This window comes from Lissotriton helveticus, chromosome 3_1 (assembly GCF_964261635.1).
Source record: "Lissotriton helveticus chromosome 3_1, aLisHel1.1, whole genome shotgun sequence".
Taxonomy (NCBI): Eukaryota; Metazoa; Chordata; class Amphibia; order Caudata; family Salamandridae; genus Lissotriton; species Lissotriton helveticus.
Window position 1 is genome coordinate 92,297,644 of NC_136061.1, and position 288,358 is coordinate 92,586,001.

The 288,358-nt window shown below is 47.0% G+C and overlaps 1 protein-coding gene and 1 long non-coding RNA gene across 3 annotated transcripts; one reads left to right on the forward strand and one right to left on the reverse strand.

Moving 5' to 3' along the window:
• Positions 1-9,277: 9,277 nt before the first annotated feature.
• Positions 9,278-192,936, reverse strand: MNT (MAX network transcriptional repressor). 2 transcript variants are annotated; one of them, XM_078679303.1, is made up of 6 exons: positions 192,735-192,936; positions 129,521-130,070; positions 71,395-71,436; positions 67,565-67,676; positions 20,915-21,107; positions 9,278-10,864 (listed from the first exon to the last, which is right to left on the reverse strand). In XM_078679303.1, the coding sequence occupies exons 1-6, from the start codon at positions 192,805-192,807 to the stop codon at positions 10,146-10,148; spliced, it is 1,689 nt and encodes a 562-aa protein (XP_078535429.1). In that variant the 5' UTR covers positions 192,808-192,936; the 3' UTR covers positions 9,278-10,145. The 2 variants fall into 2 exon arrangements, with proteins under 2 accessions (XP_078535429.1, XP_078535430.1); XM_078679304.1 differs by lacking the exon at positions 71,395-71,436 and having other exon boundaries at positions 192,735-192,920.
• On the forward strand, positions 45,278-220,868 carry LOC144822148 (uncharacterized). Its single transcript, XR_013608567.1, has 3 exons — positions 45,278-45,406; positions 65,663-65,793; positions 220,597-220,868. It is a non-coding gene; the product is annotated as an uncharacterized LOC144822148 (long non-coding RNA).
• Positions 220,869-288,358: the final 67,490 nt, after the last annotated feature.

Here is a 288,358-nt window from a genome sequence, read left to right on the forward strand (position 1 = left end):
CATTGGTTTGAACCTTTGTCCGTCATATCTTAGCTCAGCCAAGAGGAGGAGTCATCTCTCATCTAATGCAGTTATCTGCTTGGGTGTATACTTACCTCTCCACGCCATTACCGGTCTTGAAATGCATAAGGCACACCTTCACAATCCCCTTTTGTCTGCTCTTTCCGGCTTTCACCTTCGCTCTAACATGCTGTATGCTTTAGCACAATAAACCCAGACCCAATGGGGTTTGCAAAAGCTTGTTTTTATAAGCATCTGGAAAATATTGCACGAGATATTCAATCTCCTCCAACTGAAGTCTATTCTACCCCGATAGCTGGACCTCTGAATTATCAATGTGCCATTGTGTAGTTGCTCCCACAACGACGTTTGCCTGTTGCACCAATTTTCTTGCTCTCCATCTGCTTTTTTTGACAGATAGCTGGGAACATTCTGGTGGTTTATGAATGTGTCCAGGGACATGACCTATATCATCGGTTCTCGGTCTGTACCTGGTTTCTTACACTCTACCAGTGGTTGAGTGGATGTTGCCTGTCCATGAATGCATTTTGGTGCAGCACAGTCGCAAAAACAGCGAGTGAGACCTAATGTTTATCCTTTTTAAGATGAGGGTGGACTGGTATCTCTCAGTGCCGTTCTTTAGCGTGAACCGGATGGTCCTTTCGATGTAGCTTCCAAGAGGAACGATCCTCTCTATTCCCTACTCAGGTTTCCGTCAGAGGCTGCGATTACTGTGATCGGTCTTTGGTGTAAGGCCACAATATCCTCAAAGTAGTTTATGGGCTTGATATGAGTGTTGATGGAACATCCAAAGACCTTGTGTATGCACAATTAACAGTTATCTAGGAACAGAGAAATGGGACTCTTGTCATCTGGGACCACCGCAGTACCGGATGGTCCCCTCCCCAAGTCAACATCTGTGTCATAGTCCTTAACATCCTCATCTACACACAGCAGAAGGGGACACATTAGAGTGTTGGTGCTGCACTACTGCACAATGCACCCACTTTCTATAATGATGCTGCTGGAAGGTCTTTTTTGAGCTGAAAGTGTTACATACCGAGCCTGCCCTTTCGGTGTGGTCCCTGGGTAGACAAGTTACAAACCTGGTGGCTATCCAACGAAGGGAACTAGCTGCTGGCTGATAGACAGAACTTAAACGGGTTTTCCTCCATCCTTTTCAGGCAGAGAAGTCATTTTCCAACCTCTTCCAAAACGTACTTCAAAAGTGGTTGTGGTTACTCAGTCCTCTTCAATATAGTTCCTTGTTTACACGTTTTTCCAGCGCTCATGTTCTTTTCCAATGCACAGCGGTAACAATCTAATCTGGAGTCTGTGCCCTGGTGCATTTAGGGTGCGTACGACAAGTCACCACGAAACCAAAACCCCTTCTATTGAAAATAAATGTGTTAATATTCCAAACCCAACACTGAATGGCACGAGTCTGCAAAGTATGCGATCAACAGTCACAAGTACTACAAACATGTTCTAGGGCCCAATCAAAGCTGTGCAGTTACCGAGCTTTAAGTCCACCTGGGACGTAATGAAAAGCAGTGTAATGACGTGATTAGTGATACATACATTTTGTAGCCTCAAACTACAGTACTCATATAAGAAATGTTCATCTTTATTTAATGCCCTGGTTTACACGTTAGAGAAAGCAAGGTTAAAAAAAAGAATAACAATTAAATACAACTTTACAACATTCACACCAGGCAAAAATTGTCTGTCTTCCCACCCCAGCACCGTGTGCATGTTGTCTTCACAGATCAGCATTTCAATCTGAACAATTCATACATTTTAAATGCAGAAAAATTCACTCATGATGCAAAAGACAGAATACATACAAAATCTTGGGACAGTCAACTATCTGCGTTTTAACTTCTACATGTGTAGAAACAGGCGTGCATACGAACAACCACACCATGACCAGCAAAAGCAGCAGCAAGTCTCTCTTCTGGATCTCCAGAAAAGCGTTTTTGTTTTATTTTTATTTATTAGGTTTGGGCAAAGGCCACTGTTCAAAGCACCCCACCTCCCCCCAAAACAACAAGAACAAAGAGTGTAACAGCAAGAATCCATTTTGCCTCTTTCATTACCTAACATGAAAAAAAGGGTGTGAACAACTCTTATAAATCCCCACCCTTAAGCCTGGTGCTAGACAAATGTTCAGAACAGTGCAATATAGACAACACTAAGACAGACCAAAGCTGCCCATGGCTGGTGAGAAAACCTTTTGCCTCTAGATGTATGAGATTTGGAATCTGGTCCATGTCCATGTTGGTTTGGAGGAGCAGCAGCAGCAAGCGAGACAAGGTATTATAGGAGGACAACAGTATTACACAAATGAAAATCCTTTTGTTAGTGACCATTCATCAGTATTGAACTTAACTTCCTTTGAACATGGAGGGGAGGTGTTACAGGGGTTGTCTTCAAGGCCAAGTACCAGAAAATGTCTCAAACTGTTCTGATCCCAACTTCCCCTCAGAACACCACAAGACATTACACAAGACGAGGGCTGAAACAAGTCCTCCCAACAGGAGGTAGTCGTCTCACTCCTCGTGAGATGTAATTGTAGGTCCCTCATCCTTCAGTTTTTCTAATCAGGGCTCACCTCTACTCGGGGAGGGTCCCTGGAGCGCTGGCCCTATGTTTTGAACACCACATTTCTCAATAGCAGCAAAAGTGAGGTTCGAGTTCTGTGGCAGGGAATGGACCTTAGCTCTCCAGCAACCATCAGAAAAACGTTCACCTCTAGTTTAGTTGAACGATCATGACATTATTTTCAACAGCAACGATGACAAGGCAAGCAGCACAAACGAAAAGAGGCCAGGTCATTTGGACAGACTATCCTTAACCACAAGTGGCATCCGCTGGTTTTCTTACCGTCTAAGGGCCTGATTTGGTTCTTGGCGGACAGGTTACTGTGTCACAATGGTGACGAGAGTCACGTCCGCTGAAATCTAAATCCAACAGGATATAGTGGGATTTATATTTCGGTGGACAGGATATCAGCCACCATTGTGACGGAGTAACCCGTCCGCCAAGAACTAAATCAGGCCCCAAAACACAATGAACGCTGCCAGAAATGTGATTTTGCAGGAAGGGTTTTAATTGCGGGATGAGAGTAGTGTTAACTATCTTGAGATAGTAAATTGAAGATAGTGACAAGAATGTTTTAAGATCTAAATCAGCAAACAAATCTGAGGGCTGGCCAACTAAGGGGACCCAACCACAACAAACTTGAGTAAATCCCTTCATTGAGGTGTTGTTCTCTTTGTAAGTGATTAATTTTGGTCGTCTAATCAACACCCCAGCCCATCAGCTAGAAACACGGTTTTTACTCATTAACCACATCGCTGCTGCGGCGGCTATTCCGCCGCAGCGCTGGGCGGGGGGGGGGGGGGGGGGGGTCGCGCGGCGGGCCCATGCTGGTGACGGAACGGTTCAACCGCGGCTGGTGACGGAGCGGTTCCGTCATGGCCCCGCCCGCGCAACGGAACGCCTAGCGCAGGCGGGGAATCCGCGCCGTGCAGGCGCGGCGAGCGGGCCATGACGGAACCGCTCCGTCATCAGCACAGCGCCACCGCGGCTGATGACGGAGCGGTTCCGTCATCAGCATGGAACAAGTTAAAATAACCAGTGCCCAGCTTCTACCACACAAGGGCCCTCCAGAAGACACAACAGAGATGTCAAGAGTCAAAACACTGGAAATGTCTGTGAGGAGTTACCTAGGACTTCATGACCTGCCCCCCAAGGGGTACGTAATCAATCAGAGGAGGCTGCCTCCTCAGGCTCAAGTACCAGACCCTCCCAGAGGAGCAAGTTTTCCTCCCAGCAGCGTCTGTACTTGCTATAACTGAATCTCCTGCATATTTTCATGTATAGAAATGAGTTTGATGTGATAAGAAAGTTAATGCAGTTTATATGGCTTTAATGACCCGTGAACAAATTCCAATAAAAAAATTTATTGAACTGAGATACTGCTCCTTCAGTTGTGCGCATGCCATGATAAAACATCCGCTTAAAAAAAAGAGGCTCTTTCAGAATTCCCTATGGACATAAGAGCATCGTGATCATAGGTGAAGATGTGCAACTCAACTGAGGCAGGGTGCGACTACGTGAGATGCTACTATGTGAAAGTGCCTATTAATAAAGAATTGTGTATTGTGAGATATGCATGCTTTGTGACGAGTTTTTAATCTCCCAGCACTTCGGCTGAACGCGATACTGGTCATGTGAACAGAACAGTGGCTGTGAAAACCCTTTTGCCGTGCACTTCATCATTTCTTCTCATACAACCATTTTGGGATCATTGCACGATATAGCGGATTACTACAGGGGCGGTGAGAGCTTAAGTCGCGAGTACCCCATGTGAAGTTGGTGCGGTTACAGCCTTTATGTCATTTGTGCAACTCTTTTAGACTGCTGCAGGAGCACCAGTGCTATTGATTAACACGGAGAGCATGGGCAGTAAAGCGGACACGACCACAGCCGCTTAAGATATGGTTTAGCCTAAAACACAGGTGTCTCATTCTTATGTGTTGTGAGTCCATACAGCAGCTACCATGTTTACATGTTATTTTCACAGCCTCGATTTATACATCAGAGTGTCTTATAGCCAACCCAGCTTGTTGCGGAGAGTAGAAACCAGCTGACAAGATATCACTCCAAGGTAGTTATTCACAATTCGTTGTTTCAATTCTTTAGAGTAATATTGACCAGGTTTCTTTTTCAGGGGAAAATACTTGGAACATTGCAAGAAGTGTTACAGGGAAAACAAGCCATTTTGTTAGGCAGATAGTCACTCCAATTAGAAAATACTCTTTTAAATCTTCACAGGCCTTTGATCAGCCAATTGAAAGAAGAGTTTTCCATCATAGTTTTAGTTGTAAATGTTTATCCATAGAATGAAATCAGACAGGCATGAAGCGGGCCACGTACTTGAGTAGTATGATGGATGGATGCTCTATGGTGCAGACTGGAATGCAGAGGATGCCGTTAAGCAGGTGCTCCCTAAAGAATAATTAAGAGTTTGTGGCAGAAAGGATTTTGAAATGGAATACGTCACGCTAAATATGAGACAAAGATAAATTCCCTTAACAAACCAAGCCCTGACAAACAAATGGAGCATCCTTCTCTGCTGGCATGGGGAGTACAGTACTCGACAATCTCCTTCTTTACAGCAAAGTCTGCACAACATTCGAGAACAAATGCCCTTCTGCTGGCTCTGCAAGTTGAAGTGGAACTTCTAACAAATTAGCACATTCAAAAGCACCTTGGCTTCTTAAAATGATCAGGCAGATAGTGCAAAAAGGGGGGAAAAATTAACACCCAGAAACGGCTTATGCTCTGCAGACAGTAACCACTCCAGGTGTCATCAGGGCGTTTGGTAGAGTGTCCAAGGCCAATCACGAGGTTTTTAACCTGTGACCCTCACTAGGCTGCTAGTGTCTAATCCTATCCATGAGGCTGTGGCAAAAGAGCCCAGTTCACTGTGTTGCGACCTAACTCCCCCCTTTAGATTTGAAATCTGACCCCATATATTAGGCTGTGATTCTCGGACCACATTCACTAAGCTTTCACCACCTAACCACATAAAAAATGTGACCATGCAATTCTCTTCACCGGGCTGTGGCCTTTTTACAGCCTTCACTAGGCTGTGACCTCTATGACAATATGAACCCACTCACTTACTGTGCTGTGGCTTTATAATCCTTCACTAGGCCTGCTGACAACCTCCCCAGCCGGTGATGCTCGGCCCAGTTCAATAAGGCTTTTGCCATTTTTAAGCCATTCGCTAAGATATCGTCTTAGCGAAACGCTGTGATTTTCTAAGATGTACTCTTCTCTGGACTGGATATTCGTACAACCTTCACATTGTCCTGTACCCATGACCCACCAAATCCTATATCCAGGAGTTTTTTTTTATTACGAAGATGTTATAGCCCACCTTGTGAACTGGCCTCAAACTAGCACGGTGAGCAGTCAATGCAAAGTCATTAAACTGTATATCCAGATTCATATTGTTTAGTAGGAAAAGGGTCCCGTGTCCCCTATCAGTGTGCATAAAGTTTTGGAATCTGCAGGTAGAAATATCCATCAGAAACAATGTTAAACAAAGGGCAAAGAACAATAAATACATATATAATGAACTGCCAACTTGTGCACATTAAATCAAGCATTGCTTTCTGTGTACTAACTCAGCTTCATCAAGCCAGTTTCCCCTCACACTGCCCTGGCATGATTACCACTGTACTCAGATGAGCTGAATCTTTACAATCCTATTGTTTCATGCCCCTTCCTATTCCTAATGTGGAAAAACTAGTGAGTGACACTGTGTGGCAGCAGAAAGTTGGAAGTGGCGAGACTGTGATGTCATCACCGTGTGACTTGCTTTTCTTGGAAAGATTTGGAACTTTGTGAATAAAATGAAGTGAGGTATTTTGTGTGAATGGTGAAGACTTCACAATCGAATACACCTAAATGCATGGCTTTACTAACTAGCAGCAGACACACGCTATCCTGAATCAATGTATTTTTTAATTTCCTTTTTAGTTCAGTGTGATGGAATTAAGAGAGAGGCATTTATTTTACCATCACCAAGTTAGGGACTCAAGTAGCCTGGAGCAAGTAAAGAGTTTTTTTTTTTTAAGAGGAACCTCTCTTTAATCTTAACTTTCTGCAGCCTGCTTGAGTCCGTACACCCCCTGCCCCCCCACTCTAAGCCCCACCGTCAGCTGTCAGAGGTATTTCGAGATGAAAGATCACGTTTCTGTCTTTTTGCAAGGAGCTTTGTAATCTAAAAATTAGAATACATATTTTCTCCCTAAAACAAAATAAACTATCTCTCCGTTAACGCAGTTTAATTTATTTGAATGTGCGTAAAGGAAGCAGATCAATTGGTCAATTAGGCAGCAAATGTATATTTCTATTTTAAGATCTCTGGTGCCATCTGCCTCCATGAAGACACCGCTCCAGTAGCACAGGAGTGCAGACTGTGTTTCCAGTGGATTAAGGGTTCAGCAGAAAAGTGCTAGGAAGGAAAACGTCCATGTGAGACTGTGCCCTCAGACCTAGAGAAGTCGACCACCAGTGACAGAAACATCCAAGGCACAGGTGCAAAGTTTCACGAGGAAGACCATTTTCTTTGCTTAAAATTTTCAAGCCGGTGCACAGAAGAATGGCGTAGGGTAAGGCAGGTCGCATTTAAAACAATTCTGTGAGCCAAATAACACCAAGGCAGTCCTAGGCTGACAAGACGAGCTGAAAGGGATGCTAAGAAGTGGTCTCCCTAGTTGGAAAAGTGCATATCTACAGCCTCTGTCGGGGTCACATCCCAGGACTAAGTGCTGCTGGTGGACGCGAGTTCAGTGTGTAGAACCTTTTTCTTTTTTGCCTGTTGGACCAATAACATCATAAAACCTTAAGCACAAGGCCCGTACTCAAGCCGAATATGCTTCAGTAAATCTTGTTTAGTCTTTATCGACCAAGTGCCATAAAGAATATTATCGGACACATTCTCGAGTTCATCACATATGAACAGACATATTGCGCAACGCATTTAAGCTGATGAAACCAGGAGTAAGGAAAGTGAAATCTGATCTGGCACACTGGAGGCGAGGGCCAGGAGGCCGCCATCAGTAGGTTTCTCAAGCCTCTCCATTTCTGAGGTTTTTGTTCGGAAGTGGTTAAAGGGAAGGTAGTACTGGTCATACAGGGAATCTCTCCTGCCCAATCCTGTGCTCGCTCATTCCCTTGCTCAATACTATACCTACATGAAAGTCTGGACAGCTCCTATACCTTACTGTGCCCACCTTCCCAAGGAAAATTCCAAAATGAAAATGCTGTCAGACTGTTCCCTCTGGTGCATGGCCTAGCCAGGAGGGGTTAGATGAAATAGGGAGGTTACTGTGGCCCTCTTCTTAAGTGCGTAGAAACATAAGATTGCATCTGTTACTCTTTTTTGCTGCAGAGGCTAGTCGCACGGGCGGCTGCCTGGTCCCATGTATGCAGGACATCCCGGATGAGATCCAACCTGGTACAGCTCTGCTGGACTGTCGCGGTCCCAAGGCGGACATCCCAACTGGTTAGAGGATGGGTCTAAATCTCATTTCATGTCGCATCCTCACCTGCTTCACTGCACCAGGCCTGGCTGCATAGTTCATGTGCCTTTCAAATCCTTGACTGCTCGACTCGGCTGGGACCCATCCACTACAAGGCTTCCTGCCAGATTTTGTACCATCCAAGCACGCCTATATGAAGAAGATGCCATTTCACAAACTCACATACAGGACCTGACAGAATTGTGAGGATCTCGAAGAAAGCAACAGAATCACCCAGAGGGCAAACACATCTTCAAAAAACAGAGGAAGCCTCCAATGTAATGAATCCTTCTTGTCTACGGGATGTGTTAGTGAACAGTCTTGCAAGATGAGTCCATGTGTCTGTCTTGTAGGGAGGGAAAAGAGGGGACTTGGGATTAATACAACATTTTCATGTCAGGTTCTTATTACAGCTTACCTTTTTCACAAAAGCACCACATTTTCTAGATGCTAAAATATTACGATGGATTAAAAAGGGCGCACGATGTACAACCCACCACAGACAGAAAGACGCAGTGAGTGCAGGCCTAAAATGAATTAAAATCTATCCTGGGGTCTAGGGCTATTTTAGCTATACTAGCCATGTGCATGTGACACAAACAGTCGAACTCTTAGCTAGCACCATATTTTAGGACAAAGCAGCTGCTTTTTTTCGGCTGTATCATTATTTCGATCTCAACTCTGTGATTAGCACAACAATATCCCAACAGTCATGCATTTCCACTTTTCTCTCACAAAGACAGCAGCAAAATCACTTCATCAGGCCAAGGCAAGCGAGAGATCTGAGAGGAAAGTGCAATGTACATCTCCAGGGCAAATAAAAACAGAAATATCTACAATGTTAAGAAATGAAAAATGCTACAAGCCAAAAAAGTCAGTCTGCCCAGCCTTAGTATATCCCAGAAACGATGGTACATTCACGGCAAAGATGGTAAGAAGTGCTGGACTAGCCCTTCAGGCACCGCTGTGCTGGGAGCAAGCACGAGTCGCACACGGGCCTGGGGTAAAGGTGACACGGAAGACCAGCATATGAATGAATGGGTTAAAATAAAAAAATATATTAAATGTTTTTTAAAAAAACAGATAAAAGTTATATTACTCCCACGAGAGTAGGTATTCATGCCAATATGACTGAAAACAGAAAAACATTGATGAACTTGAATCAATTAGGGTTTTGGATGTCATATTTAACGTTATTTTTATTAGCACAGAACCAGTTCGAATATCTTATCAAAACAAAAATCACAGTGATTTTAGAATGGTTGACGGAAATGTGATTATATCGGAAGGAGGAGTGGTTTGTATTGTTCTATTATATATATTTCTATAAAACTATAGATTGATAAGATAGATTTTTTTTATTTGTATTTTGTACCCTGGTCCACCAACCCATCTGTGTACTTTCATTGTAAACTTTTTAATTTGATGGTGTGTTATGGTCAGGCTCCACCCCAAGCCCCGAGGTAGACACCCCTGTCCTGCTACAAGCCTTGCACCCACGGTCTCCATAAGCTCTCGGACAGGAGGCCCTTGCTAGCGGATGTCTACGCTGGAAGCCTGCCGTATACACTCTACAAAGCAGCAACACGTGAACTGTGGCGGCGAAAGCCAGGTTTTCGGAGGACCCCAGTCATATTCTATTAAATACACATAAAACCTGCAGATGGAGGAGAAACGGTGGGAGCGTGACTAACAAATGCGACACGTGGTCTTGTCGATTTGGCTGAATGCAGGCCAAATGCAAGTGCGCTTACACCACATCTTCATAGTGCTGGTTCAGCTGGCCCAGAAGGCAGAATTTCATTCACTGACAAAGCGGGAATCAACACGCTTCAACCAGTATTGATCCTCTCCCCAATGTTTTCCCCTCTCCTCTTGCCCAGAGGATTAATCCCTCCCAGTTTCCTGAAAGTTGGATTTGTTTCCATTCCTTGGCATCAGAGTTCATTGGAATGTATGGAGTTTTAGCAAAGTCATCAGCTGCAGACTGATTATATATTTTGAATTCATTGTAGCTTTGCTTGTTAGCAAAAGTGCTGCTCAGGCCAGCTTCAAAGTGCTAACGGGAAAAGGGGGCATGGTTACCATAGTTACAGGGTTTAAGACAGTCTGCCCAACTAACTGTTGGTGGTGGACCACCTGAGTTCCTACAGTGGGCTTTGCAATAACGGCCTGCTGGCTGAGGTTTGAGGTTCCATTCACTTGCTGATGAGAAATAGCATGGGTGATGTGGCTCATCACTGGCTGACCCACAGCCACTGGCTGTGGGTAGATGGTGGGCAGCTGCTGGCCCATATGAGTCACGTGATTGATAGTTGCCGGGTGCACAGTGATGTGGCCAATGGGTTGGCCGGAAGAGCTGAGCTGCACAGGACTGGATGTGGATGGCGCAATGTGCGCAATGTGCTTGGCCTGGTGTCCGGGGAGGACATGGTTCAGAGTCTGAATCACTGAGGCGTGCGTCGTGGCAGTGTGGGCGATCACTGTGGACTGCACCGTCGATGCCGCCACAATATGAGTCTGTGCTGGCGTGATGGGCTGAGGCTGGACAAGTGCCTGGGCGGTCATGTGCGGCGGCAGGTGAGGCGGAGTGCGCTTCTGATGAATAGACAAGTGTGGAGGCAATATGGTGGGAAGGATGGAGGCAGCGCTGAGAGTAACTGCTTTTAGAAGCTCAGAGTTGTGGTGATGGGCGACCTTTGGTAACGAGTTCACAAGCCGGTCATCTTCCATGTCCTCATCGATGTTATCTTCACCCTCTGAAAAAAAAAGAAAATGGCAGGCAATGAAACATGGGTCTCGAAATTATCGCTGAGCGAATCCCTGCTCACCCATAATTCACATGCATGCCGTCAATATCAGAACTATTATTTCCTATTTAACTTATCTGTAATTTAGGTAAAAACGCATTTCATATTATGAAATCCACACACTACATACTTATCAAGCGTTATTCATTCAATCAAGCCTGATTCATTCATAATATCAGACTTAGTTTAAAGGTTAGCTGCATATAACAATTGTTTGCCAAGTAGATATAAATTGTACAGAAGCATTTTCGAAACCATTTCTTAGCAATACTTAAAAACCTTGTGAGACTAATAGTTGAAATAACAATGCCAGTAACACATCTCACAAAGAAAGAGAAGGACAAAGGCAGGGAGAAGAACAACCACCCCTCAATTTTACTTGAACATTTTAGAATACCTATCTTCAGAAATATTTTAAAACTTCACAAGACATGTAGTTGAAAAAACCATGGCAGGAAGCAAATCTCACAAGGAAAAAAATGGACACAATGGCAGGAAAAGTGTAACCACCTTTCAAAGGAACTAATCCCTTGGTAAGTACAATTTTAGCCAAATAAAAGGAAACAATTTTGAACCCTATTGCCAAAATCTTGATCGTCAACTGAGTGGAAGGGGGGGCGCGATCAGGAGGTGGGCTCCCTCAAAGTTAAGAAACCAAATTCGGAAAAAAAAACAAAAAGGGTCCAAAGCAAATTTTAATGAGAATATCTAGGCTTACCACTGATCGCTATGGCTCAAGCATCAGGCCCTTTTCTAAGAGACATGCAGCTATGGTACGTAGGTACCACACCACTATATACGACCATTTTAAAGTAGAGGAAAAAAACAAAGTTCCTAAACCAATTTAGTACAAAGAAGGACATTTCAATAAGTAGAACAGTCCTGAAATTGTAAAAACGAGATTTATGGGAAAGGAGTTGCAAATTGTTTGACTAAAAAGGCAAGAATCCATGTTAGCATAAAGGCCTACTACGATGAGGTGCAGATATAGTAAAGACTACTAGTTTACCCTGGTCAATAGTGTTACCTTCTGTCTACGTCTCCCTATTGCAGCTCAAAACTCTCCAGTGGGGGCAGGGTAGGATGCCGCAGTCCACAAGGCCAGATATTTTAAATTTAGTGGACACCTTCAGTTTAGGCACAAAACGATCAAGCATGGCTACTGGCTTACAGGTTACTGGTAATCTGAAACATCTTTTCAAGCTGACTCTCTAGCCGTTTGCTCTTAGAAATTTCCCTGTCGCCTGAAATCCTCCTTGCAAGGTAAACAAGACATGGTGGCCTGATATAGATCAGGCGAGACATATCGGAGCTAGGCTCCTGCTCAAACCTTGTGTTTTGGCATCATCAGTAGAAAATACTAAAAGGTTGACATACCAGTAAGAGTAGCTTTTCATCTCAAAGGCCTTTCTGGATTCACATGCTGTTCATAATTATGCAAACTGGTAGTGTCTGGAACACTTTCTTTATTTTTTAGAGGGGGGCGGGGGAATCTTCGACCACTTGGTGGCTGCGATGTTAGAAAGACCCCACGAAGTCAGTGTGCATGCTCGCCCTTTTTGGATTGATTTTTCCCTTGTTGGGGACCTCTCATGTATTTGAACTTGATTACACTCTCTGGTATAGAACTTTTTTACCCATTATTTGTTTACATCTTTTTTTTTTTGGGAGGGGCACATGTGAAACTAGAAAATTCTTCAAACTGCAAAACTACTCCTAGGTAAATTAAAATTGTAAGTTAATCTTTTTATTTCACAGTGTGAATCTTTTCTGGACTCATATGTTGTGAAATTAGGGAGGTTGAGCTGAAGTGAATGTGACTTTGCAAATGGGTGTCCAAGAACTTTGTCCAGCTTGTGATTCTGTACTAGCCTGTATGTCCACATAGTAAGGTCTTGTGAAAGTGTGCAGTGATAGCCAGGTGGGTGCTCTGCAGATGTCATTTATGGATACATTAGCTATGAATGCCAATATGGCTCCCTTCTTCCTAGTTCAGTGTGCTCTTGATTTTCTATCCAATGGCACCCATACCTCTTTGCAACATGTTTGAATTGTTTGCACTGGTAATTCCTTGTTAACAGGTGTGAATGCCACAAGAACATTCCTACATTGTTTGATTTCCTGTTAAGTAATACATAACGGCCCTTCTATCATCAAGTGTGCGTAGGGTTCTTGCAACCTATGTTTTTGGCTGCTGGAAGAAAGCAGCTAGTTCTACTGTCTAGTTAACGTGGAAAAGCTAAATTACTTTGGGTAGGAACTGCGGGTACGTCATCATGACCACCTGTCCTTGTGTATTTGTAAGTGTGGTATCTGTACTGTGAGGGCTTGTAATTAACTGACTCCTTGCAGCGATGTAATGGCAATGAGAAAAACTGTCTTCATTGTCAGAAATCGGATTCCTTCCTTGTGCATTGGTTTGAGGGTTGTCTTCATAAGCTTAGTCCCAGTTTGAGGTTCCATACTGTAGTGGGTGCTGTGTTCAGCGGTGCAATCCTCTTTACCCCTTCTAGGAATATTTTGATGACTGGTGTGGTAAACTAAAGAGCGCCTAATGAACATTACTATAGCTACTAAACATACTTTGAAGAATGTGCCTGTTAGCCTCTTGTCTAGCGTTCAGTATCTAACAATGCTAGTGACCCTTATCCAATTGTGCGCAATGTTATCTTCCTTACACCTACGGATAAATCTGTTCCACTTGGTTGTATAACATATTCGTGTCATTACTCTCCTCTGTAAGAAATTCCATGCACCTCTGGGGAGGACCCAGGTGTCCTAATGTTAGGTACTCAATAGCCATGCAGCTAGACGGAGTCTGGCTGGCACATGTGGCATACTTCTCTCCCCTGCATAGTAAGTAGATTCTGTTGTGCAGCTATCTGTATTACATCTTCAGTCTTTTCTATAGCAGCTGCCCTTCCATAGTTTTGTATCGCTCCTTCTTTTGTTTTTGGTGAGGGGTTCCCAAATCAGCCAACCAAGTACAAAATGCTTGGGTACGCTTTCCTACTTTTCTTTGGCTGATTGGATTTCCTTCTTACCAAAAGCAAGAGGAGGGAATCAGGAAACCCTGTGTGAACAGGAAGCTTTCTAGTACAGAGGCTGAGGGATCACCGTGAGCAGATGGAAAAGTTTTTTTTTTTAACCAAAACATTAAGGGTAAAGGCTGCTCATGCAGTGCTCCCTATTTACGCAGAGTATCCCAGAAAGACTTTGACATTTGGCCAGCCACATACTTTACATTATGCCACTAAAGTGAGCAAAGTGAGCATTCTCATTTGCTGGCCGTTCCCAACATATAAAGACTGGGCAAAGGAGACTATTGCCCAGGGCCCCCAAAAAGGAGCCCCATTGGAAGGGGATCTTTCTCTCAACCCATTGCTTTATCACAGCCTCTCTAACTTGATCTATCTCAATCTCTGACTCAGTCTAGATAACTACCCAGTGTTTTCAAAAGGATTTTTTTGGGTTCCCGGAAAGATATATTTCAGATGTTATACTGTGACCCCCAATATTATGTGGCATTATGTGGGCTAGAATTTGCAAATGGGTAATAAAATTAAAAATTGTTCTGAACAGAGGGCCTCAAAATCTGTCTAATTCAAGGCCCCAAAAATCCCTAAGAAGACACTGCCTCAACATTCCCCTCAGAATAGGACTATGGCATAGTAGTAAAAAAACAGAAAGAAATAGTTACTTACCTTAGGTAACTATCCTGCTGGTGGATACCCTACCTGCAGATTCCTCAACTTTGAATTTCCAATTGCCAGAGATTTTTGAGGAGGTGGTGGAAGCATTAGTGGTACTAGCATCGGAGCTGTGCCTGGGAGCAGGGCAGAGGTCGGCATCGAAAGACACTGGAGCGGGTAACTCCATTTAGAAACCTGCTATAGGACTGAGGTCAGACAGCTTTGGGAGGAACCCGTATTGGCACTCCGGTAATGTTCAGCGTCGTAGGTGATATGCTGAATGTAGTCCTTTATAGTCACATGGGTCCAACAGGCTTACTATAGGGAACAGACTCCAACTGAAACCTGTCCAGCATAGCCTGATGGAAGGAGTCTGGATTCATAACCAGCTCCGAGAACTCTGGGTTTTTTCTACATTGTGATTGGTGTCTGTTTCGACAACTGAGGAGTCTTTACTTACTGTCTCTAGAGAGGAAGGCACAGGTGGCGAAGCATAATTTGGAGAGGTGGGCTTTACGTTTCTTGATAGCCTTCGGGTTCATTCAAAAGCCAAGATCACACGATGAAGAGATTTGTCTGTAACCGAGACACCACAGACGCAGAATTTAAGCGCAGGCTTGTTATGAGGGGACATGTGCCTAGGACTGCACCTAAAAATTAGTTGGACAGCAAAAATCTCTTCCCCTCAGGTTTGAGGAGAGTAGCTTCAGAGCAGCATGGGAAGGCACAAAAAGAACAGAACATATAGACACTTCCATACTGTGTAAAGATGGAACCAGCACTCCGTACGGCACTGAAGTACTCCCCAATACGTTTGCGGATCCAGACTGTTGCCTGAGATATTCAAAGGTGAGGAATGTGCAGGTAGAAGTCACCACAGAAAAATATTATGGCAGCAGCATTTATTTAGCATGTTTCTACCATTCATATGGCCTTCCAAAACCTTAAGAATCTGGGTCCTTTTCCTGGGCGCTCTTCCTTTTGAATTAGGCTCTTTTGTGAACATTCATACTGTTCCTAATTCTGGAATTCAGCCATTACCTAGAATATTTCTGGGACAAAAAGCTTGGGAGGAATGTCTGCTTCTGAACTCTATGAAGGAAATTTGCCAAAGACCTGGGCCTTAACTAGGGCAGAGCGCTGCTGTATAACCCGTTGACAACACTCACCTACCGGGGATGGACGGGCGGTGCTTCGGGTATGTTGTGCCCTTGTTTAGAAATAATGTGGTGGCTTCCCAGCTATCCAGACACTAAAGATGCGCTAACTGCAGTAAAATAAGGTCCTGGTTGATGTGTTATTTTAAGGCATGAGTTGTTATTCCTAGCTTTTTGCCCTGAGCTATGCCCTCAGGGCAGCACTTTCTGCCATTCGAAATTATTACGTTTCAACCATTCCTAAAAAAAACATGCCGATTGTATAACTTCCCCCAAAATATTTCAGGACTAGAGTTGGAATACTAAATAAACCCTCTGGAATATTTGAAGCAAAGTTACTCTTTCCCCCAAATATTCTAGACTAGGTTTAGAATAGTACTTTAGAATAGTCCGCCACTCCCACCACTGCTGCCCCGAGGTGCGCGCAGTTCAGCTCAAGGAACAAGAGACGTCCTGGGAAGCTGCGTGTCCTTGCTACAAGCAACCACTAGGTGGCGGTACGATGACACCCATTGCACAGGCTACTACTGAGCGAGGTAACGAACCGCGTGGGGAAGGGAATTTATTTATGCATTTTTATATAGCGCGGACTTTACCCGAAGGCGTCAGAGCGCTTCACAATAGGAACAGAAATGAAACATAATGAGAAACATTACAAAAGACCATATTACAAAAGGATACGTTACGTTACATAAGGTAATAGTGACAATTGTGAGCAAACAAAATACATGAGGTAGTAAAAATTGTGAGCAACCAAAAATACATGAGGTAGTAAAGATAATAGTGACGATTGTGAGCAAACAAAATACATGAGGTAGTAAAAATTGTGAGCAACCAAAATTACATGAAGTAGTAAAAAGTGCACAAGAGGAAATGTGACAAGTGTGCAGTTACAAGAGAAAACAAAGTATAATTTGAGGTATGATACTGCAATAAGTGCTAGACACTCAGGCACAAGAACAAGCGTTATGTAGGCAAAGGTGGCACTTGTGCAAGTATCAAAGGTAAAAACATGTGATTGCGGCCGGAGCTCGTGTATCTTTAATCGGGCGGCTCAAGCGGACAAACCTGTTCTTGACCCGCGGCTCCCCTGCCTTCCTCGGAGCCCCACGGCAAGAAGGCCGGCCCGGGCGCGGTTCGGATCAGGGAATGTCTGGGAACAACCGCACCCGGTGCCACGTTACGTAACCTGTGCCGTGTCAACAGAACGTTCAGCGCGAGGCGAACGGGAAACAGGAAGTGCATCCACCAGCGCGCGCTGCCTGGCAGAGCATCCCCTGCGGCTGACACTCTCGCGCTGGACGTGCTCTTTCGTAACCTGTGCCGTGGCAACAGAACGTTTAGCGCGAGGGAACGGGAAACAGGAAGTGCATCCAGCGCGCGCTGCCTGACAGCATCCCTTGCAGCTGTCACTCTCGCGCGGGACTCGTGTGCAACCCCAGGGCTGAGTCTGGCATTCAATAAAGGGATCCCTTTAGAATGAACAGTTTTGGGAAGGAGATGGGGTAAATCTAAAGGGTATTTTGTTTGTCAGGAGGGTGAGTATGACTGAAGGACACCCATCAAATGTGGGTGCGCTGGCAGGCATGCCGTCATTACGGCGGTATTACAAATACCTGTCCATGTGGGTGCAGCCCTGAAGGGGCCGCAGATTATACCATGGGCATACTCAATACTAGCGCAAAGCCAACCGCCTGCAATTTATGAGTCCATAACAGGAATATTTACAGAGGCACTGAAATTGGGGGAAAGGACTACACCAAATCAAGCAAGGCCAGGAAAAAAAGAGTATGTTTTAAAATCGAGTGTCTCGAGACTTTGATGACTCTGTGCAAACGCCAACACGCGGATTCTAGGCGGGGAACTTCTTTAAAGTCACGGGGACTGTTGTAAAGTACATATTATGAACAGCACAACAAGCACCTCAAAACTGTGAAGAAAAAAAAGGAAATCTAGTCCCGCCTCATAAACATACCTACCACAGAAAAACCCATCCAGGTGGCAACATGCTACAAGTCCCACCAAAGTCTACCCAAAGGTCACAAAAGCAGATTAACACCCGATGACCAGTGACAAACAATAACGGCAGCCGGGATAAAGTGCTGCAACTTTTATAAAGAAGCCTTATCAATAATTATTCCACCTAGCTCCGCGCCATACCTCGAGAGTGTTCAAGAAGAGAGACACTAAGGCCAGAGGATGGTTATGCACTGAACTCGAGACAACCAGACACACACATGTAACTAACCAAAGTGTCCGCAAACCCTATTCTAACCCCAGCACTTGTGTACCGCCACTGCAAGGCACAATTAGTACCCAGGGCCACCAGTACTAAACGAATCTGTGCCGCAGTCTTTTTGACATAATCATGGATTTGTGGCATTGCCTGCAGCATAATCTGCAGATTTTTAAAAAATGTGTTTCTACCAGAATGATCCTACGTTACTGAAAATGTGGTGATGTGTAGTAGGCTGATCATATTTCAGCTGCTTTTTTGTACTTGATTTGTTTAACTGGTACTCATGAGGTGAAATCTTTACTAAGAAGGCATTGCCTTCGCGTAAAAATAAAAAATAATGAAGTAATATCGAAAAATGTGTGCCGCATTATGCCACATAATTGGATTTTCTTGCTACGCAATTTAGCGCCCTCCTGCTGCATAATTCCACCGGCCCTGATAATAAAATCACCCAGCCGATGTTCTGAAGAATTGTGTACGACTATAATGATCCCTGCAAGACAGGCAACAGATGCTTCAGCAAAGAGCAGGGAGAGCCTTAGAAAGTCACTGCCGTAAACCAGCTTCAGAATGCATGGGGGTCCCTCTGGCACCACCCCGTCTTCTGTATTTCCCACCTCAGCCGCCTGTTTGACAGCGAGATGAGTACCGTAGACAGGGAGGCCAAGCTCTGCACATCTCCGCAGAATCCAGCATTGCTGTTGACTGAACGCTCGCCCTGGGCTCATCTGTATGCTGGGAGGAGGCTCCGGTGCCTCGCACGCCAGTCATGTGCCATGTTTAAGGCGGGTGCTGACGGCGCACCCCAGGAGGGCACAGTGGAGGAGGTGGGTGTGACGGGACCGGAGGACACAAAGGCTTTTGTTCTGGGAAGCGCCGAGACCCGTCGTCCAGAGTAGGAAGACGCTAGGCTGGAAGACGCGCTCTGCGGGCACGCAGCACGCAGCACCCACCTTCTTCCGTTGTTGGTGGGAGGCCCACCTGACCTGGCATCACTGGTCTGCGGCGCAGGGCCGTGCACTGGTACTGAGCACAGGCTGATGCTACGGCGCCTGCAGAGGTCTCCGTGGACAATCCACCAGCCATCAATACACAACGACCGCCTATGCCCACCCCACTGCTGCACTAATACTGTGCGAGCTGCAGTGGAAAGGACCTTTGCTTATATCAGCTAGGACAGAAGGGGTCGTGCAATTTGCACCATGTTTTGCTCGTATTGCACTTGGCGCTCAGCTCACTTGCCCACAGTCAACTTTTGAATGAAAGGAATGTGCACGTCTGTAAAGCAAATTACAGGCATGTGCACGTCTGTAAATAAAATTACACGCATGTGGTGCCCGTCTGTAAAGCAAATTATACCCGGGATTTTTTTTGCCCCATTCGTAAACCGGGAAAAACAGATGTCCGCATCACCACCGAGGCTCTCGACACTGCCGACAAAACGTAATCAAATCTCAAACGTACAACACGCAACATGTAGAGTAAACGACCCACCCACGCGCCATTCACGAAGTGCCACTGACAAGAAGCACGCCCACAGACACCCGGTGTGCTTAGCACGTGAGCACACGATAGACACTGAAAACACACCTACCATTTATCAAGGTGGCCACAGCTGTCCAGGGGAAAGGTCCTGGCGTGGCCTCCTCTTAAAACAAAATTCAAAATAAACACAAATTCAATTTGATACTAGTGGCCGCAATGAGGCATCAACTGGTATGGCACTCAAGAAAGGAACCAGTGACCCAGGCCACCAGGACAAGTCTGCATGTAGGGCCATACATGTGATCTGAAGCGGAGAGTGAGTGCAATCACTAGCCACATATTTAATGCATCAATAGGAAAACCAACCGCCCTTCAAAATCCAGTGTAAAACGCACCCCATACAGCAAACTGTAAAAACCCAAAAGCACATGATTGGGTATCTTTGAGCTTTTTGTTTTCAAGACTATACGAGGCCTTTAAACTGTTTGAGGAGTGTCTGCGCACAAGCGGATGTACCTATGCATACACTGACTACTTAAGTTCCCAGGCCTTGAATATTTTTACTTGAGAAACCAAAACCTAGTGGCTCGAGTATAACCTCATTACATTCTTACGAAGTATAGTCCCAACCAAGGATCAAAGTCATCGATCTCCAGGGTGCACTGCTCCACATGGGGTTATAGCTCAGCTTGGTTATGTCTCTTGGAAGGATGGCTCATCAGAATTTCCTCTCCCATTTGAAGTGACACGCCAACCTGCCGACCCATAATCAACACTAAGTTGATCCACAGCCCATCTGCACATTTGGAAGATACACAACCAATAAAGAGAACTTTGACCCAGTTAACTCCAAATGTTCTAAAGGTACACCCAGACTTCGATTCTCATGATTCGGCCTCTTGAAACATTTATTTGTGGTAAAAATGTACCGTGAATGCACAGGAACAAATGAACACAAGCGGCTGTTCGCACCAAAAATTGACACAAGGAGGCATTTCGCGCTAAAATGTAGTGTGCAATGAAGGATTTGCATTTCATGTAGTTTTACTGAAAATTCACATAAATATGGAAAGTTTTGTGCATCCCTAGTTCTTAATTCGTAAAAAAGAAATTGAAACTTTGCATGAGCCTCCACTATTTTTCTGCATTTTCCCTTTATCATTGTAGCAATTAATCTGGTCACATTGACAGTTCCAACTGCAGCAAGAGTGAGTCCATAGCCAGACAATCCTAACATTAATCTGACCCTCGCGCAGAAGTTTCCTCTGAGCCCTGAATCCGTTCCTGGGCTCAGCTGCGGTGACCCAAGTAACCAGCCTGCTGTTTCTACGCACACACAGCAGGTGTTAGACTATGCTTCATGGGAGACAGACGGCATAAGGCTACACTCAACGGCAGGAAAGTCTTGTGGCACACAAAAGAGTACCTGAAGCAGTGGAGGTAGAGGCCTGGTCATCTTCGGGCTGGACCGTCTGTCGGATGATCCTGTCGATTTCCAAGATGTCCATCCACTGGCTCAGCTCGTTCTTGAGGTCTTCCAGCCGCTGTTGCGTGGCGATCTTCTCCCGTGCCAGCCGCTCCATCTCATGCTCATACTCCTTCTCCTTACGTTTCAGGGTCTAAGGAGCATAGAAGGAGAGAGACTCATCAGAAACAGCGATGGGGACTTCAGCCACTGAAGACATCAGTCTACAACATTTCACAGACCTGCAGCACCACAGAAAGATCAAACAGGCAAGCAACAAGGCTGCGCTTGGCACTGAATTTACTATACGATGTATTACAGTCACTGCATGGTGAAAAATAGTAGGAGATTAAAATTATTGTGCATTGGAATAGAAATTGGACATTGCAATTATTACAAGGGACACAGCAGTACAATCCATGCCCAGGCATTGCAATCAAATGCATGCTGTAAATGACAGAGAATGGGCTTTGCAATGGGTGCATAGCACAGATCATTATAATGTAGCTCAAAGAGTTATGTATAGGTTACACAGACTCCACAGGCTGAGACAGACAAGTTACCGTTCAGGTTAAATGCAGATTCAGACAACCGGTAATGCCTTAGGTTACATAAATCTCGCAGGCTCTCACCTCAGAAACCAAAAGTGGGAATAATGTCCTATAAATGTATAAATATAGATAATAAAATGCCGCCAAGTGAGCCATGATATAAAAAATGTTTAAAAAAGTCTCAAAAGTAATTGCCCTCTGCTCTAGAGCTCTACAGAAAGGACCATAATAAATCGTACTCCAAAAGTGTATTAATTCACTCAAACATGAGCTTCAAATATAGTTAATTTCCTCAAATATCAGTTTACAATTTCCCTAAAATAAATGCAATTTCACTTTAAAACACTATTCGATACATAGGCGCCTTGATACCTCAGGGTTTTAGTTGCGCGATATAAATTAATTTCATTCATTTCATTTCATTTCATTTCATAAAAAATTGCTAAACAAAAAAGCAGTTATTTTCCACTGTTTATACCTGAATGTCAACTTTACGTTTTTAGTAATTACAAATTATATTGGTTACCAATCATCAGCTTCTTGGTTCCTTCAAGACTTCATATTTGCTATAGCCCCCACATGAACAAATACTGCCAGGCATGCTCTCGTCAGAGGTGCCCACTGGACACCAGGGGTGACCATTTTATTGTAGTAATGCCTATTACATCGAGGGTAGTCCATGTCCTGTATGCCAGGAAAGCCCATCTCACACCTGTGATGGTCCTATTATACCAAGCAAAGAAATGTTCCAGAGATGGACACCATAGCGCCAGAAACGGCCATATCGTGCCAGGGATGCCCACCAAATGCAAATGACATTCTTGTATGCCAGGAAGAGCATGTCTATGCTGTACCCATCTTCAGCCGGGCCGATCACCTCAGATGTTACATAATCCCAGAGGGTGGCCCTATTGTGACACGGAGGCCTCCCGGATACTGGGAAAGGCCAAAAGATAGCATGGGTGGGCTTCAATCAAACACAACATAATCACACACCAGCACACATACAGGCACCTGCACCAGCACGCTTCCGGAAGGGTCTGTGCCAACTTTGAATATACCAGAGGTCACAGGTCACGGAAAAAAGAGAGAACTTTCAATTATACTCTGGGAAGGACTTTAAGAAATACAAATGGAGGGGTGTTACCCCTTAAGTCATAAACTGCAATGCGTGGTTTCTGTACATCAAGTAGGGCGAAACCTAATAGGCCTTTTTTTTTTTTTTTTACATTTATAGCTGGGTCAAAGAGAGTCAGCCAAACAAGTCTGCATTCCACTCAGTGCATTGCCAATGAACTCCTTGTGAAATATCCCTATCCGTGTTTTCTCACCTTTGGAGAGCACAGGATGCAGAAAGATGCATCAGTACTCTATTCAACCAAACCAAAAACCGAGGTTCTGCTCCTGTTTAGTGGAGACGTGGCCCTGCAGTGTGGTTTGGACTTCTTCTATGACCAATGTGTCTGTAGTGGCGCACTGAGCAAAAGGCACAATAGTCGGGGATCGACATCTGTCCGCAGTGGTGCACTGAGCAAAAGGCACAATATTCTGGGCCCGAAATGTGTCGCAGTGTCACACTGAGCAAGAGGCTCCACCAGTGGGGAGATTAATGCAAGCATTTTATCAATCACCTCTTTTGTTTTCCAAGCGAGGCGCCTGCAATGCTACGGATATACCCAGATGTGGGGCACGTAACTGACGGCTTAGTCGTCGGTGCCACTGCTGCTGTGGCATGGCATAAAATGCACTACCATTGGGAGGCCCAACAGGAGAAAACAAGTTTAGATTTGTTTACGTTTGGGCTGAATTGTCCCTTAGTTGGTTCATTTACACCAGCTTGGGTCGGTGGGCACAAAGCAACAAAAAGATGTACTGGAATGTGAGGCAGAAAAGAGTTAAAGAAACATTTATTTTGGGTAAGGCGCTGTTCAGCATTGTTTGCACCGCTGGTTCTTCGGTGTATTGCCACAGGGGGCTGGAGACACTTCGAAAAGCTTCCAGCAGCTAAATTGGTAAAACAAGTGACTATTTACAGCGTTACCTGCTCCCCTTCTTCCCTAATCTCTTGCCATATCAGTAGTGAGGGCGTGCGTGGCAGGGCGTGCGTGGCAGGGCAGCCTCCCTGCCTGTGTCGGGCCTGGAACCGAGATCCGGCTGTGATTGGCTGAGGAAGGCCCTGCCTCGCCCATCTGCCCGGGAACACTACTTCTAAAGTCAAGAATGTGTTCTCCGTCAGAGTCCAACTCAGAACAAACACACGGCAACGTGTCCCCGGGCCCCGCCCGCGCGGCATCCATCTTACAACCCTGGCTGCGCGCCCGGCCCTCCACGTGGTGTCCGTGGGTCGGTTTGCACAACAGCTCCCTTGGCAGGCAGCCAAGCGTACAAAGCACAGCAGGCAGGCAGGGTAAGGCAAACAGAGGCATTGCCAGGCAAGGGCAGGGCCGGCTTCCTTCGGAGCTCCACCCTGAGCTCTGAACACCAGGGGAGAGGCCTGCTGCACGCTGTACCGCCTCCGGCCCCAGAGCCAGGCCTGCCTGCACTTAGGGGGCTGCTCTCCACAGATGCGACGGCCTGCTTCTGACTCTTGTGGCGGCTATGGGTGCCAGAGTGCCCAGGAACCCTGGCACCCGGACTTTAGGGGGGGATGAAAAAACTGGGGGGTCCCTCAAATCTGTGTTTAGCAGGGTGTGTCGCCCAGACTGGTGTTTTGCTTCTTCAGTTATTACATCCAGATGTAATACAACGAGTAACATTACACGTACAACAAGCCAGGGCTATTGGCTTTGCCAATGGTTTTCTGTTGCATAAGATACATGAGCAGACCTATGGCTTCTTTGTATACAATACTTAAAATTCTTCGGTGCTTGTGAGCGAGGCTGTGGCCTGGAGCTGCCGACTTTGGAGCTCGTCAAGCAGGTTCGAGCCTCAGCGTCGGCTTCACATCCCGTGACTCGAAAAGTGAACATGTCCTTGTGTAATGTGCTGTAAGTGCGCCACAATACGTTTGAATCGAGCTGGAGTTATATAAAACTGCAAACAATAAGGTTGTGAAATGAAGACACTCTAAAATAACAACAACGAGTCTCTTTGAAGTTACATAATCAGTCTCTTTAAAGTTGCACCAAAAGCAGTGCTGCAGAGTTTAGATTTTTCTTTTTACCCTTAAGGTGAGGGCAACAACAAAAACAGCTCGATAGGGACCCGCCTCAGCACCTTCTTCTTAGAGCTGCCGGTGCCGAGCACCGACAGGACCCGGCCCAAATCAAGCCATGCCAGGCACCAACCTCGGAGCGGCTATTACCTCGATCCATCTGAGCTCAGCAGGGCTTCCTGGCACGGTGTTATCCCCTACGAGTGCTAGTAAATTGGGTAAGTTCCCCTCTGCCTCGAAAATTAACCCGGCGGCTGTCTTGAGTACTCTCCCTGTGAGGCCCCTTAACGCGGGACTCATTTACTACACTCTATGACTATTTCATTCCAGCCTCGGGGTGTTGTCTGCACATTCCCTCCCGTACTCGCTCGTTTGGGTATAACCCGGGTAGGCAGCAGGACGCCCGTCTGCAGGTAGGCACTGCTGCGGCCCCGCCAGGCGGCCAGAAGGAAAGAGAAACTGGCTGCCAGAGAAGCGCCTTAAATGCATGGGCGACGTCTTGTGCCCGCTGCAGGAAGGCACCGTGGGAGGCCTGGCCGCATGATCGTATATCACAGCGCAGACTCCTCGAAAAGGAAGTCACGGATGCTACTTTAAAATGACACTAGCGGTGCGAGTGACTATCCGTATTCAAATATTTTATTGGATTGGAGTACAATTAAACCATACATTCAACACGCCGTTTTACACCTCTTTATCCCATACACACAACTCACCGGGGGCCTTTTCTGCGGCACATATTGACGACCTATCAGCAGTTGCGCAGTGTGATCATTTGATTCCCAAGGAACAGTCCTATCCCTCTTCCAGGCTTGATCACAAAATCTGCCTAGTCCCGGGTATCTCTGGCCCATGCTCTCAGTACAGCTGGCGTGGGAAGAGCGCAGATGCGTTTGCACCTTTAACACATCTGGGGCACTTGTCCTTTGAGAGCAGTCACCGCTCTGCCCACCGTGCGTAACGTAACCCCTGCACTCCTCGCTCCCCAGAACCCTATACCACAGAGAGAGGTGGGCGAGCCACTGAAATGAAGCATGGCTCGGCGAGCCACTGAAAGCTCGAGCCAGGCTCGAGCCTGAAGCATGGCTCGCCCACTCGTTGGAACCTCAGTCCACTTTCCTGTGGCTTCTGCCTGCCACCCTCGCTCTTCCCTCCTTCAGAAAGCAGCAGTGACATTTGAGGTTAAAAAAAAAGAGAGACAACTAGATACCCGTTTAGCTGGCGGAGTTGTAACCTGGATTAATTGCGGTTTAACAAATTATTTGATTTTATTTATTTATTTATTTATTTTCCACATTTGCACTGTTACCGAACGGTGTCCTGGCGCTGAGGGATCACTAGAGGGCATGTCGGATGAGATAAGTGTGTGAATAACCAGGTTTTCAGGGCCCTTCTAAAGGGCAGTAGGTCAGCGGTCTGCCTTAGGGCCAGAGGCAGGGCATTCCAAGCCCTAGCCGCTCCTAGGGAAAAACTCCTCCCCCCCCCCCCCAGCGGGCCCTCCTGACTTTGGGGACTATAATCAGTCCTTGGTCAGAAGACCTAAGCGACCTGGTCGGTCTATACCACTGAAAGAGTGAGGTCATGCAGTGGGGGCCCACACCATTTAGTGCTTTAAAAACTACACAAAGAGTCTTAAAAGCTATTCTTTTCCGCACTGGCAGCCAATGTAGTTTTACCAGATCTTGTGCTACCGAAGAGAATTTGGAAGTTCCCGTAATCAAGCGGGCAGCCGCATTCTGAAGGCAAATTTTTAGGCAAATATTTTATGTTACCGGTCCTCTATTTTATTCACTATTGCATATGAAAGCATCTATTAAAGTACACAAGTGCAGCATACCAGTTGTACATAAAACCTATGAGGTTTGATTTAATAGACTATAGTGTGGCTATATCAGTAAAAATCTGGGTCGCATACACGGTTCTAATGACAAATGTCTTGTCTCCTAGTCCCCAAATGGCACTGTCGGTGGGCCAGTGACAGGAGTTGGTTCTAAGTTCATGCTTAAACATTTTTAATAAGAACTTCTTAGTGCACTGCTATAACGTATCGTATTAATTTCAAAGCTTTCTTATGTTAAATAAATGCTTTCTTGATCATATTTTCGTCATGCTTGTTGTATGATTTATGTGGCAAACATTTTTGGGGCTCGGCTCGTGGTCTAAGAACCACCCCAGATCCTTGGCTTGGCTTTGGCTCGGCCACCTCGAACCATAGCTATTTATTACAAATGGTTATTTACCCCTCCAGCAAAGACCAGTCCGGGGAAGAACCTTCCGACTAGTTAGTAGCACAGGAAATAAAATAAGTAAAATGTATGTACTTCGATAACTAGCTTCTCTCATCCCATTATGGGAATGACCGGCACAGCAAAATGGATGGTGTGGGAATATAGTTGCACCATAAACTCAAGATTTGTTTCCAGCAGTTTTGAACAACACACATTTTTAATTTTGAACACTTTTTTAATTTTCAAATCAACCCCTAAAAAATTCTGCTCCAGCGCGCGGTTATAAAAATTCAAAAATACACAGAGGCTTCAAGAAGAGGACTTGGATGTTTAAAATGTCACACTGTTGCAACTCCCTGTGGACTGACCGACCACCGATACTGGAGGGTCATAATCTAGCAAAAATAGAAGCAATCGTATTTACAGCTGGAGCCAGTTAATGAAAAACCCAAGACCACTTGAAATCAGAGTGGCGGCTGCTCAGCAAGTGCAGTGCGAACTAAGAATAAATACTGTAGGAACGAGCTCCTGGTTTATGTGAACATCTGAACCTCGTGGTAGTAAAAAAAAAAGTTATGGAGAAAAATGCACATCTCAGAAGCTACAAGAGACAACTTCATAAACTTCCAAAATGACTACCAAGAAGACAAACTTGCAAGTCAAAAACTTTGAATCCCAGTATATCATGTTAGTCAATTGCAAACCTGCTAAATCAATACTCAAATCCTACCGTGCATAATGTCCCCTTAATGTGTCTATTCCTGCTGAAAGCGAATGTTGTTAGAAGACCACATGGTGTGCTCAAATTAACTTGCCGGTTTCAAATATATTAATAATTGAGCCAAAAGCACAACTAAGCAGTCCATTTTGTTTCCTGTGAGCTCAATAACAAATGTGAGCTTCACTTTTATATCTTGTAGTCTTGAACTTTTTCACGATACATTATGAACATCTGTGTTTAAGACAGAGAAATAGACAGAAAAAGGCCAGTTTAGATCTGTCTTTGAAGAAGAAATGGGGACATACTGTCAGATGCAGATATGACGATCACTAAGGGTCCTCCCCCTTTTCCCGGAGGTACTTCTATTATCTGGAACCCTGCAATAATTCAGCATGTACTTATAAAAGAAGTCCCAGTAATGGTCAACAACACCATAGCAGTATTTAAGGTGTGGGGAACTGCCAATGATAAAGCATGCCAAGATAAGTTGCGAGTGAGGCATCTTCCACAAAATATTTTGGATTCATGTTGGTTCTTAATAACAGTCTTTCAAAAAAAGTAGATTTTTTTGTGTGTACTTGATTCAGTAGGGAGAGTATGCCCAGGTTGTATGCCTCTCTTTCTCTCATTTGTGATCTTAAATCAGTAAAGCCACGCCTGCAATGATTCACCTGGATACCTCACATTCACTACATGGAGCACGTATTTTGAGAGTTGTCCATACACCGATGGATGTACAGGGGTAGATTATAGGATCCCCGAATTTACGCTGTCAACTACAGTACCACAACGTACTGTGATAGCTCACAGCACTTAAACTCCCTAGACACATCACTGGGCCTTCAGGTAAACTGGGGTAGATAACAGGGCCTTCGAACACAGCAGGTACGTCACAGGACCTTGAGGTAGACTTAGCTAGGTCAGAGGACCAAGATGTACACTTGGAGAAAGGATAGACTTGGGAGCAAACATAAGATGGAGGCAGACTGGGACACACTAGGAATGTAGCAGACTGAGGGAGACCATAAGAATTGGAAATAGCATTAGGAACCAATGAAGTGGCACACAATATTGTAAAGAAGATGGGCATGGAGGTTTATAGAAGTCACAAAATTGTAAAGATGTATATTTTGCAATTAACTGTAGAGTGCACCATACTGAAGGTGGGCTACCATATTAGTGGTGAATAACCTCGGGTCCCTGGAACCTACTGTAGAAATAATCCACTAAAATAGTACTGCATGCCAGCAGAGTCACAGTCCTAGGCCATGCAAGCTCAACTAGTTGCACAGTGCAAAATTACCAAAGGCCTTGCAAGCCCTATTTGCTATGGATGCCAGATTTCATGCAACATCTTCTCTCTATGTGAAACCATCTGCTACAGAATGTAGGATTGCACAAGACCCTGTCCACATAAGGTATACCACTGGGAAATACAGTTATCGTAAGGCCGACTTAACATGCCTTGTCGGCTGTAAATGACAGGATTTAACATGGTCCTGTCAACGACGTCCCTACCAGCAGCAAATCGAAAGGTATGCCAATAGCAATGCCTACTACGCAGAGAACCCTGTCCACGGGGACCCAAACTGATTTTCATAAATCACTTTTCAAATTAGCCCTACATCAATCAATCAATCAAGAAACTTGTATAGCGCACTACTCACCCGGAGGGTCTCAAGGCGCTTGGGGGTTGGGGTGGGGGTCCGCTACTGCTCGAACAGCCAGGTCTTGAGTTGCTTCCTGAAGGAGAGGTGGTCTTGGGTCAGACGGAGGTGGATGGGGAGGGAGTTCCAGGTCTTGGCTGCCAGGTAGGAGAAGGATCTTCCTCCCCTGGTGGCTCTTCGGATGCGTGAAGGGTAGTGCAGGATTTTACAGCGCACTGCTTCCACAGAAGCCCACCAGCCGACGACAGGACAAGATTTCATAAAACCCGGACCACTGAGTTCCTACCTACTGCTTTGTGGTTCTGATACAAATCTCCTTGGCACTGCTCAGTCTTTTACAGCATCTTTGCAGATGGCAGTTCACAGCATGGAGCAGTGTCTCATAGGAGTGCAAGTGGCATAGATTGAAATCTGTACGTCAACGACCAGGGCTGACTTCAATTGCACTATCAAAGACAAATGCCTGCCACAGACACCTGCAGTGTGACAGATTTGTTTCATTTCCTAGAGCACTGATTACAATAATATGGTCGAATTAGAACACAGGCCACTGAACTATGCTGGGTGTTCGTTCATAGAAGCTGGGGCGGGCCCATGTAACCACCATGCAAAACCCTAGTTTTAGCAGGTGAAGGTGACCTAGTTTGCCTTTGTTATGCATGGGTTTTCTTTCTCTAAATGTAGGTACTGCTTGTATAATTCCATGGTCCTGATACGTTGCTTAGAGACAGTAATAAGCACGTTAGATAAGTACCCGAGCCTGCAGAAAACAAATCTCAAGTTCAGACAGCAGTTCCCATTGCGGGTGGGCACTGATCCTTTCTTCCAGTTACCTGTGCCAGCTAGGTGTTGCTAACTTCTCTTTATTGCTGCCTTCAGGGCTCTGTCTGGTCTTATTGCTTGTGCTCTACGTTTTATTTCCCGGATGTTATCTGCAGTCACAGTCACAGATTTCCTTTTCGTTAACACCTTGCAGCAACCTTTCTTTTTTCTAGCTAATCCGTGGGTCTCTGCTTTCCTGCAAGGTTTTTCCTCTGCCTCTGCCTCACCCCGAATTGCCAGTCACAGTGTGGTCTTCGTGGCCGCTGTGTGCGTTCTTCCGAATGTACTCAATCTCTTTTACAGGTGTTGGTCTTCCTTGTTTGTTTTAATCTGCTTGTCTCCGTCTTTAGTGAGCATCAGTTACCCCTAAAGCATTATTACTTTCAAATCACACACACGATCGATGAGCCCCAACAAAAAGAAGCAATTCTATGACTGTTAAACAGCTTGCAGAGGCTTCAGTCTTATGTTGGCAAAATCAAATTTAAAGTAAATTCCAGGGAAGGAGATATTTCCTACTCTCTATGTTCTGGGAGCCACTGCGAAACGCATTTCCTTAGGTACACTTCTGACAAATCAACAGGAACACAGGCGGGATGAACAAATAACAAGAGTGTCACTCTGTGATAACACTCTGGCATGGAATGTATGTTTTCGATGCGAGTTTCCAAGTCATACACCAACTAATGCCCCGTGAAGAATGCAACAAGTCCAAACTGAGGCAAAGTTGATAATTTCCACGCGGGTTTGCCACAGTAACAAAAAAAAGAGTGAACGGGTTGACAAAGAAAGAAAGTGATGACGAGTGGAACGAGTTGTGCGACAACACAAAGGAGATGGTGTGTTGACTTATATGCAGAGGTTGTTGTTTACGGGAAAAATGTAATCTGTTAGTAGATTCAGGTGCCAAAAAGACGATCATTACCACAGATTTGTTTCCTAATGGGGGAGAACGAGCTTCTTCCTCCGGACAGGTGTCCGGTATCTTTTGAGGAAGAAAAAAAAATCGATTTAGCTGGTTACTTTGGGAGTACCTTGCAGTTTAAGAGGAGAAGTATCGTTGTCAAGGTATATGTGTGGCAAGAAAATGATTATATATCTTAGGTTGGTATCACAAAGGTTTATTCAGGATCACATTGACACCTTGGAGAGAAGTACAAGTATCACTCGCGAACAACACAAGAAAATTGTGTGTGGGAGGAAAAATATATGACATGATGAAGAACGGTGTGGGAAAGAAAGAATTTAAGCACAAAATCCAGGGGAAGGAAGGGGTGATGCCCGTTAAGCAGAGGATGAGAAGTGTTCATTTTAGCATCAGAGAAGAATTGGCAGAGAGTATTAGATCTGGCAAGAAGACATCTAACAGCATTTGTTTCTCCAATTGGAACATTTCAGTTCAGGAGGAACTAGCCACATCTGTTTTCTAAAGGATCCATAAATCAGTGTTACCGAGTGTTTAAGGGGTGGTCACGTCCCAGGATGATACATTAATAGCAGCAAAAGACATTCAGGAGCACGATTTAGTGATGGAAAGATTGGCCAGGGCACGCATAGTTGCAAACATCAAAAAAATTGTTTTTGCAAAGCCGAACATGGAATATTTTGCACCTGGGATATCAGAGGAAGGTGTACAACCGCACCCTGTGTTGATGGATGCCATCAAATGAATATGCTACTTACCAGTATGCATCTGTTCTTGGCATGTAGGGCTGCTAACATTCATATCTCAGCATTAGATCGCCGCCTAGTGTTGGGTCCGGATGATCGCACATTGTTGTCCTGGAAGAGTCTTCGAAGTATCCTGAGATAGGTGGCTCCTCCCCTGGACTACAGTGCACATGGGCATCGGCTCCATCCCCAGATTGTTTTTTGCCATTGTGGCAGAAGATGGAGTGAAAAGTGTAAAGGATGTCCATGCTAATGATTGAATACAATAGTACATCTGCAGCTGCGACAGGCACCGGGGAGGACGGTGGGCGATATGAATGTTAGCAGCCCTACATGCCAAGAACAGAGGCATACTGGTAAGTAGCATATTCAGTTCGAGGCATGTGGGCTGCTAAATTCATATCTCAGCATAGAATACATAGCAGTCACTCCATTAGCGGCGGTTGCCCGTGCCAGCTGCAGAAGCTTGAAAAAGTGTTTTGAGAACAGCCTGTCCTACAGCAGCTTGCTGTTTGGAATGTACATCAACACAGTAGTGTTTTGTGAAGGTATGTGGTGTAACCCACGTGGCTGCTCTGCAAATGTCCTCTAAAGGAATGTTCCCCAGGAAAGTCATGGATGCCCCCAATTTGTGTGTGGAGTGCGCCCTTGGGGGTATCGTTAAAGTGCGCTTGGCCTTTTGATAACAGATTTGGATGCACTTAACAATCCACCTGGCTATTCCTGCTTTGGAAATAGGGTTGCCTTTGTGTTGTGGTGAGAAGGCAACAAAAAGTTGTTTTGTTTTCCTAAAGTGTTGTGTCCTGTCTATGTAGTACATCAACGCCTTCCGTACGTCTAACGTATGGAGCATTCTTTCCGCCACCGTCTGTGGGTTTTGGAAGAACGCTGGCAAGTCAATAGTTTGGTTGAGATGAAACTGTGACACCACCTTCGGAAGGAATTTGGGGTTAGTACGTAGCACTACCCTGTTTGGATGAATCTGAATGAATGGCTCTTGGATTGTGAGCGCTTGTAGCTCACTAACACGCCTCAGTGACGTAATAGCAATTAGGAAAGCTACTTTCCACGTTAGGAACTGGAGTTCACATGAGTGCAGTGGCTCAAATGGTGGTCCCATCAGTCTGGTGAGGACCACATTAAGGTTACACACCGGAGCTGGCGCTGTTCTTGGGGGAATGACTCGTTTCAGACCTTCCAGGAAAGCTTTAATGGCAGGCACTCTGAAGACAGAGAGATGCTGCCTGTTCTGAAGATAAGCTGCTATGGCGGATAGATGTATCCGAATGGAAGTGTACGCTAGATTGCACTTGTAAAGATGTAACAGATAGCAAATGATGTTAGGGATAGATGCATCTAGTGGGTTGATGTCATTGGCTGTACAGTAAATGACAAAACGCTTCCATTTTGCAGCATAGCATGCTCTGGTAGTTGGCCTCCTTGCCTCCTTGATGATGTTCATGCATTCTGGAGGTAGGTTAAGGTATCCAAACTCTAGGACTTCAGGAGCCAGATCGCTAGGTTGAGCTGTTGCGGATCTGGATGCTGAATTTCTCCATGGTTCTGCGTCAACAGTCTGGGCGTGAGGCGCAGTCTTTGATGCGGCACCACTGATAGTTCGAGGAACGTGGTGTACCATGCTTGGCGCGCCCACGTTGGAGCAACTAGGATGAGAGTCATCGCGTGCTGCCTTAGCTTTCTTGCCACCAGCGGTATCAGAGGGGCTGGCGGAAAAGCGTACGCAAATTTGCCTGACCAGTTCATCCATATCGCATTCCCCTGCGACTGTGGGTGAGGGAACCTGGCGGCAAAGTGTTGGCATTTTGCGTTTTCTTTTGTTGCAAACAGGTCTATCTCCGGATGACCCCACTGCTGGAAGTACGGGTGGAGTACAGATGGGTGTAACTCCCACTCGTGCATTTGATGGCTGTATCTGCTGAGCAGATCTGCCATCTGATTGTCCTTGCCCGGGAGGTGTTCGGCCATGAGGAAGATATTCCTCTGAATGGCCCACCACCACATGCCCTGAGCCAGATGAGACAGCTGTGGCGAGTGGGTGCCCCCCTGCTTTTGAATGTAGTACATCGCGGTCATGTTGTCCGTCCGGACTAACACTACCTTGTTGCACAGATGTACAATGAAGGACTTGAGCGCCATGAAGATTGCCATCAGTTCCAGATAGTTGATGTGCATCTTCTGTTGCTGCTTCGTCCATAGTCCCTGCACTGTGTAAGTGAGCAGATGAGCTCCCCATCCCTGGAGAGATGCGTCCGTTGTCAGGATAATCTGTGGCACTGGCTCCTGGAACAGTCGGCCCTTGCAAAGGTTGTGTGGAGTCCACCAATGCAGAGAGTCGTATGCCCGACTGGTAACCAACACTAGGTCTGTTAATTGTCCCTGAGCCTGTGTCCACTGATTTGCTAAGCACTCTTGGAGCGGGCGCATATGTAACCGTGCGTGAGGGACTATGAAGATGCAGGAGGCCATCATGCCTATCAACTGCATGAACACTCTCGCTGGAAGTGAGTGTTGTGGTCTGAACTTCTGGATTAGAGACTGCATGCTGTCTATCCTGACTTGGTTTGGCTGAGCCATGGCCGTCAGGGTATTGATCGTCGCACCTAGAAACTGCCGGACATGTGCCGGCTGAAGAAGCGACTTTGGGTAGTTCAACGAGAAGCCTAGATCGTGAAGGAGGTGAATGGTAGTCGACATGTCCGCGGGCGCACTGTTGTTCTGACTTGGCTTGAACTAGCCAGTCGTCCAGGTAGGGGTAGACATGGATGTTCTGCCTCCTGAGGTGCGCTGCTACTGTCGCCAGACACTTGGTAAACACTCTTGGGGCTGTGGTCACTCCGAAGGGTAGGACCTTGAACTGATAATGCCTGCCTTGGATAGTGAACCTGAGGTATTTCCTGTGGGATGGGTATAGTGGTATGTGGAAATAAGCATCCTTGAGGTCTAAGGTTGCTAAGAAGTCCCCTTGGTTTAACAAGGGAAGAATCTGTTGCAGTGTGAGCATATGGAAATGTTCTGACAGTATATACAGGTTGAGGGGACGTAGATCTAGAATGGGTCTGAGAGATCCGTCCTTCTTTGGAATAAGGAAGTACAGGGAATATACCCCTGTGCCTTCCTCCTCCACCGGCACGGGCTCGATTGCGCCTTTTTGCAGCATCACCACTACTTCCTGCTGCAATAAGTGCAAGTGCTCTGCGGACATAGGCCGTTGCCTTGGTGGAATGTTGGGTGGAGTGGATTTTACCTCTAGACAATAACCGTACTGTACCAGTTGTCGCACCCACCTGTCTGTGGTGATGTTTCTCCAGACGGGCAGGAACTGCTGTAGTCTCCCCCCGACAGGTGTTAAGTGGTCGGGGGGCAGTGACAGAGAGTCACTGTTTGCTTGGGGTAGAGGAGCGGGAGTTGTTGTTCCCTCTGCCGCGTCCTCTGGTGCTGTTTCCTCGGTAACCCCCCTTGTTCTGTTTGGGGTACGAGGACTGTGCTCCACCTCTATTGAACTGAGATTGTTGACCCATCTGTCCTCGGGTGACTCCACGTGCACCTGAGCGACGAAAATTATTGCCACGAAACTGTTGTGATTGTAGGGCCCCCATAGACTTAGCAGTTTCGGTGTCTTTTTCAATCTTTTCCAGGGTGGTGTCAACATCTGGACCAAACAGTCTATCAGGATTGACTGGCTGATTAAGTATGGTTGTTTGTATGTCAGGTTTAAACCCCGATATGCGGAGCCACCCCTGTCGTCTCAGCATGACGCTAGTGTTAATGGCCCTAGCTGCTGTGTCTGCGGCATCAAGTGCACACTTTATGGCTGCGTTGGAGATCAGTTTTCCCTCTTCTATAAGCAGTTTGGTGCCCTCTTGAAACTGCGAAGGCAGGTGTTCTAAAACCCGCTCTAGGGTGTCGTAATGGGCCCTATCATAGCGTGCCAAGAGTGCCTGTGTATTTGCAATACGCCAAAAGTTGGCAGCCTGTGCAGCTACTCTTTTGCCTCCTGCCTCTAGCACTTTGGACTCCTTATCCGGGGGAGGAGCTTCACCCGTTGTTTGGGAGTTGGCCCTTTTGCGAGCATTTGCGACCACCAGGGAGTCAAGCGGCAACTGTCCCCGAATGTATGCAGGGTCTGCAGGTGCTGGTCTGTACTTTTTTTCCGATACGTGGATTGACCACTCTAGCCCTGGTAGGTTCTTTAAATATGTCCGCAGCATGTTTGAGGACCCCTTTGAGCATAGGCAGTGTCTTTACTGTCCTTTCAGAGACTGAAAAAGTGTCAAATAGAAAGTCTTCTTCTACTGGGTCAGCATGCTTGTCCACATCATGATTAGCAGCTGCCCTTTCAATGAGTGCATGAAAACCTGCAGAATCTTCAGTCGGGGATGCACGTGCACTGAAAGGCTGTGGGTCAGGCTGCGGGTCTTGCCCCACATCCTGGGTGCCTTGGTCACCAATGTCATCATATGAATCCGGCTGTGCATCTGGTTCATTGATGGGAAAAGTGTATTGGTCATCTTCATCATATCCCTCCCCCTCAGAGTGTTCTGGGGAAGGAGTTGGGCTCCTTCTTGGAGGAGGCTGGATAGGTTCCATGAGGCCTGAAGCGTCCTGAGGAAGCCTTTTCTTCTTCAGGGGGATGACATAGGAGTCCACTGGCTGTGAAGTGATCCTCCTCTTGTAAAGGGTCAATTTGCCCGTGTCTGCGTCGATAAAACGCTCAGAATCCTCTTCTGAGTCGATTACCCGACTTGAAAGTGCCCCTGCCGTTGAAGAATCCGACTTCTTTGGCGTCGATTTTGTTGAAAAGGCCTTCGGCGCCTCTTTTGGCGGCAGAAGGAAGAGAAGTTTACCCGCAGGCTTCACTGGAATATCCATCGGCTTCTGTGGCGATGGCATCGGAGCCGACGTAGCAGAGGCCTTCTCCCTGATTCTCTGTAGTGAAGAGGCGATGGGGGACGCGTTACTTACAGTGGTCTTTGGCGCCGACGAGGAGGTCTTGACCTTGCCCTCGGATCAGACGTCCTGTTGGCCCTTCTGAGTTTTGGACGATGATGCCGCAGTCGCCGACCCAGAGTCCTTGGACCGATGCGCAGATGCGCCAGCCTTCGATCCGTGTGTCTTTGTCGGCTCCGTTTCTACCACGCGTCCGACTAACGAAGTCCCAGTCGGAACCGGAGCCGTTTCGCTGGCTTTGGCGGGCTTTGACGGCGTCGCAGCGGTTGACCCGTGCCGACCACCCTTCTTAGAGGATCCCTCCTCTTGCGCCGATTTCGACACCGTGGAATCGACAGATTTCTTCGACTTCTGTGGACCGGAGGCCGACGGAGTCGATGAAGCAGCGGGTTTAGTCGTTTTTGGTGGTACGGCCGCCATCTTAGGGACGCTCGAATCCATAAGTTTCGGTTTCGATTTCGGGTCGGCCATTTTAGGTGTAGTCGATACCGTAGGTTTCAGTTTCGGTTTCGATACGGGCTGCGCAGCAAGTATGTCCGTGGCCGGGCCTGAAGGCGGAGCCGTGGCTTGCGATACGGGGTCTTGGGTAAGGCCGACAGGCGATCCCGTGACCCGATCTTGATCTTCGTAACCTTCGGGGCATAGCTCATCCCCTGAGCTATCTTCCGCGGCCCCATAAACCTCTTCGACGTCCCCTACCTCGTCGACGTATTCAAGGCCTTGACCCCCGACTCCGTCGTCGTGTTCCGGATCTGCCTCGACCTCCGTCTCGGGCGGGGAGATTTGAAGATGATGGCTCTGGTCCTCGTCTTCTTGCTCGCCGAAGATGTTTTCTGGATCTGGGGCCGCTTGTCTGGCTTCAATCTTGAGTGTCTTCTTGGACCTGAACCTCGCGCAGGCCCTGCAGTTGCCTTCGTCATGGTCTGGCGAAAGGCATTTGTTACAGACCGGGTGCAGATCTATATGTGGGTATTTGGACCCACAGAGCGGACAGAGTTGAAACGGACTCCGCTCCATGCTGTAAAGTTGCAGTCGTGTCGCGATGAGAAGGCCTCGATGTCCGAAGAGTGTAAGCACTCCGCTGATTCCGACTCCAAGAGACGGAAGAACTCGAGACCGCACGCAAACAATACCGACGCAAAGAATACAAGGCCTTTTGGCCGTTTAAAGTTAGTTTTTCTCGGTTCCGACAGAGAGACGTCGAGACCGCATCCGAACCCAATGGCGGAAAAAAACAATCTGGGGATGGAGCCGATGCCCATGCGCACTGTAGTCCAGGGGAGGAGCCACCTATCTCAGGATACTTCGAAGACTCTTCCAGGACAACAATGTGCGATCATCCGGACCCAACACTAGGCGGCGATCTAATGCTGAGATATGAATTTAGCAGCCCACATGCCTCGAACCAAACTAGTCCCAGAAACCAAGGAACAGGTTTCTTCATCTATAGGGTTTGTGAGTTTAGTCAAAGTTCATAAGACATTTTGCAAACAGACCAGAAAATGTATGGATGTTACTCAAGAAAAAAGTTTTTGAGTAGAAGGAGTGTTGCAACGTGGAATTTGAGATACTGAAACAAGAAATTTGGTCAGCTAAAGTGTTAGCACCTTTCGATCCGTATTGTGAGTGTTTGATCATGGTGGATACCAGTAACAGTGAGTTAGGGGTGACTATCTGAAATAAGTATTAAAGGTGAAAGGACAACTGGATATGTGTCACCATCATTGAAGGAAACTGAAAAGGTGTTTTCTATCATTGAAAGAGAGTTAATGGCATATTGTTGTGCAGTAGAATGTGTTAAAAGTTTTGTGTGGAGAAGAAAATATACCTAATGACAGATCACAAGCCATTAGTTAATATTCTGAGTGGTTATGGTATTAAAGACCAGACACCAAGGATAGCTAGATTAAGCTCTAAGTAACTCCAATACCATTTTGACATTCAACACATACAAGGTGGCATAATTGTGCAAGCAGACATTTGCCTAGAGCACTTTGGGGGGTGGACATTGTACCATTATCGCAAAATGTAGAGGATGATGAGGAATGTCTCATTGTTACCATTGATGCAGGTTGTGAAGGTGGATTCAAGGAAAATAAGTGGTTTGAGTGTTTGAAAGCTGATGAGGACCCCAGACTTGTTCGGAAATATGTGGCAAAGGGAAGGCCGAAAAAGAAATCTCTACATCCCAGTTTACAGCCATATTTAAAGGTGGCTGATGAATTGACCCTGGAAAAAAGGAATATGGTGATGAGGGAGGACACATTTGTGACACCCTGACACATTTGCACAAGGATTATATGCGCTGGGCATGAGGGACATTTAGGCCAGACAATGACAAAAAGGAAGAATTGATCAGCGTATTGGTGGCCCAGTATAAACACAGAGATAATCCAAGCAGTCAGTGAGTGTGTGACATGTGCCGCCAGTGACAAGCTTTTGAAAACCGCGATACTGCCACTTTATCCTGTCGAACAACCAGGGGTCTGTGGTCCGATTTCATTGGGCCATTTAGGGTTCTTACTCAAAGTTTCAATAATGCTATTGTGGGTGTTGACTAATACAGTAAACTGTGGAAGGCGGAGTTTGTACAGGAGCAGAATATTAAAGCTGTAACATCTTTTTCTACAATTTTTGTCTTGATCAAAGAAGGATTTCCCAAATAATTATCTGACAATAGGGTGCAGTTTGTGTCAGGCAAAATGAAAGCGTTTTTGACAACGTGTTGTGTAATACACAAGTGGGTGACATTGTATCACTTGCAAGCCAATGGTATTTTTAGAAAATGAACCATACGTTGGTGGAATGTGTACATTGGGCACTCAAAAGAGGAGTCAATGTTCGCAAAGCCGTAGACAGCATGTTAGTTTCCCATTGTACAACTCCTAATGGTGTCAAAGATGTAGAAATCTGCGCAAAGGTGAGAGAGTATTTCGACAGCAAACATTTTGTCAGCAAAACTGATTGTAGAATTCAGGTAGGGGACTGAATTTGCATAAAAGAGCCAGCACCTGTACAAAAATGGTCAAAGTTTAGAGACCCAATTGTAATTGAGGCAGTCAAAAGTAATGCGGTCAGAATGAAAGGATATGAGTGGTAGCATCTCAGTAGAGTTAGGTAAATAAACCATGATCATTTTAAACAAGGCAAAACAAGTGACTATACGCAAGAGAAACAAGAAGGTAAAATGATGTTATCGGGACAGAAGTCCTCAAAGCTGAGCGAAAATTATCTGGAGAAAACCAGGGAAAAGAGGATGATAAGGAAACCTGTGAGGTTTAGTAATTAGTGTTTAATATTAATATGTGGTGATTCCAGGAGCAGTAGTTGTATGAGGTGCTTCCAGATGCAATGCTAGTTTCTGTTGGCCGTGTGTACGTAGGATTTATTTAGCAAATCCCTAATAGCAAATCTTAGCAATTTGCTTTTAGGAAATTGCCAACACCTTCGCAGTCATGTGTCCTTGACACATTTAGCAAATCCTAACCGGGGTCGCAATTGACCAACTTCATTAATTTCATGAGGTAGGTGTTATTTGCGACCCATTGGGAATCGCTAAAAACACAGGGACAGTGGCCAGCTGGGGACAGCAGACCACCATGTCTGTGTTTGCTTTTAAATAAAGAAACGTTTTTATTTTTAAATGCAGCCCGTTTTCCATAAATGGAAAGCGTGATGCGTTTCAAAAATAAAAATGTAATGTTTCAGTTTAGTTTTTAAAGAGTAGACAGTAGTCCCTGGGAACACTGCCTGCTCTTAAAAACGTTTTTGCAGACCCTTCCTGATTTGACCTCGTTAACACATACTTGAAATTGGTGGTAAAATATGAATGTTGTGCGACCTTACTTTGGTCGCATACCATTCACACATACCACTGCGAGTCGCTATTAGGAATGGACGCCCTCTACATGCCCCTACCTAATATGGAATCGCTAACCTATTTTGCGATTTGGTAATAGGTTACCGAATCGCAAAACGGGGTTTGGTACATACAAAAAGGCATTTTTGAGGTGGCAAACAGCCCGATTCTATGAATCGGGCCATTTGCATCTACAAAAAAGCTACATAGATGTAGCCCTATATTACTAGAGAATGACGGTGCTGACGTTTAACGGTACACACACTAGCAGGCACTATGATCAAATAAAGAGGTCATCCCCGTGAAACTGCACAGCAACGAGCTTGCCCAGCAAGAGTCCATTGATGTGAATTGGCGTGCCTAACAGCGTTTTACAAGTAATGGAGTGCGCAGTGAATAAGAGCTCCCATCTAAAACCGTGCATATGTACTCTTCTGTTCAGTAGTACGTGTGCGCCCAGCAGCACGCACATCTCCCAGCATAAGCTGCGCTTTTGCTGACAGACCGCATCTGTATAAAAGGGCCAAAGGAACAGTTGCCTTGGAAACCACAAGTTTGTGTCTCCTTGGTAACTGGGCCGGATTTGTGTGCTGAATGTGAAATAAGCCCTTGGCCTAGGACATCGCACGTGGTCTGCGAGGTATTTAACTGTGTCTGTACCTGCAGGCACACATGCTCTTGTACACAGAAAGACAGAACCTACCGACCCACAAAGGGGTGTAGAAACAAATGTACACTGACTGACAGAAGTAGAAGACGATACTAATGGATGGAGCTCAACTAATGTATAGAGCTGAGGAAAAACACACTACAGGCAAAGGTGCACGCAGACACGTACCAACAACAATATGTAAACTAACGGGCTGTGGAGTAAAGCATCGTACAGAGCTGGCCTACACACCATAGAAATGGCGGACAGCAAAAGAAAATAACTATGTAAAATAAGACACATGCGCCTCGAAAGACACACAGCATACACAGATTATAGTTGCATACACTAACTGTAACAGGCAGTATACAAAAATGCCAATGTTGGTCTACAGCCAGACCCTGCGCGCAGCCCTCCACAGGGAGTCAACCTCCACTGCCCAGGGTCTTCAGACATGCATAGAAGGTTGGTCACAATGCTTGGTTTTCAGCCAGACCTGCAGCACAACCCTACAATGATCCAACCCTCTGCACGGGGCTTCGGCCATGCATAGTGGGGAATGGCAGTAGACAGCAAAGCCCTGCACCCAGCTTGCAGCATGTGGCCAACCTCTGTTCTGCAAGTCCTTCAGCTGTACACGATATATGTAGAAGGGGTCCCCGCAAGGGAAACGTGTTATGTGCAACACACACGATCAACACTACTTTCTCAATTCTGTAATCAACAGTCAGAACAATAAAGAGAAAGGTATTGTCATTTATTTAACAATACCAGTTTTCAACCGAATGTCATTACATTAACAACACTTTTAAAGAGCCCCAGATGGGGGGAGAGGAAAGGAAGTGAAGGGGGGATGGAGTTGTGCTCAGGGCAGTGTAAAGTCAAAAAGAAATAGACATAGTCAAAAAAATAGATTCAATCATAAATGACATTAACATATAACTCAAACCAAATCTAACACAAAAAGGCCTAAATAGTTAAGGCGTGCATTGCAGGATTATTACAATAAAGACTTTCAACGGTCACACATGAAACATTAAATTTGATTAGAGGACATGTTCCGGAAGTCCGAAACAAAGGAAACAAGAGCCGTCGACGTTTCGACCCCTGGCCGTAGGCTGAATAGGGTTCTTTAACGGGGTCTTCATCAGGACAGGTGCGGGAAGAGGAAGGGCAAAGTTGGAAGGGGCATTAATATCTGTGAAATTAAAAACAATGGATCAGATCACTAATTTTAAGGCGTCATTTTATTTGACAGAATTCAGTTGTATTAGCAAAATGTAATTAGCCATGGGCTCAGGGCCACAGAGGACTCAGAGCGTAGGAAAAGAGTGAGACCAACTTATAATCTCGGTTACACTCAGCGATATAAATTCGCATATATACAGAGGAAAGGTGTATATTTCTATGGGTGGGCCCTCAAGCGACTGAAATTTGTTAAAAAGGGCTCCACTCACATGATTTCTCAACCAATCAGCCGATTGGTAAGACTTTCTTGGGATACGTTCCCACTCGTCAACCAACACGAGAGGTAGGGTGCAGAGCAATAGGCCCCAACTGTAAATAGATCATTAAAAGGATTAACTCAAGCGCTCCTTATCATGATGTCCAGAGTGGATACCATTGGAACCTTCCCATTACTTAAAACGTAATACTTACTTACGTATTGTTAAATAAATGACAATACCTTTCTCTTTATTGTTCTGACTGTTGATTACAGAATTGAGAAAGTAGTGTTGATCGTGTGTGTTGCACATAACACGTTTCCCTTGCGGGGACCCCTTCTACATATATCATATAACGCCCAGGTCCCCGCGACTGCATGGGTCAAACCCCCCTTTGTGTAACGTCTTCAGCTGTACACAGCAGGGGGTTGGTTGGCCATAGAGAACCACCGCGCCACAGCAACGAAAACCCACAAAGCACAACATCTGGAGGCGTGTAACTGCAGCTAGTAGCAAGGAATGAACAGCAACCAGATACTTCTGTGCGTGACCAACACCCACGTGTAGCCAGGGTCAATCAAAGCAGTAGTACAGTAAATATTTCTTTTTAATATGACAGGATTTGCAAATCCCAGGTTAGGTTATGGGGACTCCAGCAGGGCCTAGGATTCATGAATCCCATGGTAACAATGGCTTACTATTTATTTTAAGGTGGTGGGTTCACTTTGTGCACTGTACATGGGCCTGGAAGTCACAGTACTTTAAGCCTGACCCATATGCCATTTCCCCATTACCCCAATGCGGTACTGTGTGCACTGTGCTGGATAATGGTGTACGCGCAAGAAGCGTTTCTATGACCGCTGGCCGTGTTTTTAAATGAATATTTCTTTAAAACTTCTTAATGGATTTACCCCAAACCAAGCAATGACACTACCGTGGGGAAATTTGTAATTAGGTGCCAAGTTTAGAGCAATTCAGGTCAGTTGTGGTGTCTGTTTGAAGGAGCAAATGCTTGCATGGGTTGAGATGACAACAAATAAGTTTACTTGCAATGTTTTAATTGTACCAAAATCCAATGCATGTTTTCACATAAAAAACAAACCACTAAATCTTTGAAATACAAAATTGCATTTGTTAGAATTTAGATGTAGACATTCGTTACTGTGACCTGTTTCAAAGGCTGTTTAGTTACACAGGGCAAGGCCTGGTAGTCAATGCCGACAGAAAGGCTGAAAAATAAGTCGCGGGCCAAAAACATGTTCATGGCTCCCACATTCCGATTTTCAACTTCCTAAAACAGTTAATTTGTAAACTCAAGAAAAGAACCACTACAGTACCCATCTCTATGAAACAGATTAATTCCAGACTAATAGAACAATGTTACCTTCTAACCTAAGAAAGATTGCATCCAGCAGGTGCATCAAGGCTAGTTTTTGCCACACTAAAAGTGAAAAAACAACCGTAATACAGCTGGGCAAATTAGACAATCGTGATTGCACGTTATCTTACCCATTCTGGCCAGTCAACTATTCGCAGAGAATGCTTTCAGTACCAAAACCTTGTGGGCACCTCCATTCAAGGCAGCTGGCAGACGAATTTTTTTTTTTAAATATTGTGCAGTTTGTGAAACTAATTAGGAGACGGTCGGCTAAGGTGTCAACCAGCATGAAAAATACAGAAATCGCTTTCGTCCCCAGTATACTTGGCGCCGCTTCCCACGGGGTCAGCAGTGTGGCTACAGGTACAATCTTTTGTCTTTGATGTTTCTGGATGTCCACAAATGCATTTATAAGTGTTTTGTTAATTTCTTACATGATTAAACGCCCCCCCCCCCCCCCCATGATACTGCATGCCAACAGAACCAATTCAGGCGGGAGACTTCCTAGGTTTAAGCCAACAGTGACTTTATTTCAATTGCCTCACCTACAATTAATTGCATATGTAGGGAAAATATGTTCCCTGTTTTATTTAAACGACTCCCTCTTACAAATGTCATATGGTTGAAGACAAACGAGGCTGGGTCGACAGATGGGTCCTGGGCCCCTTCCGGCCTCGCCCCATCTCTTCCCCTCCTTTATCCTTTCCTCAGACGTCTAAAGACTCTTGCGCACCCTCCCAAAAATCCAGTCTCTCCCCCTCTTCAGAAGGCTCAGGCCGCACGGGGGGTGCGGCCTGAGCCTTCTGAAGAGGCCCCCCCCCCCCCCCCCACACACACATACCATCGCATCCTTAACCAGTCTCTCCCCCTCTTCAGAAGGCTCAGGCCGCACCCACCCACCCTCCACACACATACCATCGCATCCTTACAACCCCTTCCCCCTCGCCAAGCGGTCAAACGGTTCGCCCCCTCCCCCGCCGCGCAGGGAAGCCCGCGCGCAGGCACTGGCTAGAAGCTTAGTGCACGCCGCAGACACTGTCAGTCACGCGGCTGCTATGTAGCTGACGTCAGCGGCTCGCGGTAGCCATGTGCTCCCTGCCCACGTGGCCCTCCCACCCCTTGACGCACCCAGAGGCGAGTCTGGGGCACTGCCGGGGAGACGGCGGAGGGGGGAGGGGCGCGCGCGCGCGCTCCTCACTTCAGCGTCTTTTGTCCGCCGTGGGGCGCGCGCCCTACGCACACGCCCCGGGCGCGCGTACAACCAAACTGTCTGCGCCACTGGAAACCTCCTCAGGGGAAGGCGTGGGCCGAGGCCCGGGCCCTGCCAGCACGACGAGAAGGTATGCGGCCAGAAGGCGGCCCGAGCACGCACAGAAAACACAGCGAGGGGGATAGGCCGTGTGCACAACAACGGGTGTAACCTAGAATAAAAGACACGACATACACACAAGACGCGTGCACACATACACAGCACGAGTGTGCACACGCACGAGGGACCGCGTAAAAGGGAGGAGCAACCAACTAGGCCTAGTATTTAGGAACGAGTCGGGTATAGGCGAGCAGCCCTTTCGAGGAGGGTCAAGCGCAGACGCCTTTGTCGCAGTGTGTATGTTCTGTGACACTCCTGTATTGTTCTGACACAAAATAAACACGCCCCCGTACAGGACTGCGCTCGTTTATCGGCACAAACAAACCATAGACTCGCATGTATATAAATTATAAACACGGTGAAATAGCATTTTAAACAGCTTCTGTAACACTGGTTTCGTTTATTAACTGCCTCTGAAAAAATGTATTTTTGCAGATGTTCCCAAAATTGTTAACGTGCCTTGACTTAAAATACCAACTTCACGGGTAATAATGGTGGCAGATCTATGACGAACATGCGCATGCTACGTTCGCGTCACCAACAGGAGGTATTTTTTTCTTAAAACGTTTAGTTAGTATATTCACGACATGACCTGAAACCACTCTAGGAGTCCTCTTGCCTGCTGATGCCATGACAGGAAGACCAATTACTGAATAAGTCAATGATCATTAAAAGGCGTGCCTTCATGCGAGACTGCACGGTGTAGTGTTGCCGAGTTCGGACACTTCCATTAGGGTACACTACTTAGGAACAACCCTCATGCACCGCCCCCTCAGGCGTGAAGTGTTTTGGTTTGGCCCGACGTCTTGACGGAGGGCACGCACCTTTGTTAATAAATATCCCAGGACCCTGGGCGTGGCAGGCAGTGTACTGACCACTAACACTACAACACGTGTGGTCCCTTTCTCATTACCAGGCCTCATGCTGGGACACTACACACGGCACTCGTGCAGCCGCTTTAAATCACGCACAGCCTTGATTCCAATACGCAGAATGACGTTTGGCGTGCTTGACAAACGAGAACAGTGAACTAAAGCTATCAAATATAAATAATTTATTGGGGGAGGGAAAGTAGTTGCTGCACAAAAAAACATTTGGGGGCAGCAGAGAGGGATAGTTGAATGCAAGGTCACCAGAGGTTAGCACTGAAATAAGTTAAGGGCCGGGCACTTTCAAACAACCTACTCTACATCTCGCTTGCAATAGCATATGCCCTGCACGCGCCCTAACTTGCAAGAGATATTTTATATAAGGGGCTTGCAGCCTGCCCAATCCTAAACATTAGTTGGCTTCACTATCACTCTTATTTGCTGCCTTCTAATTGGCCAGAATGAGCTGGCTTCGCTCCCTTTTATTTCGGCTGGAGCATGGACCAAGTACTGATTGCTTCAGCTTGATTGCTGTCCTTCCACTGATCGCGCTGCAATTGAGGCACTACTTTTATTTTTTCTTCTTCCCAGTCTTCCTTGTTGAACCTCTTGCCATTTTTTTACTATACCACGCAGACTTCAAAGAGGTCATTTTCTCATTTGAATTGGATGTTTATTATGACAACAGTTGTGATGCTTCTAAATGCAATTTCAGTAGGCATGGACAAGGATACAATTGCTTTCTTTATACGATAGGATTTTTTGCCAAACGTCACTTTTTTCTTCTTTTTTTACACATGGTGAGAATAAATGATTTGCTCAGAATCACAGGGTTGTTGTGCTGGAGACCTATCGTGCATTAGAAAAGCCAATAGATCTCACCTTTGAGTCCATTGGCTCTGTCATTGTCTTTTGTTCATGCTGTAAAGCATGGGCATTGCCAACGTTGGCAATTATTTGTAGCCATGCTGTTAAGCAGTACGGCTAAAAAAAAATAATACTAAAAAGGACTATGATGCATCCAGCACTAATGTACTTAAAAAATAAAAAAGCGCAGTAGCCCTGCATGCACCACAGCGGTTTTTAAAGTACTTTTAGCCACACTGCAAAGCATCTCCGCTGCTGTACATCATGGAGACAAAACATTGCCGAAACCAATAGCTCTCATAGGTGAGACCTATTTATTGCTTTTGTCAATGTTTGTTTTTTTAGAGTGTCCTGCCCTTCACCGATTTTGGCTGGCCACCTGAACTCGTGCCTGATAGGGCGACATCCTTCTCAAAATCTGCCTGCAGAAAGATCAGCCCCATACTCTCCCACACGTACATGACTCCGATGTCCAATGCCATCTGTGCTCATAGCATAAACATCCTCTTGTACTCCAACAACATGCAACTCATCTTCTTGGATATAACCCCCTACCCAAAGCACATGTTTTCTACCTGCATGACCAAAGTCACCAGCTGTATAAAATCAACCTGTCTCAATACAGACAACATAGGAGTAGTGATCTTTGGAAAAAGCACCTCACTGTGAAACTCCACCTTTGGCTAGCCAGCCTTGCACAAACACCCACCCCAACCCTCACACCAGGAACCAAGGAATCATAATTGACAACAAACTAGACATGTCTGCACTAGAGCAATACTTTCACAAAATCCTGCTTCCTCATCCGAGGTTGCTGGAAAAAAAAATCTTAAAATGGCTCAGAAACAATATCAGAAAAACATTCATCCATGCCCTCGTCACCAGCAGGCTGGACTACAGGAAATATATATGCTGGAATCACCAAGCAACTCACCAGAAGACTACAAACCATCCAAAACTTAGCTGCTAGGCTCATCCTCAACCTTCCGTGCACGACATGCATCACTCCACACCACAGGGAGTTCTATAGTCTCCCGATTCACAGACAATTCAAACTCCACCTATGATGTCAAGGCACTGCACAACACAGGACCAGCCTACCCAACAATTGCATGTCCTTCCAGCAACCATCCAGATTCCTCAGATTAGCCAAACTGCTACTAGCACATAACCCACACATACACAGAAACAAAGCCTGATGGTAACCCTTCTTCTAAAGGACTCCTAAAGCGTGGCACAACCCCCACTTCACATCAGAGGCTCCTCCTCGCTTCCTGAGTTGCAGAAACTTGCTCTTCGACTAACTCCCCACGAAACGAGGCAAGGTCCTCACACCTACTCAGTGCCAGGATACCCCAACTGGTGATAGGACATTCTAAAAATACACATAACATAATAAAGATTGTGAAGTTAGAGCTTATTTTCTTAGCACTGAGTGCCTTAGCCAAACTGAATGCCTTCTCCAATTGAGAGGCTGGGATATTGCGGACCACTCTAAGACATTTTTTACTTCATGTTCAAAGAAAATATCATGTCACTCATCTCCAACCTCAACACATCAGCCCAGGCACCTTTCCCGTTGAATGGAAACACTCAGAAGTAAGGCTTCTCAAGAAATCCACTGCCGACCCCAGCTAACTAGAGAACTACCACCCTATCTTATTTGCTTTCGTTCTCTGCCAAGGCCTTCAAGAATGCCATCAACCTCAATATTTAACTGATGATTTTGGGGAACACCACCTCCCCATGGAATGACACCTGGTGGCGTGCCAGGCTCAGACCCACTCCTACAGACCATGCCCGCACCTCAGTATCATCCTTGAAAAATCCTTTCAAATATTGCGATTAGGCACGATACATGCCATCCATATTTATTCAAAAGATTTTCACGAGTGCTAAATTGTGTCATCTTCATGGCACTTCAGGGCCAATATCTCAATGTCACATGCTTCATACACTGTTTTTGGTTCTCGCCTATGCTGCTAATACATGGTTTCTTCGAGACATGTTGTGCTCGGTATGTGGGATTTTATTATGCCCCTCGCTGCCAATCTGAAAAAGTGTGTCTCGTTCGGAAAAGCATGTTTCTCAAAGGTTTATTTGCATTCTATTTTCCACCCTCACATGTCTTGGTTCTCCCCAGGAGTATTGGCCTATTACGAGTATCCTTCCACAAAATGGTTTTTCCCTTTGTGTTCGCACACTCTTAGTTTTGTTGCAGACTGCACAGGTTTTCCTGGTTTAGCACGGCACCAGCTTCATGGATGCCACGCTTTATCGTTAACAGGCGTTCGCTGTCTTACCCGTTATTTACAGGACAGCACCTCAAAAAAACACTCCCCAGAGGCAGCAACGTGCCTTAAGGAGTTTCATTGACTTCCAACTCGACACCAGCTTCACAACCTTCGCACATCATGTTTTGTGAAGCGGATGCAGAGTTGATGAAGGAAAGCAGCACAGCCGATGCATCCTAAAATGCACCATTTTTCCTTGCCACTCCTCTCCCCTCCACTGAAATGTCAGTCTGTTCCGACATAGAGGATTTTGTAACTGTTCTTCTAGCGCGGTTCTTTTCCCCGGGTGAAGTGGCCCTTGTGAGGGCATTATATTTGGCAGGTCTTGATGAAGGTGGCATATTATCATCTTGCAGCCACCGCAACGCGTTAACCACTGTCCTGAGAACATCCTGCTTCCTGCAGTTCTTGTCTTTGGTCATTCCAATTACACTGTTACCCTGTATTTTTTATTTATTTATTTAAAAAGTTTTATATAGCGCTGGCTAGACCCGGAGGTATCAGAGCGCTTTACATGTGCATCAGATCATAGTTACAGGTTACATCATTACAAAGGTTACACAGTTCTTAGAGAATGGCAACATAGTTACATGTAAGGTAGAGATAAACAATAAGCACAAATACGTAAGGGGAAAAGCAGGCAAGGTGAGAGATTCCGGGGAGGGGGGGTTGGAGCACGGGAAGTAGACAGATAATGAGGGCGGGAAAGGGGAGGGGCGGGTGAGAGACAGCATGGGAAGAGGAGAGGAAGGGTGATGGGGACACAAACCGGTAGACGAGTCAAGGCAACGTCAAAAGTCCAGTAAGGAGTGATCCCAGGGCAGACAAGAGGAGAGATTCAGGGGAGAGAGGATAGGAGCTAGGGAAGAGACAATAAGGAGAGACGAAAAGAAGTCTGCCTAAAGACCGACTGGGTAGGTGACGACCAAGGAGGGAATCCACGGCCCATCTCCCCTATAGCTAAACCAAGTAGCTCCATCGGGCGTCAGACAAAATAGTTCAGTCTCAATACATTGAGAGAGGAGGGAAGGAGAGACATAAGTAGAGGGAGGATGCGGTAGGAGACAACAGGAGAGACGAAAGGAAGTGTAACTATGTGGGAGAGACAAAAGGAAGTGTAACTATGTGGTTCAACAATAAACCCGAAAAGATAAACAAGTAAACATTATATCAAACAATTAGCAATACAATTAGGGGAGGAGAGAAAGGAGAGAGAAAGTAGTAGGGGGTAGAGGAGGAGGGAAAGTGAGGATAAGGGAAGAGACAACCGTAGAGACGAGAGGAAGTCTGTCTAAGGACCGACTGGGTAGGTGACTACCAAGGAGGGAATCCACGGCCCATCTCCTCTATAGCTAAACCAGGTAGCTCCATTGGGCATCAGACGAAATAGTTCGGTCTCAATACATTGAGAGAGGAGGGAAGGAGAGACAAAAATAGAGGGAGGATGCGGGAGGAGACGACAGGAGAGACGAAAGGAGGTGCAACAATGTGGTTTGACAATATACCAGAAAAAGAACAACAAGTAAACATTAAATAGAACAGTCAGCATTACATTAGGGGAGGAGAGAAAGGAGAGATAAAGTAGTGTGGGATAGGGGAGGAGAGAGAGTGAGGATAAGGGAAGAGACAACCGTAGAGACGAAAGGAAGTCTGTCTAAAAACCGGCTGGGTAGGTGACGACCAAGGAGGGAATCCACGGCCCATCTCCCCTATAGCTAAAACCAGGTAGCTCCATCGGGCATCATACAAAATAGTTCAGTCTCAAGCGGCGAGGGAAGAGGTTCACAGAAAAACAGGGTGGGGACAAAGGACAGGCGCAAGCGAGGGCAGAGGACAGTAGCTGGAAAGAGTAGGAGCGGAGGGGGGAGGGTTGGGGGAAGTGGGAGCACATATTGTCAGCAGCCGCAGGTTAATTTCTTTTATATAGCGCTGGCTAGACCCGGAGGTATCAGAGCGCTTTACATGAGAATCAACAGTGTAACAGAAAAAGTTCAACAATTACACAAAACATAGGCAATACAATTAGGAGAGGAGAGAGAAAAGTAGTGGAAGGGGCAGGGGAGGTGAGAAAGGGAGGATAAGGAAAGAGACAATAAGGAGAGACGAAAAGAAGTCTGTCAAAAGACCGACTGGGTAGGTGACGACCAAGGAGGGAATCCACGGCCCATCTCCCCTATAGCTAAACCAAGTAGCTCCATCGGGCATCAGACAAAATAGTTCAGTCTCAAATAAATTGAGAGAGGAGAGAAGGTGAGATATAGATAGAGAGAGGATGTGGGAGGAGCCGACAGGCGAGAAGAAAGGAGGTGCAACAATGTGGTTCAACCATATACCAGAAAAAGATCAACAAGTAAACATAATATCAAACAATCAGCAATACATTAGGAGAAGAGAGAAAGGAGAGAGAAAGTAGTGGGGGTAGGAGAGGTGAGAAAGTGAGGATAAGGGAAGACACAACCATAGAGACAAAAGGAAGTCTGTCTAAGGACCGACTGTAGTTGGGTTCCCCAGATATGTTATGAATGTAAAGGTTTGTCTGGATGTGTGCGAGTAGGGTTTGAATGGGTTGGTGTGAATTTGTATTGTTTCTCTCTACCGGGGTTCATTGGACTCAGTTGTATGTATTGTCTTCTCAGTGTGTGATTATTTATGAATTTATAATTAATGTTGAAAATGTAAAAAAGTATATAAATACATGCATATCAATGAAAATATCTTTGACAAGAGAAATGAAATAAAAGAATGTATTTTTATAATTGTTGGAATACTTTGTTTAGTGGGTTAATAATTTGGCTTGGGTACTCACTGTATGTATTTGGATTGATTCCATTGTACAATCTAGGTCGTGAGGGAGACTACTGGCGTGTCTTGATATTTTTCCCCTCTTCTCCCTGACCGCTATCTGTTCTTTTAGAGGGGTCCCCTACTAACTGCACTAAAACCGGATCTGACTGCACTTGCTTTCCTGCGCATCCATTTTCTTGTTTTACTTGTCTGGAGGAGGAGCATCGCTGGAGGTGGGTATTGTGCACGACCAGGGAGCCAGGTGGAACCTGGCCCTTAATTATGTTGGATTGCTGGGACACAGTTAAAATTTCTTCTGGGCCCTCTGGGTAATTACCTTGCCCTTGACAGTGTCATTGAAATTATTTGGGATGATTTTAGCATGGGGAGGAATAGAACCATACAGTTAGATTTGGAGAGGGTCTCTGTCGCATGTATTCTGCTGAACAAAGCAGAACTGTGACTTGGGATACTAGGAAGGGAGAATGTAGGGACTGAGTCTACCACATCAGTACCTGCAGGCCTAAATCTAACTAGCTCGCAGTGCCTCATCTGAACTCCTAACCTTCCCAGAGTAACAGGCAATTGGGTCAACCTGGAACACAACCCTCCAGACCCAAGGGAAAGAGTGGAAACCTATCCTCACCTTTCGTTTCTCACTCATGCATGTCCGTAGAAAACAAAAGAAAGACAGAGAGAGTTTACAATATTTATTGAAACTATCATAGACTTATGAAGCAGTTGTGCTGCGATTTGTAAACAAACAAAACTAAGCAAAGTAATCAACATTACTGTATACAATGAATAGCCCGACCATGGCAAATGATATATCTGGCTAGGCCTACCCTCACAGTATGAGCATATGGATATATATTTTAGGTGATCTCCAGGACTGGCAGCCCCCCCCCCCCCATTTCTGGTGTAGTTAGGTCGTCAGCATCATCATCAGTTCACGCCAGGCTGCTGCGTGGATTGGTTCCAAGACCGGTCTCTCTGCCTAAATCCTCCTCTCTGCCCCCACTACCCCGACAACAAACGACAGTTTATATAATGAAACTAACATGTTTGAAAACGACTCTGTTGCAAAGCTGCAGCTATGCCACTGTGCTATGTCTAAAACGCTAGGAGCTATTGCTAAAACGAACAAGGAAAACCATGTATCACGTTGTAGTGCCCAATCAGATAACCTTGTAGATGTGCAGAGCGTAGAGTTCCTGAAAAACTGACATGGTATAGCGTGTCCCCAAAACAATGACACAAACAAATGTATTATGTTTGGCTGTTCAGAGCAGAGACAGCCTAAAACATCTAATAAGTTAAAGGAAGGAAGAACCAAAATGGGCCCAGACAAGTAATCACTACACCCCTTTCCTTGGTCGAGAAAGCAACTTATCCACTAACAAACTGACGAAAAAATCACAAGCTAAGCAAATTCAGTGCAATGCTATTGCATATAATAATTGAGACTACATCTCAACAATTATTAAAAATGGCAACGAAAATGTTAAGAAGTGGGGCAAATTGGTTGAGCCGGGGGCACCCAAGATTTCTTCCAAAAGAACAATCTTTAGTGAATCCAAAACAGATTCAGTCTCCGCAGACAATAGTTTGTCAATAGCCCCATTTAAAAGCTTCAAAGACAGACATGACCCTCGTGATTAGCTGATGCTGAAGAAGTACCCTGCTGTCCTGCATCTGTTATTAGAGCGAGAGTTTGGTAATCCTGGTGCTGATGCTCCCATCTTCCCAGGTGGGAGTGGCTCATACTACCAAAATGCATTTTTGTGGTTGCAAATGGCCTAAATGCAAAACAAGTGGTACATCTCTATAGTGCAATTTAACACCTTGGGTGCTCATGACGAGCTGAGCTCGTCATGACAGCCGCGGAACGCCCACGCGGGGATAATTCCCCTGCTGTGCTGAGCGTTCCATGGAAACGGGCGTGGTGAGCACAGCGCCACAGTGCAGCGTGACGAGCCGAGCTCGTCACAAGCACCGCGGCGCCGCGCGTGGCCCCCTGTTCCCCCGCACCGCGGGGGAATTAGCCCCTCGGCCAAGGGGTTAAGACAGCTTCTTATGAATGTGCTAATTATCTCCAGAATCAATATTATAATGGTCGGACTAACAGCAGTAAACGGGATACACCACTAAAGACCATACCTGATATCTAAGTGTTGTACCACATCTGCCTGGTAATTAGGGACTTGCACTGCCTTCTGCTGGAGGCCCGAATAAAATAAAACATTTTAATTGGCAGTCTCACCTGTAAAGCAGTACCTAGGAAGTCAGGGTGATGTAGCAGATGTAATGACAACATCCAGTGGCTCAATAGCATCAAGAAGCAAGCACATGCTTCACCTGGAAACACAAATTCTGAATGACAAGCATCAATCTGAACTGTATGATAACGTTTTTTGAAAGCACTCCAATATTGTTCAGTACAGGGACATTATAGAAAAAAAAATACTTTCGAATGTTCATGTAGTACTCTCTCTTATACCCTCTGGTGGAAGGCATGTTCTTACCTCCATCAGACAAAAATCTACCCTTCCAATCCTAGTTCTAAAATTGCCTCCGTCCCCGACCAAAAGTTTGCCTGGAGATTGCAGCTAAGATTGAGAGGTCTGGAAGTGCCTTTTCAACATGCAGCTGCTCAAGAGCATGCTGTAGGAGAAGCGGCAGCAATCACGGTCTTTCAAAGAGAATTTTTTTTTTAATCAAGCGACTATCGAAATGAAGATTTGATAGATTTCCACATGGAACCAAACACTGACATATTTGTTGCATTCAAAGTGTTACCAAACCTTAAAAAATTAGCAATAGTCAGTAGTCCGAGGGTAGTATAGCAAATACTATTGCAGCTTACAACTATAAAAGGCATCATGGTTTTAAGAATAACAACATACAAACGGATTCACAAATAACATAATGCTTTAACGTACAGTAGTTTACGGTTGGATGTACTGTCAGCATTTTAGGAATCTAGAGTAGGATCAAGTAATATGTTTCCATCTTACAAAAAGTACAGGATGTTCATAAGAATTTCAGCATGCAAATGGCAATCTCGTAGTGCTCTTCAGAGTTGTGTGCAGAAAAATGTTTTCCTACTTTTATCAAATAGTAAAAATAATAACAGTGCTGCTTTTACTCTCAATGCTACTTTTATTCTCAATGTTCTTTAAGGAAAGACGTGTAACTGGATTTTTATACCATATAAAAAAGTTTGTTTACAAGTAATTATGTTAATGGATCTTATCCAAACTACATTAAATCCTATCTGAAAGGGTATATTACTTAAAACGTTTATTTGTATAACCACAACAGCAATCCTCTTTGCCTAATTTGCCTAAGTAGTTCAGCTCTTCAGAATTAGGCCTTGCTGTAAAAGTAGGGCAACGCGAGGGGGGTTTGGAGGGGGTGAAAGCAACAGGCGAGCAAACAATGAACAAGGGCTTACAAAGTGGAGCGAGTCATCTGTATAGCAAAGTTTTAAGTAAAGGCCATTAATAATGAACACAGAAGCCGCGTATTCATCTTTGAGACTATAGCACGGCACGTCAAATGCAGCTTCTAGCAGAAAAGCAAACACCAACTAAATACATTTGTTTTCTTGGTTCATTGATAGGTCCACAGGGCAGACAGGGACTACTATGCTCTAACCGTGGTGGTTGAGGTAGTTTGCCATTGGTGCACTGTATGCCAGCCTACTATGCCTCTTCAATCTTCAGACTCCTCCTGCAGGAGTTAGAAGTCCAATGCATATAAGAAAAGTAGTGTAGGGACAACAGCTCAGAACTCATCAAACAACAACAATAACTTGAATGTGCAACTCAGTGCTTGTATTTTTGTAAAAAGCAAGTAGTTTAATTACACAAACTAAAAAATACACAACCCTGCACACAGGGTTCAATACCTGTCTACCTTCTATAATCAGGATACTGTCTCCCACAGTAATGTCCTCTCCCCATATTTAGGAACCTTAATCCCAAATACTAGTGGAAAAGGCACAAATTAGGCACAAGTTCGGCTTACAGTAACTCACTGTGGGGGTTGAGGGCGTAACAGTCATTCTATCTTACCCGTTGTCTCCTTCAGGTAACAATTATCAAGCCTGGGGTGCATGTCAACTTCAAGCATATATCGGTTCAACAGCGATCCTTGTATAGCTTAAGCAGCAGGCCAGGACTGACCGGACTAGTGGTGTTTGGTGGTGTACTAGCACAGCCACCCTGGCCAATTAGGCATACAATGGCTAAATCCAGTTGTGCCCGGCCTCCCCTGACCCCACCAAAGAATTGCACAGGGAGAGTGAATGGAGCCCTGCACCATAATGGGACTTTTCTGGTGTTGGTGTCTGCTTTCTTTGGGTGCTCTGTGCCCTGGGAAGACATTGGACTTCTCTTCCTTGACAGTCTCTTCTCCAGCAGAGCCAGATACACTCCTTATCCTCAGCTCTTGCAGCAGAAAGTGCAGATTTCAGGTGATGTACCCTTTTTTTTATTTTTTATTTATTTTCAAGAGTTTTATATAGCGCTGGCTAGACCCGGAGGTATCAGAGCACTTTACATGTGCATCAGATAATAGTTACACGTTACATCATAACAAAGGTTACATAGTTCTTAGAGCATGGCCACATAGTTACTGGTAAGGTCGAGATAAACAATAAGCACAAATAAGTAAGGGGGAAAGCAGGCAAGGTGAGAGATTCAGGGGAGGGGGGTTGGAGCAGGGGAAGTAGACAGATAATGAAGGCGGGAAAGAGGAGGGTAGGGTGAGAGACACAGCATGGGAAGAGGAGGGGAAGGGTGGCAGACACTAGCCCTGGTTACACAACAGCTCTTTAAAGAAGCAAGTACTCCGCAGAGTACTAGGTCATGAATAACTTTGAGCTACAACAAAGTAGGGTGGTTTGTATCCCAATTTTATACACATTTTCTAGACAAGGGTTGTGGAGCCACTGTCTCAAATATCAGAACCGGTTTGGGGTGGTTCTCTTTTAAGTCTTCATTCGGCCCTCCAGACACAGCCCCAGTGCTACCTGCTATTATGCTTTTCACAGCAGGTAGCATCGGGGTGGTCTCTTAAGAGAAGCACCCAACAAATAGGCAGAATGAAGTGCGAGATAATTCCACCTGGCTTCGATAAACCTTTCTAAAACAGTAATCTGGCAGGGACAGATAAAAGGGCAGTCCGCACCTGGACTACTACTAACCTTTTGACCTTGAAAAACAAACTGCAGTTTTATCCTTCACCTCTACCATCTACCAAACGTCAGTGCTCGGGAATAACTAATCAGCGGCCCCTTGCGATCAAAGTACTTATGGAAATTCTAAAGGTAGCTCAGACTCGGTCATCACACTTCAGTGTCTATATCGCCCACCACATGAATACAGGCACTTCACTTCAGATGTCTAGGGAAGCTGTCCTCATTCTCCATCTTGTGCCATGCTAAATGTATCCCACTGGCTTCAATACCTTGTCTTACATACACGGAGTAATAACGCCACTCGTTTCACAGGCTCGCTATAAATACACTCGACATACATGATGACAGTGCAACATTCTGAGTGACAGAACAGTAGAGGTTGACACTAGATCAGTCAATAGGTCACACAGTCGCTAATACAGATTGAATATGCTACTTACCAGTATGCATCTGTTCTTGGCATGTAGGGCTGCTAACATTCATATCTTAGCATTAGATCGCCGCCTAGTGTTGGGTCCGGATGATCGCACATTGTTGTCCTGGAAGAGTCTTCGAAGTATCCTGAGATAGGTGGCTCCTCCCCTGGACTACAGTGCGCATGGGCATCGGCTCCATCCCCAGATTGTTTTTCGCCATTGTGGCAGAAGATGGAGTGAAAAGTGTAAAGGATGTCCATGCTAATGACTGAATACAATAGTATATCTGCAGCTGCAACAGGCACCGGGGAGGAGGGTGGGCGATATGAATGTTAGCAGCCCTACATGCCAAGAACAGATGCATACTGGTAAGTAGCATATTCAGTTCGAGGCATGTGGGCTGCTAAATTCATATCTTAGCATAGAATACATAGCAGTCCCTCCATCAGCGGCGGTTGCCCGTGCCAGCTGCAGAAACCTGAAAAAGTGTCTTGAGAACAGCCTGTCCTACAGCAGCTTGCTGCTTGGAATGCACATCAACACAGTAGTGTTTTGTAAAGGTATGTGGTGTAACCCACGTGGCTGCTCTGCAAATGTCCTCTAAAGGAATGTTCCCTAGGAAAGCCATGGATGCCCCCAATTTGCGTGTGGAGTGCGCCCTTGGGGGTATCGTTAGAGTGCGCTTGGCCTTTTGATAACATATTTGGATGCACTTAACAATCCACCTGGCTATTCCTGCTTTGGAAATAGGGTTGCCTTTGTGTTGTGGTGCTAAGGCAACAAAAAGTTGTTTTGTCTTCCTAAAGGGTTGTGTCCTGTCTATGTAGTACATCAACGCCCTCCGTACATCTAAGGTATGGAGCATTCTTTCCGCCACCGTTTGCGGGTTTTGAAAGAATGCCGGCAAGTCAATAGTTTGGTTGAGATGAAACTGTGACACCACCTTCGGAAGGAATTTGGGGTTAGTGCGTAGCACTACCCTATTTGGATGAATCTGAATGAAAGGCTCTTGGATTGTGAGCGCTTGTAGCTCACTAACACGCCTCAGTGACGTAATAGCTATTAGGAAGGCTACTTTCCACGTTAGGAACTGAAGTTCACACGAGTGCAGTGGCTCAAAAGGTGGTCCCATCAGTCTGGTGAGGACCACATTGAGGTTCCACACCGGAGCTGGCGGTGTTCTTGGGGGAATGACTCGTTTCAGACCTTCAAGGAAAGCTTTAATGGCAGGCACTCTGAAGACAGAGAGATGCTGCCTGTTCTGAAGATAAGCCGCTATGGCGGATAGATGTATCCGAATGGAAGTGTACGCTAGATTGCACTTGTAAAGATGCAACAGATAGCAAATGATGTCAGGGATAGATGCATCTAGCGGGTTGATGTTATTGCCTGTACAGTAAATGACAAAACGCTTCCATTTCGCAGCATAGCATGCTCTGGTAGTTGGCTTCCTTGCCTCCTTGATGATGTCCATGCATTCAGGAGGTAGGTTAAGGTATCCAAACTCTAGGACTTCAGGAGCCAGATCGCCAGGTTGAGCTGTTGCGGATCTGGATGCTGAATTTCTCCATGGTTCTGCGTCAAAAGTCTGGGCGTGAGGCGCAGTCTTTGATGCGGCACCACTGAGAGTTCGAGGAACGTGGTGTACCATGCTTGGCGCGCCCACGTTGGAGCAACTAGGATGAGAGTCATCGCGTGCTGCCTTAGCTTTCTTGCCACCAGCGGTATCAGAGGGGCTGGCGGAAAAGCGTACGCAAATTTGCCTGACCAGTTCATCCATATCGCATTCCCCTGCGACTGTGGGTGAGGGAACCTGGCGGCAAAGTGTTGGCATTTTGCGTTTTCTTTTGTGGCAAACAGGTCTATCTCCGGATGACCCCACTGCTGGAAGTACGGGTGGAGGACAGATGGGTGTAACTCCCACTCGTGCATTTGATGGCTGTACCTGCTGAGCAGATCCGCCATCTGATTGTCCTTTCCCGGGAGGTGTTCTGCCATGAGGAAAATGTTCCTTTGAATGGCCCACTTCCACATGCTCTGAGCCAGATGAGACAGCTGTGGCGAGTGGGTGCCTCCCTGCTTTTGAATGTAGTACATCGCGGTCATGTTGTCCGTCCGGACTAACACTACCTTGTTGCACAGATGTACAATGAAGGACTTGATCGCCATGAAGATTGCCATCAGTTCCAGATAATTGATATGCATCTTCTGTTGCTGCGTTGTCCATAGTCCCTGCACTGTGTAAGTGAGCAGATGAGCGCCCCATCCCTGGAGAGATGCGTCCGTTGTCAGGATAATCTGTGGCACTGGCTCTTGGAACAGTCGGCCCTTGCAAAGGTTGTGTGGAGTCCACCAATGCAGTGAGTCGTATGCCCGACTGGTAACCAACACTAGGTCTGTCAATTGTCCCTGAGCCTGTGTCCACTGATTTGCTAAGCACTCCTGGAGCGGGCGCATATGTAACCGTGCGTGAGGGACTATGAAGATGCAGGAGGCCATCATGCCTATCAACTGCATGAACACTCTCGCTGGAAGCGTGTGTTGTGGTCTGAACTTCTGGATTAGAGACTGCATGCTGTCTATCCTGACTTGGTTTGGTTGAGCCATGGCCGTCAGGGTATTGATTGTCGCACCCAGAAACTGCCGGACATGTGCCGGCTGAAGATGCGACTTTGGGTAGTTCAACGAGAAACCTAGATTGTGAAGGAGGTGAATGGTAGTCGACATGTCCGCGGCGCACTGTTGTTCCGACTTGGCTTGAACGAGCCAGTCGTCTAGGTAGGGGTAGACATGGATGTTCTGCCTCCTGAGGTGCGCTGCCACTGTCGCCAGACACTTGGTAAACACCCTTGGGGCTGTGGTGACTCCGAAGGGTAGGACCTTGAACTGGTAATGCTTGCCTTGAATAGTGACCCTGAGGTATTTCCTGTGGGACGGGTGTAGTGGAATGTGGAAATAAGCATCCTTGAGATCTAAGGTTGCTAGGAAGTCCCCTTGGTTTAACAAGGGAAGAATTTGTTGCAGTGTGAGCATATGGAAATGTTCTGATAGTATGTACAGGTTGAGGGGACGTAGATCTAGAATGGGTCTGAGAGATCCGTCCTTCTTCGGAATAAGGAAGTACAGGGAATATACCCCTGTGCCTTCCTCTCCCACCGGGACGAGCTCGATTGCGCCTTTGTGCAGCATCGCCACTACTTCCTGCTGCAATAAGTGCAAGTGCTCTGCGGACATAGGCCTTTGCCTTGGCGGAATGTTGGGTGGAGTGGATTTCAACTCTAGGCAATAACCATACTGGACTAGTTGTCGCACCCACCTGTCTGTGGTGATGTTTCTCCAGACGGGCAGGAACTGCTGCAGTCTCCCCCCGACAGGTGTTAAGTGGTCGGGGGGCAGTGACAGAGAGTCACTGTTTGCTCGGGGTAGAGGAGCGGGAGTTGTTGTTTCCTCTGCCGCGACCTCTGTTGCTGTTATTCCTGTAACCTCCCTTGTTCTGTTTTGTGAACGAGGATTGTGCTCCACCTCTTGAGAATTGCGATTGTTGACCCATTTGTCCTCTGGTGGTTCCACGTGCACCTGAGCGACGAAAATTATTGCCACGAAACTGTTGTGATTGTAGGGCCCCCATCGACTTAGCAGTTTCTGTGTCCTTTTTTATCTTTTCGAGGGTGGTGTCAACATCTGGACCAAACAGTCTATCAGGATTGACTGGCTGATTAAGTATGGTTGTCTGAATATCAGGTTTAAACCCTGATATGCGGAGCCAAGCTTGTCGTCTCAGCATGACGCTAGTGTTGATTGCCCTAGCTGCTGTGTCTGCGGCGTCAAGTGCACACTTGATGGCTGCGTTGGAGATCAGTTTCCCTTCCTCTATAAGCAGTTTGGTGCCCTCTTGAAACTGTGGAGGCAGGTGTTGTACAATCTGCTCTAGGGTGTCGTAATGCGCCCTATCGTAACGTGCTAAGAGTGCTTGTGTGTTTGCGATACGCCAAAAGTTGGCAGCTTGTGCCGCCACTCTTTTGCCCCCTGCCTCTAGCACCTTGGACTCCTTGTCTGGGGGAGGAGCTTCACCCGTAGTCTGGGAGTTGGCCCGTTTTCTGGCATTTGCGACCACAAGAGAGTCTAGTGGCAACTGTCCCCGAATGTATGCAGGGTCTGCAGGTGCTGGTCTGTACTTTTTCTCGATACGTGGATTGACCACTCTCGCTCTGGTAGGTTCTTTAAAGATGTCAGCTGCATGATTGAGGACTCCTTTGAGCATAGGCAGCGTTTTCACAGTTCTTTCTGAGACTGAAAAAGTGTCAAAGAGAAAGTCCTCTTCCACTGGGTCAGCATGCATGTCCACATCATGATTAGCAGCTGCCCTCTCAATGAGTGCATGAAAACCTGCAGAATCCTCTGTTGGGGATGCACGTGCACTGAAAGGCTGTGGGTCTTGCCCCACACTTTGGGTGCCTTGGTCACCAATGTCATCATATGCATCTGGATGTGCATCTGGTTCATTGATGGGGAAGGTGTATTGGTCATCTTCATCATATCCCTCACCCTCAGAGTGTTCTGGTGAGGGAGTAGGGCTTCTTCTTGGAGGAGGCTGGATAGGTTCTATGAGGCTAGAAGCGTCCTGAGGAACCCTTTTCTTCTTTAGTGGGATGACATAGGAGTCTAGAGGCTCTGAAGTGATCCTCCTTTTGTATAGGGTTAATTTGCCTGTGTTGGCGTCGATGAAGTGCTCAGAATCGTCCTCTGATTCGAGTTCTCGACCTGAAGGCACCCCTGCCGTAGAAGAATCCGACTTCTTTGGCGTCGATTTCGTAGAAAAGGCCTTCGGAGCCTCTTTCGGCGGCAGAAGGAGGAGAAGCTTACTCTTAGGCTTTGCCGGAGTGTCCTTCGGCGTCTGAGGCGACGGTATCGGAGCCGACGTAGCAGCGGCCTTTTCCCCGATTCTCTGCAGCGAAGCGGCGATGGGGGACGCTTCACTTACAGTGGCTTTTGGCGCTGACGAGGATGTCTTGACCTTCCCCTCGGATCCGACGTCATGGTGACCTTTCTGAGTCTTGGACGCTGATGCAGGTGCCGCTGACCCAGAGTCCTTGGATCGATGCGCAGATGTGCCAGCCGTCGATCCGTGTGCCTGTGTCGCCTCCGTCTCCACTACGCGACCGACTAACGGAGTCCCAGTCGGAACCGGAGCCGTGCCGCTGTCCTTGGCGTGCTTAGACGGTGTCGCAGCGGTTAATCCGTGCCGACCACCCTTTTTAGAGGATCCCTCCTCTGGCGCCGATTTTGACCCTGCGGAATCGACCGACTTCTTCGACTTCTGTGGACCGGAGGTCGACGGAGCCGATGCGGCGGCGGGTGCAGTAGTTTTCTGTGGGCCGGCCGCCATTTTAGGGACGCTCGAGTCCATAAGTTTCGGTTTCGTTTTCGGGTCGGCCATCTTAGGTGTAGTCGATACCGTATGTTTCGGTTTTGATCCGGCCTGCCCAGCAAGTATGTCCGTGGCCGGGCTTGAAGGCGGGGCCGTGGCTTGCGGTACGGGGTCTTGGGTAAGGCCAACTGGCGATCCCGTGACCCGATCGTGATCATCGAAACCTTCGGGGCATAGCTCGTCCCCTGAGCTATCTGCCGCGGCCCCATAAATCTCTTCGACGTCCCCTACCTCGTCGACGTATTCAAGGCCTTGACCCACGACTCCGTCGTCGTCTACCGGATCCGCCTCGACCTCCGTTTCGGGTGGGGAAATTTGGAGATGATGACCCTGTTCATCTTCTTCTTGGTCACCGAAGATGTTTTCTGGATCCGGGGCCGCTTGTCTGGCCTCTAGGCGCACCGCGCGCTGAAGCTTGAGAGTCTTTTTAGACCTGAATTGTGCGCAAGCCTTGCACTTGCCGTCGTCATGGTCCGGTGAAAGGCATTTGTTACAGACCGGGTGCAGGTCTATATGTGGGTACTTAGACCCACAGAGCGGACAGTACTTAAACGGACTCCGCTCCATGTTGAAAAGTTGCTGTCGTGTCGCGATGAGAAGGCCTCGATTTTCGAAGAGTGAAAAAACTCAGCTGAATCCGACTTCAAGAGTCGGAAGAACTCGAGACCGTGCGCAAACAATACCGACGCTATAAATACAAGGCCTTTTGGCCTTAAAAAGTTAGTTTTTCTCGGTTCCGACAGAGAGAAGTCGAGACCGCATCCGAACCCAATGGCGGAAAAAAACAATCTGGGGATGGAGCCGATGCCCATGCGCACTGTAGTCCAGGGGAGGAGCCACCTATCTCAGGATACTTCGAAGACTCTTCCAGGACAACAATGTGCGATCATCCGGACCCAACACTAGGCGGCGATCTAATGCTAAGATATGAATTTAGCAGCCCACATGCCTCGAACATAAAGGTTTGGTCAAACTATAAATCACAAAACACTGTATGGTGCCAACACTGATTTATAGGCTACACCCAGGACAGGGACACCCTCGGTCTACTATGGGGTAAATACTTGGTGTGTCTCTCCGGGTCATAGAACAGGTCTGGAACCTCTATGTCAGGGATAGGCCTAGGTCTATTCCCACACAAAAGACACTGTGATGCCAGGGCCCAAATTAAAGTCAAGATGCCAGATAGACACGACAGTCAGGACAGGGGAACACAGCTTCATATCATGCAGGGGACATTTCCGGCCCAACAAATGTCTAGTACTAAGCAAGCAAGAGAGGCTTAGCGGGTATACAAGGGAACTGAGGTATTCTGCAGATTCAATAACAACTGTGTGCATCATTCCAAGTTGATGACTTCTATTTCAGTCCTCAAAAACACTTGGGGTGGAGCAAGTGATCAGTAGTCTAACATCTTCAAACAAGAAACTATTCAAAATCCTGAAAACTTCACTTTATGGACTTGCAACCTTATGTGGAAAATAATTAGCAAAAGAATAATCTTCCGTAGCGGACTTGCAGCTTGTTACAGCAACTTATTGAGATAAAGTGTGCATTGCAAATAAGCCAAAGCTTACACAATTTGAATTTGTAACGGTAGGATTCGCATTGAACTAGAGACAAGTTAAAAAGCACCCCAGAATTGAACCAAGGATACAGAATAAAAATGGGGCAATATTGGTCACCTTTTCACAGCTGTTAGCCAAAAAACAGGGTGCTGTGCTCGGATTCTGGTGGAATCAGAATTTTTAAAAGTCAATTTTTCATAATACGTTTTTTCCCAAACAGCTCTATAGGACACACCGGCGTATAGTGCCAGGCGAGTGCAACTGCCCTTCTCCTAAGACACAACCTCTGTGAAACAAACCGATTGGAAGAACTGTTTGCTGTTTAAAACTAAGTGGGGCATAAATGCAGTTTAGTATTCTGGTTATTGCTTGAAGGAAGGATAAGAAACCTGGTTACCTTTGTCTGTACCACTGATATCTATATAGATCGGAGAAAATGCATGGAGTGGTATGGTTGACAGGAGACGTGCAGGCTACTTAAATATTGTAGAGATTGGATTGTAAAGCACTAAGAAACAAGAGTGAATGCTGAATAAAAAAGGTATATGCTGCTTTCTTGAATCAGTTGATAGCTGTTGGATGCTTTATCAGTGAATAAACCCATCTACTCCATCCGTGTCGGGGATGGAGTAGATGACATGTATCTTATTTCACTGGCATCAAGGACAGGGTCCGAATTGGCAAATGTTAAGTAGAAGGTCAAAATGTTGTTCATAGCAGTGTGCACTTCAGGATGCCCAACCAGCATCTTACATAAACAGACGGCCTGAAACAATTCAGCTTTTCCTTTTCCAGTTAAGCCCCAAGAAGATACGATATGAGTGGACTGAAGACATCATCTGAAGAGACCTCTGAGGGTTTAAAGAGACTTGCTGGAAGCTGGAGAGACAATATCAAGTTGTGTAATCTGCAGAGGCCATGTAGCTGTAAGTTACACCTGGATCAACTGCTTTTCAGAGAGGTCTAGCACGTGCCATTTGCCTATTGTGGGGGGCTGGGTATGGCCGTGGCAGCTCTAAAAAGTGTGTTTTGTGGTAATTATGTTACTGTTGTTGGTAAAATATGGCCTCTTTGATCAAATCAGTCCTGATTCAGATCATTTTTCACTATTAAGACGTCACCGATGCCATGAACATGCTTGATAATGCTGGCTCTGTCTCAGTTTGTTAGTTTGTTTGTAGCCTTCGACATGATCAATAACAAAATCTTGGAAAATCTTGAAGGCGGTCTTAAAGACTGTATGAGTCAAGTTCGTAATTAGTTTGCCCAATACTTAATTAATCGTCTCCATCAGATAAATTACATACACTCACTCTTGAAACCTTCTTTCCTCCAAGATTACATTTTTGCCCCACCTTCTTTATCCTGCAATTTGAATACTTTGAAACCCGGATGGATCTACTACTCTGTTAGCGTAACTCACTCTAATACACATATGATACAAAAATATAACTGAATGGCTCTTAGCCAGATATATATATATATTTTTTAATATTTCTTTTTCTTAGACAGTTTCGACAAAAACACATCAATTGGTTACAGGCAAGCGACTACATCATTTCTCACCATCTTCAATGACTTTCAATACATTTCACAAACATTATATTGAATATATCAAGGGGTTTCGAGAGTTCCAGCGTCAACCTGCTGACAAGGTGCGGTACAAATGTCTCCTCTACAGTGATTCAACGCTCCCCACACCCTTCTCCATTTCCCAGGGCACCCTCTGGCCACATAGCCAGATATTTTTACTCTTAGCAAAGACGTCTAAAAACATGTTTCTACCTGGGCTTGACTCCATATCCTCAATGGCTAACCTGCTCTCACTGAGTAACCCAAACCCCTTTGATTTGTTTCCGACATGAGATTCACCCTACATTTTTAAATAAACGATATGACAAATAATGCATAATACAAACGAAGATGTCGAAGAGAAACATAATCCTATATTATAAAACAGGACCTCAGGACAGAACTGCATTCCGTACCACAAATTAAAAAAAAGGTACCATGACTTAATCATTTTCCTGTTGCCCTTTTAAATTTTGGAATTCCAACCCCCGTGCCAGCCAAAGGAATCCTTCCTGGTCTGCTTTCAACATAGATTTATTTCCAGTGGACAATCCTAGGCAAACTAAGCTTCTATCTATTCTAATGCATTCACCCATTTCGCCCAGTTTCTCCCTCCAAACGTGCCCTTCCTATTTTTATCACTGACGCCAACACTCAATGATCGGTTATCTGTAAATAATGTACATACTATTTTTTATAAACCTCAATGTTAACATTTAAATATACTTTATTTAGTACTTCACTTTTTTTAAGTCAGTGCATTTGATACTCGTGTTCATCCCGCTATGTAACGTGCTTGTGCTATACAATACTACAAACGTAAAAATGTACTGTGTTTGGAGTCAGTTGGAGCTACCAGCCGACTGTAGCGCCTTTCATCGTCTAAATATACTTTAAAACTCCATTATGCTAGTGTTACTTAATTATTTCAGAGGCCCTTTGCTTATTTGTTGCAGATAGGCTGTAGCATTGCAAGACCACAAAAACAGAAAAAAGACGAAGATACGCAGACTTTTAAAGATAAATGGATGAGCTGTTCTTTTCAAATGGGACCTATGTGCGTCCTTGCACAGAATAGTACATATTTAAAGCCATGTCACCAAGTTGGAGTCTTTGCTGCCGTACCTGAATATACCTCAAGGCACTCCGCAAGACACTGAGATTGGACGTTTTCTTGTCGTCCACATTGGGGATGTTCCGCTTTAAGGTCTCAAAGCATTCCTTCAGATGTGCACGTCTGGGGAAGGAACATAAAAACAGATATAAAACGGGTCAATGTCTGAAAGTAGACTAGCAAACCACTATTTAACATACACCATTTACACACGGGGCCAAGTTTAAAGCAACAGTACCACAAAATACTTTTTATCAGATTTGAGGCTTCAAGACTATCTCCCTAGAACGTAACCATGTTTCACATTTCATTACTTTCCATAAATACCCCCGACCCCACCCCCAAAGCGAGTAAAATACCAATGTCCTGCTCGCTGGAACAGATGCGGCAGTGTGGTCCACCGTGTACAACCAGCAGGGGAATTAAGGGGTCAGCTGACAAGGATGAGAATTCCTGTGACCTAATGACTATAACCCCACTAGCCTTAACTGCTCCGAAGTGGATGTCTTTCCGAAAATCAAAAGAAAGTATTGCAGTGGTATAACTGTAGGTACCATGGCAACACGGCTGGTTTGTAAAGCAGCATTTCACGCGTGTAGCAATGCAGGGCGCTCTGCGGTCAGCAGTCGAGCATTAACCCCCGCCCCCACCCTTGAGGTGAAAATGGTTTCATTAGGAACCCGACGGAATCCGTTGCCAGGGTTAAAGGGCAGTGTAATAAAAGCAATGAATGAATGCAGCACGAGAAAGTAAAAAAATAAAATGAGGGGAGGTCTATGTTTTCTTATTGAATAAGAACCCAGGGTTTTAAAATAATGCTATTTCATTTTTATTTTCCCTCTATTGTATGTTTTCTTGGGGGTGGGCTCCCTACAAGAACCTCCGTTCATGACTCTCCTCTGGCCCACGCCACCTTCCCCGTTTCTTGCACTTTACTGCTGACTTCGTCCCGTCTCTCAAAATACCTCCGTTTCTAGCACCTCCACCGACCCTCCAATTCCCATCCCTCTGAACCTCATTTTCCACCAATCAGAGTACCGGAAGAAATAGTATACGTTTCTCACCTCCAGTGCCCAACTATGCAGGGTAAAATCTCTTTAATGTTAAGTTCTATATTTTCGTTGGATTTCCATCGTTATTTTCACAGACGACAGAATGGGGAGATTTGGGTTAAATATATATCTGTGAATACACAGACAGATCTAAAAGGCTTTCCTCACAAGGCTATTCCACACAAGAAGGTTGGAATGCCTACATTGGTTAAAATAATTCTGGTCATCGTTTTGAATCGAGATCTACACATTTCTGTGTAGCAATTTCTGCAGGCTTCTTTAAAAGTCTACATTTGTTCAACTGCCCATTCATTACTTTGCCTGTTTTCTGCATGTATTTAAAGGATTCTGCATATTTTGAATAATCATGGGATTCGTTATTAGCTTGCTTCAATAAAAGAAAATCAGCATATGGGATCCAATGTGCACTCATTCCGCATCGCTCAGCTATGCTGAATTCCAGCACGAGTCACAAAAACACCAACGACTGTCCACAAACACATGCTGTGAGGAATGGAGGAATATTGAATTGATTACTACCCAGTTGTTTATATACACTTATATATGTCGCTGGCCTGTACAGCATAAACCAGTACATATACTATTTTGCGTGTCTCTTTTTCGTTTAGCACACACTGAGAGCTGAAATACTAATAGGAGCTAGGGCTTTAGTATTCGTGACACGGTCTGCGAGGTTGCGATCATCTAGCGTGAGCTGACAAGTCGCCCTAAACCTGTTTAATAGAGTAGAAAATATCTGCTAAGGAACCATGGTAATTGATGAAATCCATTCTACTCTTCCCTTACTCAGGAGCTAGTAATGACAACTGCCCTGCTCTCGCACCCAGGAAACTCGTGGAAGCCATATAACACTCTCCCCACCCTGAGCAGGATAAAGAAAGAAATTATGCACTCTCACTAACCAGGAGAGCGCTTTCTAGCCTCCTATGCCTAAGTCGTCGTTCTTTCCGGCACTCAGACCGTTGGAAAGTCATCATTTGTACTCTCACCCCAAAAATGAGCACTGGGAGGCCCAACCGTATCCTGCTGATTTGCACCAAGTTTATTTTTTACAGGTGCCTTAATTGGAACAGACTTTGGAGACCAGATCTCGTCTACAGTTCAGAGTGTGTGCAGGTAGAGAAAGGGCAGATACGTGGTCACCTGGTCCAGAGGTGGAAAGAAAGACATCATGGACAGCAGAGGGGAAAGAACCAGTTGAGGGCACAACTGGAAAAGGCCCCATCAGTGTGAGGGGCAGAAGAGAAAGAAAAGTTAATGGCTATGAAGCCTGGTTGCACATGAAAAAGTCAGTGAAGAAGGGGTAACTCATCAGATGGTGTTGTGTCTGGATGCTGCAGGAGTTAAAGAGACAGGCAGAACATGTAGGCTTGGTTGTCCGCTTCTGCCACTGCTCAATGTAGAAGGATGCTCTGTATCACTTTTAGTGAACATGGAAGCAACATGATGTGTGTAACCAAGTCACCCTGATTACAACATTTCTATTACAAAGGATTTGAATAACAGATGCCTGAACACAGCAGTATACTGCATTTTTTAAGGAAAAATAACATCTCGACTTCCAGGAAGCCTTTCTTCTCCTTGTGTGGAAACTGTCACTTCAAAACTAATCAAAAACAGAAAACTACTGAGTCCCCATGAAATGGGATGAACAATGTCAAATTTAATGGCAAGTTAAAATCTACAGTTTCTACGCCCCCAACGTGACAAATACAATTTCATTCAGCCCCCCAAAATGCACCTTTTTATAGTCCTATTACAATCTTTACCTAAGAAGCCAGTCAGTCAACCAGTGCTTCATATTTATCAAGCCGGCTAAAGGTGGTCCAATTGATAAAGGTGGTCCAATTGATAAAGGTGGTCCAATTGATAATTTACATACATTCCAAATCACAGGCCGAGATTAGCAGGATGCCATCAGTTGCAGGCTGGCCGACTGCAAAACTCTGTCTCCGGTGGCTGGTGTACTACAAGGCTGGAGTAGTCAGTGATGCGTCTGGTTCTTTCCTCCTTACATGCTTTTAAAAGGTACATGCCTGACAGAAAATCTGCCAGTTTCTTCTGGTCCTGACTGGTCCAGGTCAGAAGGCATGTGTTCTGACTGAGTCTTTTGAAGCCAACAGGTTTGTGTCGCGGAGGTAGATGCCAGGTTAACAAAGATTCTGCACAGCATATTTATATATGCATTTTCATGTCAATAGACACATCAAGGCACCTGTAAATTCATGCTTGTTCCACCATAAGCATGGTTTGTGCACAAAACAGAATCTTAGTCAATCAGGCAGGGTGGCCAACATTAATTTGCTAAATTATTTAGTTGCTAGTTCGAACAAACAAAAACCATCAGCATTGCCCCTTGTTTCTATCTGTTTTCTATTCAGTTCTAGAATAAGATTTAATCTTTTTGGTTAGGTCGTGTCATTTAGTTATTTGCAGCATTTTAACTAAAATAAATTAAGGTGCCACTGTTAGGCTTACCACCAACCACTGTAGCACGGCGGATAAGCACACACCTTATTTATATCCTAATTTCCTTTTGTTCTTTTTTTCCACGGCGGGGTTATAAATGTGGTATTTTTGACAGATTAAATGAACCCAAAACGTTTGTCAAAAAGAACAAAGTCTGAATAGAACAGAAAAGTAGGCAAGCTGACCCATGAGTGGTACTGCTGCTTTAAACACACATGATTTTACAGAGGCTTTTGTTTGTTTAAATTAAGTGTTTTCTAAAGCAGTTAGCAAGAAAAAGTGTCCAGTTTTATACACACCTGTTCTTCTCCAGTTTATTATGCACCTCCCTGGTCCCAGCCCTGCAACCCAAACAAAATAAGACAAACTCAGTGGCCGCTTTCAGGGTCTGCTTCCATTTTGCATTAGTCGTTGCACTGTGAGATGGCAATCCCCAGCCTGAGCATGGCCCTGTGAAGGCACCTGGTGGGAGTGCTTGTACAAATACAAAATTCTTTGAATGAATATAGGATCGGCACCTCCAAAAACGCTATCTTTGAAGAAAAAAAAAGAGTTGTGCAAACACTCCTTCACAAAACTTGTCAAGGCGTTTATTTCATTCCATAAAGCAAGCGGCACCGGACTCGTGTTCAGTTAATAAGCAATTTTTTTTAGAATATTGCTAAGTCAAGAATACCTCAAAGTCTAAAAGTAAACGCAGAAATCAATATCGTTTTCACTTACACCACTGAACACTTTACTCATGTAACTGAAGCATGTAGACAAAAGGACAGGGTGGGATTCAAAAATAGTATTTGGCGTGCGCGCCCACGTTAAGCAAAGCCACATACTTTATTTTGAAACGTAAATATCATTCAAAGCCGTCAATAAGAGGCAAACCTCAGCTTATCGAATAGGTGCAATCACTACTATCTCAAATCGAGCCCCCTCCTCGTACCTCCACCGCTAGATGCTAGCTCACACTATTGACGGTACCCTAAGCACCTGCCTAAATTCAGTGGTCTGGACTCACAACCCAATAACTAAATGAGACTAACATTCATAAACCGAATATAGACACAGAGATGCAGTCTGAAGATAATAGGAATGTGGGTTTCCTATGCAACTGCGGCCATGGTGTGGACACACTAAGCCCCCTCGCCCCAAAAACACCTGGGTCCGAGCATGGGGCCGGGTCATTCCGGAAGACTTTTCTTCCCTTCTCAACACCTCCCTCCCCTCCCTACAGGGCCTTTCCACCCTTTCCCAGGTTGAGGCCATAGACCAATGGCTCTCCGCTGGGAGCGACTCTGTTGCCCCGCTCAAACGTATCACCTCTAAGCGTGATAAAGACGCCAACCGGTGGTTTAACGTAGAGCTTAAAGCCACCAAACTTACTGTGCGTCGCGCGGAGTGGGCTTGGAGGAGAAATTATTGCCCCACTCTAAGACTGGAGTATACTAACATCCTTACCCAGTATAAAAAAGACATCTTGGAGGCCAAAACCGCCTATTTCTCCTCCAAAATCCTTGCCGCAGAGAACCAGCCTAAGGAGATCTTTACGATTGTCCATAACCTGGCATTCTCGGACAGGACATCCCTTAAGCCCGCCCCCTCCGAGGAACTTTGCCATTCCCTCAACAACTACTTCATCAACAAAATTGCGACCATTAAAGCGAACATCCCGCCCTCCTCTCCTTCCTTTGTTGACCCCCAATGTCCCCCTCCCAAAGGACAACTCACTACCCTCCCCCCCCATATCTAGGGAAGCCCTGTCCTCCCTAGTACCTCTGGTTAAATCTGGCTCTCCACTTGACCCTTGTCCCGCTCACATTCTTCGCCACATCTTTGTTACCTGTCAAGACCCCCCCTCTTCATCTCCTCAACAGTTCACTCACTCAAGGTGTTGTTCCACCTCCGTTGAAGTCCGCGGTTATTGTACCGATTCTGAAAAAACCTGGGGCAGACCCCTCTGTCCCTGCCAATTTCCGCCCCATTTCGCTCCTACCGTTCCTGGCAAAGGTGCTCGAGCGCCATGTCACCGGCGCTCTGAGATCCTTTGTAGAGACTCATGGAGCTCTCGCTCCTCGCCAGGCCGGTTTTCGCCCCGCACACTCCACGGAGTCCGTTGTCCTCTCGGTCTTAGACAACCTCAGGGAGGGTATGGATACCAACCAGCGCCAGGCCTTAGTGCTCCTCGATCTCTCAGCCGCCTTTCACACGGTGGATCATTCCATCTTGCTTTCCCGTGTCAGGGCGGCGGGGATCCGGGGGACTGCTCTGGTCTGGCTATCCTCCTTCCTGAGTGACCGCACCCAGGCCGTCCGCCTGGGTGATTTCACAGCGGACGTCCGAAAAGTTCAGTGCGGGGTCCCCCAAGGCTCCTCTCTTTCCCCCCTCCTGTTTAATCTCTTTGTTGCCCCTCTTATTTTTTCTCTTCAACAGATGGTGGTCGCCGCATTTAATTATGCGGATGACCTCCAGCTTGTTTTCAACATCTCCTCTTCTCCCTCTTCTGTTCTTAACTTCCAAACTGTCATGCTCCATATCCGGGACTGGATGAACCACAACCATCTTAAACTCAACCCCGATAAGACCGAGCTGGTGTTGACGGGTGGTTCATCCAGCCCCTGGTCCTCCCTTTTCTGGCCCACCTCTCTTGGTCCCTCTCCCGAACCCACTTCCTCTGTCAAAACCCTTGGCATAAAACTTAACTCTCAACTCACCCTCCACTCCCAGGTTAGCTCTGTGGTATCTTCCTCTTTTCTTTCACTGCGCACTATACGCAGGGTGTCCCGTTTCTTCACTTTTTCTGCCCTTAAACTCATCATCTTAGCCATGGTGGTGTCCCGCCTGGACTACGGCAACGCCCTTTATGCAGGTATCCCTGCATACAGTCTACGGCGTCTGCAGCAGATACAAAACCAGGCGGCCCGCCTGGTATTCAATCTCCCTAAATTTCACCGTTCCTACCCCCTCCTGAAAACCCTACACTGGCTCCCTGTGCGAGCCCGGATCCAATTCAAGCTCGCCTCCATCACCTTTTTGGCCCGATTGGGCCTGGCACCAGCATTCATCTCCTCCGAGATCACCCACTATGTACCCACCAGGGAACTTCGTTCGTCCTCTCAGTCCCTCCTCACCATCCCACGCTACCTTGGTAGATCCTCGGGCCTTTTTTATTGACTCCAACACTGGGGATGGCTGTTGTATAACTCCTTCTCCTATGCCAGTACTATCCTGTGGCCTACTTAACGTTCGGTCGCTTGTTAAGCACCATGTGGAAATCGCTCTTCTGATTGAGTCCTCTCAGTTAGACGTTCTTTTCGTCACTGAAACGTGGACCAATTCAGACTGCGCAGTGGAACTTGGGTGGGCCTGTCCCTTGGGCTATCGCATTAAACACTCCCCTCGAACTAAGGGGAGGGGGGGCGGTATTAGATGTATATACAGGGAGTCAATCTTCATCTTACAGTTGGAGGTACAGGATGTACCAGGGTTTGAGATCATGGGCTTTTCCATCACAGCCCAGAGTGGTACTCTGTTAACCGGACTGCTGTGTTACAGGCCACCCGCCTCAACCACCACGGCCATTCAGTCACTGATTGACCTTATTTATGACCTCTCAAACTCTCACACTAGGCTAGTAGTGTTGGGGGACTTTAACCTCTGGCCGTCGGGCCCTCAAGACCTGGCATATAGAGAGCTCTGCCAAGCTTGCATTAATATACAACTTGCACAGCTGGTTTTAGTACCTACACACATCAAAGGGCATATTTTAGATCTTGTATTTGCCGACAAAGACCTGGTGACAGTAGGGGAGGTCGAGAATCAATGCTGGACGGATCACACTCTGGTCCCATTCTCTATTTCCCTGCCCGGGCCATTAAGGACAAATGAGCCAGGTGCTACTAAGTTTGGTAGGCAATGGACTCGTCTATTGAAACATCCGACTAGACCGAATCTGCTGCCTGGCCCATTCATGGTGAAAGAGTGTGGAAAAAAGCTACCAGGCTCTCTGCCAGCAGATTGAGATATCTCTGAACGTCTTGGCCCCACTGAGGAAAGTGAGGGATAGACCCAGAAGAACTAATGCCTGGTTTACTGAGGAGCTTGGACAGTACAGGCTCCGATGTAAGCAGGCGGAACGATTCTGGAGAAGGGACTATAGGGAGGCTGATAGGATAATCTACAAAGCCGCCTTACTGGAATATAAGGTCCAGCTAAAGAAAGCCAAGGTTCAATTCTTGGTAGACATGCTGGCCAAGGCCCCTAATAAATCGCAGGCTTTGTTCAAGGCGGTTGATAATCTAGCTAACCCGCCATGCACTGTACCGGCTATCCCCGTCTCCCAGGAACTGTGCGACGCCGTGGCTCTGGCGTTTGAGGATAAGATTAAGAAAATCTTGAATGGGCTGCAGACGGGCGGCTCGTCCACTGCCCCCCCGCCTCCTCCTGCAGAACCCCACTCTCTGGAGACTCAGCTATCCTGTTTTCCTTGCCCTTCTTTGGAGGAGTTCGGTGCCTTGGCAAATGGTGTGTCCTCAGGATCGCCTTTGGATCCTATACCCCATAAGATCTGGAAGGCATTTCAAACAGAGTTGTTTCCTCCGCTCCATGCCATTTGTTGCCAGTCACTGAATACAGCAACAGTGCCAGATAGTTGGAAGATGGCAACTGTCACACCATTGCTTAAAAAGGCCACTTTGGACCCTTTGAGCCCGGCCAACTATAGGCCTATTTCGCTCCTTCCTTTTAATATTAAGGTGGTAGAGAAGTGGGTCACAAAAATACTGTCCAACTTTCTGGAAAGCAACGCTGGCCTGGATGTGTCACAGTTCGGCTTTAGGCCAGCTCATGGCACAGAGAATGCGTTGGTTGCCGTGCTGGACGATCTTCGAACGCGGGTCGACATGGGAAAGTCAGCATTTCTAGTGCTGCTTGACATGTCGGCCGCGTTCGACACGGTAAACCATGCAGTACTACTGGACTGCCTCCGGAGTGTAGGAGTCACTGACCTGGCTCTGAGATGGATAACATCCTATCTCAGCGACAGGCAGCAGGCAGTAGCATTACCACCTTTTCGCTCCGCCGTGCAGCATGTGACTCAGGGTGTTCCACAAGGATCGGCGATTAGTCCGATCTTGTTTAATCTATACTTACGCCCCCTGGTTGCCCTGGTAAAGTCGTTCGGCATTTCTGTCATCAATTATGCCGACGACACCCAATTGATATTTTCATTTGAGGGTACCAGGGCAATATCGAGTGACATTTTCCATCGCTGCATGTCGGCTACTGCGGAATGGCTACGAGTCAACTCGCTCCAATTCAATGGCTCCAAAACAGAGGTCCTCCATTGCTCTTTAGATCGAACCCCCCGCCCGCTCCCGGATGATTTCTGGCCGACATCTATTCCTGGTACGGTGGAGGCGGCCAAATCGGCCCGAAACCTGGGAGTAATATTCGAGCCCAATCTGCAGCTTGATGCCTCGGTGAATAGAACTATAGCGGGGTGTATGGGCGTACTTCGTGCCCTACGTAAGATCCTACCACTTCTTCCTGAAGAGGTAAGGGCAGAAGTAGTGCGCAGTTCTATTCTTAGTCGATTAGATTACTGCAATGCACTACTTCTGGGAGCCCCTAAAACACTGATCCGTAAGCTGCAGAGGGTTCAAAATATGGCAGCTAAATTGGCCCTATCCCGCCCTCGCTCTGCCTCTTCTTCGGGTGCTCTAGCAGACCTTCACTGGCTGCCCATCCAAGAGAGAATTTGTTTCAAGGCTCTCTGTCTTGTCTTTAAGTCTTTGCATAGACAGGGGCCAATTTTGCTTCAAAACCTTTTCTCCTGGTATTGTGCTGCCAGACCTTTAAGATCTGCCTCGGTGTTTCTAGTCACAGTTCCCAGGGTCAATAGAGTGAGGATGGGTGGCCGCGCTTTTAGTTTTGCGGCTGCGACACTCTGGAACTCTCTCCCGCTGGCGCTGAGGGGTGTACAAGATCTTACCTCTTTTAGAAAGAATCTTAAAACCTTTCTATTTCCTAAAACTTAGGTAGTTATAGCTCGCCAGCAGGACAATTGCAGTCTCAGCGTCAGGATACCCTTGGGGTGACAGTCGCGCTTAATAAGTAAATAAAACATAAACATAAACATAAACAGAAGTGGGGAGGTTCGAAATTTGCCACCCTTGCCCCTACACTCTGGAATTCCCTCCCCCTAGAACTCCGCACCATCACCCTCTACTCTCAATTTCGTAAACATCTCAAGACCCATCTGTTCACTAAGTCTTTCGACTAAATCCTCATCAGCTCTCCCCGTCTTTTTAGCCCTGGACCCTGTTAGTTCTAGCGCCAAGAAACCGCAGGTGTATGAGCGCTCTATAAATATTTTAAAACTCAAACTCAAACTCTTGGGCTGGCCACCTTTGCCTCTAAAAGGCTTTCTTGAACCCAATAAAATAATTCGGTAGTTTTGCTTATGTCCGGTTACTGAGTTGGTGCTCTGTGAATTTCAGTCTGTGCTTAAAGAATGCAATTAACTGGATTCCATACTGAGTGAGGGGAACAGTGTGACCACTATAGAGGTACTGTGAGAATAAGAACCCGAACTATGTCGATACTGTGTGCATTTACGAAATAATAATACGGCCCAAGAGGATAATTATCAATCCATTAACAAAACAATGTCAACTAAGTATGTGGCATGCTTGAATCTCAACTGGTATAGGCACGGGTGACTACAATCGTGTATATAGTATTGGTGTTGTGACTTGTGTACAAGTGGCTAATCAGGTAAAGGTGAGCAGATATCATTCAGTGTGAAATTGTAGGATATTTATTTATAAACTGTACCTAGGCAAGCCACCAAATCGGGACTCTCCCAGCCAGCCAGCTACCATATCATGCAACTGACACCTCCCACCTGGCCAGTGTAATTTCTTTTCAGTTCTACTGTGCTCTCCCGCGGAACTAGCCCCATACCTGTAAGCATGGGGCTGGTTGTGCCTCCAAACATGGCTACCCATCCATTAAAATAGGTACAATGGCAATGAAAACTTGAACACTCTGCACTTTTAAATCCAAGAACATTGTTGAAGTTCAGTGGTACACTCCTAGAACCCAGATGTAGGACTGGTAGAAGTCTGCGCGTTCCACCTTGAATGATTTGCTCGGGTTCAACATAATGAGAAGTTGAAGGTAGATGAATGGAAACCTTCCATCTGTTGATCACTAATCGAGCTGGATAAACTCTGAGCGATCATTAAAAGTGGAAACGTCTCTCTATTTCCTGCTCTGGGAGTTTCTGCATTTCGAACAGTCTTAAGTGAATAGGTATCTCTAAAGTGTACAGGGAAGTAGGAGAGGTGGTCTGAACACCTGACTGACAAAAGACAGAATTGCAGCGTACTGTGCAATCTCTCTCAAGGCCTGAAAGCCATTCCACACTTTTTTGGTGCTTTTCCTAGACTTAAAGAGCAAATTAAATCATACTTATAGTAAAAAAATAACTTATTGCCTATTATCACAACCCACAAAAAGGTGGTACAAGTTGCAAAGACAGAAAAACATACAATGCCTGCAAAACAGGCTAAAAAAGGGAGGAGCAGGTACCACTTGAATATGGGAGAAAAGATGAACCAATCTTAAAAAACACATCCAAACGTATCCCTGTTTGCTTTTGTAATTATTACTGTGACCCCAATCTGAAGGATGGACATAAGGTGACATCCACTGTAGCATTTTCAATGTTGCAACTGTTACCCATATATTCTTAGTTTGTCCGTCTTCCCTATTTCTTTCCTTTCATCCTCTGCATGCCTCCTCTCACTGAGCACAATCTCTAGTATTGTATTTTTGCATACTGCCCACAACACATTTACATTACGACCTCTGAAACTCAACCCCCTGCAACCTAGATCACCTATTAATCCCACTAACCACCTGCATGAGATCACATACACACCCCTGCCCACTAATGATTACAACTAAGTCATATTCATTTAATCCACCACAAAGCAACTGGAGTGAATGCATGGAACTGTTATCTTAAACTCACGAAACGAATCTCAATAGCCAACAATAACCAAGAATACTGGGCTAAACCCGATCTTGGGTTTCGGCGCAGATTGCTGTATGGTGTAAAGTGCCTCAAAGCCTCCACAAGGGTAGCAAGTGCTATATAAATGCAATTACAGTTAGTAATAGCAGAACATATATAATTAGAGATGGGTAACGGTGAATTGCGGGGATGTTTTTACCAAGTGGTCTGAGTGACATCAAATAGACAAAGAGAGTGATGCTTGAGTTGTCTATGATATCACTCAGAACCCGGAGGTGAATAATATTCCCCTTAATTCACTTTTTAACCCATCAATACTTTTATGGTATCATTGGCCCCAAAATGACCTTCCCCCTGGCAGCAGGGGCAGAGCAAATATTAATTAAAATAATTGTATTTTTATATACCATTCACACTACCAAGTTGTAGCTTCAGAGTTCTCCTAACAGTGGGGTTACAGGGATTAAAGTGGAGGCACACGAGTGAAAACAGACTGCTTTGTTTTTAGTTATTTGCAGTAGGTTCCAAAGTTTCTCTAGATGCAAAATATCAAAATAAGATGAATACCTTAAGAAATCAGGGATATTTACTCAAAAATGATATTGGACCAACTAGAGCAATATCGTGGTTTAGGAGTCTGTCCATAGGCATTTGGTTGGGAGGTATAGGATCACTTTTTAAACAATATAGTCAAGAGTAAGAGTCATGCAGGGCTTTAGATTTTAGTATTTTAAATAAAAATTTGTTACCAGAATTCGCAGCAGGATTGATGCTTTGTGATCATTACAAGTGGAGTATGAATCAGGTTGTGCAGTTCTTTGATGCCAAAGTCTGACTAACATCTTGGAAGGGAGATACCAATCGTAGCACTTAGTCCCGAAGGACCATGCAGCTCAATAAAGCACAGCTGCACATATGTGGAACAATGCCTTGTGGCACACACTGTCGACCTGCTGGAAAAATGACAGGTCTTCATGTGCTGCACATTTATTGGTCAAGAGCATGTGGTGGAGAAGTCTCCACATAGTAGTGGATGTATTCAGACACAGTTGCTGCACATCCAGTGCTAAATGTTGTGAGGCAGCCACAGATTAATGTCTATCCACTTGCTCTTCTAAGATGGATATTGGAATCTACAGATGAACCCCGTACATTTAACAGCAAATGATGCGACTGACTAGGACCAGAATTAACAGTGGTCTATGGACTTTGAATGGGGAAGGGACAGCAGAGTCCACACTGGGTGCCACAGGAAGGATAATGTTACTTACCCAGTAAGCATCGGTTCTTGCCATGTAGAACTGTAGATTCACAGGCTTTGCATACTCCTGCCATCTAGTGTTGGGTCCAGATGTTTGCAAGTTGCTTTTCTTCAAAGAAGTCTTTCCAGGCATGAGGTAGGTGACTCCTCCTTTCGGTGATAGTGCGCATGGGCAACGACTCCATTGTTAGATTTTTTTTTTACGCAGAGGGTGAAAATGGAGTTAGTAAGGTAGAATAGAGATATCCATGACTATGTATGTAAAGTAAGAAAATTGCAACAGGTATAGGTACCCGGGGAGGTGGGAGGGCGCATGTGAATCTACAGTTCTACATGCCAAGAACAGATGGTTACTGGGTAAGTAACATTATCCGTTCGAGGCATGTGAGCTGTAGATCACAAGCTTTGTATAGACTATACAGCAGTAAACTCCCAAAACAGTGGCAAACCTGTAGCTGTTGCCGTTGTTTGAAAAAGTGTTTTGAGTAATGCCTGGCATACATTAGCTTGCTGCCTCGCTAACACATCTACACAATAGTGCTTGGTGAATGTGTGCGGTGTAGACCATGTTCTCTCGTAGGGGATTTTCATGTATAGTCATACGCGATTAATAGTCCCGCCCATGTGCAGGGAACCCTGGAGCACTTTATTCAGATATGTTCTTAAGTGATGAAGTACGTCTTTCTTCGGGAAGACCTTGAAAAAGTACCTTAAGAATGTCATAATGCAGCCTAGAGTAAGTTCCACAGAGGTCAGAGTTCTTCATCTTGTAATGGCAAAATAAGTGACAGCGAGAATATATGTTCTCAGAATATGTTTTTTTTGTAATAGCAAGGAAAAAGAACCTTCAGAAAGCCTTTTGCTATATATAGAAAGATATGAAGAAGTGCCTGACCCTAGGCTGCCATTATAAGTATAGAAAAAGAAAAACTGTGCCTTTAAGAGCAGGGAGATAACCAATATCCCATCCTGCTCTGCCAGAGGAAGTAATCTCAGTTCTTTTTCTGGCTCGTTCTGACAGGACCCATGGAGCATTGAACTCTACCTCTTTAGTTTTTTTTTTCTCCAATTCAACTCTTCAAATTTCATTGCTTTTTGCTACACTTAAAGTCTTTTGTCCTTCTCTGTGAAGCAAAGTGTTTTTTTCTCGGAGGAAAAAGGCCTTTTTCTTTTTCATAATGCCATCTCTTTTCGACAAATGCCCTAGATGTGGCAGAAAAAAAGCTGTGTTTACCTTCCTCTCATCTTCCTAGGTCCTTTGACATCTGAAAGTTCTCCGCCAGACATACTCTGCGTGACAGGGAAAAGATTTGCCTGCAGGGAAGAGAAAAGAGAAGAAAATACCAGGTAACCAGAGGGACCTCTGAGCGAAGGGGAAGAAAATGTCCCTCCACAGCTTTATCTCAACCCCCAGTGTCCCAGTCGAGGACTTCGATGTTGAAAGGAGGTACGGCGTGACATGTTCGCCATCATTGACGGGCTCGACGTCGAAGAAGCGCCGACGCTCCATGTCGATGACTACTAGAACGATATTGAGAGCCACTTCACACCGTCGAGACAGGTGACGATGTGAAGGGGATACTGTCTTTCCGAAGCGGAGAGATAGAAGATTGACGTCGACAATGAAATGTCGACGCTGTGATTGGTCGACTCCGAGAACTCGTTCTTTGTCGAGTGGTCGACATCGAGGAGCAGAGCTTCGTCAAAAAGTCGACGGCAAAGACAGACGTTGCAGGGATCATCGACGTCGAGGCGAGGAAAGGCATCTAAAAGAATGAGAATCTACTCCTCATCGGACTGACTCCAGATCTCTTTCATTGGTGGAGATACCTGAATCTTCCACCCTAGCTTCACCTGCACACGTTCCTTCAGGGACGCCTATTCCGGCTTTGCCTTCTCCGCCTCAGCTTCCAGTAGCTCAGCTTCCGGTGACTCCAATAATACCAGCACCGGTTCCTCTTGCTCCTGCGGTACCTCGGACCAGACCGGCTCCTAGAAGATCATGTTCGAGATCGCACCGTCGATCTCGACATGGGCACTCACGATCCTCCACTTGATCACGACATTCACTTCACCACTGTTACCGCAGGTCCAGATCACGTTCATGCCATCATCACCATAGAGACACGTCTTCCTTTACCAGAGACTACTCTCCTACATTGTCCGATTCACCACAACCTCGGTCGTCTCCAATTGATGACATTAATACCTTTCAGGAGGTCCTGGTTCGTGGTGCACCTAAACTGAACATTCCTGTGGCGACATCTACTCTATCAACGTCTGTTATTTTTTTTAAACACTCCATAACGCACAGCGTATAGACCACTACTTCATCTAGTATCCGGCCTGCTCAATCCAGCCATGGAGTTGTTCCTCACGCCGCCGCCGGCAAAATCTGCACCGTCAAGGATCATCAAAAAGTACCACCCACCTGAACAGGATCCTCTGTTCTTAAGGTCTGGATTCTGGATGCGGCCCAATTTGGCTTCAGACCGGCCCATGGCCCAATTTGGCTTCAGACTGGCCCATGGTACCGAGACCGCATTGGTCACCGTGTTGGACGACCTACGGATGCGTGTCGACAGGGGCAAGGCAGCATTTCTGGTGCTGCTTGACATGTCGGCCGCGTTCGACACGGTAGACCATGAAGTTCTACTCGGCCGTCTTCGAAAAGTGGGAGTGAGCGGTCTGGCTCTAAACTGGCTCAGATCCTATCTTGATAACAGACAACAAGCTGTGGCACTTCCACCCTTTCGATCATCCACACGACTGGTGAATCAAGGAGTCCCTCAAGGGTCGGCGATTAGCCCGATCCTTTTTAACCTATATCTCTGACCTCTGGTTGAACTGATAAAGTCATTCGGCATATCAGTCATTAATTATGCCAATGACACTCAGTTGATCTTTTCATTTGAAGGATCAGAGATAATATCGAGGGACACTTTTCACCGTTGTATGTCGGCTACAGCAGCCTGGTTGCGAGCCAACTCACTCCAATTTAATGGATCAAAAACGGAGGTGCTCCACTGTTCTTCAAGACCGTCTTCCACGCGTATTACCGGACGATTTCTGGCCGACTTCCATCCCGGGTTCGGTGGAAGCTGCAGAATCGGCTCGCAATTTAGGAGTTCTGTTTGAACCCAATTTGCAGCTCGATGCTTCTGTAAATAGGACAGCAACATGTATGGGCCTGCTTCGCGCCCTACGTAAAATTCTGCCAATCTTTCCCCGAGGAGCCAGAGCCGAGGTAGTGCGTAGTTCCATCCTCAGTAGGTTAGACTACTGTAACGCACTACTTCTGGGAGCTCCCAAGACCTTGATCCTAAAGTTGCAAAGGATTCAGAATATGGCCGCTAAACTGGCTTTGTCTCGAACACGGTCCGCTTCTTCATCTACAGCTCTAGCTGACCTTCATTAGCTACCGATCCAGCAGAGGATCGCTTTTAAAGCTCTTTGTCTTGTGTTTAGGGCTCTGCACGGACTAGGACCGATACCACTTCAAAACCTTTTTTCCTGGTATCAAGCAGCCAGACCTTTAAGATCCTCCTCTGCGTTCCTGGTGAGGATCCCCAGGATAAACAGAGTGAGGATGGGCGGCCGCGCTTTTAGTTTTACGGCCGCCACATTATGGAATACTTTACCTCTGGCTTTGAGAAGTAGCCATGATCTGTCCACGTTTAAGAGAGATCTTAAAACCCACCTGTTTCCTAGAGTAATGTAGCCTATTTTTGTTGATTGGATATGGTCTCAGCGCCAGGATACCCTTCTGGGTGACAGCCGCGCTTAACAAGCATTAAATACATACATACATACATACAGGTCTGATCCTCCTCCTGATTCAGTGGTAATTCTGGCTGCACGAAAGTCTCACGCTACTTCTCCATCTGCAACATCTCACCCGATAAGGAAAGCAAAAAGATAGATTCACCAGGAAGCAAGATCTGCAACACAGCCGCTACATCTATGAAAGCAGCAAGTGCCACGGCCCTTTTAGGACGTTATGATCGCTCCTTGTGAGACTCAATCTTGCACTTCACAGACCACCTCCCTAAAGAACATAGGCAAGATTTCCTAGAAACAGTGCAAGAGGGCGCGATGGTCTCTAACCAAATAATCAGCGCAGCTGCAGACTCCTCGCTCCTGGCTGCTCATGGCTACTGCCATGGAATATCCCTATGTTGCCATGCATGGCTGCGCTAAACGTCTCTGAAGCTGGACGCCCAATTGCGACTACAAAACTTACCATTTTCTGGCTCCACTCTTTTCGGTTCACACGCTGGCGACGAGATGTAACGTATGAAAACAGAGATGGATACCTTAAAAGCGGCGGGTAGGCGGAAGCATTGTAAACAAGCAGGGCGGAACGAGATCCAGACCTCACGTATGAAAACAGAGATGGATACCTTAAAAGCGGCGGGACTAAAGAAATCAAAAGAACAGCGATGCTCTTTTCACGGCCGCACCAACATCGCAAAGCTCTAAGAGGTCGTAACTCCCAACTTAATGAATCAAGGACGACGACAACCTGCTGCACCAAACCCATGAATCCTCACTTCCCTCTCTTCTGTTACCCATTCCGGTAGGCGGAAGCATTGTAAAAAAGCTGGGCGGAACGAGATCCAGACCTCTGTCGCAAGAAGCCCATTCAATTTGGCATTGGCTTATTGCCAGGAAACGAACACTAGTGGCGGCTCACCTTCCAGGGGACCAGAACATCCAGGAAGACTCACTCAGCAGGGTTCTCGACGACACCCACGAGTGGGTTCTGAACGTAGAATTCGTGGAAAGTATTTTCAGTTTGTGGAAAACATCTTTTATAGACCTGTTCGCCACAAAAGAAAAAAAAAAATGCCATGACTTCGCCTCCAGATTTTACCATCCACAGTCTTCGGTGAATGCCCTATGGATCGACTGGTCGAACAAATTTCTTTAGGCTTTTCCTCCAATTCCTTTAATACCGACAGTCCTGCAGAAACTGGCGTCCACAACAGCCCAGATGATACTCATTGCTCCAGAATGGCAGAGACAACTCTGTTTCCCAGACCGTCTTCACCTTCACCGGTCTATCCGTACACATCTCAGGTTACCTTGCAGACCAGATCTCCCCACACAGTTCGAAGGCCAACTACTACCCCCAGCCTGTCATCCTTGAGTTTGGCAGGAGGGCTCCTGAGATAATTCAGTTTGGTCATTTAAAACTGTCTCAGGATAGTATGAACATCCTAAAGGAAGCCAAGCGACCACGACACGAACAGCTTATGCCCTTAAATGGAAGCAATTCTGTATTTGGTGCTCTTCTAACCAGTTCGATTCCACTTCCTGCCAGGAAGAAGCTATTTTTCTCTTTTTATTGTCTCTTGCCAATCCGGGCCACCAATACTCTTCAATAAAAGTCCATCTTTGTACTCTTACAGCATTTAGGAAATGTCCTTCACAAATCTCTGTCTTTACACTTCCGGTCATTAAGGACTTCCAAGAGGGGTTAAAGAAGGGTTTTCCTCCCTTTAGACACCCTTCCCCTCCATGGGAGCTGAACATAGTACTGTCTCGTCTCATGCTTCCTCCCTTTGAGCCCATCCATGAAGCTTCATTACAGCATCTCACATGGAAAACCCCTTTCTAGTGGCCATTACATCAGTGAGGAGAGTTAGTGAGATGCAGGCTCTTTGCACTCATGAGCCTTACACCATGTTCCATTCCTCTAAGGTAGTGTTATGCAGACATCTTAAGTTTCTCCCTAAAGTGGTCTCAGATTTCCACGTGAATCAAACCATTGCTTTTCCCACGCTCTTTCCTAACCCTTCTTCTCCAGCGGAGAGGTCTCTCCATTCGCTGGCGTTAAGAGTGTATTAAAATTCTATTTGGAAAAGACTAAAGCCATTCGTAGTTCTTAACAATTGTTCATCAATTATGGTCCAGTCCACACAGGGTTGGCGACTTATAAACAATCAATCTCTAGGTGGATTGTTTCTTGCATGCTCTGCTGCTGTCAACTTGCCAATAAACCCCTTTCTGGTAGGCCCAAAGCTCACGCTACCAGGGGTAAGGCAGCTACTGCTGCCCTTATGAAGAATATTCCTTTAACAGATATCTGTAAGGCAGCGACATGGAGGTCTATCCCTACATTCACTAAGCATTACTGCCTTGACGCAGATGCCAGAGTGGATGCACCAGTAGGTCAGGCATCCCTCAGGGATCTTTTTTCTTAACAGGGCTTCACATTTGGTACTTTTCTGTCCACTCCGCCGCCTAAGGGGGGTTGAGCTGGCTACTCTATTCATCGATTATGTCTATACATGGATGGAAATCCCCTACGAGAGAAGGTATAGAGTCTTACATGTAATTCTAGTTCTCTCGTAGGGATATTTCCATGATAGTCATAAGCAGCCTTCCCTCCTACCCGGTGGAGTCGACACATTATCTCATGGTCAGTCTACTTTCAGGTGTCTTAGCCTTCAAAAAGAACCAAGGTAACTGCCTCTGGCTGAGCATGTGATATTGGTGGTGTCTCTGCTCTTAAATGCACTGTTTTTCTTTTTCCATACTTATAATGGCAGCCTATGCGCTACAGGGTCAGGCACTTCTTCATTTCTTTCTATTCATAGCAAAAGGCTTTGTGAAGGTTCTTTTTCTTTGCTAATACAAAAAAAGACATTCTGAGAACATATATTCTCACAGTCACTTCTTTTGCCATTACAAGATGAAGAACTCTGACCCCTGTGGCCTTACCGTAGGCTGCATTATGATATTCTTAAGTGACTTTTTCAAGGCCTTCCCAAAGAAAGGCGAACTTCATCACTTTAGAACATATCTGGATAAAGTGTTCCGGGGTCCCCGAAGCCGGGCGGGACTATTCATCGCTTATGACTATCATGGAAATACCCATGCGAGAGAACTAGAATTACAGGTGGGAAACAATACCTTGCTGCCTTACAGATGTCAGCTAGGGGAATATTCCCCAAGAAAGCCTTAGTAGCCCCTATTTTGCGGGTGAAATGCGCTCTAGGGGCTATTGTCAAGGTTCTTTTTGCTTTCACATAACATGTTTGAATACATTTCACAATCCATCTTGCAATACCTTATTTAGAAATGGGATTGCCTTTGTGTGGTGGCAAAAAAGCAACAAAGAGCTGTTTTGTCTCATGAAAATCTTTTGTTCTTTCTACATAATATAGTAGAGCTTTTCTAACATTTAGTGTGTGTAGTGTTCGTTGTGCTACAGAATCAGGTTGAGGAAAAAGAACACGGGTAACTCGATAGGTTGATTGATGTGAAAAGCAGAAACCACTTTAGGAAGAATTTTGGGATTGGGTCGAAGAACCACTTTGTCTTTGTGAAGTTGAAAGAACGTCTCTTGAATAGTTAGTGTCAGGAGTTCACCAACTCTCCTTAAGGAAGTGATTGCAATAAGAAATACAGCCTTCCATGAGAGAAATTGTAGTGGACACTTGTGCATTGGTTCAAAAGGTGGACCCATTAGCCTCGTAAGGACTATGTTCAAGTTCAAAACTGGTGCAGGTGGAGCGCTTGGTGATATTACTCTTTTTAGTCCTTCTATAAAGGCTTTACATCACTGGTACTCTGAATAGAGATGAGTGTTGTCTGTTTTTGTAAGTATGCAGCTCTGCTGCTAAATGCAATCGAATGGATGTGTAGGCTAATCCAGAATGCTGTAAGTGTAAGAGATAACAGATGATGTTTTGCACTGAAGCATCAATGGGATTGATATGGTTATTGTTACAGTATATAACAAACCGTTTCCACTTTTGCTGCATAACATGCCCTAGTAGTAGGTTTCCTAGCCTCCTTTAGAGTATTCATACAGTCTGGTGGTATGTGAAATAGCCAAACTCTATGACTTCAGGAGCCAAATCGCTAGGTTGAGTTCCTTGGGATTTGGATGTCTGATTTCTCCATGGCTCTGAGATGCAGCTTTTGACGTGCCCATGTGGAAGCTATGAGAATGAGTTTGAGGGATAAATGTATGTGCTTCCAAACTACCAGCGGAATGAGTGGGAGAAGCAGAAAAGCATAAGCAAATATCGCTGACCAGTTCATCCATAGGACATTGCCTTTGGAGAGCGGGTGTGGGAACCTGGAGGCGAACTTGGGCATTTTGAGCTGTGGCAAACAGGTCCAAGTGAGGAAATCCCCATTCCTGAAAGTAGGGTAGAAGAATGTGGGGAGGAAGTTCCCACTCGTGGATTTGCTGTCTCGGTCTACTGAGAAGGTCTGCAATTTGATTGTTTACTCCTAAAAGATTTTCTGCTAGGAGATAAATTTTGTGATGTATTGCCCATTCTCAAATGGCTTGTGCTAGGCGTGACTGTTGGAGAGTGTGCCCCCATCTGTTCATGTATAAAGTACATAGCTGTCATGTTGTCTGTGCGGACTAAGAATGTTTTGCCTATTAGATGAGTTTGAAAGGCTTTGAGCACTAGAAACAGTGATAGTAGCTCTAGGTGATTTATATGGAGGCACTTGTACATAGAGTCCATAATCCTTGGATTGTGTGACTTTGTAGATGAGCACCCCAACCAGTGAGCGATGCGTCTGCTGTTAGCACGGTCTGTGGAACAGGGTCGAGAAATGTCTGCCCTTTGGATAAGTTTTGTGGGTTCCACTACTGCAGAGAGAGAGAGGTGCAGCCATCTACCAACAATAGATCGGTCAACTGACCCTCTGGTTCCACTGACTTGCTAAGTATTCTTGAAGGGGGCGCGTGGCGAACAATTAAAATGCAAGACACCATCATTCCTAGCAATTGCATGAATACTTTTGCTGGTAATGATTGGTTAGGCTAAAATTCAGTGAGAAGGGACTAAATACTGTGAATCCTGGCTGTATTGGGAGAGGCTAGAGCTTTCTGAGCATCTATTGTGGCTCCTAGATAAGTTTGTGTGTTGGAAGGTTGTATATGAGATTTCAACAGTTACTTTAAACCCTAGTTGGTGAAGTAAGTGAATTGTGGATTTAGTGTGTTGGAGACACATTTGCTAAGTGCTCGCTTTGATGAGCCAGACAACCAGGTATGGGAAGACATGGATGTGTTGTCTTCTCAGATGTGCTGCGACTACTGCCAGACATTTGGTAAATACCCTTGGAGCAGTGGCGACTCCAAACGGTAGAACTTTGAATTGGTAATGATGACCCACTATCATGAATCTGAGGTATTTGCGATGAGCAAGAGAAATTGAAATGTGGAAATATGCGTCTTAAGTCTAGAGTAGACATAAAATCGCCCTGCTGTAGAAGTCGAGCACTTATGGAAGTGTCACCATGTGAAAATGCTCTGAAAGTATGTAGAGGTTTAGTTTCCTGAGATCTAGAATAGGTCTCAAGGAGCTGTCGTTTTTGGGGATGAGAAAGTACAGGGAGTACACACCTGTTTCTTGCTGTTGTAATGGCACAGGTTCTATGGCTCCTTTGGACAGGAGGGATTGTACCTCTTGCTGAAGTAGATGTAAATGTTCTGGTAACATTTTCTGAGAATGTGGTGGAATGTTTAGAGGATTGTTGGTAAGATCCAGGCAATAACCATGTTGAATAATTCCTAACACCCATTTGTCTGTGGTGAAAGATTGCCAAAACTGTAGAAGACGACCCCCCCCCCCCCAACAGGTCTTTAATGATCAGGGGGAAGTGTAGGCAAGTCACTACTTGTTGGGGCAGGGGGACTTACGTGGCGTAGAACCCCTGCCTCAACCTTTGTTGTTGTTGCCTCTGTATCCTCCTCTAAAGAAGCCTCTTGAAGAGGAAGATTGATTGGGTCCTTTGTAGGAGGCGGCAGTATTGACTGAGGATATGGTGTTCGACACTCCTCGGTGGAAGGAGCGACGAAAGAAGCCACGATTAGAGGGAGACTGCAGAGCCACCATGGACGTGGCTGCTTCAGTGTCATTTGTCATGTTTTCTAGTGACTTATCTACTTTCGGCCCGAAGAGATGTTCCTTGTCAAAAAGAGTATTTAACATAGACTGTTGTACTTCGGGTTTGAAACCAGAAATCCTTAACCATGCATGTCTTAATAACACACTAGTGTTGAGTTCTCTAGCTGCGGTTTCTAAAGCATCTAATGAGCATCTAATTGAGGAATTGAAGAGGAGTTTCCCTTCCTGGATTAAATCTTGAGCTTTTGTTCGGTGCTCATCTGGGAGGTATTGTAGCAATTGCTCCCATCTCGCCCCAGTGTGCCCTATATATCTGGCTAGCAGGCCTGGGTGTTGGCAATGCACCAATAATTTGCTACTTGGGCGGCTAGTTTTTTACCGGAGGTGTTTAATAGTTTTGACTCTTTGTCTGGAGAGGGAGCATCTCCTGTAGTCTGTCAATTGGACCACCAAGGAGTCTGGTGGTAACTGTCCTTTAATAAAGACTGGATCTGAGGGAGCAAGCTTGTATTTTTGATCAATTCTGGGGTTAAGAATGCGAGCACGCACTGGATCTTTAAAGATATCATCGGCATGTCTCATCATACTTTTAACCATAGGTAGAGAGTGGCTAGACCTGTGTGTGCTACTAAGCTTTTCAAATAGGAAATCTTCCTGTAGAGAATCCTTGTGTAACTGTACCCCATGATATTCTGCAGCTCTAGCTAGTAACTCTAGATATCCTACATTGTCGTCAGAAGGGGAAGACTATGCAGGGTAAAGATCTGGGTCGGTGTCTGTAGGCGAATTTGTGATATAATCCTTCCAGGGGTCTATTGGTAAAACATTGTCCCCCATATCTCGTCACCATCATCATCATCATCATCATCATCATCATCAGGTGGTGGTGGTGGTGGTGGAGAATTAGTTGGTGTGATCAGTAAATGGTGTAAAGGTGGAGACCTTGTAGGGGAAGTGGTGGAGGAGGGGAGGAGTTAGTACCTACATTCTTCCTTTTCAAAGGAATATGGTAAAGGGTGTGCTCTGGCTCAGGTTTGCATTTTTTAGGTGATTTAGTAAGAACATGTCCTGTATGTGGATTTATATAAAATTCCGTTTGTTTTGGGTCCGATTTAGGAGTCGAGATGTCGAAAATAGGATCCTGCAGCTCCTGAGGAATAGTTTTAGGGTTCGGCACTGAGGATTTGGGTGCCGGGTTAGAACAACTTTTCGGCGCGGAAGGTTTAGATGCCGAAGGATGTTTCACTTTTGGTGTCAATGATTTTGGCTCCGAAGAGGTTTTCGGCTTCGAGCCTGAAGGTTTTGGCTCTGTGTCAGTCTTTGGCTGACTTGATCCTGAGCCGGAAGGCATCGAAACGTGTTTCAGTGTCAAGCCGGAGAGCGGGGCATCAGAAAAATCTTGTCGGTGCAGATCGTGGCCCAAAGGCGGAGATGGCACCGAAGCCTTTTGTTTCAGCGGAGATGGAGTTTGGGTCAAGGGTTCTGTACTCTGGCAAGACTTCTTCTATTTCGGAGTCTGATTTTGGAATAGAGAGGAGTTCTTCTTGTTCTTCCTCGGCCCCTTGTGCCGCAAATTCTTGCTTGGATACTTCACCGAAGATGTCCGGTGTGTATTCAACGTTTTGACTCAGCATTTCGCAACGTTGAGGCCAAGGATCACGGAGCATTCTCTTCGATTGGAACAATCTGCACACATCGCAGTCCTGTTCGTTGTGCTCCAGAGACTAGCCCAAGTTACACACTTGAGTCCGTGCCATCGACTGCGGAGTGGACCGACGCGGTTACGCCGGAAGGCCTTCCCGAGGATCTTTGATCGAAATAGAGGTTTTCCTCAACGGATACGATACGCGGAAAATTGGGATACGCGTTTGAAACAGTACTAACGCGGGTAGAGTTCCACACCGAGAGGAACCCGAAGAAACGGTTTCGTAGCGGAGTGCAGCATTCCACGTCCGAACCCGATGGAGGAAAAAAACAATTTAAGAGTGGAGTCGATGCTCGTGCGCACAATCACCAAAAGGAGGAGTCACCTACCTCGTGACTGGAAAGACTTCTTCGAAGAAAAACTTGCAAACATCCGAACCCAACCCTAGATGGCAAGAGTATGCAGCGCATGTGATCTACAGCTCATATGCCTCGAACACACTGTTTTTGGAAGAAGCTGCCTGTTTGACACAACCAGAGACAAAATATTTGAAGCAGTGTTTGTTTTTTCAAATCTCTTAACCGCATTGCCGCAGCTCACAAACTGCTACGGTGCGGGCGAATAGGACGCGTGCACAGATCGGAAGGCCCCTGGCGGTCCGACGCACACGCCCACCTTGACGTCAGACGGCCGGGGGCCGTCTGACACATGGAAGCGGTTAATAGTGAAAGGCTTATTCACATCTACAGTATGAAGTGTTCTGTCAGCAGAAGAGGACATGTTAGGGAAAAGCGACAGTAGAGAAATCAGTTGATTGATAAAGATATAAGAAATTGCTTTTGGAAGAGGAGGTTTTCAAGGAAAACATTGCTATCACACGCAGTATAAAGCTCACAACAATACAAGACCTTTATGTCCTGCAGTTATATGGTGAAAGCAGTGGCAATTAAGACAGCTACCCTCCAATGTAAGTACTAAAGATCCGATCTGTGCATAGGTCCAGATGGAGGGCCATCGTCTTGGATAGGACAACTTGTTTGTTCCCAGGAGGGAGGTTGTCGTCTCAATAGAAAGTAAACTGTGTTTAAATCCTCTAATACTGTTTAGTCACGTGGATGGTGACAAACGTCACCGAAAATAAAACTGTATAACATAATGATCAGAAGAGGACTCTAACTGGAGGAATATTGATTGTAAAGCAGACTTAGCAAAATAAAGGTGTATGACTGTGCCACCCCTTCCGGACATCTTTTGTAGTCCATCTTACCAAAGCACCGAATGTAAAAATGCATTTGAACAATGCAAATAATATGTTAGATGCTTTATCACTTTCAGAATGTGCATGAAGCCTGAAATTCAGTAACAGAATAGCTGTGATGAATGATGTTTGATAAGAGATTCTACTTTCCTCAAGCATATATATTGTGAGGTTAGGTTTTTGGAGTCACTGAGTTCTGCACTTTTGATGTATAGTAATCACACATTTATGATGTATGATTCTCCAGTATTGGATCTTTCATATAGTCACATGCTTGAATCACTCCCCTTCGTCAAAGTGGGAGTCTGATGGTATCATAGAAAGCAGTAAATCCTGAAAATTACATTGAAGTTAATGCAAAAGACGTTCACATTAATTGCTTATTAGTGTAATTAAAAATGACCCAAAGTCCAGGCAATCAGGCAACAGAACCCTTTAGAACCTTTACCGATGAGGCCCCAGTCTCATATTTTCCACCGCACAGCGTGTGATGGGAGTCTCCCTGAGCTCTGCTGAGTTTTTCTGATTTCTGGTCTTTTTGACAGGGTTCCTACTCTTGGTTCAGCTTACTTGGACTTCAAACACCATGTCTACTGCAACCAAGAGAGGATTATTTTGACCCTGCGGCACCTGTGGGAAAATGAGGCTTCACTCTGATGACCCTCACAAGAACTTCATTTATTGCCTTCACCCTGACCAACAGGTGAAAGATTGTAAAATTTGCCATACGTTTTCTCACAAGACTTTGCAAAATAAAGAGGCTACAGCTGCAGAAACTTAAAACCAAAGAATGCCCTCTATCTGATGAGGCGAATGACACCTTTTTAAAGACTGTGGCCTATAAAGAGAGAGAGAGATCTGTGGAGAGGTTGTCTTCAAAATCCCACAAGGCAGAAATGAAACACCGCCTTTCAAGTTCCTTGGTAGAGGAGTGTCCAACAACCTCTAAAAAACAACTTTCCTCAGAAAAGGGTCATTCTGAACCGTCCATGCCTTCTGCCATGACAGCCGAGGTTAAAAAACCTGCTAGATCTCTCCTGGTTCCGACAAAAACAGTTTTGTCACCTCAGAGGCCATAAAGCCCTCTCTCGTCGATGGTGGTCTCCATCGTCACTGCTACCATAGAGAGGTCGACATGCACTACTGCAGCTTCGCCAATAATATCACCATCGCAATCATCGACTATAACATAGATCAAGATTATATCTAAGCCAACCTTGCCATCGACGACACTTCGGGTAAAGAACCCGTCAACGGCAGCACCTTTGTCGTCGGCGGAAACATCTTCAACGTCAACACTGTTAACAACACCACCGTCGACGTCAGCTATATCACTACTGTCGACGAGATTTCTGACAAGGTCTGTTCTAGAACTATCAGCTAACAGGTCTTTTGTACAATTTGGCGCCAATACCAGTGAAGCGCAAATTATCAAAGGAGACCCTATCACCTTCTCATACCTCACCCACTAAGGTGTCACCTATCCTCCAGATAATCTCCTAGATGTTGATGAGGACAGCTGAACATTCTGGAAGCCCTTCAGGAAGATGAAGAGGATCAGCAATATGCAAATGATCAATATGTACTTCAACAACAATATATAACGTATACTGAACAGCAACAGGAACCTGCAGTACATATGCCAGTGTCACTGGTTTCCAACTTGTAGTATATGCTGCAGGTTTATTAGCACAGATTCACACCATCAGGATCTGTCCCGCCAGTACCACAGACACCTCTCCAGAGAACACCTCTTCTGCTACCCCCTTCCAGACATACATTACTGCTTCTTACGGCACCCTCGGCACCGTTGCCACCTTTGCCTTCTCCAATTCCTGGGTCTCCAGTGAAAGATCCTCCATCCGCGAATGAAGATAGAGAGGAGGGTGAGATGGAGGATACTGCTTCAATTCCCAATGAGAGGGATGATTACCAAATAAAAACACGGTCCCCTTCTACTCTACCACCAATAGATTCTCCACCGAAGGACATTGGTGGATTTCATAGCATTAAGGAACAGCCCGCTGCCAAAAGATTACAACTCCCAATAGTCAGAAAACAATCGGACTGCTTTCTCTGACATTTAAGAACAAAATAGGAAAGTAGTTTGTGCTATCTCGATTGTGGACTTTATATGGGAAGAAGGACTCAAAGTTACGAAAACTCCAGCCTGTATACCAGCAGTACTTCCTAGACTGGCTACAAAAATACAAAGCGCCTGATAATTCTCCAGCTCGTCTGATCGGCCAACCCAAACCAGATTCAGTTGTAGCACAGGCGGCTCAGCGTCAATCGAGAAATCCATGTTGTCCCCTCTCCGTTCCTCCAGATAAGGATAGGAGATCCCTCAACAATATAGGAAAAAAGTTCTCGACAATGGCGGTAACTACGGTCCGAGCAGCGAAATCCTTGGCAATTCTGGGATGTTACGTCCTCCAAATGGGGTCAGACATCTTCACATATATTGACTTCTTACCAGAGGACACAAAACTAGAGGCACAAAAGATATTGCATTAGGGAAAGAATATTTCAGCAGAAATAATAGATGGTGCCATTGATAGCTTGAGCTACTTCCTTCGGTTTTGAAATCCATATGGTGGTGAATTTTTGTTTGTAAAACATGTAGGCGACGCTCTAGTCCATCAAGATGGCCAATGAAACAGCCAAATCTCTGGGCACTCGCCAATATAGGAGGCACCCCTATGGGTAGCCCGGGATCAAGGAGTGCACTCCTTTCAAGGTGTTTATCAACAGGACAAACAGTACCAACCCTATCAATGATGCCAGACCGTTGGCAAGCAACACCAGCCGTCCTATGCACAACCACCACTCCTATAGAGGCAGTGGCACAACCAAAAAGCAGTGAGCCCCAGCAAGTGCCGGCCGCCACCCCACCTAGACTACTCACATTGGGGGCGGAATTTCCAATTACTTTCACTAATGATCCCAGATCACATCAGACTGGTGGGTCCTCGATATCATCACCCGGGGACATAACTTAGAGTTTCAGCAAACCCCACCGAATATACTACCACAATGACCATCAAGTTCCCACTTGAAAGAGCTCTTATTGCAAATAAACGCAATGATACGCAAAGGAGCAATAGAAATCGTACCGAACACTCAATGGGGAAGTGGTTTCTACTCTTGCTTCTTCTATATATAGAAGAAAACCGGAGACTGGCGCTCCATTTTAGATATTCGTCAACTCAACAAGTTTCTTGAAACACTGTCATATTGTATGGTCACTCTTCAAGATGTGCTACACCTTCTAAATCAAGGGGATCATATGACAGCCTTAGATCTCCAAGATGCCTGCTTTCATGTCCCAATCCACCCCAAGCGCCAAAAATTCTTGTGATTCAGGGTAGCCAACACTCACTACAAATTCAAGGTGTTGCCATTCGGACTATGATCAGAACCTCAATTATTCACTAAAGTGTTAGCTCCAGTGGCAGAATATCTCAGGCAAGGAGGAGTCCAAGTATTTTCATATTTGGACGATTGGCTAATAAACGCAAGTAAATAACAGCAAATGATACAGTAACATGTCTGTCTCAATCACCTTTTGGGAGCTGTGATGGATACAATCCAAGCAAAAGCCCTTGCCTCCCACGAGAGACAGTAACAGATTCACGGCCTAGCACTGCGCCTCTCCAAAAGAAGGTCTACTTCTGTCTGGCGTTACAAGTCTTCTGGAGATGCTCTCCGAATGCATTCCACTCATACCAAACTGCTGTCTCCAGAAGAGGTCACTTCAGGAGTTGGACAGCCAGTGGTTACAAACAACGGCTCTTTTTTAAGTTAAAAAATAAGTTTATTGAGATAAAGAAACAACGGCTCTTTTGACAATATCATTCAGATTAAGTCCACAATGAGGCAAGCCATGCGTTGGTGGTTGCACACACCCAACATTTCCTAAGACCTCTCATTTCCAGGACTTTGTGGTCGAGATAAAATGGACTGCCCAAAAAACAACTCTCCATATCAACTTATTGGAGCTAAAGACCATCTTAATGACGCTAATATCCACGTTTACCAGCCCTATCCCTTCAAGCGCAAAAGATATGAAACCTGGATCTTCAACACAACATCCTTACAGGCTCGCTATACAGGACTGGCATGGCCTGCCACGAATGGTAACTCGACCAGCAAACTCTAGACCATCTTTTCCATTGCTGGGGCAAACTGGGCTTAGACCGGTTTGCGACGAGCGAGAACAGCAAATGTCAGTTCTTCGCCACTTGGCAACTGCAGAAAGGATCATGGAGGAATGCATTTTTTATCAGATGGTCTGGAATTTATACTTATGATCCTCCCCTGCGCCCTCCCATTCCCGGCCACCAGATTGCATTGATCCCGAGATTTCGAACGTAGATGAAGAGAGAGCCTTGCGGGTTCCTTCTCATAGCTCCAAGGTAGCCCCGCCAGTATTAGCTTACGGTGGTCCCACTCTTCTCAGAGTAGCCTCCAATGAAGCTGGAACCAATACAAACCATGTTAATGATGAACCAAGGGCAGGTCCGTCATCCCAACCAGACTTCAGTTGACGTTCTGGCTCCTGAGTTCCATGAGTTTCCCAAACTAGATATTCCTTCAGAATGTCGAGACATACTTGCCAATGCCAGAACATAGACCATGAATAAAACATATAAACTTAAGAGGATGGTGTATGGACTCCCAACATCCATCCTTTCACATCATCACAGGAGCAGATACTTCCATCTCTTCTTCAACTAGCAAAATCTGGTCTTTCTCATTCGTCTATCAAAGTCCATCTAGCAGTCATTTCCAGGTTTCGTTGAACCAGTAACTCTCCATCGTTGTGTGCTCTATAGTAACCCCCACTGCTCGGTCCCTTCTTGCAGTGTATTCATGCCTTTCTGGGTTGTGGAAAACAGAGCCTTATAGAAGCAGGGAAACGGTGAAAACATTGCGGGTATAAACAAGCCCTGGGCTGTGACTACTGTGAGAAGTTAGCCTGGCATATGATGTCCACTATTCTAGTGGGCACCTTGCACCAGTATAAACGACCCTTATTGATGGTGGTTGTAAAGTCAACCTTATAGACAAGCTATCCTAGTGGTAGCATGGACCAGCAGTCTTAGGCTAAAACTTCAGAGAGCATGTGAAGCCAGCTGTTTTACCAATTATAATCCCTTGAATACCAAATGAAAGGACACCACACAAGGTATATATCAAATATATATGTATTTATTTCTAACACAACCCCTCTGCACTCTTTATGAGGTCAGAGATCGTAGTACATCACAAGTTACTCAATTAGCATACGATAAGTTGCACAAATACAGTTATGCCCCAGGTGCCTCTCAAACCATATACGACAAACCATATACGAAGTAAGTGGTATAAGAACCACTTCAGGAATAGTGAATAGGCCTAGGGCATCGCTGGGGCTACACTAAACAACCAAAGGTTAGGAAGTAGAAGACCCACGGGAGACGCGTGCAGAGTCTAAACACAGTCGCGAGTTACCATTGACTTATAATGGTGAACGAAGAAGTTACAAAGTTACTGTTTAAGGGCACTTCCGGATAGACTACGACAAAACCCCTTTAGACTAGGACACTTGGAGAGTCAATACCCATGGGAGCACCGGAGTGCTCGAGTTACCTCACCCAGGGAAGCCGGGTGCATAGATGTCTTTTCGTGTCGGGTTTCGTCTATGCTTTCAATGGAGATCTGCAAAAGAAGTGCTGCAGGCGGCCAGTGGAAGAGTGTTCGGGTGGATCCAAGGGTGCATCTAAGAACTGAAGAACCTGAAAGCAGAGGGGACAGAGTCTGGTCACTAGACAGAGTCTGGTCACTAGCCAGTGACCAGGAAGGAACCAGGTGATGTCGCGATGATCTCAGGTGAAGAGGTGAAGCTTGTCTCTGCAGCCACGAGGACCAGGAGGTGTCGATGACGACCAGGAGCTGGATTTGAGCTGTCCCACGAAGGATCTAGTTGACTGCGGTGTCGGTATCCGGATTGGACCCAACAAGCCTTGGCAAACGCAATCCACGCAGGAAGTGAAGATTGGCTTCGGAGCAGACCAGCAAGGTCTGAGGAGCTTCACCTTTGCAGGGAAGCTGGAGCAAGCCTGGAGCAACCAGGAACGCAGTTTGGTTTCAAAGGTTTGTCTTCAGGGGGCTCACGGACCAGCGGGCTAGCAACCGGGAAGACGCGTTGAGCTGAAATGCAAGAGCAGGCCCCACGCGGCACTCGTGGAGTGTGGAGGGCTGAGCTTCGGTGCAAATGGCGCTCGGGTCTGGGGCTTCTCGTACCCAAATGCACAACTGCGAGTTACCTCAGGAGTTGATGCAGTTAGCAAAATGCAGGATGTCCAGGGTGTCCGGTCCCACGTCTCTCGTGTCCACCACGGGTCTCAGCTTTGCTGTGGATGTGGGTCGGAGCCAGAGAAGTCTGAGTGTCCAGTTCCTGTATCGCTGAGTCTTCAGGTTCCGGCGGGAGCGTCGACAAAGCAGAACGGCAAGTTACTGGTGGTGCCTGTTTGCACAGGGCAGTCACTCCTTGACCACAAGGGAGATGTCTTCAGTCTTCTAGTCAGAATAGAATGTCGAAGGTCCAAGAGTTTCATTCCAGGATAATCTAAAGTCCTGGGGACACAGCACCTATCTTTATGCTAAGAAAATGGCTGGATTACCTGCTAGGTCCCTCCTATGGGTGGACCTGGGGAGGGGGTGGTTACACCCCTTTCCCTTTGTCCAGTTTCGCGCCAGAGCGGGGCTGGAGTGCCCCAGCAACTGGTTTGAACCGGGCTATGCATGGAGCACCTTGTGTGCCCCAGACAGTGTCTGGAAAAGCATCTTTCCATTCAACCCACCCTGCCCCAATACAGTACAGGCTGTCTGGGGAGGTGCTAGCACCTCCCTCGACAGGAAACCTATTGTCCAGGCCTCCCTTGCTGGAGTTTCCCCCAGCAGCAGGAGATCAGACTCGTGTCTGTAGCAACAGCATCCATTTTGTGATGCTAAGGCTCTGTTCAACTTTAACCGGGTAAAGCAGTAACATACATGTCTGTTCCCTCTAGAAGGGAGGAAAGCTACCCCCGCCTCCAGAATTGGCAGGGGGGGGGGGTAGTATTTCAAAGTGTTTGACACCTTACATGACATGTTTTGATAAAGCCAAACCAAAGTTAGCATTATCCGCGAGGATTATAATGCACTTAAGAGTATATGGTATGGCTATATCATAGAACAGCTATAAGGACATGGTTCCGGAAGCTGTAGAGGGGCTCAGCTCATGCTAGGGCACCCTCTCACATAAAACCAGGCACTCTGCCTCCAGGATTGTCGAGGCCTACCATAGGAGTGACTTATTGGTGCATATGTGTCTATATATACGGTAGATATAGATATACTAAATCTAAGTAAGGGGTGATTACACCACCTTACCCAAGCTGAGTGATCAGCATGTGGTGTCAGTTTGGATGGCCAGCCAGGGGTGGCAGAATACATCCTGCAGCCCCTGGTAGGCCTTGGATGCACCTATGCCCTGGGTACCTATGGTACACTATACAGGGGCTCACAAAGGTGACCAAATACCCAATCAAGTATGTACCTAAAGTACATGGAGTCCATTTTATAGGGAGAGCAGATAGCCTGGGGCCCTGAATAGCAGGATCCCAGGCCAACTAAGTAGAAAACCAGCAAAACACTAGGCAAAAAGTTGGGGTAACCATATAGTCCGATATCCACCTTCCTACAACTACATTATATAATAATGAGAAAGGAATATGCTACTTACCAGTATGCATCTGTTCTTGGCATAGAGGGCTGCAGAGTGGTACATTTATGAATAGATAGCCATCTGGTGTTGGGCTCGGATGATTGCCCTTGTTTTTCTTCTGGAGAAGTCTTTGTCGTCATCGATGACTCCTCCTCTTGGTGTTAGTGCGCATGGGCATCGGCTCCATCCTTAGATTGTTTTGCCATAGTAGGGTTAGATGGAGTAGTGTAGTAGAATACATAAAGATATGCCCATGTAAGTGTATCTAAATAAGATAATGTTGGGACAGGCACAGGTTTCCAGGGAGGGCATGTACCACTCTGCAGCCCTCTATGCCAAGAACAGATGCATACTGGTAAGTAGCATATTCCGTTCGAGGCATATGGGCTGCAGATGGTACATTTATGAATAGATTGTACAGCAGTTACCTCCCTAGCGGTGGTCACCAGTGTCTGTCGCAACTGTTTGAAATAGAGTTTTTAATACAGCTTGGCCCACTCTGGCTTGTTGTGTAGCCTGCACATCAACACAGTAGTGCTTTGTGAATGTATGTGGTGTAGACCAAGTTGCTGCTCTACATATGTCATCTAGGGGAATGTTCCCTAAGAATGCCATAGATGCTCCTAGCTTCCGTGTAGAATGAGCTCTAGGAGGAACAGTTAATGTTCTCTTTGCTTTAATGTAACAAATTTGTATACATCTTACAATCCATCTAGCGATGCCCGCTTTAGAGATAGGATTGCCCTTATGTGTTGGGGAAAATGCTACAAATAGTTGTTTAGTTTTCCTGAAGTTTTGTGTCCTTTCTATGTAGTACAAAATGGCTCTTTTGACAACTAGTGTATGTAGGGCCCTTTCTGCTACCGTCTGTGGCTTTGGAAAAAAGACTGGTAGTTCCACCGGCTGGTTGATGTGGAATGCTGAAATTACTTTAGGCAAAACTTTGGGTTTGTTCTAAGAACCACTTTATTCTGGTGTAACTGTAGGAATGGTTCTTGTATTGTCAATGCCTGTAATTCACTTACTCTCCTGAGTGAGGTAATGGCTATAAGGAAAGCCACCTTCCATGTAAGGAATTGTATCTCGCACCTATGCATAGGTTCGAAAGGTGGTCCCATTAGTCTGGTGAGTACTACGTTGAGGTTCCAGACCGGGGAAGGTGGTAATCTTGGTGGAATGACTCTTTTAAGGCCTTCCATGAAGGCTTTTATCGCTGGCACTCTGAACAGGGATATATGCTGCCTGTTTTGTAGGTACGCTGCTATAGCTGCTAGATGTACTCTGATAGATGTGTACGCGAGATTACATTGCTGTAAGTGTAGTAAGTAGCAAATAATCTCCCTTGTTGATACGTCCAGAGGGTTGATATTATTAGTGGTACAGTGTATAGCAAACCTCTTCCACTTAGCTGCATAGCATGCTCTGGTGGTGGGACGTCTCGCTTGTTTAATTATCTCCATGCAATTTGGGGGTAGATCTAAGTACCCAAATTCTAGGATTTCAGGAGCCAGATCGCTAGGTTCAGTTGTGTGGGATCTGGGTGCATTATTTCTCCATGGTTCTGTGTAAGGTGCATGGGTAGAATTCTTAGCTTTTGGTGTGGCACTTGTGAGAGTTGCAGGAGCGTGGTGAACCACGGCTGTCGTGCCCACGTGGGTGCTACTAGTATCATGGTCATTGAGTGTTGTTGCAGCTTTCTGACCACTAATGGGATTAGTGGGAGAGGGGGAAAAGCGTATGCAAATTTGTTGGACCAATTTATCCATAACGCATTGCCCTGCGACAGGTGGTGTGGGTACCTGGACGCGAAGCTTTGGCATTTTGCGTTCTGATGAGTGGCAAAGAGGTCTATCTCTGGTTGTCCCCATCTTTGGAAGAATGGCTGCAGTATTTGTTGGTGCAGTTCCCATTCGTGTATTTGTTCCGACTGTCTGCTTAAGATGTCTGCTATCTGGTTTTGGACTCCTGGTAGGTGTTCGGCTAACAGATAGAGGTTTTGAGGAATGGCCCATCTCCAAATTTCCTGTGCTAGTCTGGATAGTTGGAGAGAGTGCGTCCCCCCCTGTTTTTGAATATAATACATTGCTGTCATGTTGTCTGTTCTGATCAGGACTGCTTTGTTGGTAACATGTATTTGGAATGCTTTCAATGCTAGAAAGTAGTTCTAGATGATTGATGTGCAGTCTTCTTTCCTGCACACTCCACCTTCCTTGTACTGTGTATTTCTCCATATGTGCTCCCCATCCCGTGAGCGATGCGTCCGCTGTTATTGTCACCTGTGGAATTGGTTCTAGGAACGACCGCCCCTTGGCAATGTTTGTTGTGTTCCACCACTTCAGAGAGCGGTGTGTGCGGTCGTCTACCAACACCAGATCTGTAATCTGTCCTTGAGCCTGGTTCCACTGTGTCGCTAAACATTCCTGTAGCGGACGCATTTGTAGTTAGGCATATGGTATTAGCAGTATGCAGGATGACATCATCCCTAATATCTGCATGAACACTCTTGCTGTTAGTGAGTTTTGTGGCTGGAATCTTTGAATGATTGTAAGCATTGTTTGGATCCTGACTGGATTGGGGTATACTTTGGCTTTTTCTGTGTCTATAGTAGCCCCCAGATATTGTTGAACCTTGCTTGGTTGCAGGTGTGACTTTGTGTAGTTCACCGTGAAGCCTAGCTGGTGTAGCAGCTGAATTGTCTTTTGTGTGTTCTGAAGACATTCCTCTTGTGACTTGGCCTTTATTAGCCAGTCGTCCAAGTAGGGGAAGACATGTATTTGTTGTCTTCTTAGGTGAGCTGCCACCACTGCTAGGCATTTTGTTAACACCCTTGGTGCCGTTGTGACACCAAACGGAAGGACCTTGAACTGATAATGTTGTCCTTCTACCACAAACCTGAGGTATTTCCTGTGGGCTTTGTGAATCGGGATATGAAAGTAAGCGTCTTTTAGATCCAGTGTAGAAAGAAAGTCCCCTTTCCTCAGTAAAGGAAGTACTTGTTGGAGCGTGACCATGTGGAAATGTTCCGAATTTATGTATGCGTTGAGAGGTCTTAGGTCCAGTATTGGCCTTAGAGACCCGTCCTTTTTGGGAATTAGGAAGTATAGGGAGTATACTCCTGTTCCTTGTTGGTGCTGTGGAACCTTCTCTATGGCATGCTTTTCTAGCAGGGATAGTACTTCTTGTTTTAACAGTGTCAGGTGATCTTGTTTCATTGGACGCTGTTTGGGGGGGATGTTTGGTGGGGTAGCTGTGAGTTCTAGGCAATAACCATGTTGGATAATTTGTCTCACACACCTGTCTGATGTGATGTTTTCCCAGGCAGGTAGGAACTGTGATAGGCGTCCCCCGACCGGTGTTATATGGTCTGGGGGGAGCTGTATGAAGTCACTGCTTTGGGGTTGGAGAGTTGCGGTTGTTGTTGTTTCCGCGACCTCTACCCTTGTTGTTGTTACCTCTGTAACTACCTCTAGAATTACCTCTGGGTGATGTAGGTGTAAAAGAGGTTTGTTGCTGGCTTGTACCTGTATTTTTGGATCCTCCTTTATAGGTGGACCTACGAAAGGAACCTCTTTGTGTCGGCTGTTGCAATGCTCCCATTGATTTAGCCGTTTCCGTATCCTTTTTCATCTTTTCTAAGGCCTCATCTGTCCCTGTGCCGAAAAGTGTTTTCTCATCAAAAGGTTGGTTCAGTAATGATGTTTGTACCTCTTGTTTGAACCGTGAAACCCTGAGCCATGCATGTCTCCTTAACATGATGCTTGTGTTTATAGATCTTGCTGCAGTGTCTGCCGCGTCTAGGGCGCACTTGATTGAAGTGTTAGTAATTAACTTCCCTTCCTGTATGAGTTGATCTGCCCTCTTTTGATGTTCTTTAGGGAGATGTGTGATGAGTTTTTCTAATTCATCATAATGCGCTCTGTCATACCTTGCAAGTAGTGCTTGTGTATTAGCTATGCGCCAGCTGTTTGCCGCTTGAGATGCTACTCTCATGCCAGAGGCATCTATTAGCTTAGACTCTTTGTCAGGAGGTGGAGCTTCTCCTGTAGATAAAGAGTTTGCTCTCTTACGAGCGTTTGTGACCACTAGTGAGTCTAGAGGAATTTGTCCTTTAATGAATATTGGGTCTTTTGGAGCTGCTCTATATTTCTTATCAATTCTTGGGTTCAGTACCCTAGCCCTCACCGTGTCTTTGAATATCTCTGATGTGTGATTGAGAAGGCCCTTAAGCATTGGTAGTGTTCCTGATGTTCTTTGTGCAGCAGGTAGTGTTTCTAATAAGAAATACTCTATTTGAGGTTCTGCATGTAGCTCTACCTTGTGGTATTTTGCTGCTCTATTAATGAGTTGCACAAAACCAGTATTATCATCAGGAGGTGAAGGTTTTGACGGATACAATTCAGGGTCGTTATCGTTATCTGACCCTACATTGTACTGTTCCCATGGGTCTGCCTCCTCTGGGATTGTGTCTTCATCATCCCCAGGATGTTCTCCCTCCCCTGTGTCACTTTCTACGTCTGTTGTAGGTGTAGATGGTCGTGTGGGAGGAATAGTTGGCCTATTGTGAGGAAGAGGAGAAGAGGGTGTGTCTCTAGGTTGTGGAGAAGGCGGGGGGGGGGGGGGGGGGGGAGTTGTATTTGTCCCCATTGTTCTCTTCTTCGGAGGAGTTTTGTCGTCCGACTGTTCATTCTTCCTCTTTTTAGGTAGTTCTGTGACTACCTTGCCAGTTTGTGGATCAATAAACAGAGTCTTTTGTTTAGGGTCGGTTTTATATTCCTGTGTCGGTACCGCAGTTTTCGGGTCCGAAAGGTGTTTTTTCTTCTGACTGTCCATTTGTATTTTCGGCACCGAGATTTTATTCGGATCCGATGTTTTCGGCGTCGAGGATGTCCTCGGTGTCGAGGGTGTTTTCGACGTCGAAACGTGTTTCGGTGTCGACATGGACTGTTTCGACTTCGAGCTTTCCTTGACATGGAGCTTCGGTGTCGATGTGGGTCGTTTATCGGAACCACCATGATGGGAGACCGAGTGTTTCGGTTTCGGTTTCGTTGCCGGGCCCGAAGGCGGGGCGTCGGAAACTTTTTTCGGTTGTCTGACCGGGCTCGAGGGCGGGGTCGACACCGTGCGGGGTCTGTTCTTTGGTAAAGGGACATCGTCACTCACGGTTTGCTGGACGTCGATTTCCTCAACGTCGGACTCGTCCGCTTCGTCGACCTCCTCTTCTGGGTGCTGGTCCTCGAACAGCTCCGGGATTGCTTGTGACTGCATTCTCGATACCTCGTGTCTTCGGGCTCGACGGTTTCTAATCGTCGATTTTGAGGAAAATGCTGCACAGGCCTCACAGTCCCTGGATTCATGTTCAGGGGACAAGCAGAGGTTGCACACCTCGTGTAGGTCCTTGTGTGGGAACTTAGCACCACACGTTGGACATTTTTTGAATGGAGTCCTTTCCATGGACTCCGGGCTGGACTACGTCGAGCTGGTCTTCTCGTAGTCGTCGTTCTTCGAAACGCGTCGAGATGGAAGTGAAGTCGCGTTCGATAACAATACTGTCGAATTGGAAAGGGTTACGTGCCGAATATAACCTTCTTTATCGAAGTCGGTCCGGAGCGCTTCGATCCTCATCCGAACCCGATGGCGGAAAAAAACAATCTAAGGATGGAGCCGATGCCCATGCGCACTAACACCAAGAGGAGGAGTCATCGATGACGACAAAGACTTCTCCAGAAGAAAAACAAGTGCAATCATCCGAGCCCAACACCAGATGGCGATCTATTCATAAATGTACCATCTGCAGCCCATATGCCTCGAACCTCATGTATATGCACAAAATACAACGACTTTAGCTTTCATAGAAAAAGAGCCCAGCTGTGTGTTTGTCAAAGAGATTGTTTTTCCAGAACTTAGCAGCCAGAATGTTTGTAACCCTGTTTAGCGTTGGATCGACTCTCTTTCACATGGAGGTGGCTCTCAGTGTGATATCACGGCAAAGAGAAGTGGTTGCATATAGTGTGCGAGTACTGCACGGGCGGCGGTATTATTGTATGCAATTTCACTTCTCGGGGATGGAGTGCTCTGCAGTTGGTGACTCCACTGTACAGAGGAAACTTTCTACTGAGTTGCTTTGCTTCATAACAAAAAGAATGCGCTTCACTGTGTAACTTCCACTCAATGCACAAAGAGAAAGCTCTTGGTCTACTATGTGTAGGGGCACAATGTACCCATACTTTTCTGTTTTATGAAAAATCATTTCCCTACTTTTTATAAAAAGACAACTGGCCCTGGATGATTAATTCTAATATTTTAAATGCTCCAGTTGAAGCGTCATGCGTCTCCTCTGCTGTAAAACCGAAGCCAAGCAGAAAGCTAAACAAGCCTTTCTGCCACGGTGCCTGCTTCCATGAAAGAAATGCAAATGCATGCAACGGGTTAATCTACAAATGTATAGGGTAATCTGCAAATATAAAGGACGAGCTGGTACTGGTTTTTATTGATCGAATCACTCAAAGCTTTGTCATGACTCATCGCTCTGACTTCCCTTAAACAGATCTGTAAATCTTATCTAGTTTAACCTGTGTTCATCACGTGTGTGTGCATGGATGGACGCCTGCATTCTATCCCTCTTATTTGCAAGCTCTCCTTCTTGCGCTGGGTTCTACCTATTTGTGTTGCAACGCCCCTTTTGCCATCTCTATAATTAGACACTCCCATTGCCGAGACCGATTGGCTATGCAAATGCTTGAGGAGGTTGGGTTGAAGATGAGCTTGAATTTGTAATTAAATACTTTAATACTTTTTGTACCACTTCAGCTTCCTTTGTCATTTGTATATCTATGCAATAATGCTTTGTGAACATGTGCACAGATTACCAAGTAGCTACCATGCAAAATTCCTGCAATAGTATATCTACCAGAAAGGCCATTGTCGCCTTTTTTGTGAGCATAGATGTGCCTTTTGTCTAGTTTGTAGTTGTATTCTTGCTGTTGTGTGACTCATTTGATTGTTTGTGTAATCAATTTAGAGATCGTATTCTCTTTAACTGTTTTTCCTTCATTGCTCTCTGCAACTGACACAAACAGTTACTTCCCCTTTCTGATTCTTTTTGTTTTGTCCATAGAGTAGACAATTGCTCTTCTTGCGTCTAACATGTATAATGCTCTTTCCGCTAGGGCTGTGTGTAATGCTCTATTCGCTGTTTCTTGGAAAAAGCATAGTATTTGAATCTATTGATTTCTGTTGACATGCAAGATGACCGTGGGAAGTAATTGTGGATCTGTCCTCATGACTATTCAGTCCTTGTTTAACCCCTTCGCTGCGGGGGTTATTTTCCCGCTGTGCTGGGGGGGGCGCGCACGGCGCCCGCATGCTCATGGCGAGCTGAGCTCGTCATGAGGCACGGCGCTCCTGTGCTCATGACGGGCTCAGCTCGTCACAGGTGCATTACCTGCCGTGGAACGCTCAGCACAGCAGGGGAATTATCCCCGCATGCGAGCGTTCCACTGCTCATGACGAGCTGAGCTCGTCATGAGCACCGGAGCGCCGTGGCTCATGACGAGCTCAGCTCGTCATGAGCATGGAAGAGGTTAATGGAGTGTTCGGCTCTTGTATTGCGAGTGCCTGCATTCACAAATTAATCATTTTAGAGCAGCTTTGTGAAAAGGTTTAAAGAGTTTCCTCATTAGTAATGATAGTACCAAATTTAAGTTCCATTGGCGCAGACACCCTTTTAGGTGGAGCTATCCATTTTACTCCCTTCAGGAATCTTTTAATTACAGGTGTGTTGAAGAAACTATTTCCTATACAGCCTCTTATGTAGGCCACTATTGCTGCTAAATGTACCTTTAAGGAAGCATAAGTTCGCTCGCAATCCAGTAGGTGTGTGATATATTTTAGGACTGTTGTCTCCTTTGTACTGCCTTTTAATAATTCTATTTTCTGGCACTACCTAGAGTACCTTTCCAATTTAGCTATGTAGCATTATTTTGTTGTTGGCCTTCTTGCTTCTCTGAGAATTGCCATTGTATTTTCTGGCAGACCTACGTTCTCAAACTTCAAGCCTTCAGGAGCCAAGAAGCTAAACTCAAGGTTTCTGGATGGAGAACTCGCCCCCTTTGCATAGATCGATCTTGATGTCCCAGTAATCTCTGATATTGTTGTGCACTATCACTATTAGGTCCAAGAACCAAGTTTGTCTCACCCACTGTGGGGCAATAAGTATCAGTGTCATTTGAGACTGTTTGCATTTGATGATTACTTTGAGTAACAGTGGTATCAAAGAAAAGTGTAAGCAAATGTCCATAACCAGTCTATCGACAGAGCATGCCCCAAAGGAGTGACAGTGTGGGTGTATGGACAGAGAGAATTGGAATTTTGTGTTTTCTGGAGTTGAAAACAGATCCATTTCTGGTGTTCACCAATGAGTCGGTTACAGTAGGATGCTTGCCTGCCGAGCATGTCCACCTCAACATAGTCTTTCCCCAGAAGGTGAATTGCTGTTATGTTTGTCTCTGGAAGGCCCACCTCCAAATTTCCTGAGGTGTGTTCTTTCCTGTTAATTGAGATGGAACATTGTTGTAGTAGTTCTCAACAGGGATTTCTGAAAGGCTTTTAAGGCTAGGCACACTGTTCTAGTACATTAATATGTAGTACAGCTTCCTGTTCCTTCCGAATTCCTCGGACTTTGAGTCTCTCCACATGAGCTCCTCAACCCAGATGTAAGGCGTCCGTGGCAATGGTTACTGTGGGAGGTTGGTGTATAAATGATCTTCTAGCTGGTACATGTGCCTTGCTCCACCATACCATCTGCTCCTGTACCTTTTGTGTGACAACTTTCCAACTTCTTGTGGCTTGTGACCATTGGTTTTGTACCCATTCCTGGATTGGTCTCATATGTAGCCTTGCATAAGGTGGGAAGGCGATGCAGGAGGCCATCTTCCCCAGAATTTTCCACACAGTCTTCACTGTCAGAGACCGACCCTTCTGGTAAAGGTGAGTTCTCTTCCAGGGGATCCTCATCAATAGTCATAAGCACTAGAATATTCCTAAAAAAGCAAATGCAGCCTTACACACACTAGAGCTGAATAATGCTGTAAGGACTCCCCATTATATCATATAAAAATACATTAGAAACCAGGAAAAACAACAGCAGATTTTTTTTTCAAACTGTTTTAATGCTTAGCAGTCAGCACAAACTCTCACATAGGACTGAAAGCATATACAGCTCCCAGGCTGCATTGCAGAAACATAGCCTAAAAAGGCTGAAAAGCTAACTCATAGCAACATAGAAATAAACTGGCACCGTGCCTTTAAGGCAGTCATGACCCCCAGCTTCCCATCATGCCTCAGGGGTGACAGTTAGGTCAGTTGTTCTTTCCGACGCCTTCAGGAGGGATCCTGGTTACACCGCTCCACTTCTTTCTGATTTTAGTCAGAAATAATCTTCACTTTTTTGGAAATGTTTGACTTACTTTGACGTCTTTCACCTTCTGAAGTAAGATTCTGTCTTTTTGACAATTTTTACCTCTCAAAAGGCCATTTCTTTTTGACCCCTACCCTTCTGGTGGAAAAAAGAAGGCCAGGTTAGACTCTCATGAGGGCTGTATTCTTTGTTTGCCTAAGGACCATGTCCCTAAGACGTGTCCTCTTTGCCAGACGATCAGCGTCGAGGAAGAAGAGCCCTCCGCCGTCGTCAGCATGGCGACGATCGGCGTCGAGGAGCAGAGGCCCTTCGTCTTCATCTGCATGACGACGATCGGCGTCAAGGAGCAGAACCCCTCCGCCTTCGCCGGCTCATCGACGTCGGCTCATCGACGTTTGACGTCGAGATGAAGGGATGTTCAGGCGTCGTCTGCAAGGGACTCGACGTCGAAGAACAGAGAAACGTCGTCGAGACTGGTTCCAACAACAGACCGGACATCGACATCGAGAAGGAGGTCCATGTCAGTGTCGAGAGGAGCACGCCCGGCGTCAAGACCCACTTCAGTGAGGTCTGGAGAAGGATCGGTGGTTCTAGTGACAGAATCAGCGTCACGCCACTCTTCCTCTCATTCATCAAGACATCTTTCAACGAGGCATTCACCATCTGCTTCCCCAGAAAGGCGTTCAGGTAGACCAAGTCATAGGTCTCCTTCACAGCACTGGGAGGCTTCCCCTGCTGTGCACTTGTCTCCGAGATGGATCCTTCCCCCTGCATCACTGGAGTAAAGATACAGGAGCATCACAGCGGATGCAAGAATACGCCAGTCCTCTTCATAGATCACCTCTGCAGAGATTGGTGCAGGAAGTGGATAGATCGCATTCGCCCAGAAGTGTAGAGCGAACAGGCAGATCACGGGAGCGTAGGCATAGTTCCCATCGAAAAAGAAGAAGTTCACCTACGTGGTCTTCCTCTTCCATTCCATCCTCGAAGAGGGACTATTCTCCCACTCTAGCGGACAGCCCTTTGTCGAGAGTGTCACCGATAGATGACATTAACACTTATCATGATTTGCTTCAGAGAGGGGCTCAGAAGCTAAACATTGAGATGTCTACCCCTCGGATGGCAACAACAGTTATCTTTGACACTCTGCATCAGATAGCAGCTTCTCGTCCGTTGCTTCCTCTGGTCCCTGGTCTTCTGGAGCCCGTGATGGACATTTTCCTCACACCAGCTGCGATTAAGGCTGCACCGGCTAGGATTCAAAAGACATACAACCTGGCCGCAACAGACCCTGTGTTCTTGAAGACAGATCCGCCTGCGGACTCTGTTAAAATTGCAGCAGCGAGGAAAACTCATGCAGTGCCTGCGTCTTCTTCAGTCCCGCCCGATAAAGAAAGTAGGTCCAAGGACTCTTGGGGACGGAAGGATTGTGGGTCTGCAGCATCATCGCTCAGGGTCTCCAGTGCAGCAGCCTTATTTAGTCGCTATGACAGGGCCTTATGGGACTCCTTGGACCGCTTCAAAGAGAAGTTGCCAAAAGAGGATCAAAAGGACTTTGAGGACGTCATTAAGGAAGGGTCACTTGTTGCCAACCAAGTGATCAGCACGGCAGCGGAAGGTGCTACACTGTCGGCGCACTCATATGCCCATGGGATTTGCGCCAGGAGATCCTCCTAGTTGAGACTGACAGCTCTCATGCCAGATGCTCAGCAGAGGATCTTGAATCTCCCTTTTTCTGGCTACTCCCTGTTTGGCACCCATACAGATGAGGAAATGGGTAGGATGAAGGCAGAGCTCAACACCCTCAAAGCCGTTGGATTGGAGAAGAAGAAGGAGTTTAACCGACGGTACAGACCCAACCAACGCAAGGGCTACCAACAGAGGGTTCAAACCCCTCAATGGTCCCAGAGCAAAGGCCAAGGCAAGTCGCAGTATCAAGGCCGTAAATCCAACAGAGGTAGAGGAGATCACCAGCAACAGTCCTCTAACACGGCCAGGTCGGCAGGGAAGCACTGAGCAGGAGCTTCCTCTAGCACCGTTGCCCACTCCAGTGGGAGGAAGTGCTTCACATCATCTGGAAGAGGGGTGCAGCAAAACAAAAGATGGTTGGGTGCTCAGTATACTGCGCAATGGATACGCACTACGTTTACGTGTGCTTCCAAAGGACATTCCTCTGAAAAGATCTCGTCCTGACCAGTTAAAGTTGCTTCGGCAGGAAGTGATAACTGTTCTGCGAAAAAAGGCCATAAAAGAGGTTCCTTCCGCCCAGGTCCTTTCTTGTGCCCAAAAGAGATCAGGAGCCCAAGTTCAGACCTATCCTGGACCTTCGCGTGCTGAACAAAGTAATTGTGAAGGAGAAGTTTTGCATGTTGGCCCGTCATCAAATATATCCACATCTACAAGCAAGAGAATGGATGTGTTTGGTGGACCTCCAGATGCGTACTTCCATATACCTATCACTCCACGTCATCGCAAATACCTTCGATTCGTGGTCTATCAGTACAAGGTCTTAGCCTTCGGACTGAAATCTGCCACACAAGTCTTTACCAAGTGCATGGCAGTGGTGGCGGCCGCCCTACATAGAAAAGGTCTGTTCGTCTACCCTTACTTAGACGATTGGCTCCTCAAAGGGCCATCTCATCAAAAAGTAAGGAAGGATTTCCAGGTCTTTCTAAATCTGCTCCACAGACTGGGTCTTCATGTGAACATGAAGACGTCAGTCCAACAGCCAACCCAGACAATCCATTATTTGAGATCGACTCTGGATTCAAACAAAGGAAGAAAGTTTCCTGCGGAGGAGTGACTTTCTTCAATGCAGCAGAAGTGCAAGGCTCTGCTTCAGACAGATCGCCCAGCAGTCCGACAGGTGGCATCTCTGCTGGGGTCAATGGCCTCCTGCATATTTCTTATTCCCAACGCCAGGCTGAGAATGAGACCGTTGCAGCAAGATCTAGAAGACAAGTGGGACCAAGCAACGGGCCGCTGGGAGGATTCGATGGACTCGACCGCAGAACCTGTTGGTGGGAGTCTCTTTCCATCAACCAGTTCCAGTGCAATCGTTGATAACGGATGCATCTCTGCAAGGATGGAGGGCACACATGGGGTGCCTTCAAATGCAGGGCCGGTGGTCCACAAAAGAGCAGTCCTACCACATAAACATGTTGGAGCTACGAGCAGTCCATCTTCCTCTGAAAGCTTTTTGGCCGTCGATCAAGTCCAACTCGATCCTGATCCAAACAGACAACACGACCACCATGTATTATCTAAACAAACAGGGTGGTACGCGCTCTCGCCCTCTCTCCCTGGAGGCTCAAGCGATCTGGCACTGGCTTCTTGCTCGGAACCTCTCCATAGTGGCAGTGCACCTTCCAGGGGAGCATAACGTGCGAGCAGACGCGCTCAGTCGGCACTTCGAAGATCAGCCAGACTGGGTGCTGCACGACAAGGTGGTGGCAGATATTTTCCAGCAGTGGGGTCGCCCGTCAATAGATTTGTTTGCAGACGACAAAAACAAAGAATGCCACGCCTTCGCATCCAGATTCCACCGTCCAGGGACAAGGGGGAATGCGCTTTTGATGGATTGGTCAGAGACATTTGCATACGCCTTTCCTCCTCTGCCTCTGATCCCGAAAGTGGTGTCCAAGCTCATCAGATCCAACATGAAGATGATTCTGATAGCTCCAGACTGGCCACGTCAGTGGTGGTACCAGGACCTTCTGCAATTGTCAGTACTCTTCCACCTTACAGAGCGGACCTGCTGACCAAGATGGAAGGGAGGATTCTCCATCCCAGCCTTCCTTCTCTGAACTGAGGTCCTACAATACGGACACTTGAATCTGCCGCCGGACTGCATGCATATTCTGAAAGAGGCCTTTCACAAGAGCGTCATACACTTTTAAGTGAAAGAGATTCTACCTATGGTGTTTTGAAAATCATTTTGACCCTACAAAGGGGCAGGAGGAAGTCATTCTTCCTTACCTCCTTTATTTAGCTAAAGCGGGTTTGAAATATGTCTCGATCAGGGTTCATTTGTCAGCCATTACGGCATACAGAAAATCACCCAACCAACCTTCCTTTTTCCAATTGCAGGTGGTTAAGGATTTCCTACAGGGGTTGAAGAAAGTGTATCCCCCGGTTCGAACTCCTTATCCTCCTTGGGACTTGAATCTGGTGCCGTCTAGATTGATGGGTCCTCCTTTTGAGCCCATTCATAAAGCCACATTGCAGCACCTGACGTGGAAGACTGCTTTTCTGGTAGCGAGAACAGCAGCGCGCAGAGTAAGTGAAATCCAAGCGCTGTGTGCAAAAGAACCGTACATTGTGTTTCACCACAACAGGGTAGTGTTAAGGGCTCAACCTGCTTTTTTGCCAAAGGTTATATCCGATTTCCATATTAATCAGTCAATCTCCCTACCGTCCTTTTTTCCCAATCCCGCAACTCCTGCAGAGAGGTCGCTCCACTCCTTGGACCTTAAAAGAGTGCTCATATTCTATTTGGAGGGTATAAAGGGCATAAGGAAATCAGATCAATTGCTTCTGAATTATGGTGCCTTGAGAACAGGTTTCCCAGCCTCCAAAAGATCAATTTCAAGATGGATAGTGTCCTGTATAAAATTGGCCTACCAGTTGACACATAAACCTCTTTTGAGAGAAGAAGGACTATCATAGTGAAGAATCCCAAACCCAACAACTAGATGGAGAAATAATGCACACCATGTTAATACAAAAAAGATTCATGCTGCAAAACCCATTTACCTGTTCTGGCCACCAAGGCTGCAGCAAAATCTCTTAAGCGTTTTGTTAAGAAATATGGCCCTTACTCATCTACTCCATTGCGTAGAACCACCGATAAATTATTCCACAAACTCTTTATGATGTCAAATTATTAGCACTAGATGCAAGACCAAGTTGGTCTAGTCTAAAAAAAACGCTCTACGAAAAAGCTATTCCAACTCCACTTCAATTCCACAATGCAAGCTGACACTAGAATTAAAGACAACAGCTTGGGAATCATTGGCACAAATATGTTGCCTGAGATTTATAAACCTGCTAAAGGAGTCAGAACTAGTGAGAAAGTATCGTGTATGTGTTGGCAGGTATTGGAAAATGTATCTAACTTTTTAGCAGTAAATTTTACTGCAAAAATAATGGAACGGCCATGTCTTGTATATTACAGGTGAAGACTGCTCTTATTCTGAGACCGAGTACAAGCAGTTGCTGAACATTATTGTGAAGAAGCATAACAGATCAGGGATACAAGTTATTCATTAGGGCAAAGTCCAAGTCATGTTGCCCCATTTTTAGGTGTGTTGTGTACAGGCAAAATATGAATAGCCTCCCTCATCAGGATATACATTTATAAATCTTGCATCTAAGAACACGGATTGATCCATTCTGCTTGGAAGATTCAAGGCTTAATTGAGACAATCCAATTGTGTTATGGAAGATGGTTTTCTAAGCAGTGTGCAAAATTAGATGCACTTCTATAGATTACTGCTTGTTTATTTCTCGTTGTTAAGCTATTTTGTCTCACATTTTTCAGAAATATAATTGTAGGACTAGAAAAAGGGCGGGCAGTTTATTAATGCCTATATGCTAGATATGATGTAGATTATACTTTGAAGATTACATTTTACAAATTGTACAGGTTGTTGGAGGATTTTGATTATTGTTTTTACTATGGTCTGTTTTGTTCTGGTTTTGTCTTTAAATGGCAATAGTCATTATAAGCAAACAATCAAAATTAATTTTAAAAAATGCCACAGATTCTTATATTATCCAATTTGTATCCTTTTAGGTTTTGGTAATGGGACGTCATGTAGCCCTTTTGTTAAACTGCAGATGTGCCATAAAATGTAGCTTGTACTTCAGAGCCAGTGTGTGTTCATTTATGTATTTTTTTTATTTGTTGACACAATAACACTTGAAATTGCTGATCTGTGTTTTTTGGTAGAAAGTGTGTGCGGTTTCAAAGCCTTAGTCTGTGATTGCGACATAATGGTGTTCCTTTGAGGAACACCATTATGGTGCGTTAGTCTGTTTTACTTTTGTGTCATGATAACATTTTGGTTCTACAGCGTTGATTTTTCACAAAGAAAATACACGTGCACAAATCAGGTTTCTTAAAGATAAATAAAAAATATTGGTTCTTTGTCAAGAGCATCTACGATACAATATTGTGCGGTTAATGAATTTTGACCTTACCCATTACACCATAAGCTTCATCTTATGATTCTTTTTGTAGCCCGTGTTTGGTTTGAAGGTACAGACACTGCTAATGCAGTCTGTTCAGCAAGGGAGCCCTACTCATACCTTCCATATTGCTGTGATCCAAGATGTTGCTTGGTTACAGGATTTGCTTTCAAGGACAGACTGAGGCATTACATAATCTTACCCAACCAATACTTAAGACTTATAACAAAAAAAGGTATAGTTGTTGGCTTTGCTAATCCTTGTTTTTATGTTGTCATCAGGCATTGATATTTTGTTTTTAAAAGAAATATCGACTGTTTATTATTGCCTATTGCCTAATATTAAATAACAAGTGTTGCTGATGAGGTGTCTCAGAACAGCGAATTTAATGGTCCACATTCCAGCCAATCAGGCTGCAGCACCCTCTAGAACCTTCTCCTCAGAAGCTCAAGTCCTCAGATTTTCGTAGCACAAAGTGACCAAGAGTGCATGAGGAGAAGAGAGCCTCTGAGGGGAGGAAGGGTGGGTCGCATGTGAATCTCTGTAAGACACCAATACTGGAGAACCACACTTTACAGGTAAGTAACTTATGTTCTTCTCCAGTATTAGGGGTGTCTTTCATAGATTCACATGCTTGAATAAGAATAGAAAGCAGTAAAACACAACATGAGTCATCAAGGTAGCATAAAACAAAGTACATAACACAATTCAACGTAAAACTGTGCATACTATGATTCAAGAGAAAAATACCTTTATGACTGGAGGCGGGAAGCAACAGAGGCTCACCTTATTGGAAAAGATTCCGTAGCACCGCTTGTCCCACAGCCGCGTCCGCTGCGTCTGCTGATCCGAGACAGTAGTGCTTCATAAACGTGTGTCTGCTCGACCACGTGGCAGCTCTACAGATGTGGCGTAGAGGCACTCCCGCAAAATAGGCTGTGGAAGTTGACACCGCCCTTGTGGAGTGAGCTCGTACAGGAGTAGAGAGAGGCCTTCCAGCCCGTTGGTGGCAAAAGGCAATGGCAGAGGAGATCCACCTAGTGATGGATTGTTTGGTAACTGGCTGTCCTTTGCAGATTGGGCCATAGGCCACGAAGAGCTGGTCTGATTTTCGAAAAGGCGCAGTGCGTTGAATGTAGAATTTCAAACAACGGTTTAAGTCCAAAGAATGCAGGGAACGTTCTGCAGGAGACTGAGGATTAGGGAAAAAATGTCTTCAGGATGACAGGTTCATTAAGGTGGAAATCGCTTGGAACCTTAGGAATAAATTTTGGATTGGTGCGTAGTGTAACCGCTTCTTTAGAAAGCTAAAGAAAAGGAGGTTGGATCGTAAATGCTTGAATGTCACTTACTCGCCTGGAGGATGTTAATGCAAGTAGAAGAGCAACTTTCCACGTGAGGAATTTTAAGCCCGCTGAATGGATGGGCTCGAAAGGAGGTAGGAGGAGCTGAGACAGGACCAAATTTAAGCGCCAAGCAGGCGGAGGTCGACTAATGGGTGGAAACATCCGAAAGAGGCCCTTGAAAAACTGTTGGATAATCCGAGAGGAGTATAAAGACGTGGAACCATCATGACGGAAGCAGGAGAGTGCCGCCAAGAAGATTTTAAGAGTGGAATGAGAAAGTCCTGATTTTGCAAGGGACAGGCAAAAAGGCAGAATCTGTTCAGGCTTGGCGGTCATTGGATCCAAGGCTTTAGCGCGGCACCAGACACAGAAAGGCCTCCACTTCAGTTGATAGGTTTTAATGGTGGATGGAGCACGAGCGTGAGCCAGCACTTCTCTGCAATCGGCGTCGATGTTTAGGCGTGCAAACTCATTGTGTTCAGGTTCCTGGCATGTAACTGGAGATACGCCGGATCTGGATGGCAGATTTGCCCCTGCTTCATAGTCAGGAGGTGAGGCAGAGGATGAAGCGGAATTGGAGCGCTCTGAGAAAACAGGAGGAGATCCGTGAACCATGGCGCCGTGGCCACCTGGGTGCTATTAGGATGACGTGACAGGGTTGCAGCCTCATCCTGTGTAACAGGCGCGGAACTAGAGGGAGCGGAGGGAAAGCGTAGATGAATTTGTTCGACTAATTGATCGAAAATGCATTCCCGCTCGACTCGCTGTGGGGATGACGACTTGCAAAGCGTTGGCATTTCCTGTTGGTGGCAGTCGCAAAGAGATCCATCTGTGGCTGACCCCACTGACGGAAGATGAACTCTAGAGTTGGGTGGTTGAGTTCCCACTCATGGTTGTCCGTGAGGGACCTGCTGAGTGAGAACATTGGAGACACCCGGCACATGGATCGCTGAGAGATGGACTTGATGGTGAATCGCCCAGTCCCATATTTCTTGTGCTTGTCTTGAGAACAGAAGAGAACTCGTGCCACCCTGTTTGTTGATGTAGTGCATGCTGGTGGTGTTGTCTGTCCGCACCAGCAGCGATTGGCCCTGCACTACTCTCTGTAAAGATTTTAGGGCAAGGAAGATTGCCAGGAGTTCTAGGCGATTTATGTGCCAAGTGCGTTGGAGTGCAGTCCACTTTCCTTTGACGGACAATCCTTCGAGGTGTGCTCCCCAGCCCTCTAATGACGCGTCTGTCGTGAGCGTCAATGTCGGAGTTGACTCTTGAAAAGGTCGTCCCATGGAGATGTTTGGAGGGTGAGCCCACCACTCCAGTGCAGATTGAATGCGGGACGTGAGGTGAATTTTGTCGTTGAACGACCCCTCTGGGTTCCACTGCTTGTCTAGTTCCTCTTGTACGACTCTCATATGCAGTCTGCAATGTGGAATTAGATGTATGCAAGAGGAAGCCATGCCCAGGAATGATTTCAACATCCGGACAGAAACGTACTGTTTTGACTGCAGGGAAAGTACCATCTTGAGCATGCGGTCCTGTCGTTCCTGGGAGACAAACACCTTTGCCAGTTGCGAATCTAGCAAGGCTCCTAGAAAATCTCGCTGCTGTGATGGGTGAAAGTGTGACTTTTGGCGATTAACTGAAAGGCCCAAGGTGTGAAAAAGCGAGATGCAGACCTGAGTGTGCTGATGCGCCACCTGGTATGACGGAGACTTTATGAGACAGTCGTCTAGGTAAGGGTAAAATTGGATGCCTTGCAGGCGCAGGAAAGCAGCCACCGGAGCCATGATCTTTATAAAGACCCTCGGTGCTGAGCGAAGGCCGAATGGCAGGACTTTGAACTGGAAGTGCAGGTGTCCGACTGTGAAACGAAGATATTTTCTGTGTTTGTGGTGGATTGGCACATGAAAATATGCATCCTGGAGGTCGATAGTGGAGAAGAATTCCCTGGGATTGAGGTAATTTAAAATTTGAAGCAGTGTTAACATTTGAAAAGTTTTTGCTGTGATGAATTTGTTCAGGGCTCGCAAGTCAAAAATAGGGCGCCATTCTCCCGACTTTTTCTTGATTAAAAAGAAGCGGGAGTAAAAGCCCTTGCCCTGCTGCCCCTGCGGTACCACTTCGACAGCCCCTTTTTAGGTCTCGGCTGCACGCGCGGTAGCGCGTGTCCGCCGACAGCCTATTGTTGCCGTGTCTCCTTTCCAGGAGACACTGCTGGCCGCGCGCATCGCCTTGGAGGCGATTTCAAACGAGCACGCGCACTCTCACACACACACACACACACACACAGAAGCGCCCATGCACGCACGCACGCACATACAGCCTCCCACACACACATACACACGCACACAGACACACGAGTGCTGCCCCCCTCGCCCCCCACCCGCACACCGCACCCCCCAGCCCTTTCTAACTTACCGGGGCAATCTCGGGGGACTCCGCCGCTGCAGCTCTTGCCAGCTCCTTTCACAGGGCTCCCTCTTGGTCAAGGGAGCCCCGCAACAGTCGCCTAACCTCCTGCTGGCGGGCCCGGGGTTCTCCACTGCTCACAGGAGCCCCGGGCCGCGATACGCATGGCTCCTCTTCCGGTCCTGACGCGGCCCCGCCCCCGTCACAGGCGACATTGCCTGACTTCCGGTGGGGAAAGCGAAAGCGATCGGAGCCGGTCGCGCGCGGTTTTATATGTAAAGCAGACTTCTCACAACTCTGTATTAATATATTTCTGCTTTGTCTACGGCGGCGCGAACAAATAATATTAAGCATTATCATTTCATTACAAAGAACTTGGTCACAAAATAATGTTAAAAGCTCTAAATTAAATGCTGCGAGACCTATTGCATTGTAAATGCTTGTTTGATCATCACTTTGACTTGAGCCAATAGTTCTTTGTAATGAGGAGGGGGCGGACCGGTAGGTGGGCGGTTGGGTGGAAATTTTATAAATTCTAGAGTATGTCCTTTTGAGATCACATCCAGGACCCAATGATCGGAGGTGATGTTTGACCAATTTAAGATGAACTTGGAGATCCGTCCTCCAATTTTCACAGACGGTGTGTACTTTACGCTGGGGTTGTCACGGTTTCTTAGCATTGGAACCACCTCTGTACGTGGTTTTTCTCTGATATGGCCTTGAATTGGTCTGGCGATTTTGAGACTGGTAGTTATTTCGTTGTCTATTGTCGTTATAGGAACGATATTGGTTGAAGCCACGAAAAGTAGAAGAGCTGCCGCCCCGACCACGTGCTCCTCGAAACGGTCTTTTCTTATATTGGAGGGTAGCTAAAGCCCGGGCCGTATCTGTATCCTTTTTTATGGATTCGAGAGCGTCATCGACATGTTTGCCGAAGAGCGAATCGCCATCATAGGGTAGATCAAGCACTCGGGCTTGAACCTCTGAACGAAATGCAGTTGACTTGAGCCATCCTTGGCGTCCCAACACAGCGGCCCTAGCCAATTGCCTGAATCCCGTAGATGAGATGTCGACAGCACAGTCGATGATCTCTGAAGAGATCTTCTCTCCCTCCTGTACAATGGCTTGCGCTTCAGCGCGGATGGCATCTGGAATTTGTGGAAGTAATGCTGCCATTTCGGACCACATCTGGCAGTCATACCGTCCAAGAATTGCTAGGGAATTAGCCACCCTAACTGTTGTGGCCGCCATCGTAGTAAACTTTTTCCGTATGGAATCCAATTTGCGTCCTTCATGGTCAGGAGGAGATGTGAGAGGTGTGGCAGGATTGCGAGACCTTTTCTGGGCTGCCTGTGTGATGACAGAATCCGCCTTCGGCTGAGAAACGAGGCATGCTGGAGAATTTGCAGGCACTTTATATTTTTTATCAAGCCTAGGTAAAACGGCCGGGATCGAATTAGGCCGCTCCATTAATTTGAGACCTTCCTCCCAAATGTGATCAATGATCGGGATGGTGTGAGCTTGTCTCTGAGGAAGATCCTTGAAATCATATAAAAAACAGTCTGTCTGCTGGACCTCTAAAGTCAGGTGAAACCTTTTGGCAGCACGGACCATCAAGTTGTGAAAGCTGCCAATGTCCACTGACGGCGAAGCTATTGGTGACGTTGGCGGAGTAGAGGGTGTAGGAAGGTAGATCCCTGACTATGGTTGCCCCCCAACTTTTTGCCTGGTGTTTTGCTGGTTTTCTGACTTAGTTGACCTGGGGCTCTGCTATTCAGGACCCCAGGCCCACTGCTCTCTCTGTTAAAATGGCTTCCATGTACCCTAGGTACATATCTGATTGGATACTGAGTCACCTTATCAGTCCCTGTACAGTATACCTTCGGTATCCAGGGCATAGGTGTACCCGGGGCCTACCAGGGGCTGAAGCATGTATTATGCCACCCCTGGCTGGCCATCCAAAACTGACACAACTGGCTGCTTGACAGCTGGGGCAAGGTGGTGTAATCACCCTTTGCTTTAGATATAGTATACCTATATCTAAACCTAAAATGGGCACACAGATCTATCAGTCACTCCTATGGCAGGCCTTAACAATCCTGGAGGCAGAGTGCTTGGAATCGTGCGAGATAGTGCTCTGGCATGAGCTGAGCCTGTCTGCGGCCTTCGGGATCTATCCCTTAGCCGTTTCCATGATAGCGTCAGACCATATACTCTTAAGTGCCTTATAATCCTCGCGGTTATGGTAACTTTGGTCTGACATTATCTAAACATGTCGTGTAAGGTGTCATACGCTTTGGAATACTACCCCCTCGCCAGTTCTGGCGACGGGGGTAGCATTCCACCCCTCTAGAGGGAGAAGACATGTTGGTAGCTGTAACCCCGGTTAAAGTTGAACACAGCCTCAGCTCCACAAAATGGATGCTGCCACCGAGACACCAGTCTGCCCTCCTGCTGCTGGGAGTCCTTCCAGCAAGGGAGGCCTGGACAAAGGGTTTCCTGTCAGGGGCGGTGCTAGCACCATCCCAGACAGGATTTTGTGTATCCCAGGTAGGCAGGGCTGAAAGGAAGGTGACTGCAAGTGGCACCCCGGTACTCACTGTGCATATGCCGGCTCAAACCAGTTCCAGGGGCACACCAGCCCCGGAGCTGGGGAGAGACCGGACAAAGGAAAGGGGTGTAACCACTCCCCTCCTGGTCCCACCCATGGGCAGGACCTAGTCGCGTGCCATCCCCTTTTCTTAGGATAAAGGTAGGAGCAGGCCCCCTTCCCAAATTAGATAATTCTGAATCTTGACTACTTTCCACGAAAGAACTCTTGAACATTTCTGAAGACTCTCCCTTGTAACTAAGGAGTAGCCACCCTGCACCAGCAGGCACCACCTAAGCGCTTGCGGTTTGCTGCACGTCCATCCTCTGGATCAAGACTGCCCAGCTCGACGACACCCGGATTCCCCGCCATCTCTGACCTCTACCTGCCTCTACAGCTCAGCTGAGATTCGTGGGTGTCACGAGACCTGAGGGACCGGCCATCTTCAGAACCTGCACAACGCTTATCCAGCACGACCGCCGAGGGGTCCTCGAGTGAGTGCTTTGGGGTTTGAGAAGCCCTAATCCTGAGCAGCTCCAGCACTGAAGTCCAGCCTCCCAGCATCCACGAGATCTGCGCGGGGCCCTTCTGCTCTTTGCTGCTCACCGCGTTGTCCGGCTACTTGCCTGCTGGCTTGTGGCCCTCCTGACGACGAACCACGACACTTCCATCGCTGGTCTGGTTGCTCCAGACTGGCCCTAGCTCCCCTCCAACAGGACCCTCCTGGTCCACTCCAGACGCCATCTTGAGTCCACCGCGTGGGCTTGCCTTTGCCAAGGCTTGTTGCTCCAATCCTGGTTTCAGCAGCGCCGACAGCAGACACCTTCGTGGGACAGCTCGCCCCTCCATCCTGGTCGCCGACAACGCCTCCTGGTCCGAGAGACTGCAGAGCCCAGCGTCGCCCACTCACCTGGTCGAGGTGACTTCATCCGGTGCCATCCTGGTGCCCATCTGATCACTGGCTAGTGATCAAGAACTGAGTCCCCTCTGCTTTCAGGTCATCTTCAACTCCGATCCAGGCTTGGATCCCATCGAACTTCATCACTGGTCGCCTGCCAGCAACTTCTTCTTTCAGGCTCCATAGACTGTAACGAGGATTCCCGACGTCTTTTGAACCCTATGCAGCCGCAGCCCCTGGGCTAGGTAACTCGAGCATTTTGGTGCTCCAACGTAGGTTCACTATCTAAGTGTCCAGATCCTTTTTCGTTTTCAGCCTAACTAGTCGGATTCGTCCGATAACTGTAACTTTACGAAATCTAGCATCCATAGACTTCTTCCCGCATCCCGCGTGAGAGTGCACACTCTGCACCCGATCTCCCTAGGCCTCCTGCTCCTAACCTTAGGGTTCAGTAGTGTAGACCTAGCGATCCTGAAGTCTCTGGATCTTATTACTTACCTGCTAGTATTTCGCATTCCACTTTTGTAGTATATGGTTTTTCGTGCCCCTCGGGCATTTGTGTAAATTGTGCAACTTAAAGTGTTTTCATAAGAGTTTTGTATTGTGCTTAGCTCCCTGACTCAAAGAGTTCAGGGTAGTCTTGTTATAAATAAATATACTTTATTTTCAACAACTTGTGTGGTGTCCTTTCACTTGGTGTTCAAGGGGTAAATGTGATGGTAAAACAGCTGGCTTAACACGCCCGCTAGAGTTTAGCCTAAAGACTGCTCTTGTCCATGCTACTAGGATAGCTGGTCTATCAGGTTGACTTACAACCAATCATCAATAAGGGTTGTTTGGTAGGATACAAAGTGATCACTAGAATAGTGAGCACTATATATCAGGCCAACTTCTCACAGAGGGTGTTTGAGCCAATTATCCCAATCAGTGAGGACATTGTCGTCGTCATCTTGATCTGTGTTTTGAGGATCCTGGTCCTCATTATCAGTATCCTGCTGAGGGCGTACAGGTGAACTGTGTGGCACTGTAGGCAGAGAAACGTGTGGTTGTGGAGGAGGTTGCGGAGGTGGAGAAACAGGTCGAGATAGCGGGAACCTTCGATTATAATCATCCAGCATGTGCTGCAAATTAGACACCAAAGACAGAGGTATTTGTGTAATTTGTTCCGCTAAGGGTGTTTGAGTGGTCCACGGGGAAAAGATGTGCCCCATCTTCGGCTTCCTCGTCCTCCTCCTCGTCATAGTCCTGGCACTTGATATTAAGTTCCGAGGGGGCTAGACGCAGGCCGAAAAACATCATCATCAACATATGAGCCATCATTAGAGTCCTCCTCCGCGGACTGAAACAATTGTTCAGGAAGAGCAGAGCCACTCTTTACAGGACTTAAATGCAGAAGAGGCACCCGTTTTTTAACCATTGAAGCAGTGACCACTGTGAAGGTGGTGGCTGTGGCCAGTGGATGGTGTGAAGTTGACGAGCCCGTCAACGAAGCGGCAGAAGATGCAGAAGGAGGCCGAATTGCCAGTGCTGGGTCTGCTGATGAAGAATCTGTAGTCACTGACGGATGTGACTTTCCTTTATCCTTCGTCGACGAAGGTTTTTTTCCCAGTCGACGGCGTCGTCGACGAAGAGGGCAGCGTCGACGCAGATGTCACCGTCGAAGAGGATTTCGTCGTCGGAATTATACTCGTCGACGAAGGTGGGACCGTCGATGAGGATGCAACCGTCGACGGAGTTGTCACCGTCGACGAAGAGGTTCCCGTCGACGGGCCAGGTCCCGTGGACGACGGTGTTGATTTCGTTGACGAAGATGGACGCGTCGACGAAGATGGACGCGTCGACGGAGGCTTTTTTGTCGACGATGAAGACTTTGCAATCGTCGACGAGATCCTAATGATAGAGGTAATGGGTCTCACCTCATGGGTCGTCGTCGACGAGGTGGACGTCGTCGACGTAGTCCCTGAAGAGATTGAACATGTCGTCGTCGACGTAGAGACAGCAGTAACCGATGTCGTCGACGGACGCGTCGACGAGCCAGTGCCCGTTTTTGAAGATGATGGCACGGCTTTGGTCTGTGACGCCAGAGAACCATGTCCCATAGGCGTTGGAGGCAAGTCCTGTGGGGAGACATTCTTAGAGACTTCAGCTAGTCTCTTTTTCTTGAGGAATGGAGAGGGCATCTCCGTCTCTGACCCACGCTTCTGAGAGGCCTTGGAATGAACTGAAGAGACACTCTCAACGTCCGAGACCACTGATTCAGATGTCTTCAACTTCTGTACCACAGAAGGAGACGGGCCTCTCTGTCTCTTAAAGTTTTAGCAGAATAAGTACGGCAGTACTTACAGTTCTTAACTTCATGGTCCGGGTAGACACAGTAGATGCATTTACTGTGTGGATCTTCATGAAACAGTCTCAGTTTGCCACAGGATGAACATGGTCTGAATAAAGATTTCCTTGAGGAAGACGTTTGTTAAGTAGAAATGAGCTATGAAAGTAGAAAACTGAGCAGAGCTCAGGGAGACTCCCTTCACACGACGTGCGGTAGAAAATCTGAGGACTTGAGCTTCTGAGGAGAAGGTTCTAGAGGGTGCTGCAGCCTGATTGGCTGGAATGTGGACCATTAAAATGACACTGATATGTTACTAAAGTGAATTCTCCCTTAGGCTGCTATGGGCCTATTCTGTTCTATGGTACTTTCTTAACTGTATGATATCTTTATTCTAATTGATCTATATGTATATATGTATGATTATGTAATTTTTTCATCTATATATATGCATATTTTACTGCTATTTTATGTACCGTGGGACTCCCACTTCGACGACGGGGAATATTCAAGCATGTGAATCTATGAAAGACAGCCCTAATACTGGAGAACCTAAAATATTCTTAAGTAGAAATCAAAGGTGTTAGGATTTTGCGGCATGGGCGCTGCAGAAGACCTTGACATGTGTTTTTTCTTAGGTTTCCCCTATGTCCTTTACACACGTTCCCTACTGCGTACTGAATTCCCGTTCATGCTGATAGTTTTGAGACGCTCTCTTATCCACGTAAAGGGACGTGTCTGAACGTAGCCATTGCTTGGCTTACTGTTCCGGTACCACGCGCCCTTCCTTGCTTCCTTGTTTCGAGAGCCTCCTTCCCTCGGCGTTCGCTACTTTGCTCCTGTTTCCTCTCGTACATTGGATAACCTTCCCTACACCCTTGATTATTTGCCAATCCTCTATTTTTGAAGTCGGATAGTCTCCCTTATATTCGGACTATCTTCCAGCACAGAGAGTGGTTCTCCGCTCTCCCCGGGACCCTATTTCCCCAACCTTGGAGCTCGGAGTCCTTCGGAGGGATTTCTCTCCTTCCTTTGAGCAGGGCTATCATTGCTTCCCGTTTGCTGTGGATTCAGCTTGGCCGGACGGTCATTCAGGAGCTCCTCTTTATTTTCGGATGCCCTGCTGCTGACGGGCATTCTGGGGCTCACCTTTAATTTTCTTATGCCCTGCTGAGAGAGAGAGAGAGCTCTGCCTGGAAACGTTACCCGGGCCGGGCGGCTCTCCTCGAGTGTGTAGTTGCTCCGCTCTTGAGCCGGCCAGTGCACCTCAATTCCTCCCCCCTTTATTTTAGTGTATGTTTGGTGAGTGTGTGTGTGTGTGTCCTTTCCTGAGTCCTACTCTTTTAGACCTGGCATCATATTTCTCAGGCATTGCTCTTCAGCAAGGACTCTCTTCAAGGCAGCCCATGGACTTCAATGGGGTAAGTGACCTTTGTACAAAACACATGTCAATGTATTAAAGAGGTCACCCCTTGGATTTTGTTTAGTGTGTTATTGCATGTCCTGTTTTCTTACAGCCCTGACTACACCTGCCAGACCTGCATCTGCCCTGTTGTTTAACCCCTCGTATGGGGAGAGTGGTGGACACTCCTTGGGTTTTTCCCCCATACTTTTAGGGAACAGCTATCTGGAGTGTATTTACTGTTGCATTCTTGGTACTGTTTTCTGGAGGTTCAGGGGATTTATCTTCGTTCCCGTGGAATCTGGCTTGTATCCATTAAGCCCTGACAAAAGGAAGCCGGGCACTTCCTAGGATTACAGTCACCTCTGTGTCTGGTTGAGAAATCTATATTTTCTCCTATATTACTAGGCCAGTTTCTAGAGATGGATCAAATTGAAAGAGGATTGAGAAAATTAAGGCTTCAAGCAGATTCACTATGCCACACAACTCTTGCCTTGTTTCTTGGGCCTGCAGGGCGTTTATTGCAAATCGTCCAGAGAAGCCAAGAAAGAAAAGCTACTTTTCCTAGGGATTTAGAGAACACCCTTGAAGGGCAGGTTAGACTAAACGTGAAGCTCAAAACTGGAAATGCTCCATGTTTCTTCATGATCAGTAACAGAGACCTCAGAGCGGATTCTTTATTTACCATAGTGGATGGCTGTAAATATCCCCTACCTCTATTAATTAATGTTTTTACTACCTCTTTGGAATCGGACTTACAAGCATCTGCCTGTTGATGGCAATTAATATTCCTACAGCAGTACAGCTGCATGTGAAGCAGCTGAACCGCAGGACACTCGACAAGCCTGCCGAAACAAAAAGTTCAGTCCTTTCGCCCTAAATTCGAACAAACATGTCCAGCCAGTTAGCAGTGACCGATCTACCCGCTGAACTATTCTGCATAGTACATTTAGCAAATGCAATCTGTTTGGGCAACCACCACAGACTCACGCGTGTGTGTGTGTTGTAAATACATAAAATTCTCTAGGGCATATTTGTAAAACGTAGGACAATGTGGGCCACATTTCTTAAGATTCCCAAGATAACTTTACAATAAGGGAATTGGTTCTGCATGTATCAAATCTAGATAATCTGAATGAAGGTCTGGCGCATATCCATCTGTCTTTTCTGGACCCACATGAAATGCCTCTGGATTAAAACTGCTGTCCAGCATGATAAAAATTACATGTTCCCACACTGCTCCCCGTCATATCTTTGTTCCAGTGACTCTGTGCCACCGGCGTGGCGCGTCTCAGTCTTGTACCACAGCTACAGTGCCATTACAACTGCATCATGCATCAGCACCAAGAATCTAATCACCAGATTGAAAAGTCATGTGTAATTTAAAAATGTAAAATTATATAAAGCAAGGAGGATGGACACACAGACAAGCACGTAAAACATATCGTTTGTAAATATTATCTATTGCCAATTTTGCGCTTTTTTCTTTGTTTTTTTCAGCAGAAGGCCATGAGCCAATTCTCTTTACAATGTGCATCACTCACTTTCTTATAAACGTGTTTTCTAAAGTTCACTGACTGATCTAGTTAGAGACACGTAGGCGATCATTTACCGACTGAAGACACCATCACACACAAGGAATAGGTGATTGCATATTCGGAACTCTTAAACCTTGTTCAAAGGGCACCGGAACAGCCAAATGCATGCTAGAAAACGCAAAATACATTAAACTGAGACTTTCAGCGAACAAAGAGCCCACTACCCTGAGTCGACTATAAACCACATCCCAATGCTGTGGAAAGAGAAGGAAGGATAAAACAGCAAGATCTTGTTTTTAACATTGTTTACAAATGGACAAATCAGCACAATATTTTGACCTGGAAAAAGCAGAACTTCCATTGGCCCCCAAAGACATTTATCAAAATGAACATGACTCTCTCAGATTTAAAGTAGGCACTGAAAGCCTTCTTTATAAAAAAAAAAAAAAACAGCTTGGTGCACTTACCCTCCAGGCCTCCTCTTCTGGTCATTAGGTTTCGAATCCTCTGAAGGAGCCAGCCTGAGAGCACTGAGCTGGGATGGCGGCACCTGTTGTTGCAGATGGGGCTGTTGCGGCTGTGGTTGTATAGGTTGGACCACGTGGTGCTGAGAGATGGCAAGTACTGGAGACGGGTATTGATGCAGCAACTTGGGGCTACTGACCGTTGGCATGCTGGTTTTCAGATCCGGAGCAGCAGGCCCACCAGGCCTTTGGATGACTGGTGCAATAGACAATTCCTTGCAGATACCAGAAGAGCTAACCACTGGCGGGTTCCGGTGGACTAGAGAAGCAGACATTGTGGGATGGACGGCCGGTGGGGGCACACTGCTGACAACGGGAAGTGGAATGACCGTCATCGGTGTTAGCAAAGGTGGTGGTACAGGAGGTGGCGGGGCAGGTGCGGGAGGGGAAACAGGAATGTCTGGGTCTTCGTCTGGAACTTCAATTTTCACTACAACTTTCTTGTCTTCCACATCTTCATCGCCTCTTCGGAGGAGGAGCTTCTCATTTTCCTCTGTAAAGAAATACAAATGCTGTTCAAGATGACATGACCATGGAGATGCTCAACTTTTACCTCAATATTGTTTATTGTAAACATCCAATTTTTATAATGTATAACCGTTTTTTCATTTCAGCTTTGTCCAACACCAGGTACAATTTTCTTATAGTTTATCCCGTCCAATCCCTTTTTAATGAGCTCTGTCCAACCCCAAGAGGATATTTGTGTTATTGACGTATTAGGTGACTGCACATAGGCCAGCTGATGTCCGAGGATATATTGACTTACCTACCTATGCGCCCTCGTGTACCTACCCTACCACTCACTTACCCCTTGCCTTTGTAAAGCGCTCTGATATCTGCAAAGATCTTGTTCGCGCTATATAAAACTTTCAAAATAAATAAATAAATAAATAAATTGGGTGACTACACATTCTAAATACCGGGTATACCTATGGCAAGACTGCACCAACTCTAGTTGCACATAAAATCTGGTGCTTTGTGCAATGGCTATGATCTGCCCTATGGCCTCAACTGAGTGACTACACAGAGTCCAGCTCAAGGCCAATTTGTGGTGCACTGACTGCACACACATTAGCTCTTGGGTTAACTTTCAGCTGCACTGGGTAACTGCATATATTTCAGCTCATAACATCCTCTTAGAGAACTTCTAGTTTATAGTGCAAGTCGGTGACGGAGCAGACCTTAGCATATGATCACGGGACTCTTGTGTAGCTGTTGACTGTACAGATTTTAGTTCATGCCTAAACTCTGGGGGATTAGCCGATGGTACAGATCTACTGTACTCCTTTCTAGTACACTTCATACTGCACATATTCCAGCCTCTGGCATACGTTCGGGTGCACTGGGTAACTACTCCAGACCATACCCTGCTGCTGAGGGCTAGAACGGTTGTTAATGGCTCTGAGCTCAAGGTAAGTGCCCAACCGCAGACTAGTGCCTACATCAAGGCCAAGGGTCTATCGGCCAGTAGATCACGAGGAAGAACTAAAAGTCTATTAGAACATCCTATTCAGTGATAGAAAAAAAATTCTAACAAACTGGCAGAAACAGAAAAACAAACACTAGAATGTTGGAGCATAAGGCCTTTAACAGCCATTACTGGCCCTGAAGTACTCCACTGTCTCCAACTGACCTCTGAACATTCCAGCGCTCTAGGGCACAGTGCAGCTTATACTCTAAAGTCACAGCTACGAGGTGGCTGTACACTTTAGGTTTTAGAGCACAGATGTCATAAAGATACTCCCTGATCTTGCAGATCCGCATAGCCAATGAAACATACTTTGTTGATATATAACATCAATATGAATAGGGACCTGGTTGGCTGCTGCCAAAAAAAACAATGCTGCAATAATTACAACGAATTCAGCTGTTTTATACTAATCACTCCGCCTGCTGCAGCTACCATTGTCCACCCAGCATCTACTATTAGCCGACCAGGACTTGTCACGAATGATGTTATTCAGACCTCTGTTCCCAGGTAAGGTAATAAAAAATGATTTTAAATTTGCTGATTTTCGGTTATGAAGGTTTTTGTTGATTCCTGAAGTTATATGTGTCCATGACTACTGTTTTGACGTTTAATGATGTTTAATGTGCCTGGTAGGAAGCCATAGAAATCTGAACAATGATCTCTAGTGATCATGCTTAGCAAGGACACTATGGATATTTTGTCAGCAACTTACGATTTCCCGTTGTCACACATACTTTGTAGTCTCATGCACACTGACAATTTTCCATATCTTATCTGGCATTTTCAACCACTCAATCAATCAATCAATCAACAGTATTTGTATAGCGCGCTACTCACCCAGTAGGGTCTCAAGGCGCTGGGGGGAGGGGTTTGTCAATGCTCGAAAAGCCAGGTCTTGAGTGGTTTCCTGAAGAAGAGGTGGTCCTGGGTCAGCCGTAGGTGGATGGGGAGGGAGTTCCATGTCTTGGCCGCCAGGTAGGAGAAGGATCTTCCTCCCGCGGTGGCTCTGCGAATGCGTGGTACGGTGGCGAGGGCGAGGTTGGCCGATCGTAGCTGGCGGGTGGGCGTGTAGAAAGTGAGGCGGTTGTTGAGGTATTTCGGGCCCATGTCGTGGAGAGCCTTGTGTGCGTGGGTGAGGAGTCTGAACGTGATCCTCTTGTTGACGGGGAGCCAGTGCAGGTCTCTCAGGTGGGTAGAGATGTGGCTGCGGCGAGGGATGTCCAGGATGAGTTGTGCGGAGGCGTTCTGTATGCGCTGGAGTCTTTTCTGTAGTTTGGCAGTGGTTCCCGCGTAGAGGGTGTTCCCGTATTCCAGTCGGCTGGTGACGAGTGCCTGGGTGACTGTCTTCCTGGTTTCGGTGGGGATCCATCGGAAGATCTTACGGAGCATGCGCAAGGTGTTGAAGCACGATGACGATACGGCGTTGACTTGTCAGGTCATCGAGAGGGAGGAGTCCAGGATGAAGCCCAGGTTTCGTGCGTGGTCCGTTGGCTTGGGGGTGGTGCCCAGGGCAGGGGGCCACCAGGAGTCGTCCCAGGCAGAGGGCGATGATCCCAGAATGAAGACTTCCGTCTTGTCTGAGTTCAGTTTCAGGCGGCTGTTCTTCATCCACTCGGCGACGTCTTTCATCCCTTCATGTAGGCTGGCTCTGGCGGTGGCGGGGTCGTAGGTGAGGGAGAGGATCAGCTGGGTGTCGTCGGCGTAGGAGATGATGTTAAGGTTGTGTTGGCGTGCGATGGCTGCGAGGGGGCTCATGTAGACGTTGAAGAGGGTGGGGCTGAGTGAGGATCCTTGTCGTACGCCGCAGATGACTTCGGTGGCCTCGGATCTGAACGGGGGGAGGCGGACTCTCTGGGTTCTTCCGGCGAGGAACGAGATGATCCACTTCAGTGCCTTCTCTTGGATTCCGATGTTGCTGAGGCGCTGTACTAGGGTGCGGTGGCAGACAGTGTCGAATGCTGCAGAGAGGTCCAGGAGGATGAGGGCCGCTGTTTCCCCGTTGTCGAGCAGGGATCTGATGTCGTCGGTGGCTGCGATGAGGGCTGTTTCGGTGCTGTGGTTGGCTCGGAAGCCGGACTGCGAAGGGTCGAGGGAACCATTTGTCTCGAGGAAGGCGGCAAGCTGTTTGCTGACGGTCTTCTCGATGACTTTGGCAGGAAAAGGGAGGAGCGAGATGGGGCGGAAGTTCCTGAGGTCGGTGGGGTCCGCGGTTGGTTTCTTCAGGAGGGCGCTGAGCTCGGCGTGCTTCCAGCTCTCCGGGAAAGTGGCGGTGTTGAAGGAGATGTTGATGTCCCGGAGTTGGGGTGCGATGACGGAGTCGGCCTTGTTGAAGACGTGTTGGGGGCAGGGGTCGGTAGGTGATCCAGAGTGGATGGTGTTCATCGTACGGGTGGTGTCTTCGGTGCAGACCGGGGTCCAGTTGCAGAGGGTGGTGGTGGGGGGCATTGGTTCAGTGGTTGGGTGCGTGGTCTGTGCGCCGAAGCTGTTGTATATGTCGGCGATCTTGCGGTGGAAGAAGGTGGCGAGTGAGTCGCAGAGGTCTTGCGAGGGTGTGATGTCGTTTCCGGCGTTGGGGTTGGAGAACTCTTTGACGATGCTGAAGAGTTCCTTGCTGTTGTGGGTGTTGTTGTCCAGTCGTTTTTTGAATGTTGTCCTTTTGGTGGTGCGGATCAGCTGGTGGTGTTTGCGGGTGGCGTTCTTGAGGGCTGTTGGACAGGCCCCACGAAGGGCTCGCTCCCGCCCCGCATGACAGGGCCCAGACACCGGCCCTCCGGGGGCTACTCGCAGAAGCAACCCGCACCCCGTCCCCTCCGGGACGCCTGCTCCCGGATATCTCTGTGCCACGGGCCCGGGCCCCCGTCAGCCCCATTGCCCGGCCCAGCCGCCATCTTGGACACTGCACCACGCGGCCGCGTGGCCTCAGCTCGACCCCAACCCTGGGCCTGGCCAGGCCCCGACATCCCGGCACCACCATCCACCCAGGAGGTGAACGGACCACTTGGCAGGTTAATGGGAGAAAGAAGTGTCGATGGCTCTCCCCCGCCAGGTGCCGATCGCCCCCAGCCTCCCCGGGTGCTGGCTCCACCCCCCTGCTGGGTGTCTGGACTCCCTCATCCCGGACCTCCCGACCTCCCAGTGCGAGGGTCCGGACATCAAAGGGCGCCAGACCTATAACTGAGGCAGCCCCAGAACAGGAAGGCAGTTGTATCCTGGAGTCGAGAGACACCGAGAAGAACTCATCCTTGACGGACTGCTGGCGCTGCCGCAGCCCTGCCTTGTGAACTATCGTCCTGCCTGCTGGCGCTGCCGCGGCCTTCTGCAACCTTCATCCCCGTGGGACCTGCCGGCGCTGCCGCGGCCCGTTGCAACTTCCATCCTAGGGGGACCTGCTGGCGCTGCCGCGGCCCGTTGTAACCGTCATCCTCGTTGGGACCTGCTGGCGCTGCCGCGGCCCGTTGCCACCTACGACCTCTTCGGGACCTGCTGGCGCTGCCGCGGTCCGACCCGTCCGAACGCCGTGCTCGAGGATTGTGAGCTACCACCGTTTCACCTCAGTACCAGTAGGTACCAAGACTGTCCCGCTACCCCCTTTCCCTACTAGAGACTAGAATTGAGAGGATCATCGTGTCCTGACCTCCTTGTATCGTACTACCTTACTTCAAGAATTGCCTATAAAGGGTGTTAATCTGATCTTCGTGTGGTGTCCATCTGTGGGGGGGAAGTTACTTGTCTGTACGATCGCTGGAGACGGCCCTCACCGGAGGCCTCTCCCCTTGTGCTCGGCCGACCCTCCAGGTCCCCGTCTAACATTGGTGGCCAGCGGCACGATCCGAACCAACGCGTAACCGTACAGAGAGTAACTCACCCTACGACTAATCCACAATGACGACCAGAGAGAGCGGATCTGCAGAGAAATTCCAGATGGAAAAACTGGAAGAGTACAACCACCGAGAGCTAAAACAATTTTGCATAGAACTAGGCATTGCTACCACCGGCCTGAGCACGAAAGAGGACTTCAAACACGCCCTAGAATCCTGGGCAGAGACGAATACCGCCGGACCCCGAAGCCTCGGAGGCAAACACCACTCTGACGGAAGAAAGGAGAACCGATCTCTCCCGGGAAGAGATCCGAGAACGAGAGAAAAATAGACTACACGAGTTAGAGTTGGCACGGCTCAAATTAGACGGAGAATTGAAACTGGCAGAACAAAAGATGAACTTAGAACACTTACGGCTCCAAGAAGAGCGAGAGGAAAAGCAGAGACAGAGAGAACTCGAAGAAAAAAGACTGGCATACGAACACGAGTGCAAGCTAGCGGAGATAGAGGTGCGCAAACAGAACAAAGACCTAGGGGTGCCCGAGCAACCGCGCCCCCCAGGTACTACCGAACAGAAGGTCCACATCCCCAAAGATGTGGTCCGGGAATATTATCGGAACGACGACATACAGCAGTGGTTCAAGGCCTACGAGATCGCCATGACTGCCCACCGGATCGCTCGAAGTGACTGGGGAGCCGGTCTATGGGGGAGATTCGTCAATGAAGGCCGTGATGCCCTGCTGCAGCTTCCGGACCATCAAATGACGTCCTATGACCACATGAAGGCCGCCCTCCTCAGTCAATATGGGCTGACGCCCGAGATGTACCGCCAGAGGTTCCGCAACTGCACCCGAATCCCGGGTACCACCTGGATAGAATATGTGAACTATTTCAGCCGAGCCTTCGAGGGTTGGATCAAGGGTAGCAACGTAACAACCTACGAACAGCTCTTCAACCTCATTGTGTGGGAGCACCTCTCCAACAACTGCTTCGTCGAGCTCAGGCAGCACCTCCTCGACAGTAAATTGACTGACCCCCGGCAGCTCGCCGCCGAGGCTGACCGGTGGGAGAGCACCCGAGTGACCTGGAGTGGGCCAAACGAGCAGAACAGAACCAACCAAGGTCATCATCGTCCCCGAGGAGGAGGAGGAGGACAGGGCCGGGGCAGAGACGCCGTCCCGGCGGCTCCCGCAAACAACACCCCGCCCCCGGCCGGCCGGGGCAACCCCCCGATGCGCCCGGGGTTCCGAGCCAACGTTACGTGTCATCAATGCCAGCGAGTCGGCCACTATGCCAGTGACTCGACCTGCCCAAAGAACCAGACCCCCGGGCCCCGCCAGGTGGCTGCCGCCGCCCTAGGAGAAGAGCAAGTCTCCGAAGAGCCTGAAGAGTACGAGCAGGAGCCGCCCGAGTGGGAACCTGCCGCCATGACCCTGGCCTGCCTAGGGGGAAGAGACCTGATCCCGCGGGCTCCCCTACCAGCCAACACCAGGAAATACAGCCAGTGGGTGTACATAAATGGGCGTAAGGCCGAAGCCCTGCGTGACACAGGGGCCAGTGTGACGGCCGTCCGTTGTCACCTGGTGACCCCAGAACAAATCCTGCCAAACGTTCTTTGCCCCGTCCGATCGGCCGACAATTCGGAGAGCCTGTGCCGGATGGCCTGCGTCCCCTTCGAATGGGGAGGAGTGTCCGGTATGCTAAAAGTGACTGTCCGCGACGATGCCCCCGTGGACTGCCTCCTGGGGAACGATCTCGAGAGTTCCCCGTGGGCAGCCGTTGAAAGAAGAGAGCACCTGGGGATGTTAGGCCTCCCGGGCTGGGCGTGCGTAACAACCCGGTCCATGGCCGCCGACACCATCCCTAGATCTGAAGAACCCGAATGGCCAGCACCTCCTCCCCCGATCGCTCCAGAGGGAGACTCCATCCCTACCGACACCCCGGAACAAACCCCAGAAGAGCCCGCTCAGCCCCAAGACCTTCCGGACCTGGCTCAGTGGCGTCAGGAAGGGGGGCCCACCCAAGAACAATTCCGGCAAGAGCAAAAGACATGTCCCTCCCTCGAGGGACTGCGACAGCAAGCGCTCGCCCAGAGCGCAGGAGACACCGCAGGGGCCCACTGGATCTATTGGGACAATGACCTACTGTACAGCGAACAAAGAATAGCGGAGCTGGGGGCCAGTCGAGTGCTGGTGGTGCCCCTCCGCTTCAGAGACTTCCTTTTGAACTTGGCCCATGATGTCCCCCTGGCTGGACACTTGGGGCAAGACAAAACATACAACCGCCTGGTGACTCACTTTTACTGGCCGAAAATGAGAAATGACGTCTCCAACCACTGCCGGTCCTGCCCGACCTGCCAGGCCAGCGGGAAGAGCGGCCGCAAACTCAAGGCACCTCTGCAACCATTCCCCGTTGTGACCACCCCGTTCGAAAGGGTGGGAATAGACATTGTGGGGCCCCTGGACCCCCGAACAGCACAAGGGCATCGATTCATCCTGGTCCTGGTGGACCACGCCACCCGCTATCCTGAGGCGGTTCCCCTTCGAACTGTAACAGCACCAGTGGTAGGTCGAGCCTTAATGGGGATCTTCTCTCGAGTGGGCTTCCCCAGGGAAGTCGTCAGCGACAGGGGCACGAACTTTATTTCAAAATATATGAAATCCCTATGGCAACAGTGCGGAGTCACCTACCGATTCACAACCCCCTATCACCCGCAAGGAAACGGACTGGTCGAGCGATTCAACCCCACTCTCAAGGGGATGATCATGGGGCTGGAAGAACCCCTACGCCGCCAGTGGGACGTGCTACTACCGTGCCTCCTCTTCGCCTACCGAGAAGTCCCCCAGAAGTCCCTCGGCTTCAGCCCCTTCGAACTCCTGTACGGACACCCTGTTCGCGGGCCTCTCAGCCTAGTTAAAGAAGAGTGGGAAATGGCCCCCCTGAAGACCCCTCCAGACGTCTACAAGTACCTCCTGACCCTCCGTAATCAGACCCGGCGATTCAGAGAGATCGCCAAAGCCAATCTTGAGGCCAGTCAGGAGGACATGAAGAAGTGGTACGATCAACATGCCTCCTCCATCGAATTCGAGCCTGGCCAGCAGGTATGGGTGATGTCCCCCATCGAACCTTGTGCCTTACAGGACAAGTGGACGGGGCCCTTCAAGGTGATCGAGCGTAAGAGCCCCGTCACCTACCTCATCGACATGGAATCCCCCCGGAACCCCCTCCGGGTCCTCCACGCCAACAGACTCAAACCCCACTTCGTGCGCTCGGAGCTCAGCCTGCTGATGGCCACAGACAGTGGAGCGGAAGAGGACTCCGAGCCCCTCCCTGACCTACTGGGGACCGGGGAAAAAGATGGTTCAGTGGACGGGGTCCAACTCTCCGAGGCCCTGACCCCGGAGCAGCGCCAAGACTGTCGGGCCCTCCTGCTGCAATTTGCAAGCCTATTCTCCCTCACACCCGGGGTCACCCCCTGGTGCCTGCACGACGTGGACACTGGCAACAGTCCTCCTATCCGACACCGGCCGTACCGAGTACCAGATCGGGTACGCACCTGCATCCAAGAAGAAGTCTCCAAGATGCTCGCACTCGGAGTCATCGAACCCTCGGACAGCCCCTGGGCCAGTCCGGTTGTACTGGTCCCCAAAGCTGCGGCCCCGGGCACCACACCCGAGCTCCGGTTCTGCGTCGACTATCGGGGTCTGAACGCTGTCACCCGAACCGACGCTCACCCCATCCCCCGAGCCGACGAACTAGTTGACCGCATGGGGGCGGCCCGCTACCTCAGCATCTTCAACCTGACGTCGGGCTACTGGCAGATCGGCCTCCCCCCCAGGGCACAAGAACGATCCGCTTTCTCCACCCCGGATGGACACTACCATTTCAGAGTGATGCCATTCGGCATGAAAAACGCTCCAGCCACGTTTCAACGACTTGTGAACCAGGTATTGGCGGGCCTCGAAGAGTTCAGCGCCGCATACCTGGACGACATCGCGGTGTATAGCCGCCACTGGTCAGACCACCTCCGCCACCTCCGAGGGGTCCTGCAGGCCCTCCAACAAGCCGGCCTCACAATCAAGGCCAGCAAGTGCCAAATCGGCCAGGGGTCCGTGACCTACCTCGGACACCAAGTGGGGAGCGGTCTGGTGGCCCCCCTCCAGCTCAAGATCGCTGCCATCCAGTCCTGGCGCCCCCCCGTAACCCAAACCGAGGTCCGAGCCTTCTTGGGGCTCACCGGATACTATCGGCGGTTCGTGAAGGACTATGGCAGCATTGTGGGGCCCCTCACGGCACTCACATCCAAGACCAACCCAAAAACAGTCAACTGGACTCCCGACTGTCAAGCGGCCTTCGAGAGGCTGAGGGCCGCCATGTGCACCGCCCCGGTGCTCCAGGCCCCCGACTACAGCCGTGAGTTCATCGTCCAGACTGATGCCTCAGACCATGGCATTGGGGCCGTCCTCTCCCAACTGAACCCCGAGGGAGTCGACCAACCAGTGGCCTTCATCAGCAGACGCCTCCTGCCCCGAGAACAGCGCTGGAGCACCATTGAGCGAGAGGCCTTCGCAGTAGTATGGGCCCTCAAGAAGCTCCGGCCTTACCTCTTCGGAACCCACTTCCGGGTACAAACAGATCATCGGCCCCTGCAATGGCTAATGCAAATGCGGGGGGAGAACCCCAAACTATTGCGATGGTCCATCTCCCTGCAGGGGATGGACTTCACTGTGGAGCATCGCCCTGGCCAAGACCACGCCAACGCGGATGGCCTGTCCCGCTTTTTCCGCCTCGACGAGGAAAGTCCCCAAGAGGATGGGTGACTCTCCCCGCCTTCAGCTGGGGGGGACGCATGTTGGACAGGCCCCACGAAGGGCTCGCTCCCTCCCCGCATGACAGGGCCCAGACACCGGCCCTCCGGGGGCTACTCGCAGAAGCAACCCGCACCCCGTCCCCTCCGGGACGCCTGCTCCCGGATATCTCTGTGCCACGGGCCCGGGCCCCCGTCAGCCCCATTGCCCGGCCCAGCCGCCATCTTGGACACTGCACCACGCGGCCGCGTGGCCTCAGCTCGACCCCAACCCTGGGCCTGGCCAGGCCCCGACATCCCGGCACCACCATCCACCCAGGAGGTGAACGGACCACTTGGCAGGTTAATGGGAGAAAGAAGTGTCGATGGCTCTCCCCCGCCAGGTGCCGATCGCCCCCAGCCTCCCCGGGTGCTGGCTCCACCCCCCTGCTGGGTGTCTGGACTCCCTCATCCTGGACCTCCCGACCTCCCAGTGCGAGGGTCCGGACATCAAAGGGCACCAGACCTATAACTGAGGCAGCCCCAGAACAGGAAGGCAGTCGTATCCTGGAGTCGAGAGACACCGAGAAGAACTCATCCTTGACGGACTGCTGGCGCTGACGCAGCCCTGCCTTGTGAACTATCGTCCTGCCTGCTGGCGCTGCCGCGGCCTTCTGCAACCTTCATCCTCGTGGGACCTGCCGGCGCTGCCGCGGCCCGTTGCAACTTCCATCCTAGGGGGACCTGCTGGCGCTGCCGCGGCCCGTTGTAACCGTCATCCTCGTTGGGACCTGCTGGCGCTGCCGCGGCCCGTTGCCACCTACGACCTCTTCGGGACCTGCTGGCGCTGCCGCGGTCCGACCCGTCCGAACGCCGAGCTCGAGGATTGTGAGCTACCACCGTTTCACCTCAGTACCAGTAGGTACCAAGACTGTCCCGCTACCCCCTTTCCCTACTAGAGACTAGAATTGAGAGGATCATCGTGTCCTGACCTCCTTGTATCGTACTACCTTACTTCAAGAATTGCCTATAAAGGGTGTTAATCTGATCTTCGTGTGGTGTCCATCTGTGGGGGGGAAGTTACTTGTCTGTACGATCGCTGGAGACGGCCCTCACCGGAGGCCTCTCCCCTTGTGCTCGGCCGACCCTCCAGGTCCCCGTCTAACAAGGGCAGTCATATTTTCTGTGGTTTGGTCGTGGCGCCAGGCTTTTTCAAGGTTGCGGCAGTGTTTCTTTGATGTTTTGAGTTCCTCGGTAAACCAGGAGGCTTTCTTGCTGCCGGGTCTGCTGGGGGGGTTCTTCAGTGGTGCAAGGTCGTCGGCGCAGTTGGTGATCCACTGCGTGAAGGTGCGGGCTGCTTAGTTGGGGTCCGTTGCGCTGGCGGGAGGGTTCTGGCTGAGGGAGGTGGTGAGCTGGTCGGCGGTGATCTTGCTCCAGTTTCTGCGAGGATCCTGTTGCGGGTGGTGGTGGTGGGCCGTGGTTCTTCTGAAGCTGAAGTGGACGCAGCTGTGGTCTGTCCAATGAAGTCCGATGGAGTGGCTGAAGGAGATGTGCTTGCTGGAGGAGAAGACGGGGTCAAGCGTGTGGCCGGCGTAGTGGGTGGGGGTGTTCACCAGTTGCTTGAGTCAGAGGTTGGCGAGGTTATCCAGCAGGGCGGCGGTGTTGCAGTCCTTGTTGTTCTCCAGGTGGAAGTTGAGGTCCCCTAGGAGGATGTAGTCAGCGGAGGGGAGGGCGTGCGGGCTGATGAAGTCTGCGATGTCTTCGCTGAATTGTGTGCGTGGTCCCGGGGGTCTGTAGATGAGGGTGCCTCCGAGGGTGGTCTTGGGGTCGGTGTGTATCTGGAAGTGGAGGTGCTCGGCGGTGGTGAAGGTGTCGTCGGAGTTGGTCGTGATGCGGATGGTGTTCCTGTGGACGATGGCGATGCCTCCTCCGGTCTGGTTGACGCGGTCCCTCCGGGTGATCTTGTATCCGTCCGGGATGGCTATGGCGATGTCGGGCGCTGAGGAGGCGTTCATCCAGGTTCCCTTGAGGAAGGCGACGTCTGGTGATGTTGTTTCGAGCAGGTTCCAGAGTTAGACGGCGTGTCTGTGGACGGAGCGGGTGTTGAGCAGGATGCACTTCAGGTGGTTGTTGCTGGTGCCTGGTCTTTCTGGTGCGGTGCAGGTCAGGAGGCAGGTGAACTTGCAGGCTTGGCAGGTGAAGGGTTCGTGGATGCGTTTTGGGGTGGCTTGGTAGCAGGCGAGGTTCCGGTCGGGTTTGAGTGCGTTGAGGGTGGTGGCGTCGTAGGTCTGTCGTGTGGGCTGGCATGGTCGGTGGCCAGGGGTCCTGGCGCTGGGAGCGGGCCAGGCGCGGACGGGCGCAGATGGGCTTGCCTTTGGCGCACAATCGGCGTGTCCGCTGCGCGTACGAGTGGACTCCTCCATAAATGGCGCAGTGGGAGGGAGGAGCAGCTGGGAGGCGGGAGCGGGGTGGCGCGGGGAAGAGGATCGGGGTACAGACTAAAGAAGGGGGCGGGGCCGCAGGGGAGCAGCGGCAGGGAGCGGGGAAGGGTCAGAGGCGGGAAAAGCGCTCCCGAGGGGAAGAGCGACTAACACAAAGGCAGGGGCACAGAAGGGCAAGAAACCAAAAAAACAAGCACTGGTAGCAGTGAACGAAAAACAGGAACAAGCACTAGAAGCGGCAACGAGGAGAAGTGGAGCCCAGTGACACAGGGCAGCGGCGAGGCAGGCAGGGAGACCGGGCACACTCAGGGAGAGCTGCGCGGCGGGTGGAGCGACCGTTACCGGCCAGGGTCAGGTCACAGCTCCTCGTCGCGCTGGCAGACCCTAAATAGCCAGTGGGAGGGAGGAGCAGCTGGGAGGCGGGAGCGGGGTAGGGGATCGGGGTACAGAATAAAGAAGGGGGCAGGGAGCGGGGAGCGGGGAAGGGTCAGAGGCGGGAAAAGCGGTCCCGAGGGGAAGAGCGACGAACACAAAGGCAGGGGCACAGAAGGGCAAGAAACCAAAAAAAAACAAGCGCTGGTAGCAGTGAACGAAAAACAGGAACAAGCACTAGAAGCGGCAACGAGGAGAAGTGGAGCCCAGTGACACAGGGCAGCGGCGAGGCAGGCAGGGAGACCGGGCACACTCAGGGAGAGCTGCGCGACGGGTGGAGCGACCGTTACTGACCAGGGTCAGGTCAGGTCACAGCTCCCCAACGCGCTGGCAGACCCTAAATAGCCGGTGGGAGGGAGGAGCAGCTGGGAGGCGGGAGCGGGGTGGCGCGGGGAAGGGGATCGGGGTACAGAATAAAGAAGGGGGCGGGGACGCAGGGGAGCAGCGGCAGGGAGCGGGGAAGGGTCAGAGGCGGGAAAAGCGGTCCCGAAGGGAAGAGCGACGAACACAAAGGCAGGGGCACATAACGGCAAGAAACCAAAAAAACAAGCACTGGTAGTAGTGAACGAAAAACAGGAACAAGCACTAGAAGCGGCAACGAGGAGAAGTGGAGCCCAGTGACACAGGGCAGCGGCGAGGCAGGCAAGGAGACCGGGCACACTCAGGGAGAGCTGCGCGGCGGGTGGAGCGACCGTTACCGACCAGGGTCAGGTCACTGTGATAATGTAAAACAACTCCAGATTTAAGCACCTCAAAAAAGATTAGCATCGAATGCTCCCTGACAAGCACCTTGAAAGTGAACTTGAAACATAGGCCACATGCAGGCTGCGCTCTTCTAGCTTGAGGAAAGGTATGGCAGACTAGGACACATCTCTAGAGCTCGGTTGAGAATATATCGTCGGATGTTACTGATTTCTACTTAAAATGTTAGGGATATTTTTCTTGTTCACTAATCTGATATTTGCTTGTGCTAACACTTTACCAATTATTGCCCAAACTTGCTGTCATTTGTTATGCTTGAGGTTAATGTGTTATAGAGAATTATCAGCGAGGTGGGGTTGTAGCTATATACACAAGACCAGCATCTCTGTGACCGAAACCGTCACCTTCAACTACAACACCTTTGAATGTCTAACCGCTAACATCAAGACAAGAGAGAACAAACCAATACTCTGCCACATCCTCTACCACCCGCCTGGCCACACCGCCGCATTCGGAGAACATTTATCTGACCTGATAGCCCACTGCTCACTTCGCGACAACACCAACTTAATTCTAGGTGACCTCAACCTTCACTGGAACAGCGAAAATAACCCGCTGATGCAAACCCTGAATGAACTTCTACATAACAACCTCACCCAACATTGCGGAGAGGAAACCCACAAAGGAGGATCAATCCTTGATGCCATTATTGCCCATCCTGACATAGTCACGATCGACCACATCCTGCCTGTTGACTGGTCCGACCACCACATCCTCTTATTCACTGCTCCTAGGCCAGCCCCCCAAGCAGGACCCTCCTCAATGGGTGAGACTTCTATCTCAGATCCCTCTGGCGGACCTGGAAGTCAGGATAAGGTCTCTCCTTCCCATTACCACAGAGAATCTTACCACAACAGATCTCACCGCCCACTACAACTCAACTATGACTGACATTCTAGACGAAATAGCACCTCTGAAACTAAAAAGAGTCAGAAACACCCCATCTAGATCCTGGTTTAACACAGACATAAACTCTGAAAGAAGGCAACTAAGAGCTGCCGAAAGACTCTGGCGGAACAATCCGTCCCCAATCCTCCGAGAACAACTCAAAATAATACGTGGGATGTACAACAAACACATCAAGAATGAAAAGTCTTCTTTCTTTTACAACGCTCTAGACCATGCTAAAAACAGGCCTAATGAGCTCTTCAAGATCATTTGCCAACAAACCTCCAAACCCCCTGCATCCTCATTTCTGGCCTCCAAAAAGTTGTGTGAGAACTTCACTAACTTCTTCAACGGCAAAATCTCAAAGATTGAGCTCTCCCTTGATGTCAATCGCAGTCCCCCACACCAGTGTGTCCCCCTAGGGACAGGACCTACCACTCACAAGCTCCCCCAATACACTGGAAAGCCTTCAAATCCATCTCCGAAACAGAGATGGCCAAAATGATCTCCATCGCCAATCCCTCCTCCCATGCCTCGGATCCTATACCGGCCCATTTAGCCAAAAAGCTCAATCTCTCTCTAGCCCCACTCTGGACCAAGATCATTAACAGCTCCCTTACTACTGGAGTCAAAGGACTGCCTCAAAGTCGGCCAAGTAACGCCTCTACTAAAAAAAAATGGGTTTAGACACTAACGACTTGAACAACTTCAGACCCGTCTCCAATATTCCTCTCCTAGCCAAAATCCTGGAAAGATGCGTTCTCCTTCAATTGACGCAACACACAGACAGCACCAACCACCTAGACACCCACCAAACAGGTATCAGAAAAGGTTGTAGCAAAGACAGCGATCCTCAAGGTCGTCGATGACTTACACAAATGACTCGATGCAGGCCAATGCTCCCTACTCATTCTCCTGGACTTATCGGCTGCCTTCGACGCGGTAGACCATAACTTACTCATCAAGGTACTCCATGATAGGGTAGGGGCAGAAGAGGTGGTCCTCAAGTGGTTCTCCTCCTTTCTCCAGAATCGCAGCCCAAAGAATAAAGATCAGAAACTTTTCATCAGACCATCACCCAGTCAGCAGAGGTGTCCCCCAGGGTTCAGTTCTATCACCTCAATTGTTCAACATCTATAAGGAACCCCTCACCACCATACTCAAAGTCGAACATCCCCTTCCACCTTAATGCGGACGACACCCAGATCTACCTCGAAACATCATCTGTTGATGATATTCACAGACTCAACAACACTCTTAGAGTAGTCCAACAATGGCTATCACAAAACCACCTGAAACTCAATAAAGACAAAACGGAAATCCTACTCATCTCCAACAAAGAGGAGAACCCCCAAAGCGCAGAATGGCTAAAAGCAATCGACGACCTAAACGTCAATCACACCGTGGCAGATTATGTAAAAATCGCTCTGAATCACCCTCGACCCCAAACTTGACATGACCAAACACATTAAGAACTGCGCCAAGAGCGCCTTCCTTAACCTGAAGCTTCTCAACAAAATTAAACCCTTCATCCCGCCTAATGACCTCAAACAAGCCACTCAATCCCTGGTGCTCTCAAGACTAGACTACTGGAATGCCTCCCTCACAGGTACAGCAAAATCCCACATAGCACCTCTCAGATCTACACTCAACGCAGCAGCCAGAATGGTCACTGGAGTAAAGAAGTTTGATCACATCTCGCCCGCACTCAGAGAGCTAAAATGGCTCCCAATTGAAATGCGTGCCAATGTCAGAACAGCCTGCCTCACTCAAAAAGCCCTCCACACAGAAAAACCAGCCTACCTGGCCGTCAAACTCAAGAAGGCCGGTCAGACAAGAAGCCATAGAAGCTCCAACACTCTACTCCTCATTACGCCAAAAATCCGCAAACAAAAAACCGCTTCACGATCCTTCTCAGGAAATTCCTATAAAATCTGGAACTCCATCCCAGTTCATATCAGAACTACCCCCTCCTTCTTACAATTCAAAAGACAACTCAAAGAACACTTCCTTAACCGGTGTCTCCCGAATGGATAATTGCGGCTGAAAAGCCTGAGTAAAAGTGTTCTTCTGATCTGCATCATTTGTACCGGGACTACATTGCTTTTTTCATTGCCATCTCGTGTCAAACACTTCCACACGACCCACCTGGTCGTTTCTGCTGATGCCTGAGGAAAATCTAACTAACACGACAACAGCCATCTTGCAGCCTGCATTTCTGCCCAGGAACTGTCGCACACCCAACCCCCCCTGTTCTTGCAGTTCAACAGAAAGCCATGAGACACTTACACCCTGTGTAAATTATTTGTTTTCTATCTCCTGCTGGTAAACATCCTTCACACCGTGATCAGGTTATCTAGACAATGGTCTGACTGCTGGGCCTTGATCAGGGTGATTAAACAATGACCTGAAAGACAGGGCTTTGATCAAGGGGATTAAACAATGACCTGAAAGACTGAGCCTTGATCAAGCCGAGTGAACAATGATTTGTGTACCAAGCCTTGACCAGGTCACCATCTACAAACGTCGTCTGGATCTGGTTATCAACTACAAACACTGCCCTGATTGAACAATGAACTAACAGCCAATAGACTGAGATGAAAAAGTATAAAAGGCTTGTAAGCTGCGGAGTAAAGCAGCAGCCTCCTCTGTCTTGTTTCTGACGAGCTTGGGACTCTGTTCCATAGCCCGGGCTATTTGAATAAATCCGGGTTCGTCCTGCAGACGAAGGCTCCTGTGTCTCCTTTTACTACGTATGAAGGGTATGGAAGGCTTGGGCGGTTCCCCCGCCGCCGAGACCTAGTTAGTGGGTTAATACGGTTCAAGCCCAAACCTGCACTCTGCTGGTCAGAATCACTGCCTCACCAAGACTTATACCTCTTCCCCTCCTGGCATGTGCTCATTATTGTGACTCAGTGTCTTCTTGACCTGTATTTTATTATTTAATCACTTAGGATCTCCTTTTACGTCTTGAATTAATGTATGTATGACCTTCTAAATATGTTGCTTTAACCCATGTTGTGAAGCGCTCCGATATCCTCGGGTCTGGCTAGCGCTATACAAAACTCTACAATTAATAAATAAATACATTTCTTGACTTCTCAGAACCCAAATAGGCCTTTATTTTGGGAGTGAGAAGTCAAATAAACCTGAACAAGTTACTAGCATAACTGAGGCAATCTCAATACTGATTCAGACCCCTGGAGTTGACCCATGGAGTTAGGCGACCCTCTGTTTGAACCGCTCTGTGGTGAGTCCCACATGCTATCTAAGTAAGTCTAAGAAGGACAGGAAATATGCTTGGAATAGCCAAAAGTCCTTCGGCGCGGACTAGTCAAGCTCTTTCTTACATGATCACTTGGCCAGCAATTTTCAAAGGCATGACCACAATGACCTTGCTTCAGGTGGATCATGAAAATAGCTTGCACAAAACTTTCATATGGATTGACGATTCAATAACCCAACACAGTGGAGTACTACTTGTTATCAAAAGTGTTGCAAAACTGGATGGTAGGACTTTAGTAATTTCCTGCAATATCATACTTTCGGCAACAAAAAGTGAGGAATTTTCTATTATATATATCAATGTTTATCCAGTATTGGGGTATCTTTCATAGATTCACATGCCTGAATTATTCCCCTTCGCCGAGGCGGGAGTCCCACGGTAAAAATATATATATACAAAAGCAAGAAATCTAGTAGGCTAAAAGAAAATAGGCCCAGTAGGCCCAAAACTAGTAGCCTATCTACCTCATTATACGAAAAGAACAAAAAAAATAGTTCCAACCAATCAGCTGCCAGCACCCTCTAGAACCTTCCCAGCAGAGGCAGTTCTCAGATTTTCACCGCACGTTGTGTGGTAGGGAGTCTCCCTGAGTGCCTACTCAGTTTCTTCATCCTTTTTTTCCTTCAAGATGTCTGACAAGATACCTCTTTTTAGAGCCTGCAGGACCTGTAATAAGAAGAAGGTCCATGTAGATGATCAGCACAAGGACTGCATCTACTGTCTACATCCTAACCATGTAGTTAAGGATTGTAGAATATGTCTAACCTTTCCTGCTAAACCATCTGAGGCAGGGAAGCAAAGTTACTTTTATGGCTGAAATCCTCAAAAGCTGAGGAGGATGACAGGGCTTCAACATCTAGCAAGAGGGCTAGATCCCAAGACAGCTACTCTTCAGAAGGAAGGAAGCATCACAAAGCTTCTCATGAAGCTTCTGACCAGTCAAGGAGGTCTCCCATTCCACCTTCTGGATCAGCCTTGTCTCCGTCCTCTGAGATTTCCAAAAGGCCTTCAACCCCCAGATCAAGACCCTTTCTCTGGTGTCTTTTCATACGGTGTTTGTGACCTCTGCTGCTTCTCTTTCTTCAACTACGGTCTCTACCATGGCTATTACATCACCTATTGTGTCTTCTAAAATATCTACGTCAAAGATCTAGTGGGGCGAAGGAATCGTCTACAAAGAGTTACTCATCTAAACCTCCGTCGACTACAGCATCGACGTCTAATTCGTCGACGACAGTTCCCTCGACGAGAAAAGACATAGTCGGCGAAGAGCCCGTCGACGCTGTCTTTCGACGTCGACAGGCTCTTCGTCGACCCAGTCGGCGGCGACACCACCGTCGACGAAGATCCCTTTGACTACGACACCGTCGACTAAGATGACCCCGTCGACGACGAAGAGCCCGTCGATGACGAAAAGTCCGTCAAGGAAGGGTTGGTCATCAGCGATTCCTCCAGTGTCACAGGCGACGCCTATTTCCTATACTCACTTCCAGTTAAAAACCTACCTTAGGCGAGACTACAGCAATATCTCTCCATTACCGCCATCGCATATTTTGGAGACATATGTGGAAGATGAGGAGTCTGATGAGGAAGATGAGGAGGGTCCTTTCGGCATAGCTCGCCATCCCTCAGAACTACAAATAAAATGCCAAGATGATGACGACGAAAAAGATTTCCAAGAGCATTGTTATCAGGAAGATGCTTCTACCCCTTATCAGAGGCATCCCAGAAGGGCTTCACATCAAGGAGAGAACAGTCATCTTCCTCCTTCTTTGATACAAGACCTACAGGCCATGTTGGCTGATTATCAGCAAAGGTTTCCTTCAGAAACGGCTATTTCTGTTTTGCTTCCTGCACCTGCCGTCATACCAGCATCGCTACCGCCGGTGGAGGTTCCTAGTTCTCCAAGGCAGTCCTCTGGGACAGCACCACAGGGGCACCAGGATACTTCATCCTCGGAAGAGGAAGGTATCAAAGAGGGTGAATTACCCGACAACACTGGTGATGGGGATCCCTGGGATGACTACATCATTTCCATGCCCTCTCCACCTATTCCTAAGCCATCAGATTCTCCTCCTGAGGATATCGGCGGCTTCCACAACATAATGCAACGGGCTGCGACAAGATTCCAATTACCATTCACTATTGAACAATCTGACTGTTTCTTGCATGATTTTAAAGAGGATTATAGTAAAATTACAAGAGCGATTCCAATTATAGACTACATTTGGAATGAAGGTCTTAAAATCATGCCGACGCCTGCCTCTATACCTGCGGATCTTCCGCGGATTGAGAAGAAATACAGAGCACCTCCGGATACTCCATCTTGCCTTATAGGTCATCCACGCCCGGATTCAGTCATATCACAAGCTGCTCAGCAGAGATCAAAGAATCCGGCCACACCAATTTCAACTCCGCCTGATAAAGATGGTAGAAGATTGGATCTGATAGGAAAGAAGAAATTTTCCACTAATGCTGCATCCTCCATGAAAGCAGGAAATTCCCTAGCAATTTTAGCACGGTACGAACGCCAGATGTGGTCGGATTTGACAGAGATAATTGACCTCATCCCGGAAGATCGTCGACAAGAGGCAAGAAAAATCGCGTTGGAAGGTGAACGGGCCGCGTCCGAAATTATTGACTGCGCTCTAGACATCGCAAATACCAACTTCAGGCAGCTTGCAGGGGCTCCGGTAATTAGACGCCATGGATGGATTGAGGCAACATCGTTTAGGCCAGAGGTGCAAATCAAAATCCTGGATATGGCCTATTACGGCGATTCATTATTTGGGAAGCACATAGATGAAGCATTGTTGGCTATCAAGACTGATACAGGTACTGCAATATCATTGGCTGCTCTCCAGTACAAATGGGGATCTTTCCCAGGAGCCAGAGGTCGTGGCTTTATATCCAGGGGAGGTTATTGCAATCAGCAGAACAGGCAGTACCAGAAGAATGCGCTAGAAAAAGTTCCAGTGTCGCAGAAAGGGAAAGGGTTCTACTCTCGCCACTTCCTCATAAAGAAAAAATCAGGGGAGTGGCGCCCGATTCTCGATCTTCGCAAGCTCAACAAGTATCTGAAAAAACAGAGTTTTCGAATGGTGATGCTAACTGAAGTGTTAATCTGCCTCAACGAAGGGGACTTTATGGCTTCTCTGAACTTGGAAGACGCATACTTCCATATCCCTACACATCCCAAACATCGCAAATACCTACGATTCACAGTGGCTGCCGTCGCCAAGGATTTTTACGAAATGCCTGGCACCAGTTTCTGCAACTCTGAGGTCTCAGGGAATACAAGTGTTTCCCTACCTCAACGACTGGTTGCTCAAGGGACCTTCGGAACAGATAACGAAAAAGGCTATTTCAACATGCCTACATCTCTTTTCAAGTTTAGGTCTCACTCTCAACTAAAGCAAATCACAGTTACATCCTCTCCAAGTGATACCCTTTCTGGGGGCAATGCTTGACACCATACAGTGCAAAGCATTCTTATCAGAAGATCGCCAACTACGACTGCAAAAACTAGCAAGATCAATCTCAAAAAGAAGGTCCGTTTCTGTCCAGACATTCGCTTCTCTTCTGGGGATGTGCTCGTCTGCAATAAACCTGGTTCCATTGGCACGACTCAGAATGAGAATTGCACATACAATGCCATCTAGCCATAGGATCATTCGACGACTCCATCAAGGTGACATTGCGCATGATTCACGCTCTCCATTGGTGGTCTCAAAAAGCAAACTAGTCTCTGGGCTTCACATTCTTGACAACTCCCCCAGAATTCGTTCTAATAACGGACGCATCCATGGAGGGTTGGGGAGGCCAACTCGAAGACTGACAGATTCAGGGAAGATGGTCCCAACAGTACCAACAAAAATACATCAACAGTTTGGAGCTGAGGGCCATTTTTCTCTCTCTGCAGGCATTCCTTCCGAGGATTGCAGGCTCCTCAGTGCTGGTCCGTATCGACAATACGATCCAGCATGTATTACATCAACTGTCCCTATCGCAGGAGGCTCAGGAGCTGTGGGAGTGGGTTACAGCACACGGTATAACCCTAAAAGCAGAGCATGTCAAGGGGCTTCAGAACACTTTGGCCAACACCCTAAGCAGATCTCTCTCAGGATGTCACGAGTGTAGCTGGAGCAAGAGCAGGTGGAAAAGATCTTTCACGTTTGGGGCAAGCCAACATTAGATCTGTTTGCAACGAGAGAGAACAGCAAATGCCTATACTACGCCAGCAGATTCCCTCAACGGGGATCAAGAGGGAATGCGCTGTCCATGCGATGGTCAGGGATTTATGCGTACGCTTTTCCCCCCAATACCATTGATACCGAAAGTGCTTCAAAAGATGAAGAGGGAACGTTGCAGTCTCATCCTGATCGCACCCCGCTGGCCAAGACAATATTGGTTTCAGGAACTACTCCTGTTATCACAGGAACATCCTGTTCGTCTAGTTCCAACACTCACGATGTTGGCAAGAGAAAAGGGTCAAATACTACACCCAGATCCACAGTCGCTGCACTTGCACGCATGGATCCTGACTTCTTAGAATTTAAAGATCTGAAAATGTCTTAAGATTGTCGTGAAATTCTATCTAAATCTCGTGCCCAGAGTACAGTCAGGACGTATCACTTCAAGTGGAAACGATTTTGTCATTGGTGTGAAGCAAATGATATTCATCCAAGCTCCAGCGGAAGATATCCTTCCTTATTTGCTATATCTGGCCAAAGCAGGGCTTGTGTTCTCCTCTATCAAGGTTCACCTCGCTGCAATTTCCAGATTCCGAAAGAGCTCTAACAAACCTTCACTTTGCTCTTCATCACTTATTAAACAATTTTTAAAAGGACTTTTTCGAGTCTTTTCCCCGATTCGGCCGCCACCTCCGGAGTGGGAATTAAACACAGTTTTATCTCAGTTTATGAGAAGACCATTTGAGCCAATTCACAAGGCTGAGCTCAAATGTTTGACCGGGAAAGTGGCAATTTTTTTAGCTCTTACTTCAGCCCGAAGGGTTAGTGAAATTCAAGCCTTCACCATTTCAGAACCCTTTTTACATTTCACTAGAGATTACGTGATTTTGCGGACAAATCACAAATTCATCCCTAAAGTACCGTCTCAATTTCATCTAAATCAGCCTGTAAAGCTTAAAACCTCTTTCCGGACCCAGTTACGCCGGCGGAAAGAGCTTTACACTCTCTCGATGTCAAGCGTTGTCTTAAATTTTATTTACAGAAAACGAAGGAAATCAGGCGATCCAATCAATTATTTGTCCCCTATGGTCAAGCCACACTGGGACAGGCTGTAACAAAGGCAACTATAGCCAGATGGATTGCTTCTGTTATTCAATTTTGCCATGTCAAAGCCAACAAACCTTTACAGAGAAAGGTCAAAGTGCATTCCACCAGGACTATGGCAGCTTCTACGGCACTATTTGCTGGTGTTACATTAGAAAACATCTGTCGTGCTGCGACATGGAAGAATGTCCACACGTTCACGAAACACTACTGCCTACAATCTGCGTCGCAGGACGATGCAGGGGTGGGACAAGCTGTTCTTCAACATCTTCTTCATTAAGGTTAGAATTATGTCTCTGATGCTGCATTTATTTATGTATAGATATAGGTATATGTCTATTATGTTAACAGATGTTAATTGATGTCTATTATTGCAAAGTATGTTAATTTACAATCAGTATTTCATTTTAAAGGGTTTTGTATACCTTATTAATATTTTATCCTTCCCGGATGTGTTGAGGAGTATATACACTCTGTCTCCCACCGTCTGCAAACGACACTATTTGGCTTACTGCTTGCTATTCTGATTCAGGCATTTGAATCTATGAAAGATACTCCAATACTGGATAAGAAAACGAGTTACTTACCTGTAACTAAAGTTATTCCGGATTGGTGTCTTTCATAGATTCACATGCACCTACCCTCCTCCCTGGCGATACAGTTCTCTATTTGGGATACCTACTTCCCACTTGTGCTAAGAAAATCTGAGAACTGCCTCTGCTGGGAAGGTTCTATTAGCAGCTGATTGGTTGGAACTATTTTTTAGTTCTTTTCGTATAATGAGGTAGGTAGGCTACTAAGTTTTGGGCCTTCTGGGACTATTTTGTTTTAGCCTACTTACTAAGGCACTGCTTTTGTACATATACATTTTTACCGTGGGACTCCCGCCTCGGCGATGGGGAATGATTCAGGCATGTGAATCTATGAAAGATACCAATACTGGATAACTGTAGTTACAGGTAAACAACTTGTTTTCTTATATTCTGAATAAGAAAATGTGATTGCACCTACACAAACCACACCACCCTGGATTTTCTGGTGTCTAGTTTTAGAAACTATTAAGAGGTTAGTAGGTTTCCAAGAGTGCTGCCCGATTCAGAGTCTAAATAAAGCAGCTACTTAAATCCAAATCAAAAGGTCTTTTTATGTCTTGCATATAGACAAATGTAGCTATCTACTGGCAAGAGAGCCATTGCAGCTGTTTACCAACCATGGAACCTTGGCAGGAGTAAGATTTGTATGTGGAAATGAGTCCTGGCTATTTGCTTTAATTTGAAAAGCAAGCAAAGCATGCTAATATTGCACAATCCGATTTCACTTTAATGAGAAAATGTTGGAAACACAACTTTCAAGCATAATATGAAACTGGGTGAACAGATTATGTGTTTTCACTGCAAGGTTAACGCCGGTTCAAAAAACGTAAGCTATTTACTTTTACTAGAAGGGGCATGTAGCACAATAAGGGAAGGGTTATGGCTAAAAAAGCCAGCTTTGCAAAGCCAAAGAAATAATATTAAAACGCGGAGGGTTCACTATGAGTAAGCTGCATTTTCAGAAAAGGTATGTGAAAGAGAGTATTTTATTCCCTACTAATGAGCAACTTCAAACTTATGGTGATTAAAAGAAAGTGTGGAAACCATGATTTTTCTGCAGGGTACACTGGTCTTCATACCTCTCAATCATTTGAGTCTCTTAAAATGGTTAGTGGTTTTGCTGCCGATCCGTTCCTTTATTAAACATCGCTTTCACACATTTTTAGGTTCACTTTTTTCAGTTACTCTTGCAAGTGTCGTTCGCAATCTTAGAACTGTAAATCTTAATTTGAGAAAACGAAAAGACCGCTGCATCATGCCCCGTTGATGATGCCTGCACATACATGTGTTATAACCCTGAGTCACCATAGCGTCCTGAGGCGTTCACACAAGTGGCTCCTTATTGTGGGCTCTTCGTCCATTGTTTGTTTCGGTTTTGCTGCTGACGTTGCATTGGTAAACATAATTGCTAAAGCAAATAGACCGAGATAGTAAGACCTACTGGCGTTGCCAATTCCTGCTGTGTACAGTCTTTCTGCCCAAAAGCACAACCGCACTGTCCAGAGAATATTATCTCTTAAGTACTTGAGTTGTTATGTGTCTGAGACAGTGCTTTAAATTTAAAGTCCCTGCCCACCTTTCGTCTCCAGGGGTGTGGGGGGAGGGAGGGGACTAAAGGTAATTCTATGCAGGTTGCTCATAGGGAGGATGTACAAGCACTTCTTGGTGTGGAAAGGAGAGTACTTGCGGTACTTCTTTTACTACCACTAGCAGCAATGACTGGAAGAGGACTATCCCTACCCGGTGTGGCCCCATTGACAAGCACTTACTGTATATAAAATAGAGCGTTCCGTGGCTTAATCTCTTATTGGCTGGATATCTTTAGTACCCACTGCAGCGGAAAATGATCATGGTGACTTAGATTCGATCCAGGCCGGAGTTAGCCGCCTAGTTTAGGACGCCTACTCCTTTGCTCACACTCTGTCCAGTATACTCGTTCTCTGTATGCTACATTTACATCTTACAGCAGCAGCACACTAATAAGACCCTTCCAAAGAATTCTGCAGTAATAACAAACCCATGTGACTGCTTCATTAGTAAACAGAGGCATGACCTAGGGTAATAAGCAGCGAATTTCCGTGTGAATGGCCAGTAGTAATTAAATAGAAATTCAAACTTGAACCCACTGTAAAAACAAATATTAGATTTTAGATTTTTCCATACATTTCAAAATTATTATGTTGTTAATTGAGGCTAGTTTATAATGGTGGTGAGGCACTCAAGTGAGGACTGTATAAGGTCAGTAATTTCTAGTAGGTATTACATCTACACAGGCTCTGAAGTAGCCACATTGTCATTCCTCGATCAAATGACATTAGTTTCTGCCTGACTGCTTTGAGAAAACCCACCCCATGAAATTGGAATACCCACTATCCACGAGCCTTTAAATATTTTAATGGCTTTTCTATGGCTCTGGTGAATCCAGTGGTCTCCCAAGGATGCTAGCAAACCCTTTTTGAGCCTCACACACCACAGCTATATTGCAAGTTATACAATTTTGTGATGAAGACAGATTTAAGGATGTTTATTTAACATCTCTATAACAGTCCACAGTTTACAGTGGTCCATTTGATATAATTAAAAAAGTGGTGCTGGTTTCATGAGGCTGAAGTAGGATGATAGTGGGTGTGGAATTGATCTGGCTAGTATGTAGTGAATATGGTTTAATGGGAGTGATGTCGTTTTCCCCCTTGCTGTAGATGTATGTTCCTGAGTTGGAGTTCCAGCGAGTTGCTAATCCCCTCTTACTCTAGTATTGGAACTTTCATAGATTCACATGCTTGAATCATTCCCTATCATCGAGATGTGAGTCCCCGGTACATAAAAAAAAAAAGTAATGTCACAATAGACGTAGAAGTTAAAGGCCTAAGGCCTCATTATTTAGTAACATATCTAAGTCCTTATTTAACAAGCATTTACAATGCAATAGGTCTCGCAATTACATTGTTGTGAGCTATTGGCACTGAAAATGTTATATATTTTTTTCCTTCGTGAAGCATTAATCAAGTATTGGCGTTGTAAATGACAATTTCTTTTACCCCCTGTTGACCCCCGCATACAGACATACATAGAAACCGCACTACAAACGGGCACACATGCATGCACACACTGAGAAACACACGCACCCCGTGAGACAGACACACTAATACATAGAGGCACACGGGTGCACCAAACAGACACACTAATACATAGAGGCACACGGGTGCACCAAAGCACGTGATCACACAGGCAGGCACACTGAGTCACAGGCACACTGAAGCTACAGGTCTGAATAGCCCGTTCAAACCTGGCTGAAGCCTGACTGATTCCCTTTCCATCCGTCCATCATTCTGAAGGTTGATAGGAGGAAGGATTACACAACCCCCCTCAGTCACGCTGTTACAGTTGAGTCAGGCACGTGGTTGACTTTCCCTCACTTTTAGGGATTTAGCGAGCGACCCTGCCCCAATCAGTCTACTGTCCTGTCTTGTGACTGACAGTACCAGCCTCAGTGGTTGACTGTGCCCTAGCCCAGCCAGCCTTTCGATTTTAAGCTGGACAAAAAAGAACCTTCTCCAATCCCTGCCACACTCAGTGTTGAATCACGTGCCAGCAGTTTTACTCGCTTCCAGTGGCCTACTAGGAAAGTGGCAGACATGTGACTGACTCTCTCTCAGTCACACTGGCCCATCAAAGGCTACTCTTAGATTTGACTGACTGCGTCCCAACAGGTCAGCCTCTATGTGGCTGACGCTGTCCGTGCCCAGTCAACCCTGCTGTGTTGCTAACACGCTTCCTGAGTTTGTAAATGTGAACGAGGGGGACTTGGGCCCCAAGAGGAAGCACCTGGTCCAGTGACGTAACCAAAACGATGCCAGCCCCTGCAGAATATGGTGCACCCCCACTCCATGTCTCATTAATCTCGGGCTGAACATGTGACTCCCTTGTAGGGAGAGGACCAACTGTGAGGCTGGGCCCTGCATTAAGCCCCTTGCCTGATCGATCCACTCTATGCCCTGATATACCTTTATAGCGCCACCCAGAGGGTTTCAGTGCGCTTTGTTCAGCAACAAAGTAATTCTCCCAAAAATTCACATTTTTTACTCAGTATCAACACCCACTATCTACCAATGCAGTGGGTTTCAAGCCAGACTGAAGCCAGGGCTCGCTCAGAAATCACGTGAATCAAGTTTTTTTTTGTCTGTGAACTAGAGTGTTCGATTTTACTCAACAATCGCGGGAAATAAAAATTGCCAAACTGGTTACAGATTGTTTTAACTGCCAGATTTGAATTTCCATCCGTCCCAGCAGTTTTCTTTTGATGGGATTACTATTAATTTTACTTTGAATGCTTCAAACAGAGACATTTGCAACCTCCACGCAAAAAAATGGCCTGGGCAGGTCCTGCGCCTGAAAAGGCGGGGGTTAGTTTTTTGGATATAGTTATGTCAAACAATCACATTGCAGCTAGTGCCAGGGGTGGTGACACACCGCTGTGTGTTCTACCCACCTGCATTGGGTGGAGTGAGCCGAGGATGGCTGGGCCCGCTGGGTTCGAACCCGTGACAGCGGGGTGAAGCGCACACCCTAAGGTAAAAGCGTGGCATTCACAGAGGACACGGAGACGAGCGTCTGTGTACATGGCGTGATATGCACAAACCGGAACCTAATCAAATATTTGCCGGATTTTCTTCTGTCACTTGTTTGATAAATTCACATGTTTTTTTCTGGGGGCAAACAAATAAATTGTCATACGCCCTCTGGTGCGGCACATCATGCAATGTAGGTGTGAAAGCACCAATGACTGGGAGTTAGGGGGTAATTAAAGGGGTGAAGGGGTGACTCTCAGGAATTCGGCAAACACACAGAATTTCGTAGTTGACGTCCACCTGTCTCGTCTTCAACGCAGGTGTGTAATGGTTGTTGGCCCATGTACGCGCAACTCGAATATTTTTCTCAGACAGTCAGTGAAGTCCCAGTCACACTACCAACCACTTCTAGACAATTTTGGAGCTGAAATATATGAAAAGAGCAATCCAGGTGAGAACATATTAAAATATATGAAAACATGTGTTGCTGTTGAAATATTTTAAATACTTATTTTCCCAAACAAGAAATGCGTTACTTACCTGTAACTGCAGTTATCCAGTATTGGTGTCTTTCATAGATTCACATGCCTGAATCATTCCCCGTCGTCGAGACGGGAGTCCCCGGTACATAGAAAAGTAATGTCCTATAGACATACATAGAGAATAGTAGGCCTAAAGGCCTCACCTTAGTAACATATCCATGTCCTTTTGTAAAAAGGACCAAACTCTAAACAAGAGCCAATCAGCTATCACCTCCCTCTAGAACCTTCCTGGCAGGAGCCTCAATTCCTCAGATTTTCGTACGCACTAAGCTAAGTAGGCGTGACACTGAGAGAGTTAGGTGAGTCCTTCCAGGGGAGGCGGGAGGGTTGCATGTGAATCTATGAAAGACACCAATACTGGATAACTGCAGTTACAGGTAAGTAACGCATTTCTTATCCAGTATTATGGGTGTCTTTCATAGATTCACATGCCTGAATCAGAGTAGCAAGCAATGCAGAGTGCACATTTCTGATGGAACAGCATATACTATTCCTTAGATAATACACATCATGCGAGCATGAACCATCATTAGACATCCACAATAAGTATTAGTAAAGAAATGTGCATACCAGAGAAGGATGGAGGGACGGAGGAAGGCTCACCTTACTGAAATATATATATAGCTGAACACTTCTTGTCCCACTACTGCATCCTTCCTCAGCTCCGTATCCAGGCAGTAGCGCCTAGTGAATGTATGCGGCGACTTCCATGTTGCCGCCCTGTAAATGCCAATGACTGGCGCCCCTGCGAAGAGGGCCATAGAAGTGGACATAGCTCTCGTGGAGTGCGCTCTCACTTTGGAATGCAATGGCTGTCCAGCTTGGTCATGACAGAAAGCAATGGCTGCAGAAATCCATCTAGAGATGCTCTGCTTGGTAAGTGGTAGACCTTTCCTAGGTCTGCTGTAAGCTACGAAGAGCTGGTTAGATTTCCTGAATGTTTTCGTTTTGCCAATGTAAAACTTCAAGCATTGTTGAGATCCCTAGAATGCAGCGATCTTTCAGTTGCCATGCTTGGGTTTGGAAAGAAGGAACGCAGAACCACAGGTTCATTTAGGTGGAAGCCCGACGGGACTTTTGGGATAAACCTAGGATTGGTTCTCAGGATTACTCTGTCGTTTTTTAAAACCGTAGAAAAGGATCCTGGATTGAAAACTGCTGTAGCTCACTGACCCTCTTTGCAGATGTGAGTGCCAGGAGGAGCTCTGTTTTCCACGAGACATACTTCAGGACAGCTCTGTGTACTGGTTCAAACGGATGTTTTATGAGCTGGTTAAGAACCGCATTGAGATGCCAGGCAGGTGGCAACACACTTACTGGCGGGAAAGATCTGTATAATCCTTTTAGAAATTGCTTAATCGACCTGCTTGACCAGAGTGATAGACTCGTTGAAGTTCTTTTATAACGAGATATTGCTGCTAAGTGTACTTTAATAGAGGAGTGGGCTAGGCCCTACTGTGCCAGATGTAATAGATAAGGTAAGATTTGCTCCGGTGAGGAGGAGAAAAGCCGAATGTTTTGATCTGCACACCAAACACAAAAGCGCTTCTATTTCAGGGAATACGTTTTGGTCGTTCCATCTGCCCTTGCTCTGGCAAGAATGTCCCTACAGTCTTGTGGAATATTCAGATTGTGGAACTCTCGGAACTCAGGAGCCCGGTAGCTAACCTGAGAGACTTCAGATCCGGATGTTGTACATTGTGAGCAGCGATGGATACTGCCGAAGGTGGATCGGCGGCTCCAGGGATAGACGGTGGCGCTCTGAACTAATGTTGCCTCGGCCAAGTTGGGGCTATTAAAATTAGAGTACAAGGCTCCATCGAAATATTCCTGAGGACTCTAGGAAGCCTCGGGAATGGCGGAAAGGCGTACGCAAAGACGCTTGCGCCAGGCGATGGAAAATGCATTCCCTAGAGACCCTGACTGGGGATGCCAACCTGCGAAGTGTGGGCATTTGGCGTCCATTCTCGTCGCAAATAGATCGATTTGCGGCGTGTCCCATCTGGAGAAGATCTGGTCGATAAGTTGTTGACCTACCTCCCACTTGTGTGACGATGTTTTCTGCATGCTCAACGCGTCGGCGAGCACATTGTCCGCGCCTGGGACATATTCCGCCCTTAGGGTTACATTGTGGAGTATGAGCCAATTCCAGACTTTTTTGCGACTCGCGAGTGAGTGTCAGCGAGCGTGTCCCTCCCTGTTTGTTGAGGTAGTGCATAGTCGTGGTGTTGTCTGTCCAGACGAGCACCAGGGAATATTTGATTCTTGGCAGGAAAACATGAAGGGCCAGGAAGACCGCCCGCAATTCGAGCAGATTGATATGTAGTTTCTTCTCCATAGGAGACCACTATCCGCTTATCTGTAGCTCTTGCAGAAAAGCTCCACAGCCTTCCAAGAAGGCGCCTGTTGTGGCAATATGAGGAGTAGCCGGAAGCAGGAATGACAAGCCTTGAGATGACATCCACCATCGAAGGGCTCCGACCATCTGAGGATTCACTTTTATGTGGCCTTCGAATGACCCTGCGCATTGGACCCACTGCTTTGAGAGCGCCTCCTGAAGATTCCTCATTCGTAGTTGACAGTGAGGAATCAGGAGGATACACGCTGACATCATCCCCAGGAGGGATTTGAAGAGGCGGACTGTCAAGACTTTCTTCGAGGCTACTATAGCAGCAAGTGCAAGGGGCTTGTTCATCCTCTCTCTGGATGGGAAAGCTTTTGCCGACCGTGTGTCCAGGGTTGCACCTAGGAAACTGATGTACTAAGAAGGTGGTTGGACCGATTTTTCCTGATTGAGGGTGAGACCCAAGCAATCGAAAAGCTTTAGACAGGCGTTGGATGACCTGGACGCGTCTTTTATGGACGAAGCCTTGACCAGCCAGTCATTTAGATACAGAAAGACTTGGTGATGGCACTGTCAGATATGCCGCCACCGTGGTACGACATTTCGTGAATATGTGCGGTGCAGACTTGAGCCCGAAGGGCAAAACTGCAAGTGTCTGCCCGCTAATGCAAATCTCAAGTACCGTTTTGTGATTCCCGTGAATTGGGATATGGAATTAAGCGTCCTGTATGTCTACGGACGCTCTAAAATCCTGCTTTTACAGTAGTCGCAAGACCTCCTGGATCGTTACCATGCGAAACGACTGCTTCTTAGGAATTTGTTGAGGGCCCTGAGGTCCAAGATTGGTCTCCACTTCTTGTCTTTTTTCTGGATCAAAAGAAGTGAAAATAAAACACTTTTCCCTTCCGAGATGGAGGTACTCTCCCTATAGCTCCTATCTGCAGCATAATCGAGATCTGTCATAGAAGCAGCCGTAGATTTTTGTCATTTCCGCTGTCCTTTACCTTGAAAGGACGACCTCCCAAAAGAGGATTGCTTGTTTTGCTGTTGTTGGCGCTGTTGGTATTGCGGTCTACTCTGGCCTGAAGAGTAGGAAGACATGTATTGATAATTCCCTCTGTGGGAAGACGGTCCTCTTCCTCTATTTCTACTAAAGGACTGGTTCTTATACTGAAGAGTGCCCAAAGCTCTCAGTGTCTGCTTCGTCAATTTTTTGTGCCAATTAGTAACTGGCTATCATATGGCATGTCCAAAATCTTTGTTTGCACCTCAGGACTGAAAGAGGTTGCCTTTAGCCATCCTTGGAGCCGCAAGACTGCTGCTCCAGTCAACTTGAGAAACCCTGTCATAGTGATATCCATCGCGCAGACTATAGTGTCTGACGCCGATGCTTCACCATCTAGCAGAATCCTTTTTACTTCCTCTTTGGATGAATTTGGCAATTCCGACAGGTATGGGGCTATGTGTGCCCACAATTGTCCATGATAGCGTCCCAAGAGCGCTAGAGCGTTCACGGCCTTTACCGTGATTGCCGACATTGAGGAAAACCTGTTCCCAATATTGTCCACTCTTTGTCCTCATCATCAGGAGGAAGCGACAAAGGGGCCGAAGGATTCCTGGAGTTCTTCTGGGCCGCCTGTGTCACTACGGAGTCCGGCTTAGGATGTCCTGTTAAACACGCCGGTGCTGTATCTGGCGCCCTATACTTCTTATCCAACTGGTGATACAGAGGAGGGGTTCTGCATGACCCTTACCCCTTCTGACGATAGGTAATTGATAATCGGTTTTGACCTTACAGCCTTCTTGAGAGGTTCTTTGAAGTCATACAAGAAGCCAGCCTGTTCTTGAGAGGTCATTGAGATCTTAAAACGTTGAGCAGCCCTCTCTACCATATTATAAGAAATTCCAGAATTGTCAGATTTTTCCTTCATAGATCGCCGTCATAGACTATGCCGTCGTAGACGAGCAGTCATAGATGAGGCCGTCATAGACTACGCCATAGACGATCCGTCGTAGACAAGGCCGCCGACGCCGTTGTAGACTAGCCTTTGTAGATGAGGCCGTCATAGATGAGGCCGTCATAGATGAGGCCGTCGTAGACGAGGCCATCATAGACTAGGCCATCATAGACGAGGCCATCGTAGACGAGGCCATCGTAGACGAGGCCATTCTATACTAGGCCCTTGTCGACGCCGTAGACAGGCAGTCATAGACGAGCAGTCATAGACAAGGCCGTCGATGACTATGCCGTCGTAGACGAGCCATCGAAGATGATCCTTCGTAGAGGAGGCCATCGTAGATGAGGCCCTCGTCGATTCCGTAGACAGGCCGTCGTAGACGAGCAGTCATAGACCAGCAGTCATAGACCAGCAGACATAGCGTCGTCTCATCTCTCATCGTCGTCGACGCTGCCGTCGACGACGCTCTCGTCGTCGTCGACGCTGCCGTCGTCGACGCTCTCGTCGTCCTCGCTGCCGTCGACGCTCTCGTCGTCGTCGACGCTCTCGTCGTCGACGCTGTCGTCGATGTTCTCGTCGTCGTCGACGCTCTCGTCGTCGACGCTCTCGTCATCGTCGACGCTCTCGTCATCGCCGACGCTCTCTTCGTCGTCGACGAGCCGTCGTAGACGAGGCCATCATAGACTAGGCCATCGTAGACGAGGCCATCGTCGATGCCGTAGACAGGCCGTCGTAGACGAGTAGTCATAGATAAGGCCGTCGTCGACAACGTCGTTGTAGACGAGCCGTCGTAGATGAGCCATCGTAGACGAGCCATCGTAGACGAAGAGGCTGTAATAGGCAATGATGGTTTTTTCTGTCGACGATCCTGTTGACTATGTTGGCTGCTAGTCTTTACCTCAGGAGGTAAAGAAAACGCCCTTTCTGAAGGGTCCCATGATCAGAGGAGGTGATTTTGACGGCTCAGAAGTCGTCTTTTTTATATGATTTTTCTCCAAAAGCAAGTCCTTTACTCTCCTTTACCACAGATGAGATTTTGAAGGACTGCGCCCAGAAGACCCATGAGTGGTCTTTTTGAGGGCCTTCTCAGGACGTCCCCCTGAGGAATCAGTCTGAGGAGATTCTCTTCTCTTTTGAGGTCTCCTAGACGTTGAGGGCAACGCCTCATCACAGTAACTGGAGAAAATAAAAAACCTCCTTTCTGGTCTTAACCATATTAAAAGTCGCCCTTCACGCCCTCTCAAAAACTTACTTGAGAAAGTGCGACATACCTTCAGTGTGAGAAACAGAGCAGAGCAACTTCTTGGAACAAGAAGCACAGGCTCTAAAATAAAATTCTTTCTTCTCCTTACCAGACCTTCTTTAAAGAATGTATTTGAAGATAATCCATAGTAGAAAAGCAAAGTTATTTAATGAAGTGAAAATAAACACAGAATCTGAGCAGAGCTCAGAGGAGACTCCCTTAGCACAACGTGCGGTAGAAAATCTCAGGAACTGAGGCTCCTGCCAGGAAGGTTCTAGAGGGAGGTGATAGCTGATTGGCTCTTGTTTAGAGTTTGGTCCTTTTTACAAAAGGACATGGATATGTTACTAAGGTGAGGCCTTTAGGCCTACTATTCTCTATGTATGTCTATAGGACATTACTTTTCTGTGTACCGGGGACTCCCGTCTCGACAACGGGGAATGATTCAGGCATGTGAATCTATGAAAGACACCCATAATACTGGATAATGGTCTGTTTTATACTCATGTACAACAAAACACGCCAAAGTTTGTGCTGTCAATAGTGCACACACTATAGTAAGTGTATAAAGTTTTTAACTCAAGCTGGTTTTTAAATCGAAGATAGCTATGTTTGTTCTTGTTTGGTCTAAATAAACAATCTTTTTTAATTGAAAAATTGAAATTAAAATATCAAATGTATTTGTTAGTTTTTTGCCCTTATTTTAATATTAATATTTTAATATTATTTGTTACGAAAATGTAGCTCATATGGCTTGTTTCTGTAAAAGCGCTTGGGTTCAGGATCACATTGGAGTTTGGGCATGTGAGCACGTGTCGTCGTAGAGGAGTTGGAGAGTGCGCCCACGTAGTCTTCACACATTACAAACTGGCCTCAAGGTGCTCGACACTTTCGTGCAAGCCTTATTTTTCGGTTTGGCTCATAATAATACACTTTGAAATTACTTGTAACTGTGATTCTCTGTGGGAAGAAGCACACAATATTTTTTTTACAAGGACTCATGGGACCTACACTGCGGTTCCGTGCCCAACACTGGCGATTTCAGGATATCAATTTTTACCATGCTGACCAGGACATACTTTTCCTCATTAGGATGTGTCCTAAAGTAAGAAAGAGGCAAAAAAAAAAGTACAAAGTCGGAGGAAGAGAACGACTGGCAAAGAGTGAAGAGGGAAAAAATAAATAAAGGGGGAACCGAGAGTAAAAAAATCAATAACAACGGGCAATAGATGGAGATACAGAAAGAACAAGCGCTTGCCATTGCGGGAAGGTGGCCGCTTGTTTATATTTGCATTTCGCTTTCACTTTAAGTGAAAGAGCGATGCCAAAATAAACACGCAGCGGAGTGAAAACCGGTGGCCCCCTATTAGACTAAAGATAAGAAATTGCTTCGCGACAGCCGCAAGGCAACGAAAAAACCCGAATTTCCAATGGCAGGCCACCGTTTTGCATAAACGGTGACGCCAGCCAATGGAAAAGAGGGGCGGGGCTTCAAGTCCCCTTCTCAAATCTCCTCATTAACAATATGTCAGCAGCTGACACCACCCTCTAGAACCTTCAGAATAAGTTGTCTCTCTTAGAAAGCCAAAACCCCAGCTCCTCCACACCTGGACATGTCTTTTGCAATCAAAAGGAAACGCCACAAAATTTGCAAAGGTGCTTTATGCCTCTGCTAATTTTTGAATTGGCAGGCGTATCTCGGGATTCAAGCAGCGGGACACTAGCATGAAATGTGGCGTGCGTTTCTCATCCCTGCAAAACCCCAAATTTACGATTCCATGATCTGACCCCCTACGTTCTTCAATTGCAGTTGTTTACATTCCATTATGGTGTTATTTGCTATGGTACAGTGTAATTTTTTGATTCTCGAAACAATCCCAAACGTTCAGGCATTACACTGGCACCATCGTCCACAAAAGACCAAAAAGCCAAAAAGTGAGCTAAGCGCTGCTACCACGCCAACATGTTCATATAAACTCATATTCATGCATTACCCTGCAGCAGCCCAACGACACCTTAGACCCTACCCCGGACACTAACCTGTGCAGACCAGAGTACCAAATCCATGGTACTGAATAGATGGAACAAAAACATTGGGAAGTCTTGCCACATGGATCTGAAAAGTGCTTACTTGCCATACTAAAGACTGTACAAATGCTAGTTAACAATAAAAATGTGATGAATTGTTAAAGAGTGATACGAAACTCGTTTGATTTTGATTTTGCCAGCCCTGTCTAACACGTGTACTCCGTGTGGGAAGAAAATGGCTAAATCAGACCCATACTCTGTAATGTGCGTTTACCATCCTCACACAGACCAGACAAGTGTTACTGCTGCCAGCAGTTCTCCAGAAAGACCTTCTGAGACAGGGAAAGATTAAGCTGCATGCCATGGAGAAGAGAGGAAAAGGATCTACAAGTAGCCTGGAAGGTAACAAACAGCTTTCTAAAGAGCCCTCCTCTCAAGTACGGTCTGAGCATAGAAAAAGAGGTGAAAAAAGAAGACATTTGTCAGCTTCATCGTCGACTGAGAGAAGATCAGCGTTGAAGATACTTCTATGCTCACTGTCGGCTTCCAAGTTGTCAACAGGAAGACCTTTGCCGAAGTAGACATCGAAAGAATAATCGCCGATGACGGGGTCGATGTCAGGTCAGTCAAAACCAAGTAAGTCTAAGTCTAGACTTCAAGCGTCAACTGTTCACTGACCGACAGACTGTTCCTCATGGACAGTCTAGGTCCGGTTCACCTCCGACGGCGGAGCAAAGATGCTCACTATCAAAGTCATACCAACAGCACAGACATGGGCGGTCACCGCCGAGGTCTCCTCTGCCGACGAAGACTCTGCCGATGTCGAGTATGCTACAGCGGACAAAGATACCACCGATGTCGAAGACACCATCATTGTCGAAACCGCCGACATCAAGAGACACCACTGACTGCTAGTCATGGGCACTAAGAAGCCCAGCTTCACCATCGCCGATGTCGGGGCTAAATCAATCGACGTCGAGGAGATAGACGGCGAGGAGATAGACGTCGAGACCACTGTTCTCACACGTCTCCACTGGCAAAGGGACATAGATTGGCTCATTCACCTGTACCGAGAGATTCTTCGACGTGGTGGAGTCTAAGGAACCGATGTCAAGACGGTCAACATCGAGGAGTGCATCATCACCTCTAGTCCTGAATATTGTGCAGATCACAACGGAGGGATCCCCGACTCAAGAACAGCACACACCTCCGATAAACCTCTCATCTAGATGGCCAAAGAGTGTGAAAAGAGTGGAGAGTGCCAAAGCGCAGTCCAAGGTCAGACTACTCTCAAATATACTCCCCCTCTCGAACATCTGGTAGAGGGATGCATCCACCGACACCAGCCACAAGGTCTCCTTGGGAATCTCCAAGGCAACAATCTCCAGCTTCAAGGAGACATCGATCGCGGACACCACACATGCGTCACCCGACTAGAACCAGACACTCCCATTCCTCAAGGCCCCAAGAGCCTAGACACAGTTCTCCATCGTGGTCTACAAACAGCACTAGATTCTCGGTGGAAGACTATTCCACTACTTTGTCTGCCACTACTCCTGCCAGTGTCACCAGTGGATGACATCATTACTTTCAACCAGGTCCTATGTAGGGGGGCTGCAAAACTTAACATTGAGATGCCGTCTACGACCTCTTTGGCATCAGTCATCCTCGAAACCCTCCAACACAGGTCGTCCACTAGACCTCTGCTTCCCTTGGTACCTGGTCTACTGGAGCCAGCTCTTCATACCTTTCTCACTCCTGCATCAATAGGAGCAGCGCCAACGCAATTAATCAAAACGTACAAAGCCCCCAGACGAGGAGCCACTGTTCCTGAGGCTCGATCCTCCACTGGACTGTCAGTGTCAGCAGCAAGGAAAGCGCACTCAGGGGCATCCTCCTCCGCAGTCCCTCCTGACAAAGACAGCAAGTCAATGGATTCTATTGGGAAGATAATGTGTAGCACTTCAGCCTCTTATATGAAGGTCACTATCACCTCTGCACTCCTGGTTAAATATTATCCATCACTGTGAGACTACCTCTCAAGATTCATGGACTAAGTCCCAAAAGAAGACCAGCAGGATTTCCATGAGGTACTAGAGGAAGAAGGACTCACAACGAACCAGGTCATAAGGGCAGGAGCCGATGCTTCAGATCTGGTGGCTTATGATTATTCGCACAGCATTTGTGCTAGGCGCTCCTCTTGGCTGAAATCACGGGCCTAAAACCTGAGGACCAACACAGGATTCGGAATCTTCCCTTCAACGGAACTTCACTTTTTGGCACTCACGCAGACCATTAGATGTCCAGAATGAAGTCCGAGCTTGACACCCTGAAGGCAGTAGGTCTGGAAAAGTGTAAGGATTTCAGACGCTGTTACCGTCCTTATGACTGCCGCCAATACCAACAGAGGGTTCAAACCCCTCACTGGTCCTCGCAACACCACCATTCAAGATCCCACTTTCACCAGTACGAGGGTCTTCCAGGCAAACAACCCCCTCTGCTAAACAGCAGCCAAACAGGGAGAGCTTGCTTCCCCAGCTCTGTTACCCACTCAAGTGGTGGGGGGGCTGAGGGGGGTGAAGTATCATGTTTCATTTGGACGAGTGGCACAAAATCACAAAGGACAATTGGGTGCTCAATATTGTGCGGAATGTGTACTCAATCAGATTCAAGTCCACTCCACCAGCAATGATGCCTCGAAGATCATCAGTACATCGGCAAAACCTACTTCGGACAGAGGTATCCATCCTCTCACAAAAGTAGGCCATCAAAAAAGTTCTCTGGCTCCAACATTGACAGGGGATTTATTCAGATTACTTCTTGGTTCCCAGCTCATCCTCTCCCTCAGCAAAGACCCCACCACTGCCAAACTCAACTTCCAGAAAGGAAGCAAGACGTCACAGTCTGGATGACCAACAGCGGCCTGAAGCTCAACGCAGAGAAGACAGAAGTCCTCGCCCTCGGTACCACCCCTTCTGCATGCATGGGACAGCAATTGGGGGGCCAACCGACCTCGAAAATCCACCTACCCCCTCAGACCATGCCGCAAACCTCTGCATCGTACTCGACTCATCACTCACCATGAACCAGGTCAACGCAGTCACCTCCAGCGGCTTAAATACCCTCTGCATCCTCCACAAGTCCTTCAAGTGGATCCCCCCTGAGTCAAGGAAGACAGTCACCCACGCACTCATCACCAGCAGACTGGACTATGGAAACGCACTCTACGCCGGCATCAACAAGTCCCTTCTCCCCAAACTCCAGACAATACAGAACACTGCCGCCAGACTCATCCTCGGCATCCCCTGACACGAACACATCAGTCAACACCTACGAAGTCTCCACTGGCTCCCCGTGGAGAAGAGAGTCACTTTCAAAATCCTCACTCACAAATGCCTACACAACAATGGACCCAAATACCTGAAAGACAGAATCAACTTCCACGTACCCAAAAGAAACCTCCGATCTTCCAACCTCGCACGGGCCAAAACCCCGCGCATCCACAGAGCCAGAGCAGGCAGAAGATCCTTTTATTGCGGCCAGACCTGGAACCAGCTACCGGCAGACATCAGACGTGACCCCTTCCTTAACACCTTCAGGAAGACCCTCAAGACCTGGCTCTTCGGCTAAACAGATCTGCGGACCCCCCCTCCCCCTCAGCGCCTTGAGACCCTCACGGGTGAGTAGCGCGCTTACAATTCCCTGATTGATTGGTTTGAAAGAAAGGCCCAACCAAAGAGTACAGGTCTATACTCCATCTCAGATTTTCAAACAAGTTTTTCCTCAAAGAAAGATTTAGGATGTTGCTGCTACAACAAATTGTTCCTCAAATCCATCAAGGAGGCTGGATGGATCTATCAAACTGTTGTTGTCGATCTGATCTGGATCCCCTTTGGATCCTTGCCCTGCGTCTGTGAGTAAGAAAATCTTGGAGATTATTGGGACGGCGCTCACCCCCTTGTTTAATACCATCCTCAACTCAGGTCAGTTTCCCAAAATATGGAAATCGCATCTATTCTTCCATTGCCCAAAAAACAAAACTTTGATCCGAAGGACACAAATAATTATAGACCCATCTCACGCCTTCCACTTCCAGCAAAAATGATAGACGGTCCATCAAAACCTTCACGGCTTTCTCTATCAGCAATGCCTGGGACCTCTTAAAATCAAACGGTGGACCTGGACAAAGATAGGTCTAAGCATTTCTCTCTTTCCTGCGGGGTTCCACAGGGGTCGTCTCACATCCCCACACTTTTTAATGTATACGTGTCCCCACTGGCAGCACTGATAAGATCCTTTGGGTTTCAATTGACATCTTATGCCGATGACACATAAATAGTGCAATCCCTCCAGCGTGGCCAAGAAGCCGAAACTGGAACAAGATGTAATGACTGCATGAAAGCTATCTCTGGGTGGATGTCATCTAATTGCCTGAAACTCAACTCGGGAAAAACAGAGGTTATTATATTTGGTAACAACTTGAACCTCTGGACGCCTGACTGGTGGCCGAAAGAATTGGGAACTCTCCCAGTCCCCGCCATGAAAGTGAAGAACCTGGGGGTCATTATTGACAACAGACTCACTCTCGGTACCACATAAGTGGGGTTGTCTCTGCAAGTTTCTTTCTCCTCAAAATTCTGAGGAAACTAAAGTTCCTTCTTCCGGAAGACAGCCTCAGGACAGCGGTCACAGCACTCATTTTGCCTTGATTGGACTCCTGTAATGGTCTCTACTTGAACATCCAAAAGAGACATTTGAATAGGCGCCAAACCGTACAAAATGCATAAGCTAGGCTGTTGACGGGTACACTTAGGTTTGTGTCGGTCAAGGAGGGACTTAGACTCCATTGGCTCCCGGGAAAACAGCGGGCGCAGTTTAAAGCACTCTGTATAGTCTTTAAGGCCCTAAAAGGAGGAGGACCCGACTACTTGAACCAACGGCTCAAATGGTACATTCCTAGAAGAACTCTGCGTTATTCGGAAGCTAAACTAGTGAATGTTCCCCCTTGCAAAAAAGCCAACTTGGGTGGCAGGAGCTTCATCACTTGCGCCGCAAAATACTGGGACAATCTACCATTCCGCCTGAGAAATGCAACTGAGCTCCTCTCCTTTAGGAAGGGGTTGAAAACCAGGCTGTTTACTGTATAGTCATTTTACCATAGCAACCAATTAGGCAGTGCTCAGCGCAGGACACCCTAGGGTATCAGTCACGCGTTAGAAATTTTAACATAACATAACATCCATTACAGAGATGCCCCCGACGCCTCTTTAATGGTGGATTGGCATGTCACCCTAAAAATGCCTCCTCTGTAGTGCAGCTCTCCCTTCACTTGTCTATTGTTTGATGATGAAAATATCTCGGCATCTGCTGCATTTCTAAAAAAAAAAAAAAAAATGATTACTCTTTCTATGGAGGAGTGTAACGCAGCCTCCTACAGCCCCATGTGGCGCAGCGGGCCCCCACAGCCGCAGGAAGTCGCCAAGCTGTCAAAAACCCTCCACCCCGCCCCCCTGCATTCAGCCCAAAGTCAATGCCTATCTGTGATGTGGGATACTCGGGGACCCTCGTCGCATTCTGCAGTCTCATTTTGCATAACGCCACTGCTTCTATGAGCACGTGGTGTTCGTCACTGCCACGGACGCATCGACCACCCCCTCCCCCTGCAAGCCATCTGCAGCCCTTGTGGGCTCGTTGCCGTGTCCTCACGTGCACCCGGCGCCATGTGCACAGCAGCACATCAGCGGGCTGAGCACGTCCACAGCAGACCGCGAGCCCGGCGTGTCCTCGCAGCCCACGGAGACAATGGCAGCGCGTGTGCACGCACAACAGCACTGCAGAATCAGGCAGCGCACCTCCAACCAGACTCGACTGGGAAAATGGCAAACGAGTTCAAGCGGAAAGAGCTGTTTAAGACCACTACGTACAGAGCAACGTGGCTGGTAAGTACTGCAGAGAGCTGCTAGGAACTCCGTGGTATCCGGGAGGGAACAGTCATCAGTCCTCAGCTGAAGAGCTCTCCATCAGTCGTCGTGGAGCGGGGGGCGTCTCCGCCACACCGCGAAGCCGAGGAGGGGCCCTGTCTAGGGATTACTACAGGCAGCAGATGGAGCGTGGGAAGAACTGCAGTGGAGCCGAAGGGGAATCGTGAAGCTGCGGGACTGGAAGAGGCAGGATGCGTAGGGGGTGCAGGCGATGCTTTGTAAACGAGCACGGATGCAGTGTGCGGCTTCCCCTGCAGAGATGACGTGAAAACCTGCATTCACTCCATAACCGAGAGCTCATCTTTAATGCTGCGTGCAAAGATGAAGGCGATGCTGCAAAGGGCAGGAGGCTTAGAAGCATCGGTGCTGTGAGCTCTCTTTCCTGGTTCATATTCTGTTCAAAGATGATAAATATGGCAGCTCGCATTTTGGTTGTAACGAAAATTAAACCTAGCACTGTCACCTATCCTCTTCTGACCTCCATCGTGCACAATGACCCCGAGTGGCCTTAGCAGAAGTAAGTAACCAACCGCATCTCTGGGCAGTACAGCTCAGACCAGATCCCTATCCATCCACACACCTGGCAGCCTTACTTCGGCCCATCCGATAGGCAATGCTATACAGCCCAAGTCTTCAGCCCGGGTTGACATCTGAGAGAAGTCTTAGCAGTACAGATGCAGTTCACCCAGTGCTCTGGGCCACCGGGAAATGATTCAACCTAAGTCAAAATACCTACAAACTTAAGAATTCAACAGCTGCCGTCGCAACTCTGTGCTTGATCACTGGAGGTGACGGGCGATACTGGGCACAAGTCAAAGGGTCACCTACCTATACCAACTGCCCAAGTTGCAAGCATAGACAGCGGTACAGCCAACTGTCCAATCCAGTCTCTGGCCTGCACACACCTTTTGTGTTCCCCTGTACACTAGAACACCACCACCCAACCAAAACAAATCACACACGCTCTACCACATCACCACTATCTCAATTCACTTACCCAACCTAAGCCACAAGACAGCCTCTTCGTTGAGCCACCACGTCACCCTCATCATGCTTGTGTATCCTCACAGTTCACCAACCTCACACATCATTCCTTCCACAATACCACTGCCTCAGACTTATATGTGGCTATCACCCCCTCGGGAGTATCATACACCGATAAACTCCCACGCTCAAGGTCTCTCAGTCCTGCACCTTTATATATCACATTACCAAGGTGCCTCTCATTCTGTCTAACGAACACCAGATCTACATGCAGCACTATAATGGCCAAATTGATTCCTGCGCTTGCATTACCCCATGATGTCACCGTCACAAACCTGCATGAAGCCCAAATGGGTTCCTCCACATTGACCACACTATCTTTACCCAAGCCTCTCACTGCAGCGAAGGGGTGGATTTCACCCTGAGCAAGATCCATCCTCTACGACGCGTCCTCTATCCCACATCAATGGCACTCCTCTTGATCACATCCGTCAGATTATGCACCTCCAGCACCCCGGACATTATCCTCCATCACTACCCAAAGACCTGGGCACTCTATGAAGAACTTGACAGTCTTAGACACAGCCTACTAACCAATAAGAGTTTCATTATTAATTTCTTTCAGACAAAATTAAGAAATCTGTTTCACTACGCAAAATGAGGTCAACACGCACCAACTTGTTAACGGTCTCAAAATACAGAAAGAGCCGATGTAGAGGTTGAAGTTTTTCAACTATATCCCATACTAGTTGGAATCGCCTGCCAAGCACCATCAGGCACGTAAGGGATACTCTTTCCTTTAGGAAAAGTCTGAACTTTTGTTTTTTTTATACAAGCATATAGGATCTAATTGAGTTGTTTTATGACCCGATGATAAATCTAGCGCCAAGAGACCTATGGCGAATGTGCACTTTGTAAGTTCTTTTTAACATAACTCTTGATACCAAAAGCAGTTAGCAGAAGCTCCAGATAAGACTTGCTCTCTGGCCCAAATCTTTACCAGCTACCATGGTCAGCCCTAACACTTTAAAACTAAGCACTGGCTTCCTCTTCCATGTGCCCACCATAAACCCTTCTCAAGCAAGCACTGTAGCTCCAGCCGATATAAAAAAAACTTTCACCACCCTGAATCTACTACCTCTACCCCAGTTATGTCAAATTCTGTAAAGCACATACTCCAAAACTTCTCACTTCAAAAATATTTCCCTTGGAGATCCTTACTTTTCAACCTGGACACATCGCTTTAAACCTGTATCACTTATACCTTTGCAACCACCAATGACAAATACTCTTAACCTTTTTCTCACTCTGGGTGCGAGCCACTTTATTGTCATTTACCCAGTGGGCTTCGCGGCAAACATCTTATTCATACAAACTGCCTCTACAACCTTCCCTTCCACTCTTCTGCACACCCCTCCATTCTGCCCCCACACATCTTTCCTACTTTCAACATCATCCTTTCAGCAACCCATTCTGTCACCCCTCGTAAAACGTTTCTCACCGATTATGCCACACAGCCTCACCCTGTTCTTCCACCAACCTAAACTCACAAAGTCTTTCACCTTGCTTCAGCTGTTTTCATCCTACTGCTCAACGGACCACCCCAACCTCTCCAACTACCAACCATTCTCCTTCCTCTTCTTTTCCAAAATCCTCGAGGAGAATGGTTGGTATTTGGAGAGGTTGGGGTGGTCCGTTGAGCAGTGGGATGAAAACAGCTGAAGCAAGGTGAAGGACTTTGTGAGTTTAGGTTGGAGGAAGAACAGGGGGAATCTGTGTTGCATAATCGGTGAGAAACGTTTTACGAGGGGTGACAGAATGGGTTGCTGAAAGGATGATGTTGAAAGTAGGAAAGATTTGTCGTGTCAGGTTCAGAGAGTATCTTGATGCCAACAATCCCTACCACCTTTCCAGTCATGTTTTTGCAGTGTGTATTTCTTGAAGAAATACTTTCCCAGTCTTAAACCTCCTCATTACAGACTATAGCAAACACCTCTTTTGCTTTTGTCATCCTCTGGAACCATCCTCCAACTTTTGATGGGGTTGTCATATAGCCTTAGAGGCCGACATAGCGGGCACTACTGGTCATTAAAGGACCGCTCCAGTGTTAAAGGCCCATGCTGAACGTGAGAGCCTATAACAAGGGAGCAGGCCTTTAATGTCCGGTAAAGCTCGCTAAGTAGGCCTCTAAGGCTATTAGAACATTTCGCCCCAGAGGGCAGAATGTTCCAACTTGTAAAAACAAAGACCTCTGAGCCCAAGGGGGTTTAAATCCCCTCGGGCTCCAAGATGCCTTTGTTCACAGCAACAGCTATGACATGAAAAAAACATTGTAATGTTGCTCTCCGGGGTTCTACTAGCCATCAGAAGCACGGAGCACTCCTTTGTCTTCAATGGAGCGCTCAACATTCCAATGTTCTAACAAGCCTTAATACCAAGACCTACTCCTGGTATCACAGGTATAGGGAGTGCTTCCCTGGTTCACCTCCAACATAGCGGGTCACCTATCTCTTGTCATTATGCTCTTCCTTCCACACATCTAGCTAGGCCTGGGACCTCTCCTCTTACTACACCATCACCTAACTTTATACAAAAAGTGTACTCTCTTTCCAACGCTATGAAATTGCAATAACTCATTTCCACCTCTAGATTTTTCTACTACATTTTTTGTTATTCACTCCTACATCATAGTCTTTTTTTCATTCAGCATCGCACACGCACATGGGCAAGTGGCCAACAGCTCACTAAAGCTCATCAATGGATGAAACTACATCACTCTTTAATGAAATCCGCAAAATCAAAATTTAAGGTTGTCCTTAACCCACAGTTCTTGATCTTGTTATCTGGTACCCCTCCTTCCCAAGAATAAAATGTTCCTTTCTTTCACACACTGCCCTCTTCACTGCCACAGAACACTAGCTAGTTATCCTAAAGTTTTTTGTCCGCTTTGCCGCCATGCACTAAATCACCCTTAGCCTAAGAGTGTCTACCCTCACCCAGACGTTAAAGCATACTTCAAGAACAACCTCCTGCATGTAGATCTACAACAGGTACTCTGAGCACTAGGCTCACAAGTACTCCCTACAGACTGTATCCTGAGCTGAACACCTTGTTACCGAGTGTTATGTTGGCAAATTGTACTCAATTGTTCCACTGCAGCTCACGGTGAACCCCCAGGCCCCTACAATCGTAGGTGACATCTCCACAATCAATTTAAATGCATACTCACACCATCTCCATCCATCTCAGATTCTTTATGGTTAAAATATTAAAGAATCCAATAAACAGATACATGCTCACTAGGGGAAATCAATAATCTTTCATTGCTTCTAGAGCACAGCTCGGCGAAGGGATCCATCAGTAACACTGTCTATAGAATCCACGCTTCTTCCCCAAAATACCATTAATAATCGATATTCTATACTGGCTGCTACTCCATCCTCCTACGCTAAAAATCTATCCAGTGCAGAATGTTGTCCCATCATCTTTTACCAATACGCTAAAAGTATATCCAGTGCAGAATGTTGTCCCATCATCTTTACCAATCAGTTATCCTACATGACCCAGATCCATAATAAATTGTCAGTAGCCATGCATGTACTACCGGCCACACTGAAGCCTCCACTGGGGCCGTTTGGTTAAAAGGATATGGGCTACAGTGAGATAAAAAAAAAAATAAAAAAAATCCTTTTGGTCTGTAGGGTGCAACAGGAGACTGAATTACCATTTTGTTAGGATTAAGTCCCCCCTTTACTTTGTCAGATGCGTTACTGTTCATGTCAAGTTTTTGCTGTCCTCACTTAAATCTCCATCAGTACATGGAGGATCGAAGGTGCAGTGTCCACATGACCACTGTCTCTTAGTTGTTTGTGCCGACATCGTTTAATTCACTTGCCGCGAATGTCCTGAGAAGTATTTTTTTTCTCAAGATAACAGCATGCTGCTCATCTGCAATAAGCTAGACTCTGGGGGGTATTGGCGTCCACCCAAAGTAGTACTTTTTCCCATGTGGGTGACTATCCTTATTGACATTTCATAACAGTACTCGTTGCTTAGGTTACATCTTTTTCATTGAGCTTCGATGAAGACTGAATATTCACTCCCTGGTAAATCCATGTAATTGGTCATAGCTGGCCCCCTCCACCCATCTGTATGTGGAGTGTGTGTTTGCGTCGCTAACATGAGGAAAGCTACCCCTGTCGATGTTCTTCCAACTCCCCCCACTCCCCTCACCCCCCCCAGTTGTGTGTGTGCAGCTGGTAACATTGTAGGACCCTCCACAGAATTAGCTAGTTTGCAGTCTTCCCTTCCTCTGCATGTCCTCTTGTGAATAATTTGAGACGCCAAGTCCGCTGTCGAGCTTGAATCATTGTACAGAAGGACTTTTTTTGCAGAGACTGAAAATGAAACAGTTCAAGCAGGTTTCAATGTGACCTACCCATACAGCAACGCTACTATAGCCTGAAAGCAGGGCGACGGGCACAGCAGTCACAGAAAGTGTTGACTGCTAGGCCCTCCCCTGCATCCTTTACTTTGCACCTTTGCAAGGACTGTCTAACTGTGAATACACAGATACTTGAGAGTAGTTTTAACCAAAATGAGTTGCAAACGAGATGACCCACACAAAGTGAAAGATGCCTTGAGTACAGTGCTTCCACAAAATGTTATAGGCCAACTTTAAATCCGAATACAGGGCTGGTGTCATCCAGCTCAATCAATCCAGGATTTGTAAAGCGTGGCAAATCACCCATGAGGGTCTCAAGGCGCAGATTTGTAGTGTAGGCAGATAGAGTGATTTACCCAGAATCACAGGATGATGACGCAGAGACTCGAACCTGGTTCCCAATGGCTCCCAAGTATTATGCCACATCCTCCAACAGACCCTCCCCCACCCCCGCGGGCAGAGATATAAGCTAGCTCCTCCAGCATATTCAGAGTTTATCTTTTACTTCTAGGAGCACTGAATACCAGTGTTGAAAAATTACAAGTGCTAGATATCGAGTCCTTGGCGAACTTGCTTCCAAGAGTGAACATTTAAAACCAAGGGCTGAGAAGAAACTCCAGCTTCAGCCCGAACTCCTTGGTGGGAAGAGGTTGGAAGCAACAAGCCAGCAAAATCAGCTGCTGCTCAGACAGATCCACGTTCTTCTTTGTGTGAGGCCCCTAGAGCGGTCATGCTTTACCCTGTGACCCGATAAGAACTGACCTGCACCCAATGATCACAGGACGCCCATGTGCCTAAACCCTGCATCTTCACATCTCTCTGCACTTGGGGATCAGACGAGGCCCATGTGCCTGCGTTGTTACATTTCTTTCCGTTCGCACTGATCACACGACGCCCATGGCACAGAGCCATGGATCACCACAACTCTCTCTCTGCATCCAAAGATCACATGTGGCCCGTGGGCCTGGAACCTGCATTATCAAATCCTCTCTCTTCTCCCAGTGGTCACACCGGGCCCGCATGCCTGCACCAAGGGTTCCCATCTCTCACTTCACATGAAGTGTGCCATCATTATGAAGGGTCCAGGTGCCTGCGCCCTCAAGTGCTGAACCTGAACCAGCACCTGAGGATTGCGAGAGGCATGCGTTGCCATACTTTGACAAGAAACAAATGACAGCGCGACACCCATGGGCCTGGCAGCTGCTGCTTTCGCCTTCAATACATGGATGATCGGCCCATCAGATAGGTGTGTGCACTCACTACTTCCTGCCCTCCCAAGTAGCCATGGACATTGGCTTCTGCCACTCCTGTGACCAGCAGTGACAATGCTTGACAGAGCAGTTACCTTGTGTGGTTCCCATAGGCCACTCCAAGACAAACGATAAAGATTATCAGGTAGAGAACTTCAGACAAAGTGAACACTAACTAGCATGCACTGTGTTTCGCCTGAAGCTGAACATTACCCTAATTGATGTGGTTCTTAAGTTCAGGCTACAGTTCATTACAAAGTTCCCTAAGAAATGCAGTCGGGAGATAATGTTATAAAACGAGTTAAATAACTCTTCATATCACCTTTATAAAGATGTTTCTATTATACTGCTTAGAAATTCTATTTATTGCAAGTGATAGTCGCACAGCCTGATCCAGACACTGTACCCACACCCCCGTCAATTGTAAGCCTTGATCGCTTGACTACTCTACCACTTGTAAGTCAAAAGCGAACGAAGAGGTACTTGGCAGTTCAGTCGCTCACAGTGGAACCTGGTTCCTGGATTTCTAAAGACAGCTGCAGTCCATGTCACAAGGACTGTCAAACTTCCCTCGAGTCAAACATGTCCTGAAGATCGGTCCTGAAAGTGCCTGAAAATAGTACCTGAAGTCAAAACATAGCTAGAAACCTCAACCTCCCACTTTCTTAGACTGTTTACTATTGCTTCTGCAGCATTTTTCCAAACGTCAATTCTCATTCTACCACTATAAACCGTAAATGACACTGATGAATCATTGGTATTTGGAAAGAAACAATGTAAGTTCCTGACTCGTTTGTTTATGAAGCCGAGGACACAGTGTACTGCTGAGCTGCATAAGCGTAGGCGAGGCTCGGGGACTGCCGGATTTTGGTTCCGCATGCGGAGCCGCTAACCTAACTTTTCCACATACAAATACGACTTATCGCTAAGCACAGCTTCTGTCCGACTGCGTACAGCCAACACATTCCAACCTCGGGGAGAGGAGAATCGTTTTCCACGTACGGTTCGCTGCAGTTCACCAAATTAAAAAAAAAAAAAAAACATTTTATAAGTACAAGAAAAGGAAACTGAAGGCAACAAATTGCCAGTAAGTGGTTTCATAGCCAGTGAGCGAGAAGTCAGAATGTGTGGGTTGTGCTAAAAAGAAAGGTTAGGAAAACCTTTCCCACCAGACTGCCAGTTAATTACTAACTCACAAGCCAGGGTTTGAAGTCTCTGCAAGAGGCGGCAGCGCCTGTGGGAGTACCGGGGAGGTCAAAGTGTTCTCTCATCTGAGATGGAGGAGTCTGCCCTATTTCATCGTGTTTTACCGGGCTGTTTACCCCACGTTTTCATTGTTTTATTCATTAATTAATCCAAACGTAAAAGAGAATCGTCAAGGCACATGATTCATTCAGGAAACAATTTCAGGGTATAGGCCTCCTATGAGAACACTTCTTTTTGCGGCGGCGACCGGCCTTGAGCTCCGTTTAATCACCCCCCTACTACCCTGGTGATATCTACCATCATTCTTAAACCACAACCAGGCCCATCACGCCGTATACCACACACTTCTCAATCATAATCAAGACATGCCTCTATTCAATCTCCATGGGCCACAGATGTTTTCATATTTCTTTAACCAGCGACTACGCTCGTTTAGGTCTTTTTTGGTCAGTATGCACCAATCCATTTCTGAATACCAGTTCCCTAGTCCAGTTAATATGCGACTACCGTCACCTCTCTATGAGTAACCAAGCACCTTACTGGCTCTGAGCAGGCGGGTCATCAACCCATTTTCCCAAAACCAGTTTCACCCACCAAGATTGCCCAGCTCCGAAGACTGTGTTCACACATTCCCATACTCCATTCTAAGGGCTCCCCAACTTGGCACACTCCTATGACACCTTACAGTTTTGTTGCTGCACACATTCATAAACAAGTGTTCTGAGGCAAACTCCTTACAAATTTTCAGCTCCACTGGATGGACTGGAACTGAAAAGCTGGTTGTAGGCCTGTGGTCTCCCCCAAAAAACGAAGACATTTGTGAAACTGGAATAGGGCTCTACTTCTGCACACCCTGATTTGCGAGGTCATTCCACATGGTGTAAACCCAGGCAAATACATAGATCCTTAAATAGTGTTAAGTGTAGTCTTAAATTCAATGGGGAGATTTCTACAGCAAATCACGTTATTTCATATTGTAGAAGAACTAATTATACGTCTTCTTTTGAACTCTTAAATGCTGCACTTTTTAGATCGGAGATGGGCAGACATGCTTTATAGCCTCAGTAGGAAGTTCCAAATAAATAACTTTACATTCATACAATCGAAATCGTGCCACTTTACCTGGCTGGTTTTGAGGTATGCCGGTTTTTGGTCGGTGAATACATTTTGCCAGGAGGCGGCTATCTCTGGAATGACAGGTTTTTATTAAACTTCAAACCCAGGTTTTAAAAGTCTGGTACTAGTAAACAAGCTGTCTGGTCCAAACTGAGGGTCAGATGGTGGAGCGGAAGCCCCCATTAGCTAGTCCCACTACTGAGAGAGAGCAAAGACGTTGCCCCATTAAAGTGGTAGCGACAACTCAGTCAAGACAGCTTAGTCCCAAAAGCCTTGAGCACATTGTAGTATCGAAGATTGTCTCAGCGTCTCCTAGTAGTGGTCTGTCTAATCAAATGCTTCAATGTGGGCGATCCATATCACCATCAACATTCATCGCGCAGGCCTATCTGCAGCACATAGCTGAAGTCTTTGCCCTCTTGCAAATCTTGTCTGGACTGGCCTAGAACCAGACGTGTTTTTTGTTGTTCCATTGCTGTAACCTCCTCTATGCCAGTCAGACTTATGCAAAACGCTGTCACCACAGCTTGGTTTCTCTAGAAACAGTAGAAAAAAGAGACATATTTATAAGCAATTAAGGAGATGTGGTCATTGGAAGGTTTGAGGAGCCACAGCTACAAACTGGCCAAATCCCAAGAAAGAACATTTTTATTAAAGTCCGCCTATATTCCATTTTTTAAAAGCCACTAGACAAAACTCAATGTGCATTTTGTGGAAAACGATTGACCCCCGACACCTTATTAGGATAGTAGGCTTCCTTTCTCTCAAGTAAACTGAAAGCGAAACTGAACCTATCCCAACCGAACAAAATTCCGAATCCAAGCACGTAATGGTTCTTGAAAACAGATATATAGAGAATCCTGCTTAACAACTCAAATACAAGCCTGATTTCAAGGAGCATACTCCCCTTCAGAGATTCCAAACAGGTCTTAGAGAATTTCCCCTGAAACCTATTCCCCTATGTGTCTCAGCAAACACAGCAGGGCTAATGACCCATGAGGAGAATCCATCAAAGCTTGTGGGCCCTAAAGCAACAGGTACGACAACCCAAACCGATAAATTGTCAGTTATTCCAAATGTCATCATGAATATGGCCACTCACCCGATTCCCCGACCACTTGAATTAGCCAGGATCAGAAAGGTGAAGGAGTTAAAATACCTGGCCGTGTTCTGCTGATATGAAGTTATACCCGAAAGCAAGCAGCTCTGTTTGTATGATCAGTCATGAAGAGCCCGGAAATGGTTTAATTGTGTTGCACCAGTGACTGTCCGCAGTTCTTATTAGGACATTTATCTGCCCAGAATCAAACAGCTTCTACCACAAGCATCCAGCTGTATCGTTTATTCTAGATGGTGAAGTGTACCCATCAGGGGGACATTTACACATCAATCTATCTACTGCATGAATAGCCTGTACTTTCAACTGAGCCTCCAAGCCAGCAGAATAGGTTGGGGAGTCAAAATCCTAACAAATTCCAGAATTTGTGACCCCTAATCTTATACTAGCGGCAATAACATTATTATTCAATTCACATCAATCTATTATTCAAGAGGCTCTCATAATGTCCTAAATAGAGGTAATTATTAAGAGTGATATACAACCTGGGTCCAGTAGCAGGCAGGCGTGGATTGAAAAACGCAAGTAAATGCAAGGATTCTTTTATAGGATAACGGTACATCCCACTGCGTAAAAAACACGTAGGTGAGCTTAATCAGTTGGAATATTGCAGTTTGGGAATTTAAATTCGAGGACAAAGAATAGATCACTTATCAAATCCTACATAATCTGCGGAAGGCCGAAAGGCAGTTTAACAGTTTGGGTCTCATTGAGCCATCGAGCCTCAGTGAGTGCAGAAAGCTTATTGAGGAATGGAATCCATCTGCAACATCTGGAAACCACCCACTGTGCTTTGGTCCTGGACTTCAATGTTTACCTGCCACCAGTCAACCAGAGTGATTATCCAGAAACGTTAAAACTTTTAAGTTCCTATCTCACTAAGGCTAGCAAAAAGAACAGATCAGTATAAAGAAGAGACACTGCTTACACTCTGTTCTTATATGCTGGTATTTTAATAACAGACCAGATATATCTTTGCTTGATCAAGCAAAGCTGCAAGCCTGGAAATCTCTTTTCTTGCCTTGGTTCCCGCCGCTACTATCTTCATGAAGGGGAAGTGAATCCAATACTTTCTTGATCCAGAACAATCTTTTCACACTTAATGGCTGCACTTTTCAGACGACCCCACCCCAATACCTTTAGGTCTGGCAATCGAAAACCCTAATAGACTATGTATTAATCAACTAGGAGTTTTTGAACTAAATTATCGACATGCCTATAACTAGGAAAATTGAGTCACTATGATCTATTGTTACTTTATGTATCCTCTCTCTTCCACTTCTTCTAGGGTTTTGCCGCACAGAAGAATGGCAGGGAATCTAATCTCATAGTACAATCTGGTGGGAATAAAAGTGCGTAAACCAAGCCTACAAGGATAATCCAAGTTTGATCACTGTTGAGAAATTTTAAACAGTGATGAAAGTAACAATCTGTTGGAGATGGGGCAGTAGGGCCTACAAATAGTGCCAGGTTCAACCAATCGCTAACAAATGTAGATAGGTTTGATGATGAATGTGCAAAAATGAAGCAGGCACTATCAAAAGTTCTATGGGAAGAGGGGGAAGCACTCCTAAAATCCCGGACACATGAATACAAGAGACCAATTGAATATGCACTTGTATAGCGCATGGCTACCCAAGGGCATCCCAGCGCTTATCGGGACACCTTGCACACCTAATCTGCTCATGGAAAGAGGAAGATTTTAAGCGGAAGGAGGAAAGAGAAAGGTTTTAAGCTGCTTCCTAAATTTAAGATAACTAGATTCCAGTCATAGATATTCTGGAAGCTGGTTCCAGAACTTGGCTGCATTATAGGAAAACCGCCGACCCCCAGTCATGACCGCTTGATCATAGGACCGCTTGATCATAGGAACTACGAGTAGTCGTTTGTTATTGGATCTAAGAGTTCTGTTGGGGCAGTATAATTGCAGCATTGACTGCAACAGTGAAGAACCCTTTCCAGAAATCGATCTATAGACAATACAAATAGCCTTAAACCTAATTCTTTCCTGGATAGGGAACCAATGCAGCTGACCAAGAGCAGGTCTGGCTGAAACACGTTTGGGCGTGTTCATTAGAAGACAAGCTGCACAATTCTGAACAATTTGCAGTATCTTAGGGGTTTCTAGTGGAGCACCCAAATAGACTGCATTCGCATAGTCAAGGTGAGATAATATGAGTGCCTGGACCAAAATACGTCTGGCGTCAAAATGAAGAAGGGGGAGAATCTTCCTTAGCATCCTTAGTAGTCCATAGCAATTTGCTGCGACTTTGCGAGCCTGTATTTTGAAATCCAAATTACAGTTGAACCAAATTCCCAGACTCTTAATTAGTTTCTTAGGGACAGGAGGAGAACCTAAGCAACTAGCCACAACAGATCTATGTTCGCAGGGGTAGTGTGGCCCAGGAGCATAAGTTCTGTCTTTGCTCCATTCAGCTTTAGGAAAGACTTGTCCATCCATTCAGATACCTTCACAAGGCAGGAAGTTAAGCCAGGCACAGATTTATCTTGCTGACTGAGGGAGACCACCAGCTGAGTTGTCCACATAGGTGACAACGTGGATCCCCCACGGAAGCACCACATCTGCCAGAGATCTCATGTAGATGTTAAACATGGTGGGACTTAAAGAAGATCCCTGGGGGACTCCACACTGCAGAGGTATCTGCTCTGATACGGCATCCTCCTCGTAGACAGAGAAAGATCTGTCTTTGAGAAAAGACTGCAGCCATCTCAGGGCGACACCTGTCAACCCTACTTCACTGAGACTTTGGACCATAAGTTGATGGTTAACAGTATCAAACAAACATAAGAAATTAATTGCACACCCATCTACGAGCATGGGAAGCCCTTAAAAACGTACTTAGAGAAACGGTTAATACCGGCTGCTGGAACAAGGTCAACTGGGGTTGCAAAGGGCCTTCAATACTGGTCTCAGTTATCTCAGCCGAATGGGTCAATCATTTAGGGGCAATATACGAAAATTTAGCACCATTTGTCAATACAGCTGCTCTACCCAGTTGTGACCCTGATCAAAGTAAGGACACTTCATTTCAAGAGCAAGACAGGCTCACGCCTGCAGTTGCCTCCAACAATAGGAAACGGACAAATAAACTCACAGAAGAAGAAATCTGAATAGCCATCTTTTCCCAAAAGCGAAATAAGATCAGGGCCTGAGAGAGTCCCATGCAATATGTTTCGGAGTAAAGCATCTCTGTGGGTTCCTGTATTAACAGCACCATTTAATGCAGATTGGATAATGGTGAAGGTCCCAGCTACCTGGTCAACAGCAGTCATAGTGCCCCTCCATAAAAAGGGGCCACAGAACGATTCATCTAATTACTGTCAAATCTCACTGCTTGATAGTGCTGGAAAGATTTATGGAAAGACAGTCGCCTCCGGGATGGAAACCTGGGTTTAGGTTAATAATCCACTGTTACCGCTCCGGGCGGGCTTCAGGAAAGCCCATAATACAATCGGCAAGCATTGATATACAATATGCATCATAAACAAATCATTATAAAAAATACAGCGTTGTATACAACGTTCATAGATCTTAAGACAGCATTTGACTGGCGATTGAGCTAACTTATGGCAGTCTCTCAACAATATAAATCTCACGTGCGACCTTGTGAAGGCTGTACAGATGCTACATCAAAACAACACAGCCTCAGTTGGGTGCATGGTAAAAGGATAACTGATGCCAAACTAAGCAATAGAAAGCAGGTATGACAAGGTTGCATCTTGGCGCTCTTACTATTTATTTAATCATTTCATAAACAATGTTGGGAGAATAACATTGGACGTCCCTTTCATTGAGGGAATAAAATTCCAATATTAGTGTACGCAGATGATGCAGTCCTGCTTTCCTACAACGAACTGTCAATGCCTAAATGATTGGATTACTTCAAAACCTACTGCACAAAAAAAAAACCTGTGATAAATAAAATGAAAACAAAATTTATGATAGCAAATTGCAGGAACCCCCTGAAGACAACCTTCAAAATAAATAGTAGTTGCCTGACCAGAGTCCATTTCTTTGACTACTTGGGAAACAGACTCGATGATAAGTTATCTTGGTCCGAGCAAACGTCCAAAAGCGAAGGTACCCTGCTCCACTATAGTAATGCAGTACATATATTTTTCCTCAAGTATGGAAGGAGGCTAGTTGCCCTGGCAAAAGGTGCTTATCAAATGATAGCTGTGGGAGCTAGAACATATAGCGCATATGTTTGGGGGCACAAAAACCCAAAGGAAGTTGGTATGGTGGAAAATAGATTCTTACGTTGTCTTCTGCGATTTAGGCCTCGGACCCCAGTGGATGCTCTCAGGGTCAGACTGGACATGAAGTCAATCAAACCACTTTTGTCTCTTAAACAAATTTTATATTGGGTGCGAATCTGGACAAAGCCCAACTTAGAAATGTATCGAAAAGCTGTCTGTGAACTTTGGAGAGGTGACTACATCCCAGTGCAATACTACATACAGGGTAGTGCTGATCGGATGCCATCCATATCAGCACTACCCTAGATGCAGCTTTGCACTGGGATGCCGTCAGTATAGGCAGAACTGCACTGAAAGGACATTGCCTATGGATCCCCCGAGCACTGAACCAGACTGGACTTTTTTGGGAATGGCCATCAGTTATTGGAAGAGCCCGAGTCTGAACTTGAATTAGGATGTGCAGAAGTGAGTCAAAGTGACACTGTACTAAACTGTTTAGCTAGTGCATCAAGGATGCCACTAACAATGCCATCTTCCAACAGCAGCCCCACTGTAGGAACTGGGTCTTGGCATAGAGGGCAATCCTTCAGTAGGGGAGGGGATGCAGTATGCGGCCCATGGATTAGGAATATCCAGCCCCTCACTAAGTAGACTCTTTACTCGGTATGGCAGTTTTATAGAAAAAAGGTTGAGGTTTGACCGGCCTTCAGGGTAGGGGGCAGGATAGCCATCGTTTATAAACATGGTTGAACTTGCCGTCTGACTGGCAGCCCTGTCCCAGACTGTGAGAATACTGCCTTTTCCACTGAGTTCTCTCCAGTCCTCACCTTCTCAGGTATCCTGATATATCGAACCCCGGGTCCCTCAGTGAAATTCTGTAACTCACTATCAGACCTGGCTGCAAACCTGGCTAGTTCATTGGCCAATTTCACTTTACTGGGGGATTTTAATCTCCATGTTGATGACCCTCTTCAGGCATCTGCAAACGAACTTACTAAGGACTTAGCAGCCTTCCATCTTATTCAAAAAATTAGCGAACCCACTCATATAAAGGGTCACTTATTAGACCCCATTTTTTCGAATTTAGAGGATCTATCTGGAGGGAAACCCATTCCTGTCCCGAGGTCAGACCATTTTCTTATTCCTCTCATTTGGTCACCACCCCATTTGGCTTCATGTTAATTCCCAACCCATTCAAAAAGGCGTCCTTGGTCCAAACTTTCAATCGAACAATGGACCTCAGTATTGGAAGAAACTAAACCAGCGCCCTCTTTAAACGTGGTCACGGCCAATGACAATTTTAACAATTGGGACCAAAAATCCTTTGATGTTCTTGCTCCCGTAAAAAGCATCAAAAACAAAAGGGGAGTCACCCAAAAACCCTGGTATTCTTCTATACTACGGGGCCTGAAACAAAATTGCAAAAAACTTGCGAGTTTGGAGGAGAAGCTTCTCACCTAATAAGAAAAAATTATATAGAGAAAGCATTCATCATTATAAACCCAAAATCAAGGCAGCTCAGGCAGACTACTAAAATCTTAGCAGCACCCAACTCCTCTAGTGAGATTTTTAGTATAGTTAAAACTCTCTCCAAAGTTCCCCCTCCACCTGTCGCCCCCGATATTGCGGGAGCTCAGTGTGATAAGCTAGCGGAGTTTTTCTTGAACAAAATAAAAATTATCTATTCCTCATTCCCCTCCGTCAAAAAGGATTTCTTAGTTCCCCTATCTTTTTGCAACCAGGCGACTTTGGACATAATCCCGGCAATGGAGAGGCCTGTTTTAGAATGCCTCCTATCCAAGGTGAAGAGTGGCTCACCCAAGGATCCTGCCCCTTTAGGGAAACTTAAACAGGTAGTAGGCGTGGTCTCGCCTGTGATCTTAGACCTTATTAACATCTCACTCTCCTCGGGGGTAGTGCCTCCTTTGTGGAAGGAAGCCATGCTAAAGGCTCTGTTTAAAAACCTAGTCTTGATCCCTCCGACCTGGGAAATTATCACCCTATTTCTTTGCTCCCTGGGGTAAGTAAAATTACCGAAAAATATTTCAATCTAATATTATCATCTTACTTGGAGACTCATAACCTTCTCCAATGGACCCAGACAGGTTTTCGCCCACTACAGGGAACGGAGACGGCCCTTCTCTCAGTAGTGGAAGAGTCAAGAAGGATAGTAGACTCCGGTGGCACCACGGTGGTCCTCCTTCTTGACCTCAGCGTGGCCTTTTATCCATAAACCATCAAATACTGATCCATAGGCTCAGTAAATTAGGTATCACTGGAACTGGCCTGGCATGGCTACACTCTTTTCTTAACAACAGATCCTTCCAAGTCTTTGACAATGAAGTCACCTCCAAAGGGACACCCCTCCCGTTGTGGATTGCCGCAGGGATCTTCCCTAAACCCCACCTTGTTTAATGCTTATACATGCACCCTCGCTGAGGCAGTCTTACCCGTAGGAGTTCACTTAGTCACCTACGCAGATGATACGCAACTGGTGATTGAGCTCAATAGAGCGGAAAGTTCCCCTCCCTGCCTTCGCCTGTGCCTGGAAGAAATTGCAAGATGGATGAGCGACTCTTTCCTAAAATTGAATGGGGGAAAGAGTGAAATTATGATCTGGGTAATCAACCTCCCCATGACTTGATTGAAATATGGCCTGCCTCATTGGGTCCATTCCCCACTCCTAAGACCCAGTTAAAGAGTTTGGGTGTATGGATCGAGCATGAACTTACATTTAAAACTCAGGCTCGGAAGACGGCTGCCTTATGCTACAGGATCCTTAAAATGATCCCGAAGGTCCTTCCTCTCCTGCCTTTTCAGACTAGGAAAATGATGGTCCAGGCTCTGGTTCTATCTAGGCTGGATTATGCTAATGCCCTCTATTTGGGTGCTCCTATTGCCACTCTCTCCAAATAACAGACTACTCAAAACTGGGCAGCAAGACTCTTATTGGGCATTCCTAAATACCACTCTGCTACATCTGCCCTGAAACCCCTTCTCTGGCTGCCGGTTCAGGAGAGCAGCGTCGGATTGGTAAGGAGGGCACTCGGGCAATGCCCGAGGGGCCGGTGTCTGAGCTCCAGCTGTGGGCTGCTTTTTTGAGCAGCCTAGGGGGCCGATTTGGGCGGTTTCTGAGTTGTTCCATACCAGTGCCCAGTGGGGATCTGAGTGGCCTTTCTGGAGGTAGATGGGCGTCCATTACCTCCCTTTTACCAACGGGCCGAGGTGTCACTCCTTTTGTTTCGCTGGGCCGGCCCATTTAATGTATGCATACTGAGGAGGCCTGAGCAAAAGTGGCCTCACTTGTCTTCAGGTGTGTTTCACCAGTATAAACTAATCCCTGCATTTTTGTAACGCCCCCTCCCCCCCCCACACACACACACCTTTTTTATAAAATTTCGCTGAAGCAGTGTTTTGTGGCAATGTAATATGCAAATGTGGGCCACTTTTTTTTGTGTGCCCGGGCCGATTTTCAATCCCAATCCAACCCTGCAGGAGAGAGTTAAGTTCAAATCCTTGTGTATTGCTCATAACGCTTTATTTAAAACTGGGCCCTCTATTCTTCATAGTATTATCCAGCCTTACGAGCCCACCAGTTCCCTTCGTTCAAAAACAAAGAACCTGGCCATTATCCCTAGGATCAGGAAGACCAGAAGTGGAGGCCGATTATTTTCATTCAACGCTGCCAGACTCTGGAACTCCCTTCCCTCCGACCGGCGTACAGAATCCAACCACCTTTCCTTTTGTAGATCCCTGAATTCTCTTTCCCAACTGAGTGACCATCGCGCCGTTGCTCTTATTAGCACTGGGGTGCCTCCGGGTAGCCATGCGCTATATAAATGTTTTTACAATTACCTCTTGCTGTGAAAGAACCTTTAATACTTGTGCGCGCAGGGCACACGCCTGCTTTTCGAGGAAAGATGTCCATCTAAAAGAACAGGCTGCTTTGGACCGACCATCTGATGCCCATCTGCCTATGGGCGAGTCGTCAACTGGCAGGTTCCATGGCTATTGGTGTATCTATGTAATGCCAGCACTGCAAAGGAGGGAGCCCTGCATAGGGAAGTCACGTGTCTGCGACAACAGCACCCCACTGGAAAGAGCCTTTGCCATAGATTGCAATCGGTAGTGTCTACCCGGGCGTCCCTGCAGTATACTGGCCCTTTATTTGAATGTCCACCCGCCGACGAGAACGTCACCGCACTCGTCGGCCCGCCGGCCGCGCGCTCCCGCGGCGCGAGCCTGAACTTGCAGCGACTGAGGCGGAAGGGCTGAGGATTCCCTCGCTGCAGAGCAGGCGGTCGAGGAGGCGGGGCCCGCGAGCACGTGGCATGGGCGGGGTTGCACCACGTCACAATGCCTTGTAAACCCGCTGTGGCAACATTCCGGCCGCCTCGTGATGGGCGGCACGTGACCCGGGTGGAGCCAGGCGCTGCGTGTCACACTGACCCACACACCACAAGAGCCGTGCCTTGGAGATCGGGGGAGGGGGTGCTTTGAGGCGCCTTCTGTCTAGCTACATGGCTGGAGCCATGCAAGTACACGCAGGCTGGCACGTAAGCATCATCACCTGCAGGAACAACGAAGGAACCTCCACTGTGAGGTGTTTCACAACTGATGCAGTGTGCCTCAAGCCGCCCCACCCTAACGAAAGCACGACTGCCCTGTGTAACAATACGATTCCCCCGCAGCTCCGAGGCTGGCGTCGTTGCAGCGTGAAAAGATCCTTTCCCACTCTGTGTAGCCCCGGGAAGCCTTGCTGCAGTGCGGAACAATGCTGCCGTCGATGCGGGGGCAGTGCTGCAGTGCAGAGTAATGAGTAACACCGCACTTGGGAGAAGCAGGGTTGAGCAGCATCCCGTGTGTGGGACATGCCCTCGCTCCAAATTATGGAGACACTACTGCAGTGTGGCGCTGGGACCCCAATTAGATACAGATTACACGGCTGGAGAATAAAAGCCCACTATTAACAGGGTACCGCAGTGGAGCGCAACCCCCACCCTCTGATGAGGAGGGCATTGCAATGTGCAGACACAACCTCAGTTCCCACTGTTGCATCGTAAAACAATGCTCTCGAAGCGCCCTGATACAATGTAAAACAATGCCACCAAATGAGGGGCGGCATTGCCCCACACCTCAGCGAGGACGCTACAGCGTCCACTGCCAGTGCCTTCAGGAGGAGAGCGCTGCAGTGTAGACCGATCTCTCCTCCCTGCCTCACACGGAGGGCACTGTTGCACGGATACAATCCCTTCTCTAAGAATGAGACACACACTGGACTGGAGCATAGGATTCCCACCACTGCAATGCTGCAGTGTAGAACCCTCACACTGACGGTACAGTTGCACGGAAACGACCCCTTCTTTAAGAGACACGCAGTGACTATTCCCCACCACTGTGCACTGCTGCAGTGTAGAATCCTCACACTGACGGTACAGTTGCACGGAAACGACCCCTTCTTTAAGAGACACGCAGTGACTATTCCCCACCACTGTGCACTGCTGCAGTGTAGAATCCTCACACTGACGGTGCAGTTGCACGGAAACCACCCCTTATCTAAGAAAGAGACACGCAGTGACCGCATTCCCCACCAGGACACTGTAGAACCCTCACTGACGGTGCAGTTGCACGGAAACGACCCCTTCTTTAAAAATGAGACACGCAGTGACTGCCGTCCCCTCCAGTGCACCGCTGCAGTATAGAACCCTCACTGACGGTGCAGTTCAAAGGAAACGAACCCTTCTGTAAGGACGAGACACAGTGACAGCATTCCCCACCAGTGCATTGATGCAGTGTAGCACCGTCACTGACGGGAAACGACCGCTTCTTTAAGAAAGAGACACGCAGTGACAGCAGTCCCCTCCAGTGCACTGCAGCACCCTCACTGACGGGAAACGACCCCTTCTTTAAGAAAAAGACACGCAGTGACAGCAGTCCCCTCCAGTGCACTGCAGCACCCTCACTGACGGGAAACGACCCCTTCTTTAAGAAAGAGACACGCAGTGACAGCAGTCCCCTCCAGTGCACTGCTGCAGTGTAGCACTCTCACACCGACTGTGCAGTTGCACGGAAACAAACCCTTCTGTAAGGGGGAGACGCACAGTGAAAGTATTCCCCATCAGTGCACTGCTGCAGTGTAGCACCTTCACACTGACGGTGCAGTTGCACGGAAACGACCCCTTCTGTAAGGATGAGACACAGTGAAAGTATTCCCCACCAGTGCACTGCTGCAGTGTCTGCAGTCAATCAGATCCTTGCAGCCTCCGTTCATTGCATGTGCGGGGATTAGTCTAGACCTGAGAGTCGAGTCATGCTGCACCCAGAAGCCCCCTCCCTAACCCCACTGGCACTGCCCCATCCCCCACGGAGCCCCCACCTTACCACGTGCTCGCTGCTGCTGCTGGGCCTGCCATTCCAGGAACATGGCTGCCTCCAATAGGGTCTCCAAGCTCATGTCTGGGCCGCTTGCTCGGCCCGGGGTGCAGTCAGCGGCCTCGGCTCCTCCTCGCAACCCTTAGCCCGAGCCCAGCGCAAAGCAGGGCGACAAGATGGCGGGGAGTGAGCACAACAAGGAGAGCCGGGGAGGGGCAAAGCCCGGGCGAGAGTAAGGGCGGAGCCTCCGCTGGGCTACAGGGGAGGGAGTGGAGAGGCGCTGACAAAACCTGGCATGGAGTGAGCAGGCGCTCCACAACAAGGGCAGCGAAAGTGCAAAACAGGCCTGCTCACAGCAGACGAGGGGAGGGGTTCAAACAGGGGGTATGAAGTGCTGTTACAGAGATGGGGTGGGAAGGAGGGTTAGGAAGCACTCCAAGGGAGGGGCGCGTATTCTGCAGAGGAGAAAACCAGAAGGTATACAAGGCAAACCATAACATAGGATTATTTAAATCACACCAGCAGTCTGCTGTCGTACCTTTTTTCCAGACTTCAATACGCAAAATAGGTTTATGGTCCTGATCTCAGATGTAGCTATAATCTAACTACAACACAGGGAGAGTGTTACCTGGAAACCCTTTTCCAAATCCTGGACTTGCCTGTAACAATTCAGTGCACTCTGAGACATAGTGTTATTTGTGTAGAATTGGAGCAATACAATACATAATATTATGGTTTTTCTGAACTGGACCAGTACCCCTGACAATCGGTCTGTAAAAGGAAAACCCATCATTGGAAATTAGGTGTTCAGAGGTATGCAGCTATCTGGCCACCCTAAATAGTGGCCGGTAAGCCTAATTCCATACTATTTAAATCAAAGAACAGAGAATGAGTTATAGAACTCGATCCAGATCCGTTTGATTGTACATAGAACTGTTTGTTGTGATATTCTGGATACACTAACACTTTCCAAGAAGTTGTGGGAAAAAAAAGGTATTTACAAAGAAGGGGCTTGTACGTTAAGGCATACAGCTTCAGACAGTGTCCGACAGATTATGTAAATAAGACGGACGCTAACATTGCTCGGTCCCTACAACTAAAATGTCATTAGAGACTGACACCCCCGTCGTTTTCACTAAGAAGAAAAAAGGCAATTACAAGGGTGGAACCACATCCATTGCCCAACATGCGGGCTAACTTAGCCACAGTGGAACAAGCAAGAGCATTCACTTTGCTGGTTCTTGCAGCTAGCTGCAAATCACCAGATGATTAGGCTACCAGATTAAAAATGTTTTTGTCAGTCACAGACTTTATTAAACTCTATATGAATGTCATTTGGGTTGCAGTATCATTCTCTATATTACACAGGATTACATTAAACTTAATTTAAGGTATGCAGTAAGGTATAAAGTAATCCCACTTCTTTTTTACCTAGACCCCTGGTTGCTGTTGTGGGGCAGTGTGTGGCCAAAGAAGCATGTTGTATAGTAATAGAGGAATGTGGCGCCAAAGTAGGTGTAGAATTACATGTGAAGTGGGTGTACAAGAGACACGTCTACCCAGAGTGTGAACTTTAGCAAGATTGCATATGAATCTGACATTAAAATGAATATCTTTCTACATGCAGAATGTCATACCAACGGTATAGTTAGGTGGACCAATTCTATGTCCGATATAAATGGTATTGAGTGGTAGGGGGATGGCTTAGTATGTATTTTATGGTTTTGCTACCAAATATCAGTGAGGTAGCTGCTAAAATGGTAGCATGTTAGTAGGAAGCGATAGAATGTTGTTAACGAATATCACACATCCATTTGAAGCTAGTGGTCACCTACCGCTGGTCAAGAGCTGCTTTAATTCGGGCATTTACTACATTCATCATAAGTGTATGGAAGAAGTGTTATAAGAAAAGCTTGAGACCTTTCCCCCAAAAAAATTATTACATTTACTGCAAGTGTTACTTATGTTTCTTTTTCCAAACATCTGATTGTTTTATTAGTGCAATTGTATGTATTGTCTATAAAATAAGTCTTTTGCCAGAATGTATTCCACTACACCGACAGTACATATTAGGCAAAAGACCAGACACCAACATGCGCACAACATGGCTACAGGCCATCTAGTTGGCTAAGCTTTGCCACTCCTACAGCCCAGCCAAATCCTTTCACCAATTCACTTATCAACTATTCAGAAAAAGTTGAGTTAAATGGACCACAGCCACGTGCAGAGAGCACTACATGAAGAGGATCTAATCTGCAAATATGCTTCCAACACCAAACAGCAAACCAAAGCCACGCAATGCACAGCTGTGCACATCAACATCGAGAAACAGCTAGTAAAATGCTTTGGGACACACATCAGAGCAGTAACAAGATCTAGGTGGGCTCAATCCTATGTAACCTGTTCATAAACAATATGTTTAAATTATTCTAACCTTGCTGTCACTGTCTAGTTTGACGCGCCCTTAAACCATATGAAACACTATCAAATGCAGTATCAACAGATATGTTTAAACCCTCATTGATAATCCCAAAATGTTCAAAGGCCAGGCAGATGTGAAAAGAACTGCACGACCAAACAGCATTGCCATACAAATGCACATAACACATTAATAATCTTTTAAAATACAAATTGTGTATGGTCTACTAATGAACTAACCTGTAGAAAATTTACCTTTTCCCTTTTAAACCTCTGCATCACTTCTTCTTTGTTCCTTGGGAAATTAACTGTTCATGTAAATGGGTGTTGGTTAGTGGTGTTTCCAACATCGTGGGCATTTTATTCAAACCCAGCATGTAGTTTACTATGTAATGAGACCATGCCTAAGACTGGCTTTTACAAATTAAGAGATGTCATGCTGAAAAAAAAGTATACAGGTTTATTTTAAAACATTGGGGGGGCTCATAGGACATCATATAGGAGGGTCCTGGAGAGTAGGTGGCATAACTAGATAAGGCGAATAGGTTACACACGGGAAAAAAGCGGCTGAAGCTTTTTTGTGTGCGGTGGCCCAGGCTAGTCTTGGGGCAGGTCGGATCTGCTTGCCACGGTCCCCAGGTCGTAGGTTGGAGGACTGCGGGATGCAGCGCGGAGGCACTGTATATAAGATAAGAGGGATTCAATATCAAGCTAGGGATTGTTGAACCAAATCACAAGTCTCTTTACATGTGGCTGTGAAGCCATCTCCGTTTTAAGCAACATGTTTGGGGGAAAATCTGCTGGAGGTTCATTTCTTGCAGCTGAAATCATTTCTGAGGGGCAAACCTCTGACGTGCAGGCAACGGACCGTGCACATTACTCATCATGGTCCCTCCGTGCCAAGGGGGCGGGCGTGGTTAGGTTTGAAACATTTTCCATTCCTGATTTGGATTCCATGTCAGGATTACGTTGTGTCCTGTGCCTTCTGCCCCAGACTCGCCCTCCTGCATCCCCGCCTCTCTGCTGCAGTTACTACAGCAGAGGTTTCTATTCTTTCATCCATTCCAGGTTTCCCTCAACCCCCGCCTTCTCGCGTCCGGTGACATTGTCATGTGCTTTTCAGCCAATCATCGGACGGGACAACACGGCGTGGTGCAGCTCCACGTGGGCAGCCGGCGCGTGACGCGAGTAGGCGGCGCTTAAGGGGGCTGTGGCGACTGTGACGTCCACCCCGGGAGCGTGGCCTCGGCATGCTGCTTTCAACAAACAGCAGTAGACAAACAACGTGGAGGAGGCGGGGCTTCCACGCTGAGGCTAGTGAAGTAGAAAGAGGACTGGTCACGCCCTGACTGCAGGCCCGAAGTCCATCTCAGATTCATTTTGTGGAAGGGTTGGGGCCCGCACGTCTTTAGATCACCGGAACCCTAAGGGCGAAAGGCTTGGACTGACCTCTGTACAAGAGCCTTCATCTTGTGCCAAAAAAAGGCAGTCGACCTAAGATTCGCTTGTAGTCTTACGTCTATGTCTGGTGCTGCGACAAGGGGGGCGTGGCGGATGCAAGCTGCATGTAGGGTGCGTCACTCTCCTCGTGGTGAGCCGAGGGGTGTAGCTACATGCTCAGCTGGGAAGTTGAATCATTTCTGCCTAGTCACGGGTCTCCTGCTACTTAAAGGGGCCGATCACACTCGTACTAAAGGCCTGGTATGGTAGGGAGACTGTTTAACAAGCATTTGCAATGCAGCAGGTCTTGCAGTTATGAGAGTTTCAGCCATTGACATTGTAAATAATGCATTTTATTTATGTTTTTAAAACAAAATAAAATGCATTATTATTTGCAGTGTCAATAGCTAAAGTGGCAGGGCCTATTTTTGATGCCAATCCAACCCTGTGCAAACCTATGGCATGTCTTTCAGTGTGAGGCACGAGCCTGGTCCCCAAGTAAGAAGGAAGGGTTATCCTCTTCATCAGCAGATGGGCCAGGACTGCTATGGGAGGCTGGGAGCTCTATAACTTGGCAGCTCTGGCTCTGAGGGTGGCGGGAGAGCTGAGCTGTGAGTGCAGCAGGGAGGGGGAGCAAAGGGCTGCAGCGCAGTTGGGGCAGGGCTGGCTCATGCTGCAGGCACGGGTGTTGTTGTGCTGCCAGTGGTGTCTGTGGCTAATAGAACCGCTTCCTTGGTGAGCTTGGCTACCGGCAGAGATGTGGAAAACCATCTCCTAGTGCGATAAGCGATGTTAGATATCTTAGACGTGTCATGCAATATTGCTTTGTGGAGACCGGTTCAGAGATCTTAAAGTAAGTGTTCATCTCGCTCCAAATCCTTTACCAACAATGTGTCAAAGCTGTGCAGTCTCACAGGACATGCACTGGGTTGCAGTCATTTTGAGAAACACTCAGAAGGGGCATAAGCCTGCTGCTTACAAACATGATGGAGGCCAGCGCCGAGCATTCAAAAGGCCATGCCTTTCATAAACAAATAAAATCCAACCAATGACGACCAGAACTATGAGGATATAGTGTTGTTGGGGTGTTTTTATTGTACTTTCAGTGACAAACACCTTTCCAGGATTGCTAGGGGATTTTACGTCTTATGCACTGTAAAGTTTTGTTAAATTCTTGCCAGATTGTGACCTCATTTTCTCAATTGCTGGAGCAAGCGGCCTGTGAGCGCAGCTAGCGCTACAAACACAATAATCTAGAAACGTTTACATAACAGCTAGATGCATTTGTTTCCTCTGAACAGTGGGGAGCAAACGTGTGCACTTCTTTGTGCCTACAGTGTGGAAGGAGGCACAACAGCAGGGCATTCATGCCGGAGTGTTTGGATATGTGGATCCCCCTGTGTGTGCGGGGCTTGAGGGCAGGCGGGCAGTGTCAGTGCTGCTGCATGGAGCAGCTCGGAGGTGCCGGGCAGTGCAGGGAGCTTTACTGAACAGAAAGGGGGCTATGTGTCCCTACTTCCTTCCCTGAGAGCAGCGGGGTTCTTGGGTGCGTCACTGACTCCCCTCTCTCACGATAAAAATACATTTCCTCAGATGTCCGGGCGTGCCAAGAGCTCGAGGTGAGCCCTGCTCTCGTTATGCCTGCGTAAAATATTCTCAGCATTGGGGACCAAGGGGAGATTCTTCTCATCGGGCAGTTTTCCAGCGTTCACTGCAGCTCGCCCACCGAGTCACTGGCAAGAAGTTTCCTCCAGGAGCCAGCAGCCTCCGCCTGCCTGTCTCTGCGCCTCCTCCCCTGAACAACGACTGAAATGCAGGACAACAAGGTAAGGGGGGAACGTGCTCGTATGCTTTCAAATTTAATATTCTAAAGGAAATGGGAAGGCAGCGTGTGGATTACTGTATCTGTGAAAAGATGTCTAGACCACCCCCAAACTCTAACCCTCATATCTCCTCCAAATAAACGTGTCTACTTGATACAGCTGCGCACTCCCTGGTTTTGGTCATTTATGCCAACTAAAAACAACAAGCGCGTGTCTGCCTGTAGTGTGAATGCGCGGTGGGAGCTTGAGAGACAGAAAGGAGACGCCATGCGGGCGCACACATGTACTGAAAGCCAAAATGAAGCGTGCACCGAGAGCCTGTACAACAGAGAGGAGATGCCATGCGCGTGTACATCGCCTGTCCGTGCGTGCGCATGGTATGTCTCCCTTCGCTAGCAAAACCGACAACAATAGTCTCGCCAAGGCGAAACAGCGCATGCGCTGCGTTCGCTAGGCGAGACCTAGAAAGGACGCACCTTGGGACTTGACTTTTACACTTCTAAATGTGGTTACGTACACTGCTGAAACAGAAGTTTTACCACAGATTTGCCTTCAGCTCCTTATAAATGCCATCCATCCTCCTGAAAAGAGATATGCTCCTGCTGTATTTTTTTTTGTGTGTGCATGGTATTATATAGCGCAAACTCGACCCGAAGGTAATGGAGCGCGTTACATGAGCGCCAGTTACGTTGCATAATGGTACATTCATTATTTTTCTTTTTTTGGGGCGGCTCGGGGAGATTACGTGATTTTCCCAGAATCACAGGATGTGGAGTCGACCTCAAGTCCTGAACTTTGCTTTCCCAGCTCCAAGGTCGGTAGTCTAGCCGTGAGACCACATCCTCTCTGCCCAATCGTCGCCAGCTATAATGAAGATGCTCCTGTTCTGAGTAGTCAGATGACTGTTCCAGGATTTCATTTGACAATATAATGTATTCTGGCTCCTGGTTTGCTTGTATAAACCCAGGCAAACACAACAATGATGGACAGAATGTGGATCAATGTCACACATTCACCCCAGTCCAAAGATCTGGGCCCAAATCCATCGTTTTTCCACTCCACACCACCGTGGGTTAGACAATGGCGATATGCAAATCAGCGCTGACCCTGTGCCCCATGGGAACAGTCCAGTCCGAACTACAAAAGCCATGTCCTTCCCAGAACGGAAACAAGCATCCGAGGACCGGCCCGGTTTCGAGGTAACACCTCTCTTCAGCCCGTCTAGCTTGATTCCAGTGGTGTGGAGTGCCTGGGACTCACGTCTGAGCATCCCCAGTACACTTAGAGCGGTAACTGCAAACACAACAATGATGGACAGAATGTGGATCAATGTCACACATTCACCCCAGTCCAAAGATCTGGGCCCAAATCCATCGTTTTTCCACTGCACACCACCCTGGGTTAGACAATGGTGATATGCAAATCAGCGCTGACCCTGTGCCCCATGGGAACAGTCCAGTCCGAACTACAAAAGCCATGTCCTTCCCAGAACGGAAACAAGCATCCGAGGACCGGCCCGGTTTCGAGGTAACACCTCTCTTCAGCCCGGCTAGCTTGATTCCAGTGGTGTGGAGTGCCTGGGACTCACGTCTGAGCATCCCCAGTACACTTAGAGCGGTAACTGCAAACACAACAATGATGGACAGAATGTGGATCAATGTCACACATTCACCCCAGTCCAAAGATCTGGGCCCAAATCCATCGTTTTTCCACTCCACACCACCCTGGGTTAGACAATGGCGATATGCAAATCAGCGCTGACCCTGTGCCCCATGGGAACAGTCCAGTCCGAACTACAAAAGCCATGTCCTTGTCTAACCCAGGACATGCGCCTGTCTGCCTTGTTGTTTGAGCGCGCGGTGGGAGCGTGAGAGCCAGAAAGGAGACGCCATGCGGGCGCGCACATGTACTGAAAGCCAAAATGAAGGGCGAGCTGAGAGCCTGTAAAACAGAGAGGAGACGCCATGTGCGTGCACATCGCCTGTCCGTGCGCGCACATGGTTTGTCTCCCTTCGCTAGCAAAACCGACAACAATAGTCTCACCAAGGTGTAACAGCGCATGCGCTGCGTTCGCTAGGCGAGACCGAAAACGGACAGTTAGTTTTTATTTTATTTATTTTACGAAGTTTCATATAGCGCAAACTTGACCCGAAGGTATCGGGTATCAGAGCGCTTTACATAGCACCAGTTGCGTTACATGAGGACACATTAATTTTTGGTAGGCCCGGGGAGATTAAGTGATTTGCCCAGAATCACAGGATGTTCAACGTCATTGCCGAGACTAGCCATTATGCCAACTCCTCTCCCAGGTTTAGTATTAATTAACAACCTCTCACTATTCATGAATGCAGAACTACTCTGATGACACCAGTTGTTGTTTCTGCTCCCATCCCCAATCTGAATTCAGAATTGGTTATGGAAGATTAAGTTAGATTCTATGAATGCTTAGAGTTGTTGAGTAACTGTTGCTTTCATGATTTTGCCAATAAGTGGTTAGGGATGGTTTTGCTTGCGGCAGTGGATTGACAGGTGTTTTTTTCCTTCTTTTCATTCATGGATTGTTTGAGATTTACAACACTTTTTCATCTTGTTCGGTGTTTAATACTGCAAAAGAAGTGAACGAAGATAAGATTTTGGTGGTACCACTTGCTTGGAAAGTATTTTTTGTCATAAATATCTTGAAAGCATACCTCAGTGTAACCCAGTTGACTGGGAATTGCCTACTATATGGCTATGATTGCACCTCTGGGTTGAGGATTACATTGCTCAGGATTCTTTACAGTTAGCACTGAAGTTCAAGTATGCAGGTGGGTTTAGTAATTTCAATGGGATAAGTTGTACTAAGGCATTGAATTTCTGTTGACATCGCATTTAGTAGTTTTCTAAACAATATGCAGTGACAAATCAGTTACTATAAAATATGGTGGCTCTATTTGAATTGTAGATTTTGAAGTATACTTGATTACATTAGTCTTTCCAGTCCAAATTTCGAAATTGGGTAGAATAGTAGTGTCAGAAAATAGTGGCCTAGGCCATCTAGTTGCTTAGCAGGCACATCTACTCTCCCTATTTCAGTGGTGGCAGGCATGGCTCGCAGGTGGTAGCTTAGGGTGGGATATTGTCGCCGGGAGGGTGTGAGGAGTCACACGATTGCGCCGCCGGTCCTCCCACTGTCCTAGTCTTCTGACAGGAAGCACAGCCAAGCCCCACTAACCAATCACAATACTGCAATGCAATGTTGTGATTGGTTTGAGCGCCGTGACATGGTGCTCAGCCAGGGGCTGGAGGGGTGGGCATGTTCTCCATGCAGGCTGTAGTGCAGCCTGCATGGAGAACAGGGAACGTGTGCATGGCTGGTTTATGTGGTTCCAGTGTGCAAACCACTCCTCCCCTGCCCTGCTCCGAGAGCAGAGCAGCCCCGCCTACCCGCCCGCCCGCAAAGCAGCACAAAGGATTAAATTATAACTCAAAGCTATTATCATTTTATGTTTCGTGCTTTGCACTGCTCAAAATTAGTGGGGCGACGCCACTGTCCTATTTCCCCTTCTGCCTTTACACCATCAACTCTACTTAGTCTAGAATACAATCTTTCCTATACCACTGTTAGGCTCCCACGTTTGTTCAAACCTGTGTTAATTTCTGCAACTACGTTTGCACCTAACACTGGTGGAAGACAGTCCTACGTATTTAATACTATTTCTGTAAAGACCTTCCTTATGTTACAGCTGCACTGTTTCCTTTCATGTCTTTTCTCCCATAGCACATTATCTTTTAGTGGTAATGAAGGACCTCAACAAGATGTCTGCTGGCCCCTTCGCCCCGTCCCCACATTCTTCCTGATCTTCATAATGAAACAATTCTGCTGTGGATTCCTGTATCCAATAGCCTTCAGATATTCCTCTCATTAGTGGTATACATTTGTTGCTTTTGCTTCCCTACCACTGAGATTGTGAGTGTAGTCTGTAGTTCTACGCTTTTCATTCTTTTTCTACTTTTGTTGACTTTAGCTCTCTCTGGCCTTCTCCTGTTTCCAATTCCACACTGTTCTCCAGTGAATAACTGTATGCCTTTTCAATGTAGCCAATCTGATTTGTTGCATTGTCCAACTTTTCTTTTAGTACGCTGAGCCTGACACTCTCTCACCAGGTAGATTGCACATACCATTAACAACTAAAAGCACTTTGTTAAAATAAACACAACCTCAAAACGGAGCATTGTAGTCATAACATTGTTATGGTATTTAAACCGTTCCGTGCTGCCGTCGGCCAATGGCCGACGCGGCTCGCCCGTTTTGCGGAAGTGCCGCACTTTCGCAAAATCGCGGCCGCCGTTAAGGCGTTAAGATTTATACACTGTTGATGTTCATCCACAAATTATATCTTCGTCCACTCTGGTAAAGTGATGGTGAGAGGCTAGTTTTAGAATTAACAGATGTCTTTTGGTACTCTAACAACAGGGCAGCTATTTTTTCTGATGCAACTGAACACCTTTCCAGGCCTGTTCACCCTAAACTCTGTTGACACTTTCTATAGTGTAGTTCTCCAGTATTAGGGTGTCTTTTATAGATTCACATGCTTTAATATTCCCCGTCGTCGAAGTGGGAGTGCCACGGTAAATAAAATAGCAATAAAAGAATACCAATAAAGCATGTATATAAAAACATATCACATAAATGGCAACACCAGAAATACTTATAAGTACCTGGTTAGCATAACCACATAGGAATACATGGAGAAAAGAAGAAACCTGTATAACATATCCATGTCATTATGTTAGTCCAAACTACAGCCAATCAGGCGCAAGCACCCCTCCAGAACCTTCTCCTCAGAGGCTCAGGCCCTCATATTTTCTACTGCACGTCGTGTGAAGGGAGTCTCCCTGAGCTCTGCTCAGTTTTCTACTTTCTTCTGGTTTTCCAGTGTTTCTACTATTTCTCAAGTAAGAAGTCTTTGTTTAGATCTTGTTCTTCTTGTGGGAAGTTGCGGCTCTACTCTGAGGACCCCCACAAGAAGTGTATATACTGCCTCTATCCTGACCATGAGGTAGGCAAATGTAAAATTTGCAGGATTTTTTCCACAAAAACCCTTAAGGATAGGGAGGGCCGTCTCCTTCTTTGGTTACAAAGATTGAAAGACAAGGATTCAGCTCTTTCTAACACAGAAAGTCTGGTGTCAGGTACTTCTAAAGCCGCTTCTAAGCGTAGCAGTGTGCAGGATCTGCCTTCTCCCTTCTTGAAGAAGAAGAAACTTTCACTCATGAAGGCTCCTGCGGTGTCTCTACCTCCTCCTGCTACGCCTACTTCTCCGAGATCTGACTCTCAGGCGTCTTTGGCTTCTTCTAAGCATGTTTCTGTCAAAAAACATGCAAAATCGGCGACAAGAGCGTCACCGATCGTCCCGACGACGAGATCTGCCGTCGCCGGCTCGTCGACGACGACAGTGACGACGACTTCTGCTTCTGGCTTGTCTACGGTGGCTGCGTCGTCGTCGTCGTCTGTGTCGACGAAGGTAGGCCTCAGTTTTAAAACTGTCTCGTCGATGATTCCTATCGCCTCGACGTCAAAGAGTCTATCGTTGTCATCAGGATCTTCGTCAACGATGGTTGTGAAGAGTGCCTCCTCGTCGTCGGTGGCTCCGTCGACGAGTGCTCCGTCGACGGCTGCGCTCCGTCGACGTCTGTACTGTCGTCGTCGACGACGACTCTGTCGACGGTGGTATCATCATCCTTCGCATCTTTGCCTCTGGTGCCACTTTCTTCATCTGGGTCTGGTTCTTCCACTGTTGACCCTCTGCATCAACGTCGCCAGGTGCCTTTGGACTAGCTCAATATTCCAAGTGACACACAGCCTCCATTACCCCTGTTTGCCACAGGTTCTGAACAGGACTCTAGTTCTGAGGAGGACGAGGATGAACAATTACGGGCAGCACGAAGCCCTTCTGAACTTGTCATAAAATGTCAAGAATATGGGGATGATAATAATGGTTCGTATTTACAACAGGAGGAACCTTCTACTCAGGTTCCTACAGCGACACTACCACTTTCCCTCATTTCCAATCTCCAATATAGGTTGGAAGATAACAGGCGTTTTCCGCCATCTTGCCATGGCTCTCCTTTGCCTACAGTGCCCGAGCCTGCAGCAACTCCTGCTTCTGCTCCGCAGCCACAAACAGCAGCGCTATCTGTTCCGGTTACGACCTCTATTCAGGTCCACGATACGGTGTATGAAGATGATGATGATGCTCGCCCAGAGAGAGAGGACTGCGAGATTCAGGATGACAATGATGATGATGGCAATATGGCAGATTGTGACGATTACCAGATCTAAACACCGTCCCCGCCTCCTGCAACTCCAGGAGATTCCCCTCCTGTTGACATCGCAAGCTTTCACCAGCTGATGGATAGAACTGCGCTCCGCTTTAAACTTCCTATGGTCCAAAAGGACGAAGACTGTTTTATTTACGACTTCAAAAGTCAACCTTTCAAACAGGTCCTGACAGTCCCCATCATCGACTTTATTTGGAACGAGGGTGTCAAGTTGATGCAAACGCCGAATTACATCCCGGCACAGTTACCTCGTTTGGAGAAGAAGTATAAGGCGCCCCAGGGTTCTCCAGCTTGCCTGGTTGCACAGCCTAAACCAGATTCCGTGGTCACACAGGCCGCCCAGCGTCGTTCCAGAAACCCCTCTTCCCCAATTACTTCTCCTCCTGATTGCGAAGGTCGTCGCCTTGACGCCATTGGGCGAAAATGTTCTACTATGGCTTCCACTACTGTGAGGGCTGCAAATTCTCTGGCCATACTAGGACGCTACGACCGCCAGATGTGGTCTGACATGTCTGCCTTTGTTGCTCTCATTCCTGAGTCCTCCAGAGCAGAGGCTCTAAAAATTCTTCAGGAGGGGGAGAGAATGTCAGAAAAGATCATAGACTGCTCTGTGGATACCGCCTGCACTGGCTTCCGTCAGCTCGCAGGGGCAGCTGTTCTGCGGCGTCAGGGCTGGCTTCGTTCTACCTCTTTTCACCAGGAGGTTCAGGCAAAAATCCTGGACATGCCGTATGACGGCGAATTGCTCTTCGGTCAGCATGTCGATGAAGCAATGCAGACGATAAAAAAGAAGGATACAGAAACAGCTCGTTCCTTAGGCACTTTGCAGTTCCGCAAACAGCCTTATCGTGGTGCGCGCGGATGCAGCACCACTTCTTTTCACGGCGGATCCAATCAGTACCGCTCCTACGGTCAAGGAAATCAACGATTTTCCTCACAGTCGCAACAGTCCTCTCGCCAGCAGTCTTCCAGATCGTACCAAGGAAAGTCTTCCTATAGAGGCTCTGCTTCTAAAAGGCAATGACTTGCCTTCCCCGCTCAGAGTTGGAGGTCGAATCCCCCTGTTCTTTTCTCAATGGTCCTCAGTCACCTTGGACCGTTGGGTGCTGGACATTGTATCAAAGGGCCATGCCCTGGAGTTTGTCAAGCTTCCTCCTCACACTCCTCCGACTGGTCCGCCTCCAGCGCACCTCAAAGAACTTTTCCAACAAATTCGCTTCATGATTCAAAAAGGTGCCATCGAAGTGGTTCCCAAGTCTCAGAAAGGGATGGGATTCTAAAGTGCCAATCCTTCCGCATGCTCACACTCGTGGAGATCCTACGTCTTCTCTCCAAAGACTCAAATCGTTCCATCTTCTGATCCAGGGAGAATTTGTGCACATCCAAACCGACAATACCACCAGTATGCACTATGTGAACAAGCAGGGCGGCACCAAATCTCCTCTCCTGTCTCGGCTGGCACAGAGTATTTGGGATTGGGCACTTCGGCACCGCATTACCCTGACAGCAGTTCACCTACCAGGCATCTCCAACATCCTGGCGGATTCCCTCAGCAGGTCCGCATCCTCGACTCACAAGTGGGAGCTGCATCAGCCGACTCTGGACTTCATCTTTCGGCGTTGGGGTCATCCGCACATGGATCTCTTTGCGAGCCCTGTGAACCGGAAATTCCCGTCCTTTGCAAGCTGGCTTCCCCATCCAGTATCGCCCGGGAATGCCCTTTTGATGGACTGGTGCGAGCTATTCTTCTACGCTTTTCCGCCGATTCCACTAGTTCCTCGAGTGTTATGGAAGCTGCAGAGACAGCCGTGCCAACATCTCCTGATCGCTCCCTGATGGCCACGCCAAGCGTGGTTCTCGGAATTGCTGCTTCTCTCACAGTGCAAACCAATTCTCCTTCATCCTCGAGCGGATCTCCTCACGATGGACGAGGGTCAGATCTGTCATCCGGACCCCTCCTCTCTCAAATTATCGGCCTGGAACCTGAGCACCTTGAATTTGCCCATTTGAACATTTCGCCAGCATGCAGGGACATCCTTGCCAATGCCAGGGCTCCGTCCCCAATAAAAACCTACAAGCTAAAGTGGAAAAGATTCTGTCACTGGTGCGCACCTGCCAACATCCATCCTGTTTCAAATGAAATACAAAGAGCACAGCAGCAGCCCAAGGTCAAGCACATAAGTTTCGTCAGTTTCAGTTTATATATTGGTGCTACTTCTCCCAACACCCGCTGCCACAGGTTATATGAGAAACAAAAATGTTCATTGGAAGAGGGAGGTGCACTCCAATAAAGTCAGTTACGCAGGTAATTTATGTGGAAGTTATTTTCTTTATTTATTCTTTTCGTGAGAAACGGCACAGCCAACGCATTTCGTTCCCCCAGTGCCACAGGAACTTCGTCAGGGCTAATGTTTGGTGTGAATTGAGAAACAAAGTCAGCAGAATAATATAAGGCAGGAGTATCGCTATGCCTCAATTTGTAGTTAGCGATCAATTTCTTGATTACAACTTCGATAGAAATTAGTTGAATCGGTTCAATAGTCATAAGGCATTATCCCTCCCAGTTTCAGGCATCAATAACGTATTTCCAACAATTCAGTCTTTAGTATATGGCGGTTGTAAACGGGAGGTCGGGGGGGTGGGTGTGTCTGCGTTGTCTTTAGGGATATCCGACGTCCACCCTCTCAGCGTATCATCCGTAGTAAGGATGAAGCAAATCCGCGGAACCTGTGATAGGGTCCAATCGTTCCGTACTTCTGGTGGCCAGCAAAAAGATCCCGTTTCATTCCACTCCGGCTCAGTTACTGCCGTTCTTTCTACAGCTGGCACAATCAGGACTTTTCCACTCCACTTTGAAGGTTTTCTTGGCGGCAGTCTCTTGCTTCCGGCAGGATGGCTCCTCCTCTCTCTGCTCTTCTAGAATCATTTGTCAATTTTTCAAGGGGCTGTTCAGGAAGTTCCCGCCCATTCGGCGTCCTCCTCCTACCTGGCATCTCAATATTGTTTTGGCGCAATTGATGAAGGCACCATTCGAGGCTATCCACAAAGCGGATATAACGTTTTTGACTTGGAAGGTGGCTCTTCTCCATGCTTTAACCTCTTCACGTCACGTGAGCGATATTCACGCCTTTACCATTAAACCTCCTTTCATCCAATTCAAATCGGACTGTGTTGTGCTTCGCACCAATCCGGCTTTCATGCCTAAGGTGCCCACTGACTTTCACCTCAATGAACCTGTTTTCTTAAAGACTTTCTTTCCCAATCCTCAATCTCCAGCGGAGCAACGCTTGCATTCACTGGACGTTAAACGATGCTTGAAATTTTACATCGACAGGACGGCACGCTTTCACAAATCTGATCAGCTGTTCGTTGCTTATGGACGCATGCGCAAGGGGCATTCTGTTACCAAGCCAACTATTGCTCGTTGGATTTCTTCAGCAATTTCCTTCTGTCATCAGCAAGCCTCTTCAATCATCAGTGAGAGCTCATTCCACCAGGGCGATGTCATCCTCTACTGCCCTGTTTGCTGGTGTGCCGATTCACCAAATATGCCGAGCAGCTACGTGGTCCAGCAGGCACACTTTCACGAGACATTACTGCTTTGAAACGAAGCCGATACGGCAGTGGGCCAAGCGGTGCTTCACAATCTTTTTAACTAAGGTGAGCCTCTGCTTTCTTCCCTCCACCTAAATGGTTTATGTGATGATATTGTTATTATTATTATTATTATTATTATTATTATTTTTATCAATGCTGTCTGGCTATGTTATGCTATCTTTGCATTTTCATACCTATGCATTGCTGATTTTGCTCTTACAGCCAGATGTTACTGCTCACTATTCTATTCAAGCATGTGAATCTATGGAAGACACCCTAATACTGGAGAAGAACAATTAAAAATTTGCAAACATTCGTGACAAGAATTTTCAATTCTATTAAGGACACGGAGGCGAGGATTATGCTTTCTCTATTTCTTTACTACTAACAGCAGCCAATAAAAACACAGTAAAGAAACGAAAAAAACTACAACTCCCATGAGCCCTTAGGCCAACCATAGAGAGTACATGCTATATAAGGAACCATAGAGGACAACACTTCCTCTTTCTTTGTCCAGGAACCATAACAGTCTAAAGTCATTTGAAGAAAAAATACCGCCAACCATCCAGAAAGGAAAGTCCGAAGGCTGAACCGCAAAGAAATCCAACAGGAAAACAGGCAACCATTCCAAAAGCGCCGAAGGTGCATCAGGAAATACAGCAAATCCAGGATCCAAGGCGTGGAAAACGGTGCCGGAAAGACCAAGATGACAAATCACTTCTGGTCCGAACCTGAAAGAAAAACAGAGCCGTAATACACATCCCCAAAAACCTTTGAAGGTCGCATCACATAGGGTGGGGAAAAAATATCAATGCAAAACAATGCAGTTCATAGTAAAGCCAAGATGCACATAAACAATGCAGTAGAATACCAATGGGTGGGATAATCCTCGCCTCCGTGTCCTTAATAGAATTGAAAATTCTTGTCACGAATGTTTGCAAATTTTTAATTCTATGGCAGGACAGGAGGCTTCAGATTATGCTTGTTCAAAGCTGTTCCACCACAACAGATGCAATATCAACAATGGGTTTGAAGTAAAATGTCTTAAACACTGTATCAGAAGACCAATCAGCTGTTTTTACAATGTCATGCAAACTTACACCAACACGAAAAGCCTTAGAGGCCATGGCACCCCTCGCGGAGTGAGCTCCAAAGATGGAGGTATCAATTCCTGCTTCAGACATAAGCCAGCGTACCCATCGAGCAAGAGTAGCTGACGCCACAGGCTTAAAAGGTTTTAACAAAGCAATCAATAACTGTCCAGACATATCCTGACGAAGAGGAGCAGTACTTACCTCATAATCCTTTATGCAGCGTACCACACACAATTGTGGGTGGTGAGGAAATGCAGGATAAGTGACCGTAGACAGATTAGTCTTTGTACGCCTGGAAACCGTAAAAGTAACCCCTTCTGGAGAAAAAGAACGACCAGCGAGGTCCAACGCACGGACATCCGAAACACGTTTACAAGACACTAAGCACAAAAGCATTGTCAATTTCGCAGACAACTGCTTACGGGACAGAGAAGCGTTGGGAGGCCAAGCCTCCAGAAAACGCAGCACAATGGAGACGTCCCAAAGAGCAACATATTTTGGACATGGCGGTTTAGCCATTCGCACACCACGCAACAAAGCAGAGATGAGAGGATGTTCCCCAACTGGTTTTCCGTCGACCAAAGCATGGCCCGCAGAGAGAGCGGAACGGAAAGAATTGACGGTCCTGTAAGCAGAACCAGCAGAAGCGATGGAAGCAAGAAAATTAACCACTAGAGAGACATCTGCAGAAGTGGGATCCAGATTCCGTTCAGAACACCAATCACACCACCTACGCCAAGCTGACGCATAACGTTTGCGCGTGTTGGGGGCCCAAGCTTCACTGATAAATCTCTCAGCGTCTCCAGATAAGCCAGGGACTTTCCAGCGTTCCCCGAGAGACGCCACGCTACAAGACGGAGCAGGCCCGACAAGACTACGGGATGCGAGTGGAGCAGAGGATCCAACAGCAAGTTCCACCTCGCTGGCAGCAGAAATGGTGTCGAGCAACTCATTTCCAGAAGGTCCGGAAACCAAGCTTGAGCTCTCCAAAGAGGAGTGATCAGAACAATCTCCGACAGAAACTGTTTCGTCCTGGCCAAGACTCGCGGGATCATCGCGAACGGGGGAAAGGCATAGCAAAGCTGAGGAGGCCAAGTCTGGAGAAAGGCATCCGTGGCGAGGGCCTCCGGATCCGGGCGCCAGCTGTAAAACCTGGGTAGCTGAGCATTGAGGCGAGAGGCGAAGAGATCGATCCAGGGGCGACCCCAAAGGCGAGACAGTGAGCGAAAGACCCGAGGATGAAGACGCCAGTCGCTGAAGTCCAGTAGATGGCGAGAGTTCCAGTCGGCCACTTGATTTTGGCGACCTGGAAGATATTCTGCAATAAGAGTGATCTTCCTCCGTAGGCAGAAATGCCAGAAGTCCTTCGCAATCTCCGCTAACAACTTCGACCGAGTTCCCCCCAACTTGTTCACATATCGCACCGCCGAGATGTTGTCCATGCGAAGCAAAATGCAACAGCTGGTGGCTTGTGGAGCCAAACTGCGAATCGCAAATGATCCCGCCAGAAGCTCCAGGCAGTTGATATGAAGAGCTAACTCGTCCTGAGACCAACGGCCGCCCGTCGTCAAGTCTCCGCAACGGGCGCCCCAGCCCCAAAGACTCGCATCCGATTCCAAAACCAGATCCGGAGTCGATCCGAACAGAGCTTTCCCGTTCCAAGCTTCCATGTGATGGAGCCACCACATCATTTCCGACTTCGCATCCTGGGACAGAGGAACCAGGTCGGAATACCGAAGACCTTTCTGCAAATGTCTGATTTTGAGGCGCTGCAAGGCCCGATAATGCAGAGGACCCGGAAATATCGCCTGAATGGAAGAAGCCAACAGCCCGACAATCCGAGCGATCGACCGCAACGATACGTTCGGAGCAGACAACAGTGACTTCAACTCCCTCTTGATAGACCTGACTTTCTGGGCAGGTAAAAGAAGTTGGCAAGAGACTGAATCCACAAGGAAACCCAGAAACTCTATCGATTGAGTGGGAAGTAAATGAGACTTCTGCGGATTCACTAGAAATCCGAGAGATTGAAGTAGATCGACTGTCCAAGACAAATGGGAGCGCAGTTGCAGAGGACACTGGGCCATCAAAAGAATGTCGTCCAGATACACTATAAGTCTCACCCCCCGCGCACGCAACGATTCCATGACGGGTCGCAGGAGCTTCGTGAAGCACCACGGGGCGGACGAGAGACCGAACGGGAGTACCGTGTACTCGAACCAGGTCCCCAGCCATTGGAATTGCAGAAAACGGCGATGAGGCGGAAAGATGGGAATGGACAAGTAGGCGTCCTTCAAATCCAGGCGAACCATCCAGTCGCCCTTGCGAAGAAGATCCCTGAGAAGATGGATGCCCTCCATCTTGAAGTGACGATATACCACCCCGTTGTTGAATTCCTTGAGGTTGAGTACAAGGCGAGACCCTCCCCCCTTCTTCTCCACCAGAAACACATTGCTGACGAACCCCTGTGGATGGAGGTTCGTGCGCACAATGGCTCCTTTGAGAAGAAGGGAATCGATTTCCTTGGAGATCACCTCGCGATCTCGTTGGGAAAAAACAAGGGGAGAAGGGACGGGACCCTGAAGAGGAGGGTGGTAGAACTCGATGTGATAGCCCTGCACTGTTTGCAATATCCATGCATCGCTGGAGATCGAGCGCCAATTCTCTAGAAAACACTGAATCCTGCCCCCCAAAACAACACTGTCGAAAGGAATCAGGCTCACCTGCAGAAGAGTAATCCTGTCGTCCTCCCTGGTTACCACCGTAGCCTCCCTTGTTGCCCTGGCCTCGACCTTTCCGGGAGGGGTAGAAGGTGGATTTGGATCCGGAATAGGACTGCTGCTGCTGCTGGCGCCGTCCGCCTCCACCCTGATGGGACTGCTGGCCACGTTGTTGACCAGAACCGCGGCCGAACGAACGTCCCCCTGAACGTCCGGCCTTGGCAAAAACCGGGCGGAACGCCCTACGCAAAGAAGATTGCGCCTTGTCCAGGCCACTAAAAGTCGACACAAACATAGTCAGCTCTTTCAAAAACGGCTGACCAAACAACAGACCTTGAGCCAGAGCACCGGATTCGGAAGTAGCCAGCTCCGACAAACGTGGATCCATTTTGATCAAGATGGAACGGCGACGTTCCGTTGAAAGGGCACAGTTTGCGTTCCCCAAGAGACAGATAGCCCTTTGGGCCCATCCAAGTAGGACATCGGGATCAATGCCAGACGCTTCCCCTTGGGCTTGGTATGCCAGATCCAGGATTTTTGTCAAAGGACCAAGGACATCCAGTAACTTGTCCTGGCACAGTCGCCAAGAGCGGTCAATACCCTTCTTGGGATCCTTATTAAATTTCTTAAGGTAGGTCAAAATTGTGGGATCGACCTCCGGAGTATCCGCTAATTTGTCCGCCAACTCCGGACGAGGGCACTCAGAACGTAATCGAGCACGCACCTCCTGATCAAAAGAGTCGCGGATATGGTCTTGAATATAGTCCGCGACTTCTGGGGCTGGGCACCAAACCTTGGAGTTAGGGTGGATGATGTCAGTAGGCTCAAAGGTCAAGATTGGGGGATGTGGAGAAGCGTCCACAAAATGTTCCTTTCGGAATTTCTTCGCCGGAGGGGGACCAGAGGGGCCAGAAGATGATGAAGAAGAGGTATCTTCAGTGTCCGGAGCAGGAGCAGACAAGGACCTGGCCAAACGAACAAAGTCAGACCTATGAGGATTACTGGGAGACTTAGAGGAATGCGTAGAGGCAGAGGATGGAATCCAACCCTGTTGTTGAGCATAGTCAGCCAAATGACGTTTCAGAGGCCCAATGGCACGGACCAATGCCGTATTAACAGACTGCTGAACGCCTTGGTCAAGGGCATCGACTAAATCATATTCAAATGATTCCTCCTGCTCCTCCTCATAAAAAATATTCCTCAGCAGCGACATAGTCTGCCATGGCGATGGAATGCACTGAGGAAAAATTAGGTGGAAAACAAGAAACAAACAAAATCTAGAAATACCGAAGTATAACTAGAGGCCCACAGCAAATGCAAATGCAAGGAAAAAGGTCACAATCAAGTGACTCCGACAGGGGGGGTGACAGCCCCACGCAAGCTAAACAGGCAGAGCCACAACTCGACCCAAAATAAACAGAATAAAACGTGGAGGGACCAGCTTGCGTCAAAGGTAACACCCTAGGCACCGCCTCTAAAAGTTATGCAGCCCAAAACCTTCCGAGAGGTAGAGGGCGTCAGAGGAGCTCTCCGGCAGGCAAAGTGGGCAGAGGCAAAGTTGAAAATGCGCCGCCTCGCAGCGTTCAGAAGCTCCTGTCACACGGAGCGTCGCAAATGCCACCAAAGCGCATGCGCGGTGACGTGCCTTATTGCCGGAAGAGGAGCGGCGCGCGACACGCGCGCACAAGTCCCCGAGCTCCGGTCCCACTCCACCGAAGCAGCAACGCGGGCACAATGCGCCCGCAAAGACCAGAGAGGCGAACACGCGCTCTCAGAAGCACAAACGTGTAAATCTGCAAGACAAACGCCGGTGGCAGCGCAACGCGCAAAGCGGCTGTGACACAAACGCTAAAGCGAAACTGGCATACAGATAAACAAGCAAGTAAACAGTGCCATGAAACACACAAATAAGAATGAAAGTCAAAAAGCACTTAACTGGCTGCGAAGCAGCAAAGAAAGAGGAAGTGTTGTCCTCTATGGTTCCTTATATAGCATGTACTCTCTATGGTTGGCCTAAGGGCTCATGGGAGTTGTAGTTTTTTTCGTTTCTTTACTGTGTTTTTATTGGCTGCTGTTAGTAGTAAAGAAATAGAGAAAGCATAATCTGAAGCCTCCTGTCCTGCCATAGAATTGTTACTTACCTGTAAATAGGTGGTTCTCCAGTATTGGTGTCTTTCATAGATACACATGCGACCCACCCACCTCCCCTCAGAGGCTCGCTTCTCCTCCTCTTTTGTCACTCCTGTGCTACGAAAATCAGAGGGCCTGAGCCTCTGAGGAGAAGGTTCTGGAGGGGTGCTTGCGCCTGATTGGCTGTAGTTTAGACTAACATAATGACATGGATATGTTATACAGGTTTCTTCTTTTCTCCATGTATTCCTATGTGGTTATGCTATCCAGGTACTTATAAGTATTTCTGGTGTTGCAATGTATGTGATATGTTTTTATATACATACTTTATTGGGATTCTTTTATTGCTATTTTATTTACCGTGGGACTCCCACTTCGACGACGGGGAATATTCAAGCATGTGAATCTATGAAAGACACCAATACTGGAGAACCACCTGTTTACAGGTAAGTAACAATTGTTCTTACCATTGAATAAAATGATTTACCACATTTTGTCATAGCACATTCACAGTACAAACATGGTTGGCTGTGAGCAACATGCAAAAATAAAATTTAAGAAAAGCATAAAAAGTATTCCATTGGAAACTCCCCTAGCATTCTTGGCAAAATTGGTATGTCACTGGATATTGCGTTCACGTAAAACCTTTCCCTCAAAGTCCAATATTTTACATAAGCCAATGAATGAGTAGCGAAAGACACAATTATAAAACCCACACTTTCAAGGCCACAAAATTGGCTTGGTGATTTGATGCTCACTGCTTAGTGCAATGATCTGTGGTTCACCATTTTAAATCCTGTCAAGGCAAAATTGGCATCTAAGGTAATTTATTAGAGTATGTTTTACATATGCAACTTAGATGAAAGTCTTCCAAATATTAGCAATCAAGCAACAATGATTGGAGGAAGGGGAGGCAAGCAACAACAATGGGAGGAGTGCAAGAACAATGAACCAACAACGGCGACAGGTGTAACAACAAGAAAACAAAAGTTCATCAGTTCCAGCACGAGCAGCGGAAGGACCATAAAGCTATTACTCAGTACTGTATCCATGCTCCAGAGAAGGGATGAACACATGAAGAGAAAGTGAAACTGGCTCATGCTTTCCATTGAAAAGTAAGGAAATAAAAGTGAGGAAGAAGCCAACCAATGCTAAGTAATGGTTGGACTCTAGATGTTTAAGCTTAAGTCAACAAATGATCTTGCAAGCAACAGCGTCTGTGCTGTCTCAGGCCTGACCTAAAAAGTCAGAGTTTATGGATGCATGTAGCTTTTTTAGGAGTGTGTATATCATTGAAAAGAGGGTGTCACCCACCAAATGAAGGTGCGCCAACAGGTTTGATGGCCAACTCAATCCCTTAATCATAAATATTATTTCCAGTCCTGGACTTGTGTGTGACAACCTAATGCATTCTGGGTACTTTACTTTGCTTTCATTGGGCTAATCGGAATAGCATGTTTTACAGCAATAATTTGTATGTGAAAAGTTAATTTATGTGATGACTTGAGAGTGAGTTGGTTGCCCTATTTTGAACTACTGAGCTCTCAAGCTTCCCTGGTCTGTGCATGAGTAGCTGACCCAGGCCAGTATATTTCTTTGTATATGAACTTGTAGTCCTGTTTGCCACATAAAATAAGGACTGTAAGTTCCAGAATATACAAAAAAATACCTGGCCTGGCAGAGACTCTTCATTATGAATGCGAATCAGGTTAAGCTCCCACTTTCAACTAACTAAATGGCATCTGGCTACAAGGCTACAACCTGAACGCTAAATACAACTCTTTTCAAAGATCTATTGGTTACTGAGCAGCTTTTTGGCTTGAAAGACCTCTAGAACTAATTCCACTCCTAAGGAACCTGCTACTATAGATTGCTTTACTTCCTTTTAGGAAACTGCTTTGGACAACATCTGAGTTTTGCTCCTCCTCATTTGGAAGCCATGAAACTGGTGCCGCAGTCATACATTATTATTTTCAAGGACTGTGCATCTTGCTTTTGCAACAGAGATCATGAAGAATAAAAAATTTGCTAGCATTTGCGCCAAGAATTTTCAATTCTATTAAGGACACAGAGGCGAGGATTATGCTTTCTCTTTTGTTTATTGCTACTACCAGCAGCCACTAAACACGTTTTATCATACCAATAAAGTACATTTCCCATGATGCTTGTCATACATCATATCCTGTTCGACCCTATAAGAGCCACTGTTTCCTTTTCCTGGGCCTTTTTCTTTGCTCGAACTGTTTAGTCCGATAACATTAAAACAAGTCCAAACTGTCATCCTCCAACGTTGAAGAACCATAACCAAACTGGAACATTATATGACTTCTTCATCCAGAGGTACATCTATTCTGTCTTCTTTTCTGAACCTGAAATTAATTAAACACAGGAGAACCCGTAACTTCTGTTAAATAGAATATAAAATACATATGGGTGGGCATGTATTACATACATTGTAATATAACCGGGTGGGATAATCCTCGCCTCTGTGTCCTTAATAGAATAGAAAATTCTTGGCACAAATGCTAGCAAATGTATTATTCTATTACAGGGCCGGAGGCTTCGGATTATGCATGTTTAACGCTTATTAAAAACCACTGTAGCTATATCCCCCAAAGGTTTATAATAAAATTATTTAAACATAGACTCTGATGACTAATGAGCAGATCGCATAATATCTTGAATAGTTGAACTGAACATGAACGTTTTGGATACCATTGCACCACGAACAGAGTGTGCCCCAAACCTCTGGGTATCAATACCAGCTTCTTGCATAATTGATTTTAACCACCTGGCTATTGCAGCCGCTGTCACCGGTTTATATGGTTTATGCAATGCAATCAATAATTGTGTTGAACCTTCCGGCCGTAAAGACAGAGTACATTCTTCATAGGCCTTAAGGCACTGAACCACACATAACTTTGCATTACAGGGAGAAGCATGATATTTAATACTTCTTGATAATGTCATAGTCCTACCAGTAATGTTAAAGTAAACCCCTTCCGGAGTAAATACTCTACCTGTAAGATCCAAAGCTCTCACGTCCGACGAACGTCTGCAGGCAGATAAGCATAACAACATAGCTAATTTGGCCGTCAATTGTTTTCTGGATAACAAATTATTAGCTGGCCTCAGATAGTGAACGAATCAGTGAAACATCCCACAGAGAAGAGTATTTTGGTTTAGGGGGATTAGCTACTCTGATTCCTTTCAGTAATTTACAAACTACCGGGTGCATACCCACTGGTTTACCATCTATCTGGGGGTGTCCCGCAGAAATGGGCGATCCTAAAATTATTGACTGAACGATAGGCCAAACCCTCCAATGCCTTTTGTGACAAGAAATGTACAACCTGGGGTAAGTCTGACCCCACGGGATCCACGTGCCGGGCCACGCACCAACGAACCCAGCTAAAGAGTTTTGTTTCCTTGTGGAAGGGACCCAGGCTTGTTTAATGAACGCCGAAGCATTGTCCGAAAATCCAGGCAGTTCCCATTGTTGCCAGAAAGCCTCCATGCCATCAGGGACAACTTCTCCAATATCACCATCAGATGCATTTCTCCATAAGGGCCATGTACCATCGTCGATGACCACGGAATCAGTCGGGGCAAGTCGCAGTTCATTTCCAATAGCACTGGGAACCAAGGTTGTGACTTTCATAAGGGTGTCCCCAGAATCGCCTCCGCTAGTTGACGGGTTACCTGTGTCACCACTCTGAGAATCAGAATGAATGGAGGGAAGGCATAGTTCAGGCCCACTGACCAGTCTTGGGAAAAAGCATCCGTCGCTTTCGTTAATGGATCCGGCCTCCAGCTGAAAATGTCTGCAACTGTTTATTCAGTCCGGATGCCAAAAGATCTATCTGACAAGGGCCCCATATTGCTTGCAACCAATAAAATATCTGGGGTTGTATCTGCCAATCGCTGTAATCCTGGAGATATCTGGAAGTCCAGTCCGCTACAGTATTCGACTCTCCCGGAATGTATTCCGCAATGACTATGATCTGATGACTTAGGCAGTAGTGCCAAAAGTCCTGCGCTATCTCCACTAGTAGTGACGACCTCGTACCTCCCAACTTGTTGATATATTTCGCTGCTGAGATATTGTCCATCCGTAGCAGAATGCAACAAGAGACCTGGTTGGGAGAGAGAGTCCGAATGGCAAATTACCCTGCCAACAGCTCCAGGCAATAGTGGAGATCTAACTCTCGTAGGGACCACCTTCCTCCTGTAGGTATATTTCCACAACGTGCTCCCCAGCCCCAGCGACTTGCGTCTGACTCTATAACGACCTCTGGTTGGGAACCGAAGATGGCTCTGCCATTCCACGTCTCTACAAGGCCCAACCACCATTGTATCTCTTCTCACACTTCTTGAGACAGAGTCACTAGGGCCATGTAGGATAGAACCCTGCCATGGTGTTGGATCTTTAGTCTCAGAAGGGCCCGATAATGAAGAGGGCCCGGGAAGATCGCCTGAATTGACGATGCTGACAGTCCCACTACTCTGGCAATTGTTCGTAGGGAAACTGTCTGTTTTGATAGTACCGACGTGAGCTCCCTCTTGAGATCTCTCAGTTTGGAGCACGGAAGACTCAATTGAGCTGTCCGTGAATTTATGTCTCTCCCGTCTGGGGGAGACAAAGGGATGACTTGGTTTCGTTGATCATGAACCCCAAATTCTATAATAGGGACATGGTCATCTGTAAATGTTGCACAGCTAGGGCTTGAGTCTGTGCCATGATGAGTATATCGTCCAGATATACAATCATGCGGATGCCTTGCTCCCGTAAATGAGCAATCACTGGTTTCATTACCTTGGTGAAGCACCAGGGAGCTGGGGAAATCCCGAAAGGAAGGGCCAAATACTCCAACCATCGGTTCCGCCATCGGAATTGCAGGAAGCACCAATGGGGAGGAAAAATAGGGATCGTGAGATAGGCGCCCCTCAAGTCTAGTCTGACCATCCAATCCCCTTCTTTTAATAAATCTGCCAGGATATGGATGCCTTTCATCTTGAAGTGGTTGTAGGCCATAAATTGGTTGAACTCCCTCAGGTTTAACACTAACCTGTGACCACCACTTTTCTTCTGCACTAAGAAAACATTGCTGCAGAAGCCGTGAGGCCATTTACGCAATACGCAATCGTGTGTTTCTGCAGCAATTCTTCTATTTCTGCGTCTATAAAGGCATACTCTTGTTGGGGAAAACTGAGTTGCCTCGGTTGAGTGTTTTGAAATGGAGTCTAGTACAAATCTAGCTGAAATCCCTGAATGGTTTGTAGAACCCATGCATCGTGTGATAACATTTTCCAATTGTGAGTGAAGAACTGAGTGCGACCCCCCAACAGTAAATGAGACATTGGAGTAAGGTTTTCCTGCAGAGGTCTGGGATTGGAAACCGGCACGGTGTCCACCCATGTTGAAACGCCTTCTGTTGAATCTTTGCCTCGTGGGGTAAAAAGTTCCTTCTCTGGTAGAATCCCACTCTCCACGACCACGTCCCTAGTCTCCTCTGGGAGGACCCTGATACTACTGGCGGCCTGGCGAGGGTCCTCTGCCTCGCCCGGCCCGATTAAAAAAACCTGCCTGAAAGACCCATTTAATTCCAGATTGGGCTTTGTCCAGGGATGTAAACGTGCCCACATATTTAGAGACGTCCTTGACGAAACTGTCGCCAAAGAGGTTACCCTCCGCTAAAGGGCCAGGTTCGGCCGTCCGTTAAGGTGACTTGCGCCGTTCAGTAGAAATCATCGTATTGTTTTAATTACGAAAGACGTTGAGGTGGTATATAAGCTACTCCCATAACACACAGACTGTCATATTTGTTAAGAATGGAAGCATCAATTGCAGTAAAGCGAGGAAGACGTTTGGCTCGCCATAAGGATTCAACACCTTTAATAAAGTCCTGTGGACAAACAAACCAGGTAAATACTTGTCAATGGAGTACAAATATAAACTTCTTTATGAAGTTCAATTTAGTGACCTGTTATACTCCTGTTTTCAGAAACAAGGCCAGGACTACGAATGATAACCAATTGATTATATCCAATATTTCAGAGGTCAGAATTGGACCACACTGCAAAGTAAGAAAGTTTTAACTAACTGAGCAATATGAATAGATATAATTAAGAAATGTGTAAAGACTCAGCCCTAGTTAAATACAGTATTAACAGCTACATTAGCATAATTATGTTAAGGCTAATGTGATAATAAGGATACCTTTTGGAGACCGGGTGTTCTTAAAACACACAGGTTATCAGCATAATTGCTTATACTCAGATGTTCAATTACATAAATGTAAATTAATGCATTATGTTGTTTTAGGGGTCACTGCCAAATGCACACTGTCTTGTCCTGAAGAAGGTCTGATGGATTAACACATTTGATACCGAAACGTCGACTACATAGGCCATTTCTTTATGTGTAAATATTTGTACCAGTGATTATTTTATTTATGAATGATAAATGTCACCTATTGTCTTATTTTGGATTAGACTTCTGTGCGAATGAATTATAGGTAGAATTGTCGAATTCCTTCATCATTTGCAAGCATTGTAATCAACATTAATAGTTGATATGTACCCTAATAATTTGTGAGCATTATAAAATAAGAAATATTTTTTCTAAAAAAAGATTATCCTGTGTTGTTTTTTTATCTTTAGTGTGACTATATTAATTGAATAGTCTTTTCTGTTTAACTGAGTACCAGAATATTATAAGTGAACTAAAATGACAGCAGATATCAAATTGATTGATTAGATGATTGTGAAAACTGAAATACAACTTTAAATCTGAAATCTGTGTGACAAACAAATTCCCTTGGTGGCACCCTAAAATTTATATTGTTTAGTAGAAATGGCGCAGTTGGGGTTTCCTAAGACTGATTTGCATATAGTTGGGTCTGAACTGAGGTGGCAAAGTGAGTTAAAGAATGATGATGGATTCAACTCAGATTTGTGACTGGGAGTGAGTGTCTCAAAAGTTTCAGCGCTCCGTCCATCATCTCCTTGTGTTTGCTTTGTTCCCCCTAAGTTGGCAGGGTATGCCCAGACGTGGGTCTCTTGCTCACTTTGCCACTGGAATTAAGCTAGGGTGGGTGATGAAGGGTCTTACCCAGAAACCGGTCCCTGGATACTTTTTTTCAGTTCAGCGAAGACCTGGCATGGCAGTTCGGGCTGGACTGTTCCCATGAGGTACAGGGTCAAGACTGATTTGCATATAGCTAGGTCTGGACTGAGGTGGCGAAGTGAGCTAAAGAATGATGATGGATTCAACCAAGATCTGTGTCTGGGGGCGAGGGCCTCATTTACAAGGCCCGTAGCGGCACATTTGCGGCGCCGGAGTAGCACTTTTTGACGCTCCAGTGGCGCAGTGTGCTGCAGCATATTTACAAAGCCACGCAAAGCCACTTTGAGTGGCTTTTTTTGGCCTTGTAATCATGTGCCCTTTCACTCAGAAAACTGCGTGGAAGGGGCATTCCATGGTTGTTGCTATGGGTGTTCCCACGCAGCACCCATGAAATCAGAAGCATTCCCAGATTTAAGAAGAATCGTAAACCTGGGAATGCGTCAGATTCTAATGCCACCTAATGCGATAGGGAGGCGCAACAAGGAGAAATAGTCACATTTCTCCTTGCTTTTTCCTCTTTCTGTGTACGGTGCATTCTGCAGCACATATAGAAAGAGAAAACATCTCTCGATTGTTTTTGTGCTGGAAGGTGCTCCTTAATGAATAAAAACAATCACCTCTACAATGCAGACACTCATACCATGGCACATTGTGCCTACGATGGTGCATGGCAGCCCATTGTGCACCAGCGCAGGGGAAAAGGACATGAGTGCGCCGTATCTCATAGATATGGCGCATTTCTGCCCTTTTCTTAGGACACAGGACAGCGCAGCAAGATTCCTTGCCATGCTGCCCTGCGCCAAAACCTCGTAAATGAGACCCAAACTTTGGAATTGAGTGACAAAGAAACGCTGGACAAGGACCTCAGATTGGAACCATGGGCTGGACTACTAACTCATCTGGATAATCACGTCTGGTTTAGAAATGCCATTTCTGATCAATCCAGACAGCAAAAGTATTAATGTCTGTCGCAAACATGCAGTAGCTGCTGTGAAACTTTCTTTGAGTGGTATAGCTCTGTGCTCTGACTAGTTTATCCCCCACTTTTATGCTTCCATGCCTTTTTTTCCACTAATTCGTTTCCCTCATCTTAGCTTGATTTTATGAAGGATATTTCTGGGTTGATACATATCTGTATTGTCTACGAACAAACCATCATCTGGCAGTCTTTCCTCTCCTTGGTTTCTTGGGGTTTCCATCATGTATCTTGGTGGTATTGCGACACGGCTCAGCAGGATCCACCGAGGCATTCAGTAAGCACCAGCAAATGCTGAATACAGCGGTTGCTAGGCAAGGATGATTTGTTGGTTAGAAAAGGAAAAATAATAGTATGGAAGGAAGGAGGTATTTAGTCCCAAGATCTGGATCCAACCTTTTATGGCAAGCTTTTTGCTAGATGTTAATGACCAGGGTGAGGGGGGACAAAAAGTATATAAACTGTTTTATCATTTTACTTAGCCACATCTCCGACTTCCTAACAACCACACCAAGAACAATTAATTGCATGGTGCCGTAAACGTAATAAAGCGCAAAATTACTCGACTAAAACACAATACAGAAAAGAAGCGAGGCAGCTGTTGGAGGTCATGGGGAAGGTAAAAAATATACTGGACAATAAAACATCTGAAAACTCAGCTAAGAACTGAAATTCATCTGATTAAAAAAAAAGAACAAGAACACACAAAGACAAAGCTGCAAAAGCTACCAAAAATAACAAAGATTTTTGGTCTATAGTTGGTAAGGACACTAAAACCTCTAAAGAGGGGTGTGATTACCACATAACGCATAACCGATGGAAAAAACACCAGATGGTGCTTTACAGGATACGGGAAACGGACATGAGGGGCACAGACCAAGTAGACAGATACCAACTTAGAATCAGTCATGTAGATACTATGAAACTACAGATTCTAAATCTCCGTGAGCTGCTGGTCCGAATGGGCTCCCCATTGCCCTAATGAAACTTTATCCCCAAAAACTGGGGAGTGATTCTAACACCTATGTTCAACTCAGTCATATACGCAGAGCAATTTTGTATCCCATATATAAATGAATAAGGCCCTAAAGATTTTCCAACCAGCCATCACCTCATTGCTCTGCTTGATGCAGGTTGGAAACAATTTCCTAAACACCTAGGGGCAGATTTACAAGCCCCCTTCGACACTTTTATGCCGGCGTTGCGTCACTTTTGTGATGCAGCGGCGGCGTAAACCATGCGCCACGTTGCGACTTATTTACAACGTGACGCATCTAGGCAGATGCGTCAAGTTGTAAAGCCCTGGGCCACATGAAACCTGCGTCAGGTTTCATGTGGGCGTTCTTTCGCAGGGTGGGCGTTCCCTCGCAGGAAAGCCCTGTAAAACTGACGCAGTGAAATCTACAAGATTTCACTGTGTCAGGTTTACGACGCTGCGTCAAATCCTTACGCCTGCTTGAAGCAGGCATAAGGAGTGAGGCACCATGTTGAGTATGGGCGACCCCTGTGCATTGAAGGAGTTGCGTCGCGCAGGCGACGTGACTCCAGCAATGCGCCGCCCGTGCGCCTCTAGATGCATCACGCATCTGCCCCTCCTTGCACTATGGTGCGCCGCATTGTAAATGCGACGCATCGGTGGTGGTGCAAGGGGAGGATTATGTGACGCATCTGTTCTGGCGCATCCCTGCTGATTTGCAGAGATGCGGCAGAAGACGTAAATATGCCCCCTATTATCCCATCTACAGCTATGGGTGAAAGAATCAAACAGATTAACATCCCATCAGTTAGGGTTCTGCCCTAACCGCAGCATGTTAAATAATATCATAGCCTTGACCATGATCGGGCAGAAAGCCCATACCCAGAAAAACAATCTTTTGCTTGCTTTATAGATTATTCAACAACCCTCGGTAAGCTAATGCGAATGAGATTGTGGAGTAAGCCTGATAATAGAACTCTACTGTAATACATGGGTTAGAGTGAAGATGTCAGTTCGTTACGGTCTTTCCCCCAAAATTCCCACCCATGATAGCTTAAAGGAAGGGTGCATCTTAGCTCCACTTCTTTTAAATCTGTGTATTTCAGATTTAGCAGGTGCGCTCACTCATAATCTAGATCAGGGTTCTCCAATGTCAGTTCTGGAGGGCTGGATCCATGCCAAGTTTTTAAGAAAACTACATTTATCTAAATGTGGATATGCTAAAAATCTGGCATGGATCTGGCCCTCCAGGACAAATACCCTGGCCTAGATGATGCCACGAAGTTAGGGTAAAGTAGAGTTCCTTTTTTATCATATGCTGGTGATCTGGTCATCCTGGCGAAAACTCAGCTGGGTCTTCAAAGGCGACTCAAACAAATCTAAGTATATAATCAAGAAAATAACCTTTTTGTATCCAGTATTGGGGTATCTTTCATAGATTCGCATGCCTGAATCATTCCCCCTCGCTGAGGCGGTAGTCCCACGGTAAAATACAAAAGCATTGCCCTAAGTAAATAACTAATTCAAGTCAAAAGGTGCTACAAGGGATTTTATTCTAGGACTAGATTTGCTCAGTTTGGAGTCGTGTTAGGATAATCGCACTCCAGTGTATCAAAAGAATATCACATATCAAAGAAAATTATGACAATGGAATGAATCACTGGAAGGAAAAGGATACACGGAACAAGGAAAATTATATTCATAAGAAGTTTATGGATTTTGATAATAAACTTTACAAGTAGACATATGGGGAGACATATGAACCAACGAATTTTGTGCAAAAAAGTAAAGAACAGAGGTATAAACAACATAAACACTTCAGTTCAATACTAAACATCAAACTCCTAAAGAATAAGACAAACAACCAACAAAATTAATTAGCGATGGTTGTATGCTCGTGCATAAGCAACGTTGATGGAGATGATGTGGATGTCGACGTTTCGGTCTATGATGCTGCCGTCATGTAGACCATCATCAGGACCAAACAATTCATTGTTGGTGAAAATACCCCCTACATAAAGACAATGAATGTTACATTATTATCTATAAATTAGAATTTTTTTTAAAATAAAATTTTATTTTTTCCGTGTATCACAAAGAGAAACTGCTAGCTCTAGTTAGATGAAACAGTACCCCTTCCTGGTACTATCATTGCCTAACCATGTTGTATTATATAGCAGTTGGTGAATAAATGATGGATGGTGTTAGGTCATTGAGACAAGGCTAGTTCCAAATGACATACTATATACACTTCTACGCAGTTGTATATAAACTTATTTACAGAACTCGGTGAATGAACACTCAAATATTTGTTTAAAAAAAACAATTAGCATTTGAGATACTGAAAAAAATGTACCCTTTGGTTAGTCGTTAATCTAATCAAAAATCTCATGCTCATACATTCTATACATACGTAACCACATCTGGCAATCTACTTAGAGAAATATTTGCTTGACATGGTGTAAAACACAATTGGTGATCACATTCTGAGAGAAGATAATGGCGATTGTCACCTGAAAATGCTTCTGAGCTTCGTGTGTGAAATAAAGGTCATAGAGCCAGGGAATGAATCTAAAAGGAATTAAATAACTGATATTGGAATTATAACTTCATGGAATGTATGAGCATGAGATTTTTGACAACCATCGCTAATTAATTTTGTTGGTTGTTTGGCTTATTCTTTAGGAGTTTGATGTTTAGTATTGAACTGAAGTGTTTATGTTGTTTATACCTCTGTTCTTTACTTTTTTGCACAAAATTCGTTGGTTCATATGTCTCCCCATATGTCTACTTGTAAAGTTTATTATCAAAATCCATAAACTTCTTATGAATATAATTTTCCTTGTTCCGTGTATCCTTTTCCTTCCAGTGATTCATTCCATTGTCATAATTTTCTTTGATATGTGATATTCTTTTGATACACTGGAGTGCGATTATCCTAACACAACTCCAAACTGAGCAAATCTAGTCCTAGAATAAAATCCCTTGTAGCACCTTTTGACTTGAATTACCTTGCGCCCAAGCCTACAAGGGTAAATTGGGTTTCCCCTGTTTCTATTACCTAAGTAAATAACAGTAGTAGGCTAAAAGAAAGCCCAAGGGCCTAAATCTTAGTAGCCTATCTACATCATTATATGAAAAGAACAAAAAAATGTATTCCAACCAATCAGCTACCAGCACCCTCTAGAACCTTCCCAGCAGAGGCAGTTCTCCTCAGATTTTCACCACACGTTGTGTGAACGAGAGTCTCCCTGAGTGCCTACTCAATACTTCACTTCATTTCTTCAAGGATGTCTGATAAGAAGGTCTTTTTTAGACCCTGCAGGACTTGTAAGAAGAAGAGAGTCCATGTCGATGACCAGCAGAAGGACTGCATTTACTGTCTTCATCCTAAGCATGTTGCTAAGGATTGTAGAATTTGCCATACTTTCCCTACTAAAACTCTGAGGGATAGGGAGGCAAGACTTCTCTCATGGCTCAAATCTTCCTCGGCTGAGGAGGATGATTAGGCCTTAACTTCCAGTAAAAGGGCTAGATCCCATGACAGCTCTTCCAGTGAGGGAAGAAAACATCATAAGGCTCCCCATGATGTTTCTGACCATTCACAGAAGTCACCTAAACTTTCCTCTGGGTCAACGCTGTCTTCGCCCTCTGAGGAATCCAAGAGACCTTCGACTTCTAAAACCGTGAGTAAACTTCAGGTTAAAACTCTCACTCTGGTTCCATCTGTCAGGTTCTACCGTCCAGAATCCTCGGGATTGTGCTGATACTCAAAAGGGGTCCACCTCTCAACTGTCCCAAGTTCGGAATATAGAAACACGCATACTAGTGGGATAGTTAAGCGAGGGAAGGAAAGGTAAGTGCCCAGTTGTGAGGCAACAATACAGTGAAAACAGATGAACGCTCTAGGAGGATATCTCAGGGAATCTATATAACACTCTACCTTAAAGGAAACAGAGAAGAGTTCTACCAGAAGAGAGGAAAGGGTGATTGCCGACTTCCAACATAAACAACTGTACGAGGGAGAAAACATCCATCAGTATTACACATATCCCCACAATACACTCTGATATAGGAATAACATGTATTTACTCCACCTACCCCGGTCATGTATGGAATAGTCCCAAATGCAATCTATAACTTCCAAAACACCCTCTTTTATCTCTCTCTCTCTCTCCTAGGAAATGGTATAAAAGAACAAACCATATGTGAATAGAACTAAGAACGAGGTGCACTAAATTGTCTGCACAATGTATTCACCACAATACCATTGGAGGAGTTCAGTACTCCCATGGCCCTACAGAGATGTGCTTAGGTGAGCGTGTAAGAGGAAAGCAAGATTCGTACATCCTCAAATGCAGGGAATCCCCAATACAGTTTATACTTCATCCAAAAAAGAAATGCCAAAAGGAACAGATCCACTCCCTGCATGAGAATCCAGGAGCTACTGGTCTCGCCAACAGGGAATGAAGTAACCAAAGAGCGAAACGCTGTTAAGCCTCTCACCTCACAGTATCCCTGACTGAGTGATTCCACCAACAAGAACAAGGAAGGTAGGAACTTGTCCTACTCAGAACCAGCCAGTCATGAAGGGACTAGTACAATGCTGACCGTTATGCTTCTCTGCATGAAAACAGCCGAAAGCGCTGTTTTCCCCAACAAAGAAACTAGGGCCAAGGACACGCCGAGAAAGCAGTTCTCAGCGAACAAGTACAAAGTGCAAATAGAACAAAGAATCAGAGCAGGTGGTGTGGAAGCACCCTTACTGCCGCGAATAAGCCACATAGAAACGCTGCTACAGCCGCCGGAAATCCAGAATAATTGGCAGCGTTAAAGGCGTTTGATGTCCCTATATCCAGGTTCAACCAGCGTCGGAGTCACGTGGAGCCTGCTCACACGAAGGACGCTGGGAAGTGTAGTTTTTTGCGGCACTTCCTGATGTGTACCGCAGTATCGGGTAGTCAGTGTTTTACCGGCCTACAGATTCTGACAACATCATTGACGGTTTCCGTGACTTCTGCTGCCCCCTTGTCGATGGCTACTGTCTCACAATGGCCATTTCTTCACCTATTGTATCTACTAAGATCTCTGTCATGTCTAAGAAACCTGTTCTTAAAGACTCATTGACGAAGAGTTCATCATCTAAAACACCGTTGACGACTGTGTTGACGTCAAGTGCATCGACGAAGGTTCCATCGACGACAACAGTACTTTTATCTTTAAAATCTATCTCATCGACGTCTACTGCGCCGACAATGTATTTTATCTACTTATCTCCCTAACTCTGTCATAAAAGCACAATGACTCCATTCAACAAAGGTCAGTTCTAGGGCAAGGCAAGATTAATTTGCCATGTAAGGTGTAAGTCATACAGAGTTCACAGAGTGTCCTATATATATGTAGCAAATGTAGATCACTTGTTGAGCGAAAGAACAGCCAATATTCTAATATGTCTAGTGTGGCAACAACCTTTTCAGTTGTGCTGAACATAGATGTTTGGCAACTCACAGAAGAAGTTAAGAGTTATATAACTTGAAGTAATAATAATAATAATAACTGAGTTTGTAGAGTGCACGCTACCTCGGCAGAGGTGTCCGGACACTAGATTGCAGATTGGCAGTGAGGGGTAACAAAGAGGTCAATCTACGCAGGTTAAAGAGCCAGGTTTTTAAAGCCTTCCTAAAGACCTGTTCTTACTCTATCATGCGGAGGTGAAGGGGCATAGCATTCCAGAGTTTCGCAGTTTTTACATTGAATGCTCTGCCTCCTATCCTGGCCTTAAGAAAGCGAGGAACCCTGAGCAGTCGCAGATGGTTTGATCTCCGAGCCCGGTCTTGCTGGTGTATATGCAATCTCTGCTTCATATAACCCAGGCCCTAATCTCTGGTGGCCCTGTAGGCCAAAGTGAGCACCTTGAACTCAATTCTCCTAATGACACAAAGCCAATGAAGGCACCGCAAGTGCGGGGAAATATGATGGCGAAACGGCATTTTCTCAATTAATCTGGCTGCGGCGTTTAGAATTATCTGCTGTCAGCAGACCAGATAAGCTGGAAGCCCAAGATAAAGGCTGTTATAATAGTCCAGCTGGAAAGTTACCAGTGTATGGAGCATAGTCTTCCTAAAGTCCTCTGGAAGGAAGGAAAGGAATTTTCTCAACGCTCTTAACTTCCAGAAGCATAGAGACATGGCGCACATGGGCCTTGAAAGAGAGGTCGTTGTCAAATTTAAACCCCACATTTCTGGCAGAATCCACCGGATTGGGTGGTGGGTTCAACTCTGAGGGCCACCACAGATTGGAGGGTGGTGTTGCTGCCTGACTGAAGAATAAGACCTCTGTATTCTCAGCACTAAGCTTTAAGCAACTCTCTATCATCCAGGCCGAGATGTTTTTCAGGCAATGCTTACATTTAAGAAAGGCAGCCTCCGAATGTTCTTTAAAAGAGAACATCAGCTTAGTATCATTAGCCTAGGAGACTACTCTTACACCCCATATCTCGACCAAGGTCACCAGGGCGGCCAGGTACACATTGAAAAGAAGCAGGCTCAGCGCTGAACCCTGGGGTACCCCGCAGACAAGGGGTTTCTGGGAGGAGACGTAAGGGCATATAAATACCTGCTGTGAGCGATTGTCCATGAACAATTGGTGCCAGGACAGGGCAGTACCTCGCACTCCTACCTGTCTTAGTCTCTCCAATAGAATCGAGCGGGCCACAGTGTCGAAAGCTGTGGACAGTACAGTTTATTTCCTTAAGTGAGCGTTAAACTTTTGAGTACAGTCTCTGTCAATAGGTGCAAGTCTCATGCCTCAGGACAAAGAGCTCCATTGTTTTTGTAATGTGAGTCACTGAGTTTGATTTGTATATGCAGGAGTACAGGCTCACTCCTTCAGCATGAGTCTTACACCTTGTTCTCGCTCATTTTGAGTGAGTCCCACACCTTATGTTACAGTCTCACTCATTTGGTGGGCATCGCACATCTTGAACTACATCTTTGCTGTAACGACGGCTTAGCGGAGTGGGCGGGGCCGCGTCGGCCAACGGACGTGTGCAGCACTATGGAGGTAGTGCTTGCGATGGCCGTTGGCCGACAAACGCATGGAAGGGGTTAGGAATGTGAGCTACAGTTTATTTTCTCGAACACACCCAAACAACCCATTGATGTAGCAAAGGAATTTGGATCAAGGGGGATGTTGGCCATAATAGCTCACTCCTGTGGGGTCTTGGCTTCGAGATCTCTTTGATGTTTAAAAAAAAAATCTTTGGTGTGACCACCTGCATCATTTTGTAGGCGCCAGCAAGTACACGCCTAAAAAAGTACACAGGCCCGATTTTTTTATTTTTAATTACTGGTCTAAACTGGATTGGTAGCGAAAATGAAAATAAAAAACAGCAAAGTGTTTCCATTTCTTTTTTAGAGTGGGCGGGTGGGAGGAGCAGAAGCAACATGAAAGAAGATGGCGGGGGTGCAGAAGCAACATGGGAGAGGCCACGAAAGCAATGGGGGGATGGGTGGAATGGATGCAAAAGCAACAGGGGAGGGGGAGAGGGATGCTAACACAACACAGGGGTGAGAAGAAGGAATGGAAAAGCAATACAGGGGTTGGGTAAAAGTCATGCAGCGTGCGCTGGTGGGGGAAGCAATGGGGAGAAGCACATGGGCAAGCGCAAGATGGACGGGGCAGGAGTAGTGGTGACATGCAGCAGCATGATGTGCAGGGGGAGAGTTATTCACAAGGGAGATGGCTCAAAAACATGCACTCTTATGGAGTGCTCCATGCACAAAAAGCAGTACTTGAAAAGCAAGTAGTGGAATTAGAGTTGGTGGCCTGTCAAAAAGACTGTAAAGAGGCAATGTTCCATCTGTGGAACAAACATAAGCTTGACAAAATAGGCCAAGAATAAGAAGCAGGCAAATGAGTGGCAAGGAAACCAAACGATGATAAGCAATGGATGGGCTCCAGCCCCCTTTATGCTCTCTGTAAGCCACAATACATCTCACAGCGGACAAAGCATGCAGTGTCTATTGAGTGCAACCAAAAATGTGGGAGTGGATGGCAAATGGGCATACAGCGAAATAGTCTTTATTAGTGGAAAAAGAGACAGCCCGCAGGCTGTAAGAAGGAAACAGAAATCATGAATAGCACCACGGCTGCTGCATCTCCACTATATTTTACAACCCTGGTAATTTGAGTGAAAGGCTGCCACTTTATTAGTAGCCATGTGGCCTGTCCATGTTGGACTGCAAGGCTGTGGCTTTGCCGTGAGGCATGAAAAAGCAGCATGCTTCAACAATTCTTGCTTCAGCAATTCTTCATGATTCTTCACAATTCTTGCCACCTCCTGTAGTGAAGAGCCAGCCATTGTTTTTAGGTCAAGCCTAGCGGCAATGCGCAAGCACTGCTGTAGTAGAGTATGGGAGAGAAGCCGCACTCACTCTCCTCCCTTATTTTTCATTGCCTTGTGTCATTGTCTTTTGTAAATGCTGCCTTCGGATTCGATAATAGGTATGTTACTCCCTCCTTAGTACGGCCTTTTCTTCATTTTTACCCTCCCATGGCGACTGGCCCCTTTACTTCGGTTGTTACACGGAACCTGTTATTCAGTCTGTAAGCACTATTTACTTTATTGAGTTTCTCTTACTGCAGGCAGGACATGCGCTGCTTCAGCTGAAACCGCTTGTGTTTTTTTAAGCTGCACAGCCGCCCCGTAAGACTGACGCCTGCTTTCAATCACTTTAACATGGCATTATCTCGTGTCTGTATCAACCCTCTCAAGTAAAATGGATTTAGAAATGATTAGAGAAAGTTATGTGAATTCCAGGTAGCACATAATCCTGTGTTAATGGGCTGAAGCTGACAACAGCACATCCGTGTTACATGTCATCTGTACTAAAGCCACCTGACGGGTTGTTTTGAAAAGCCTATTTTATTAACAACAACACCGATACCACCACCATTAATACCACCATCTCCACTAATACCACCACCAACAATACCACCACCAGTACCACCACCAATACGACCATCACCGCCAATACCACCACCAATACCACCACCATCAACAACACCAAAACCACCACCATCAACACCACTAATACCAGCACCATCAACACCACCAATACCACCACCACCATCTCCACTAATACCACCATCAACAATACCACCACCAGTACCACCACCAATACGACCATCACCGCCAATACCACCATCAATACCACCACCATCAACAACACCAAAACCACCACCATCAACACCACTAATACCAGCACATCAACACCACCAATACCACCACCACTACTAATACCACCACCACCAATACCACTACAACCACCACCATCAATACCACCACCTCCACCACTACTTATACCACCACCACCAATACCACCACCACCTCCAATAACACCACCACCAAGACCACCACCAACACCACCAATACCACTACCATCACCAATACCACCACCAAAACCACCATCACCCCCTCCAATACCACCACCTCTAATACCACCACCACCAATACCACCACCAATACCACCACCACCAATACCACCACCACTAATACCTCCACCACCAATACCACCAACACCACAAATACCACCATCACCACCATCACCACCTCCACCAATACCGCCCACTACCACCACAAATATCACAACCACCACCAATACCACCACCCCCAATACCACCAGTACCAATACCAATACCACCACCACCACCAATACCACCAAAATACCAGTACCACCACCATCAATACCAATACCACCACCTCCACCAATACCACCACCACCAATGCCACCACCACCAATACCAGCACCACCATCCCTCCCTACCTCCCTCACTCCCTCCCTCCATAAAGCACAGCCCACCCTGCACCAGGAGGTGAAGCCAGGGCCCTACTACAGCTGTAGCAATGAAATTATGCAATACCACACTGCACACTCAAATCATGGAGAGGGCCGGAACTAGTCCCCCCCCCCTGCTCTTCCTCCTCAGCCGCAGCAGTGTAATCACAGAACGGAAGGTGTTGGAGCGCTTTGTTTGTGTTTATAGCTCGGATTATATGTAACTCTTACTTCACACTTTGTGTCTGTGTAATTTACAACACTTACACAACTCCTTCACTGCACTATTTATCACTACTTTGAAGACGTCGCAGGCCGGTCTCTTCCTCTGATATTAACAATCTTACAAGCGGTCGAGAAGGCCCTTTATTGCAATGCTATAGGTCTTGCATTTGCAAGAGTTTAAGCTGTTAGTATTGTAAATTACAATACCTTTTATTTATGTTTTAAAACCCAAAACATAAATAAAAGGCATTGTCATTTACAATGCCAATAGCTCAAACTCGCGTGAATGCGAGACCTATTGCATTGCAAATGCTTGTTTCATAAGGGACTGGTGTGATAGGGAAAGTGGAACTAGAAATATATATACACATGAGGTAGCAGCGCTGCTACTAACAAGGCTGCTGCTCTTCATCATGGGATGACTGATTTCATTTCTCTATCCCTTCAGGTAATTAACCTGTTTCCTTCAACAAAATCAGATTACAACAAGCATTGGAAATGCAATAGGTCTCGGATTTATTTTAGTTAGAGCTAATGGCATTGTAAATGGCAATGTCTTTTAGCCATGTGTTATGGAGTGTATGCATGTGGTGTGTAATGGAATTATGTGGTTTGGATTGGAATTGTTCACCCTGCACACTCACAAACTGTTCACCTTGCACACTCACACAATGTTCACCCTGCACGCTCACACACTGCTCACCCTGCACGCTCACACACTGCTCACCCTGCACGCTCACAGACTGGTAACCCTGCACGCTCACACACTGCTCACACTGTGTACTCACAACTCTGCACACTCACTCTGCACACTCACTCTGCACACTCACTCTGCACACTCACTCTGCACTCACTACTCTGCTCTCTGCACTCACTACTCTGCACTCTGCACTCACTACTCTGCACTCTGCACTCACTACTCTGCACTCTGCACTCACTACTCTGCACTCACTACTCTGCACACACTACTCTGCACTCACTACTCTGCACTCACTACTCACTACTCTGCACTCACTACTCACTACTCTGCACTCACTACTCACTACTCTGCACTCACTACTCACTATTCTGCACTCACTACTCTGCACTCACCACTCACTACTCTGCACTCACCACTCACCACTCACTACTCACTACTCACCACTCACCACTCTGCACTCACTACTCTCCACTCACTGCACTCACTACTCTGCACTCACTACTCTGCACTCACTACTCTGCACTCACCACTCTGCACTCACCACTCTGCACTCACCACTCTGCACTCACTATTTTGCACTCACTACTCTGCACTCAATATTCACTACTCTGCACTCACTATTCACTACTCTGCACTCACTACTCACTACTCTGCACTCACTACTCACTACTCTGCACTCACTACTCACTACTCTGCACTCACTACTCACTACTCTGCACTCACTACTCACTACTCTGCACTCACTACTCACCACTCTGCACTCACTACTCACCACTCTGCACTCACTACTCTGCACTCACTACTCACTACTCTGCACTCACTACTCACTACTCTGCACTCACTACTCACTACTCTGCACTCACTACTCACCACTCTGCACTCACTACTCACCACTCTGCACTCACTACTCACTACTCTGCACTCACTACTCTGCCCTCACTACTCCGCCCTCACTACTCTGCCCTCACTACTCACCACTCTGCACTCACTACTCACCACTCTGCACTCACTACTCACCACTCTGCACTCGCTACTCACTACTCACCACTCTGCACTCACTACTCACTACTCACTACTCTGCACTCACTACTCACTACTCACCACTCACCACTCTGCACTCACCACTCTGCACTCACTACTCACCACTCACCACTCTGCGCTCACCACTCTGCACTCACTACTCACCCACCACTCACTACTCTGCACTCACCACTCACTGCTCTGCACTCACTACTCACTACTCTGCACTCACTACTCACTACTCTGCACTCACTACTCTGCACTCACTACTCTGCACTCACTACTCACTACTCACCACTCACCACTCTGCACTCACCACTCTGCACTCACTACTCACCCACCACTCACTACTCTGCACTCACCACTCACTACTCTGCACTCACTACTCACTACTCACTACTCTGCACTCACTACTCACTACTCTGCACTCACTACTCACTACTCACTACTCTGCATTCACTACTCTGCACTCACTACTCTGCACTCACTACTCTGCATCACTACTCTGCACTCACGACTCCCTACTCTGCCCTCTGCACTCACTACTCTGCACTCACTACTCTGCACTCACTACTCTGCACTCACTACTTTGCACTCACTACTCTGCCCTCACTACTCTGCCCTCACTACTCTGCACTCACTACTCACCACTCTGCACTCACCACTCACTCACCACTCACTCAAGTCCATGCAATTAGAGGACATAACATTCTGAACAAGCACCTACCTCTCAGTGCCCTCACTGCCTTGCGAAACTTCTCGATGCCGGCCAGGAAGAGAGCAGTGATCGGCGCGCGGCGAGGACGCTGGCACCGTGAGCGTGCGCGCGACTGAATCCGCGCGTGGCCAGCACTTGTCGCTCCCTCTCCCATTAGGATTGCTGGGCGCGTGCCCAGCTCTTGTCTCCTTTTGTCGGCTGACATGATTACAATAGTTCTCAGCCGAGAACGCGCTTTGCGCGTCTCTAGGCCGAGACCTAAAAAGCATTGTCATTTACAATGCCAATAGCGCAAACTCTTGCAAATGCGAGACCTATTGCATTGCAAATGCTTGTTCTTTTTAGGGTTGGAGACCGTAGGGTATGGATTGGTAAGAGGCGTCGTCGTTTCGACCCAGGAGCGTGCGTTAATGAACCAACGTCACACGGGTCTTCTTCAGGACAGAGGTGTGGACAGCCAGATATGGTGGTGTTGAGGTCCACTTGTAGGCCTTAAACGCAACCGGTGAATCCACCGTCCGGTTGGATTCTATCTTAGTTACAACCTCTGTAGGGATCAGTAGGCTGCAGCCGCGTTCGTTCACCCGACAGAACAGATTGTAGTATATTTTGTAAACGCCCAGGTTCTGAGGGATACCGGGTTACCCCATTACAGTTCATATACAGTGTATTTGAGCAGCAGATGACCTGTATGTATACTTGCAGGAAAGGGTCATCTATGACCCAATGAATTAGAGAGAAAGTCAGTGGAATTTCTTTGGCTATCTCTGTGTAACAGCAGGTAACAAATAATTGAGAGAGTTGCCCCAAGAACATCTGTATCATAGTGACAGAGTTGTGGAGATTAGAAACGCAGCTAGGACATTTATATGAGATAGAGATTTTGATTAATTATATATGTTGAATACAGTGCCTTAAAAAAGCACCTTTAAGCGTGAAACTGGTGTCTGGGTCTGTTTTACTCTGCATAATAAGACAAATATTCCCAATAAACAAAATGATGAGTAACAGATAAACATAACTCCACCCACCATATCAATAACATCAGCATCGATATACTGCGAAAAGATGCTCCATAGTACGTGCTGTCTGATCGAAGAGGGTTTCAAGGTAAAAACACATTTTTTGTATACATGACAATCCAGCTACACTTGAAGCATGGGTTATCTAAAATAAAACCCTTAGTTAAACATAAAAATGCATTTTCTATTTTCTTACCCCCTCAAAATACTGTTATCAGGAATAAGAGATCATTTTTTACTTATTTACTAATCATTGTACTTCCAACTTCCAAAATTAGCTTGCAAAATACGGCAACATTAAAACCGTGCATGGAGCCTTGTGGGTCCGCAACAATATCTGTATCATAAATTCTCAATATCTTCATACATTGTAATTAACTATTCAGAATCAAGTCCATATGCACTCAGCACTTTACTGTATCTTTACGAAGTGATATAGAAGAGAGCTCCAACGTGGTACAAAAAGTCCCTTAGTGGTACATTTTGTAAATGTAGTGCTAAATAGTGTTGATGGAGATTTTACACTGTAGTAAGAGCGGTGTAGTTTTCCTTAGGTATCTTGTCAGTGACTGAATGTCCTTTTTTGATATTACTGGATTGAAATTTAATACCATACATTACTCTTCTTCGATGGAGGAGAAATAACCGAGATCAAACGTATTTAAAATCTGGAAAAATTCAAACCCTATATGTTTGGACACGAGGCAAAGAAGCTCCTTTCTATGTTTACTGTATTTTGCTAAATGTTCCATATTTGAAAAAATCAAGTCAGTCGGCAAGTTCAGTCTGTTTTTAGCAGATTAGCCCCGATGTGCAGTAAAGTTATCAGGCACTATCATAAACAAGCTGAGGATCGCCGGGCGCCAAACAGTGCGGTGACGCAGCACGAGACGCAGAGCTCCGAGTCTGCCTGCTGCCGAGACTGGCCCGGTGAGTTTGGGGGGTCGGTGAATGTGTGTGGTGGGGGGTGTGTGAGTGTTGGGGGGGGGAGAGAGGGTGCCTGTGTGTGCCTGTGTGTCTGTGTGTGTGCCTGTGTGTGTCTGCTCGTGTGTGTGTCGGCCGGCCTGCAAAAAGCGCGTCCCCAGACCCTGGTCTGCTCGTGAACGGCTCTGTCTCCCTTCAGAGCTAACTTGGCTGCAATAGGTCTCGCTGCCGAGACCTAAAAATGGCTTCTCCTAACACTGTATGTGTGGTTATAACTCAACTTCATGGCGGCAAAGGGTCACAGGTTACAGACAACTGAGTAACAGCTAGAACCCAGACTGTTGAAAAGTAAAAAAAAAAAAACAGGAGTTCATATATACAAGCACGAGGTTAAGGTGTTTCTGATAACAGTATATGCTGCTCCCTCATACAATAAAACCAAAGGGTGATAGATGGTGGAGCCTCTCTGCTGCAGAGTAGCACAAGGCAGCGATCTGCGCTGCCTTGTTTTACTCCAGATTTATCAAGTCAAGCAGGGTCACGCACACTGGCCTTGTGTGGCTTGAAAAATGTGACTTTAGTGTTACGCCTCCCTTGCGCCCCTTGCGTGACGCAAGAGTGACGCATCACAATGAGAAATATGCTCTTAAATGTGCCATCAGTAATGTAATGTAATGTAAATTGATACTTGTATAGCACACTACTCACCCGCAAGGGTCTCAAGGCGCTTGTACGAATACCGCTGTGGAACCCATCCTGGCTTTCCCTGTCAGGTGTCCACTCATGGGCACCCCCAATGTGGAGGCCAGGCATCCTTAGCGTTGTGGGGGCCGTTGTGGAGATTAAGCAAGCTATTGCCCAGAGTTGCAGAGTGGGACTCCATGATTGGAACAGGCACCGAGGCGAGAATTATCAGGTCCGTGGAATTTTTGTGCCCAAGACCCGCCGAGGCGGGGAATTAAACCCTGGTCCCGGGCTAGACCTCTTCATCAGGGTCTGCCGCTCTAACCATTGAGCCACACTTCTCCATCAGTAGGCTTACATGTTGGCATATAGGAACTGAGGCAGAGAGCAATACACATTTGTCCAGGATCACACAATTTAGTGAAGGTGAACCTCCAGGAATGAAATCACAATTTGGCACTTGATTACGTTTAATACCCTAACCTTCCCATTTTGGAAATATACACATACACCATGCAAACAAATACACAATAGCCTTCTCTTAAAGAGGTCAGACACAAAAAAACTTCAAGTTTGAGTGGTTCTTTTGAAGTCTATGTATTAGAGTAGAGACCATGAAGCAGTTGGCTCCAGTGATGCATGGCAGGTGCAGGCGTACACATGGCCATGCCAGGTCCTGGTAGAGGGCTGGTTTGCTATGTCCTTAAGATGGCCTGTCCAAGTAGAGATGACTTCTCAGGGAGTTAGATGCATTGAGCTGGTTTGGGCTGGCATTCAGAAGTTTCTGCAAACAACAGGCAGTGCCTGCCGTGCACTGAGACCAGTGATGCAGCCTATTAAAATGCGAGAATGAAGGAATTCGAGAGCCAAGAGCAATATCCAAGAGTTCAAGAAGTACCCAATGACGAAGGATCACCAGGGAGGGAGAGAGATGTATGACGGAGGCTAAAGCTGGTAACAGTGCTCAACAGTCACTTATTCATGTCAGTTCCCATCATCTCATCTGTCTCAGGAGCCACAGCTGTATTTCCTTAGCATGCATGTAGTTTCCCATTTCGTCGTTATCATTGGAAAAGAGTTCTCATGATGCCATCATTATAAAAAACAGTGATTTGTAAATCCGAACAATGTTATCACTTTTTGTTCGCAGAAAGGTGTAAAATATGACAAGACTGCTGGGAACATCTAGTGGAGTCACTAGGGAGCAGCAGAAAAGATAGGCTAGCTTTCGCTTGTACTAGACAAGCAAAGGTTACGGGAGGGGGTGGTGTGTGTGTGTGTGTGTATGATGTGGTGTGGTGTGTGTGTGTCACTTTTAGCCCTATCTTCAATGCCACGTTAGCTTTCTACTCTTTAAAACTACCTCAACTCCAGTGTAAGTTAATGGGGAAATTCCCCAAACGTTATTTTTCTCAACCTCCCTCTTAGGCGAACTTACATTGGCATATATAGGAGTGTGACCCCAAACCTCACTCCATGGGCATACGAGCTAGGGACGTGAGCTGCAAAGGGGAGAGGAGCATGCACTGTACAACGCATGAATACGAACGGCTGGGGAATCGTGCTTTGTAAGATAAGATTCTGCATGGACACAAAGCGCGTGCTCTAACAGCATGAGAAGCGGGATGTTTGGCAGGAAGTACAGAGAAACAGGAAGTAGAACTGAACGCCCAGGCCAGGATCTGATGACTAACAGGAAGCTAGCAGCTTGCCTCATGACAATCACAGAAGTTCAACATTAGACTCTGATCTGGCTAATCAGGGCCCTGAAAGTTTAACACAGGCCTTCTCCGCCCACTCCCACCCCAGCGCCACCCCCAGCTGGTGGATGAAGACAATGGGCAATGAAAGGCGCAGAGTTAAGAATAGTTGTGAAATGACTCTCTGTAAAAGTATGGCCACATGTAACAACTTTCACATCTCAAGATGTTGAAAACACACGGGGTGCAGAGGGCGAGGAAGTGGTGTAGTACAGAGTCCAGGAAAGGAAGTCAGTGAAGTAAGCACTTGGTTTAGAGAATACCATTTTTTGCATGTGAGGTATGGCTGGAATTTCAGGTTTAAGGGTTAAACTGGTGCTAGATGGACTTTGCTTCCCTGTTTCTAAGGATTAAACAGTAGGGACTGTTTGTGAATAAGTAACATATTGAACAACTTATGGCTTTCTGCACAGGCTTCCAAGTGCGTACTGGGGCATGCTTACCCTGCCACAGCCATTACAACTTTGTAGTGGCCCCAACCTGACATGTGACTGACTATCGCAGACTGGCCATTCGGTCAGGGCACAAGTCTGACACATGACTGACTGCCACGGTCATACTAGCCTTTCGGGAGCCAGCCACGGCCTCTCAGGGCCTGTGTCAAGTCAAGTCTCTTGATTATGATCCTTTCATTGCCATGCTACCGTATACTCCCTGAGCCCCTCGGGTTGCTAGTAGGACATCATGGATTGTGGTAGGAGAAGTGGGAAGCCCTGCAAGTGTTATCTTTGGGCTTGTCATTTCGATCACTGATTGGTGGTGTCAATCCAAGGGCACCAGGAGAGGTTTTCACACGCGTAGTCCTGGGACGCCATGTGCTTGATGCTAGACATTGCAGCAGGCGCTCCGACAGAAAATGCCAACAAGCTCTTTGTACCTTGCACAGGTAAAAGAAAGGCAGCATATGGAGTTTCCAAGCTGCACATACGTTGATCTCCCTGGGGTGATATTGCATCAGTTGTTTTCTCTGTTCTGCCATTTTAAATTTTCAGTTCTTTCAGGTTTTTATAAGCACACTTGCACTATGGAGTCAGCGTGTAGAAATGTTTTTGTCGTGTTCAACTTCAGTTGCTTCTTATCTTACTTGTATTGAATTGTAGGCCCTTATTTAGTCTTTGGTGGATAGAGTATAGTCCATATGGGTGACAGAGGACATTCCCTCTAGCACAGTCTGACAAAAATTAGAGTTGACTGCTTGCCCAGCGGTCAATCTCAGATTTAGTGTGCTAACTACCCCTGAGGCGGAAGCCGGGGGCTTTGATGCTCGTAGGATATCTTTTTAAAATTGCGCAAATATACAGCTGATTTACTTTTTAAAACTGTGTTTGTCATTGTGAGCTTAATTAAAAAAAAAAATGGCACTTTAGTCACTGTTCCTACCTCGCCCACGCCACTTCTTGAAACCCTGCTCCCTGCACAGCCGATCAGGTGCTGGAGCGAGAGAGGGGTGGACGCCATCTTGGGTGGACGGCAGGGGTAGCGGTCTAGCTGTTGGCTGCCTCCCATCCTCCCACCCTCCTCCGTTCGTATAAATGTTCACCTTTCCCCGACGGCGCAGCGGGCGGGTGCAGAGGGCTCGCCAACGGCGTGCCGAAGGCGCACCTAAGGCAAGCCCGTCTGCGCCCGTCCGCGACCGGCCGGGGCCAGGGGCCACAACCCCTGTATCTTTTCCTGGGAATATCAGACGCTATAGCTCAAACTCACTGCATAGCTTAAAAAGACAGGCCAAAGCGATATGCCACCATCTCTATCACCCCTTAGATCTGCCTATGCACTGTCCGCAATGCTACGCTAAGCTCAATACCGCGCCCCTTGTTGCAAAGCAGCAGTCACTTAAAATGTATCTTCTTAATTGCAGGTCCCTACCTAAACACCGCACAGAAATTGCATTATTGCTGGATGAATTTAAACCGGATGCAATTTTTCTCACCGAAACCTGGTTAACCCCGTTCTCGGAGCCTGATTTAGTACAAGCTCTTCCACAGGGTTATCAAATTGTAAGGAAAGATCGCCCCCATGGGAAGGGAGGCGGTTTGGCAGTTATTTTTAGAGACCACTATACCTGCCGCTGTACCCCCCACCCCATCTTAGACTGCGAAAGCATGTCTTTCTCTTTAGAGTTCTCCCCGAATATCAGCTTTTCTGGGGCGGGTATTTATCGCCCCCCGGGAGACTGTAAAAAAGTTGTATTCGTCCCTACCCCCCGCTGTTGCTGATCTAGCTTCCATCCCCTCTAACTTTACACTGTTGGGTGATTTTAACATCCATTTTGATAGTACATCTGATCACATTGCCTTAGAATTGACAGCCGGTCACTCCGCGCTTCAGATGGACCAGCTTGTTCCATCTTCCACGCATACTAAAGGCCATTTGTTAGATCCAGTGTTCAGTAACTGCCCCAACCTAAAGGCGGACTCCCCTATCTTTCTCCCCTGGACGGATCATTCGCTGATTCCCCTTATTTGGGAGACTCATACACTCCATGCCTTGACACCCGGACTAAGGGAAGCACGAAATTGGTCCAAACTGTCGCTAGATCAATGGGCTCTAGATCTAGAAATGTCAAAACTGCCAACCAGTCAGGAACGTTCGGCAGCCAATGACAATTTTAACAACTGGATATTGAACTCTCTCAACTCCACACTTCCTATTCAAAAAACCACCCTGAAAAGATCTAGGATTATCCAGTATTTGGGTGTCTTTCATAGATTCACATGCCTGAATCATTCCCCGTCGTCGAGACGGGAGCCTCCGGTATATAAAAAAATAATGTCCTAAAGACATACATAGAAAAGAATAGGCCCAAAGGTCTCACCTTAGTAGCCTATCCACGTCCTTTTGCAGGAAGGACCAAACAGAGCAGGCCCCAAGGGTCCCACCTTGGTGGCCTATCTGGGTCCTTTTGTAAAAAGGACCAAATAAAGTACAACAGCCAATCAGCTACTACCTCCTTCTAGAACCTTCCTGCCAGGAGCCCAAGTCTCTCAGATTTTCTACCGCACGTTGTGCTAGGGAGTCTCCACCTGAGTTCTCCTCAGGAATTTCACTTTTTCTTCAAAAAACAACTTTTATTGTCTTCAATAGTTATGTCGGATAGTCAGAAGAAGGGTCTTTTCAGGGCTTGTTCCTCCTGCAGCAAGAAAAGACTTCATATTGAGGATAAACATGAGACATGTTTATATTGCCTCTACCCTCACCACCAGGCAAAGGACTGCAAAATATGTCGGACCTTCTCCAACAAGACCCTCAAGGACCGAGAAGGTCGACTCCTGTTGTGGCTCAACAGGCTCAAGACCAAGACTGATGACTTGGTGTCCGAAGGTGAGAGTGTGTCTGGAGTGTCGCAATTTTCCTTGAAGAGGCCAAGGGTTTCTTCCCCTAGCCCCACAGACACCCCTCCTATGAAGACTTCTAAAAAGTCCTCAGAGGGCAAGCCATCTGTGACCTGCCTGTCCCCAGGAAGCAGCCGCTAGTCCTGACGACGACAACAGCGTCGACGGTGCATTCTGCATAGAAAACTGTCTCGACGTCGACGACAACAGTGTCGACGACGACGGCATCGTCAGCTTCCTCCTCGACGACGAGGACGACACCTTCATCGTCGGCGAGCAGACCTACGCCGTCGACCATCCCAGTCACTCCATCGACGACGAAGATATCGTCGTCGACGACGAGACCCTCGTCGAAGACACCGACGACGATGACACCGTCGACGAAAATAACACCGTCGACGAAGTCTACCTCGTCGACGAGGATCATCCCGTCGACGGTGGGAAAGCCGTCGACGACGAGTACACCGTCGACGGTGGGAACTTTACCGTCGACGAAAATGACATCGATGAAGACACCGTCGTCGCAGCCACCGTCGACGATGAGTACATTACCGTCGACGAAAATACCTACCACGACAACGTCGACTTCAGCGTCGACGTCTACAGGACCCTGGAAGGAGTCTGCACTCCTATCCCACGCCATGGATGCCTTTCCACCGCAAGTGAGCCATGTCATGGTGAAAATTACTAAACGGCCTATTACGCCGCATCAGACATCGCCCGGTAGGATACAACAACTACCTCCGGCCTGTCTGCTACAAGGTCAGGAGTCGGACGAGGACTCCTTTACTCAGGCTACTAGTCCATCGGACCTAGTGCTGAAATGCCAAACCACTGACGAGGAGCCGGAAGAGGAGGAAGACCTTATACAACAGACGGTCCAACCTCCATCCCGGACACAGGTTACTCCGATGGTGTGTCTCCCCGCATCCATCGTCTCGGACCTACAATTCCTCATAAAGGATTATAAGGAACGGTTCCCGGAGAAACCCTCTGCGCCCGCACTTCCAGCTCCACAGGTGCCAAATCCTTCATCTCGCCATAGGCCAGCTCCCCTGGTCATTGAAAAGACACAGGTGCCAATTCAGGACGCTCCCTCATCTGACGAAGAGGAGAGGGAACAGGAAGAAGGGGAAGTAGATGAGGACCAGTCGGACCCGGATGCAGACCAGGACTATGTGGCACATTCTCCAGCCTCTCCGGATCCGCAGACCTCGGAGTCTCCACCCGCTGACATCGGTGGATTCCACAACATCATTGAGCGGGCTGCCAAGAGGTTCCATATGTCCATGGAAACCCAGGAAACTGAATGCTTCCTTTATGACTTCAAGGAGCCCACTAGGAAGACTTCAAGGTCAATCCCAATTATTGACTATATCTGGAAGCAGGGCAAACAAATCATGCAAGCACCTGCTTCTATACAGGTGGTGGTGCCCAGGCTTGATAAAAAATACAAGGCCACCTCATCGGCACCAGCATGCCTGACAGGTCACCCCAAACCAGATTCCGTGGTGACTCAAGCGGCGCAGAAGAACTCACGAAATCCAGCCTCGCCTCTTTCGACGCCACCTGATAAGGAGGGCAAAAAACTGGATGCTGTTGGCAAACGCTTTACTACCACGTCGGCCATGACGGTAAAAGTGGCTAATTCAATAGCCCTACTGGGCCATTACAATCTCCAACTCTGGGCGGACATTGCACCATATCTTTCAAATCTGCCGGAGGATGTCCGAGAGGAGGCACATTCACTTCTTTTGGAAGGACAGACCTCTGCCTCCGAACTAATCGATTGTGCCATTGATGCCGCCATGACTGGTTTCCGGCAACTGGCAGGGGCTGCAGTCCTGAGGCGACAGGGTTGGCTCAAGGCCACCACTTTCTGCCAGGAGGTGCAAACCAGGATATTAGATATGCCCTACGATGGCCAGCATCTGTTTGGTGACCAGATTGACGCGGCCCTTACCACCATCAAAAAGGACACGGATACCGCCAAAGCTCTGGGTACTCTACAATTCCGGACCCAGTCCTTTCGTGGCAAAAGGGGAAGAGGCCAACGTGCATACAGAGGTTCCTATCAGAATCGGTCTTCGTACTCATATTCCCAGTCCAAGCCGCAGTTTCAACAGCGACAACCTCAACAGGCACGGCAGTCTTCCTACGGCAAATCCAATTACCGAGGGAAGGGCCAAAAACGACCTGCTGGCAACAGACAATGACTTGTCTCCCTGGCTAGCCCCTCCACCACTACATTCTTTCAGACTTGGAGGGAAACTGAAATACTTCCATCAAAATTGGCAAACTATAACAACAGATCGGTGGGTACTCCAACTCATTCGATTTGGACATTCCCTAGAATTCACCTCTATCCCCCCAACGACACCACCGTGCCGACGTTCACACAGGCACCTACGATTACTTCTTCAGGAAATAACTTCCATGCTGCAGAAGGGAGCGATAGAGAGAGTTCCAAGGGCCCACGAGAATCAGGGTTTCTACTCTCACTTCTTCCTAATCCACCAAAAAGGAAAAAAGTGGCGACCAATCCTGGATCTCAGGGCACTCAACGTGTTCCTAAAGAAACAATCGTTTCGTATGGTGACTCTGCAAGAAATCCTTGGTCTTCTGGAGAAAGGGGACTACATGACGTCCTTAGACCTTCAGGACGCCTACTACCATATACCTATTCTCAAAGGGCACAGGAAGTTCCTCAGGTTTGCGGTGGCAGGACAACACTACCAATTTCGGGTCCTTCCATTTGGCCTCAAATCGCCTATCTCCAGTGGCAGCATTTCTTCGTCAGCAAGGCCACCAGGTGTTTCCATACCTGGACAACTGGTTGGTGAAGGCACCGACGGCGGTCGCCGCAGCCTCATCCTCCAGTGCCTGTCTGAATATTTTCCACCGCCTGGGACTGACACTCAACACCGCAAAGTCGACTCTGGAACCCACCAAGGTTATCACGTTCCTTGGAGCGACTCTGGACACGGAGCGTGTCAAGGCTTTCCCCTCTCAGGAGAGAAAAATCAAACTCATCTCCTTGGCCAAAGCAGTGGCTTCACGGAAGACTCTTCCGGTCCGCACGTTCAAGTCCCTCCTTGGCATGATGTCTTCATGCATACTGCTCATTCCACACTGCCGCCTGAAAATGCGTCCACTTCAGGAGGCACTGACAAAGCAATGGACCCAAGCCACAGGTTCTTTCGAGGACCGCATACGAGTCACTCGACCCATTATCAACCATTTGCAATGGTGGACGTCACTCCACCATCTGTCAAAGGGTCTGCCGTTCCTGCTCCCAGCAGAGCCACATGTAGTGACTACGGATGCGTACCTGGAAGGCTGGGGAGCAGTCCTCCAGGAACTCCAGATCAACGGCAAATGGACGACACAGGAAACCAAGCTCCATATCAATCTGTTGGAGTTACGAGCGGTCTTCCTAGCTCTACAGGCGTTTCTCCCACGCATTCGTCACTCCCCAGTGCTCGTCAGGACGGACAACACCACGACGATGCACTACCTGAACAAACAGGGGGGGACGCGTTCGATCTCGTTATCTCGAGAATCGCAAAGAATCTGGAACTGGCTTCTGGAACATGTAATAGCGTTGAAAGCGGAGTACGTCCCGGGCAAGGACAACGTCTTGGCGGACGCACTGAGCAGGGAGAGGTCTCCTTCCCACGAATGGGAACTGGACATGGAGGTGCTGGACCGTATCTTCGAGGAGTGGGGCACCCCAAGCATAGACCTCTTTGCCACCAGAGAGAACGCCAAATGCCCAAGCTTCGCAAGCAGGCATCACCACTCAGGAACCCTCGGGAATGCATTTTCCATCGCATGGCGCAACGTCTTTGCGTACGCCTTTCCGCCATTCCCACTGATACCCAGGGTTCTCAGGAAGATGAAATCGGAACCCTGCACTCTGATCCTCATTGCTCCGTCCTGGCCGAGGCAGCACTGGTTCACGGAGCTTCATCGCCTCTCTGCCCGGCCCCCTCTTCGCCTGCAGCAGTTTCCGGCCCTGATCACGATGTCTCAAGGGCAGGTTCTCCACCCGAACCTGAGCTCTCTGAAGTTGTCAGCCTGGCTCCTGAATACCGCAAATTCAGCCACCTGAACATCCCGCAGGATTGCAGAGATGTCCTTGCGAAAGCTAGAGCTGTCAGCACTAACAAAACCTACTCACTAAAATGGAAGCGATTCTGTTCCTGGTGTGTGGATCATGGCTTGCACCCCTTCCATGCCACTCCACAGCAACTGCTGCCATACTTGTTACATCTTGCGCAATCAGGCCTTGCGCATACATCCGTCAAAGTGCATCTAGCGGCGATTTCAAGGTTCACAAGGATGGCTACGGGCCCATCTTTGTGGGCGGACAGACTCATCAAACAATTCCTAAAAGGTCTATACAGGTCCTTTCCACGACCACGACCTATTCCTCCATCGTGGCACCTCAATGTGGTTCTTCATCAACTAATGAAGCATCCCTTCGAACCCATCCATAAGGCAGAGATCAAGTTCCTCTCTTGGAAAACGGCCCTCCTCGTGGCACTAACCTCTGCCAGAAGGGTCAGTGAATTGCAGGCTCTATCCATCCAGGATCCTTTTCTTCAATTCAGAGAGGACAGAGTCATTCTGAGGACTAACCCTCGCTTCATTCCCAAAGTCCCCTCGGACTTCCATCTTAACGAACCAGTGGTGCTTAGATCGTTCTTTCCGAATCCTACCACGGCAGCCAAAAGAACTCTACATTCTCTAGATCTAAAGAGGTGTCTTAAATTCTACATCGATAAGACACAACACTTTCGAAAGTCATCCCAGCTCTTTATTGCCTTTAGTAGACCAAGGCTGGGCATGCCCCTGACAAAGCAGTACAAAGAAACAATTCCCAACAGGTATTATTTAAGAGACAGTTCTCGGAATGTATGCAATAAGCATTACTGGTAATAAGAAACAAGGAGTCACTTGCGTTCTTTTGAAAAACGGTATTATTCACCAAGGAAAAACAAGTAAGAGGAAAACAATATTTGGGGATCCAACAGTTTAACAGCACTGTACAGAAGCAATCAGGTGACAACCCAGTAGCACTTGATATGTGGTGATATATACAATAGATAACTGTGAAAGTGCAAGTGCTTAAAGTGAGCAGCGTGATCGGCGCATAGTGACAATAATTAAAACAAAACAATGGTGGCTCCTATGGAGAATCAAGGACGGGGTTGTCGATTGTGGGCAGTGAGCGTCAGCCCGGCGGGAAACTCGTGGGCTGGGTGGCTGAATAGAGTAGGCTCCGAGATAGATATCTCGTTGTCCAGAAGAACGAATCAGGGCAGCTCCGGCATTCATTGCCTTCCGAAATTTACAGAACAGAGCCCCCGCCGCTCCACACTGCCCTGATTAATACAGGCGCCCCACTCCATCCACGCTGCCCTGATTCGTTCTTCTGGACAACGAGATATCTATCTCGGAGCCTACTCTATTCAGCCACCCAGCCCACGAGTTTCCCGCCGGGCTGACGCTCACTGCCCACAATCGACAACCCCGTCCTGATGATGATCCCAACTCAGAGGGATCGAAACGCCGTCGACCTTACAGCATAATCTTAAGACGCATATTAAGCTTGGTGCTCCTGCTAAACTGTTACAAATCATGTTTTGAGTGACTACAACTTGATTCTCCATAGGAGCCACCATTGTTTTGTTTTAATTATTGTCACTATGCGCCGATCACGCTGCTCACTTTAAGCACTTGCACTTTCACAGTTATCTATTGTATATATCACCACATATCAAGTGCTACTGGGTTGTCACCTGATTGCTTCTGTACAGTGCTGTTAAACTGTTGGATCCCCAAATATTGTTTTCCTCTTACTTGTTTTTCCTTGGTGAATAATACCGTTTTTCAAAAGAACGCAAGTGACTCCTTGTTTCTTATTACCAGTAATGCTTATTGCATACATTCCGAGAACTGTCTCTTAAATAATACCTGTTGGGAATTGTTTCTTTGTACATTATATACCCATCCCAACCTGGTTTATGGGTCTCCTCCTGTTACTCCTACACCTGACAAAGCAGAGCATCTCCAGATGGATCTCTTCTGCGATCACCTTTTGTCACGACAAGGCCGGACGGCCTTTAGACTCACGAGTCAAAGCTCATTCGACTAGAGCCATGTCCACATCTGCGGCGCTGTTCGCTGGAGTGCCGATATTGGACATATGCAGAGCGGCGACATGGAAGTCTCCGCACACCTTCACCAGGCATTACTGCCTGGATACTGAGCTGATGAAGGATGCAGCAGTGGGCCGAGCAGTGCTTCGCCATCTATTCCAGTAAGGTGAGCCCTACTACATCCCTCCATCCTTTACGGGTATGCAAATTCTCTTTCTGTATTTATATGTCATTTCATTTTGTACTTTATAGTCATGTGATATGTTTATCTACATGCTCATACCTGATGTTCATACAGAATGTGCATAATGTATTGCTCGCTACTCTGATTCAGGCATGTGAATCTATGAAAGACACCCAAATACTGGATAAGAAATGCGTTACTTACCTGTAACTGCAGTTATCCAGTATTAGTGTCTTTCATAGATTCACATGCACCCTCCCGCCTCCCCTGGCAGGGCTCACCTTTCTCTCTACTGAGTTTACGCCTAACTAGCTTGGTGCGTATGAAAATCTGAGAGACTTGGGCTCCTGGCAGGAAGGTTCTAGAAGGAGGTAGTAGCTGATTGGCTGTTGTACTTTATTTGGTCCTTTTTACAAAAGGACCCAGATAGGCCACCAAGGTGGGACCCTTGGGGCCTGCTCTGTTTGGTCCTTCCTGCAAAAGGACGTGGATAGGCTACTAAGGTGAGACCTTTGGGTCTATTCTTTTCTATGTATGTCTCTAGGACATTATTTTTTTATATACCGGAGGCTCCCGTCTCGACGACGGGGAATGATTCAGGCATGTGAATCTATGAAAGACACTAATACTGGATAACTGCAGTTACAGGTAAGTAACGCATTTCATACTGCTCCCTGGTACTCGGCAGAGCTCAGGGAGAAGAAATGCCAGTGTAAAAGACTGGAAAGAAAATGGCGACTAGGGTACGCCGCATCGGACAAAATTATTTATAGAGAGGCGATTAGAGCCTATAAACAGGAGATAAAGACTGCCCAATCCACATATTATACTAGAAAAATCTCCGCAGCCAGCTCCAATTCCAAAGAGATATATCAAATTGTGAAAAGCCTCACCAAGCTTCCTCAACCTTCTTTAACCAACTACAATCTGCAATCTCGTTGTGATGATCTGGCGGAGTTTTTCTTTCAAAAAATTTACTTAATTTACTCATCTTTCCCGGATGTGGATTTGAACATCTATGCGGAATCGCCATCTCTACCTTCTCAGGAAACTACTTGTCACTCTCCACCCACACTAGATGAGTTTCCCTTGTTAAACTCAGAATCACTTGCCCCTCTAATGATGCAAGTGAAATCAGGTTCCCCCTTTGACCCTGCTCCTCCCAGCATACTGGCCTCCGTCACTCACACCATCATTCCCACTATGCTGGACGATTTTAATGCCTCCATCTCCACAAGCACTGTCCCACCTATGTGGAAACAGGCCATGGTGCGGGCACTCTTAAAAAAAAAAACTTGGATACTAACAACTTTAACAACTGCCGCCCCATTTCACTGCTCCCCTGGATCAGCAAAATCCTCGAGAAATATATAAACGGCCTTCTAACACCTTTTCTCGAGAGCAACCATCTGCTTGACCCTACTCAGACGGGCTTTCGCCCTAAGCATGGGACAGAAACCGCCCTGCTTGCAGTGATGGAGGAAACTAGAGAGATCTTGGATCGAGGGGGATCGGTGGCAGTCATCCTCCTCGATCTAAGCGCTGCATTTGATACGGTGAATCACAAAATTTTACTGCAGCGTCTCCTTAATGTAGGAATCACAGGCAGAGCGCTAGCGTGGTTCAAATCTTTCTTGAGTGACAGAACCTTTCAATTTTATGAAGAAGATACCATCTCCTGTAGCAAACCCCTGGGCTGTGGAGTCCCTCAGGGCTCATCCCTGAGCCCGACGTTGTTTAACATCTATATGAGACCACTGGCTGAGCTCGTCCGCCAATATGGTATTAAGATCATTACCTATGCGGACGATACTCAGCTGGTGGTCTCCCTGGCGCAGGGAGACGGCTCACCAGCAGAGGTGGATTTGGCAGGTTGTCTAGAGAAAGTGAAAAACTGGATGACCTTGTCATGTCTCAAGCTCAACGGAGACAAAACAGAGCTTATGCTTTTGGGTCGATCCGCTCCAGTCTCAATCCGTTCTATTTGGCCCCCCTGTCGAGGCTTGCCACCAGCCCCTAAGGACATCATAAAGAGCCTTGGAATCTGGCTAGACAGGTCCTTATCGTTCGACAGCCAGGCAACCAGGCTATCTGCCACCTGTTTTGGTCTCCTTAGACTCATTAGGAAGATTCTCCCCCTGCTACCCTTTGAGGCTAGGCAAATTGTGATTCAAGGCCTGATTCAATCTCGCCTTGATTTTGGCATGCTCTGTATTTAGGAGCCCCAGAATTTACCGTGCGTAAACTACAGATAATTCAAAATTGCGCAGCGCGTACACTTCTGCAGTTACCACGCAGGCCCTTAGCCAAGCCTGGGCTGAAAAGCCTGCATTGGCTTCCTGTTAGGGAGAGAATCAATTTTAAATCTTTGTGTATTGCCCACCAGGCCTTCTGGGGAAAAACAGGCCCAGTGATCAATCACTCTCTGATCACCCCATATCATCCCAGCAAACAATTGCGCTCATCTCATGCTTTTTTAGCCATAGTTCCCAAGATCAGGAGATCAAGAGCAGGAGGTCGCTCGTTCTCCTTTAATGTGGCCAAATTGTGGAATGCCCTTCCCCTTGATCTGAGATCTAATTCTGACCTGCCCTCCTTTCGTAAACAATTAAAAACGTTCCTGTTTAATAAATAGAGCTCTCCCCAGGCCCATGGGCCTTCGTAGGCAGCACCTTGGTCTCAGCGCTTCGATGCCTCAGGGCAGCTATTCGCGCTTTATAAAATCCATTTTCATTTCATTTCATTTCAATTCATTTCTATATGTTGAATGGGACCAACGCCACAGCAGTTACCTTCAAGGTACAAAAAGTTTGGTCTACGGCCGCTATCAGCTTTCACGCCCATCCACCAAACTTTTAGTACATTGTGTGGAAACACAATCATTTTAACTTCGCTCCAAACAATGTTCGTGTCATCACAAACGTTGTTAAAAAACACAATGACCTTCATGTGCAGCAAAAATATACTGTTCAGACCCAAAAGAAATCCTTTAGAGTAGCACAGTTTTGATGTTGTGTCTAAATAGAAGAAGGAAAATGAACGGTGTAATGCACACTCTGGAAGCGTGGTGGGTGGCCAGATATCAGCTTCAAAGGATAGACTGAAATGAGTTGCGATTATTAACAGATTGTAGCGTACTACATGACTTATATGGCGTTTTATACCCTTGACACAGTCGGGAAGTGCTTAGCTGGTCATTGGGTAGCTGGTAGGCCTGTGTCCATGGTTGGTTGGGTATGGGTGTGCTATTGTGGCTTTGATGATAATTATTGTGTGTGGTGCAGAGGATCTGAGTCTCCTCCGATTGTAGCAGTTGGGGGATTATCCATTATCAGCCAACTGTACTCTGGCTCATGGCCACTTTTACTAAGGCTACAGATTAACTATTGAATTATGTGTCCACTAAAGAAGTGGTAAAAGGGAGGCATACACCTGTATTTCAGTAGGGTATCACTGACTTTACCAAAGTCTCATCCTTAGCAAATTGGAAGAGGTTTGGTACTTTTCTGTTTTTAAACCTGAATAAGCAATGGCTCAAGGCTTCTTCTACTCAATGGGCCAAACCTAATTGTGCATTATAAAAGGCTTGTTCAGGAATGGTCAACGAAGGCAGGGACAGTAGGCCTTGAAAAAGGTCCAACGTACTTGCCCTAAATAAAGCTAGAGAACAAGGAAGGTACGGAGTTCCTAGGTGGCAATTCACAACCTGGTTTGTACTCAAGGAAAATAGGAGGTGGGGAAAACCTCCTTTCGGAACTAGGACCCTCACACACCCAGCAAGCTAGGTGTCATGCTTCATCATATGGGTCGGCTCCTCGTCGAGCCGGCGCTGCAATGCTCGACGGGCACCTATAAAGTGGCTCTTTGTCGGAGATCTTTTGTTCCTTGCTGTATAGGTGCTGTGGGTGTGAGGGGCCTAGGAGGATGTAGATGTTGTGTGTGAATTAAAACAGGTAGGAGAATCCTCTATAATTATTTTTATTCTGAAGAGGTCTCGACCTGACTAAAAGGAGAAAGTGGGGAGGGCGACAATTTTGTTTTAATGTGATAAAAAATGTACTCTATCCCCAAAAGGTCAACATGTTTCTCGCATCAATATGTCACAAATGGATCAAGTGGTGATTCCTCAGGACCAAGTGAATTAAACAACTATCTACAGTGAGTGGCGTGGTGCAATGTTACATACCACTTGTTATCTCCGTGGGTAACTGCCCCGGAGACAAGCAGCGAACCTAGAGTACAAAGAAAAGCATCAGGAACCAAGTCAAGCTCACGGTGAAATGCTCTTCATTAATGTGGGTATTGTGTCTCGTTGTACACATACATATAATCAGCATTGTATTAAAAACCAGTCTTTAAAAATAGTGTTTCAATGCAGCCCATAAAGCTCTGTGTGTGCCTTCATTTACACATACAATCCTGTGTGACCATATTTACAACAAAACATGGTTCAAATCATCTTGGTGACAGTTGATCCGCTCACCTCGTATGTTTTCAAGTGCTGCCTCATCAGTTTTGCAGCAGAGTAATTGGACACTCAAAGTAGTGTTTCTATTGTTAAAAAGAACAGAAAAAGTAATGATCCGGGAACAAGGGCTGTAGCATCTCGTGAAGATACTAGCATCCTGGCTCTTGTGCACTAAAAGGGTTAAGCAGGAGACATGGACCAGGCTGATATTGGCCCATAGTAGTGAACACACACTAGACACGATTGCCCTGTAGGGTGCTCAAGTACGGTCTATGTACCTGGCAGCTTTGCTTGTGCAAATGCCCAAAATGTATATGGTAATCATAAGGCACAGTTAGAGCGCTTTCAGTGACCCAGCCACACTTAAAGTCCACATTTAAAGTCCACATTTGTAAAGCGCACAATCACCCGTAAGGGTCTCTACGCGCTGGGGGCCGTCGGGAAGATTAAGCGAGCTATTGCCCAGAGTCACATGGTGCTGGGCTAACCTGCCGCCGGAGCCGGGGATCGAACCGTGGTCCCCAGATTCCAGCGTCAGTCGCCCTGGCCGCGGCGCCACACCTCTCCCCTGAAAAGCAGGTTCCCAAATAGCAAAGGTATCAGAATGCCCTTCATTGACCAGGTGTCCGATAACATCGATCCCCAGCACCTCTTACCTTTTAAAAAAAAATCTTTTTATTAACTAAATCAAAAGAAAAAGCATCAGGTGACATATAGTGCTTCCACATTTGTCAAATATACATTTCCGTATTACAGAATAATACATACAGAATAACATTTAGGGATCACAGGGTCTCCAATGCTACTAGTACATCTCGAACAACAGGAGGAACACAAATATCCCCCAGGTAGCTATTCCAAGCTCCCCAAATCTCCCCCCACTTTGCGGGGCAGCCCCTAGCAACATAGACCGACCTCTCTCTGTACATGCACCAATCCAGGTCCTCCACCCACTTCTCGATTCGGGGGGTTTGACTGGCGCCCCACAACTGAACGATGTTACGCTTAGCAATCATGCACGCCAGGGTCACCCACTGCCTCCCACATGCACTTAGGTCCGTGGGCTCCCAAACATTTAGGACACATCTTCTGGCCTCTAGCGCTATCTCTACCCCCAACACCTCTCGCATTCTTTTGTGGATTCTGACCCAGTAAGCCTGTATTTCTGCACAATGCCACAGAATATGCATAAAAGATCCAGTCTCACCGCACCCCCTCCTACAATCCCCATTCTCCGCCAGGCCCATGTGCACCAGCCGAGGTCCCGTATCATCTGAATGGTGTAGAATCTTCAATTGCACCAGCCTGAGTCTCATTTGGATGGCCCCCACTTTCGGGGAGGAAACTGCCTCCCTCCAGTCCTCATCATCTAATTCCAGGCCATCAATACCCCACTGCTCCCTGATGGTAACCAGTGGATCTCCCATATTATTGATAAGTTTTGTATATATTAATGAAATGGTCTTTTCAGGAAGATGACCGTCTAAGATTCGGTCCTCCAGAGGGGGAGGCATCCGGGAGTGTGGTACCTCTGGGGATGTGTGCAAGAAGGGCGTGCCTAACCTGGAGGTACCGATAACGCTCACTCTCCTTTTTGGGAGAGCGTTGAACGCAAGGACTGCGTCCTTGCCCCAAATGTCCTAGATCTGCGAGATCCCAGATGTCAAAGCCTTTAGTTTTCCACAGGCTGCCCAACCTCTCCAAATTCCACAGCGGGGTTGCAAGGGTGAGTTTTTCGTCCCACTTAAGATGCCGAGTAGCCGCATGCCACACCTGTACTGCGTGAGCCGACGGACCAGCAAGGGGAAATCGGCCGGCCCGAGCATATAGAGCTCTCGAAAATTCCCCCCCCCCACCTGACCACGGTCCATCGCATATCCGGGGTCCGTGGGGGACCCGTGAATAGCATGGTTTACCACCGCTATCTGGGAGGCCCAGTAGTACTTCCTTAGGTCCGGCAATCTAATCCCTCCATCGTACCAGGGGAGGGTGAGTTTAAAGAATGCAATGCGAGGTTTGCCCTCCCATAGGAGCTGCCGTTGGAGGGACTCAAGTTCTTTAAAATAGGAGGATGGCACCGGGTGCATTGTGTTTTGCAGCGCGTATAAAAATGGGGGGAGGGCCATCATCTTAAATAGCACCGCCCGACAGAGAAGGCAACGCTCTCCACCTCGCCACATCTTTCCTAAGTCTGGCCAGCGGGGGACTCAGATTATCGAATCTCAGCTTCGGATCCAATGTCACATACATGCCAAGATAGTGGGATCCCACTGGCTCAATCTGTAATGGGCAGGAACTCGGAATTATCGGGGGATCTCCGCTAAGGACAAAAAACACTGATTTTGACCAATTATTGGCAAAGCCAGAGTACCTCCCAAATATCGCCAGAACATCAAGGAAACAAATCAGAGAATCCCTAGGAGTGGTGAGGTAAAGCAAAATATCGTCCGCATAGAGCGAAATCTTATCCTCCCATTCAGAACTCCAACGCAGCCCCCTAATCGATCGGTCCCAACGGACCCAAGAAGCCAATGGCTCGAGAGCCAGGGCGAAAAGAAGTGGGGACAGGGGGCACCCTGGCACGTGCCTCTACCCAGAGAGAAGTCAGCGGACCTACGGTTATTCACCACAACTCTGGCAAGGGGACCCTCATACAAGAGACAGACCCAGTTTTATAAACTCATGGCCAATACCCATCTTCCCCAGGACTGCGAAAAAGTAGGGCCACTCGACCCTGTCAAAGGCCATAGTTGCATCTAATGACACCAGTACCGCCGGCTCGTGTATTTTCGAGGCACCGCCTAGTATCCCGTGTAGCCTACGTAAATTAAGGGCTGTATTTCGACGTGGCATAAAGCCCGATTGATCCGGATGAACCAGGGTGGTAATCACCTTGGCTAACCTAGTAGCCAATAGTTTCTCAAGCACCTTAGGTTCAGCGTTAAGCAGCGAAATAGGCCAATAAGAGGATCACAGTGTCTTAGGCTTTCCGTCTTTGTGAATGACGACAATATTCGCTACTCTCTGATCGTATGGGAGCTGACCCCTCACTTTACTTTCACCAAACATGGCTCGGAGAAATGGAGCTAGTACATTTGCATTTAGTTTATATAGCTCTATGGGGATTCCGTTTGAGCCCGAGGCCTTCCCGGAGTGGACACCTCTGATAGCCTGTGCTACCACATCGTCCGTGAGTGGGGAGTCCAGGTATTTCCTATCTTCTTCCGATAATGAAGGCATAGGAATGTCCTGTATCATAGCCGCGCTATCTGCCTCCATATATATTCCCACGGACGTATACACCAAACTGTAATAGTCCGAGAACTCATCTGCAATCATTTGCAGGTCTGTCATCCTACCCAAGTCACCATTCTGCAATTCTGGCACCAACCTAGACACCCACTCCCCCTTTTCCAGCCTGGCGATCAATTTCCCGGCTTTGTCACCGTGTTCGTATATCCTGCTCTGAGTGTCGGCATGTTGTGTCTTGGCCCTGTCTCTAGCCAGGGACTAATATTCGTCCTGGAGGAGTTTCAGTCGGTGTGTTCCCTCAAAGGTCACCTCCTGGGATACCGCCATTTCTCCAGTATTAGGGGTGTCTTTCATAGATTCACATGCCTGAATCATTCCCCGTCGTCGGAGTGGGAGTCCCACGGTACATAAAAAAGCAATAAAATGCTATAAATATATAGTAATACCAATAGAAATGAACCAGGAAGTAAAACAGCCAATGGTACAGTAGGCAAAAACTTCCCATCTATGACTATCATAGTCATTTTGTATAGTCCAAACTACAGCCAATCAGGCGCCAGCACCCACCAGAATGTTCTCCCCAGAGGCTCAGGCTCTCAGATTTTCTACCGCACGTCGTGTGAAGGGAGTCTCCCTGAGCTCTGCTCAGTTTTTCTAACTTCTACTTCATCTGTGTCTTCTCTTCAGGATGTCTTCAAAGAAATCTCTCTTCAGAGCCTGTGACTGCTGTGGTAAGCCTCGGCTTTTTGAGAAGGATCCACACAAAAAGTGTATCTATTGTCTCTACCCAGACCACCAGGCCTCTGATTGTAAGATCTGCAGAACCATGCCTCAGAAGACTCTCAGAGATAGAGAGGGTCGTTTACTGCTGTGGTTGAAGAGGCTAAAGGATTCTTCTAATCCTGTTTCTGAAGTAGGCAGTGTCACCTCTGCTTCCACTTCAGCCTCCAGGAAGAGATCTGCGCCTGAGGGAATGTCATCTCCCAAGGCTAAACTGCCTAAAAAACAACCACCTGCTAAAGGACTGGATCAACCTTCCACTTCTTAGGCTGTCCCCACCTCCAGGGGCATGGAAGGCGCTTCTGCTTCCTCAAAGGGGAAAAAACTCAAGCTTCCCCTATCTTCTGACAGGATATTACCACAGAATTCATCTCCGCCTCCTGTGAAGTCTTCTTCAGCTTCCTCGTCGACGAGAACGACGACTTCAGTGACATCTACGGTAACATTTTCATCTCCTAAACCTAGTATGGTTATGTCCTCGTCTACGGCATCTCCAACGATGGTTTTTGTTTCTGTGAGGCCTATTTCGTCGACGTCCGTCGTCGACGCCTCGTCGTCGACGCCTTTAAAAGCTTTACCGCCGACGAAAAAGACTCCGTCGACGAGCTCGTCGTCAGGCTCTACGCCGTCGACGAAAATAACACCATCGACGAGGAGTGACTCGTCCACGAAGACGGTCCCGTCGACGAGGAGTGTCCCGTCGACGAAGGGTGTCCCGTCGACGAAGAGTGTCCCGTCGACGAAGAGTGTCCTGTCGACGAAGAGTGTCCCGTCGACGAAGAGTGTCCCGTCGATGAAGAGTGTCCCGTCGACGAAGAGTGTCCCGTCGACGATGGGTGTCCCGTCGACGAAAACTGTCCCGTCGACGACGAGTGTCCCGTCGACGAAAGGTCTCCCGTCGACGACGAGTGTCCCGTCAACGACGACTATTTCGTTGCCGAAAAGTGTCCCGTCGACGAGAGGTGATCCGTCGACGACAAATCCATCGGAAGTTAACCCTCCGACGACGCCGCAGTTATCCTCATGCACGGCACTACAGGTGTGGTCTCCGTCGACGGAGTTTTTAACACCACGCCAAGCAGCAGAACAACTGCGCAACACTGTAATGAGGCTTTCACCCCTGCGTGTTTCACCTCACAAGGTGTCCTCTGAAGTCCCAGACCAACTACTGGATTCTGACAGTGACAATGAGATGGTCCAGAATACTTTTGGACAAGCCACTAGTCCATCGGAGTTACATATCAAACTTCAAGATGATGAATATGAGGATCCTCACTCTCCTACTGAAGTATCGATGCCTGTCACTACCCCTGTTGCTCAAGTGCCTTTGGATTTAATATCCAACTTACAATTTATGCTGGACGATTACTATCGGAGGTTTCCACCTTCGGAATCGGCAGGTTCTGGACAAGCAACTCCAATTTCGGAAACGCCTCCACCCGTGCTCCCATCGGTGTGCCCACCTTCACACCCACAACCTGCTCACGAAGAGGACCCGCAATCCTCGGAAGATGACGACCAACGGGAAGAAGGAGAAGTGGATGATTTATCGGAGTGGGAGGACTATCAGGTCCAATCTCCTTCTACATCTCCTCAGACTGCGTCGGCCTCCCCTCCTGTTGATGTAGCAAATTTTCACTTGCTGATGGAGCGTGCAACCGCACGTTTTCATATGAAAATGGAGCATACTCAACAAGAATGTTTCCTTTACGATTTTAAAGATCAGCCCAGACGACAAATTAGGACAATACCCATTGTGGAATTCATCTGGAAGGAAGGTGTTAAGGTGATGTCAACGCCGGCTTCCATTCCTCCAGTCTTGCCAAGAATTGATAAGAAATATAAAGCTCCAGACAAGACGCCTGCCTGTCTCATTGGACAAGCAAAACTTGACTCGGTAATTGTCCAGGCGGCTCAGAAAAGGGCCAGAAATCCGTCCTCTGCAGTTACGGCGCCGCCGGATAGAGATGGCAGACGCCTAGACTCAATAGGAAAACGAGTTTCCACCATGGCTGCAACGACTGTCCGTGCTGCCAACGCATTAGCCATCTTAGGTCGTTACGACCGTCAAATGTGGTCTGACATCTCACCATTTATCGATCTACTCCCTGAGCCATCCAAGGCGGAGGCACTCCAGATTCTCAATGAAGGTCAAAGGACCTCTGAAGAGATAATTGATTCAGCTGTTGATGTGGCATCTACAGGTTTTCGCCAATTAGCAGGGGCTGCGGTTCTCCGTAGACAGGGGTGGTTACGTTCCACTGCCTTCAGACAGGAAGTACAAAACCGAGTTCTAGACATGCCATTTGATGGCGAATATTTATTCGGCCCCAAGGTAGAGGAGGCCCTACAGACTATCAAGAAGGATACCGAAACGGCCAAATCCTTAGGCACTCTACAATTTCACAAGCCGCCCTTTCGAGGAGCGAGAGGACGAGGAACGTCCTTCAATAGAGGTGGATACCAGCAACAACATCAACAATCCTCATACCGTCAGGGTAATCAGCGCTACCAAAATCAGCGCTACCAGTCTTATGGGCAGAAAAGATCTCAATACACCCCAAACAGGGGTAAGGCTACCTACCGCGGCAAGGACAAGCGACAATGATATTTTTCACCCGCCACCACCGTCTTTCCACCCTCTCAAAAGACTTGGCGGAAGAATCTCCAAATTTTACTCCAATTGGCAGTCGATAACAACGGACAAATGGGTCCTGGATATTGTCGCCAGGGGCCATGCCCTAGAATTCGAAAAATTTCCCCCAAATGTACCGCCAAAGGGCCCGCCTCCAGCTCACCTGAAGGAGCTGCTTACCCAAATCAAAATGATGATACAAAAAGGAGCTATCGAGAGCGTTCCTCAGAGGATGAGAGGACTAGGATTTTACTCCAGGTTCTTCCTGATCAGAAAGAAGAACGGGGAGTGGCGCCCGATCCTCGATCTTCGTGCATTAAACAAATATCTAAGGAAATTGACGTTCCGGATGCTCTCTCTTCAAGAAATTTTGCATCTTTTAACAGCAGGAGATTGCATGGTCACCCTAGACCTCCAAGATGCATATTTCCACATCCCCATCCTACCTCGCCACAGGAAATTCCTTCGCTTCAGGGTGGCTGGCAGGGACTACCAATTCAAAGTCCTTCCTTTTGGACTACGGTCAGCTCCAAGAGTTTTTACGAAGGTTTTAGCTCCAGTAGCTGCGCACCTCCGGCTGGATGGAATACAAATTTTCCCATATCTGGACGATTGCCTTATAAAGGCCAATTCTCATGGCACCGTTCAACGTCACCTTCACCAGTGTCTCCACCTGTTTCAGTCTCTAGGCCTGACAATAAATTTCTCCAAATCCCAAATGCAATCGTCTCAAAGAATAGCATTCTTAGGAGCAATTTTGGACACTCACAAATGCAAAGCTTTCGTCTCCAAGGAGAGACAAATGAAAATAAGTCGGCTAGCACAAGATCTCATGCAAAGAAAGTCCGTTTCTGTCCGACTATACAAATCCTTTCTGGGGATGGCATCGGCTTGTATTCCATTACTTCCAAATTGCCGGCTTCAAATGAGGCCGCTGCAGGAGGAACTAGCCCTGCAGTGGCAACAGGTTTCAGGCACTTTCGAGGACCTCATTCAAATCACACCACTCATGAAGGAGTCTCTTCTGTGGTGGACACAGAGGTGTCATCTCAGTCAGGGTCATGCGTTCCTTCAAGAACCACCAAGTCTCACCATCACTATAGATGCATCCCTCGAGGGCTGGGGGGCTCATCTGCAAGGCCTCACGATCAGTGGCAAATGGACTGTGCAACAGAAACTGTGGCACATCAATCGTTTGGAACTGAGAGCCATTTTTCTTGCCCTCAAGGCGTTTTGTGCCATCATTCAGAACACCAATGTGTTGATAAGAACAGACAACACAACAAGTATGCACTACGTCAACAAACAGGGAGGAACTCGATCTCTTCTCCTGTCTCAAGAGGCGCAGGAATTATGGACATGGGCTCTTCACCACAATGTACAGTTGCATGCGGTGCATGTTCCGGGAACGGAAAACGTCCTTGCGGATGCACTCAGCAGGACCACAATCACCAACCACGAATGGGAGCTTCACCAGAACACAGTGGACCACATCTTTCATCAGTGGGGTTGGCCAGACCTGGACCTATTTGCGACAAATACCAACAGCAAATGCCTGAGCTTCGCCAGCTGGCACCCCCACAAGAATTCTCTGGGGAATGCATTCTCCCTCGATTGGTCCCTGAGGTTTGCGTACGCTTTCCCACCGATTCCGTTAGTCCCCAGGGTTCTGCGGAAGATGAGGAAGGAACCTTGCTGACTGATCCTGATCGCGCCCAGATGGCCGCGCCAGTATTGGTTTACGGAGCTCCTCCTACTATCAGAGAGCAAACCAATTCAGTTACATCCAATCCCGAACTTGCTCAGTGTTCAGGAAGGTCAAGTCTTCCATCCGGACCCAGCATCGCTGAGATTAGCGGCTTGGCTCCTGAACACCATGAGTTTGCACACTTGAACATCCCAGCAGACTGTAAAGAGGTGTTGGCCAAAGCTAGAGCACCCGCAACCATCAAGACTTACAGTCTCAAATGGAAACGCTTCTGTATCTGGTGCCGTTCAGCAGGTGTTCACCCCTTTTTGGCAAAGCCTGAGGAAATTCTTCCTTTTTTCTTGCAGTTGGCACGAACAGGTCTGTCCCATGCTACTTTGAAGGTATTTCTGGCTGCAATATCCAGATATCGACAGGATGGGTCCAATTCTCTGTATTCATCAAGAATTATCCAACAGTTCTTTAAAGGCCTCTTTAGAATGTTCCCTCCAGTACGTCGTCCACCTCCTTTGTGGCATCTGAATGTGGTCCTGGGTCAACTCATGCGTCACCCATTTGAGCCCATCCATCGAGCTGACTTGAAGTATCTTTCGTGGAAGGTATCACTGCTTTTAGCCTTAACATCCGCCAAGAGAGTTAGTGATATCCAAGCTTTCACTGTTCATCATCCTTTCCTCCAATTCACTAGCGATTCTGTCATACTTCGCACAAATCCCAAATACATTCCTAAAGTACCTTCGGATTTTCATCTGAACGAACCTGTTGTTCTTAAATCATTTTTTCCAGACCCGCAAACTCCTGCGGAAAGAGCTTTACACTCGCTTGACATTAGAAGATGTCTTAAATTCTATCTACAAAGAACTTCTGCTGTACGCACCTCTGACCAGTTGTTCATTACCTACGGTGCGATTCGTAAAGGGCAGGCAGTATCAAAACAGACTATTGCAAGATGGATATCTGCTGCCATTGCCTTTTGCCATGCACAGGCTGGGAGACCTTTACCATCTGCGCCCAGAGCGCACTCTACAAGAGCAGTCTCCTCATCTACGGCCTTATTCGCTGGAGTCCCACTTCAGCAGATCTGCAAGGCGGCGACTTGGGCGAGTCGCCATACCTTTACCAGACATTACTGTCTAGAGTCCATCAGCGAGGCTGATACTTCTGTGGGTCGAGCTGTTCTACGGAATCTGTTTCATTAAGGTGAGCCTCTGTTTCCCACCTCCTTGTTTTCTGCTGTCAGACGCTTCTTATGTTATGTTTTCACATATTTTCTTGATTGCATTATGTTATGCTTTATATGATATGTTTTTATTCACTTTGCATTGTTATTTGCATTACTAGCTGGCAAGCTGGGTGTTATGAGCGTCTGTTCAGCAAGGATATGTACTGCTAGCTACTCTGATTCAGGCATGTGAATCTATGAAAGACACCCCTAATACTGGAGAAGAACAATAGTTACTTACCTGTAATCTGTGGTTCTCCAGTATTGGTGTCTTTCATAGATTCACATGCAACCCGCCCACCTCCCCTCAGAGGCTTTCTAGGCTATTATGGTTTACCTTCACTCCTTGCGAGAAAATCTGAGAGCCTGAGCCTCTGGGGAGAACATTCTGGTGGGTGCTGGCGCCTGATTGGCTGTAGTTTGGACTATACAAAATGACTATGATAGTCATAGATGGGAAGTTTTTGCCTACTGTACCATTGGCTGTTTTACTTCCTGGTTCATTTCTATTGGTATTACTATATATTTATAGCATTTTATTGCTTTTTTATGTACCGTGGGACTCCCACTCCGACGACGGGGAATGATTCAGGCATGTGAATCTATGAAAGACACCAATACTGGAGAACCACAGATTACAGGTAAGTAACTATTGTTCTTCCATCTTAGTCAACTCCGCCTCCATCCAGTCTACCTCAGCCCGGCCTTTCCTCTTTTTCCCTGAGACTAATGATAAAACTTCCCCTCTAATGGCAGTCTTGTACGCCTCCCACAGAGACTGCGCAGAGTCGACCGTACCCACATTTTCAGGAAAATATCTTTCTGTGTTCTGTAAAATCTCCTTCATGGTGTCGGGGTCTCTCAAATGCCATGCATTTATGGGGGCAATTCTGCCCGTATCACACTGTCCCACCTCCAGCCTGAGCCAGATCGGAGAATGATCAGAAACACCCCTACCCAAATGTCGCACCTCTCGGACCGATGCCGCCTGTGCTGCCGGTATTAGCACGTAGTCATTTCTGGAGAGGGTGTGATGTGCAGCAGATGTGTGTGTGTAATGTACCCCGCTTTGGTTCCTCAATCTCCACCCATCTGTAAGCCCTGTTGTTTCCAAAAAGTCGGGCAGCCACCTTTGGGACGCCGTCAGGAGTCGGGCAGGGTGCCTATCTACCTCACCATCTATCACAGCGTTGAAGTCCCCCCTATCACCAATAACCCCACAGGCAAAGTCAGGAAAATCGCACACAAGTCTCGGAAGGTATCTGTCTGTAGGCCCGGTGGGATATACACAGACACAAAGGTGACAGTCCTCCCCTCCCACAACCCCGAAACGCCAATATATCTGCCCCGATTGTCAGTCCAAGTGGATTGGATCGTTAGTGGGAAAGAGTTCCTAACCAGGATGCCTGTCCCCCTGGACCCCGTTGTGAATCCGGCATGGGCCACCAGCTTATACCCCCCCTTTTGTAAGGCCATGCAGCGATTGCCAACCAGATGCGTCTCTTGCAGCAACACCACATCCGGGGAATGCCTCCTGGCCAACTGATTAACCATCCCCCTCTTAATTTTATCCCTGAGTCCAGTCACAATCCAACTGAGCGCGGTTATCCCCAATCCCTGTATACCAGAAGACATTGTAGTGGTAAATCATAGCTAAGTCACCTGATGCAATGAAAAAATGAAAACAAATTGCAAATATAGCTGCACACGATACGATCACAATTTCGAAGAAAAAAAACAACTCTCAGTCCCCCACCCCTCTCCCTGCTGCCCTGCGTATAGCTTTTGCTCATCCCCAACTAGCAGTGTGCCTGTCGCCCCCACACTAATCTGCAACTAACTAAAGGTAGAAAACGGAAGGAGGGCCAAAAAAAAAAAAACGCCCGCCTCCTCCCCCGCCCAGCCTCATTGCCACTACTTCAAAATGGGCCGGCCCACAATAATCTCTAAGCTAGCAAAAAAAGAAAAAAAATAAGGAGAACGGCTGTAGACCCGCCCCACCCCCTGGCCATACCATACAACAACTTAAGTCCTGCAGTCCTCATTGTGCGCATTCTTATTGTTCATCCGCTTAACCTCGATCCCGACTCTCCGCCTCGTTCAAGTGTACACCTTCCAACCAGTCCGACGCCACCTCAGGATTATCAAAAAACCAGGCCTTCCCATTGAGTTCCACTCAGAGGTGGGCCGGAAACATCATGGTGTATTTTAGCCCCTTGTCTCTCAGTTTCCTTTTCACTGACAAAAAGCTCAGCCACTGTTTCTGGACCATTTGAGTGAAGTCCGGAAAAAAGGAGAGGGTTACGTTTTCGTATCTCAATGGGGACCCCGCTCGAGCCACCTGTAGGATCGCATCTCTGTCACGTAAATTTAGGACTCTCGCAATCATAGGGCGGGGGGCCCGGGCCGTGACGCCCCCCCGGCACCCTGTGTGCACGTTCAATCATGAAGAAGTTACTCAGTCCTTTGGGCTTGATGTGTTTAAGGACGATGTCTTCGACGAACAGATCCGGTGTTTGGCCCTCTGATTTCTCTGGCACACCGAGAATGCGGATGTTGTTCCGCCTGGCCCTCCCCTCATAATCATCCAGTTTGCGATCCGTCAAAACTCTGGAGGCCTTAAGGTCCCGCACCTCTTGCTGCAGTAATGCCACATCGTCAATCAGGATGGCTGTCTTGATTTCCAGCGGTTTCACTTTCTCGTTCGCCTTTGTGAGCTCCGCCCGTATCAGCCCCACCTCAATCGTGACTGTGTCGAGTTTGTTATCCAGGGCCTCCATCTTTTGGCCCAGAGTCTCCTGGACTCTGTTTATGGCCACCATGAGGTCCGCTAATGTTGGTTCAATGGGACTACATATTGCATCCTCCCCCCCGACTGAGTCTTCTCCGATTCCACTGGGGACCCTTTGGGCAAAGTGTATCGATCCAGCTTGTTGGATTGGATGTTTCTGGACCCCTTGGAAGATCTGGGCTGGCACCTGTCAGTGTCCGTTTTAGTCGCCATCCTGCTTCCCTACTTGCCTGTGTCAGATATTAAACTGGGGACTTCAATTAGGGTCAGGTTCACGGGGTGTCCGCATGCCCCTGGCACACACCAACTTCGGCCACCTCGATCTCGCTTCCAGAGGAGCCTCTGCTAGCTCATATCTGGTCGTCCGGTCAACAGGCAGGCGGGACGATCGTCTCAGCTACCACTTGCTCCTGCACTCAGGGTGTAGATCGCCAATTGCCAGTATCAACGCCACTGACCACAAGGCTGGTGGCCCAAGTCAGTCCTCCAGCCGCAGGACCCAACCAAACCAAGCGAGGGCGATCCACTCCGTAGCACAGGTCCACCTCCGCCACCACCGGACGACTTGCCCAGGCCCCAGACTCAACACGGAGGAGGAGTGCGTCCTTCGAAAGCTGTATCCGCGTCGTAGCTCCACATATATGTAGCACACTGTCCCCCTCAAGCGTCTACGAAGCGCACCACGGCAAGGCAAGGTGTGCAGAGCCAATATTCCTCCAGCGCCGACCTCCACTCAATGCGGATGATGGGCACTCTCTTCCCCACCGCCTGTACCCAGTGTCAGCCCCCAATATTCAACAGTGCCATGCGGGCAGAGGAGTCCCTCCGCCACCGGTCCAGCCAGTCCACCGACCGCCAGAGGCAATTCAACAGTCTTTTACCACCGCCTCAGCATGCAGACAAGACATCCAGCGCCCGGGCCCCCAGACTCGGCCCGCCCCCCCCCCCCACTCACTGCGGGACCGTCCGGGGCCGCTGGGGCGCCGTGGCCGACCCCGAGCCGGACCGGCAGTTACGATCCACCGGCCTCCGATGTTGTGAAACTCGGCGGCCGCCGCCACCTCCAGGCAATTCCCCGGCTCCAGCAAACAAGTTGGCCGCACCTCGCCGGACGCCGTATCTTGGCCGCCGAGCAACGTGGACAGCCCACTCCAGCAGCGATGGGCGTCGCTTCGGCTCACAAACACGGGAGCAGGGCTCAGACCAGAGGGAGTCCGCAGGATATTGTAACTGAGAAGGGAGGCCGGCGGAGCCGAGCTCCTACGCGGCCATCTTGGTCGATAGGTAAGCTCCTCCCCCCACCTCTTACCTTTTTAACATGTCGGTCTCAGGGCTTGCTCTTCACTCGGTAATGCGTACTCACCTGCTCCCACTCAGAGCTGTGTTGCTCACCTACCTGCTCCGCTGCATCCAGGAAGGTGACACTAGGTTGCCGTTTCATGGTATAAATACCCTCCACTGGAGCTACAGAACGAGGCAAATTGGCCACACCTGGAGAGGATTAGTGTGGAGGTGGAAAGATGACATCATCAGAAGCTAAAATGCGGTGGCCATTTTTGAACGTGGTACTATCTGAACTAGGCTGGCTCCCTACACGGGCTTAATGTCCGTAGAGAGGTTCATGATTGTTAAAAGGTAGCTAAGAAGTGTTAACAGCAAGTTGTGGGCATATAAATCAAGTAACGGTACCCGCAAGCATGCAGGCGTACCCAAAAATATTTTCAGTTATAAGGTTATGTTGCTCTGAGTTCTATAGTACTGAACTCAAAGTGAGTAATATGCCTACTCTCCTTGTCAGTATGTCTGTTAACTAAGCGGTATGTGTACCTCATGGGGATGGTTCATGTATTGCATTCCTTGCGGTCACCGGTGTTAGGGGGTGCAGTCGCTGGAATGGTTCATTTGGCTGCCATCTTGGAGTGTAGTTGTGGACTTCTTAGTGTACTGTTGATATGTAATGCTCTTGTGTTGCCAACTCTCTTGAATATTGAGTTAGATGTGGGTTTTGTGTGGCAACGCCGTCAGTGCACTGGGATTGGTGTATAATTGATGCCAATATTGGTACAGGCGGTTTGCATTGGGCATAGTTGGTGTACATATCCAAGGTCAACCTCTAGTTGATACTACTCCATGGAAGGGCATCATTTAGGCCATGGAATGGCATTATTTATTTTTGTAGTCATATGTTGAGCTACAATTTCTTCTAATTCTTAGGAATTGGCTGAAGGGGAGGTTATTTTTCAGGTTCACAGGATGATAGCTGCTGTTCCTTTCACTGGGCTTTTTGTACAAAGTTGTCTGGAGTTTTCCCTCTTGTAGTCAGATGGTTAGGTCTAGGAAGGCAATTTCAGTAGGTGATATGGTGTGGGTGAATTTCAAGAACTGAATATTTGTGTTGATCCATTCACAAAATTCAGTGCATGTCTGTATATCACCATGCCAAAAGATGAGTATGTCATCTATGTACCTCTTCCACAGTCTCAGGTTGGCTCCAAAGGGGTTGCTCGCATGTCGTATGATCACTTGTTCGAATTATGTCATGTACAGACATGCCACACTAGGAGCAAAGGTACTCCCCATTGAAGTACCCTGAGACTGGTGGAAGATTTGGTTGTCAAACTCCAAAATGTTTTCTGTTAGGGACAGAGTGGCATATTGCATGATGAAGGAGATGGGAGTTGGTGCTATCCATTCAGTTTCAGTTAGTGCAGCTTCTATTACTGCTAGTGCCTCTCTCTGTGGGATGTTGGTATACAATTGTTCCACATCAAGGGTTACCAATAGGTCAATATCACTTGTGTTTTCCATTTCCCCTATGACATAGAGGATGTCTGTAGTGTCCCTGATGTATGAGGGAGTCTGCTTGACCAGAGTTGTAGGTAGTGGTCCCAGAGTTTCGAGAGAGGCTCAATGAACGAGCGATACCTGAAACTATCGGTCTGCCCGGGACAGGTGTTGTTGCTTTGGGTATTTTTGGTAGGGTGTAAAAGTAAGGCGTTTTGGGATGTTTAGTGATTAGAAAGTCAGCTTCTTTTTCACTGACCCATCCGTTACTCTCTGTCTCATAGACCATAGTTGTTATCTCAGTTGTTAGTCGAGCAGTAGGATTTATGGTTATGGGAGTATAGAACTTCCTGTACTGTAGTTGGCGTTGACACTCAATGTTATAGTCCGTAGTGGATTGTATCACCGCCGCTCCCCCTTTATCAGCTTGTTTTATTGTGATATTTTTGTCCTCTGTCAGCGATCTAATCGCTGCATGTTCCTGATTGGAGAGGTTACGGAATGGGACTCCGGTGTCCTGGTTTTTTAGTTCTCTTAGTACAGCTTTTTCAAAAGTCAAGACCTCCACGGGTACGATGCCAGTGGTGGGTGTGAAGGTCGAGGGATTGTGTAGGCCAGAATCTAGTCTATGTAGTTCCTTTGTACCTTCAAAGTAGGCCTTGAGGCATACTTTTCTGAACAGATTTTGGATTTTGCATTGTTCCCGAAATCTATCTTCTTTGGGTGTGGGGACATAGCCGAGGCCTTTCTCAAGTACTGCTTGTTCCGTAGGTGTCACTTTTGGGTTGTTGGTCCTGCCACTGGACTTGTTTTTGTCCTCTTTTGCGCCCTCTTCCTCTGCACCAGCCTCTGCCTAAAAAAGGTGGAATACTGGCAGGGGAGAATTGAGGTTGGCCATGTGGATACATTGGGAAATGCCACTATGGAGGTTGTGCCCTTGAAAATTCTGTATTTGGTAGTTAGGGTTTTGTGGATGGTTCTTTCTTCTCTGATTGGAACCCCTCCAACTCCCACTACTAGAGTCACTGCTAGCTGAGTCCATTCTCTCAGAGTCACTATTCTCATCAGAGGAGTAGCTAGTTTTTCTGTTCGTATGATCTGCTTTCATATAAGGATAGCTTTTTTCTTTGTTAAATCTGCTTATATCCTTCTGAAGCTTGCTGACCTTCTGCTTCATCAGGAATTCTTTGTGTTCGGCAATCTCATGGTTTATTTCTGCCAATTTGGTTTTAAATACAGTACCATGGGTGGTAGTCTTTATAGCCCCTTCGGCAACCTGTATTTTAATAAGTAGGGCATCAGCTATCCTCTTCGCTGAGTTAATGATGTTATTGCACACCTGGTCAAAGAAGGGCATTCTGATACCTTTGCTATTTGGGAACCTACTTTTAAGTGTGGCTGGGTCACTGATAGCGCTCTAACTGTGCTTTATGATTATCATGTACATTTTGGGCATTTGCACAAGCGACGCTGCCAGGTACACAGACCGTACTTGAGCACACTGAATCTACAGGACAATCTTGTCTAGTGTGTGTTCACTACTATGGGCCAACATCAGCCTGGTCTATGTCTCCTGCTTAACCGCTTTTAGTGCACGAGAACCAGGATGCTCCTATCTACACGAGATGCTACAGCCCTTGTTCCCAGCTCATTACTTTTTCTGTTCTTTTTAACAATAGAGACACTACTTTGAGTGTCCAATTACTCCGCTGCAAACTGATGAGGCAGCACTTGAAAAGATAAGAGGTGAGCGGGTCAACTCTCACCAAGATGGTTTGAACCATGTTGTGTTGTAAATATGGTCACACAGGGTTTTATTTGTAAATGAAGGCACACACAGAGCTTTCAGGGCTGCATGAAAGCACTGTGTTTTTAAAAACTGTTTTTTAATACAATGCTGATTCTATGTATGTGTACAACGAGACACAATCACCACATTAATGAAGAGCATTTCACTGTGAGCTTGACTTGGTTCCAGATGCTTTTCTTTGTACTCTAGGTTCGCTGCTTGTCTCCGGGGCAGTTACCCACGGAGATAACAAGTGGCATGTAACATTGCACCACACCACTCACTGTAGATAGTTGTTTAACCGCATGCGCGCTGCGATTTTGAAAATCCCGCGTTACGTGACAAGGTCAGCTCGTCATACGCGTAGCGCAGGTAACGCCCATGACAAGCTGACCTTGTCATGAGCGCTGAAGGGGTTAATTCACCTGGTCCTGAGGAATCGCCACTTGATCCATTTGTGACATATTGAGGCGAGAAACATGTTGACCTTTTGGGGATAGAGCAAATTTTTGGTCACATTAAAACTAAATAGTCACCCTCCCTACTTTCTCCTTTTAGTCAGGTCGAGACCTCTTCAGAATAAAATTAATTATAGAGGATTCTCCTACCTGTTTTAATTCACACACGACATCTACATCCCCTAGTCCTCTCACACCTACGGCACCTATACGGCAAGGAACAAAAGATCTCCGTCAAAAAACCCCTTTATGGGTGCCTGTCGAGCATTGCAGCGCCGGCTCTACGAGGAGCAGACCCATATGATGAAGCATGACACCTAGTTTGCTGGGTGTGTGAGGGTCCTAGTTCCGAAAGGAGGTATTCCGCACCTCCTACTTTCCTTGAGTACACACCAGGTTGCGAATTGACACCTAGGAACTCCATACCTTCCTTGTTCTCTATGAAGACTAAAGCCATGTCAGATTTTTATGAGGCTAAAAAATGGGATAAATGTACATGTGATTTACACATAAAGAATCTTAATGCGACCATTTACGTAGTCTGGAGTAACCCCAGCCCTCGTTGTCCTACGTTGGCCAGCCATACCGTATAAGTTCAGTATTATTTCAGAGGCTTTCATGGGTTCTTATATCTAGGGAAGAAGTTTATACCTGTGAGAAAATTATGCCTTTTGAACCCAATAAAAGACTGAGCGCTGTTTCTGTCAAACTTGTCTGTCCAGTTTTAGTTTCAGTGCCAGCATAGACTTGGATGTTTATCAAACGTCTCATTTGGATTGGTGGCAGCGCAGAGGTATATCTACATGCCATCAGCGAAGGGCTCACATCAAACCTAGTGCTGCTGTGGATGGTTTAAAAGTGGTACCATATAAATATTGAAATATTTTTGTGAAGCCTTATAGACCTCACTGGACAAACTGCTAGAGGTAGGAGCAGGGACCACTCAATGGGAAGTTGCTGCCCCCGTCGGATTTAACAGCATCTCTGCTTGTCAGAGGGATGCATTTCATATGTTCTCATTTCTTGCAAATCCCCAGATTATGCTAGTATTTCAGGAACTCTACAGTCCAAGTTATGACTGGAAGACTCCCGCAAATGTAGCTTGTACCTGACCTCTACAGTAACACGCCGTCCAGTAAGCAAAGTTCAATCCACTCTCCCCCAGAAAATATATTTTTGGAAGAGAAACACTGCTGATAACAACATAATTCTATATAACAAACTGGTTATTCCAAGTAGTGAAAAAGACTATAATTGTAGATTAGTGCTGCACTTCTCATGAACTCCTGGCAAGAACATTGACCATTGATAACACCGCCTGTCCAGTAAACAACAGAACCCATCAGTTCCTTCTCTACTCCCAGAAAGATCTCTTTCCTGCTGAGGCAGCTAAAATATACAAAGACTGTAATCTAGACCATAGTGGGCTGACCACCGAGCAACAGATAACATTTGCAGAACTTTCTTTTTGACATCAGCTGTGATGAATGATTGTAGTGGAAATCATTTTCATATCTGGCCCCCCATCACTGGAAAAGGCTACCCCTGCATATACGGTCCTGTCTTGACCTGGCCTCCCATCATTAGAACAGGCTACCCCTGCATATACGGTACTGTCCTGACCTGACTTGGCCCCCATCACTGGAACAGGCTACCCCTGCATATATGGTCCTGTCCTTACCTGGCCCCCCATCATTGGAACAGCCTACCCCTGCATATATGGTCCTGTCCTGACCTGGCCCCCATCATTGGAACAGGCTACCCCTGCATATATGGTCCTTCTCCTGACCTGGCCCCCCATCATTGGAACAGCCTACCCCTGCATATATGGTCCTGTCCTGACCTGGCCTCCCCTCATTGGAACAGGCTACCACTGCATATATGGTCCTGTCCTGATCTGGCCCCCCATCATTGGAACAGCCTACCCCTGCATAAATGGTCCTGTCCTGACCTGGCCTCCCATCATTGGAACAGGCTACCCCTGCATGTATGGTCCTGTCCTGATCTGCCCCACCCCCCATCATTGGAACAGCCTACCCCTGCATATATGGCCCTGTCCTGACCTAGCCCCCATCATTGGAACAGGCTACCCCCTGCATATATGGTCCTGTCCTGACCTGGCCCCCCATCATCGGAATAGCCTACCCCTGCATATACGGTCCTGTCCTGGCCTGACCCCTCATCGTTGGAACAGGATACCCCTGCATATACGGTCCGGTCCTGGCCTGACCCCTCATCGTTGGAACAGGATACCCCTGCATATACGGTCCTGTCCTGACCAGGCCTCCCATCATTGGAACAGGATACCCCTGCATATATAGTCCTGTCCTGACCTGGCCCCATCAATGGAACAGGCTACCCCTGCATATATGGTCCTGTTCTGACCTGGCCTCCCATCATGGGAACAGGCTAATCCTGCATATATGTTCCTGTCCTGACCTGGCCCCATCATTGGAACAGGCTACCCCTGCATATACGGTCTTGTCCTGACCTGGCGCCCATCATTGGAAGAGGCTACACCTGTGTATACGGTCCTGTCCTGACCTGGCCCCCATCATTGGAACAGGCTCCCCCTGCATATTTGGTCCTGTCCTGACCTGGCCTCCCATCATTGGAACAGGCTACCCATGCATAGACCTTTTAAATTTATTTTTATTGCAAGCACTGCCCCAAAAAGGAACAAGGAAAAAATAAAGTGTGCTGTCTCCTCTAAAAGAGTCTGCCTTATGACTGCAATACAATTTTCAAGTTTGCAAATATTTTCTGATGCAGGTGTTCAATTCCCAAAAAGTAATTTCGGTCATAAATTTTAAGAAAGGACAGCTGGTATTTCAGGTCAATGTAAAAATAAATACAATTAAAAAACAAATTTGCAACTAAAGAGAAAGGAATTATTTGTATCTGGATGTGCACAATGTGCATAGACATTGTGCAGTGCCTCAAAATGACGGGAGTCAATGGGTAAAGGGGGCTGAGTCCTTGCCACCTGCTCTAATCGGAAGCAGAATGTGAGTGACAATTTAACAGGTCAATGAATGTGTCCTCATGTAATGCAACTGGTGCTATTTAAAACGTTTTGATACCTGAATCGGGTCAAGTTTGCTCTATATAAAACCCTGTAAAAAATATATATACAGTCCTGTCCTGACCTGGCCCCCATCATTGGAACAGGCTACCCCTGCATATATGGTCCTGTCCTGACCTGGCCGCCCATCTTTGGAACAGGCAACCCCTGCATATATGGTCCAGTGCTGACCTGGCCCGAATCATTGGAACAGGCTACCCCTGCATATATGGTCCTGTCCTGAGCTGGCCCCATCATTGGAACAGGCTACCCCTCCATATATGGTCCTGTCCTAACCTGGCCCCCATCATTGGAACAGGCAACCCCTGCATATACGGTCCTGTCCTGACCTGGCCCCCCATCACTGGAACAGGCTACCCCTGCATAGACGGTCCTGTCCTGACCTGGCCCCCGTCATTGGAACAGGCTACCCCTGCATATACAGTGTGAGAAGTTGGCCTGGCATATGCTGTCCAATATTCTAGTGAGCACCTTGCACCAGTCCAAATGACCCTTATTGATGGTAGGTTTAAGACAACCTTTATAGAAATCTATCCTAGTGGTAGGCTAAGTATTGGAGGAATGTAAAGCAGCTTGTTTTACCAGTCTATAATCTTGTGAATGACCTAATGAAAGGAGAACCACACCAGGTATATATATAGATAGAATATATGTATTTATTCTAAACACATCCCTCTAGTCTCTTTATGAGGCTAGAGGCAAAGGTACATTCAATAAACTTATTTAGCACACAGTAAATTAGCACAATATACGTTGAGCCCTAGGGACGTACCAAACCATATATTAAGAAAGTGGTATAAGAACCATGACTGACATAGAGACCAGGCCTAAAGCCTGTAGAACCGCTGGGGCCACCAGGAAGCACCCAAGGTAGTGACACAGGGGACCCACTGGGGACGCGTGCAGTGTCTAAACACAGCCACGAATCACCATTGACTTCAATGGAGAAAGTTGCAATTAGAAGTTTAAAGATTAAGGACACTTAGAAGAGGACTTGGAGCAAACCCCTTTAGAACTAGGCAGTTCTAGAGTCAATACCCACGGAAGCACCGGAGTACTCGAGTTACCTCACCCAGGGAAGCCGGGTGCATAGCAGTCTTTTCGTGTCTGGCTTCGTCCTCGATTTCTATGGCGAGCTACTGAAAAATGCTGCAGGCGACCAAGTGCAAAGTGTCTGGGTGGATCCAAGGGTGAATCGGAGATGTGAAGAACTTGAAAGCAGAAGGGACAGAGTCTGGGTCACTTGCCAGTGACCAGGGGCACCATAGTCGAATGCCCACTGATGTCGGGTGCTTGAAGGTGAAAAAGGTGAAGCTTGACTCTTCAGGCACGAGGACCAGGAGGCGAGGACGATGACCAGGCGCTGGATTCGAGCTGTCCCAAAAAAGGATGTAGAGTGCTGCAGTGTCGGTTTCTTGATTGGACTCAACAAGCCTTGGCAACAGCAACCCACGCAGAAAGCATGGATTGGCTTCGGTGCAGACCAGCAAGGTCTGATGGACTCACCTCTTGGGAGGGAGTCAGGGCATACCTGGAGCCACCAGGGATGCCCAAGGAAAGGAAGAGTTACCTTTGTTGGGACCCACCAGTCGATGGACCAGGGATGGCGAAGGGGCCTCGAGCTGAAATGCCACAAGTGGGCTCACAGAACACTCGTGGAGTGTAGGCCCATAATATTTGGTGCAAATGGTGCTCTTAGGCTTGGGCGATGAGTAACCTAACGCACAACTTTGGGAAAGCTTGGGAAGTCAATGCACCTGCAAATGTGCACAGTGTCCAGGAGTTCCGGTCCCACGTCACGCGTGAGGGCTGCGGGTCTCAGCTTTGCTGGGATCTCGTGTCGGCCTCTGAGAAGTCTGGAAGTCCATGTCCTGAGTCACAAATACTTCGGAGAACGGAGGGAGCTTCAAAAATGCAAACCAGCAAGATGCTTCTTTGGTGCCTGTTTGAACAGGGGAGTCACTCCTTGACCCCAAGGGAGATACTTCCATCTTCTAGTCGTGTAGAATGTCGAAGTTCCAGGATATATGTTGCAGAGTTTCGTCCAGGTGTAATCTAAAGTCCTGTTGCCAGAGATCCCATACTAGTAAAAGGGGTTGGGCATACTCTGGGGACCCACCTATGGGAGGGTCAGGGGAGAGGGGTGGTTACACCCCTTTCCCTTTGTCCAGTTTTGCGCCAGACCAGGGACTGAGCGCCCCTGCAACCGGTCTGAACTGGGGTATGCACAGGGACACCAAGTGTGCCCCAGCACTGTCTGAAAAGCATTCTCTGAATGCACCCACCCAGCCCCAATACACTAAAGCCTGTCTGGGAGGTTGTTACACCTCCCTGTGACAGGAAACCTATTGTCCAGGCCTCTCCGGCCGGAGTTTCGTCCAGCAGTAGGAGGTCAGACCCGTGTCTGCAGCATCCATTTTGTGATGCTAGGGTTCTTTTAGACTATTACCGGTTAGGTCAGTGTTTACATGTTTCTCCCTCTAGAAGGGTGGAAGTGGGGGGGGGGGGGGGAACAAAGTGTATGACACCAAACACAACATGTTTCCCTGCAGCCATTCCAAAGTTAGCATTAACCGCGAGGTTATAATGCACTTAAGAATATACGGTCTGGCTGCATGACAGAACAGACTCAGAGAATATGCTCCGAGGGGCCCAGCTCATGCATGGGCACCCTCTCACACAAAACCAAGCACTCTGCCTTCAGGATTGATAAGGCCTGCCATAGGAGTGACTTATAGGTTTATATGTGTCAGTGATTTAAGGTAGAGATAGGTAACCTATATCTTAGTAAGGGGTGCATGCACCCCCTTACCCAGGCTGCAGTAGCAGACCTGTGGTGCCATTTTGTAAAAACTGTTTTTTTATTTTCATTAAGAACTTTGGCAGAAAAATCAGGTTGTACATAATTACATTTTACAGTCAGCATACATAACCACCGTAGCCAATCACGTTTGATGCCCTTACCTATTTGTCTGATCATAATCAATTCTCCAGGCACTCCATTAAGACTTGTTCTAAAACATACATAATTGCTCATCTTCGGAACTTTCTTCATCACAATCTGGGGGTGGCTCACATATATCCCCCCGGTACCTATTCCACGCTCCCCATATCTTGCTCCATTTTTGGGGGCATCCTCGATTAATAAATACCGTCCTTTCGGCCATCATGGCCAGGCCCATGTCTGCACACCATTTCGCCAACTACGGTAATTCCGCCGCCCCCCAATTTTTGTGCTATATTACGTTTAGCCATCATTAGTCCCATTGTGGCCCATGTTTGTGCTGGACGTGTAAGATCATTGGGTTCCCAAACATTGAGCAGGCATCTGCGTGTGTAACGCGGAGAGGCCATAAAACCCCCAGAGCGGGACACGCATACCCCCGAGTGGGGATTCATCCTGTGACCCCCCCCTCTTGTTTCCACAGCACGGCGACTGGAGAAGTCCAATATACCCGGGGAGCTCTCGGGAAGATGATGTACTGGACAGCGGCCCCTTTAACTGGGAACTCTTGGAAGAGGAGGAGGAGCCTACAACAGCGTCAAATGCGGAAGCCGACGGCACACAGGTGTGCTTGTTCACCGGAGGAGTTGGCGAGAGCAGTGCTGAGGCGAGTGAGGAGTTGGAGAGCGTTACGAGAGAGGAGGACGAAGGAGAAAGAGTCGGAAGAACATCAGAGGAGCGGAGGAGAAGAGACCCGTTGGCGGCACGGGAGCCAGGAGGCCATCGGCACCACGAGCCGCCCAGCCGCACGCCCGGAGGTGTGTGGCTAACCGAGGTACGGAGCCGTATAGCGGGCTCCCACAGGTCGCCCACTCTGGAGATACCTATATTGTCCCATTGTTCAAAAAACCTTGCTGTTTCTAAGTTGTCCCAGTCGTTTAGTAGCCCAGAGCGGAGTAAGTCGGGTGATGACTCCCCTCCATCCCAACCGTGTGTGTGCTGTGTACCATATCATGACTGTGTGTTTCGTGGGTCCTATCAGCTTTAAGCCCTGGCCTTTGTTATAGAGGGCTGCTAGCATATTGCCTGCTCCCAGCTGAAACCTGTCTGCTCTATATGCCGGGTCAGTCTGGGAGGTATGTATCCATTGATTAATAACTTTTAAATGCGCAGCCCGATAATACAACTGCATGTTAGGGAGTGCCACTCCTCCGTCGTACCATCCGCGGTTCAGCTTCGCCTGCGCTATACGGGTCGGTTTATTGCCCCATAGCAGCGTGGATACCTGTGCGGCAATTTGCTTAAAATATTTCGGAGGTACAGCAAGGGGTGTGTTCTCAAGAGCATATAGGAATCTGGGCAGCGCCATCATTTTGAACAGTGCCGCCTTTCCCAACAATGTTAACGGAAGTAATTCCCAGTGTTTCACATCCCTCTTCAGACGCTCCAACGGGTGTGCCAGGTTTTTGGAGAAAAAGTCCTCAGGGCTAGTCGTGACATGAATGCCCAAATATTTGAATGAGTCACGTGAGATTAGGAGCGGACAATCGGCGGGGAGGTGTGGTGTGGGGCCATGCAATATGTACATAACAGATTTGGACCAGTTGATGGTGTATCCGGACATCTTTCCAAAGCTTTCACAGATCTTAAGTAGTATCTGTATTGAGTGTCCGGGGTTATTCAAATATATTAATATATCGTCTGCGTAGAGGGAGATGCGATCCTCCCACCCTTCCGTCCACTGCAAGCCCTGTATTAGTGGCTCCCCTCTAATCCATGTTGCCAAGGGCTCCAACGCAAAAGCAAAAAGTATCGGCGACAAGGGGCATCCCTGGCGCGTCCCTCTCGCTAGCGGGATAGTATCAGCGATGTGGCCGTTGGCCACAACGTATGCCAGAGGTTTGGTGTATAAAAGGCAAACCCATGCAGAGAATTTGGGGCCGAAGCCCAGATGGTGAAGTACCGCGAATAGGAAACTCCACTCAACCATATCAAACGCCATCCTTGCGTCTAGGGAGAGTACGACTGCCGGTTCTTGCAGGGATGGGATTCTAGCCAGCACCCCATGTAGGCGTCTAAGGTTTAATGCGGTGTTTCTGCCTGGCATAAAACCAGACTGATCTGGATGGATTAAATGCGTGAGGTGCGGTGCTATCCTAATCGCCAAAACACCGTAGCAAGTATTTTGGCTTCTGCGTTGATCAATGAGATTGGACGGTAAGAGGCAGTCAGTTGGAGGTTTCCCAGGTTTAAGAATTGCCACTATAGTAGCTAACCGTTGGTCAAGGGGCAGCTCCCCTCTTTCCAGGCTGTCGTTGTACATACGCAATAAATGTGGGCTAGTGATTCCCGCTGTTTTCTTATATAATTCGATCGGTACCCCGTTTGGCCCCATTCCTTTGCCTGATTTCAGTGAGCGGATCGCGTTCAGCAGTTCCTCTACTGTAAGATCAGCCTCAAGCTCCAGGGCTGCTTCTGGAATAAGCTTGGGCATTGCTATATCTTTAATGGAGGTCCTCGCTTCTTCCTCTGTCATTACATATTCTGACGTGTAGACTTTTTGAAAATGTTCTGCCAGCGTACGTACTATTTCCCGTAGATCTGTTGTTATCTGCCCATCCTCCGTCTGTATCTGTGCTATACCCTTGGTGCCCTGTTCCCTCTTGTCTAGCCAGGCCAGGAGCTTTCCAGCTTTGTCCCCCACATCGTAGATTTTATGTCTAGTGGCCGTAAGTTTTGATTTCGTCTCTTCTCTCAAGTGCTCTCTGTACTGTTGTTGTACAAGGTGTAGTGTATGAGATGATGCCGGTGTGGGGTCCGCAGAGTGTTGTGCCTCAGCTGCATGCAATGCTAGCTCTAAGTCTAGCAGTTCTTTCTGCTTCTCTTGCTTATGTCCTACAATAGAGACTATAGCTTGTCCCCTAATGACGGTCTTCGAAGCCTCCCATAAAACTGATGGAGAGCTAACTGATGGTGTTTTCTACGAAGTAGTGTTTTGTGGCTTTGAGGATTTCTTTCCGTACTTTTGGGACCTGCAGGTAGCCTGGATAGATAGGTAGGTCCGTCTATGGGTCTTGTGGTGATAGGAAAAAGTTAACATTATCGGCGAGTGATCGAAATGCCTCTGGGCTTTATCGATATATCGTCAATACTCTGAAGACTGTTGACTGAGGTCAGGAAATAATCTATTCTAGATAGGCTGTTATGAGCGCCTGAGTGAAAAGTATACTGCCGTGCCATGGGGTAGAGGTGTCTCCAGATATCTGTAAGCCCAATTGCCTCTATAAAACTCTGCAGGCATGAAACCCCCGGGCATCTGTGGCCTTTCAGGGAGGGTATCTGTCTAGATTGTTATACATGGTGGCATTGAAATCCCCCCCTATTAAAAGTTCCCCCTCCGGTAGAGAAAGCAGAAACTCGCCAAGGGCTGGGAGCGCTATTGCATGTAGAGCAGGGGGGACGTACACAGATACCACATTAATCGGTTTACCTTCCCATTGACCCATGAGAGCTGCAAACCTACCCTGATCATCTTTTTTCGTTTGGTGTATTATGAAGGAGGAGTGCTTCCGCATCAAGATGCCCACCCCCCTGGAGCCTGACGAGTGGACCACCATCTTGTATTCCCACCTATCTAGTGCCTTACACGCCTTGCCAGTGAGGTGTGTTTCCTGCAGGAGAGCCAGCGTTGGGGCATAACGCTTTAAAGCTTGTAGCACTAGGCCCCTCTTGATTTTATCTCCCAAGCCATGCACATTCCATGTAAGTAACCTCAGGGGGGCAACTGGAGTGTTAGGGGGCAACTCTGAAGCGCATTCAGCTGGGATTGGTGTCGCTATAACCGTGTGTGGTATTCTCCACTATAAGCTTTCTTCCATGTTTAGCTCAGACTTGATGTTCCAATATGGAATGGAGTTACTTAGAATGTTTGGTCTTAGTAACAGGCCATTTGTCAGCTGGACTCTGGAGGATGAGGTCTTTAGATTGAAGCCTACAATAAAACCTCTGCTACTTCAACATCAACCTGCCTCTTCATCATTTACAAGGCAACACTACATTTTGGCGACGATTGGACTCATCTCACGCCTAAAGACCTCGACTCAACTCTTCAATTCAACTAATCCTACTTCATTTACAACTTGGAGTCTCCTGACATCTACTTTCATCTACAACTTGCCACTGAAGGTAGAGACATTTTCATGATGTTATTCGCATAATATTTGGAACTCTCTGCCACCTTTCTTCACTGTTTAAAAGAATTTTACTCTATCTTAAAGCTGTCTATCTAATTTAAAATCCCGGTCGAGGGATCTGTGGCTGCATATGTACAAGATAGAATTCTTCAAACTGAAGATCGCGTGCACTTGCAAGTGTGGATGAATTAAAGATCTTTTTCTTAAGTAAAGATCTCCAATTTAATATCGTTCATAACGATTATACTGGCGCGCTGTGTTGTCCTTTAAACTAGCGCCTAGCAACGGACCCTACCTGCTGTTTTTCTGCGTCATACAATCCTTGCTTCTTCCCGACAACTGCATTCGAACCTGCATCTATGATTCTTTCAAAGAAGCCGAGTGACGTACTGTCTATGCGACGCGCTTACCAGGTTGAGCGCTGACGTCACCGCGTCATCCTCCATTTAAAAAAAAAACTTTAACAACGCTGTCCGAGTCTCTCTTACACATCGCATTAGCTGGACGCGCTAATTGAACTGCTACAAGGTCACAGGACGCCTTCCAGTTCGGGTGTTACTTTCTTCAGGACACTGCAAGTAAGCAAGTTTATTTTCCTTGGAGCCTACTGTTCACTCGCTGGTCGGCGCAGCATTTCGGGGGTGCAATTACTCACTCATCTCGCTGATCGGCACAGCATATGCCGGTTATCTGTTATTTCCTGGTAGCTTTGGCTTCGTCCTTCTCGCTGATTCGCACAGCGTAAGCCAGTCGTTCAACCTATATTTTATCTCTTATTGTAATTTATGTCATGTTGTATGCTGTTTCTTAAACAGTTTTCAAGTTAAAATTTCTTTTACTACCCTTGCTCAAAAAAAAAGGAAGGTTTATTATATTCTTTTGTTTTAACCATTTTTTATATCCACAAGGGTGCTCTAGGTACTGTAATTCTCTTCCCTTATCAGCATGCAGAATGTTACAGCTCCGCCTTTCTTCCTCTCTGAGCCGGGTGATCCTCCTATCCCTTGGCTTAAATGGAAAAAAGTCTTCGCACATTACGCCAGGGTGTGTGGAACCTCGCTCAGCGCAGAAAGGAAGTCTTCTCTTTTCATGCACTGTTTGGGCTCAGAGGGGCAGGATGTTTTTGAAAATCTCCCAGATTTATCTGATGCTAATTCCCTTAATGAGTATGAAGTATGTATTAAGAAAATGGATCTGCATTATCTTCCTAAATTGAGCATGGTGTTGGAACGTTTTCATTTTGGGAAAAGAATGCAGAGACAAGATGAAACTGTTGAGCAATATGTCACTGCTCTTCGTAAACTTGCCTCTAGCTGTTCTTTTGCTGGCACTTTGGATGAGCGTCTCAGAGACCAATTGATGCTTGGTTCTTCTCTTGAGAAAGCTAAGGATAGTCTATGGAAAAAAGACAACCCTACTCTCCAGGAAGTGATTATTGCACTCAAATTACACGAACATTCTAATACTTGCTCTGAGGTGATTCGGAAAAACATTTCTGAGGAAAAAAAGGATCTACTGAGGTTAAAGAAATAAAGACCTCCCCAAGTACTGCCTCTCATAAATCGTCTTCCCATGAGACGGGAAATTCTACGGACAACAAGAGTACTAGTTTAAGTTCGAAATTAGCAAATGTAAAGTGTTATCGTTGTGGTAATATGAGCCATCTGGCTAATGCAAAAGATTGCCCTGGGATGAAAATGATATGCTCTGTGTGTAAGAGAAAAGGCCACTCTTCGAAATGTTGTAGATCGGGCAAGTCAAAAGAAAGTAAGAGAAGTAGAAATTTTTGACCAAGCTCAGGATGAGTTTGTTGTCTCTCAGGTTAATGTTGTTGACATGGATGGTCCCATGGAAAAAGTATTGATTGACTACTGTTCGGTAGATATGTTGTTTGACTCTGGGGCAAGAATCACCTTGATACCCAAGCTTTTTTTTGAAAAATATCTGGTAGGTAAGGTTAAATTACTCAAACCAGACATAATTCCTAAGGGCTATGGTGGTCAGGTGATAAATCTCTTGGGTTATTTCATGGGTACCATTGATTTTAAAGGAAGAGTAAATGCAGGGAACATTTACGTCTCCATGAAAGGGGATTCCCTCATTAGTTGGGCTCATCAGAGAGATCTAGGGGTTTATCTTGACCCTAACCAAAGTCCATCTGTGTGTTGTAGAGACATTTCTCCCAGGGTGGATGTAATTTCAGATAATAGTCACTGGGCCAAGAAATATCTAAGTGTGTTCTGTAAGGATCTGGGATGTCTGAAGAAATATCTCCATCTTATAAAGTTAAAGAAGGATTCTGTCCCCAAAGTGGCAAAAGTTAGGAATGTTACACTTTTAGTACGTGACAAAATGAAGGCTGAGTTGGATAAATTGATAAATGGTGTGATTGAGGAGGTGGAAGGTACCGAATGGGTTTCTCCGGTCGTGATGGCTCGGAAGGCCAATGGCGAGGCAAGATTGTGCATTGATATGAGGGAGTTGAACAAAGCTGTTATAGTTGACCATTATCCTTTGCCCAACATAACGGAAATGATGTCTTCGTTAGGTGGTGCCACGTTTTTCTCCACATTAGACCTCTCCTCCGCTTACCACCAGGTCAGATTACACCCGTCTTGTCAGGAGTTTACCACATTTATTACTCCCTTTGGTACCTATAAATTCCTTAGGATGCCATTCGGGCTAATATCAGCTGCCTCTGTGTTCCAAAGAGTGATGGAGGGTGTTTTGGTTGGAATTAAAGGCATCAAAGTTTATCAGGACGATATTTTAGTACATGGTATAAATCGTGATGAACATGATGAAAGAATCTCTAAAGTCTTGGAAAGACTAGAGGATGCAGGTCTCACTCTTAGACTTGACAAGTGTAAGCTTGGTGTAGAGACGATTGAATATTTAGGACATTTAGTTTCTAGCTCAGGTATCAAACCCAAACCGTCTTTGGTAGAAGCGATTTCCAACCTGAAGTACCCTAGCTGTAAGGATGAATTGGTGAAGTTTCTAGGGATGTCTGAATTTTATAACAAGTTTGTTCCCGGATTTGCCCAAAAGACAGAAAAAATGAGGAACTTGTTGAAGAAAGGCCAAGAATTTCTCTGGGACAAAGATTGTTCACTTGAATATGATCACATCAAGAGCTGTCTTAGTCACGCTCAAATTTGGCTAGTTTTGATCCCGCTAAAGATTCTTTCATCATGACTGATGCAAGCTGTAAAGGTATTGGTGCTGTGCTTCTAGAAAAAGGTGAGAAGGTAGATAACACTATCCTTTTTATTTCAAGACCTTTAAGCGGTGCCGAGTGCAATTACTCGGTGGTTGAAAAAGAAGCGTTAGCTGTGTACTGGGCTGTTCATAAACTTAAGAAGTTTGTTTGGGGTAAGAGCTTCTCGGTTGTTTCGGATCATAAGCCTCTTAAAGAGGTGTTTGGAAGGAAAGGTTTAGATTGCATTTAGCATAGAATAAGAAAATGGGTGGTAGCCTTACAGGATTTTGAATTTGAAGTTTCGTATTTACCTGGCTCAAACAATATACTTGCGGACTGTTTATCAAGGCTCACGGGAGATGATGTTACCGATGACCTGGATGATACCTCTGTTGGCAATGAAGATTCTTTTGAGAACTTTAAAGTGTGTGTTGTCACACAAGGCGTGATCACGGAGGGTGAATGGACTTCTGAATTAGTTTCTGACCCGATTCTTCAACTAATTGTTGGATTTCTACGTGATGGTTGGTGCCAAAAAAGGGACTGTAGTGAAGAGATTAAAGGGTTTTGGTGCGTAAAGGATCAACTCTCTATGCTTAATGGTTTGTTGGTTAGAGGGAGTAGACTCATACCTCCAGTGAAACTAAGGCCAAAGATAATTGATTTTGCACACTCTAGTCACATGGGTATTGCCAAGACCAAGGCGAGATTTAGAGACGTATATTGGTGGCCAGCCATGGACACGGAAATTGAAAGATTAGTTCGTGATTGTGTGAAGTGTTCTTCTAGCGATAAGATTTGGAAATGCAGAACACAACCCATGATCATCAGAAAACAATCTGAGGGTCCGTGGGTAGATATCTCTTTGGACATTTTGGGTCCCGTCAAGGTGAATAGTCAGGATAGATATGTTCTGGTGTGTGTGGATATGTTTTCTAGGTGGCCTTTCATAAAGATTGTATCTCGTGTAGATTCTGCTTCAGTCGTCTCGTTCCTAGATGGACTATTTGCTCATGAGGAATTACCAAGTTCAGTTCTTACTGACAATGGGGTGCAGTTCACCTCTGCTCTTGTAGAGAAGTTTTTGAGTGAGAGAAGCATTGTTCACAAGCGTGCTGCCGTATACCATCCCGAAAGCAACGGTGTCGTTGAGAGATTCATTAAAGTTCTTAAGGAAGCGATGCAGTTAGCTCTTGTTTCTAAGTGTTGTTGGGAGGAGGCTGTAGAAAAGAAAGTCTGTGAATACAGATTCACCGCACACTCTTCCACTGGCGTTACTCCGTTCATTTTATTCAAGGGTAGATCTGCCTGTACTCCTTTCAAACCCTCTTGGGTTTTAAGTAAACTTGGTCAGACTGCAGGCTCTTGTGATGACACACGTGATTCTACTACTTGGAAAGAGAAAGAGTTAGAGAAAATGGTTAGAAGGAAGTGTGAGTATGATGAAAGGAAAGCTGTTAAAAAAACTGTTGTGTGTGTGGGGGATGTGGTAAGGATCAAGTTACCTGAAAGGAAGTTTGGAGTCTCCAAATTTAGTAAACCTATCAAATTTATTAAAGTGCTAGAGAACGCTATCAGAACTCAAGACCACTAGGTTTGAAATCTCAGTAGGATTGTTGTCTGTCGTTCTAATAGTTCCATACAGGACACCAATTCTTCTTCATCCATGCCGTCATCTTCTGGTGAAATGAGGAGGTCCACGAGGGTGAGAGTTGATTCTTCGCGTTTAAATGGTTTTGTTACTTCCTAAAAAATAAGAGGTTAATTTTCTCTTGTATTTTGCTTTTGCCAAATGTTTGTTTTTATGTGTTGTTGATGGGAGGGAGGTGCTGTGGTATTCTCCACTATAAGCTTTCTTCCATGTTTAGCTCAGACTTGATGTTCCAATATGGAATGGAGTTACTTAGAATGTTTGGTCTTAGTAACAGGCCATTTGTCAGCTGGACTCTGGAGGATGAGGTCTTTAGATTGAAGCCTACAATAAAACTTCTGCTACTTCAACATCAACCTGCCTCTTCATCATTTACAAGGCAACACTACACGGTGGTAGCCATGGGAAGCAAACAGTAACCCGCCCGTGTATTGCGCACGTAGATCAACTCGTGGGTAAGCTGCCAACCTTTTACTGCCGTTATAAACTAAAACCATAAACATTGAAAACCTTGTGTACCAACTCATTATCCCACCTTCCCTCCCTGCCTCCCTGCCCGACGGACTCAGAGCTGCCCGCCTCCCCAACTTAGCAGAGTGCTCGGTCCCCATCCCAAAAGAGTACTTGCGTGAAGGGGGTAAGAAGTCAAAGAAGAGGCGTGGTCCCTCCCTTTCCCCCAGAGACTACTTTAGCTGAGCGTCCAAGGCGAGCGCCACTGCACTATAGTCCAGGTGCGTATCTTCACACTACAGTTATCTTTCAAAACCCAAGTGTCCCTTAACTTTGGTCTTCAACTTCATTCTGTTGCAGTTGTTCTTCTTCAGCCGGTTGTTGTTCTTGGGCTTCAGTTTCCTCAGGTATGCCCCAGCGGCGTTGGCTTCTGTCTCTGCGTTTGGACCCAGCTACTTGGCGCCAGCCCTCAAGCCAGTCGTGCGCCTCCTCACGTGTGTCGGAAAACCACGTCTTGCCCTCCGCCACCACTCTCAGTTTTGCCGGGAATAACGTTGAATACGGCAATTCTTTGGCTCTCAGTTCTTTTTTGACCTCCATGAAGCTCAGTCGGCGCCTAGAGACAGCCATTGCATAGTCCGGAAAAAAGGCCACCGTGGAGTTCTGGATTCGGATCGGCGGAGCCACTCTCGCGGTTTGTAATATGGCGTCGCGATCGCGGAAGTTGAAAATACGGGCAAGCACAGGTCTAAGGGGGGCCCCCCGATTTGGGCTTCGCCCCAGGAACTCTGTGGGCTCATTCAACTGAGAAGAAGGTCGACAAGCCGCTGGGCTGGGGCCGCGATTTTATAAGATCCTCAACATATAGGTCCATCGCCGGGCAACCTTCGCTTTCCGGAATCCCAGTAATTCGTACGTTATTTCTGCGGGAGCGCCCTTCCTGGTCGTCCAGTTTTGCCGCCATCAGTTTGTTTTCTGCCTTCAGCCGGGTTACTGTTTTCTGCAGGGTTGCTGTATCT

What these genes read in the sequence shown, in the direction of transcription:
- MNT (XM_078679303.1), bottom strand. Translation starts at nt 192,807, where the DNA reads ATGAGCTTGGAGACCCTATTGGAGGCAGCCATGTTCCTGGAATGGCAG. An exon ending in AATAAACTGGAGAAGAACAG is followed by an intron (nt 67,677 to 71,394) that starts GTGTGTATAAAA and finishes TTCCTTCCCCAG; the next exon opens with ACGTGCACATCTGAAGGAAT. An exon ending in CTCTACCTCCACTGCTTCAG is followed by an intron (nt 10,865 to 20,914) that starts GTACTCTTTTGT and finishes TTTTTTTTTCAG; the next exon opens with AGGGTGAAGATAACATCGAT.